Source organism: Pituophis catenifer, unplaced genomic scaffold (assembly GCF_029215685.1).
Source record: "Pituophis catenifer annectens isolate HBS135680 unplaced genomic scaffold, rPitCat1.0.hap2 SCAF_2, whole genome shotgun sequence".
Taxonomy (NCBI): Eukaryota; Metazoa; Chordata; class Lepidosauria; order Squamata; family Colubridae; genus Pituophis; species Pituophis catenifer.
In genome coordinates, this window is record NW_027256882.1 from 172,792,561 (window position 1) to 173,080,918 (window position 288,358).

The 288,358-nt window shown below is 39.8% G+C and overlaps 19 protein-coding genes and 1 pseudogene across 21 annotated transcripts; 2 read left to right on the forward strand and 18 right to left on the reverse strand.

The window, feature by feature from the left end:
• Positions 1-8,401: 8,401 nt before the first annotated feature.
• LOC139310845 (metalloproteinase inhibitor 1-like) lies at positions 8,402-9,992 on the reverse strand. Its single transcript, XM_070935076.1, has 4 exons — positions 9,863-9,992; positions 9,495-9,583; positions 9,256-9,373; positions 8,402-8,538 (listed from the first exon to the last, which is right to left on the reverse strand). The coding sequence occupies exons 1-4, from the start codon at positions 9,990-9,992 to the stop codon at positions 8,402-8,404; spliced, it is 474 nt and encodes a 157-aa protein (XP_070791177.1).
• Positions 9,993-14,322: 4,330 nt separating this feature from the next.
• LOC139310846 (metalloproteinase inhibitor 1-like) lies at positions 14,323-22,541 on the reverse strand. Its single transcript, XM_070935077.1, has 4 exons — positions 22,283-22,541; positions 21,950-22,038; positions 21,715-21,832; positions 14,323-14,554 (listed from the first exon to the last, which is right to left on the reverse strand). The coding sequence occupies exons 1-4, from the start codon at positions 22,410-22,412 to the stop codon at positions 14,430-14,432; spliced, it is 462 nt and encodes a 153-aa protein (XP_070791178.1). The 5' UTR covers positions 22,413-22,541; the 3' UTR covers positions 14,323-14,429.
• Positions 22,542-26,705: 4,164 nt separating this feature from the next.
• On the reverse strand, positions 26,706-49,500 carry ARAF (A-Raf proto-oncogene, serine/threonine kinase). Of its 3 annotated transcripts, none has more exons than XM_070938059.1 (17): positions 49,426-49,463; positions 46,818-46,957; positions 43,104-43,335; positions 40,620-40,726; positions 39,107-39,209; positions 37,959-38,113; positions 37,761-37,847; positions 36,907-37,054; positions 36,035-36,062; positions 34,648-34,787; positions 34,154-34,356; positions 33,862-34,038; positions 31,897-31,943; positions 31,493-31,611; positions 31,202-31,333; positions 30,579-30,713; positions 26,706-27,224 (listed from the first exon to the last, which is right to left on the reverse strand). In XM_070938059.1, exons 3-17 carry the CDS (start codon positions 43,323-43,325, stop codon positions 27,132-27,134), a joined length of 1,896 nt encoding a protein of 631 aa, XP_070794160.1. In that variant the 5' UTR covers positions 43,326-43,335; positions 46,818-46,957; positions 49,426-49,463; the 3' UTR covers positions 26,706-27,131. The 3 variants fall into 3 exon arrangements, with proteins under 3 accessions (XP_070794160.1, XP_070794159.1, XP_070794161.1); XM_070938058.1 differs by having other exon boundaries at positions 34,648-34,790; XM_070938060.1 differs by lacking the exon at positions 46,818-46,957 and having other exon boundaries at positions 34,648-34,790; positions 49,426-49,500.
• Positions 49,501-65,775: 16,275 nt separating this feature from the next.
• On the reverse strand, positions 65,776-66,744 carry LOC139310847 (olfactory receptor 1L4-like). Its single transcript, XM_070935078.1, has one exon. The coding sequence runs from the start codon at positions 66,742-66,744 to the stop codon at positions 65,776-65,778; it is 969 nt and encodes a 322-aa protein (XP_070791179.1).
• Positions 66,745-83,457: 16,713 nt separating this feature from the next.
• On the reverse strand, positions 83,458-97,247 carry LOC139310848 (olfactory receptor 5C1-like). Its single transcript, XM_070935080.1, has 2 exons — positions 97,136-97,247; positions 83,458-84,392 (listed from the first exon to the last, which is right to left on the reverse strand). Exons 1-2 carry the CDS (start codon positions 97,245-97,247, stop codon positions 83,458-83,460), a joined length of 1,047 nt encoding a protein of 348 aa, XP_070791181.1.
• A 6,017-nt stretch (positions 97,248-103,264) lies between these two features.
• Positions 103,265-104,194, reverse strand: LOC139310284 (olfactory receptor 5C1-like). The gene has a single exon (XM_070934445.1). It carries the CDS (start codon positions 104,192-104,194, stop codon positions 103,265-103,267), a length of 930 nt encoding a protein of 309 aa, XP_070790546.1.
• A 5,505-nt stretch (positions 104,195-109,699) lies between these two features.
• On the reverse strand, positions 109,700-110,647 carry LOC139310849 (olfactory receptor 1f45-like). The gene has a single exon (XM_070935081.1). It carries the CDS (start codon positions 110,645-110,647, stop codon positions 109,700-109,702), a length of 948 nt encoding a protein of 315 aa, XP_070791182.1.
• Positions 110,648-120,243: 9,596 nt separating this feature from the next.
• Positions 120,244-126,365, reverse strand: LOC139310850 (lysozyme C, milk isozyme-like). The gene is made up of 4 exons (XM_070935082.1): positions 126,209-126,365; positions 123,542-123,703; positions 120,431-120,509; positions 120,244-120,328 (listed from the first exon to the last, which is right to left on the reverse strand). The coding sequence occupies exons 1-4, from the start codon at positions 126,342-126,344 to the stop codon at positions 120,244-120,246; spliced, it is 462 nt and encodes a 153-aa protein (XP_070791183.1). The 5' UTR covers positions 126,345-126,365.
• Positions 126,366-147,954: 21,589 nt separating this feature from the next.
• LOC139310851 (olfactory receptor 1K1-like) lies at positions 147,955-148,899 on the forward strand. The gene has a single exon (XM_070935083.1). It carries the CDS (start codon positions 147,967-147,969, stop codon positions 148,897-148,899), a length of 933 nt encoding a protein of 310 aa, XP_070791184.1. The 5' UTR covers positions 147,955-147,966.
• A 10,030-nt stretch (positions 148,900-158,929) lies between these two features.
• On the reverse strand, positions 158,930-160,469 carry LOC139310285 (olfactory receptor 1B1-like; annotated as a pseudogene).
• A 9,211-nt stretch (positions 160,470-169,680) lies between these two features.
• LOC139310286 (olfactory receptor 1B1-like) lies at positions 169,681-170,619 on the reverse strand. Its single transcript, XM_070934446.1, has one exon. The coding sequence runs from the start codon at positions 170,617-170,619 to the stop codon at positions 169,681-169,683; it is 939 nt and encodes a 312-aa protein (XP_070790547.1).
• A 4,881-nt stretch (positions 170,620-175,500) lies between these two features.
• Positions 175,501-176,445, reverse strand: LOC139310852 (olfactory receptor 1L1-like). The gene has a single exon (XM_070935084.1). It carries the CDS (start codon positions 176,443-176,445, stop codon positions 175,501-175,503), a length of 945 nt encoding a protein of 314 aa, XP_070791185.1.
• Positions 176,446-192,389: 15,944 nt separating this feature from the next.
• On the reverse strand, positions 192,390-197,551 carry LOC139310854 (olfactory receptor 1F1-like; the record flags this gene model as incomplete). Its single annotated transcript, XM_070935087.1, has 2 exons — positions 196,644-197,551; positions 192,390-192,411 (listed from the first exon to the last, which is right to left on the reverse strand). Coding segments are annotated over exons 1-2 (930 nt in total), but the record flags the coding sequence as incomplete, so codon positions are not given.
• A 7,840-nt stretch (positions 197,552-205,391) lies between these two features.
• On the reverse strand, positions 205,392-206,339 carry LOC139310853 (olfactory receptor 1L4-like). The gene has a single exon (XM_070935085.1). The coding sequence runs from the start codon at positions 206,337-206,339 to the stop codon at positions 205,392-205,394; it is 948 nt and encodes a 315-aa protein (XP_070791186.1).
• A 21,739-nt stretch (positions 206,340-228,078) lies between these two features.
• LOC139310855 (olfactory receptor 1L4-like) lies at positions 228,079-229,026 on the reverse strand. The gene has a single exon (XM_070935088.1). It carries the CDS (start codon positions 229,024-229,026, stop codon positions 228,079-228,081), a length of 948 nt encoding a protein of 315 aa, XP_070791189.1.
• Positions 229,027-238,259: 9,233 nt separating this feature from the next.
• LOC139310856 (olfactory receptor 1L4-like) lies at positions 238,260-239,198 on the reverse strand. Its single transcript, XM_070935089.1, has one exon. The coding sequence runs from the start codon at positions 239,196-239,198 to the stop codon at positions 238,260-238,262; it is 939 nt and encodes a 312-aa protein (XP_070791190.1).
• A 5,983-nt stretch (positions 239,199-245,181) lies between these two features.
• LOC139310857 (olfactory receptor 1L4-like) lies at positions 245,182-246,120 on the reverse strand. The gene has a single exon (XM_070935090.1). The coding sequence runs from the start codon at positions 246,118-246,120 to the stop codon at positions 245,182-245,184; it is 939 nt and encodes a 312-aa protein (XP_070791191.1).
• Positions 246,121-251,824: 5,704 nt separating this feature from the next.
• On the reverse strand, positions 251,825-252,763 carry LOC139310858 (olfactory receptor 1L6-like). Its single transcript, XM_070935091.1, has one exon. It carries the CDS (start codon positions 252,761-252,763, stop codon positions 251,825-251,827), a length of 939 nt encoding a protein of 312 aa, XP_070791192.1.
• Positions 252,764-259,691: 6,928 nt separating this feature from the next.
• LOC139310287 (olfactory receptor 1f45-like) lies at positions 259,692-260,708 on the reverse strand. The gene has a single exon (XM_070934447.1). The coding sequence runs from the start codon at positions 260,706-260,708 to the stop codon at positions 259,692-259,694; it is 1,017 nt and encodes a 338-aa protein (XP_070790548.1).
• A 24,193-nt stretch (positions 260,709-284,901) lies between these two features.
• Positions 284,902-285,870, forward strand: LOC139310859 (olfactory receptor 1L4-like). The gene has a single exon (XM_070935092.1). The coding sequence runs from the start codon at positions 284,902-284,904 to the stop codon at positions 285,868-285,870; it is 969 nt and encodes a 322-aa protein (XP_070791193.1).
• The last annotated feature ends 2,488 nt before the right edge of the window (positions 285,871-288,358 follow it).

The window sequence follows — 288,358 nt, forward strand, 5'->3', positions numbered from 1 at the left end:
ACTGGACAGCTACAAAAGAAGGATAGTATTAAATTCGAGGTCTTGGTGGATTACATTCTTAGTGTGAAAGCAAGGTTCCTAAAAAAAGGCTCTGTACCCAAGACTGGACAGCTGCAAGAGAAGGATACTATTAGATTTGTGGTCCCAGTGGATTATATTCTCAGCATGAAAGGAAAAAAGATGAGTTATGAGTATCTTTTCTTTACATAATCATTCATAAGTGCGCCTCCCATTTCTCTGTATCGTTGTCCTACATGTACATTGGGCATACATTATATGGAGTAAGCTATTCTTGTTTTTCCTTAATTTTTCTGATTTATGCATCTCCACCATTCACCACAGGGCAATGTCGCATCAGATCCATTTCTCAGAGCTCAACCCCATGAACATGGACGTGGTTCTCAGGTTATGACCCATCACACAGCAAATGTTTAAACTTGTGGCAGCACTGGACAAAGGGTCCTGGTGATGGGTCCTCAGCATTCCAGCCATTGCAATGTCCCAGCGGTCATGTGATTGCAAGTGAGATTCTTTCTGATTACGACCTTACATATCAGCAGAAGAATCCTATTGCTACCTATCCTTGTATTCAGTTCTCTCTCCTTAGAAGACCAGGTGTTCAGGTTCCATATATCCTTCAGAAAGCCCCAGGCTGCTCAGTCTGTTTATTGAATGTTTGCAATAAGTTGCCCTGCTGAATTTTCACTGTACCTTGGATCGCCTTGTAGATATTCTTCAGATGTTTCCATGTTAGATGCAGAACAGGAGATCTCCCTTTCTTTGCTTCCAGTGATGTAAATATTTCTAATATTACTGGGACACAATGGGACACAATGGGACACAATGAGAAGAGATTGGGACTATTTGGAAATTGGTTGTAATTCCAGAGTCTCCTGTACCCCAGTTGAAAATCTGTACAGACCAATTTGAGAGAGATTCTAAATTAGGACCACAAAGAGCGGGCAGCAACAAGCGTAGTCATTTTCTCTTTATTTCTGCTGCTGGGGACATGTTGTTGCAATATGCCTCCTCATTAAGAGGCACACCCCACGTCTTCCGGTTTCCTTGTCTTCGGCGTCGGCGGCGCTCTTTGAAGCTCCGCCAGCCCCGCCGCCTGTAGAGCCGCTTCGAAACGAAGAAGCGGCTCGAAAACTTCTAGATCCTAAAGGATTGAAGAAGAGAGATCGCAGGGCACTGGTTGAGCCCCTGTGACCCCCCAGGGAAGTTTCTGGGGAGAGAACAGGCGTGGCTCCCTTCCAGCCTGCTGAAACTCCGGGCGACGTGGGACGATTCTGCTTTTGCAGAACAAGCCGGCTGCAGGAAACTTAAAGCAAAAGAACCGGCTTTAATAAACAGCGAAACTACCTGAATCCTGAAATTTGGAAACGCAAGTATCAGCACTTTATTGACTTTCAATTTGAGAAATGCGAGTGAGTGAAAGTGCTTTGAAAAGAAAAAAATATGGCGCCTAGCCTCAGAGTTAACGAGCCAGTGAATGTGGATTGGTGAAGTTATCTTGTTTTGTTACAAAGTTTCCAAGTTGTTACAAAGTTGCCCTGCTTGTTAAAAGAGAAACAATAATTTCTCCCTTTTTAATACTGGACTTTGCTTTATTCCAGTCTTTATTTGATTAAATCTGGGGGACTTTTTTAGAAGTTTTTGTGCAGGAGGGAAAGGAAAAGGAACCTCCCTTTTCAGAAAAACTAGATCACGAGCCAGGATGGCTTCAAAGAAGCAGGAAGGGAAGGCGTCAGGGGGGGGATCCCCCACACACAAACATGAAAAGCAACCTCCCCCTGCTCAACAGTTACAAACTCAGAAAAAAGAATTTGATGTGGGAGATTTAAAAGAATTTATTTCTAAAACTTTGGATGACAAATTTCAAAAATCCCAACAGGAGATAGATGATAAACTTCAAAAATCACATCAGGAATTTATGCAGGAAATTAATGAAGTTAAAGACATGGTGAATCAGAATCAAAAAAAGGTGACCAAAAAAATATCAGAAGTGGCGTCTGGCCTGGTAGAATTTATTGGGAAAGTTGATTTTAAAGTTGAAGAATTTAAATCAGAAGTTAATGTCAAGATGAAAGACAATGATTATAAAATTGATGAAGTTGACAATAAAATGCAGAGAATTGAAGATGAGATTGTTATGATACAATTCCGGGCGATGGAATTTGCTATACGGCTTCGGGGAATTCGAGAGGAGGAGAGACAGGACTTGAGACAAGTTTGCTCTGAAGCCTTGGCTAAGATTTTACAAGCTAGTCCTGATTTGGTATTTCACAAAATAGATAAAATTTACAGAGTCAACTCTTGGGTGGCCAGACAAAGACAACTGCCTAGAGATGTGGTGATATATTTCACTGATAGAGAAATTAGAAATCATATCCTGCAAAAATCTTTTCATACTTCTGTACAAGTGGGGGGTTCACGACTTGAAATTTTTAAAGAATTACCTCCTAAAATGCTGAAAGCTAGAAAAGAATTTGGTTTTCTTGTTAAGGAATTGAAAAATTTACAGATACCCTTCCGGTGGGATGCACCAGCTGGGATAATTTTTAGATACAAGGGAGAAGGATATCGGTTGAATACCGTGGAGAAGGCACAACATTTTTATAGTACTATACTTAAGGAAAGAACTCCATCTCCACGTACATCTACAGTTTTGGAGATTAAGGAGAGTGAAGAGAGGCAATTGGAAGAACAGTCTAAGCAGGAATTAGAAACAGTGCAAGGTGCAGAAGGAGTTTTTTTGAGTGAGCCCTTGCTGGATTCTTCTCCAATTTTGGATTTGATTCAGTTGGCTGAAGTGAAAGATCAACGTATAACTAGAGCTCAATCTAAGCTATTTAAACAACAGCAACAACAACAACAGGAAAGACAAGACAAGAAGGCAGTTAAGAGTACCGTACAAGAGAGTGGCGCTATGGGAGGAGCGAGATCGAAGCTTTCGGGGGAACTTCAAAGATATTGCTCCGCGCTCCAGAAAGAGGCCGATGACCTTTAAGTGTCTATCTTGGAATGTCAATGGGTTGAATTCAGCACAGAAAAGGAAGAAAATATTTACATATTTGAAACAATTTAATAATGATATAATATGTTTACAAGAAACGCATATAACTACTCAAGATCAAAAATATTTGATAAACTCAAAATTAGGAGTACATTTTATATCTTCGACTTCGCAGAAAAAGAATGGTGTGGTTATTTATGTAAATAAAAAATTAACAGCGAAAGTTATAGAAGCAGATCAAGATGGTAGGTTTGTAGCAATTGAATTGCTTACAGCAAATGGACCAATTCTTTTGATTGGAATTTATGCTCCCAACCAACAACAGGATTATTTTTATAAGATATTACATACTAAAATATTGCAATGGGACTATAGATCTATTTTAATTATGGGAGACTGGAATGGAGTAATTGATTCTAAATTAGATAAAAAGAGCTTGGCAAAGTCTAGAATTAGACTACCACAGACTTTTTTTGATATGAAAGAAGATATGGAATTAAAAGATGTTTGGAGAATACATAATTCAAATGTATTGGATTACACTTTTTTTTCTGATAGACATAGATCTTTTTCTAGGATTGACTTTATCCTGTTGTCAAATGATCTACTTGTTAAGACCAAAAGAACAAAGATTTTTCCAAGAACCTTGACTGACCATAGCCCTGTATGGATAGAAATTGAGATGGATAAGGTTGAGAGACGCTCTTGGAGATTAAATGAGAACTTGTTTAGATATGAAAAAAATATAATAGAACTTAAAAAGCATTTGAAAGAATTTTTTGAAATAAATTTGAATAAAGGTACTCCAATTGAAATTGTTTGGGATGCAAGTAAAGCTTATATGAGAGGGGTACTTATCTATATGAACTCTAAACACAGACAGTTCCGACAAAAGAAAAGAATCGAGTTGGAAATGGAAATAAAGAATAAAGAACAGCTACTTATTAAAAACCCAACAGATGAAAGAATTCGAGGTGCTATAAAACTTTTGAAAGACCAATTTCAAATGCTTATGGCGGAACAAGTTGCAACAAGCCTACAATATGCGAAGCATAATACATTTTGCAACGCTAACAAACCGGGCAGATGGTTGGCTTACACATTGAGGAAAAAACAAAGTATACGGACTATTGATAGTATTGATATTGGCGGGAAAGAAATCTTTCAACAAAAATTAATTAAAGAAGCTTTTGTGGATTATTATACTAAATTATATGCTAAAGAAGAGGTGCAGAATGGACTTATAGAAAAATATTTAAATGATAAGAGAATTACAAAAATTACTGATCAACAAAAGGAAAGAATGAATTATCCCATAACAGAGGAGGAGATAACAGCAGCAATTAAACAGTTAAAAACAGCCAAAGCTCCTGGCACGGATGGTCTGACTGCAGTGTATTATAAAACTTTGCAAGCTGAAATGGTGGGACAACTTAGAGACTTATTTTGTAACATTCAACAAGGGGGTAAAATACCCCCATCTTGGACAACTGCTTATATATCTTTGATACCAAAAGAACAAGTTGGTCCTAAAAAACCAGAGAATTATAGACCAATATCTCTTTTGAATACAGACTATAAAATTTATGCGAAGGTATTAGCCAACAGATTGATGCCAGTAATTCAAAAGGTGATTCATGAGGATCAAGCGGGATTTATTGAAGGCAGATATATGAAGGACAATGTAAGGCAAGTAATAGACTTATTGGAATATCTTGATAAGAATAAACAGATTCCTGCAGTGCTGGCTTTTTTGGACGCAGAGAAGGCCTTTGATAGAGTGGATTGGAATTTTCTATTAAAGACTTTAAAAAAGATGGACTTTGGGGACCAATTTATACAGGCAATCTCAGCAATTTATCAAGAGCAAAAGGCACAGATTATTATTAATGGAAGTTTGACGACAGAGTTTAAAATTGAAAAAGGAACAAGACAGGGATGTCCGTTGTCCCCACTTTTATTTATTTTAACATTGGAAGTCTTGTTAAACACAATACGGGATTCTAAAATTTTGAAAGGCATAATGATAAGGCAAGAGGATTACAGAATAAAGGCATTTGCAGATGATCTGGTGGTTACCCTATCACAACCAATGGAATCAATAATCTTGATGAATGACATTATACAAGACTATGGTAGAGTTTCAGGTTTTAGACTGAATTCAAAAAAGACCAAAATGATAGTTAAAAATATGACACAAGATCGTAAATATGAGCTTGAAAGGAGGGCAGGTTTTGAAATTGTACCTAAGGTAAAATATCTTGGAGTTCAGGTTGCAGAATCAAATTTGAAATTGTTTCAAAATAATTATGAGGTGTTGTGGCGAGAGGTTCAGAAAGATATGGAGACCTGGAAAAAGCTGCAACTGTCTTTACTTGGAAGAATAGCAGCAGTTAAGATGAATATTTTGCCAAGACTTCTGTTTTTGTTTCAAATGATTCCGGTGCTTAAAAGTGATAAACAATTGAAAGTTTGGCAGTCTGGTGTGAATAAGTTTGTCTGGAACGAGAAGAAGCCGAGAGTGAAACTGAAAATTATGCAAGATGTTCCAGAAAGAGGAGGCCTTAAACTCCCAAACCTACAGTTATATTATGATGCTGCAGCTTTAACTTTAACAAGTGATTGGTTTGGAAGTAAAAAGACTGGAATACTAAACGCAGAAAGTTTTGATCTCGAATTTGGATGGCATGCTTATTTATTTTATGACGACAAAGTAGATAAAGTATTTAAAAGCCATATACTTAGAGACTCCTTGATGAGAGTTTGGAAGAAGCACCGACTCAAATGGGATTACAAAATACCGCTATGGCTGGATCTTGGTCATACTTTGTGGAATACAAATATAATGTCACTCGGGGGGTTTTTATACAAAGAGGTTCTTTTTACAGATGCGGGCAGATGGCAGCTGAAGACATTACAGACACTGTTGGATGAAGGACTTAATCTAACTTGGTTACAATATAATCAATTACAATTGAGATGGAAAGAGGACCAAAAAACTGGTATTATGTTGCATGAGGAAGAATTGGTTAGACATATAAAAGAGAAAGGTCCAATGCATATTAAAAGGCTTTATAATGTTTTGCTAGAAAGGGATTCAGAAACCGAATTAGTTAAAGATTGTATGATTAAGTGGGCACAAAATTTTGAAGAACCAGTGATGTTGGAAACATGGGAAAAAATTTGGGTTCAGAATGTTAAATTTACACAGTCGCAGAATCTGAGGGAAAATTTCTATAAAATGTTTTATAGATGGCATTTAGATCCCAAAAAGTTGTCATGTATGTACCCTAATGTTCAGCCAAAATGTTGGAGATGCGAATGTTTGGATGCTACGTATTATCATGTTTGGTGGACCTGTAGGAAAGTTAAGGCTTTTTGGATAAAAATTTGGTGGGTCATGCAGAATGTTTTGAAGAAAAAAATTCAGTTTTCTCCACAACTGTTTTTATTGGGTATAGTTAAGGGTTTTACATTGGGTGAAACAAAATTGATATTGTATATGATAACGGCAGCAAGACTGTTGATAGGTAAATACTGGAAGAATGAAGCTTTGCCCACTATCGAGGAATGGACTGTGAAGATGGCCAGTTTTGCAGAGATGGCGAAGATTTCAGCGTATTTAAAAGATTGTTCACAAGAGACTTATGAATGGGAATGGAAAAGGTGGATAGAATATGTTCAGAACAAATATCAAACTAGAAAGTATCAAATAGCTTTTATTTGAAAATAATGTATTAGAAATATTTTAATGCAAAGGGATAAAGAGGAAAAATTTTATAGGGGGAGGGACGGGTTCAGGCTTATATATTAGTGTCATTAGTTATGAGTAAGTAATAGGGAAGTCTGGGGGGGGAGGGTTAGGGAGGGTTAGGGAGGATGGGAAGTTTGGGGCGGGAGGTGGGGGGTGAAAAAGGGGGTGAAAATGTAATTGTAAAACTTTTGCAATAAAAAAAAAAAAGAAAAAAGAAAAAAAAAAAAAAAAGAGGCACACCCCACATCTGGTCCATTGGAAAGCCAAACTATCTGAAGCCTTCCTTTCTGGGAGAAGATAGGGACAAAGCAAAATACAGACCACTGGGGAAGCAGGGATTTTTGGGGGGTGGGGGGTGGGCAAGTTCTTTCAATCAGGATTTAGTCAGACCGGGGACAGAAACAACATTCCTTGTATAGTTGATGACCTTTGACACGACTTTGTTTGGGATAATTTCCTCTTTTCTAGTACTGATGTACTAATTCATTAGCTTTGGATACTATCCATCATTGTTATCCTTTGGATCACCTGCAAAATTTGGGGACTGTTTTACGGTAGTTTTACTCTTTTCTTAGCAGTTGCAGTCAGAGGGGAATTTGATCAATGCTCTGCACAGGTTACCTGTAATTTTCTGAGTGGAAATCCAAGGGCTGGTTTTGTCTAATAGAGCCCCGTGGCTGGCACAACAGTATCTTCTGGACCACCTTCTCCAACCTGGATTGACATCTCCAATACATAGATCATAATCAGAGTAATCCCAGATTTCTATGAAATAAATGGGACTGAAGGGAGATTAGGAGATGATGTCTTTCCATCACAGCACCAATCCTAGGGAAATCTCAATCCCTTTGGAGAGAAGATGGCTTCCCCTATCTAGCTCATCCTTTCAGAAAGTGGTAAAACTTAACTTTTCCATTCTTGAATGGCACCTTGCTATTAAATGAACTTGTGAGTTGTTGGGGAATTATCATAGAATTGCTGTTTTTCAGAAAACTGTTTTTAAGATAGTAAATTGTACAGTGTTTCTTTGTTTAGCATGGCTTTTTAATGAAATTTACTATAGATGTTTTTCCCCCTTTTCTACATAGAAAGAGCCTTGGTGGTGCAGTGGACTAAAGTGCTGTTAAAGTAGCACTTAGCTGCCAGCTGCCTGCAATTACTGCGAGTTCAAATCTCACCAGGCTCAAGGTTGACTCAGCCTTCCATCCTTCCGAGGTAGGTAAAATGAGGACCCAGATTGTGGGGGCAATAAACTGACTTTGTATAAAAAAGAACACCGCTTGGGGGGGCCAAAAGTCCTACTAAGCAGGTATATACAAAAGTATGAAGGCTATTGCTTAACGCACTGTAAGCCGCCCTGAGTCTCCGGAGAAGGGTGGCATATAAATCGAACTAATAAATAAATAAATAAATAAATAAATAAATAAATAAATAGCAAGATGGAATGACATAGAGAACATACACAAAATAAATGACACTCTTAAATCACATTTTATTTCATTTCATTTAGATTTATTTGCTGCTCATCTTGTTTTGAACATTTGCTTTCTTCTAGTAAGCATTCAGGTACATCTAGGTTATTTGTCATTCTCTAAACACTAGCATAATGACAGCGAAGACCATGAATTTTATAATTGTGCACAGATGGTACTGCAATTCTTATCAACGACACGTTTGAGGTCCACTTTCTGTTTATCACTTACTTTATCCCATCGTCTTGCAAAGTCACACAATTTGATTTGAAGACGATTTTCCTCAACTGACCCTTTTGAGATAGAAAAAACACATAACAATGGTGTCAATATGTAACTGATAAGATTTGTTCACAGTAACTTGTCAAAAGTCCTTGACAATTTTCTTTTATTTGCTCTACCTTTTAAGTAGGGAATGATGTCAGTTCCAAATAAGTCAACTTTGTCCTTTTCTCAACATTTATTATTTAATTAGTGTATGGCATACAATGTCAGTTAAATCTATGAATTGGATAGACCCAATGCAGTCCTGACAGCCTAGATTGCCACCGATAATTCATTCTGTTCAATGCTATGAATGCAGTTTTCCCACTGAAGTGGTTCCCATTTATCTACTTACAATATTGTCTGCTTTCGAACTGCTGGGTGGACAGGAGCTAGGAATCTAGTGATGAGATCTTACTCTGTCTGATGGAGCTCAGCTGAAACCACTGGAGTACAGACCATTTCCTGCCAGCAGTTCCAGTGTCATGAAGCCACTGCACCACCGCATCCCCTTTCCTCGACAAATCAGTAATCTTTTAAAGCAAGCTTCATATCTCTGTGGGAACTGACAATGCCTCACTGACACTGGCTTATCCCTCCAAAAATGGGATGAAAAGTGACCAAGAAATAATATAGACTAGATTAGGAATAATGATAATGATGAAAATATTGGTTTGGAATGTGCCATCCTCTTTAATTTATATATGTATTAATTGTTCTGTTACCAGATAATTGGTATTCTCTACCTGAAATTAAGTATTCTTCTCCTATGAGACGGCCTCTGTGTAGATATCCGCAGTGAGACTGTGATTCTGGGCTGTAGAGAACTCGTGCATTTTTTACAAGCTTTGGACCTTTGAACACCTTCAGAAAAAATAATAATTCTGTATATGATAAGGACTAGAGCAGGTCAGGAGAATTTGTCATGAGAGGAACAATGTCCACTTGCTCTTCATCATATGTTTCAGGAAGATGAGAGGTTTACCTGGACGGGCTGAATACTAAATATATTTATGTTCATATACGAAGGAGAGGCAGGATCCCGCTTGACACCCGTAAATTGGGTCCTCATCACTGCAGAGAGAGAGAGAAAGAGAGGGAGGGAGGGAGAGAGGGAAAGAGTGAGAGAGTTTTTCCAGTAAGAGGTTTAAATGCAGTTTTCTCAATACAAAGCCAACTAGATGGTGCTGGATTCTGCACAAAGGCTTCTGAAATAAATAATATGTTCGGCTTTCATGCCATAGTAATGATTTTGCTGCAACTGGAAGGATTAATGCTGGCAGCAAAACCTCCAAAGTAGACGAGTAGAGAGTACTAAAAGATGGGAGAAAAACATTTATTTTTAAAACTCACCGAAGTCATGTGTGCAACATGCATCCCGGAGAGTTATTTGGTTACATTTGCAGGCCTCTGTGAGATCTCCCAAGAACATGAGGACAAGGAAGCTGGCTAGGGAGAATCCATGTGATTTTGTAGTATCCATTTCTTACTGTTTATGAAGCCACTCACTTAGGATGGAGGAGGTGTTTTCTTTGAGTAGCAGTCTTTCTGGAAGAGCGTTGAGTGAGAAACAGCAGTTGAGGATTAAAGGCAAAGTTTGAAATGGTCCTAGAATTAGTCTTAGATCAGGACGATTCAATTCCTGAAATATAAGAATGGGTGATGGGTGCTCCATCCTGTGAGACAAAGTGAGATTTAAAGCTTTGTCCCTGTGGGAATCACTCTCCACAGGACCAAAGCCTTAGCAGAGCCCGAACACCATGTCTGAGTTGTAGAGAAGAAAAGTGTGGCAAGTTAGGCTCAAAGACACATCAACTCTCAAAAAAATCAGAGGTTTCTAGAGAGTCCCCTTCTAAGGGGAGATGGGTCTGAGATATGAAGGAATACCTTTAGGATGAGAATTATGGTCTTGATACAGGTGTTTTATTTTTGTAAGTTTCAAATCAGCCATCCCTTCCGGTGTCTGCATTTTCAACTCCCTGCATTTTCTTGATAACCTTTTCCAGAAATGTTTTTGCTATTGACTTCTTCTTAGAGCTTGCTTGCTTGCTTGCTTGATTTGTTTGCTTTATTTATTTAGTGTCCAGATCAAATCTTAAACAGCCAAAATGAGGCTCCCTTTTCTGTTTTATTGTTAGCCAGAAACAAATCACTTTTGGGGCACTCTAATTGGTAGTAATTGACAGACCAACAAGTGGGCCAGGATGTCCTCTTCCGACATTCGCGCTGTGTGTTGTTATCCTGCAGCAACCCGCACTTTATATTGGTCTCATATTTAGGCACTTCCACCCTCTGCCTATTCGATGTCCTCCAAGTAACATAGGGGAGTTCAAATCCCTCAGCCACGTTCTCTTCTGGGATTATTTCTTGTTCTGTAAATTCTCTCCTCCATCTTCTAATTTATTTTTGGTCCTGCACTGGGTTAAAAGTGCCCTGCCCACCATCACACCTCCGCTGCTTAAATAAACAGGGCCAAAACCAATGTCTGCAGAGTGGGTGGCTGAGCACCACATACTGGATATAATTTGTCAGTTTCCTGACAAAGTTATTCCTCATGCTAACTTTAGCCTTAGTATTCAGGCAATGCTGTTTAAATAAAATGCTGTATTCGATTCTCTTTCCATGCAACTCAACCCCCGCACCACAATTTCAGGGATGAAAAGCATACACTTGGGTCTTGCATAGTTTGGGCTGCAGATGATTGACAATATATAACATCGTCCTAATTTTTGAGGTGCTACAGTGAGTCTTCCACCTAACTCATCGAAACCTGATCCTTCTGTAGCCACTGCTATATCATCTGCATAAATAAATAATCTTCTATTGTCAGAGACCTGTTGATCATTTGTATATACTGTATGTGATACAACATCAGAAACAATACACTTCCTTTCCTAGGCTTAACTAGAAGTTTTTAACCTACAGCCTTGCCCACTATACCAAACGGTCTCTCCTAGAGGGTTGGCTTCAAAAGAAATGGGCTCTTTTTTCCTCACCGTATTCTCTGTTACTCCTGGGTTCTTCTCCAGAGGCAAACTTTGTTCCCCAGCATATTGTGCTGGTATTTAAAGCTTCCCCTCACTCCTTCTCCCAAATTTTCTCTTGCCTTTATGTTCATAGTGCTCATTCAAACTAGCCACACTCGATTTCTCAAAGAACTGGCAGCATAATATGTTCCCATTTGATTTGCTGAATAGATTAGATTTCTGGAAGACAGGTTTGGATACAGCGTATCTTATGTTAATGTAATGTTAACACTGACCATAAAAATCAGCCATTTGTGTCTCTAGACTCTTCACGGTCTAATGGGGGGGGGGAATAAATACCTCTCCTGGAGAGAAGTTCCCTAAGTCTGAAAACTGAAGACTAAACCTCTGGTCCCGGTGACTAACCCAGATTGGATCTTGAAACATTATCACGGGACACATGTATTCTCCTTCATTCAAAAAAGTAACTATCTAAGACTTTAGCAAACTTCAGGACATAGAGATTGTGTCTGCTAAACCTATTGGTTTATTAATAGATGAGCAATTACGCTTTAATCCCAAATCATATGAGAAATGGAAGTTGTGGAATAAGCAGATTTGAAAATAAAAGATGGTTTGCTAGAAATCTTGGGTTAAGTAAGAGATCAAAATCAGTTGATTTAAAAAATTTTAACACTTTGTGAGATTCTGTGTTGAATAATATCTATAATCTTTGCTTGGCTGTATATGCAGTAGAACCATATGCATTGAACAGTGTGTCCCAGAACTTCTAATAGCCTCCTGGAACTTTAGGAGCCTTAAGAAATGCAATGCTTGAAACAACAATTCATTTTTTATAAAAAAAATTGAAAAATAAAATGGAAGTATTATTTATTTATCTGAATTGCGGAATGAAGAATTATAATACCTAGTTTTGGAGTGTCAATTAGTCCAAGTGGCAGCACTGGACAAAGGGTCCTGGTGATGGGTCCTCAGCATTCCAGCCATTGCAATGTCCCAGTGATCATGTGATTGCAAGTGAGATTCATTCTGATTACGACCTTACATATCAGCAGAAGAATCCTATTGCTACCTATCCTTGTATTCAGTTCTCTCTCCTTAGAAGACCAGGTGTTCATGTTCCATAAATCCTTCAGAAAGCTCCAGACTGCTCAGTCTGTTTTTGAATGTTTGCAATAAATTGCCCTGATGAATTTTCACTGTACCTTGGATCGCCTTGTAGATATTCTTCAGATGTTTCCATGTTAGATACAGAAGAGGAGATCTCTCTTTCTTTGCTTCCAGTGATGTAAATATTTCTAATATTACTGGGATAGGATGAGAAGAGATTGGGAGAATTTGGAAGTGGATTGTGGTCCCAGAGTCTCCTGTACCCCAATTGAAAACCTATAAAGACCAGTTTGAGAGTTTTTGTAAAGTAGGACCACCAGATCTGGGCAAAGAGTAGGCAGCAACAAGCAGTTGTCATTTTCTCTTTATTTCTGCTGCTGAGACATGTTAAATCCAGAAAATAGTGAATGACTCTGTGTGGGTTGGAGCACCACCTGCAACATGGAAGAGGCTTCAAGAGGCTTCCGTGCTTTCCGCCGTGCCCTCAAGACCCTGATGTTCCTACAGGCGGGGCTAAACATATTAACATGTGAATGATTTTTTAAATGTTATCTAATTCTGGGTTTTATTTAATTGACCAAACTAAGTAATAATTTTAATTAGCAATTTTATGATGTTCGTGTGTCTATATTTTTCTTGACTGTACACCGCCTTGAGTCCTACGGGAAAAAGGCGGTATCGAAATATAATAAATAAATAAATAAATAAATAAATAAATAAATAAATGATTAAATGATTAAATGATTAAATAATTAAATAATTAAATAATTAAATAATTAAATAATTAAATAATTAAATAATTACATAAATATGCCCCCTATTAAGAGGCACTCCACACATCTGGTCTATTGGAGGGCCAAACCATCTGAAGCCTTCCTCTCTGGGAGAAGATAGTGACAAGGCATTTGCTTAATTTTCTGAGTGGAAATCCAAGGGCTGGTTTTGTCTAATAGACACCCATGTGGTTGGCACAACAGTATCTTCAGAACCACGTTCTCCAACCCGGATTGACATTTCCAATACATAGATCATAATCAGAGTAATCCCAGATTTCTACGAAATAAATGGGTCTGAAGCAGTGGTGGGTTTCAAAAATTTTTATTACCGGTTCTGTGGTTGTGGCTTGGTGGGCGTGGCAGGGGAAGGATACTGTAAAATCTCCATTCCCACCCCACTCCAGGGGAAGGTTTTTGCAAAATCCCCATTTCCTCCCAATCAGTAGGGAGAGTATAGATGGGGGGCAGGTCCAGTCAGAATTTTTACTACCGGTTCTCTGAACTACTCAAAATTTCTGCTACCGGTTCTCCAGAACTGGTCAGAACCTGCTGAAACCCACCTCTGGACTGAAGGGAGATTAGGAGATTATGTCTTTCCATCACAGCACCAATCCTAGGGAAATCCCAATCCCTTTGGAGAGAAGATGGCTTCTCTAGCTCATCCTTTCAGAAAGGGGGAAAACTGAGCTTTTCCATTCTTGAATGGCACCTTGGTATTAAATGAACTTGTGAGTTGTTGGGGGAATTATCATAGAATTGCTGAATTTCAGAAAACTATTTTTAATAATAAATTGTACAGTGTTTATTTGTTTACCATGGCTTATCAATGATATTTACTGTGGATGACATGGAGAATATACACATCTGAATAATAACTGACACTTTTAAATCACATTTTATTTAATTTCATTTATTAGATTTATTTGCTGCTCATCTTGTTTTGAACATTTGCTTTCTTGTAACAAGCATTCAGGTACATCTAGTTCATTTCTCATTCTCTAAGCACTAGCATAATGACAGCGAAGGCCATGAAGTTTATGACTTAGGTCAGGAGTCACTGCAGCCCTTATAACCTCCACCTTTCAGGATTTTTTTCTGTTCAGAAGTTACTTTATCCCATGGTTCTGCAAAGCTGCACATTGAGATTTTAAAACGATTGTCAGAAATTGATCCTTTTGAAATAGAAAAGGTAGAAAAAGATGGTGTCAACAAGTAACTGTAAGGATTTATTCACAACCCTAACCCTAACCCTAATCAGAACCCGAACCCTAACCATTGGTATTTGGCCCACATTTTAAGTAGGGAATGTTTCAGTTCCATATAAGCCAACTTTCTCCTTTTCTCAGCAAATCTATAGTCTTTCAAAGCGAACTTTATATCTCTAAGGAACTGGCAATACAGTATCTCACTGACATTGGTTTATCCCTCCAAAAATGGGATGGAAGTTGACCAAGTAGTACCATAGAGCAGATTAGTAAAAATGATAATGTTGAAAGAAATGTTTTGCAATGTGCCATCCTTTTTAATTTAGATGTATCTAAATTATCTATCATCTGCACCTCTATAACTGTCTGGTTTGGTTCTGCAACCCAACAAGACAGACACAGACTTCAGAGGATAATTAGAACTGTAGAAAAAAACAATTACTACCAACCTGCCTTCCATTGATAACCTGTGTACTGCATGAGTCAAAAAGAGGGCTGTAAAAATATTTACAGACCCCTCACATCCTGAACATAAACTGTTTCAACTTCTACCCTCAAAATGGTTCTATAGAGCACTGCACACCAGAACAACTAGACACAAGAACAGTTTTTTCCCGAACACCATCACTCTGCTAAACAAATAATTCCCTCAACACTGTCAAACTATTCACTAAGTCTGCATTACGATTAATCTTCTCATCATTCCTATCATCCATCTCCTCTCTTATGACTGTATGACTGTAAACTTGTTGCTGGTATCCTTAGGATTTATATTGACTGTTTCCTAATATGATTTGATTGCTTATTTGTTCCCTATGACTATCATTAAGTGTTGTATCTTATGATTCTTGACGAATGTATCTTTTCTTTTATGTACACCGAGAGCGTATGTACCAAGACAAATTCCTTGTGTGTCCAATCACACTTGGCCAATAAAGAATTCTATTCTGATCGACTTCCGGTGGCACCACAGGCGCCGAGGACGCTCTTTTCTTGAGCGCCAGCCCCGCGATCTCGTAAAGCCACTAGAACAGCGCAAATCAGCTGTCTAGCGGCTTGGAAACTTTCTCCCCGGGAAAAGGGGAGGAAGAGAGCAGACGGGCATAGGTAGAGCTTCCCAAGGAGCCCCAGGAACAATTCTGAGGCTCGAAGGGCGAGAGTTCCCTGGAAGCCCGACAAAGCTCCGGATCCAGGACATTTCTGCTTTATGCAGAAGAAGACGCCGCGACCACCCCTGCAAACAACGTTTGGAATAAACGTCATTCGGAAGCAGGCTGAGCAAACTCAGGAGAGATTAGATCTGCAAGTACTGAACTTTAACTCCAAATGTGTATTACTTCCCTCTGACTTATTAAGGGGAGAAAGTGAAACCAAGATGGCAATTGAGCTTTAATGGGGCGTGAAAGCAAAAGTTAAAAAGGAAGTTTCTTTTAGTGTTGGCAGCCCCTGTTCAAAATTAGAGATTTGTGCTTTAAAAAGAAGGAGAAGATCAAAGATTACAGCAGTGATTTTTTTTTAAAAAAAAGGATTGATATTATTTAAAGACTGATTTCTGGATTTGGTGGATTTATTGTTCTGGCAGCTGATTAAATTTAAATTGGAAACTAAAAATGGCTTCAAAACAAATTAAGGCTTTTGTCCCCAAAAGTGCTGGGACTTCACCAGCTCAAACGTCCAGATTGCAATCTCTCTCTGTTCCAATGGAACCAACAATATTAACATTTGAAATGTTGCAGGAAGCCCTCAAAACACAAGCCTCTGTTACAGAAAAAAAAATTGCTTCAATGTTTCAGGAGCAAACTCGAGAGGTTGCTGAAGAGATAGCTCAAGTCAAAGAGACTATTCAAAAATGAAACCAAGAAATTAGAGAAGATATTATCATAGCAGTACAAGGATTGGCAGGACATATTGAAGCAATAGATGAAAAACTGGAAGAAATTAAGCAGTCTAATGAGAACTTGGAAAATAAAATGGGGGAGGTCCAGGACAAGATGGAAAGAGCAGAGGCTGATGTGATAATGATACAATATAGAGACATGGAATTTGCTCTGAGAATAAGAGACCTCAAGGAAAATAAGCAAGAGAATTTGAGAGAGATCTTTTCAGAAGCATTTGCACAGATAATGGGAGATCAAAAAGCAAATTTTGAATGGCAAATTGACAAAATTTATCGTGTCAATTCATGGGTGGCCAGACAGAAACATCTACCAAGAGACATTGTAGTTTATTTTACAACAAGGAGACTACGCAATGAAATCCTACAAGTTACTTTTAAAAATAAACTTCAAGTGCAGGGGCAGGAGGTTTTAACACTGAAAGAAATTCCTCCCAAAATGTTGAGAGCCAGAAAGGATTATGCCTTTCTGGTGGAAGAATTGAGATACCATCAGATATAGTATAGATGGGAAGTTCCAGCTGATCTAGTGGTGAATTATTCAGGAGAAAGATACCGTCTCAATTCAGTGTGGAAGGCAAGAGATTTCTATACCAATGTATTAAAGGCTGAATGCCCACAGCCCCAGGAAGCTAGAAGGAAGACGGAAATAGAGGGGGTAAGAAAGGGGGAGAAAGAAGAATTGTTGGCACAGGCCCAAAAGGGTGATTTGATTATTCAAGAAGAATTAATACAATTTTCGACTACTGTTCAAACTTTGGAGATAGAAGAACCTAAGGATCGAAGACAGACTCGAGTGGCAGCAAAGCGTCAAGAAGAATTAAGAGTGCAGCAACTTCAAATGATTCAAGATACTACAAAACCAGAAGCAGTGGGAGGAGCAAGGCCAAAAAGTAAAATGCATGGAGAGTTCCAGCATATGCTCCAAATGCTTCAGGGGGCCAAGAATGGCAACTAGATTTTTGACCTGGAATGTTAATGGCCTAAATTCACCACAAAAGAGGAGAAAAATATTTCATTATTTGAAACAGTTTAAAAATGATGTAATTTGTTTACAAGAGACTCATATTAGAAGTAAAGATCAAAAGTACTTAATAAATGCAAGGTTAGGTATACATTTTGTTGCATCTGCTCCCGAGAAGAAGAATGGTATAGTTATATACCTAAAAAAAGACTTAATTGCCAAATTAATTGAAGCAGATGATCAAGGACGATTTATAGCAATTGAACTTTTAATAAAAGGAGAAAAAATACTTTTAATTGGAGTCTACACACCGAACCAACAACAAGAAAAATTTTATAAGCTTTTACATTCCAAGTTACTACAATGGGATTATAAATCATGTATTTTATTGGGTGATTGGAATGGAGTTTTGGACACTAAAAAAGATAAGAAGCGGCTCTTGCAGAACATTTCAACGCGTGCCAGATTGCCAAAATCGTTTTTGAAATGATGGAGGATATGGAGCTGAGAGATATCTGGAGAGAGAGAAACCCTGAAGAAAAAGACTTTACCTTTTTCTCTGATAGACATCAATTTTTCTCCAGGATTGATTTTATATTAATTACAAATGATCTTTTTTCCAGGGTGAAGAAGACGAAGATTTTTTAACGGATCATAATCCAGTTTGGATGGAATTAGAGTATGGAAGGGGTTCTAAGAGGTCTTGGAGGTTAAATGAAAATCTGTTTAGATATGAGGAAAATGTAAAAGAATGTAAAAAATTTATGAAAGAATTCTTTATTATAAATATGCATAAGGGTACATCTATGGAAATGGCTTGGGATGCAAGTAAAGCATATATGAGAGGCATTTTGATATATTTGAATAATAAATATAGACGCAAACAGGGGAAAAAAAGGAAGGATTTAGAAGAGGAAATTAGAAAAAAAGAACAAGCTTTGATATTGAATCCAGCAGATAAGAAAATAAAAGAAGCAATTAATTTATTGAGAGGGCAATTTAATATGTTAATGGCGGATCAGCTCGCAACTAATTTGCAATATGCTAAACATAATATTTTTTGTAATGCTAATAAACCAGGGAGGTGGTTAGCATATTTGTTAAGGAAAAAACAAAAGTCACAGACTATAGAGAAAATAGAATATAAAGGTAAAGAGGTTTATCAGCAAAATATGATTAAAAAAGCATTTTTAGAATTTTATACAAGGTTGTATGCTAGTGATAAAATTCAAGGTACAGATATAGATAGATATTTACAGAAAGGGAATATTCCTATAATTACAAAAGAGCAAAGGGAGGGTTTAAATCAACCAATAACCACTGAGGAGATTATGTTGCAATTAAGCAGTTGAAAGTGGGTAAAGCTCTTGGGACGGATGGCTTGACAGCTGCTTATTATAAACATTTCCAGTTAGAAATGGTGGGACCACTTAAAGAATTATTTACTAATATACAATCTGGAGGAGATGTACCCCCATCTTGGAGGACAGCTTATATTTCTCTGATTCCAAAGGAGGAGCAAGACCACACCCAGCCAAAAAATTATAGGCCCATATCACTCTTAAATACAGATTACAAGATTTTTGCTAAAATATTAGCAAATAAGTTAATGACAGTCATGCAACAAATGATTCATAACGATCAAACTGGTTTTATAAATGGTAGACAAATGAAGAGTAATGTAAGGCAAATTGTTAACCTATTGGAGTATTTGGGGAAGAACAACCAGATCCCTGCGGTGCTGATATTTCTTGATGCGGAGAAAGCATTTGATCGATTGAATTGGCAATTTTTATTGAAAATAATAGAAAAGATGCAGTTTGGAGAACATTTCATAAAATCTATTAAGGCAATATATCAGAAACAAACAGCACAAATAATAATTAATGGTAGTTTAACAGATACTTTTAATATAGAAAAAGGAACAAGACAAGGATGCCCTTTGTCTCAATTATTGTTTATCTTGACTTTGGAATTTTTGTTAAGTAAGATACGTGGGTCGGACAAAATAAGTGGAATTAAGATTAGGCATTATGACTATAGATTATGAGCATTCGCAGATGACTTGGTTGTTACTTTAACCCAACCATTACAGTCGGTTGTAGGTCTAATGGATATAATTAATCAATATGGACAAATATCTGGGTTTAAAATAAATGCAGGAAAAATGAAGATAATAACTAGAAATATGACTATAAATCAAAAAGAAGAATTAGAAAGACTAACAGGATTTGAAATTGTAAAAAAAGTTAAGTATTTAGGAGTCTATATTATGACATCAAATGCAAAATTATTTAAGTATAATTATGATCCGTTGTGGCAAAAAATACAGAGAGAGATGGAAAACTGGAAAAAATTACAATTATCCTTGTTAGGAAGAATAGCAGCAGTAAAAATGAATGTTTTGCCTAAGTTTTTGTTTCTTTTTCAAATGATACCAATACTTAAAAAAGATGAGAATTTGAAGATATGGCAGAAGGGTATTAATAATTTTGTTTGGGCAGAGAAGAGACCGAGAATAAAACAAAAAATAATGCAGGATATACATGAAAGAGGAGGTCTCAAAATGCCTAACTTAAGACTATATTATGAGGCAGCTGTCCTATCAGCAATGAGTGATTGGATGAATTTAACAGAAGAAAGAATATTGAATATTGAGGGATATGATTTGGTTTACGGGTGGCATGCTTATTTATTATATGATAAGAAAGTGGACAAGACTTTTAAAAGTCATATATTAAGGAATGCTCTATTGCGTGTCTGGAAAAAGTATAAGTATAAACTAAACGAGAAGTTACTATTGTGAGCAATACCCAGACACGTGATAGAAAATATAAGTGTAGAGCAAAGGCAGGATGTGATTACATATACAGAGCTTCTTAACAAGGAAAGAGGTATACTACAATTAAAATCTTTGAATCAATTAAGAGAAGAAAGGACAATTCGAGCATGGTTTCAATATGTACAGTTGCAAGCTAGATGGAGAGAAGATCAGAAAATTGGTTTTCTGCAAAATGAGGAGAATCTGGTAAAACAGATTAGAGATCAAAGTCAAATGCACATAAAAAGGTTGTATAATGCGTTGGTAGAAATAGATTCAGAAACGGAGTTAGTTAAGGACTGTATGATAAAGTGGGCACAAAATATTGAAGAACTAATAATGATGGAAACATGGGAAAAAATATGGGTTAGAAATATGAAGTTTACGCAAACCCAAAATTTAAGAGAGAATTTTTATAAAATGTTTTATAGATGGCATCTGGATCCTAAAAAGTTAGCCTGTATGTATCCAAGTGTGCAACCTAAGTGTTGGAGATATGAATGTGATGATGCCACGTATTATCATATATGGTGGACATGTAAAAAAATTAAGGCATTTTGGATAAAAATATGGTGGATTATTCAAAATATTCTCAAAAAGAAGATAAAATTTACTCCACAGTTCTTTTTGTTAGGCATAATTACAGATTGTACTGTTATAGAGACTAAGTTGATTTTAAATTTAATAACAGCAGCCAGACTCTTGGTGGCACAGTACTGGAAGAAGGAAGACTTGCCTACTATTGAAGAATGGACACTAAAAGTAGTGAATTTAGCAGAGATGGCCAAAATCTCAGCGTATTTGAAGGACCATTCAAATGAAAGATATATATTGGAATGGAGAAGATGGATTGACTATATTCAAAACAAATATCGGACTAAAAAGTTTCAAATAGCTTATGAATGAAACCTATATATATATATATATATATATATATATATATATATATATATATATATATATATATATGTATGTATGTATGTATGTATGTATGTATGTATGTATGTATGTGTGTGTATATATATATATATATATATATGTATGTATGTATGTGTGTGTGTATATATATATATATATATATATATATATAAATATATATATATATATGAATATGTTTAGTTAGTTGAAAGGGGAGTTAAAGAGCAAGAGGGAGTTTGGAGATCACAGAAAGTTAGCTTTTTTTAGCTTATGTTTGTTATGCTATACCCTGTTTTTACTCTGGGAAGTCCAGGGGGTGGGTGGCGGGGGGGAGGGGGGTTAGAGAGAGAGGGGGGATGGGGGTGGGAGAGGGGAAAATTGTTGTAATGATTGTTAAAACTTTTTAAATAAAAAAAGAATTCTATTCTATTCTATTCTATTCTATTCTATTCTATTCTATTCTATTCTATTCTATTCTATTCTATTCTATTCTATTCATTGATTATTACTAGATAATTGGTATTCTCTACCTGAAAATAGGTATTCTTCTCCTTTGAGAGAGCCTTTGTGTACATATCCACAGAAATCATCTGAGACTGGGCTGTAGAGAAACTGTGTCATTCGTAGTTTCTTTGGACCCTTGTATGCCTTCAGAAAGAAAGATAATTCAGTGTATGATAAGGACAAGACTAGGTCAGGAGAATTTGTCATGAGAGGAATAATATCGCTTCACAAAATAATGTTTCAGGAGGAGGAGAGGCTTACCTCAATGGGCTGAATAGTATAGACATTTTTGGGTGAATATGATGGAGATTCAGGATCTGGCATGACACTCATAAATTTGGCCCTCATCACTGGAGAGACACACACAGAGATTTTCTAGTAGGAGGTACTTGCAGATTCTCAGTAAAGACAAACTCAATGGTGCTGGTTAGTCTTATTCAACAAAAGCTTCTGATATACATGTTTGGCATTCATGCCATAGGAATGATTTTGCTGCAATTGGAAGGATTAATGCTGGCAGCAAAACCTACAAAGTAAGGAAGTGGGGAGCAGTAAGAGATGGAAGAGAGAAAAACATTCATTTTCAAAACTCACCAAACGTAGCTTTGTCACATGCTTTCTGGAGAGATAATTGTGCACAGCTGCAGGCATCTGTGAGATCTCCCAAGAACAGGAGAACCAGGAAGCTGGCTAGGAAAAATCCATGTGATTCTGTAGAATCCATATCTTGCTCTTCATGAAGCCATTCGCTTAAGGCAGAGGTTTTATTTATTTATTTATTTATTTATTTTTGTCAAGAATCTATAAGATTACAGAGAAAAGTATAAACATGATTATGAATATATGAAATGTATAAACATGATTAACAATACATGAAATGGATACAAATAAAAAGGAGCTTTCTTTCCGTAGCAGTCTTTCTGGAAGTGTGTTGAGTGAGAGAGCATCCAAGGTGGAGTAAAGGCAAATTGTGACTCCTAGTTCAAAATGTTCTAGAATGGACTGCTCCCAGCAAAGAGATCAGTGGGATGTTTTGTGGGATGGGAAGACAAGGCAGACTCCAAAATCAGAAAAGGATGATTCAAAAATAGAAATATACGCAAGGATCATGGGGGCTTCATCCTGTGGATGAAGATTTAAAGCGTTCTTGTGTGACTCACTCTTCACGAAACGAAGACTTAGCAGGGCCAAGATACCTAGTTGTAGAGAAAAAAAGAGGCTGTAAGATGCATCAACAGTCAACAAACTGAGCTGTTTCTATGCCAGCCCAGGAAAGACAGTCACCTTCTAAGGGGAGACGTGGCTGAGGCAAGAAGGAAGATGTTAGGATTAGAACTATTGTCTGGTGTTTTATTTTTATAAGCGTCAAATCAAACATCCTTGCTGGTGTCTCCATTTTCAACTCCATGTATTTTCTTGATAACCTTTTTCAGAAATGTTTTGCTATTGACTTTTTCCTGGGGCTGAAAGTGAGTGAATGACTTGTGGTCACCAGCTATTTTTTTTTTAATGAAATAGTTATATATATATATATATATATATATATATATATATATATATATATATATATATATATATATATATATATATATATACACACACACACACACACACACACACACACACACACACACACACACATATATATATATATATATATATAATTTATAAGTATAAACTAAACAGAACAATGAAACGTATAAAACATAAAAACATATAAACATCCATTTCAATACATGTCCAGTTTGTCGCAACTATAATATACATTTCTCTTTATATTTTGACTCTTCCTTATTTGGTCATTCCCTTTTGTCTATCTACTATTGATCTTTGTTGACCTATGTCTGTTCTTTGTTTCCATCATATTATATTTGGTCATTTTATTTACTTCCTATTGCTTCATCTCTTTCCTATCTTTCAACAACTATACCACTTTTCCCATACTAAGTAAAAGTCATGTTCTTCCCTATTTTGTAATTCCTTTGTGAGTCTATCTAATTCCGCACATTCCATAATTTTATTGATTACTTTATCTGGTGTTGGTATATCACTACTCTTCCAGTGTTGCGCATATAGTATTTGTGCTGCTGTTATCATATGTATAATTAAATAGGTTATTTCTTTTTCATAGTATCCATTCACTATGCCTAATAAGAAGCTTTCTGGTCTTAGTTCTATCTTTTGGTGTGTTATTTCCTCTATTTGTATTTTGATCCTTTGCCAATATTGTTTCGCCATTGGGCAGGTCCACCACATATGGTAATAGGTGCCTTTGTGGTGGTTGCATTTCCAACATGTTGATGGCATGCCGGGGAACATTCTTGCCAATCTGGCTGGTCACCAGCTAGTTTTTATGCTTCACTAGAACTCTTACATTTCTAATCTGGTGCCTTGCCACTACATCATACTGGCTTTCCTAGGGAGTTTGTTACAAAAGAAAGTGACTGTTGTTTCCTCACCTTATTCTCTGTTATTCCTGGCTCCTTCTCCAGAGGCAAACTTTGTTTCCCAGTGTACCCTGCTGATATTTAAAGCTTCCCCTCACATCTTCCCCCAGATTTTCTCTTGCCTTGATGTTCATAGTTGCCATTCAAACTAGCCACACATGATTTCTCAAAGAACTGGCAGCATAATACGTCCCCGTTTGGTTTGCTGAGATTAGATTAGATTTCTGGAAGACAGATTTGGACACAGCGTATCTTATGTTAATGTTATGTTAAACTGACCATAAAAATCAATGTATTTCTTATCTAGTTGTTTAATTTTTTTATGCGAACTCTAGCTCTAGAATTTCCTCTTGAGACAGAGAGAACAATATCTCAGGTAATCCTGAGATGTCATGTCTGTCATTTTTGTTTTGGAAAGGCTGTACAGAAGCTGATTTCTTGGTCATTGGTGGCCATAACACCCTGAGGTAGCCATGGGATATCTTTGGAATTTCAGGCTTCCTGAACTTTTTTGCCTTTTATCCTCCATTTCTATACAGCTGCAGATCCCTAGCAGTTTCTGGCATCAGTTCTTCTCTTCAGTAATGGACTTCTTCTAATGAGTGTGTTTGGGGGGGAGAGGTGAAATCCATTTTTTTCCACTACCAGTTCTGTGGGCGTGGTTTGGTGGGCGTGGCAGGGGAAGGATATTGCAAAATCTCCATTCCCACCCCACTCTGGGGCCACCCAGAGGTGGTATTTGCCGGTTCTCTGAACTACTCAAAATTTCTGCTACCGGTTCTCCAGAACCTGTGAGAACCTGCTAGATTTCACCACTGGTGGGGTGGGAAATACCTGTCCAAGACTTTTGCAAACTTCAGGATATAGGGAACTTGGCTGCCAAACCTATTTGTTTATTGATAGATAAGCAGTTACGCTTTAATTCCAAATCATACAAGAAACTGAAATTGCTAAATAATCAATTTGAAAATAACAGGGAAGATATTTTACTCAAACTCTTGAGATCAAAATCAGTTGGTTTCAAATGTTTAAATGCTTTGAGAAATTCTGGGTTGACTATCTACAATATTTGCTTGGCAATACGTACTGCTGAAACATCAGAATTAAACAGTATGGCCCAGATGTTTTAACAGCCTCCTGAGTCCTGCAACTTTAGGAGCTTTAAGAAATGCAGTGCTTGAACCAACAATTCATCTTTATAAAAAATTAAAAAGTTAAATTGAAGTATTAGTTATATATCTGAATTGCAGAATGAGGAATCGAATTTTGGAGAGTCAATGGGTCCAAGTGTTAAGATATGTCAAATATACTCATGATCTAAACATGACATTAACTCCACCGAAAGTATTATTTTGTTTATTGGACCCCCTGAAAGAAAATTTAAAGAGACAATCAATTTTTTTATGCTGGTGTGTAAGAAATTTCATGGACCTTGAACTCAGAGAATGTGGTCTTTCCCACCTATGGCTATGCTGTTTTGATTTCAAATTATTATGCATGCCAGAACAACTTTGGAAAGAGTGGGTTCTTTGATTATATTCTTAAAATGTGGAGCTTGTCATCTCATGAAGTGCTCTGGTTTTATTGAACCTGAGGCACAACAATAACATATTATACAATTTAGTATTATACTATATTATACAAAGCAGCTTACCATCTTGATTTTAAGGAAGGATCCAATATATGAGTCTGTTGTGTGTTTTTGATAATATTCTATGTTCCAAAAATGAAAATATGAAAGAAAATATTTTTACATGGTCTAGATTGAATGAAAAGCTTAAGGATCGAATTAGTTTTTATATTACTTTCTATGTTTATTACATCTCTTTTTCTGTTAATGTTTTTGGTCAACTTTTAAAATCGCTGTGGGTGGGTGTGAGTGTGCACACACACAATTATAATCACTATCATTTTCTTTCCCCGTTGGCATTGTACTTTTTGGTATTTCACTATTAAATAAAGTTACTATAGGTTCATCTGGTTTATCTCCTTTTTATTTCCTTTTAATGCTGCTAGATTCTGCAGGTCTGAGCAAAACTCTCAACACCCACGTTGTTCAGATGTTTTCATTTCTTTTCCTATTTTCTTGTTACCATAGTAGCTCTTAAACTGCTTATATAGAGGGTGTATGAGAACTGACTTTATTTAGCAGTGTCTGATCTTGGAAGTATCACCATATGGCATCAGATATTTTGTTTTCATGAGGTTACACAGTTATTTCCATATTCACTAAACATATTATTTCATTTAGGTGCATGTAGGTGAAAGGTCTGGTATTTAGAAAAGGGGGCAATAGTCAGAAACACTAATTATTTTGAAGGTACCAAAAGCCTTCAAACAATGGTAGAATTCTAGCAGCATCTCCCTAATGCAAATTTTTACTCTCCAGCAGCTCTTGAAAAGAAACAACCGGTTAGCAAGATTTTGTTGTTGACACAATCTTAAATCTATAATTTGACAGGACTGAACACACAGAAGTCCCTAAACCAGACAGGCCTTGATGTTCTATGATATTATTGCTTGATAATTCTCCACTTTGCTTCTTATAAGGAATGTCTACAAACCCCACATTGTAGTTTCACTGTTATTGCTTTTTTAATCATCATGTTTCTTTTTTACACGTTTCTTTCTGACTTTCAAAACAAATGAACAAGAGTTCCTGAAACAGGTTGAGCCCATTAAAAAAGTGCTCCTGGAGAAGATGGAGCCCAAATCACCTCACGGTGGGCTCTTTACAACACGGCAGCTGCTGTTTGGAGATTCCTTGAAGCCATAGGGCTAAGAAGAGAATAAAAACCAGGCCACACAAAAAAGTGGGACTTCCTCTGTCCATAGTTGTAGAAAAGACAATGCAATGCCAGGTGCCCCCACTGCACCAGGTTCCCAATTTTACGGAAGGGCTGAGTACAGCAGCTACTGGCCTCAAGGACTGCATGGCCCTCAGCAGCCTCACTCTCTGAATTCACATCAGCTGCAGAGCCACAGAGCTAAAGTGTTCAGTTGTGGGCCACACGGTGCAATGCAGGTTCAGAGGCGCTGCGCTCTATCTTGGGCAAAGAGTGCTGAAGTGACTCAATGGATGCCAGAATCTGAAAGAGAAGACAGAGAGTTTCACTCAGAGCAAAATCTCACAAAATGCTTATCTTAGCAGAGTTGGATTCAAAATGCTATTGTAAGTACAGGTGAAACTCGAAAAATTAGAATATTGTGCAAAAGTTCATTTATTTCAGTAATGCAACTTAAAAGGTGAAGCTAATATATGAGATAGACTCATTACATGCAAAGCGAGATAGTTCAAGCCTTGATTTGTCATAATTTTGATGATTATGGCTTACAGCTCATGAAAACCCCAAATTCACAATCTCAGAAAATTAGAATATTACATGAAATCAATAAAAGAAGGATTGTACATAGAACAATATCAGACCTCTGAAAAGTATAAGTATGCATATGTACTCAGTACTTGGTTTGGGCCCCTTTTGCATCAATTACTGCCTCAATGCGGCATGGCATGGATGCTATCAGCCTGTGGCACTGCTGAGGTGTTATGGAAGATCAGGATGCTTCAATAGCGGCCTTCAGCTCTTCTGCATTGTTCGGTCTCATGTCTCTCATCTTTATCTTGGCAATGCCCCATAGATTCTCTATGGGGTTCAGGTCAAGTGAGTTTGCTGGCCAATCAAGCACAGTAATCCCATGGTCATTGAACCAGGTTTTGGTACTTTTGGCAGTGTGGGCAGGTGCCAAGTCCTGCTGGAAAATGAAGTCAGCATCCCCATAAAGCTCGTCTGCGGAAGGAAGCATGAAGTGCTCCAAAATCTCCTGGTAGACGGCTGTGTTGACCCTGGACTTAATGAACCACAGTGGACCAACACCAGCAGATGACACGGCTCCCCAAATTAACACAGACTGTGGAAACTTCACACTGGACTTCAAGCATCTTGCAGTGTGTGCCTCTCCATTCTTCCTCCAGACTCTGGGTCCTTGGTTTCCAAATGAGATGCAAAAGTTACTCTCATCAGAAAAGAGGACTTTGGACCACTGAGCAACAGACCAGTTCTTTTTGTCTTTAGCCCAGGTAAGATGCTTCTGACATTGTTTGTTGTTCAGGAGTGGCTTAACAAGAGGAATATGACATCTGAAGCCGATGTCCAGATCCATCTGTGTGTGATGGCTCTTGATGCACTGACTCCAGCCTCAGTCCACTCCTTGTGAAAGTCCCCAACACTTTTGAATGGCCTTTTCCTGACAATCCTCTTCAGGCTGCGGTCATCCCTGCTGCTTGTGCACCTTTTTCTTCCACACTTTTCCCTTCCACATAACTTTCTATTAATGTGCTTTGATACAGCACTTTGGGAACATCCAACTTCTTTTGCAATTACCTTTTGAAGCTTTCCCTCCTTATGGAGGGTGTCAATGATGGTTTTCTGCACAACTGTCAGGTCAGCAGTCTTTCCCATGATTGTGATTCCTACTGAACCAGACTGAGAGACCATTTAAAGGCTCATGAACCCTTTGCAGGTGTTATGGCTTAATTAGCTGATTAGAGTGGGACACTTTGAGCCTAGAATATTGAACCTTTTCACAATATTCTAATTTTCTGAGATTGTGAATTTGGGGTTTTCATGAGCTGTAAGCCATAATCATCAGAATTATGACAAATCAAGGCTTGAACTATCTCGCTTTGCATGTAATGAGTCTATCTCATATATTAGTTTCACCTTTTAAGTTGCATTACTGAAATAAATGAACTTTTGCACGATATTCTAATTTTTCGAGTTTCACCTGTAGAGCTGGCCTAGCTCTAAAAGTGACCCAGTAACAATAGTACTAAAGCTGCCAGAGCATCTACAGAATCTGTTTCCTTTCACCTTTTTCAGAAAAGCAAAATCCCATCCTTTTGACTTGCTGTTCAATAGGCACAAAATATAAGAACTTGAAGGCCATAAAAACTCCACAGAAGTTTGTCTCTCTTTATGTGACATAGATGAAGAGAGAAAATGTATAAATCTGCACTTTGTTGTTCCCATTTCTTTCCCCTCTCTCCATATCTCCATGAAGTAGAATGATGTACATTAGATGAAGATCTGTTATATGAAGGTTAGAGTGGTGCGGTGGCCTAGAGGTGAAGCTCTCGCCTCATAATCAGGAGGCCGTGAGTTCGATCCTAGGTAGAGGCAGATATTTCTCTCTGGGCACAATGAGAATGTATCTGCATTGGTGACAGGAAGGGCATCCAGCCAGTAAGCACTCTGCTCCAGTCACTTGCCCAGACTCCATCCGGCAAGGGATTATGGAGTCATAAAAAAGGTGATGATGATATGAAGATCTGCGTGAATTATGCCTCTAACTGTTCTCTGATCTTGGAGTTTTGGTTCATTTTTAGAAAGAAGTTATATGTTAAAAAGAACACAGAGACACTGCAATTGCATTGGCCTGCCTCAGAATCAAAAGTCATAGGACGAAAACATGACAGTGAAGTCATGTATGGTAGCAGTTTATATAGTTATATATGGAGATGAGAAGGTCAAGAGAGGAAAATTTAATCTTTCTCTTTCATAACACTATGATATTTAATCAGCAACTTTAGGACACATGCAATACACGTAGTCCTCAATGTACGGCCACAACCGAGCCCAAAATTTATGTTGCTAAGAGAGAAATTTGTTAAATGAGTTTTGCCCTGTTTTATTACTTTTCTTGCCACATTGGTTAAGTGAATCATTGCAGTTGTTAAAATTAGAAACACGGTTGTTAAGTGAATCCTGCTTCCCCACAGACTTTGCTTGTCAGAAGGTCGCAAAAGGGAATCACATGATTGTGGGACACTGCAACCGTCATAAATGTGAGTCAGTTGTCAGGCATTCGAATGTAAATCATGTGACCATGGGGATGCTGAAATGGTCATAAGTGTGAAAAATGGTCATAAGTCACATTTTTCAGTGCAGTTGTAACTTTATTCAGTCACTAAACGAACTGTTGTAAGTCGAGGACTATCTGTAAAGCATTTCTTCATAGAACTCATAATTAACTTGATGGACAAGAGTGCATGGAAAGCTGTACAGAGACAGCCTGAAGGCTCATCCTAATCCAGCCAGTATCTCTTGTCCACCAAAGCAGGAGATAAGAGCAATAATAGTATTTTTGGCTTGCATTTCCCAGCAATTGAAAGTCAAATAATAATATATTGATGAATATAAATGTTCTGATTAGTTGCTTTATCTTTCAAAGATTTGTCTATTGGATTTCATGACAAAAATTACCTCACATCTTCAAAAGAGAAGCAGGCAAATCCATGGGCACATGCTCTGTATCTCTGCATACTAGATTGCTGGAGATACATGATATTTTGCTGATTGGTTTCTCAGCAATGTATGTTTGGCCATCAGCTAAAAAATCACCCTGATTGACCGATCTTACATCCCAATCCCTTAAGGTCTCACCTGAGGGAAGAGGGGTCTTTCTTCACGACTGAATTTAAGGCAATCACTCATTAGCCTGCGCATGGCTTTGGGGCAATTGCTTGGCACCTTGCTAAGGTCAGGAGACAGATATCCCCGACCAACCATGAATATGATCTAGAAGAACAAGAGAGATGCAGTGTTATTTAAAAACAATGTAGGAAAACTGTGCAAAGCAGAGTTTCTGACATTATTTCCAAGTCTCTCGCCCCTCACCCCATAGCTCCACTCCAGATCACGTGACCAGTAGAGAGAAAAATTTGAATGGAGTTGGCAGCATTCTACACCAAAGAAGGACAATGGAGGAATTTTCCAGGTATGTTTCTGGTTTTGGGCTGGATAATGCTCAATTTTGAACATGAACTTTCTAATAAAAAGGGGGATGGACTATCTGAATATAATATGGTCTCTCCTTGAAGAACACTTCAGAGGGAGATCAGACCACGGGCAGAATATGAGACCCAGCAAGGACTTTGGCTACTTTGAGAATCACTTGAGCCCCTTCTGTTGGCTCCATTAAATAGCCAGCGAGGACCATTTGGAAAAAGAGTTAGGACACAGGATGTGGCTGAACCCAGTATTCCCTTCCTTTCTTCCTTCCTTACCTGGTCCCGGTTGTTAATATGACTATACGGAAGAGTCCCTGAGAGCAGCTCATAGAGGACAACTCCATAGGAGTAGACATCTGACTGGAAGCTGTAAGGATTGGGGTCCTGCATTCGAATCACTTCTGATGCCTGAGGGAGTCCAGTGGGAAGGCATTAAGATTTGCAGATGGGGTAAGCCAAACCTTTCTATTTTCTAGAGAAAGGACACTGTCCGTTTTCTGCTACCTATCTCTTCTCCTCTCTCCCAACCCTGGCCTGTTTCAAAGCTTTAGCTCCCAACATACACACCATCCAGAGGATGGAACCACTGGGTTGTTCCACTTGCTGTGAGCCACTCCAACGTGTCTTCACTGTGGCAAGGCCAAAGTCACCAATCTTCACTGTCAAGCCTTCATGCAGGAAGATGTCTGGCAGCAGTAAGTGAAGGAACTTCACCGGTATCTTGGCCTGAGTACTTAATCAATTGTCCAACAAGAAGCACCAGTTATCTATTCCTGACCTCAGTTCCCCAAAGTCACACTTTTATCTCATGCAGTATCTTGGGAATACTTACAGTTTAGGAGCTCCAACTATGTAGTACAAACCCTCTTTTTTTTCTACTCAGACATGCTGGCTCTTAGGTGAATAATTCACTCAGTTTTCCTAAAAAAAGGATTCCCACCCAAGACCGAACAGATGCAAGAGAAGGATACTATTAGATTTGAGGTCCCGGTGGATTATGTTCTTAGCATGAAGGTAACTGGGGAAAAGAGATAATGAGTTATAGCAATAGCAATAGCACTTAGACTTACATACCGCGTCACAGTGCTTTATAGCCCTAAGTAGTTTACAGAGTCATCATATTGACCCCAACAATCTGGGTCCTAATTTTACCAACCTCAGAAGGATGGAAAGATGAATCAACCTTGAGCCACTGAGACTTGAATTGCTGGCAGCCGGCAGTCAGCACAAGTAGCCTGCAATACTGCATTCTAACCACTGCGCCACCATGGTTCTTATTTTACCATCTTTTGTTTACATAATCATTCATAGCTGTGCCTCTCATTTTTCTGCCTGTCTGCCTGCATGTATATTGGGCATACATTACATAGAGTAAGCAATTTTTTTTTTGCTTATTTTTTCTGATTCAGGCATCTCACCATTCACCAGAGGGCCATTTCTCAGAGCTCAACCCCATGAACATACATGGAGTTCTCAAATTATGACCTCATTGAGAAACTGTTTAAATTTGTGGCAATGCTGGACAAAGGGTCCTGGTGATGGGTCCTCAGCATTCTAACCATTGCAATGTCCCAGCGGTCACGAGACTGCATCTGGATGCTTGGCGCCTGGCTCAAAATGTTGTTCTAGCAAGCCGCAATCACATGATCACAATTTCTGGTATTCCCTGCTGGCTTCCCACAAACGAAATCAATAGGGATACTGACAAGAATCAGAAGTCAAAGTCGCATGAGCATCTGGCATAAGGACAACAGGACTGCTGCCATTGCCATTACTAAGTGATGTGGTCATGTGACATCACACTTTATAATACTCTTTAGTACTAGTAATTTTGATCCTAATTGCTGTTGGAACCTAAGGACTACTTATAGTTGCTTCTCCATCTGCGATATTTATTTCAAACCCAGTGGAATCTTATGGTCTCTGCCTACGGTTGGTTGGATGTTGTGGAGTTCAACCTAATCCTACAATCCAGGTGCCGATTCTCTATACTGTGCTTGTAACACCAGGAATATTGTGGTCCAGACTTCCCCAACTTAGGTATTTGTCAACCCCCGAAGCTGACCTGACCACAGCCATTTTGAGGCTTCAGTGTTGCCACACTAGAGCTAAGGGATAGGTAGGGGGGAATAGAGATAGATTTTGTAGCCAAAATAAAATACTTTCCCCTGGGAACCAAGGACATTCTAACACCTGGCCAGAGGGAGGAGGAGTGATGTTACCAGGCAACCGGACGGCACTTTGATTGGACCATGTGACTGATTGTTTGGGGAAGGTGAAAAACTTTTGCTTTTAATTAGATGAAAACCGCAAGAACCTTCAGAGTCGGTTTTCACCAGAACTGTGCCAATATGGTATACCCAATAAAGCTATTCTTTAAGGAATCCACTTGCTTCAGGTTTACTTGCTTTGGGTGTATTACTTGGAACCATGATAGTATTCTGGGAATTGCAGCCCCAAAGCAACTGGAAGATGCTTGCTTGAGAAAAAGTGTTGCAGACAGTGTGGGCCAAAACTAATGATGGTTCTGGAAGTCAGATGATTTAAAAAAACCAATCCTAAACCTGGTCTGCCAGAGTTCTTACATTCCTTAACTGGGTTGTTGTTGCATTGGTGATTTTGGTATAGCACATTTAATTAGTTCTGCTCTTTTAATGATTATAAATTGGTGGGGGGTTTTTATTGGTTGGTTATGCTTTTATAGGATTATCGCAAGAGTTGTGATTATTTAAAGTGCTGTTTGTTGAATGATGTGCTCTAAATAAATATACCATTTATTATTGCTAAAACCCCTGTGGGATTATTAGGTTTCCACCTCAGTTAGCTGAGAGGCTCTGAGTAGACCCCAACCAGGAACATTGTTCATTGTCTGCTCTTTTCCTTTGCAACTGCTCTTCAAAATGTGCTGCCTTAGGACTTGATGGCTCTACACTCACTCCATGCCCTGTGCCGTCTGTCGGGCCACATCAATCCGTTGCACCATCTCTAGGGGTGTTTCCTGTACATGCAAATGCTGATAAAGGCTGTTGCCTTCACACCACTGGGTGATGATGGCGAAGCTGGGTCGAGTCATGAACCCCATAAAGAGCAGTATGTTGACATGACGTGTCTTCCTGAAAAGTAGGAATGAAACAGGGGTCAAAGACTTCCTAGGTAAAGTCTCCAGGATCAGCCTTTAAATTAGCCTCCCCCCAAATGGCTGCCAAACCATGCACACACTTGGCCTACCTAAGCACCTGCATCTCATTCTTGAAGGCTTGCACTTGCTCACTGGTCGGGTTGGTGACCTTGAGGATCTTGATTGCCACGTCCCCATGCCAGCGGCCTTTGAAAACAGTGCCAAAGGATCCAGCCCCAATGCGTTTCTGCAAGGTGACCTCATTCGGGGAAACCTCCCAGTAGTAGCTTGAGTCCCGATAACCCAAGGTTTTCTATGAGAAGCAAAGTGGCACCAAGGAAGAAGAGGAGCCATAGAGAAAGAAAAAATGTTTGCAGGCATAGTGTCGGCTATCACCACAATGAAATACTGTTCCATGTATTACTCCTGTTAAAGACCCTTGCTATCAACCCTCTAGCACCTCTTGATCCATCCAAACAGCCCAGCCATTGCCCTGGTACTATGCTTACTAGTACAGATACCATCACTTCTTGTGGCTACCATTTTGAAATATCCAGTCAAGAACCACATGCCAAATTATCTCCTTTCCCATCCCAATACTCACAGGCTTCTTCTTGTCTTCAGAAGGCATCTTGCGCTCTCTCGGAGACTCGCCTGGCGATTTGGGGTGTGGAGAACGTCGACCAGGAGAAACGGCAACTGAGGGGGCTGGTGGGGTGTTAGGAAACAACTCGGGCCCACTCACTGCTGTGGCAAGAGGAAAAGAGGGATTTTACTCCAACCTAGACCACCCCTTCAAATGATCTTAGGAAACTTACCACTATTACAAAAACTAACTAAAAATCAAGGAGCATGTATAAAAAAATTCACAGAAAGCATAGATTGGAAAAATCAAAAATTGTCCGTCTCATAACAGAGTTTACGATCATTTCAGGAACTGGACTGATATCAGTGTCTGTATTAAGGGAAGGGCATGGTTTCTTCACACACTGCACAATTAATTTATGAAACTCATTTCACATAAATTGTCAGCCAGGATTTGTATCAGCACATTTGTAATATAAGGCTACAAGTTAAAACCAGACTTGATAAAATAGAATGCAACCACAAACATCAGTGAGGCTAACATAAGATTTCTTTAAGTCTAATTAACAGATTGTCTCACCTGCCCATGAATTTGTCTATAACTTAGAAAAGTGGGCAAATATTAATGCAACATTAGATCGCATATTACAATATACTTTTGCATCTTCCTATAACTGGAAGCTTGATTTTAAACTGGTGTTTGAGAAGAATCACATGAATTGTTGCAGAGGAGTGGGAGATAGGCTGTTCAGATACAAAAGAACTCCAAGCCTTAATGGTTCCTGCTAGCACTGTCAGCCCTGGAAGCCATCTTTTTCTTTGGAGCTTCAGGGCTGCCACATTTAGTGCCTGGGAAAACGGGAGGGGTGAACTACAAGGAGTCGGTGGAGATATATAGCCATAACATCATTTTTTTCTCTGGGAGTCAAGGACGTTCAGCCTGCACCTGGATGGGAGTGATTGGGAATTGTCCCCAATTGGGATGATGAATTGATTGATTGGACCATGTGATGGACTTGTGGGTTTTCCACAAAATGGAGCTTTGAGGAATTGCTGGCCTCGGAGTTGGGGATGTTACTTGGAACCCTGACAAGCACAGCCAATGGCCAAAGTGATGACCACTTGCAGCCCAACATGTAGAGAACCACATGCTTATCATTTGTGGTGATAAATCATCTGGATCTCCAACAGCCTTTCTCATCAAAAACAATCTGATCATGTCAGTATTTAGAATCTGCCGCTCTGGTGCATCTGCTGTTGCATGACACTGACTGTCAATCATTCTCAGAGATCATTATCCCTGCTCCCTGACACTTGGTCCCTACAATACAGAGCAGCAGCCCATACAGAACACTCATACACTCACAAGGCACCCCATTCAATTACTACTTCATTGAAAAACTCACCATCTGTGTTGTGGTTCCTGGATATGATCTGGAAAAGGAAAAGGAAGACTCTGTGCTCAGTAGCTGTCTAAATAGAACTGGATTCCCAAAACAGTAAGGTTGCTTGCTTGCACCTTGATATCACTTTTTCTTCAAAGCATTAGGCCTACTTCATACCATTACAGTATACAGATGGGCCGATACAATTCAGAAGCCTCCTCGGTGAATACTTCTCTGCTCAATCCTATCCCCAGAGAAAGTCGGACTGGATTAAGGATCTTCTCACATAAAATGTAGAATGTTATGGATTCACTCAATGAATTTGGAATCCTGATTTCCCACATTTGATTTTCTAGATACAGGAAATATATGGTGAAACATTTCACCAACATGGAATCTACCTACAGGCTGAAAGATAACAACTCATGGTGCTTTTTAAAAAATTGAACTCAAGTATCTTATTTAAATGCAAAAATCTAGTGAATTAACACAATAATTAAGTTTTAGCTCTACCTTTCAGAGGTTGATAGATCAGTAAAAAGGACCCCAAACTACATATGAGACTAAGAAACCTAGTTTACAGGCCTACTATCTTTTTGAGATCTATGAACTCTTAACTGTCCAGATACATTTTAAGATATTTTAAAATATACCAAATATCCTGAAGAGATTAACCTATAAATAACTACGCCGCAAAATTAGCATGTTGTCATATCTAGACTAATTTTGACCAACATATGTTAGCTAAGACTAGTGTTAGATGTTAGCTAAGATCATTTGTTGCAAAGCCATATGGGTACCAGTGTCTAGGTGACACTCAGTGGGCAAAAATAACTGAGAAAGAGAGAAACATTTTAGAGAGGAGCTCATGTGGCAGGTTCAGATGGTCTCACCTCAAGGATGCTGCTGTCCACAGGGCTGGTGGTGCTGATCATATGGACATTAGGGGTAGAAGTTGAGCGGTGTCGTTGTAGGCGTCCATCGCTGAGAAGGCTGGGAAAATTGAAGGCATCTTGATTGAGGGGTGACTGTTTGTTTGAGCTGCAAAGGAAAAGGAGGTTAGGAATTTTCACTTTCCAAATGAAAATTCTTAAGTATTAAGATGACATATTCTTAAATATGTCATGTGAGTTCTCCTCAAGTGTTATTTTTCTTTCAGCAGAGTATACATTTCTGTCCTCCATAAATGAAATCAAGGAATTATTCCCTTTAAATAAATACCACCAATCTTTTCTTGAACTTCTCAAGCATATGTTTTGACAGGGTCACAATTTGCCCGGATGGTCTATATTTTTTCCTCTTTACAAAGAAGTTGAGCTGGTGAAGATGTATTTTATATCCAGGTTCGCCTATTATGCTAAACTAATAAGCAGAGTTTCAAATAAATAATATATGGGTTCACACAATATGCTAAGCTTTATCATCTAATAAACCATATTATATCTTAGCATAATGTATGAACACTTAATGCAACAGAACAAATTTGGTTATGTATTAACATGTACCTCCCCCTTGCAATTCTCTACAGTCCCCTGGAAGCGCTTGCATTTTTATCTGGATGCTTTCCAGATGTGTTGGCATAATGACTCCAAAGGATTGCCAATGGCTGTGCTGCTGTCCTAACATATGTTGACATTACTAGTGGAGTGCAAATTAAGCATTGTTCTCTCTGGCTTCGTACTACTCCCTGGTGGAGAGTTCCAGTTCACCTCTCCCAATGCAGCTGCCTAATGAACAAGTGTCTTACCTGACTGCTTGAGGGGTCATGGGTTTGTAGCTAGGCTGGATAAAGGTTGTGGGGATATGGTCTTGACACAATTCATGGCTGTAAACACTACAAGGGAGAAAAATTGTCTTCAATACCAAACCAATGAGACCAATTTTTTTTTATGAGCTCATCTTCACAGCAGGTGAAAGGGAGGGCCCCGAAGGGAGGGATACTCACGGTTTGTGGGTTGTAGCCAGGTCCACGCATACTGTAGGCACTTTGCTACTGCAGTGTTCGTGGAACTTGTAGCCACATGTTTGACACCGAAAGCCATGGAATATGAACTTAAGGCAGAAATCGCAAAAGGCCAAATTGAAATAGGTCTTGCGGACCTGTACAAAGAAATAGATTAGGAATATGAAAGGCGAAATGGAGGAGGAAGGTTTGGTTATCTGCCTGATGAGTAAACAGTGAGGTTATGTCAGGGGTCTGCAACTTTAAATACTCAAAGAGCCATTTGGACCAGTTTCCCACAGAAAAGAGAACACCAGGAGCCACAAAACCTGGGTGGGGGTGGCCAACTTGATGTCACTCACTTCCACCAGTCACATGACCCCCTAGCCACGCCAACCCAGCTGGTAATTAGGGCAGAGAACCAGTTGTTAAAAAACACCGGGAACCACAAAATCCTTTTGACATATCTCTCTCTCCCCTCCCTCCCTCCCTCCCCCCCTCTCTCCCTCTCGCTCTGTATCTCTCTATGTCTCTCTGTCTCCCCCTCTCTCTGTATCTCTCTGTCTCTGCCCTGGCCACTTCTCCTTCCCCCGCTATCGCCCTTACCTTCTCAGGCCAGGCAAGCAGTGACTGGGAGGGGAGGGCGAGGGGCGAGGCCAGCCAGTGGTGGGATCACCTGACAGGGAGCCACAGCTGAGGGCCCAAAGAGCTGCATGCGGCTCCGGAGCCACAGGTTGCTGACCCCTAGGTTATGTGATGAGATTTGGAAAAATTATCCAAAGTCATATCCATTTAGAAACAAATCAGTTCAGACTATCAAAGTCTTTCATGCTCTTGGCTGTGGTAATAGAATCCAGTGATTTTGCTGAACAGCGGAACACCACAGGAATTTTGAGTTGCTGTAGTTGATTTTGGGGACAGAGGACGTTAAAGCATTTTTGTAAGATGGGAAACCTCCAGCCATGCTGCTGGCCTCCCATGTTCATCACTCCTGGCCAGCCAATAAGACACACAATAATCAGTGAGGAAGACTTTGATCCAAGAATATCTGCAGGGCTGCAGATCCCTCATTCATTTTACACATTATTCTGGAAAAGAACTATCCCACGCAAGTAGAGTAATATGATTTTGCAGAGTTTTGCAGGACTCACAAAATTGTGCATAGTAAGAGGAACATTCTCCAGAACTTCTACAGAAAGCTCAGCCCCTTCCAGATTGACCAAGTCTGTCTCCCAATCTGTGATGGTTTTTCGCCTGCATAGAAGAAAATAAAAAACAAGGTACTAAGCACCATCTAACTTGGTGACCCCAAGTCTACCAATCTAACATTCCTTCCAATTCAACTCTGAAATCAGAGTTCATACTTGCTCCTCAGGGGCAAAATTACCCATTTTAGAGAGACCAATTTAAAATGTGTTCACATATGAGTTCCATGTAGGTCTCTAGTATTCAGGATGCAGATTTAGGGAACCAAAATATGAAATCCTCTCCTTTGCCTGAAATATTACCTTACCACAGGGGTGAAATGCTACCGGTTTGGTCGAACTGGTATTTCTGACGTTCAGCTCTGACGCGTGGTTTAGCTTTGTTAGAAAGCAGGAAATCCTACTTTCTAGTGAAGCTAAATCGTGCAGCACAGCTGACCCCCCTCACTGTTCTACTTACCCAAGCCTCCTTTTGGCGTGTACTGAACATGCACATGCAGCACGTGTTTGGCACGCAGCACGCATGCGTGGCCAGCAAACCGGTAGCAAACCGGTTCAGATTTCACCACTGCCTTACCACAGCAAAACTGTTAATGGATAAACAACCTTCAACACGCAGTGAGGAAACAAGTATCTTTTTTCAACAACACTATAGCCCTTTGTCTACATTTGGGCCCTCTAATTATTCTCCACTGTATCTGCTTTTTTTCCATATTATGTTTGGAAAAATGAGGAAGAAGTTCTGACCTCACTATGGAATGTTAATGTTGACAAATATTACAACAGCTCAGGAAACAAAACATACTAAATGTCAGCACACGAATGCTGTGAGAGAAGGGGGAATTGTCAAATTAGATGAAATTAAAATCTCACATATGTCTGGAGAGCAAGTGTGCTCTCCAGACATTGGTTGAAGGGGAAGTTCTGCTAAATGAAAGAAAGTGGGCTGTGAGGAAAGACTGTGTGGAATAGGGACAGGGCAAATGGGCTAATTGGAAAGCAACCCTTCTTCACTCTAAAAATTGGGACCAAATTCCAGATTTACCAGTCTGAGCCTCAGAACTGACCGACCTTCATACTTCAGTGACTGGACTGTTTCTCTTCTTTTCTCTTTACAACTAAACACTAGAGCCTCTTGCCCTAATTAATGAAAGCTGGAGATGGAATTGCTACCAGTAGGCAAACATTTGGTCCAGTGAGTAATTCCTTGTGAAAGCATGTAAACTTTGGTGTGTAAAGTTTATTTGGAGTTTGGAGTTTGTTTGGAATTTGTTTCTAGATATTTATTTATGCTACTTACGAGGAATGCTCGCAAAAACCACAGAGAATGAAACAAACTGAAGATGATCTGTCCATTTTTAAGAGTGGCAGGAGACAGTTTTTGGTCTATATACAACTAGCTCCGCTCATGTTTCCTCCAATTCCTTCTCATATCAATCTCCCCACCGGGGTTACTTACCCATCACCCCTTTTTCTGTAAACAACACAGCAGTCCTGGTTAAGTCCACGCACTTTCAGGGCCTTGTCTAGGGAGTCATATACAGTCATACCTGGCCGGACAGTGACCTAGAAGGAAACAGCAGAGTAGTCATATGATCAAGGTAGTGTGTAGGGTCATGTTTTTTTTTTTTTTTAAATAATAATAGCCTTTATTGTCATTGTACATCATATATACAACGAAATTGGTTTAGCCTCTACTGGTGCAATCCATAACAAAAATACAAGACAACATGAATAGTATAGAGGATAATCCTTATACAAGTAATTGGGGAAAAAACTAGGCATACGTTCCCATATGTACGTGGAGTGATTGTGATTGTGTTTAGGAGTCTGACAGCCCATGGGTAGAAGCTGTTTTTAAACCTGTTTGTCCAGCTGGCTATACTTCGGTGTCTTCTGCCCAGTGGTAAAAGTGAAAAGAGACATTGGCCAGGGTGTGAATCATCCCTAAGTATCTTCCTTACTCTGCCGAAACAGCGAGACCTGGCGATGCCAAATTAATCCTTTGATTCCCATTTCCCACTGAGGTTCTATCTGGTTTTAAATTCTACCTCTTGTTCCCTGATCCCTACAATATAGTTCTCAGCCTACTGGTCATCTGAATAAGAATAGAAACCAGAATCCTAAATAATGCTGCTAAAATGAAATCCATTGTGGTTCACTGAAGCTGGAGAGAATCCTGGCACATAATGACTAATACATTGATTAGGGCAACAGTTGCAAAGGATCTTACAGGAAGTGGCTTATCTTTCTGTTAGGATTCAGAGCTGAATAAGATGGAAACTACTGTACATTGATTGCTATGATAGATAACCGCAGCAAAGACTCCTATAGAGAAATTGTGGCCTTCCTGATATTATTGGACCTCTTGGCAGTATTCACTGCCACTAATCATGGTGTATTCTTGGACTGCCTTCTTGGTATGGTTTGGAAGTGGAAGACACAGTTTTATAGTGGTTCCACATAATCCTGAGCAGCAAGTTCTACATAGTAATTAAGAGGGAAGAGTCGCTACACAAGGCCCATTTATCTGCCCCATGTTATTTAACATCTCTATCAGAAGTCACCTATCATTTTGGGAGGTTGGGCTAAGATCCAGTGATTGGACCAAAGTCACCCAGCCAGGTTTCATGCCTAAGGGGGATGGGGGGGCTAGAATTTATGGCCGCCCAGTTTCTAGCTGGACCTTAGCCACTATGGATTCTGATGATTAAAGTTGAATGAGGAGGAAATTGGTAGGCTTGGATGGGGGTGGGGTGTCACAAAGTTGGATGGTGCTCTTACCAAGTTTTTTCTGTGCAGGCAAAAAAAAAATCATAGTTATAAATTTCAAGCCTAGATTAACTCACGGATGTAATGGAAATCCTTAGCTGATGTTTGGAAAGGGTGTGGATGAGCCTAAACAAGCAGAAACTGAATCCTAATAGGATGGAGGCACTGTTTGTTTACAGCTACTCTGGCTTGATCATGGCTCTCATGTTGAATTTTGTTGCATTTTCCTTGAAGGATGTCTATGGCATGGGTGTCCTCCAGCACTGATGGTTTCTGCCTGATCAGCAGGTGGAGGTTGTGGCCAGAGGAACTTCTGCTCAGGTTCAGATAACTAACCAGAACCCATGCTTGATCAAAAAGGTAAAATGAAATTTCAAAAGCAAACTCAACAGCTTGAAGTTTTAGCAAATTTTATTCTCTTAAGGTACTAATTTTGGTCCAGGTTTAATTGTGATGGGATTGGGAACTCCCTGCTTTCACTGGATTGTTGGACTCAGCCTCAGTTCTCTTTCAATACAGATAAAAATGTAGTCATTGTTCTGTTGTGTCTTTGGCTCAGCATTTATTAGAATTACTTAAGAGCTTATTTTTCTAAATTTTAAACTGATGACAAATTACAAAAATAAATTGCTTTTAGAACTATCATAAAATTAAACAAAAGCTTATTTTTAAAAAAACAGAACAAAGCAACTGATTCATTATAAAAGAAACCAGCAAGATTTACTTTCAACTCTAACTTGCAAACAATATGATCTACATATATTTATTACCACATATGTCCTTCTTTGTCTCTTTCACTCTTCCTCTTTGAGATTTTCCTTCTCTCCCTTTCTTTCTGCTATTCTCTCAATCTCTAGCTCCATATTTTTTTCCTTTCCTTCAAAAAGGTAAACAAACATAAAAAGAGTGGGGATTTTACTGGGCACGGCCCACTTTTGATGGAGGGGGGAACAACTCATCATTTTCATGCAGATGTAGAGAACCTGAGACTCCAGTTGTTGCTGGACTCCATCATTCCTAGCCAACCAGGCCATAGATGTTGGAAGTTGTAGTCCAAAGCACCTGGAAAGTGAGAGGAACTGTATCCCTCTCTTACAGGATACCGAGCATTCTAATCAACTAGAAGCACCAGATCCTTTGCTCTTCAGAGCTGTCTAAATGGCCAACTCACCACTGTTCGCTGTTGATTGGGAAGATCCACCTTAATAGTGCTCCGATTCTCAGCCATGGCCCTCCTTCCTAACCTTCTCCTGCAAGAAGCAATCACTGTTGTCAGGGTACCCGAGAAAGGTAGGATGTCCTCACTGCTACCGCCATTTGAAGGGTCTCGATCTGGAGAAGGTGAGGAGAAGCCATTGGAGAGAGAGTCAGAGGAGTGTAAGTTGCGCTTCATGCGGGTGATTCTGAGGAAGAAAAAAAGACAACAGACCCAAATGGATATTGGAGATGGGCTTTCATCCACGTGCATGACCTACAACACTACAGAACATGTCCAATCTCTGGCTGGCAATGATTTGTTTGCACCTTCTTGACTGAAAGAGGCAAATTAAACAGAACTTGTTTAATCTCAATCCCAGTTTCATACACACACACATATGGGATAACAGAACTGCATCTGGAGCAAAACCACAAGTACACTGTCCAACAGGAAATTTGACTGAAGTATTATTACACATTCTTCCCATTCCTGTGGGGAGATCCTAATGACCAGAGAAGAAAGGAGGCAGTGCATATCCCGTGCTCTAACTCAACCTCTTCACCAGGGAGGTTCCTGCCTTGTTACTTCTGGTCAGCTAAGAGACAAATCAGGAAGCATTTCAAACTTTTTCTGGATAGTGGGTGCTTCAGTGGGAATTATCGTTGGGTAGTGAGATGTTAATAATTCCGAACAGACTAAGACATACTGCTTGTTCTTTCCAGATAAAGTTAGAGACCAACTTTTTCTGAAAACCCAAAGAGCCTTATAAATCAGTGTAGATATTGAGCTGGATGAATCAATAATCTGAGTCAATGTAATGCAGAAGTTGATGCCCTTATGCTCCCTAATTGACATATTCAATGAATATTCATCACATCATAACGAGTTTTAAATTACTATTACGAGGATAAGCTTAAAAAATTAGGGACTGCTGCCCCAAAATTATGAATGTAGATGTATCACTCAGTGGTATCAGCTAAAGGATCTCTTCTGGTTTGCTTGCACAGACACTTATGGTTTATTAGCGTTAAGATGTAGTGCAAGGGTCTCCAATTGTTTTGGGCCTGTGAGGACATTTGGAATTTATTTTAAACTTATTAGAATGTTTAAAAACTATTAAAAATAAAGAATCAAAGGAACAAAAGGAAAAAAAAAATAGAATTATGACTTCTGTCCTTTCTACCAAGTAGTTACCATCTTATTCTTTCACCTCCCCCTTTTCTCTGTTATCCCCTTCCTTTATAGTCCCCAAATCCATAAATGTCTGTGAGGTCTTTTGGAAAGTTGAAAGTATGTTAGAATCATCCTTATAAATTAGGTAGGGAAGAAATATTGATGGTAGCCAAGGAATACAGTATATCAGCAGGAATATTTGCTCCCAGACCTCATGCAAGGGACCAAGAGGTTATAGAATGTACTTGAAGTCTTGACCCACGGCAATAAAAATAGTCCCCTTATGACTGGTCACTTAATGACCATTCAAAGTTATGAAGGACCTCCTCTAAAGGTACTCTAAAGTACGAAGCCTCCACCATGATCATGTGACTGCATGTCGGGCGCTCGGCAACTGGCCTCCATTTACAGCAGTTTACGGCATTCTGCAGTCATATGACTATGTTTTATGTTTTTGCCAACAACTGTTATTTACGCCCAGTTTTTGGCAAAAACAACCCATAGCGATCAATGGGTTTGCTTTATGACACTGGGTGTCACTTTAAAGCTGCTTAACTTAACTTAACATTTCACTTAACAATGACTTAACAATAGCTACAAAGGAGGTCATAAAATTGGATGGGTGACCCGCTTCATGACTGTCATGACTAATGACAGTAATGGGAAGGTTCCATTACAGTCATAAGTCAAAGACTACCTGTATAGACAGAACTTCCGCAGCTGTGGTAGAACCAGAGACAGTCTAGGTCAATCAGTTCCTCTGTGCTATTAGTAATTTCTCATCCCCAAGGAAGAATGGGAAGAAGCTTCACAAAAAAAAATAGGACTAGTCTATAAGTATTGGAAGATTGCACATTTGAAAATGACAGACGTCAGAGAAGTCAAATCCTCTTGCATAAAGAGATTGTGTGTTATACAAATTGGTCTACTAAAGTACTTCTTCACTAACAAAGTATTCATCTACTTTTGCAAGACAACTGATCCTTTAATTCATAAATCCCTTTCTTTTATCCTCCAGACCAGGGCTGTCAAACTCCCGGCCCATGGGCCGGATGCGTCACGAGCTGGCCACGCCCACACCTGGTTTAGCGGAGGGGAAAAAAGTCCTGATATGTGACATGACACTGCCGTGACGACATTGAGTTTGACACCTCTGCTCCAGACCTTGGATTATCATCTCTAACCATGCCAGCTAAAGCTGAAAGGAACTGGAGTTGCAAGAGGAGTTGCAGTATGGCAATACAGCACATTAGGAAGCTGATTTGTCAAGATCTATTTGTGATTTGCCTGATTAAATGGGAGAATAATGGCTCTGAGGTCACCCCCAGCACATTAACAATCATGTGATAAACTGACTGTTTAATTAAGTGATATTGTCTTCCTCTGGGAGAAAATGTTGTGGGTGGTCACACAGATGTATAGAACAGAGAGCTTGAATAAAATATATTTAAAGAGAACAAGAAGACAGCAACATAGTCAGACTGTAAGCAGCTTTGGTAAAATATATACCCTGCTACAACCATTACTCAAATTCCAAGTAGCAATTGCTCTTCAGCACTGAGAACTTTAAATTTCAACTGCAGTAGACATTCTATATTTCTGTGTATGAAATTTATGATGTGTGTGCCTACATTTATTGCTCTTTATATACTTTTACTGTATTTATAGCTCACTTGCTCTCAGTCAAACTAGTCCATAGGGAGCAGCATACAGAAATAAATTAGGGTTAATTCTATCTCAGATCGCAAAATTAGACCCTCAGGGGTAAATGCAATGTCCCTGCTATTCTTTATGCAAGAGTTTTCTGTCAGCAATTAATTTACATCAGCTCTAGGGACTTGCTCCTGGTTAAAGCCTAACTCTCAGTAGCTGTTTTCACTAGATGAACATTTTCTGTTAAATTGTTTTCTAATGACGGGGAGGCATATCCATAAGAAGAAACAAATGAGCAGTTTAGTCACTCAAGTCCATGTTAATCATAGGTATTATAAGCAGCAAACTACTACCTCAAAGTAGAAAACCAAGACAGGCGTGTGAATGGAAAGGGTAATTACAAGACTAATCCAAATTGAGAAGAAACTGGCTATAGGATAAATGTCCCTTTAGTAGCTCTTCTTCAATCTGTTTGTAATCAATAATCACAATCCCTTTTTTCTATTAAAACCAATTAAGGACAGTTTACAATCAAGATTAGGATACAAAATCTATCCTCAATGCAAAATAAAGCAAAGATCCTCAGCATATCCATCAAAAAGGAAACAATTCTGCAACCTGATAACTTGCAGTTATCAACTCTCACATTCCCCGTGAGTATCTCCAAAGTTAAGAGATATTGGAAACCCATCTGGAAAGTTATGGATTTTTCACCCCAATTTAAAAGCATGGGGGGGGGGGAGGTTTCAGCAGACCTCCTTTGCATTGTCTTGAGTTCCAGAGGAGAAACAGCCCTGTGGATTTCAGATATACCCCAATATTTCATATCTGACAGCAGAGAGGAGCAAAGTCGCACTGCACCTGTCAATCAAGCCAAGTCTCTGCTTAGACACAGCTGCGTCTGGAGTGGAGGCAGGTTTTTTCCCTTATGAAAAGGAAGCGAGAGCTGGAGTGAAGGTAAGTTCGTTCACAAAGATTTCTTCAGTGTTGAAGTGCAGGTACTGCAAACAGAATAGGAGCCTAAGTTAAACTCATTTGCTGATTAACCACTGGTTTTTATTTTATCTTCTCAATCCTTCTCAGATAGATATCTGTATAGATCAACAATTTTCTATTAGTATATCTTCTTTTTCCTGACCTAACATCAAGTAAACGTCCACTGGTTTGAGGGCAAGCAAGGAGCCTCAAGCAACCAAATCCTTTGATGTCACTCACTCTAAACACAGTCCAGTTAGAAGAAGCCATTTCCATTTGGCTTCCACGGATGCCAATTGTATTTTTACCTTGCAGAATCTTGGACCTATTACATTTTATTTCTCAAATTAGGGATTTCTTTCTCACCATCTTTAATGTACCAAGGCAAGAGCCTTGGTAGTACAGTGGTCTAAAGCACCCTGTTATTAAGACCGGCTGCCTGCAATTACTGCAGGTTCGAATCTCGCCAGGCTCAAGGTTGACTCAGCCTTCCATCCTTTCTAAGGTAGGTAAATTGAGGACCCAGTTGTGGGGGCAATAAGCTGACTTTGTATAAATATACAAAAGGATGAAAGCTATTTCTTAGCACATTGTAAGCCGCCCTGAGTCTCCGGAGAAAGGCAGCATATAAATCAATTTTTTTTTTAAAAAAAATTCCTTAAAAGTTCTAGTCGCCCAAGCAAAGCAAGCAACTGACTCAGGTGGACCAATTCCCCATGCTGCTAAAATGCAACACAACAGTGTTCTCTCCCATGAAAGCCCAATTCCAACAAACTATTCATGCGTACTGAAATGCCCTCAAGCACATGTCCTCACTGCAAGAAAACTGGCCTAGCAAAACTATTGTGTTTTGGATAGCCATTAAAAACCTGGTCATTCAAAAGCATTCGAGAAATAGATTTGGGATGAGAAGGCTTCTCCTGCTATGGGGCTGGAAGTTAACTGACTGCTCCTGCTGTTCTGTTTTGCTATTTGTTGGCCATTATTTCTATTCAAATGTTTGCACTGACATTTAAGCCACCTAGAGCCTTTGTTTGGATTAGAGTACCATTTAAACTGTAGTAAAAATTAAATTCAATTAAAATTAATTAAAGACAGGGATGCGGTGGCTCAGTGGCTAAGACGCTGAGCTCGTCGATCGAAAGGTCGGCAGTTCAGCGGTTCGAATCCCCAGTGCCACGTAACGGAGTGAGCTCCCGTTACTTGTCCCAGATTCTGCCAACCTAGCAGTTCGAAAGCACGTAAAAATCATGTAGAAAAATAGGGACCACCTTTGGTGGGAAGGTAACAGCTTTCCATGTGCCTTTGGCGTTTAGTCATGCCGGCCACATGACCACGGAGACGTCTTCGGACAGCGCTGGCACTTCTGGCTTTGAAACGGAGATGAGCACTGCCTCCTAGAGTCGGGAACGACTAGCACATATGTGCGAGGAGAACCTTTACCTATAACTAAAAATTAATAATAATAATCTAGAACAGGGCCCCCACCAACAGACAGAAGCATCGTTAGGACTTCTTCTCATCGAATTATCTTGGGGCCACATTCAACCCAAGGTCCTGCCTTTACCTCTTAGCAGGTATCAAGGGACTGTTCTAACTACTTTCCCCACTAAGGGGAAATTCTTCAAGCAAGCACTTCTTTGACCGGCAGAAGCAGGAGCAGGAAGATACCTCTGGGGCAGCTGTTTAAAAAATAATAATAATAATAAAAATCTAAGGCATCTCCATCCTGAGACGGAGGGAACTTGTCCTGCAGAAGACTTGTCCGGGCTCTCTTGGTTCCACAGCTGAGACTCAGACTTACTTTTAGGGAAAGGAATCCACGACAAGAAGGTGGGCGGGGAAGATTTGCGGAAGAGAAAAATCCACCGACCTGTAAATGGAACCAGAGCCGCAGGCCAAATCCAGGCCGGTTCGCCAGCATTCCCGAGGCACAGAGGCTTGTTACCAGCGGATCGTTTGGACTCTGGCTCTAACTGCTGGCCCACGACCCGCCACACCTTTCCCAGCGCCGCTTGCTGGAATTGCCCGAACCAAATGCATTCCCCCCCAAATGCAGCCGATCCCAGGAAGCGGCCCTCCCCCAGTTCACCTGCTCAAGCCAAGAGAAGCTCCTTTGGCTAACGGGAGAAAAAAAAAGGGCCTCCGGGGCATTTACAACAGATTCCCCCGTCCACAGACGCGATCCTAAGGCGAGGAATGGGCGGGGGTCCATCAGAAAGGGACCGACGGAGTGAACTGAAGCACCTCCAGTTCGTATCAAGGCTCCTACTACACGGGAAGATACCATAACCCGGAGGAGGGGGGGAGAAGAAGGGAACCCGATTTACCTCCGTCCAGAATGACACGGGGGGGAACCATTGTACATGACCGAAGAGGCACGCTCCAGCCGTTCGCCCTCCCACTTGCTGCCACCGAGTGGGTGGAGCCGAACCAGGCGAGCGGAATGAAAGAAAATGTAAAAGAAGGACCAAAAAAAAAAAAGCCTACCTACCTGTCAGAGAGAAAAATCCACCATCTTGTATGAACGCTCCGAAGGGGCGTGGCCAACGAACGCACGTCACAATGAAGGGAAGGAATCTCCCCGCACAAGGAAAGAGTTTTAACTCCTTCCGTGCCTGACAGAAGTGGAGGAGTGAAGGTGTCGAGAAGGCGGCGCGCTAGGCGTGAGACAGAAGAAGATCGAAGGACAGTGGGGCATTCATTCTAAGGAGAAAACCAGAAGTGGTTAAATAATAATAAATTCTGTGTTTCTAAATGAAAGGTTACGCTGTATGCGCGCTGACACCAGGCTTTCCAAACTGAGTTTCTGCAGCATTACAGCAGCACTTCATTTGTTACATGTTTGTTGCAAAAGTTGCTCAAAGTCGGATGGAATCTCCTAACTAAGGCTAGCAGATCTGAGCTAAAAAAAATCCAGACGATTACTAGATGGATGGTAATAGAATTCGAATTTTCTTATCTCTGTGTTTCCTGAAGGTGCGGGTAGTTGGTTCTCCTAAAATGCAGTCACCCGTCTGTATCTCAACAGAATTTGATGTGAGTGAATAAAATCACCTGACTTCTTTGCTCAAATCTCTTGCAAGGTGGTAAACTAAATATCAAAGGGAGGAATTCTAATACAGTCTTTTTTTAAAAAAAATTCCTGACATACCAGCAGTTTGGAAAAATTCTACCATATTAGTTCTGCATTTGTAGTTCAAGATCGAATGTAGACACAGATACCTAAGAAATAGATTCTGGTAATTTAAAACAAGACAATTACTTGCCCTATGGACAATGGCAGTGTTCACACAACAAACTTAATCAAGTCAATTCAGGCCTAGTAAATTTATTCCCACAGCAAACTGATTTTAGTTAAAGTTAATCCCAGTTTCATTTGGCTTAGTGCATTACTAAAGACTGAGTCCCAGTGATATGAATATACATGCATGGAGATTTTATTTCAACAGGGCATAAATACTTGCCATTGACTTTTTTTCCTTCCTGGTTTGTTTCTCAAGTTAATATCCTATAATTCTGAGATTGCTGTGGTGGTTCCACATCTAAGTGCTACACAGTCATTTGGAAAAGGCCAAACCTGACCAGGTGCTGCCACCTGGTTGAGTATACAGGCCCAGAAAATTCATTTATTAAGTAAGTTGTGTGAATGTAGTGGCTGACATTAAAGCTGAGGCTTCAGATATCTATGCAAAACCAGGCCAAAGCAACACTGTTCCAGCAAGTGTTTGTCTCTTAGGATGCTACTGGTACAGGAGGGATTTCATTGTTGACTGCTATTTATAAATGTTGTAATGCATTTTGTAAATCTTTCTTGTACTCTTGTTAGGATATGAGATGAGCTATCAATATTTTGAAATAAAAAGGTCCATGTGTCTGTGTGTGTATACATATAGCGGCCAACAAGTACTTTGGAATTGTTTATTCTCAGCTGTGCGTGTGTATACAGCTGAGAATAAACAATTTCAGAGTACTTGTTGGCCACTACACAAATACACACAAATTTGCAATATTTTGATGGCTGTGAAAAAACAAAGGAGATGAATGACTGAGCAATGAGATTCTTAGCTACTTGCCAGATTTTAAAAAGCCAGCTACTGATCTCACATATGGTGAAAATAGTTTGAAAAAAGTGTTGTCCTTTTGACCAACTTAAGGTGCATCTCTAAATGAAGTTGCTATATGATTAAATCAATAATTGACATTATTACACCCTTCATAAACACAACTAAGTATAAGTATTTATGATATAGAAAGCTATTTGCCTCTCTGTATCTAGACAGTTGTACGCAAAGCAAAATATGGCTAATTATATTTACCTACTGTCTGTGGTACTTCATGTTGGCTCCAGGAAAAAAAAAACATTCGAATCAGCCACAGCATCTAATTGCCAGGTTCAATATTATGAAAACAAAGTGGCTAATTCTGAAGGGGGCTGCACATCAATCAATCAGAGCTGGAAGGAACCTTGGAGGTCGTCTGGTCCTCTAGCCCCTTGCTCAAGCAGGAGATATGTGACTGTCCAGTCTTTTCTTTAAAATCTCCAGTGATGAAGCACCTACAAGTTCTGAAGGCAATCTGTTCCACTGTTCTCACTGTTAAGAAGTTTCTCCTTAATTCTAGGTTGCTTCTCTCTTTGATTAGCTTCCATCCATTGTTTCTTCTCTTGCCTTCTGGTGCTTTGGAAAATGGCAGTGGCAGAAAGTGGTAAGCGGCAGAAAAGTTCCTTGGCCTTTGTAGAGTCAGGATTTATTCTATCCCTCTAATGTTAGGTTACCACATTTTGCTAAACCAGGTTTGTTGACTTGTTCACAGTAGGCTGAGTACATGGTAAAGTACTATCAAATAAATCACAGTATAGCTTTGTGCAATGTGTGCATACAACAGAGGATATTCCTGGATCTAGTTGGCTATTCTAATCATCTGGAGGGCCTTTATAAAGAAATGAAACTTCTTCAGGTAATCACTTGAGCCTTGGTGGTGCAGCAGACTAAAGCACTGTTAAGTAACACCAGCTGCCTGCAATTACTGCAAGTTCAAATCTCACCAGGCTCAAGGTTGACTCAGCCTTCCATCCTTTCGAGGTAGGTAGAATGAGGACCCGGTTTGTGGGGGCAATAAGCTGACTTTGTATTAAAAAAAAAAAACACTGCTTGGGGTCGGGTGGGGGCGAAAGCCCTACTAAGCAGGTATATACAAAAGTATGAAGGCTACTGCTTAATGCATTGTAAGCCGCCCTGAGTCTCTGGAAAAGGGCGGCATATAAATCGAACCAATAAATAAATAAATAAATAAATAAATAAATAAATAAATAAATAAATAATATTTGAATTATGATGGCTCTCCAGGAGATATTTTTTTATTGACAAAAGAACTTCACTTCTTACTGGATGAAAACTTAGACCTTCTGTATCAAAGGGTAAAAAGAAGGAAGAGGACTCAGTGCAATTCTTTGGACTCTATTTGCAGTTTTCTCTGCTCCCTTATATGAGGCTGAAACCCAGCTTTCCTGTCCAGCTTGCTTCCAAAACCTCAAATGATACAATGGCTGACCTCAGTGCCTTTCTTCCTCTTCTGTCTCACTGGTTGTGAAGACCAGTGAGTGGTCATAATATTTCATAATGGTGAGTGCCCAGCTTTTGGGCTGTAAGGGGGACAGACTGGGTTAATAGATTTGTGGATTCCCTTTGAACCCTGTTTGCACCTGTATATCCTGAAGTCCTGTTTTGACTTGGAAAGAAGCTTTGATAGCAGGGAAGAAAGCAGAAATGGATACTACTGAGATAGAAAATACTATAATCTTTTCCAGTATGCCTCTCTAAGGACAATTCATTCTCACAGAAATGTGCAGATTACCCCAATCCATGATTTGAATAGGAAAATAGTGAGTAGCAATAGCACTTATATACCGCTTCACAGTGCTTTATAGCCCTCTCTAAGTGGTTTTACAGAGTCAGCATATTGCCCCCAACAATCTGGGTCCTCATTTTACTGATCTTGAAAGGATGGAAGGCTGAATCATCCTTGAGCCGGTGAGGTAATGGCAGTGAGCAGAGTCAGCCTGCAATACTGCATTCTAACCACTGCGCCATCACAGCTCATGCTTCAAGCTCCAGCTGGTCCAGAACGCGGCCGCGCGGGGGATTATGGGGGCGACGAGGCGCTCCCATGTGACACCTCTCCTGCGCGAGCTGCACTGGCTCCCAGTGGTCTTCCGGGTGCGCTTCAAGGTGTTGGTGACCACCTTTAAAGCGCTCCATGGCTTAGGGCCAGGGTACTTACGAGACCGCCTTCTGCCGCCAATAGCCTCCCACCGGCCAGTACGCTTGCACAGAGTGGGCCTCCTCAGGGTGCCGTCCGCCAGACAATGTCGGCTGGCGACCCCCAGGGGGAGAGCCTTCTCTGTGGCGGCGCCCACCCTCTGGAACAACCTTCCCCCAGAGTTACGTATAATAACAGACCTCCGGATTTTTCGTCGGGCCCTGAAAACCTATTTATTTCAACAAGCTGGGCTGGCCTGAGTTAAATTTTAAATTGATTTTAAATTGGGTTATCTTAATTTCGGCCAAAACATTTAATTATTTTAATATTGTTCTTAAATTTTGTATGCTTTGTTTTTATCTTGGCTGTGCACCGCCCTGAGTCCTATTTGGAGAAGGGCGGTATAGAAATTTAATAAATAATAATAATAATAATAAAGGATTCTCTTCCCACTCACTCTGTCCCTCATATCAAAAATGTGATGCAACAGAGAACCATCTTAAAAAGCTATGGGGTTGAAATTCTAGACATTAGATGTGTTGTCCTAGAGCAGGGGTCTCTAACATTGGCAACTTTAAGACTTGTGGACTTCAACTCCCAGAGTTCCTCAGCCAGCAAAGAGTTGAAGTCCACAAGTCTTAAAGTTGCCAAGGTTGGAGACCCCTATCCTGCATGTGAGGAAGGGAAGGTGTTGGAATATGTCATATGATCTTAGACACATACATAGCTGTGTCAGCCTCCTTCACCTTTGAGAAACCTGTCACTATGGATAGGTCACTTGCAGTGCACTCCCAGTGCACTTCTCCTCCACACTTCCAGGGTTCCAATATTGATATCTCATGGCAAAATGAAAGGCGGGGATCTCTACGCTTATTGGTGTCCTGCCTATGAAGTTTTAGAATGGATCCAATTCTCTCATTGACAACAAGTTCAAGTCTTGCAGGCTTGAACCGGGATATGAAGCTTTGGGCAGAGACAAGGTTGCTGTGACGTTTTTCTGAGCCAAAACATTCTTTTCCCTCCTTTGTCTGAACAATCTGTTTTATTTTTGGTTGTCATACTCACCATCAATATCCACCGAGTGCCCCAGAATAGATGTTCAGTTTGGCCATTGTGGAGGATGCCAAACAGGCTGCCATTAGAGCTGCTCCTTCCAGGGTTTCCGGGGGGGGTGGGGGGGTTGAGAAAGAAAAGAAGAAGGTTCTTCTACTGTTATATACTGTTTTTACCTTTTAAAAAAAAATCTCCTTGGAGAGATGTTGTACAACGTTCTTTTGATGCATGATATTAAAGAATCCAATCATACTTATTTATTTAAATTTATAAGCCACCCAACTCCAGTGATCTCTGGCAGATATTGATCTGGAGCATCTGCTGAGCGCTCCATTTGTGGATCTCAATGATTTATGCAATGCAAGATTAATGTTGCTGGCTGGTGATTTCATGCCAAGGAGCTTTTCATGCATTTTCTAGTTCTTCCAAGATCGCTTATTGTAAAGCGTATAATTGTAATATACTTTAACGTATGTTTGTGGGTGGAATAGGAGTGAGAATCTGGAGTCCAATCTTTCATCGTGGTTTGGGGACCTTTATATGTTCTCAGAAAATTCTTGTTTGCAGAACTGAAGTGGTGGTGACAACCCTCAAGATCTTCTCCTGAACTGAATCTCTGTTCCCATGGCAGCTCATTTCCCCAGCAGTTGCCAAAGGCCTGAGCCAGCTTGAAGTCTTCACTGATACACAGAAAGGAAGTGATGGCTTTCCAGATGGACAACTGACAATTTGTGAATTTACAGGATACCAGTTCCAAATGGGCTGTCCAAAGTATAAGTGAAAAGACAGCATCCTGCAAATTCTGGATCCCCTACTCGCCTTTGGGAAAAGCCATGGTGAGAAATGGTATGCACATGTTCCTTGCCCCAGTACACAAAGGCAAAGCCCCAGCTTTACCCATCCAGTGTGCCCAATACACACAACACACTACATTGCTGTATAATAGATACCATAGAGGAAGCAAGGCAGCTTTCCAGAGGCATATTTTCTCAGTGATGTTTGTTATTTCCAGACCCTAACTGAGATATCACTCTATCAACCTTTGTGAGTGTGACTCATTTCATGAATGAGATATCACCATTGCCTCTTGGAGAAGTGAGCTACAGTATATCAACAAGAGTGAGGTTCCAGCCTAAGACCTATTCACTATGACTTAGCCCCCATGTTATAAAGACTCAATTACCTTGACCACAATTTCTGAGAAGTTCACAATTGAGGACATAACACCCAAGCGAAGGAACAACCTGTGTCTCTGAGAAGGGATATCTAGGAGATGAAAACCAAGAATGTGAAGGTGCCCCCTAAGACCTCAGCACACAGACTGTTTTGTCAGGAGGCACACTATTGCTTCTTCTGTCATATGTTGCCATCACTGCAGAAGTGAAACCTAAGAGAGAAATGATGGGGAAGAATGAAGGTAGGGCCTGGGATGGAGTTGTCTATTGTGATCTCTCCTTCGAGGTCAGTATGAAGAACCCGTCAATCAAAGCAAGTTCTAGAGTCTAGACCCATCCTGGGCAACTGTGAATTGGGTGGCTAGTAGCTTTGCTATTCTGAAGGAATGTGTTTGCTTAGATTCTGTACCTCACTTTCTTTTTTCATACTTCTACTGTGAGGACAAATTCCCCTCTGAAAGTTGTGGTCGAAAAATCCATCAGCTTCCTCACAATTCCTCTCTCACAATTTCTGCCTCTGAAGGACTTGAAGATGGTTCCCGTTTTAATAACGCAAGAGAATGGGGTGAGATGGGAAGACTCAGCTCTCTTCCTCATACCGGGCAATAAAGACAATTTCATAAAATGTCTTTCAACTATTTTTAAAAGCAAAATCTAGATTATTTGTGCCTGGAGATTTGGAGAAGGGGGTTGCTGAATCCATTGGAAATACCCACATGGGAGACAGTGAGTCATCTATTCATTTTTCTTCTAGATTCCTTACACTTTGATCTCATTTCCACATGGTACATAGCTCAGGGGTTAAAGACCAGGGGTGAAATCCAGCAGGTTCTGATAGGCTCTGGAGAACCAGTAGCGGAAATTTTGAGTAGTTTGGAGAAACGGCAAATACCACCTCTGGCAGGCCCCAGGAATGGGATAAGAATGGAGATTTTGCAATATCCTTCCCCTGGAGTGGGGTGGGAATGGGGATTTTGCAATACCCTTCCCCTGGAGTGGGATGGGAATGGAGATTTTGTAGTATCCTTCCCCTGCCACGCCCACCAAGCCATGCCCACAGAACTGGTAATATTTTTTTTTTGAATTTCACCACTGTTAAAGACGCTGAGCTCATCCCCTTAAAGACTGACAGCCTGGGTTTAAGATTCAAGCACCGTGTGACAGGGTGAGCTTCCATTATTTACTCCAGCACCTGCTCATCTAGCAATTCAAAAGCATGCAAATGCAAGTAGATCCTTAGGTACCACTTCAGTGGGAAAGTAACAGCATTTCCTGCACTTCAATGTATAGTCATGCTGGCCACATGACCATGGAAATGTCTTTGGACAACGCTGGCTCCCTCAGCTAAGAAACAGAGATGAACACTGCCCCCTAGAGTTGGACATGACTGGATAGGGGAAATATTTACCTTTATCTTACTAAGGCAATATGGGCTAAGTTCAAACATCAAGCAAATTCATAAACCGTGTCTTCAGTAAGATCTCTGCAAGATGGTGGATGTACATTGCAGTCCAAGCCCTGCCTATTCTATACAATTTATACATATACAGTATATGACCCTTGGATCATGATGTGAATCCTATCCATCATAAATTAAAGGAAGTTTAAATAGAATTGTCGCTAGTATCACTTTTTTGTTGAATGAGATTGGAACTGTTCTATTTCCTATATATTTCTTATATAATGTCAATATTTACATTATGACATTATTGTCAAATAATAATTGTGTACTGAAAAGGGAAACAGGAGAAAGAAAAATGGTAAGGTCCAATCACAAGCATCAATTTTCCCTGAAGACGGCTCCAATTTCCCTCCAAAAAGGCACAGATGTGTCCTACAGGTGGCAGTATAAAACCATCCTTAATCTTGAATATGTATGTATGTATGTATGTATGTATGTATGTATGTATGTATGTATGTATATAAATCAGATTTGGTTTGAACAGAGACCAGGGACCTCTGCAATTCATTGTGCTGTGGGCTAGATTGAGAAGTCAGAAAAATATCCTGGATGAAGCTAATGGCAAGCTACTTCTGCAAGGAAACCGGGAGTTTGGCTGGACTTCTTTGGGATCTGGTGATTTTCATTATTGACTCTGAACGGGGTAACTTCTCCCTAAATCTGACTTTGAGAAGCATACAAACCCATAGTTAAAACAAAATCACAACTATGAAACACTTTAAAAAAAATAAAAACAAGATAAGCAAGACAACAAAAACAGGATTGTGGGAGACCACTCATCTAACCATAATACAACCACTGCACAGACTCCCCATCAAATACTGAAGATTGCTGAAGAAACACATTTTCACAGACTTCCAAAAGGCTAACAAGGAAAAGGATTGGCCAGTGAAGTTGCTCCCTTTACTCAAGCTTTCCAATAATTAAAGCCTGGGCTGCAAAACTCCCCATGATTTCTAAAGCAGAAACGGTTACTTCTCGTGTCTCTTAATAGCCATCAGGATTTATACAACTCAGATTTGGGTGCTCTAACTTAACATTTTGATGTATAACAATAGCATATAGATTATATACCGCTTTATAGTGCTTTACAGCCCTCTCTAAACAGTTTACAGAGTCAGCATATTGCCCCCAACAATCTGGGTCCTCATTTTACCCACCGCGGAAGGATGGAAGGCTGAGTCAACCTTGAGCCTGGTGAGATTTGAACTGCAGGCAGCCGGCAGTCAGCAGAAGTAGCCTGCAGTACTGCACTCTAACCACTATGCCACCACAGCTCATATACCACTCTCTGTAAAAACATCTCTTTGTGGCTAAATCTTTGTAACTCAGACTTTGTGGACGCTCCATCACTGGAGGTTTTTAAGAAGTTATTGGACAACCATCTGTCTGAAGTAGTATAGGGTCTCCTGCTTGAGTAGGGAATTGGACTAGAACATCTCCAAAGTCCTTTCCAACTCTGTTATTCTGTTATTCTTTTCAGGGATTTTGTATGATACTTCAGTTTGCTTTAATTCTTGGATTACTAGATTAAGAAACTCCCTGGATGGTGTGTACAATTGTGCATTTGGGCTGCAAAACTCCAACATGCAGCTAGATGGAGGCATTTAGATTTTTGCTATCATATAGTGACTTTCTGGAGATTTGCAGCCTTGATATGGCAACACTAGGGATGGTCCTATCATTATGTCCACGATTATTGTGGGGATAAAGTTGGAGAGGAATATCATGTGTTCATAGAAAGAAATGAGAAGGTGTTAGAAAGTGTATTTATGGTGTTGGAAGAAACATCCTTCTAGGTTCTGCTCCAAGTGGGGAAAACAGACACTGGAAACATGGAGACTGCTTGGAAAGATGGTTTAATGGTGGACAGGATCACATGGCTTGAGTTCCTGAACAGAAAAAAGGGCAGATACAGTAAATCCTCGGGTTTTTATGCTCTCTCTGGCTCTGCATTTCTTGGGGCCCCAAAAGAGTATCCTGATTGGTTGTCAGACTCCCAGGGGGTGGGGGCCTTGCTGGCTGATGGTCACATGTGCTTCCCAGGTCACATGTGGTGAGTTTCTGCTGCTATTGTGTAGAGGGCTAATCCCATCTTTGGCAATTCCTACTATGGCTCTGCCTGAAGGAGGTAGATCTTTGTTATGTAGAATAGACTGGCCCAAGCCTTAATGGCCCATTGACAAAGGGTGGGGGCAGGAAGGTGGGAGCTGCTTTGTCTGTAAAATGTGCTTCTCATATTTCTCATCCAGGGAAATATAATATTCTGCCTTTTTCATATTTCCTAAAATATTTCACTCTTCCAGGAAAGGGGTGGGTGCTAACTTCCTACAATCCCTACTCTTTTTTTTTTTCAAAACGTGAGTTTTGAAACAAGTTCTTGGCAAAAGATTAAAATTGATCACATCAGGGAGGCTTAATGGGTGCTTTTAATTTTCTAATGCAAAGGGGAAGGCATTGATAGAGGCAACAGAAAAGGATTCCTTCAGTGGCTTCCAAAAGCTTTCAACCATGAAGGTCTAGCAGCCAGGAAAAAATTTCTGGTAAGAATTTTACAGTATCCAATTTTCCATGCCAATTAATTTCAGACTTCAGATATTACTTTCTGTGAGCTTCCAGTCAGGTTTCAAGCAAACACATGTCCCAAAATTTTTCACAGCCATGATTTTCCTTTAAATTGCAGGCTGCCCATTTCCAAGGGTTGGTTACTGAACCTGCCCTAGCTCTTACTGTGGTGCATCCAGGATTTGTGAGTCCAAATTGAGGTTAGCCAGTGTACAATATCCATTCCTTTTTTTTTTTTTTTTTTTTTTTGGGTGTTACACATAATGAGCCCTGGGATTTCTACTCATGAGACCACCAGTGCAATATATCTTCCTTTACTGGGCAACTGGGCAGCATCATTTGTGAGTCACAGTCAGGGCTTGGGTTTTGGAGATCACTTTTCTGCTATCTCTTCAAGTGAGGGAATTGCCTGAGGGGTATTGCTTCCTTCCCCATGGAATTAGCAGGGAGATATGACTTCTTGGGCTTTTAGTGCTACAGAGCAAAAATCAACCTAGGAGAAGCTTTGTGTGGAGGTAAGGGAAGGGAATAGTTTCAATCTAATTCTGAATAGTGTGTGTCTCTCTGTGTGTGCATGTGTATGCAGCTACGTTTACAATACAGGCAATACAAACATTTTGGACATATTTCTCCTCTCCACCAGACAGAAATCTAGAGTGTACATAACTTGCTGTGGCAATCACTCCCAAATACAATTTTTACAATAAACTGATTACAATATAAATGAGACAAGAAAGAAAACCTTACAATGAATTTCCACCCTCCCCCCATAGTCTTTCCAGCTGTCTTCTGAGGATTGAGTCTTTTGGTCTTTACTTGTACATCTCAGGGTCTTTTCTTTAATGTCTGCTGGGTAGCATGCTTGGTGGTAGGGCTGGTCAGTCAGGTTTGGGAAGGTCTGCTCCACACTGGTTGCTGTGATGACTTTCAGTGGAGGCTGGATTCAAACCCAATTCCTGGTTCAAACAGATGGAAGGTCTCCTCTGGAGGCAGCATCTGGATCCATGTGCTCTGCTTCCACAGGTTGCAGAGTCCTTTGTGCAAGCCTGAAAGACATTAGAACAGGGTCCCCTCCCCCTTTTTTGTGGGTAATCTTCACAGGAAAGGCATTGTAACAGGATTAGAGATGGGGGGGTTAGATAGCTTGCAGGCAGAGTTTGAAAAGAAACAACACAACAGTATTGCAGTTACTAAACAGATAATGCAGTTTCAACAAAATGGAGACACAACAGATAAGAAAAATCTGGATTCACATGCTTCAGGAAAGAGATGAACAGGTAAACCCATTTAAACACATACAGTAAATGCAAGACTGATTTTTTCCTTGTAAATGAACTTAAAACGTTTCCTCATAAACTTGAGTTGTTACTTTAAGATACAGAGAGAGAAGGAGAAAAAAAACAGAAATGAAATGAAATGCTCTCTTTAATCTGTGTTTGTTGGCCAGACAAACACAGGGCAAAGGCTCTTTCTTTCTTTTTTCTCTCTCTCCCCCATTTTCATTGCTTCAACCTTTTTTTTTCTTTTCTAACAATTTAAAATTCTTGTCTCTAGATATCAGATACATTTTACAGTTACAATTACAATTACCTCGAGGGCGCCCAAAGACACACACACATAAAACAAAGAAGATGAAGAGAAGAAAACAGAACTCTGAGATTTCACACACACTGATCATTCCCATATAAATCTCAGTTAAATTAGGGAAGGCACAAATCTTAAACATACCACGTGGTTGCATAGCAGAGAGACAAACAAACAAACAAAACAAACAAAACAAACAAACAAAAACCCAACATTCCTATTTATATATTTCCCTTTTCTTTTAAGTACCTTTATTTAGCCAAATTTGTCTCCCGGTGTTATCTCTTAGCAAAGCCCATTTTTGACACAATTTTCCTAATTTCCTTTTATCCATGCCCCTCAATATGGGCACCCACCTGGCGTCCCAGGCCGCGAGCACTTCTTCCACAGGGGTCCCCGCCACCCGCGATCTATCGCTACCCATGACCCTTTCCTTTTCTCCAGAAGGATCACTTCGACTTAGCCGGGTGGCACGCCGTCAGTTTTCAGAGAAAAAGCTCTGGGAAGGACTTCGATTCCCTTACGAAGTATGGGCCCCTTCCTCTTAGGGAATCGCCGTAGTTTTTCGGATCCAAAAAGGGGATCCGGGAGGACCTGCTGACCCCAGCAGGTGGTACTGGCACCTCCTCTCACACACACACGCTCGCCCCGTGTCTGGGCTGGACAAAACCGGGTTTCCCTTTCACAATTTATTTTCCCCCTTCACACGCTTGGCTTTCGCTCGGCTTCCATTCCTTTTAAACACAAAGTTCCACATTTGGCAACCCCCCCTTGCTTTCTCTATCCTACCGGTCATGGCTCAGTGGAGCTAGCAGTAGGCAGAGGTGCGGCTAGAGGTCGCTCAAAGAGGTGAAATCAGACTGTTTTCCAGGTGGAATCCCACACACACACTTCCTCCTTCCCTTACAGAAGGCCCTGTGCTCTGGCAAAACCCCCATGCTCTCCAGACTGTTAGTCTTTCTGCGGCTAGGAAATGCACAGAGAAAGCAAGATCCAACTGTGATTGGGAGAAGGGCCTTCACTCACACACATGCAGGCATAAACAAATTTCCCATGCTTTTCCATACTTTAAATTAAAATTTAGAGGTACTCACCTTCTTTCCAAGCAGCCTTTGAGCTCAAACTCAAAACCCCTTTAAAACCTAGTTCCAAATGGCCAAGGTCCAGGAAAACATACCCACAGACTCAATGGGTCTGCTGCTAGCAAGGGAGGCTTACCTGGGCCTGGTCCATTGGTTAGGTTAGCTTGGAGTCCCACTGGCTCGCCAATTGTTGGAAGAAACATCCCTCTAGGTTCTGCTCCAAGTGGGGAAAACAGACACTGGAAACATGGAGACTGCTTGGAAAGATGGTTTAATGGTGGACAGGATCACATGGCTTGAGTTCCTGAACAGAAAAAAGGGCAGATACAGTAAATCCTCGGGTTTTTATGCTCTCTCTGGCTCTGCATTTCTTGGGGCCCCAAAAGAGTATCCTGATTGGTTGTCAGACTCCCAGGGGGTGGGGGCCTTGCTGGCTGATGGTCACATGTGCTTCCCAGGTCACATGTGGTGAGTTTCTGCTGCTATTGTGTAGAGGGCTAATCCCATCTTTGGCAATTCCTACTATGGCTCTGCCTGAAGGAGGTAGATCTTTGTTATGTAGAATAGACTGGCCCAAGCCTTAATGGCCCATTGACAAAGGGTGGGGGCAGGAAGGTGGGAGCTGCTTTGTCTGTAAAATGTGCTTCTCATATTTCTCATCCAGGGAAATATAATATTCTGCCTTTTTCATATTTCCTAAAATATTTCACTCTTCCAGGAAAGGGGTGGGTGCTAACTTCCTACAATGGGAAGCTATTTTCTCTGTGGAATAGGCAGGTAATCTGACCATTATTATGAGAACTTTGTCAAGATGTCTTGCCTTTTCAACACTTTCAAAAGGAAAAGGAAAACATAAATCTGACACAATTTTGCATTACAAAGTGGACAATTAGAACAACTTCCTTATAATCATTTGCTTTTAATTACCCGGAGTTGATTGTGTTCTTTGATGACATGTCATTTGAGGAGAGGAGAGATCTTGAGGCCAGTAAATGGATATGAGCAAAACTTGCATATTATTTTTCTTTGGCTTCATTTCATTTGGTAAATTGTCCCAAAATACAGTTCTCAAAATCATCTATAGTCCTATCAAGCAGAACTTCATTTTGGTAAGAGGTTGATGCAATTGCAGGATGTCTTTGAACAACAAAAAGATTTAGATTTAGAGAATTCCTTTTTTCCTAGGTATGGAAAGTCAAGAACATTGAATCAACTAAAGAATCTTATAGGGTTTTTAAAAGAAAATAATTGGTAATAGCAGCGCTAGATTATACAAATTGTTCCTATGAGGAATGCCCAACGCTCAAGCTAAATTGAAATGTTTGCTATCAAAAATGATTGTATATACATTTCTAATGTTTAAAACTGATTTGGATGCTTCTTTCTAATATGCCATGAGATACAGCAAGGAAGGAAAGACCAAAAGTTTCAGAGCCTTAAAATGTAGCTGAATTTGCCAGTATGCAACAGCATGGGAGAAACAGGCTAAATCACACAGTTCATTTGCAAGCAGAAGAGCTAGAAAAAGCATTCTAATGATACTGCCAGTGAGTTCATGAACAACATAAATTAGAAGAACTAATTCAGCTCTGAAGAATTATATATATATATATAGATATAGATATAGATATAGATATAGATATAGATATAGATATAGATATAGATATAGATATAGATATAGATATAGATATAGATATAGATAGATAGATAGATAGATAGATAGAGAGAGAGAGAGAGAGAGAGAGAGAGAGAGATTTTAAAGGGAAATTAACAATAAATTTCAACCAACAGGATACTGTAACATCTCCATTCCCACCCCACTCTAGGGGAAGGCTACTGCAAAATCCCCATTTCCTCCCAATCAGCTTGGACTTGGGAGGCAGAGAATAGATGGGGGCAGGGCCAGTCAGAATTTTTACTACTGGTTCTCCGAACTTCTCAAAATTTCCACTACCGGTTCTCCAGAACTGGTCAGAACCTGCTGAAACCCACCTCTGGTTTGAACAGAAAATGTTTGGCTTGCCCATTTCGGCAATAATATAAGAATATAAGATGGTAAAATATTTTTTTGTTGACAGTTTCTATTTTGTGAGGACAATTATAAAGATGGGTTGGATCCAAATTTAATCTTACTAAGAAGAACTTCATAAGAGTCAGTGATTATTTTAGTAGGTCTAATCTACTCTTAAATGTTATCAAATTTGAATAAATAACAACAGGAGGTTCCTGTACATGAGGTGGGAAAATAGATAACAAATACATACTTAGTAGGTTTAGATTATTACCACTATCAGATTTCTGAAATATCTACACTCACCTGTTTGTTTTCAACAGCAGAATGACTGAAGATTGCATGTTTCTTCCTCATGTCTCTTTCAGAAGAAATGTATGTGGGCAACAGGAGTTCAGGTTATTATCCTTCATTCCACTCATATTTTATTTGTATTTATTATACCCATTTTGAGGAAGGCGGACTCCATAGTGATTCTGAGCCAACTCCTAGAAGACATGCTTCCCAAGTCCTATGACACTGCTTAATTGACAAGATCTTGATTGTGCCAATCTTGCTGACCAGACCAGATAGGCGAAAACATAGATGGTCCTTCAAATATAACCAGGCCCTATGCAAAGCAGGGCTTTATAAGTAATAACCAGCACCTTGAAATGTCCTCAGAAGCCACATGGCAACCAGGGAACATGTGCACAGAATGCAACGTGCCCATCACAGTCAGCATCACTGCCTTCTGGACCAGATGACTGGTCTTCAAAGGCAGCCCTACGTCAGGTGCTTTGCAGTAATTCAGATGTGAGATGACCAAGGTATCATGGCTCCTAACTGGTGAGGTATTCTGGGGAAAGAGCGAATCTCTGGCCCAAAGTCATCTAGACAACTTCACAGATGAGCAAAGATCTGTCTAGTCCAATTATTTAACCATTGCACCACACTGCCTCTTAACAGTTATCCGTTCTATTAATTCCGGAATCAAAAGCATGTTTGACCATCATATAATCACAGGTAATATTTATTTTGGATTAACAAATTTACAGTTAATGACAAACCTAGGACTACTTTTTTATGCAGATCATCATGAGTACCTGTTCTTTATTTAATTTTTGCACATCAAATTTAGAAACTGCCAATTTCACTCACAGAGCAATTCTAGGCACAGTTAAAAACATAAAAACGATTTAATATTGTACCCCATTAGAAGGCAGTTAATACAAGAATAGAATAAATTATGAAGGGGGGTGGGTGGCCCTTCAAATTTTGAGGTTGCATGCTGTATGCGCACCCCAAGCAAGTTGGCAGATCCAGGTCTTCAGGTACTTGATACTTTATCAAGGTTTCTGAGACAGCCAGCACTCTGAGGGTTGGACTACAGCTCCCATCATCCATATCCATCTACACTGTTTGACTGTTTGATGGGAGTTGTAGTTCAACATTCGGGTGAGCACTTAGCTGAGGAAGATGAACATAAACTCTGTATGTTCATTTTTTTAAAAAAACCAAAATGTGAAGACTCACATACTGGGTTAAAAATAAAAATTTGGTTCTTTAGAAATAAAAAAAAAACATGCTAAATGTGTAAGAACTGCATCAAATAAACTTCTCCAAAGAACCATACTTCTTCTATTTTTGATCTGGCACCCCATATTTGACATCAGCTGTTGATAGTCTGTGACTTCTGCAAAGCGTTTCTTAGTTTATCCAGTGCTCTGTGGAGGGCAGCTTTCATGTCTGCATTCCTTAGGCTATATATGAAGGGGTTGAGCATGGGGGTCACCACAGTGTACATAACAGTAACCACCTTGTCCTTGTCCCCAGAATAGGAAGAGTGTGGCCGGAAATAGACCCCAATTGCAGAACTATAGAAGAGGGTCACAACAATTAGGTGAGAAACACAGGTTTGGAAGGCTTTGCTCCGACCTTGGCCAGAAGGAACCCGAAGCACAACTTGGACAATGCGAATGTAGGAGACAAAAATGAGAATGAAGTTGCCAATACTAATTGTTCCTCCTTCAAAGAAACTCAACATTTCACTGAGGCTCTTATTAGAGCAGGCCATCACCACTAAAGGCTGGAAGTCACAGAAGAAATGAGGTATCTTGTGATGATCACAGAAGGAAAGCCTGGACATCAATACGGTATGAAAGAGAGCATGAAGGTGGGCCAGCAACCATGCTATAAATTCCATGATATGACACTGCAGTGGTTTCATCAGCAGAGGATAGCGTAATGGCAGGCAGATGGCCATAAAGCGATCCAGTGCCATGGCGCCCAGCAGGAAGTTTTCAGTGATAGCAAAGGCCAGAAAGAAATACATCTGGATCATGCAGTTAGTGAAAGCAATGTTCTTGCAGCCTGTGCGGAGATTGTGCAGCATCTTGGGAACTGTAGTTGAGGTGAAGCAGACATCCACAAAGGAGAGGTGACTGAGAAAGAAATACATAGGTGCATGGAGGAGCCGGGCATCAGAACAGATCAAAAAGATGATCAGCAGGTTCCCAGTCATGTTCAGCAGATACAGAACGAGGAAGGTAACAAAAAGGAAGTGCTCCTGTTCTGGCCGAGTGGACAAGCCAAGGAGGAGAAAGTCAGGGTGGCTGGTGTTGTAATTTTCACGATCCATGGATCTGAGCGTGGACAGAAAAAATTAATTGAATGCCAGGAGAAGCAAGACTACGGGTGCATTAACCTTCTCCAAGTCTCCTTTTGGCATCAGTGTCCATCATTTTGCTGGTGAACTTTCTGTTCTCTTTTACATTCCAACCAAGATATATCCAATTTATAGCACAATAGCAACCATAGGCAAACAGGCATGGGCTGCAAAAATCCAGAAGGCCATCTGATGGCAAAAAGAAATACAGAAAACTGTAAGTCTTTGCTATTATTTAGTGATTATCCAGTTTTGTAGCCCAGATTTGTTAATCCTAAAGAAAACACTGTGAATATGTAACACCTCAGAGTTATTATGTACAACATTCGGGATGGGATGGGATGGAATATTTATTGATCTAGTTGTTTGATTATGGCATATCAAAAATATAAAACTAATACATATATACAAGTAGATACAAAGAACATATTTGTAGTAATTCATCACTCTTACAGTTACATTCTGATCTAAATATTGTGTTCTCTTTGAAATGGCCTTTGAAATAAAGAGTGCAATCCTACTAGTGATATACAGGTTCATTCCCAGTGAATAAGTAAGACAATTCCTCCTGAATTGCAAATTAATTCAGATATTAACTGTCTTACGTAGCTATCCTATCCATCCACTTTGATATAATAATCTGTTCCTACGCTGTGATTTATGTGGTCCTGATTTTTCTATTGTTTTTTTTTTCCTTCAACCCATAAATATATAAATGAACAATAGTTTACAAAGGTACTGTTAAAAATCTATGCAGGTGTTATAAAATCAAAATATTAATTTATCTAGCCATTTATACAATCACTCTTCTCATTTAGCTAGTTATCTGTATATATTATAGAATTCCACCTATTGACTGATGGATATCCAAATACTGCAGGTGGTTATCCTAACTTTTTCTGATTCTAATTACTCCTGCCTAATTGTCACAGCCCTGGAAAAGGGCAACCAAGGCTTCAATTCTATATATCAGGACTCTATATGCCTTCTAGATGTTTGATCTGTAATTGTTATCAGTTCCAGACAGTAGTACCAATGGTCAATAATTATGGAATTGCATTTGCCAATCTCTGGGAGAAATAATTTCTATTCAGGTCAATAGGGCTTAGAATACCTTTCTACAAAATTTCACTATAATTTATTTGTTTTATTTATTTGTCACGCATGCATAGGATAACAGATATAAGTATAAACATGATTATGAATACATGAAATGGATATGAATAAATGGAGACATTAGGACAGGGACTGTAGGCACCTTAATGCGCTTATGCATGCCCCTTACACTCCTTTTAGGAATGGGGTGAGGTCAACAGTAGACAGTCTAAGGTTAAAGTTGTGGGGGTTTGGGGAAGAAACCACAGAGTCAGATAGTGCATTCCAGGCATTGACCACTCTGTTGCTGAAGTCGTATGCTGCACTCTTCTGAGACATGCACAAAATTGTTCTATTTTATGATCAAGAGGTGCTTTATCTGGAAGAGTTGAATTCTTTGCTCTTTTATTTTCAAAGATGTTAGGAAGGAACAAAGGATATGTATCCCTATTCTCATCTTTTTCAACTTTGCACAGAAAAAAGTATTTGGGAATGGATAAAAAAGTTTAAAGAGGAAAATGGCTGAATTGTGTTAAACAATCCATTTCCTTTGATATAGTTCTGCTCTGATCAGAGCTGCAGTTTTCTTTAAGGAAAAAGGAGAAAAGGGGCATTTTTGTGACTAAAAAACAATTTGGATCTTCAACAAGTTTATTGTCTTCTAATCATTCATGGATCCTTTTTTTTGTGGATGAAGCTTATGTGATAATAGACTAAAGCTTAAAGGATAATAGTTTTTCAGTCTTTACAGACTTTTGACTCATTGTGCTGTCCCAGATTAAAATAGCTCCTTTGGATTTTACAGTATATATTTTTTAAAAACACACACACACAATTAGACAACAGTTGCAGTCATGATCTATGAAGGAAACTTCAGTTTGTTTGTTTTTGAAAAACCCAAACAAATCCTTGGTTCTGAATATTAGATGGGAGGGACAAAAACAAGTAATTAGGTCATAAAGACTTGTAGGTTTTTGACCAGCTGAAGTGCACAGTACATCAAAGAGGAAGGGAATTTGGTGAGATAATGAGTATATTGATGAAACAGATTGGTTTGATAGCAAAATTTATGTAGATGAGGAAAGAAAGGGCTGAAGGAAAATGGGGGGAGTTAGGGTGATTTAAATGATTCAATCAAAGTGTAACCTGGTTAAATTTCTCATTGATTTAGCGTGTTGACTGTCAGCTGCTTTTACCTATTGTGAGGCTGAGATTTTATTACTTTCAGTTGGGTTTTATTGGTAATCTGAAGTTTTGGCTGACAGGCAGGGAAGGAAGGAAGGAAGGAAGGAAGGAAGGAAGGAAGGAAGGAAGGAAGGAAGGAAGGATCTGAATATCCTCTCTCCAATATAAGCATTCTTAAAATACAATTATAGAAATATGTTCATATATTTACAAACAAGCATTTTAAAAAATTACTCATCCTCAGGACAATGAATCACCTAAGGTTAATGATGCAAAAAAAGAAAGAAAGAAAGAAAGAAAGAAAAATAGGGACAGGGAAATTTATAAGACCCCTCTTCCGATTATTTGAGAAACAAAGTGAAAAGATCCTACATTTTCTTTCTAATTTCCTATTTCATTTCCCTGGGATTCCTTGCTTACCAAGTCTTTGAGGTCTTGTGATTCTAGAGGAAGGGCATCTAAGAGGTTGCTGCCACTGCTGTTACTTCCAGCTTGGTACCAAAGTCACACAATGTGTGGGAGCCTCCATAGAAAACAGTGAGTTTTCTAGAACAAGAATGATTATATGTAGGAGCTCATTATACAGGTAAAATTAAGGCAGAAGACAGAGGCATAGAACCCAACAGGCACTTTAGAAGGCATAGCATCTGTGGACTTGTTAACAAAATAAGTTACCCTGGGTGAAATCTTGCTTCTCTAGGTGCTACACATATTTCTCATTGGACTTTGGAGTGGACTCTCTATTCAATTACTTTCTTTACATAAAACTTTTCAAAAGATGAATGGCTTTGTTAGCATTAGTATGAGAGGCCAGTCCCCTAATCCAAACCCATTGAAGAGTATGCCATCTTTTCTTGTGAGGTTGAGTTTGTTAATAAAAGTTTTTCCTTCTTGACATTTTTGACCTGGACATTTTTTATGGCCAACAGCCAACACTTTTTTGGCTTCCTTATATTGCAGCTTTCATATCTAATGAGAGAAGCCAGGAGGTTACACTGCTATGATGGAATTGCTTGCTCAATTTTTTTTTTCTAATTTATATTCCATATTTTCTTTTCAGGAACAGGATAATTCTGGAGGCCATCCCTTATTGCAAAGAATTCATTCATGTCATCCCAATAATTCCCATGATGAGAAAGAATTAAGAGATACATAATTTACAGAAGTTTTAGAGCAATGAGAAAAATCAATCCTCCCCCCAAAAAATAGAAATTATAGGGAAGATTAAAATTCATGCAAATACTAACTTTTCAATACCCTTTATCAATATGAAGACATTGTTACTTTTTTAAAAAAAGCATAGCTTGTTTTCTGTAAAAGTTTGACAGTTTTATAACTCACAAAAAGCATAAAGATGTGTTGTTATATATTTATCTACAGTATTTTGTGCTTTATTTATATTTCATCTTTCCCATCTTTTTTTGTGTGCAACTTTTTTCTTTTCCTTTTCCTAACAATGCTTAATAAAAGAAAAAGCATGTTGATATGAAAAATATATTTCTGAGGCAATAAGTAAGACTGTATTGATTTAATAGGTTTCAATGTTTTAAAATGTATATTATATGGAGTGGCAGGTTGTTAAGTTATTCATTTTTCCTTTTTAAGAGAAGCTGGCAGGCAAATTATGTATACTGAAAAAAAAATCAACATTGGAATAAAATAAAGTTATGAATTCTAAATTTGGTCTTCCATTGTATTAAACAGAAAGCATAATTTTAAAGGAAATGCTGAGAAAAGAGGAGATATATATATAAAGATATATATTAAGGAGTGTCACTTTAAGTTTTTTTAAAAAATTGCATTGTATAAATGGACAAGTGCGATGAATCAAGGTTTATTTTTTAATTACAAAATTTCTTTGAATTCAAAGAAATTATTTTTAACTTAATTATTAAATAAATAATTTAATAATAATTATTATTATTAGCACTGTTAAAAATAATTTCATGGACTTCAGTTAAGGGATCCATGAATTTAAAGGAGAGGAGGACTCATCTTAAATCTCCTCCCTAAACTGGAAAAATTAACCATTTACCCTCCATGCTATGACTTTCCGGATATCTCCATTACTCACATATATGCAAATACAGTTTTTTAAAACTATGATTTATTGAATAAACCACAACTTTCTGAGGTCACATTCTTAAATTTAAAGGATGTTTTAAGAACAATGGATGGCACAAATGCTACACTACAAATAAACAAGCTACATGGTGACTTAGTTCACACATTGAGTAGCAACCATTTAATGATAGTTGGCTGAGTAAGCTAAAAACAGATTGCATATAACTTAAACCATGTGTTACAAAGCACAATCATGGGTTCATATACTAAGCCAAAAAGCAAATAGGCCTTATAATGGACTATGGTAGTTTGTGAATTAAATGTATGATTTAAGGTAACGTACATCGAGACATAGATACAATTCAGCAAGATGGGAGCTATTTGGGATTCCTTTAACTCTTACCTATAAGAAAGAGCTGTGTGTGACACAAATCAAGTATGTGTGCCTATTGAAGGTTTTCTTACTGATTGTGTAGTGCAAACCACAAGTCATGCTCATTGCATTAAATTTAATGGATTTCACTCAATGATGGTTTAGCATGTGAACTCAAGCCATTGTGGTTGGCCAGTCCTGATGCATGCCTGAATGCATAATCCCAGTCATTCTGGGTTAGTCAACTAACCACAAGTCTTAAAAAAACTACAGCTACAGCAATAGAGAACCCATCTTATAGAAATTCATTTAAAATCCAGTTTGGGGATGTCAGTTAGAAGGGATTAATTGAACTATCATTCCCTGGATGCATCTGTTTTAGCAAGGAAGCTTGAAAGAATGACCTTGTTTAATAGTTTAGAAACTTCTGAGAAGGATAATGAAAGGATTATTATTTATTTGATCTTCAAGCAGATGTGGTGGCTCTGTCGAGCAAGCCAACGACTTCTGAGGAAAATGTCTCTGCACTTTAATCCTTTCCCCCTCCCATCCTTTAGGATCTTTGTCCTTTTCATTCAGTGCACTGGAAGATAATTTACTCACCTCACTTGCAATCAATTAGCAATCGCCCTTGCTGGCCTTTGATTGGTAGATACGCTGAGCCAGGCAGATATGAAGGCCAACTGGGACAAGAATGCCTATTTTTTTCTTTTCTTTTCCACCTCTCCTCAGGACTCGCCTTGTGGCAGATTTTTTGGTGGTAAGTATTTTTATGAGGGTTGTTTTTTCTTTCTTTCCTTGACTCCATGTTTCATGGTAAACCAGGTTTTAGCTTAGTCTGGAATGTGAACTTGACTATTGTGATTTGCAAACTAGAGTCTATTGAGGAAACCCTGCTAATAGTAGTACTTAAATAGTGGCTCAGGATAGTATGTGAATCCTGTTTTAGACTTCTGAGTGTAGTTTTCTCTCCCATCACCCCCCCTCTCCTTCTTTAAAACTTGCTTTAGGTTTTAAAGGGGCCTAGGAGATGAAGGTTGTAGCAATCATACATTCATCTTAACCCGGAGGCTAAAACATATGAACCGTTGAAGGAACTGGCCATGGCTATTCTAGTGAAGATAAGGAACGGGGAGACATGATAGCAGTGTTCCAATATTTGAGAGGCTGCCACAGAGAGGAGCGGGTCAAGCTATTTCCAAAGCACCTGAAGGCCAGACAAGGAATAATGGATGGAAACTGAACAAGGAGAGATTCAACCTGGAAATAAGCAGACATTTTCTGACAGTGAGAGCAATTAACCAATGGAACAGCTTGCTTTCAGAAGTTGTAGGAGCTTCATCACTGGAAGCTTTCAAGAAGAGACTGGACTGTCATCTGTCAAAAATGGTGTAAGGTCTGCTTAGGGGGGGTTGGACTAGATGACCTACAAGGTCCCTTCCAACTTTGTTAATTTGAATCTGAAACTAATACTCTTCCATCTGTATGAATGTGGAATAGAAGTGTGAGGTTTGGCTACTTGCTGAAACCCAAAGACTTCCTGCCCTAGCTTCACACTATCAGTGAAGGAGACTGGATAGCCATTGGTCTGGAATGGTATAGGGTTTCCTGCTTGGGTAGAATATTGAACTAGAAGGTCCCTTCTGTACTTCTGGAGAGCATCTGAGAGGCAGCAAAAGCTTGTCCCATCTCTGGAAAAAGCCACTGAGGATTACTTCCTGCCCTAGTTGGCTGGAGCTCCACAGCAGAGCACAGAGTTTTACATTACTGAGTGGTATGAATATATCCAAATATTGCATCCCTTAACTGATGTAGGGGGTAACTTGGGTAGCGGGATACTTAAAGGGAAAGAAGTTCCATTGCATGTTTGACTACTATACTTGTACCAGCACAAACCTATCTCCACTGAACAGGTTAATATTCTCTATTAATTGCCCAGATTATTTTATATGTACAAGGGTAAATGCATCCATACAACTTGCATACTTCCCATGGGGCCCTTGGGAGAAGCTGTCCAACTGCATAGGAAGGAGAAAGCAACAGGCCGAAGAATCGAAAGGAATGGGTAAAAGTGAGAGGGAAAAGAGAGCTAGAGATTCCACTTTTGTGCCAACCTTGAAGGAAAATATTTTGAAGGAAAGGAGAGTTGTTTCTTCCAGGACAGACAGCTGTTGGTAGTTTGCCCTATTTCTGGCGCCCAAGTGGCAAACTGCCAAACTTTGCACATTTCCAGACTTTCAGCTACTTCTCAATTGCTGAAAAATTCCCGTGGGTGATCTCTGTTACATGAATGGGATGTACTCTTTTTTTCCCCCTTCTAGCTTGCAAGGGACTTGCTGCAAGGACCACAGAAGCTTTTAAATTAGAATAAGCACTTTACAGAAGGGTTCAGAGTGGGCTGAAGCTTTGATGGGAGGAGGCAAGAACTGTATTGCACCGTGTTCCTCGTAAATTAAACTTGGGTTCATCGGCTTTTAAAAGTTTTATCTTAGGGAGCAACTAGGCAGGAACTGGAATGGAGAAGTCCTGGCCTGTCGCCTGTCTGCCAGCTACTCCTAACTTCTTCTTGTCCTCATAGGCATGCATGTGGCACCTGCTAGGATCATGGTAGGGATCTGAAGGGGATTTGTGAGAATCCACACTGCTAAAGTATTCAAGGGACAGACCCTTGTTAAGACTCATTTTAAAATACCAGTGGGATGACTACATAGAATGTAAGGAAGCCTTGAGATTAGACCCATCTGAATGTTGAGGAAGGGAGTAATTATATTGTCCTGAAGCCTGAATCAGCATGAGTTTGGTCACTAGCTGAGCAGGGCTATTTTGTCTTTGCAAAAAAGCCCATTATGATTTATCAGTGTGCAGTGTTAACCATTTCATAGTTTCTCATTCACCAAAGACCAATTACTTCAACCACTTGGTCCCTTTTGGAGGCAGATCAGGGGTGGAATCCAGCAGGTTCTGACAGGTTCTGGAGAACCGGTAGTGGAAATTTTGAGTAGTTCAGAGAACCGGCAAATACCACCTCTGGCTGGTCCCAGAGTGGGGTGGGAATGTAGATTTTGCAATATCCTTCCCCCAGCAGTGGGGAAGGAATGGGGATTTTGCAGTATCCTTCCCCTGGAATGGGATGGGAATGGAGATTTTGCAGAATCCTTCCCCTGCCATGTCCACCAAGCAATTACCCACCAAGCCACACCATGCCCACCAAGCCATGCCCACAGAACCAGTAGTAAAAAAATTGAATTTCACCACTGAGGCAGATGGACAACTGCCCCAATAAATGGTACCTTTGAAGTATAGCTCTGTATTTGGAAGCAGATGGATCAAAACATCTCACTTAAGTGGATTCCATGAATCAACCAAACGTAATTCCAAGGGGTTTTTTTTTGGGGGGGGGGGGTGTCCTACTGCCTCTGGGTTTTTGAGCCATTGTTGTCAAAGGATAATCAAAAAAGTTTATTTCAACAGCTGTGAACCATAAATAACTAGATTTAGACATTGCACTGTGATTTGGTATACTTAACTTTGGTAGCTGGGCTCACAAACCAAAATCAAACCAACTGCAAGCAAAATGATGTTACATTGATTAGGAAGATTTGGATCATCAACCTAACAACAACAAAGAAAAAAACCCACCTTTGTGGCAATTACAATTCATAATGGCTGTACATGTTTCAAAAATGCTTTGAACCTTTTTTTTTTTAAAGAAAATTTGATTTATATGCCGCCCTTTTCCGGAGACTCAGGGCAGCTTACAATGCGTTAAGCAATAGCCTTCATACTTTTGTATATTTATACAAAGTCAGCTTATTGCCCCCACAAACTGGGTCCTCATTTAACCTACCTTAGAAAGGATGGAAGGCTGAGTCAACCTTGAGCCTGGTAAGATTCGAACCTGCAGAAATTGCAGGCAGCTGTGTTAATTACAGGGTGCATTAAACCACTGTACTACCAAGGCTCTTTGCCTTCTACAAATATGACTATAGCACTTCTCTACCATTTATTAAAGCAGCCCGATTTTTATCAAGCTTCCCCAATGTACCTGAAAATAGGATGCTGCTCTTTAAGGAGTGTCCCAATATGACTCTTAAACTTAGTAGCTTTTTTTTTTTTTAGACTTGCATAATTTCTTCAAAAGTCTGGCTTGCTTTAATGAATCACAGAGGCTGTGCTTGTATGAAGTCACAAACAAATTTTAAACATACACTCTCTTATTAAAATCAATTGGCCCAGTGGTGGGATTCAGCCAGTTCGCACCACTTCGGGAGAACCAATTGTTAACTTTCTGAGCAGTTTGATGAACTGGTTGTTGGAAGAAATCTTTAGGGCAGAGAACTGGTTGTTAAATTATTTGAATCTCACCACTGAATTGGCCTATGCTGCTTCCCACAGAGTAAAGCCTATGCGTGCCACTTTCATATCATTGGCATGTTGTATGTTGGTAAGAGATTTTAAGACTGGAGTGGTAGGGATACTCTGAAAGCTTATGCCTGAATTAAAATTTAAAACCACTATGTTCCTGTTTCAGTTAATGGCTTTGCAAGTCTGGAAAGGCCTGGGACAGCTTGAAGCCTACATTGGTGCAGATGAAGGAGTGGCTTTCCAGATGGACAACAAGATGTACTGGGATTCACTAGGCAATGGTTCACACTGGGCTGTGGAAGGCATGCCTGAAAAGAGAAAGTCAAGCAAATTTTGGCTGATTCCAGCACCATCCGGGAAGGTTATGCTGAAAAACTGGCTAGGTTTGTTTCTTGCTGCAGTGGATGTACGTTCAGAAAAAATCTACCCCATCCAACCTGTTGAGTACTCAACAAAACCATCCCTGAGTTTTGAAGTGTATTTCAGGGACAATATGATAGCCTTCCGGGCCTCCAATGGTCTCTTTCTGTGCCGAACGTTTAGAGAATTCAATGGCCTGGAAGCAGCCAAGTTCTTTCCTGATGAGACCTGTTGTTTTCTACCCCAGATTGGAGATATTGATAGCCCGACTTTTGAAATCGTAAGCGTGGTCCCGAATGACATTTTCCCCATCCAGTATCATCCTCATTTTGTGGATAAACAAACCTTCTACAACAGACGTTCAACCTCAGTCCTACACACTTTTGGCCTCAATTGGGTGACCAACTGCACCGACAGAGTGATTTGGAAGCATCTCTGGGGACTGGGATTGCCTTCTTCCTGCAGTTTCAGGGTTGAGGATGCAACACCCACCATAAAGTACACAGAGGACAATCAGCAGAACTTTTCTCTGGTGAGGTCAGTTCTGGAGATCATAGTCAGGAAGGTGGAGGTGCCTCCCAGTACCAAAGCAATAGCAAGCTTTTGGGTGGATATAGTACATAGTGTGGTCGTACCATTTCTTGTCACAATCCAAAAAGTGAAACCCCTTGGCGATGTGGAACGATTTAATGAAACTGGAGCATGGAAGGGAATGGTCTATAAGAACCTTCGAGTAGATGTTGCAATGGAGCCTTTGTGTGAGCCTTGCAGAAGCATGTGAAGCTGTGGAAAATACCCGCAGCCTTCCATAATAATTAGGAGCAGCCCACTTCCCAAGAAATATGGCTACTTGGGTTTTATAATGCATTGGTCAGTGTTCTTGAAGGATGAGATTACCGCAAGGACTTGGTCCCACCTGTTTGTGGCTTAATAGAAGGCCTCTTCCCTCACTGGTACTTCTTTTTAATCTCCTGCTTTAAGTGTACAATAAAGGTAGTAGTTCCCCTTTTTACTGAAAGAAGGAGTCAAAGATACACACTTCACAGTGTAAGCACAATAACAAATAAAATTTGTCAAGCTTCTCTTTGGAATCAAAAGTGTCGGGATCATTATTTGTACACAGGGAAGAGTCAACACCGTATACTTGGCTCATGTCAATATTGGAGACAGCCAGGGGTACAATTTAATGTTCAAAACTGCCAATCTACTTCACTATTCTGAATCCTGTAGGATACTGAATTGAACCCTTGGTCTTTTATAGGACCATATACAGTTTATTACTTGTTTGGCCACTGATTTTGTACCTTGTTTTCAATATATACTGGAATCATTTGAGATTGAAAATGAAGTCTTGGTAAAATAATTCATCTTGATGGCTTCAATTTTTCCTAGCCAAGGCAAGTTTAGTTTTTTTTCATCTTAAGGTGTCAATTTGATACCTATTTTAAAATTAACCTCTATATTTCTTGACAATAAAAATTGCTGCTTACTTGACCACTTTTCCCATGATGTTGAATCCCATTACAAGATGCAGTTATTGCTTTTCTCCCTCTGCTAAATTCCATGTCGACATTGGGAAGTTGTTCTTATTATTGTGATAACCTGACGCAAAACCATTTTGCTGAATATACTGTATGCATTATTTTGGGGTTGAATGGTTATGTACACCACTATAACATATAGTTTCAATTTTTGTTCTTGACTAATGAGTTTAACTTCTGCCTTTTGTTTGGACATACAGTACTAGCTAGATACCCATGCTTTGCTATGAAACTATGTGATGGGGCTTGATAAATTGACACTTACAGCTTGAAACTTAATGAGTAGTTATGATCGGCCTCTCCTTTCCCCTTCTCTCCCTCAGCCTTGCCCCACAGAAGCCTATCGTATCCTATCCCCCTTCTCTCCCTCAGGCTTGCCTCCCCTATCCTATCCCCTTCTGTCCCTCAGGCTTGCCCCACAGAAGCCTCCCCTATCCTATCCCCTCCTCTCCCTCAGGCTTGCCCACAGAATCCTCCTCTATCCTATCCTCTCCCTCAGGCTTTCTAGCCCCTTCTCTCCATGAGGCTTGCCCCACAGAAGCCTGTCCTATGCTATCCCATTCTCTCCAGAGTTATTTTCAAATTGGGAGGGGGAGTAGAACGTCTAACTAATTAGCATCAGAGCGTGTTATAATAATATAGGAAATACTAATGGTCTGATGGTCATTTCGAAAAATCCTTTCTTAGTGAGCACCTAGAAGCCAAGAGGAACATCTGTGGCAAATTTCAGTGTTAGGTGTTTTGTGCCAGCCATGGCAGTTTCTTAAAAGACCACCAGATGGGAGCAAAGAGGCACCTTTGATGCCACTGGTGGGTCAAGGGGCTCCGGTCCCTGCAGCCCCATTGGGAGAGTTAATGGCCCTCCGGCCCCCTCACACACATGGGTAAGAGAGGGGCCAGGGGCCCCTATAAGAACCCCTGCACAGGGGCTGCTCTTTCTGCTCTTGTTCTATCTGATCCATGGGCTCAATCCAGGCATGGATGCCTCCATGCCAGGGAACTCATTTTACCTACTTTATTTCTAAATAAAGATTTAACTTGATTGCATCCTTGCGTGCTGCCTTTTCTTGGAAGCGCCCTCAACGAACCATCAATCTTTGTGAGATCCCTCACAAAGTGGCAGCCGAGGATGGTTTGAGGCAATGCTTCCAAGCCAGCAGAAGCAAGATGCCTGGAGGTTCCAGCAAGAACCCGCAAGAGATGGATGGCAGGAGATCCCTGATTGTGACCAGAAGTCTTCAATCAAAGATGGCAGCCCTGCATCCAGTCCCTGATGCAAGCTTCTCTCCAGAGGAGGGTACAGATGATCTCTATGTCCCCAGAGGACTCAGTGGAACGCCAGGGACCCCTTTGCATACTTCCCAGCAGCTGCAAGCCACAGAGGAAAGCATGGAAGGCCAGCAGTCCACCCAGGGCTGCCAGGGCACCGGGGAGGAGGCCAGGGACCAAGCCACCCCCCGTGTAGACCAGCTCACTGGCGAGGAATGCAGAGAGCTGCTACAAATGCTCCTAGCAACCCGAGGGACGCCAGGAGCCCAGCCACGTGGGACACCAGCGCAGGGGGCCTCTGGACACCGGGAATGATCAAGCATAATTAATATGCAACCCTCAAATTGTGCATACACATCAGATAAGGCATAGTTTTTCAGGTTTGGTAACACTGATGACTCCATGTTTCTGCAGTTCTAAACTTCCCTTCTGCTCCTCTGGTATTAATTGAACAAAAGAATAAACTTCTATACTTTATCCTAACAATAAATAATTATATTCATTCTTTTCAAGGAAATACTAATCTTTGTAATAATTTTTGGTTATGTGACCCAGAGGTGAGTTTCAGCAGGTTCTGACCGGTTCTGGAGAACCGGTAGCAGAAATTTTGAGTAGTTTGGAGAACCGGTAATAAAAATTCTGACTGACTCCGCTCCCATCTATTCTCTGCTTCCCAAGTCCCAAGAGATTGGGAGGAAATGGGGATTTTGCAGTAACCTTCCTCTGGAGTGGGGAGGGAATGGAGATTTTACAGTATCCTTCCCCTGCCACGCCCACTAAGCCACGCCCACCAAGCCATGCCATGCCCACCAAGCCACGCCTACAGAACCAGTAGTAAAAAAAATTGAATCCCACCACTGATGTGACCTTTTCCCTCAGGGTCATAGTGTTTAGGGCTTTTTCATCTCTCTCTTCCTTTTTATAGAAATTCATTTTGCATTTATTTACTCCCTTACAAAGTTTTATTTTATTCTATCAATTTTAATTCTATGAATCAGCTTTCTTAGGCTTACCTCCAGGTTTATATTAGTACTTTACTATTTTATGTTACATATATTGCCATGATTAACAAGAATGTTTTCCCTATCGCACCACCTTTGCATGTTTTCCTTCTGTCTGTCAAGAGTGTAATTAATTATTTTTGGCTGCTCTCGGGACTTTATTACTGACCTTATCTTTGAAGAATATATTCCTAATTTTGCTTTTAAATTTCTGAATCTCCTAGATCTTGTTGCAACCCTGCTAACTTTTGGTTTTGGCAATAAAACATTCAGAAGTGACCTTCAATTCCCTCAATATACTTTAGTGAAGTTGTGTGTGTATGATTGGATAGCGTATAATATACAGAAAAATGGACAGTATGCAATTAAGAGTGAATTAGACAAGGAACACTTCTCTCATTTTATAAAAAATGAGAAACAGCTTTTGAAGGTTATAACTGGGAATTAAGAAATAGAGAATTGATCTATGTTCCAATTGAATAATGATGTGCCATCAAAGTGGTGTTGACTCTTAGCATCTGTGTGGTAAGATTTTCTCCATATTCTTGCCCTGACCTTTTCCTTGCCCATTCATCTACTCTTGCTGAAACTAGATAGTGGAAGACTGCCATTAAACTTCAGGGCAAGGACCGTATCTGTTTTTCTTGAGGAGAGGAAGCATGAGAAGCAATTTTCACATGCTTCATCACTTCTTGGCATGAACTTCTGGGAATCCCACACTATGTATATTCTAGGGACAGAGTGGTCCACCATGCTTGATAGGAATTACAGATGTTATGTTTTGAGAGACTAAGCAGTTGAGAAGGCTGGAACAAATGCACCATGATGGATTACACTCTGATTTTGTCATTTTGGTCTTTTGCTGCCATAGTTTTTTCCTCTCTACTATAATTTTGGTGTCATTATAAAGTCTTCTTGGAAACCTGTGGGTGGGTGGAGAGTTGGCCTAGAGGGAGTATTCTCTCTATGATGTCAGTTCTTTTTTGTTCCCACCCTCAATCTGTTCGCAGAAGAAAATTAGAGACCTTCCCCTTGAGCTGGATACTCCTTGAATTGAGCACCACTATAGAGAAGAGTTCCCAAGACCAGCTCCTTATTCTGATGTAACTAAAGAGATTGGTGTGGGCAAAAATTGTTTTTTTTTCCTGATGCTTAGAGGGTTTGCTTCTTCTAAATCGAGAGCTGTGGGCACACCTGTGTTGTCAGCCAAGCCTCAGGTGCACTGCAACATTTTCTTCACAATGTGGGTATTGGATAAGCTTTCAAATATGTATCCTATTAAAATGGATTCAGTGCAATTAGTTGAAATTCAAATTCACACCATTTATGCCCACAGTTCCTGAGGCTGCTAGTGAACATGAAGAAGATTGCTTGGGTTTGGGAAAACATGAGACATCAATGACAGGACACCTGTTTGGCATGTAGATCAATCCAGGCTCAATCCCAAGCAGCTCCAATTCACACTGAAAACCATGATGTACATCTACTTTCAATCCCAAAACTTGGCCATTATCTCCAAAGTTTCTACTGAAATACATTAAATATATCAAACAGAAAAAGGATTACGTACTTGGTGGTCAATTGTATTAATTGTTACACTTAATGAAATTTTGATTCATCATTTAATCCTATTGGTTGGCTAGACTAGTATCTGTGGTTTTCCTGGCAAGATTTTGGAAGTGGTTTGCCATTGCATTTTTCCCAAGGCTGAGAGAAGTGACTGGCTCAAAGCCACTCAGCTGGCTTCATGCCTAAGGCAGGACAAGAACTTATCATCTCCTGGGTTTAGCCCAATTCCTTAACCATTAAACAGGTCTCAATATAATTTTAATGATACCTAAATTGAAGCTTGGTGTGTGATTGGATAGCAAATAATACACAGAAATATATTTAAATATTAAAATATTTAACCGTGATGGCTCAGCAGTTTAAAGACTCTGAGCTTGTCAGCTGGAAAGCTGACAGCCCGAGTTTGGAGACCCATGCACCATGTGACAGGGTGAGCTTCCATTACTTGCCCAGTTCTTTCCAGACTAGCAGTCTGAAAGTATGCAAATGAGTAGATAAATAGGTACCACTTCAGTGGGAAAATAACAATGTTCCTACCAATGTACCTCGGTGTATAATTATGCTGGCCACATGACCACGGAAATGTCTTCAGACAATGTTGGCTCCCTCAGTTAATAAACAGAGATGAGCACCAGCCCCTAGAGTTGGAAATGACTGGACAGGGAAAATATTTATCTTGTCTTTAAAATGAAACTTGGTGTGTGATTGGATAGAGTATAATATACAGAAAAATGGACACTGTGCAATTAAGGCTGAGCTAGACATGGAACATTGTGAACATTATGAAGTTAATTCATAATACTTTCCCCCTTCCATTTTTAAAGTAGTTAAATCCATTTCAATGTTTTAATTAGCTGCCCTCCCCATGGCTAAAAAGTCAGGTAATGGGTGCTGGGAAGCAGTGTTCTCTGCCTGAGACTTTGGAAAGACTACATAGAAAACATCATCTTTTAGCCTGCATATTGTTTTGATTAAGCAAAACATCATATTCCCCCATTGGCAATTTTGCAAAATAGATTGGGGTCCCTGATTGCCCATCCTTCCTATTTAGAAGTGTTTATTCTTTTTTAGTTAAAAATAATAAAACACTTAGCTATTAGGAACTGGGTAAAATAGAATGGAAAACATGACAAGAAATTAGAATTCTGTTCTGAACTTCCTTTTCACTACATCAATACTATTTGTCAGATGAAACTCTGCATCTCTTCTTCTTCTTCTTCTTCTTCTTCTTCTTCTTCTTCTTCTTCTTCTTCTTCTTCTTCTTCTTCCTCCTCCTCCTCCTCCTCCTCCTCCTCCTCCTCCTCTTCTTCTTCCTCCTCCTCCTCCTCCTCCTCTTCCTCCTCCTCCTCCTCTTCTAGAACAACCACACTAAAAGTGGCAGTCATTAATCTCCTCCCCGCATCTAGCCACAGTAATCCTAATAGCTAAAAAGTAATTGAAGCAATTTCCAAAAGTGATTATAAAATGAAATATGCAAATCTAGTGTCCTCAGAAAGGCATTGATCATAGTTTGAGCAAAACAATGGGTTTCCTTTGTCTTCTACATTCTAAACCTGCTAGAAACTGCTATTGTGTGATCTACTCACTGTTTCATCATTCTTCAGTGGTCATTAGTTCTGCTTTTAATGGAGCCGTCTTCCGTTCACCATTGTTTCCACAAAAATCCAGAAACAGGTCTTGCTGCTTCAACAGAACTTCATCTTAGATACGTTTGCTAATCGGCTTCCTCAGCCTCACGATGTCTTAGAATCCATTTCCTATAATCTTCAGATCTACAATTTGCAACCATGGAGTCCACTAGCCTAGGAAGGGTATTCTAAACTGTTGGGAAGACTTCTTTCCTCCCTTTATATTTGTGCTGTTTTTATGTTTGATGACATATCTTGCTGAGCTTCTTCTTGACTGCCTGCTTGACCTCAGTGTTACGAAGACTGTATATGGCAGGGTTAAGAGTAGGTATGGCTACTGTGTAGAAGACAGAAGTCATCTTGTCTGTTTGTGGAGCATAGGTATCATCAGGCCGTAGGTACATGAAAAGAAGGGTACCATAAAGCACCCCTACAACTGTAAGGTGAGATCCACAGGTGGACATAGCTCGAAATGATCCTGTTCGTCCTACAGTCCAGAGGATAATTCCATAGGAAGCTGTAATGGTCAACAGGGTGATGCTCTGGATAGTTCCACACACTACTAAGAGTAAGAGCTGGTTAATTTGTGTGTCTGCACAAGCCAAAGCCAGAACTAAAGGGATATCACAGAAGAAATGGTCCAAAGTATTTGCACTGCAGAAAGGCAGGCGGAATGCCATGCTGGAATGGATTGCTGCAGAGGTCATCCCTGCTGCATAAGAAGCAATTACTAGGAGATGACAGAGATGCTGTGGCATGGCAGTTCCATAGTGCAATGGGCGGCAGATGGCCACATACCGATCGTAGGCCATGACTGCCAAGAGACAACATTCGGCATCTGAGATAGCTGCAAAAATGAACATCTGAAGGGCACAGGCTGGGATGGGAATGGTGTCACAACCTTTCAAGAGCCCCAAGAGCATTTTGGGGGCTACGGTGCAGCAGGAGCATAGGTCCATCAGGGCTAGGTGGCTTAGAAAGTAGTACATGGGTGTGTGCAAGGCACGGTCAGCTCGGATAAGAATAGCTAGACCCAGATTCCCTGCCACACTAAGGAGGTAGATGGGGAAGAAAAAGCTGAGGAGGAGGAGCTGAAGGTTTCGTTCAGAAGTGAAGCCCAGGAGAATAAACTCTGTCACCTTGGTGGTATTGTGGTGAAGAGCCATTGTACCTGTTGAAATGAAAAATCATATCATACTCTTCCTCTCCTTATTCCACAAGAAATTTGACTCAGTTCTTCTTTTGTCAAGATATTGTTTGAACCTACTTTCCCTCACCTAGTGAGGATCCACCACTATTTCAGAGCTATTCTAAAGCATTGGACTGGAAAAGTACTCTTTTTCCTTTCTGTGTAAAGAACACAACAGGAATGGAACAAATTTTCAATTACCCCGCTGGCACTAGGATAGCAATTACACTTCATTTTAAGGCAGAGGTTTGCATATATAACCTCCAGCTTTCCAGACTTGAACTAAATGCAGAAATCAATGATCAATATGAAAAGAAGTAATAGCAGAAATTTTAATGAAAGAATATAATAACTGTCCAAGCTAGAGAAGTGTTTTTTCTATTTAAAAAGGACTCCATCAAACAATGTTCTTTTATCAACCACGATAAGAGCAGTGGTCATGCAGTGGTTAGAATGCAGTATTGTAGGCTGACTCTGTTCACTGCCAGAAGTTCAATCCTGACCGGTTGAAGGTTGACTCAGCCTTCCATCCTTCCGAGGTGGGTAAAATGAGGACCCAGATTGTTGGGGGCAATATGCTGACTCTGTGAACCGCTTAGAGAGGGCTGTAAAAGTACTGTGGAGCGGTATATAAGTTTAAGTGCTAAGTGCTATTTTCTGGTCAAAAAATACATGTCCAAACCAGGTTCACCATTATATACTGCATTTATTGATTTCAGCTCTGCATTTAATTTAGTTCCTAGAGAAAGGCTCTGGTTTATGCTTCTGCATACAACTATTGACAGACACCATTATTGCTTATGCACAATATTTATAAGAACTCTAGAATCAAAGTTCTATGCAGCACACAATGCCACTACCAAGGAGTAAGCCTATAGAGGAGTAAGGCAAGAATGCATTTTAGTCCCTATGCAGTTTAATTTTCATGTAAATGCACTAGTGTCCCAATTAAACCAGTTAGAGGACCATTCCCCCCAAATTAGCTAGTAGCATATTGTATCCCTGTTGTATGCTGATGATATAGTACTTTTATCCCAAACACAAATTGGACTTAGATTGAATGCTCTGGCTAGTTATTGCTCTGAAGAGCTCTGAAATCAGTTATAGTAAAACTAAGATTGTGATCTAGAAATACAGATTAACAGAGTGGGAAGGGACATTGTAGGTCATCTAGTCCATCCCAGCAGACCATACACCATTTCTGACAGATGGCAGTCCAGTCTCTTCTTGAAAGCTTCCAGTGATGAAGCTCCCACAACTTCTGAAGGCAACTTCTGTTCCATTAGTTGATTGCTCTCACTGTCAAATTATCTGGAAGATAATTGGCCAGAAATAAAGCAAGTCAAATCCTTTAAACTTTTGGGCATGGTTTTCCATAGCTTCACTAAACACAGTGCACTTCAAAACTATGTTATTGCAGTAGCAATTCAATCTTTTTATTTCTCCAGAGGAACACAGTATATTTCAGCACCACTAAAGTTATATTCAGCTAAGGCTCATGAATAATTACTCTTTGGTGCTCAGCTGGGACCTTATTCCACATTTACTTTTACTCCTCTGGAAAGGATGCAATCCAAATTCCTAAGAGCTATATTTCAGGTAGCCCAGTACATCCCAAATGTAGTACTAAGGAGGGAGGCAGGACTAGCCAAAATAGAAAAAGATACACGGATTTACATTTTTGTACATTGGTTATAAGTACTCTTTTCCTCTACAGCTTTAAGTTCCCTCCTTATAGAAGACAGTATAGTTCAGGACCATCTCACAAAATCTCCAGTATCTTGGTCTCTCCAGGGAAGTGCATTTAATGATAGGGTATGAGCAGTGATGGGATTCAAGTAATTTAACAACCGGTTCTCTGCCCTAATGATTTATTCCAATAACCAGTGTGCCAAACTGCTCAGAAAGTTAACCGGTTCTCCTGAAGTGGTGCGAACTGGCTGAATCCCACCACTGGGTATGAATGTGAATTTAGCACATTTAAACAATGCACTAAAGAGCTGGAAAGCTAACAATATTGGGCTGCTCTTCCCAAGAAGGCTTTTTTGAGCAGTCATACTCTGCCTTTTAAAGCAGCTAGATATTGAATAACTGTCCCAAAAATTTGAAGGGCATTAACCTTAACTCACTGCAATGTCCTTCCCATAGCAGTTTTAGAGGGCTGATACAAAAAAATATCATGTGAACTAAAACTGTGCCCCTGTGAACAGGGGGCCATTGAAACTAGAGCTCATGTCCTGCTACACTGCATCTTCTATAAGGGCTCACGGACTCAATTTATAACACCTTATGTAATACAACATCTGGGAAACACTGATCTCTTCTACATACAACTACTGTTATCAGATCAGGATGAAGTGGTTTCTCTGAATGTGGCCAAATCCTACTATGCTGTATGCAAAATTAGGCAGGCGCTAATTGCCCACTGATAATCCACAGCCAATCGTAATATATTGTCTGCCATTTATTTTTGGTTTTTTTATTATTACTGTTTTTAATGCTTTTATTTGTAATGCTGATCAATCATAAAAAATGATTGATGGTGTAGTTGCACTTTCCTGATTTAGCTCCTAATGAAGATGATCAGCTGACATACATTGTCTCTATCTAAGGGCCCTCTGAAACAAAGAAGAGGGGCTCAACCTATTCTCCAAAGCACCTGAAGGGAAGACAAGAAGCAATGGATGGAAACTAATCAAGGGGAGAACAAACCTAGAAATAAGGAGACATTTCCTGGTAGAGCAATTAATCACTGGAATGACTTGCCTCCAGAAGTTATAAATGCTCCAACACTGGAGACTTTTAAGAAGATATTAACTTCATTTGTCTGAAGTGGTATAGGATTTCTGCTTGAGCAGGGGGTTGGACTCTTCCAAGGTCCCTTCAAACTCTGCTATTCTGTTAAATGGATCTCAATATTATTCACCCAAGGATTCACAAAGCTGCTGCAGTACACATTTCTCCAACGAGGATGTCTTTAGATATTAATATGCATGCAGCTGAATGGGGGAGAAGTTAATACACTTTGTCTGATAGGTTCTACTTTCTCTAACAAACCACATCCTATAGGTCACTTCAGTTCTTCTAAAATTCTGGATTAAAACAATCCACCTCCTACAACTCACCCCATAGTTTGGGAACTTTATTCCCCCCCACTCTTTTCTGTTGAGCTGTCTGAATTCTTCAGTCCCTTTCTGTGGTGCCATCAGAACAGGACATAGGTTAGAAATCTAGAAGTCCCAATCAGAATAGATAAAGAGTTCTTACTACTCACCCCATCCCACTCCAATGCAACAAGAACCGACTTACCTTGCTTTTGAATACACTGAAGTAAAATACAATATTATGTAAACAGAAAGTCTCCTATTGGCTAATTGTGGCATGGATCGTGACCCATCATACCTGAGCTGAGAGTATCAATCTCCTTTATCAGTTCTTGTGAGATAGCTTTAGATGCCCTTGCTTCCTGATTTCTTACACTGTGTTATGAAGTTCTTTACCTTCCCTTCCTATACCATCCTCTCCCCTTGGGCTGAGAAGATGATGTAATTTTCACTACTTCTTGAAGAAAATCCTCATGGGACAACTATAGTTTGTTCCTTTAAATGGTTACGTGTTTCTACTTCCAAGAGACTTGTTAGCTAGCTCTCTCTCTCTGTGTGTGTCTCTCTCTCCTCTGGTGGTTAGCAAAAAAAAAAAAAGGTTTTTAAAATATTTAGATTTTAGACCTACAAATGAGAAATCTTGCATGCTTTTAATTACGCATTAATGAGTTTGCCATATCTGACTAAATTAATAGAAACAAAGATGGATGTTGGTAACAGTCTCCATTTTGTATTGCTACACAAGCCTCTGCCTCAGGATGGGCAATTTGATGCATATAATTATTTGGAGACTTTAGCTCCTCCCAGAACTTTCCACAATTCCTGGTTGCCCTGTTGCCACAAATGGTTAAGCAACTGTTTCTGGAGGGCAGAAATGGATGATGTCACTTTCTATTATTCTCCCCACTCATTGCCATCCTCAGTATAAATTGGTCCATTTCTAATGTATAATTTCCATGTTTCATCATTTTGAATATTCCTATATTTTAGCACATTTGAGATTGTATGCTTCTCTTTGTGACAAGCTAACATCAGCAATTCTTTGGCTGCTTTGTAAAGAAAGAAATCTCTTCAACTGAGTCACTGCTTACTTTGCATTCTCTAATTATAGCTCGTATGAACTTTTTACTTGTTATAGGAAAAATGACGGACTAGGTCAAGCTCTTCAATGCAGGAAAGAGTTTATTGCGCAAGGTTCAAACAGTCCAAAGACAGCGAAGGGTCTGAACAAAATGGCTGATTTTGACCAGATATTTATACAGTATAAAGGCAAAGTGATTACGAACAGTGCGACATTTCACACGTAGAAGTTACTCTTTAATCTATCTCTAGGAAAGACATAACAGCCCTTTTCCCACAGGCTCAGGTTCTCAGCTCCAGAGCTCAAGACATAATAAAAGGAGATAAGGGGCTCAAAGGCGCCTCACGAGCAGTAAAGAGGACAGTAAGGGAAGCAGTATTTCTTCTCTAGAATCTACATGACATTTGGGGTGTAATAAACATTAAACAACAGGATGTATCTGTTTAGGGTCAGTTTGCCCTTTTACAATTCTGTACCTACGTCAAATACTGTTTGTCATCTCAGCACCTTGGCACGGAAGAGACACTTCTGTCTTGACCAAAGATTTGGATTTCTAATATTTGAGTTTTATCCCAATATCGAATCTTAGCCTGGCTCATACCCCCCTTTGTGACTCATCTGTTTATCCAGACGAGTCACACCATAGGTCCTCTTCCTGCTGGAGCCTTTTGTAATCCCACATAGCCATCACCTGAGCAGTTGTCTTACGTTCCACCAGCAAGGATAGACTTTTAGAAATAGTCTTAACAAACAGAGGTAAAATACATGGGAGAAAAATACACCCTGCAGCTATTAATCCAACCAGGCCAAAAATGGCCTGCAGGCCAGGTATCTTTGGCCACCATCCTGAAAACATATCCTGTAAATTAAGGCCTTTCCAAGTCTGGACTGGCACATGAGCTATTTCAACCATTTTGTCTGTTATTTCCTTAATAACTTTTCCTATTGCAGATGTGTCCATATGTCTTCTTTGTCTTAAGTTCCCTACCTCCTCATACACCGGGACACCTAAAACCTGTCGAGTTTTAAGGGGAAGCAAAAAGAATCCAGGCCTAATTAGTCCCAAGACACAGGCTCCGCACCAGGATTTAGGTAGAACCCCATATGCCATTTTACCACATATTCAGTATAGTCCATCAGGAGCCAGCCATTCAAGGGCCTGATTATCTGGATCCTTTAAAAAGGATAACCCATTTACCTTAAACAGAGCCATTTCATCAGTTCCCTCTGTGACCTTGCTTCCTGACCACCATACCTTACTTTCCCATTTGCCTGTACATATGAGGTTTCCTACCTGATGACAGCCTGCCACAATTTTACTCTGAAAACACACATTCCCTACCAGACTAGTAGTCAATATCCAGTCTCCATCCTTACCCTTATTATATGATAAGTTACCTTTCTGATCCATTTCTAATATTTTGGAGTAATTTAATTCCTGGGCTTCCCATGGCCATTTTTCTCCCATGTTAGTTCCTCCACATACAAAACAATTTGATACATTCAGAGTGTGGGCTATGTCTTCTGCCAGGTATTTGTTACATAGCTAGGGATTTCGGGTATATTCAGCTTTTCCATTTTCAGATAATATTACAAGGGGACTTCTTCAGTATTTATTACCAAATAATGTACTAGCACCTCCTCTATAATTTTTACGTCACACTCTACCTTACAGCTTATACATAAAACACAATCAATACAGTGAGTGCAACAACAACACTCACACCCACAATTACAAAACCAACACATTTAAAGAAAATTCTCTTTTCTGTTCTTTTGCATCAAAAGGCAGCTTCCAGGGTGTCCTAAGCAGGGACTTCTTTCATCTGTAAGAGGTTCACACTCCGCAGCCGGTTATTAGGGATCGGAACGACTGAGAAATCAAATGGGCCCTGGTTGTCCACAAAACCATTGCTTATATCTGTAAAACACAATAATCAATAAAGCTACTACCCCAATTACTCAAAGTGCCCACACCCAATTTTCCTCCCACATGAATCCGCAATGATCTTCAATCTTTCGTCAGGATCCAAGTTCCGGACTAATTCAAGAGAGCAGGTGCTCCATCCTCTTTTTTTTAGCTTACAGCGGGTTACATCGGCAGATATACATCAAAGTAACCTATATATAAAATACAAAAGCTTTCTTTAAGCACATTCAAATGTCAGTTTTGTTGGATGTTGTTTGTCCACGGACACTTTCCAGCCGGTGTCAGCTGCTGCCTTGACTCGTGTCCGATGGATCCATGATTTTGATTCTGCAATCTTAATAGCAAGTGGAGAAGTCATAATACCAATAAAAGATCCTTTCCATCTTCCTCTTGGTCCCCAGATTCAAATGAGTGACATTAAGTTACTAATCTAGGGGGTACTTATTCCATCACATATCATTGGAGTCTCTCAATTTGCTTATTAAGTTCTTGTACCATCTCCATATTCCAACCCCCCCCTTTATGACCTAAATCAGGCCACCTAACATACATATTTTACTTGTGGATTCTCACTCATAATTGCCTGATATTTTGTCAACCTTTGCCCACTAATCCACAAATGTCCCTTAGTATCCAACACAGACTGCACCTCATGAGGGGAGTGCATGAGTATAGGACAAGAAAAAGTAAGTTTATTACAATTCTGAATCAATTCTGCACTTGCAGCCAGCACCTTCAAACAGTGGGGCCAGCTTTTTGCCCCCCCCCATCCAATTATTTTGACAAATAGGCTCCAGATTGTTGCCAACTTCCCAAAGGCTGGGTAAGTACCCAGCAATATTTCTATCAGTGTTTACGTACAAATTCAAAGGCAAGTTCGATAAAGCCAGAGCTTTTCCTGTCCCCCCCTTTCCACTCAAGGGGTTCCACATTGGCTCCTTTGGTGGCTGCATACAAAAGTGCTGCCATCAAAGCAAAGTTAGGGGTCCAATTACGGCAAAGGCCAGCTAATCCTAAAAAGCTTCTCAGTTGTCTTTTTGTTCGGGGTCCTGCCAGCATTAGGACCGCTCTTTTCCACTCTGGTCCTAAAGCTCGATGACCCTTATATCGTATCCCAAATATCTAACTTTCCTTTTCACCAATTGAGCTTTCTTTCTTGATGCCCAATAACCACACTCTAATAACAAATCTAACATCATCGTGCATTCATCTTAGTATTATCCCATCATAAATCCTCTGTCAGTCCTGTTGATCCAAACATCATCAACATATTACAGTATTGTGTCTCCTGGTTGAGGCACATAATACTGTAAGTCTCTAGTTACCGCTATTCCAAACAATGTGGGGGAGGTCTTAAATCCCTGAGGCAGCCAAGTCCCAGTATATTGCATTTTCATTCCTGTATTCTCCCACTCAAAATGCAAACAGTGGCTGGCTTACGGGGTCAATGGGAATTGTAAAGAATGCATCCCTTAAATCAATAACAGAAAACCACTCAGCCCGGGGTGGAATTAAACTTAACAGGGTATATGGATTCGACACGGCCGGGTGTAAAGTTACCGTGCCCTGTAAGACCCATCTAACTGTTTAATTGGGATAATTGGAGTATTCCAGGAGGACTAAATAGGCACCAAACCCCCCGCTTCCAAATCTCTGAATGCTTTCATAAATAGCACAAATAGCTTCCCAAGAAACGGGACGCTGCCTTATACTCACAGACGCCACTCCAGGTTTTAGTTCCACCACCACTGGAGAGTGGTGAGCTGCAAAACCCGGCAGGTTATCCTCAGGCACATCAAACAACCTCCACTTCTCCTCCTTCTCTCTCTTCAACCTGTCTCCCTATTGAGCCAGGCTAGGATTCGATATTGGGATAAAACTTAAATATTAGAAATCCAAATCTTTGGTCAAGGCAGAAGTGCCTCTTCCGTGCCAAGGTGCTGAATTGATACAAGGTATTTGACATAGGTACAGCATTGTAAAAGGGCAAACTGACCCTAAACAGATACATCCTGTTGTTTACTGTTTATTACACCTCAAATGTCATGTATATCCTAGAGAAGAAAAACTGCTTCCCTTACTGTCCTTTTTACTGCTCTTGAGGCGCCTTTGAGCCCCTTATCTCCTCTTTTATTATGTCTTGAGCTCCGGAGCTGAGAACCTGAGCCTGTGGGAATCAGGCTGTTATGTCTTTCCTAGAGATAGATTAAAGGGTAACTTCTACGTGCGAAATGTTGCACTCTTCGTAATAACTTTGTCTTTATACTGTATAAATATCTGGTTGAAATCAGTCATCACTGTTCAGACCTTTCGGACTGTTTGAACCTTGCGCAAATAAACTCTTTCCTGCATTGAAGAGCTTGTCCTAGTCCGTCATTTTTCCTGCAACACTATCATCAACCTCCAAATCTCCTCCAGGGAATGCCTTATGGTCATTCTCTGTCTATCTTCATCAAAAGAAATTGTTGCCCCTAATTTACTCAGCAGATCCCTGCCTAACAACGAAATAGGGCATTCAGGGATATACAAGAATTCATGCTGGATTTCAGCTTCCTTAAAATCACACATCTCTGGTTTCAAGACCTGCCGCCCCATGGCTTGCCGATACCCCCTGGACCTGAATTTTATGGGATCTGGGGGGCTGCAATCTGCTTATTTACAACTGATCTTCCTGCTCCCATATTTACCAGAAACGTTCTGTACTGACCCCCTATTTTCATTGTAACTAATGGCTCAGGCGGGGGTTCTTCCAAGCCTGGTCCCCCTCAATCTGACCAAGTCACATCTGCCAATCCAATACTTTCCGCTTTCTGCTGCCCTGCGCCCTCTCCAAATCCTCTACCAAAACCCCAACCTGAACTTGTCTGTCCAACCTTCTACTCAAACCTCTCCTCTGTCCTCGTTCTCCCCTTCTCCCAGAGAGCTGCCCACGCATCCCTGACCCAAAATCCGCTCTTCTCATCCCTCTACTTCTCACCATCTGTCTTGGGCATTCCTTTTCCCAAGTAATTCCTTTTCCCAAGTAATTCCTTTTCCCAAATAATTTTATTTCTATACCACCCTTCTCCCGAAGGACTCAGGGCAGTGTACAGCCTATTTTGTTTAAAAAAAAACAAGACAAACACCAATTTAAAATAATTAAAAATATTAAATGGATTCGGCTCAATTTAAAACCCCAGAAATTTAAAACCTCCAATGTAAAATTATGTTGCAAACCCAGCCTGGCGGAACAACAGGATTTTGAGTGCAGGTTTAATTAAGCGTTGTTAAACCTCCAAAAATTTCCAGAAAAGAAAAAATAAAAATAAAATCAAAATGTATTCAGAGCAGAAAGGAGAATGTATCTGCATAGCTTTCATATGTTAATGAAAGAGGCTTCACAGAAAGAGGAGGAGGGGTGGGGGGTGAGAGAAAGGAGAAAAAAAGTTTTAAAGGAACAAAAAGCATCTCTTTTCCTGTTTCTCCCCTCCAAAGGAAGGGGGGGAGAGAAAAACCCCCTTGCATCCCACTTCGCAGTGCCCCTGCCAACAAACCAGCCTTTTTATTCATCCGTGCCTCCTGCTCTTTCTTCTCCACCTACAGCCCCCACAGCCTCCAAATCATCATCTCCCTCTCCCTCACTCTGACTGCTACCTCTAGGAGAATGATTCCCCTTGACTTTTGACTTCACGCCAGGATCACTCATACGCCTCTGATTTCCTCCTCCGCTCCCTCCAGCAGCCCCTTACTTTTCCTGCCTGCTCAGATACACATAACCCGACTATTTCAGCCCAACATTGCAATAAATCCTCAGCTTTTTTTAACAGGGCTCTCACCCATTGATCAGTATATTAAAATTGATCAGGATATTTATCCTGATTCACTACAATCACTCCCCACAACTTATCCACTGTTTCTTCCCTTAACCATCCCTGAGGGGGGAGGGGTTAGCCCGCCTCCCTTTGTGGTCTGCATAAGAATTTTAATCGATCCTTTGATCCTTTCGGATAGGAAGGGTTGCTAAAATACTTGTCAAAACCTTTTAACATGCATGCCAACGGAGTATTTGGCATGCTCTGAACCCCACCCATTCTATCACACTGCCGTCGACTCGTAGCCCTGGAAACTCACGGTCACTAGCGAGAAATGCGATGGCTTAACCACCCACACAACCTGACACGGACTTCGTTAGGGTAGCCACCCCGAGTCCGAGGGAGTGATCAAGTCCCTCCTTCTGCCTTCAAATGAGGCAGGTACAATTCTTTTACAATATACTCACTTAAAAACGCTCCCACTCCGTAGCTTCCTGGCCAGGAATTTGTTCAGACCACCTTTCCTGCACCGCAGGGTTCTTGGACTCGATCAGAGCTCCGTCGGTCCCATAGGGCTATCGCTGCTGTCTCCCGGAGATTTTATCCCTGTGGCGCCTGGAGAATGTTCAGGAGCGACTTCCCGATGGTCCCGAGGGGTCGAACGGCCCTCAGCGAAATATCGCCTTGCACCTAGTCCTGCCGCGGTCGCCAGCTGTTATAGGAAAAATGACGGACTAGGTCAAGCTCTTCAATGCAGGAAAGAGTTTATTGCGCAAGGTTCAAACAGTCCAAAGACAGCAAAGGGTCTGAACAAAATGGCTGATTTTGACCAGATATTTATACAGTATAAAGGCAAAGTGATTACGAAGAGTGCGACATTTCACACGTAGAAGTTACCCTTTAATCTATCTCTAGGAAAGACATAACAGCCCTTTTCCCACAGGCTCAGGTTCTCAGCTCCGGAGCTCAAGACATAATAAAAGGAGATAAGGGGCTCAAAGGCGCCTCACGAGCAGTAAAGAGGACAGTAAGGGAAGCAGTATTTCTTCTCTAGAATCTACATGACATTTGGGGTGTAATAAACATTAAACAACAGGATGTATCTGTTTAGGGTCAGTTTGCCCTTTTACAATTCTGTACCTACGTCAAATACCGTTTGTCATCTCAGCACCTTGGCACGGAAGAGGCACTTCTGTCTTGACCAAAGATTTGGATTTCTAATATTTGAGTTTTATCCCAATATCAAATCTTAGCCTGGCTCATACTCACAGTAATGAAAAACAGAGTGGCTACTATGTGTTGCTGGCTTGAAACCTGGCAGAAATCTTTTTTTTAAATTACCATTTTTCTTTTCCTATGCTAGTTTCTTCCTGGACTTTTGTTTGTTTAATAGGTGCATATTATTCTACTTAGTTTTCTTGAGAAAACACAATAATTGCTTCATGCAAATGACTTTACCTTTTAAAATGGAGGCAAACATAGCAAACATCATTAAAATATTACATGATTTGAATGGCCTAAAATTCCTCCTGGGGATGACATAAACAACTTCCTTAGTTCATTTTCAGTTTACTGGATATCTTGATGTAGGTGCTTCATCATGTGCCATCAAGTTGGTGTTGATTCTTAGCAACTGCATAAAAGGATTTTCTCTCCATATCCTTGCCCTGACCTTCTTATCGATTCATCTACTCTTGCTGAAATGAGAGCATGGAGGACTGCCATTAAATTCCAGGTCACGGACCTCAACCCTTTTAATTTAGAAGAAGAGCAGACAGGAGAAGCAATTCTCACATCTTGACATAAACTACTAATAAAGTTAGAAACTTCTAATAACGTCTAATAAAGAATCTTAATAAAGATGTGGCTTCTTCTTTTAGCCCATAGCCAATACTAACCCTAATCCTTATACTGTCTTGGGGACAGAAAGGTTCACCATGCTTGATAGGAATTTTAGAGATTGTGTTTTGATAGAGCAAGCAGCTGAGAAGATGCACCATGATGGATGACACTTTTATTTTATTATTACAGACCTTTGTTGTCATGGTTTCTTCCTTTCAGCTATAGTGATTTGATGTCACTATAAAGAGCCTTCTTGGGAATCTATAACAATAAGATTGGGGGGGGGTCCCCAATCAAAATTAGAAGAATTTTTTCCCCTACACCTTTTTTAAGTCATCTCTGGCAATCCTCCTCCTCCTCATTCAACAATAGCGATGTCTTGAAAATGGTACAGATCTTCAAAAAGGAAAAACAAGCTGTGACTGAAGAGAGCCTCTTTTAGCTTAATAAAAGTAATAGTCAAATCAAATGTTTAAGAAGTAAAAGGCATAACTTATTGTCCAATTGAAAGATAAATTCCAAAACCACTTCTTTTTCAACAATGAAGTAATTGGAGCCCCCACTCCACCCCACCTCACCCCCGCTGAATGGCTCAAATGAAGTAAACTTCATTTACTTTAAATTCCTGACAATTAATTAATTAATGAGCCGGGGTGGTGGAGTGGTTAGAGTGCAGTACTGCAGCTACTTCAGCTGATTGCTAGTTCAGCAGATCAGCAGATCAAATCTCACCGGCTCAAGGTTGACTCAGCCTTCCATCCTTCCGAGGTGGGTAAAATGAGGACCCAGATTGTTGGGGGCAATATGCTATTTAGTATACTGTCTTTGGTGTAAGCTGCCCAGAGTCCTCGGAGAGTGGGCGGCATAGAAATATGAATAATAAAATAAAATAAAATAAAATAAAATAAAATAAAATAAAATAAAATAAAATAAAATAAAATAAAATAAAATAAATAAATTAAATAAATAGCACATACCTTCATGGGCAAGCATTTTGTTGTGACTCACCAAGGAGAATGACTGGCCAGCTTTCTTTAAACAAAAGGGATAAGGCACAGTCATGTATAGACTGCAAGAGCATAGAAACATGAAAGCTTCAAGGACTGTTGTAAAAGTGCAGGATTTAAGAAACAAGAAAAAGGGGAATCATAGGTTAAAGCTGGTTTTCCTTTTATTTGGATTGTAAATTAAGATACACAGAGAGAGAGAGAGAAACAGAGACAGAGACAGACAGATAGAAAGAGACAGAGACAGAGACAGAGAGAAAGAGACAGAGAGACGGAGACGGAGACGGAGGGAGAGAGAGAGAGAGAGAGGGAGAGAGAGAGAGAGAGAGAGAGAGAGAGAGAGAGAGAGAGAGAGAGAGAGATGGCCACTATAAAAAAAAGCAATGAAAGAGGAAAGAAAAGTATCACTGATCGATCAACCAGCTGGGAATATACCTAAGAATTTACCGAGGATATTTGAAGAGATGGGAGAGACTGTCATACCATCTGTAACAGCAGCAGTGACAGCCTCCATAGAGGAGAAACTGGTGAATTTGGAGGAAATAATGAATAAGAAATTTGAAGAATTAGTAATACAGAAGATGAGATTCATCAAGTTAAGGAAATAATAGAAATTTTAGAAACCAAGACTGAAGCAATAAGCTAAGACATAGAAAACAATTTAGATAATTTAGCATTGTCAAAATTGAGAGAGAAGGACTTTTGCTTGAAGTTAGACCTAGAAAACCCTGGGGAAGATATAAGGAACAGGATAGTTCAGTCTTACAAAATTTTTGCAATAGGACAGAAAAAATATGGAAGCAGAATTGCATAATCTTTATAGAATTAATACAAGATACATCAAAACTAAGAAATGTCCCAAAAAGACATATTAGTTATATTATTTTGTTAGGAAGAGAACATTGTACATCACTACAACAATTCTATACCACATTTTAATACAAAGTTAACGATAAATAACTCTGATGTAATCCTACTTAAATAAATACTTATTAAAATACCGCATAAAAGGAAAGACTATAGCTTCATGACTGACAAAATCGAAGATACCATTTATGTAGAATAAATTGAAGGGAGTGAATTTTACTTTTAAGCAGCAGCGATTTTGATTTAATTCAGTTCAAAAGGTGAGAGAATTTTTGGAAAGATATTAAGGTTGAATTGGAGGAGATACCACAGACACATACAAGGGAAGCTATGCAATTACAAGAAAATGAAGAAGATACCACTACATTAGGTACCACTGATAGAGACTTTTTGAAATTTATAAAAATGGAATTTAAATACCTAAGGTGGAATATAAATGGGGCATGTGGCCTTCAGAAAAGAAAAAAGTTACTTCATTATTTGAAGAAATTAAAGTTGGATGTAGTTAGTTTACAAAAACACTTATAAGAAAGAAAAAAATGTTTAATAAAAACTTGAGAGAGGATTTTATTTTTTGCTTAAGGAGGCTGAAGTAAAGTTTTTTGTACATAAATCCACAATTGCAAGTGCAAATAATTTTTTCTGGTGATTAAGGCAGATATTTGAGAGTAGAGATTAATTATAACAAAATTAAGTTCCTTTTAGTGGGGATTTATGTTCCAAATGAAAATAAATCTGCATCTTTAATGCATATGGGAAAGTTAGTAGAGCTGTCATATGAAAATTAGTGCCTAATGGGAGATCTGAATGCAGTAATCTCCTTACCAAATGGGATAAAAATGATGCAAAACAAACTACCAAAAATATTCCTTGAAATAATAGATTGAATTGATTGATATATGGAGTCTTGTTTTCCCCCCAATGTCAAACTTTTTTTTTTAAATGCAATTATTAATTCCACTCCCTCATTAAAAAGTAAAGCCACCACCATTTCTTCAGGAGGCTGCCAATATGACTTTTGGTTCTTCCTTGCTTCTGTGTTGTTATATCAAAATACAAAGGTCTATATCAAAGTGCAAAAGTCTTCCCAGAGAGTGGAATAATAAGCATGTTCCATCAGAAGTAGGTCTTGATGTTTCAACAGAACATTCACTTAGATATATTGCATACTACAGTAGTTTTTACAACCTCCAGATTTGTTGATTTTCAGTTCTTATAATTCTTAGGTCTTCATTTTCCAGACAGGGAGTCCAAAATAGCTGGAAGACACCAGGTTCAGGGAGATAATATAATGATGTTGGAAGAAATATCCAGGTCCAGGTCCAATATGGGAGAAAGGCACTGGAAACAAAATGGAGGCTGGAGGCTGATTGGAAAGAAAAGTTCTCTTTTTTGATGAAGGAAAGAATGAGTCAACCAATTATAGCTGAGGAGATTATTGCCGCAATTAAGCAATTGAAAACAGCTAAAGCACCAGGGATGGATGGTTTAACAGCGGTGTACTATAAAACTTTACAAGCAGAAATGATTGAACATCTCAAAGATTTATTTTGCAGTATACAACAAGGGGGTAAAATACCTCCTTCATGGAAAGCAGCTTATATTTCATTGATACCAAAAGAGCAAGCAGGTCCTAAAAAACCTGAGAATTATAGACCAATATCTCTTCTGAACAATGATTACAATTTTTTTGCAAAAGTATTAGCCAACAGATTAATGCCAGTTATTCAAGAGGTGATTCATCATGACCAAGCAGGATTTATAGAAGGCAGATACATGAAGGATAATGTGAGGCAAATAATAGACTTATTGGACTATCTTGAGAAGAATAAACAGATATCTGCAGTGCTGGTGTTTCTGGATGCGGAGAAGGCCTTTGATAGAGTGGATTGGAATTTTCTGCTAAAGACTTTGAGAAAAATGGACTTTGGGGATCAGTTTATACAGGCGGTTTCAGCAATTTATCAACAACAAACGGCACAAATTATTATTAATGGAAGTTTGACTACAAATTTTAGTATTGAAAAAGGAACAAGACAAGGATGTCTGCTATCCCCATTGTTATTTATTCTAACATTAGAAGTCTTGTTGAATACAATACGGGACTCAAACTCATTATATGGCATAGCTATTAGGCATGAGGATTATAGGACCAGGGCATTTGCAGATAATCTAGTTGTTACCCTAACACAGCTGATGGAATCAATAATTCAGATGAAAGACATTATAAAAGAATATGATATGATATCAGGATTTAGACTGAACCAGAAAAAGACTAAGATGATTGTTAAAAACATGACACAAGATCGTAAGCAGGAACTTGAAAGCAAGGCAGGCTTTGAAATTGTATCAAAAGTTAAATATTTAGGAGTTCAAGTTGCAGACTCAAATATAAAATTATTTCAAAATAATTATGAGGTGTTGTGGCGAGAGATACAAAAGGAGATGGAGACTTGGAAAAAACTGCAGCTGTTGTTACTTGGAAGAATAGCAGCAGTTAAGATGAACGTTTTGCCTAGATTTCTCTTTCTGTTTCAAATGATTCTGGTGCTTAAAAGTGATAAGCAATTGAGAGAATGGCAAAAAGGACTGAATAAGTTTGTCCGGAATGAGAAAAAACCGAGAGTTAAACTGAAAATTATGCAAGATGTCCCAGAAAGGGGAGGTCTTAAACTCCCAAACCTACAACTGTATTATGAAACAGCAGCTTTGACGCAAGCAAGTGACTGGTTTGGAAGGATAAAGACTGGAATATTGAATATAGAAAGTCATGATCTTGAATTTGGTTGGCATGCATATTTATTCTATGAGAACAAAGTGGATAAAGTATTTAAAAGCCACATACTTAGGAACTCTTTGATGAGAGTTTGGAAGAAGCACCGATTCAAATGGGATTACAAAATACCGTTATGGTTTGATCTTGGTCATACCATGTGGAATACAAATATAATGTCACTCGGGGGGGGTGTTATACAAAGAAGTTCTTTTTATGGATGGGGGCAGATGGCAACTAAAGACATTAGAAACACTGTTGGAAGAAGGGATTAATTTAACTTGGCTACAGTATAATCAACTTCAACTGAGATGGAAAGAAGATCAAAAAACTGGTATAATGATGTATGAAGAAGAATTGGTTAGACATATAAAAAGAGAAAGCTCCAATGCATATTAAGAGGGTTTATAATGTTTTGTTAGAAAGAGATTCGGAAACTGAACTGGTTAAAAATTGTATGATAAAGTGGGCACAAAATTTTGCAGAACCAGTGATGTTGGAAACATGGGTAAAAATATGGGTCCAGAATGTTAAATTTACACAGTTGCAGAATTTGAGGGAAAATTTTTATAAAATGTTTTATAGGTGGCATTTAGATCCTAAGAAATTATCGTGTATGTACCCTAACGTTCAACCAAAATGCTGGAGCTGTGATTGCTTAGATGCCACATATTATCATATGTGGTGGACTTGTAAGAAAGTGAAGGCTTTTTGGATAAAAATTTGGTGGGTTATGCAAAATGTTTTGAGGAAAAAACTTCAGTTTTCTCCACAATTATTTTTATTGGGTATAGTTAAGGATTTTACATTGGGTGAAACAAAGCTTATACTGTATATGGTGACAGCAGCGAGATTATTGATAGGTCAATATTGGAAAAATGATGCTTTGCCCACTATTGAAGAATGGACTTTGAAGATGGTCAGTTTTGCAGAGATGGCGAAGATTTCAGCATATTTAAAAGATAGAACTCAAGAGACTTATGTATGGGAGTGGAAAAAGTGGATAGACTATGTGCAGAATAAATATCAAACTAGGAAATATCAGATAGCTTTTAGCTGAATGAATGTATTATGTAGGGATAGATTAATTGAGTTTTATGAAGGTATAAATGGTATATAGGGGGTGGAGGGGTTTAAGTTTCATAAAATGTATTTTTGATTAGGATTTTATTTTGTGGAAGTCCTGGGGGGAAAAGGGGAGGGTTAGGGAGGGGTTGGGGGGGTTGGGGGAGGGAAACTGGGGAGAAAATGTATTTGTAAAACTTTTTAAATAAAAAAAAATATGCATGTTCCATCAGAAGTAGGTCTTGATGTTTCAACAGAACATTCACTTAGATATATTGCATACTACCGTAGTTTTTACAACCTCCAGATTTGTTGATTTTCAGTTCTTATAATTCTTAGGTCTTCATTTTCCAGACAGGGAGTCCAAAATAGCTGGAAGACACCAGGTTCAGGGAGATAATATAATGATGTTGGAAGAAATATCCAGGTCCAGGTCCAATATGGGAGAAAGACACTGGAAACAAAATGGAGGCTGGAGGCTGATTGGAAAGAAAAGTTCTCTTTTTTGATGAAGTATAACCAGGGGTGAAATGCTTCCGGTTTGGACCAAATCGCCCAATCCGGTAGCGATGATGGCCGGTAGTTCGGAGAACCGGTAGCGATGGCAGCTGGAGGCTCCGCCCACCTGCCTTAGCCTCTGCAGCCCATTGGCCCCTCTTGCCCTTCTCTTTCTGGGTGCAGCGCTTCTGCTTTTTGGGCCACTTCCCCGCAGCGCTTCTGCTGGTGCCACCACGCAAGCCTCCCAAGAGGAAAAAGAGGGGAAAAGCAAAGTGGCTTGCTGCAGAGCTGCCAGCTTCAGGAAGTGGCCCAACAGGCAGAAGCGACATGCCCAGAAAGAGAGTCCGGCCTTGCCCTGCCCTCTCACCACCTGCTCTCCCTTCGCTTTGGGTCGGGGGCTGGGGCCCAGAGATGCGCCATTACTGAAGCCCCGGAGCTGCCGCCTGCTCACCGCCTGCCTCAACTGGGTCAGGGAATGCACGATTCCCTGACTCCAGCCTTGCTGTGGAGCCGCCGCCTGCTCACCCTTGGCCACGTGGCGTGTCCTACTCCTTACCTTTCTCCCGCGGCTGGCTGCCAGGGAAGGCAAGCGCCCGGAAGTTACCGGAGCTGCTCTCCTTCTTGAATGTGCCGCCACCATCGCCGCCCTGGTCCATGCGCTGGCTGTGCAAGCGCACACCATTTATTTCATTCATTCATCAGTGGCAGGTTGGGTGTGCGCTTGCGGGAAGGGAAACTGGGGCTGGTTTCTGCCTCCCTTAAGGTTTTTTCATTTCTCCTTTAGGGGAAATATAATATTCTGCCTTTTTAAATATTTCCCAAAATTTTCATTCTTCTGGGGGGCTTCCCACAATGAGTTAGGAAGAGCTGTTCCCTCCTATCATACTTCCACTCTTTTAAACCTGATGCCTTCCACTACTGAACCTCTTCTTGACTGCCTGCTTGACCTCAGTGTTACGAAGACTGTATATGGCAGGGTTAAGGGTAGGTATGACTACTGTGTAGAAGACAGAAGTCATCTTGTCTGTTTGTGGAGCATATGTGCCATCAGGCCGTAGGTACATGAAAATGAGGGTACCATAAAGCACCCCAACAACTGTAAGGTGAGATCCGCAGGTGGACATACCTCTAAATGATCCTGTTCGTCCTACAGTCCAGAGGATAATTCCATATGAACTTATAATTGCCATCAGAGTGATGCTCTGGATAGTTCCACAGACTACAAAGAGCAAGAACTGGTTAATATGTGTGTCTGCACAAGCCAAAACCAGAACCGGGGGGATATCACAGAAAAAATGGTCCAAAGTATTTGCACGGCAGAAAGGCAGACGGAAAGCCATGCTGGAATGGATCACTCCAGAGGCCATCCCTACCACATAGGAAGCAGCCACTAGGAGGCAGCAGAGACGCTGTGGCATGGCAGTTGCATAGTGCAATGGGCGGCAGATGGCCACGTACCGATCATAGGCCATAGCTGCCAAGAGACAACATTCGGCATCTGAAGCAGCTGCAAAGGAGAACATCTGAAGGGCACAGGCTGGGATGGGAATGGAGTCATAACCTTTCAAGAGCCCCAAGAGCATTTTGGGGGCTACGGTGCAGCAGGAGCATAGGTCCATCAGGGCCAGGTGGCTTAGAAAGTAGTACATGGGTGTGTGCAAGGCACGCTCAGCTCGGATAAGAATAGCTAGACCCAGATTCCCTGCCACACTAAGGAGGTAGATGGGCAAGAAGAAGCTGAAGAGAAGGAGCTGAAGGTTTCGTTGAGAAGTGAAGCCCAGGAGAATAAACTCTGTCACCTTGGTGGTATTGTGATGAAGAGCCATTGTACCTATTGGCATTAAAAAATGTAGTGAAAAGAGGACTTAGTCAAACAATAATCTATTTGCAATCGAGATGTTTTCATTGCTCCACCATCCTCCTGTTATAGGTTCCAGTATATTTTTTCCATTATACTGGCTTGTATATATACTCTATCTACTGATGCTAATGGATAGATGGCTATTAGCATTACTATGCTAATACCCCACTCTCTAACTGTCCCTAAAATCAAAGTAATTGAATTTGCAGACCATTCTTTAAAATTGCCATGGTTATCCTAGAAAAATATATATTCAGATTTAAGTTTGCTTATGGGTAGCCAAAACTGACACCCCCACCCCCCCAATCTATTACTGCATTTCTGAAGGATTGCAATTTCCATTATTTTAAAGAAGAATGCTGGGTATCATTGACAAATGTAGACAAGAACTCTTTCATGGAATTGTTAAATAGTAACTTGTTAGGGCAAGGAGGAGATGATTAAACCCTAAAAGTAAAGATTAATGTATAGTTGCACTTTCCTCAACCAGCAGCTCATGATGTAGATGATCAATTCAGCTGACCTCCATTGTCTCTGTCTAATAACAAGTCTTGAAAAGGATCTTAATATTATTTATCCAAGGATTCACAAAGCTGCTGCAGTGAACATTTCTCCACAAGGATGTATTTTGATATTAATACACATGCAACTGAATAGGGAAGAAGTTAATACACTTTCCTCTGATAGGTTCCACTTCCTCCAACAAATTACATCCTATAGATCACTTCATTATCTTCTAAAATTTGGGACTAAAACAATCCACCTCCTTCAACTCACCCCATAGTTTGGGAACTTTATTATTATTTTTCTCTTTTCTGGTGAGCTGTCTGAATTCTTTAGTCCTTTTCTGTGGTGCCATTAGAACAGGACATCCCAGTAGGTTAGAAGTCTAGGAGTCCCTTAATCAGAATATATAAACGGTTCTTTCTACTCACCCCATCCCAATGTAGCAAGAACTGACTTACCTTGATTTTGAATATACTGAGGTAAAATACAATATTATATAAACAGAAAGTCCCCCTAGAACCATAACACCCATTGGCTGATTGTGGCATGGATCGTGACCCATCATACCTGAGCTGAGACTATGAATCTCCTTTATCAGTTCTTGTGAGATTACTTTAGATGCCTTTGCTTCCTGATTTCTTATACTGCTTTATGAAGTTCTCCACCCTCCCTTGCTCCACCACCATCTCCCCTCATGCTGAGAAGGTGATGTAATTCTCACTACTTCTTGAAAAAGACCCTTTGGGAACAACTATAGGTTTTTTTTCTTTAAATGGTTAGTTGTTTTCTGTAGCTCTGTTCCACAGAGACTTGTTTGTCTCTCTCTGTTTCTCTTTCTTTCTAATTAAGGAGATTATGGAGGATAGGGGGGAAAAAGATAGAATAGAATATAGTAACAGAGTTGGAAGGGACCTTAGAGGTTTTCTAGTCCAACTCCCTGCTTAGGCAGGAAACCCTACACCACTTCCAACAAATGGTTATCCAATCTCTTCTTAAAAACTTCCAGTGTTGGAGCATTCACAACTTCTGGAGGCAAGTTATTCCACTGATCAATTGTTCTGTCAGGAAATTTCTAGGTGCTTCTCTCCTCGATTAGTTTCCACCCAATGCTTCTTGTCCTGCCCTCAGGTGCTTTGGAGAATAACTTGACTCTCTCTTCTTTGTGGCAGCCCCTGAGATAGTGGAACATTGCTATCATGTCACCCCTGGTCCTTCTTTTCATCAAACTAGACATATTTAAGATGTTTTAGATTTTAACCCATAAATGAAAATTCTTGCATCCCTTTAAATAAATATTAATGAGTTTGCCATTTCTTCCTAAATACAGAAAATAAAAACAGAGATGTACACTGCAATTCTCCATTCTGTATTTCTATAGAAGCCTCTGCTGCAGGGTGGGTTAGGGTTAGGGGTTGTCAGTTACCCTGAATATTCCTATGCATTTGGAAGAGCATGTTTGGGATTATATACTTCTGTTAATGTAGGCTAACATCAGCAATTCTTAGCTCCTTTGTAGAAGAAGGAAACCCCTACACTGCTTACTTTGCTCCCTAATAGCTTGTATAACTCACTTTCATTGCAGAGTGGATACTAAAGGCAGAGTGGCTACTATTTTTGTCTAGCATATACAAGGCTGAAATTTGAAACCAAGGAGAACCTTTTTAAAAATATTTTTTTCTTTTGCTGAGTTAACTAGTCCAGCTGTGTCTTTGTGTGTGTGTGCCTGTGCACATGCATATTATACTCTTCAACCCCCCCCAAATAGGAAAGTTTTTTTTAATGTATGTGTAAAAATTGATTAGAATGCCAATAAAGGAAGCATGATGCTTTTTAAAAATTCAATATTTGAATTGCCTACATTTCATCTTGGTTGGTAGTGCTCAGTGGTGAAATCCAATTTTTTTTACTACCGGTTCTGTGGGCGTGGGAGGGGAAAGATACTACAAAATCCCCATTCCCTCCCCACTCCCGGGGGAAGGGTATTGCAAAATCTCCATTCCCACCCTACTCTGGGGCCAGCCAGAGGTGGCATTTGCTAGTTCTCCAAACTACTCAAAATTTCCGCTACTGGTTCTCCAGAACCTGTCAGAACCTGCTGGATTTCTTTCTGATAGTGCTGCTCTAGTTCATCTTTAACAGCTTAATCATTTTTCTATTACCTCCATCTTTATGCCCATTATTTTAGGTAGAAATTTAGAAAATGGATTGAGATGACAGTATTTGTCCTAAAGACCAAATATGCTTCCAATTATTTTCCTATTAAATAACCTATGGATTATTTAAATAACCTATGGGTTATTTAACCCATAGGTTAAACCTATGGGTTCCTGACTTTTTTTAAAAAAAAATCTCTCCAAGTGAAATAATCACTATCAATTATATAAACTAAATAAGTATTCCCAAATGAATAGCATCCGGTATAGACTATCTGTCCATATCTGTCTGTCTGTCTCTGCCTCTATAAATGCAGAATTATGATTTCAACTTTAGGAAACAGAGTTTTACTAAAGAATATTAATTTTTCTCACATCAAATGATCTCTATAATACATTGAATGCATCTCAGGAAACTAATATAGCTGGTGAAACTTTGAGAGAGGGGTGAATGAAACAAATAGATATGATCAGAGGCAGGGGTGAGCTTCAAAAATTTTAGCAAGGGGTTCTCTGCCTGGTTGCTAGATGGGCGTGGCCATAGTGGGAGTGGCTTAGTCTGCCTCCTGCACCATGGCAGGGGGGGTGTTTTTGCCCCTCCCCAGGCTCCGGAGGCTAAACTCGAGCCTCCGGGAGGAAGAAAACAGCCTCCCCAGGCCTTCCCGAACTTCTGGTAGGCCCGTTTTTCAACCTCACCGAGCCTCCGCATGTGCCCTGCACTTACCCGCATCCAAAACGGGCCATGTGAGGACTCCTGGGAGGGGTGGGGTGGGGTGGGCAAAGCCAGCCAGGAGTGGGATTTGGGCTTCTCCGAACTGCACAGAATCTTAGCTAGAGGTTCTCTCGAACCCTCGCAAATCCCCAGCAGCCCACCCCTGATCAGAGGCAAACTGTTCATGTTGAATTTTTTTGATATTGAGGATGGCAGACAATCCTTTCCTCCCTCCCTCCCTTCCCTCCCTCCTTCATATGCTGGGCACATCATTTGGTCTAACATTAATACTTGGGGAAATTCAAGAACATGTAATGAAGGGTTCATCTGTAAGCACCTTAAAAAGAATGCAGCAATTAATAGAAGTCTGCTGGTAATTGAAAGGAACAAGTCTTATAAGAATAATTTTATTTCCTTTTTAAAATAACTTTCTTGGTACATTATAGCCAAGTGGTATCATAATCTATCATATTTCAGCAAAGCCTTTGACAAAGTAGAACACTCTTATCAGCAAAATAGTTAAATATAAGGTGGATAATTAATTTAAAAACCATTCTCAAAATGCACTTCAAGTTTGCTTTAATAGTTAGGTATCTTAATTAGAACTGTATACTTTAAGGGCAATACAAATATAGTGTGCATTTGATGTTTAATCTGGTCCCTTCTGCATATGGTGGACTCTCATCATTTATAGGCATTGAAGTCCATCACATACAGAAGACATCAAATGGGGAAAGTCCATCATTTCCACCACAAATACTATACTTGCTTTATTAATATGGCAGCTTTTGTACATACAGGTATCAATCAGAATGGAAAAGACCAGAGGAAATGCTCTCATTTCCCCCTTCCTTTCATGTGGATAACAGTTTGTGTCTACTGTGACCAGAAATAAAGATGGAAGAAGCAAATCAGGGCAATGTACAGTTATGTAAATGAAATCTATTTTTGATAGACTTTTTAGAATTCTTTCTAGAAGGATTTTGGCAAGAGTCGAAACCATTGCTTGATTATACAGCAGTATAATACTCTGCCCACACCCTCTAGTTGGATTCTATTTTCTTTTTCTTTCTTTTTTTTAATTGAAAAGTTTTATAAAAGATACAAACATTTTCTCCACCCCTCCCACCCCTCCACCCTCACTCCATCCCACCCCCCTTGCCCACCCACCCACCCTTTCCCCCTCCCCCTTCCCCCCCCACCCCCTCCCTTCTATTTTCAACTATTGGCAAAAAAAAAAAAAAACAACAGTGCTTCTACTGCTTTTCCTCCTGGTAGCAGATCCCAATATGATTGGATATTTAGATAAGGATGTTCTAAGTCATTCAAGATTTTAACTTCCACAATTTCAGTTCATCACTATGTAGCAAACTTCAGCTCAGGATGCTAATTGCTGCTCCCATGAACTCTTGCCATGAGTTATATTTATTGAAGTAAACTGAAACTGAAATTTCCAATATTTTCAAGACACTGGGCTATCTTCCTGTCCTATACCCATGAATTAGGGAAGTATGGCGAGCATTTTGTTAAGGCAGACTGCTCCTATTACCAATCTACTAGGTGATCACTGAAAGATAGATGGTTAATAATAAACTAGGCTGAAAAATGAAGACCTACTTATGTGTAGCAGATTCAAAAGAATACATAAAAACAAAGATGACTTGTAGTACAGAAAACGTTCTTGTTTTTTGCTCATTTTCTTCCTGTGTGACTGGTGTGACCAAGGTTTCCTTTAGCTTCATCTTTCTTTAGAAAGGCTGCCAATACTTGGTTCTTTCCACAGTCCTTTGAGTGATGCTGGAGCGCCAATTGGATGATAGTGTTATTGTCGTTCAGATCACCATTTTCTTATTTCCTTGTTTTATTATTGTTGTAGATATATGTACGGAAATTTGTATTCTTCTTGTTAGGGTTTTGCTTTTGGGGGGAGTAAGTTACCCCAATGTCACCTTGGCTGAGTTGGGCAATCATGTAAATGCTTTAAATATGTAAATAACTAAACTTCATTGTGCAGAACATCTCAGGATGATATTTTAGACCATGTAAATAGCAGAAAAGAAACAACTACCCCACAAACTGGGACATGAAAATATTAGGGCTATATATCTTGGGTGCTTAATTTCCTTCTGAATAGCTTCCTCAGGGCCTCCTTCATCCTGTCATTCCTCAGAGTGTAGATGAAAGGGTTGAGCATAGGAGTGACCATGGTGTACATGATGGCAGCCAGTGTGTCATTCTTAGGTGAGAAACTGGATGAGGGCTGGAAGTACACCCAGATGACTGTGCCATAGAATAAGGAAACCACTATCAGGTGGGACCCACAGGTAGAAAAAGTCTTCTTCTTTCCGTTGGCTGAAGGGACTCTCAATACAGCCATCAGGATGCGTGCATAGGAAAGGCCAATAACCACCAAAGCTCCATTGACAATGAAAGCACCTTCTGAGTGTACTACCAGAGCATTCAGAGCTGTGTTGGAGCAAGTGATTTTGAGAAGTGGAAAGACATCACAAAAAAAGTGGGGAACATGGTTAGAGGCACAGAAAGAGAGGCGGGACATCAGGAGTGTATGTAGGAAGGAATGGAGGTGAGAAGCCAGCCAAGAAGTTGCCACCAACAGCTGGCATATGTGTCTTCTCATCATGATGGCATAGTGCAGGGGTCGACAGATGGCCACATAGCGATCCAATGCCATGGAGGCCAAGAGAAAGCTGTCAGTGCTGCCAAAAGCAATAAAGAAGTACATTTGAGACAAACACCCACCGTATGAGATCGTCCTCTTTCCAGAGAATTCACCAGCCAACATTTTGGGTGCTGTGGTTGATGTGAAACATATATCTACCAGTGACAGATTGCTAAGGAAGTAGTACATTGGTGTATGAAGGAGATGATGGTCCAGTCGGATGGCCAAAATAATGATGAGATTTCCCAACACTGTGATGACATACATGATCAAGAAAATGGCAAAGAGCCACATGTCGCATTCTTGTTGGCTTGAGATGCCAAGGAGGATGAAGTCTAATATGATGGTTCTGTTGTCTGTCTCCATCCTGTTGGAAGGTGAGGATGAAAGGCAAAATAAAATAAAAGGAACAAGAGTAAGTAAAGACACCCTAAACACACATTTGAGTTCCCTTGCTTGTCTCTGTCCAGTTTTCTTGGCAGTGCTCTGAAAGTGGTTTGTTACCGGTATTACTTTCTATCTTTTTTCAACCACTAAGCTTGATCATTTTTATCTAAGCCAGTGGTTCTCAACCTGTGGGTCGCGACCCTTTTGGGGGTCGAACGACCCTTTTCCAGGAGTCGCCTAAGACCATCGGAAAACCGGTTCTGGGGCCCCACCCACCCCCCGCGTTATTCTTACCTTTTATTTGGCCCCACCCCCAATCTATTGCTGCCTCCTGAGTCCCAGCTGATGGCTAGAGGGGAAAAAAACTGTTTAAACTCTTGCCTGGGGCTTCAAAGGGCCGCCATACAGCTGATCAGTGTTAAAAGAAAACAAATGAGTAGACCGGTGTCTGCAAAAATAAATGGGTAGACCCAGTGGTGGGATTCTACTTCGGTAGAACTGGTTGTTAAGTACTTAAGTAGTTAAGCCAGTGGTTCCCAAAGTGGGAGGTACCATGCCTTAGGGGGCAGTAAGAGGCAAGGGGGGTGGCAGGGGGGTGCTAGAGGCAAAAGGGGGCAACAGGGAGGCACTAAGTGGCAAGGAGGGTGGTCCCCACCCTTTGGCCTGTGCCTCGCAGCAGTTACCTCCTTGCAAGCAAACAGCAAGAAAAAACAACTCCTTTCAGCTTCAGCATAGCCTCATTAGCCCTTTGATTATATCTGCTTCCCAACTCTCAGCTGATTTGTTCTCAGCTGTTTTGCGCAGGGCTCTGCAGCTTGCTGGAAAGAGCTAAATTGCTGGAGCAGATTTTTTTTCTCCTTATGCAAATCAAGCTGAAAACGAAACTGGAAGTAAAGTAGGCTTTGGCTGTTACGTTGGAAAATTAGGCAGAGGCAGATATATTTTCTTTTTCCTCACCAAAAAAGGTAGGTGCAAACAATGGGAAATTTAGGGCAAAAGAGGAGAGTTCAAGACTTTAAAACACAAAAGAAAAAAAGCTCTATTTAACTAGGGAATTGTAATAATTGAGATAGTATTAATTGTATATTGTGTTGAAAACAGAAATGGTTAAGTTGTGGTTTGGAGGAATATATGGGGGAAATTATTTGGTTTATTATTATTGGTAAATATAATTAATTGATTTGTAAGAAATTGGATGGCATGGAAATAATTGGAATATTCATGTTCATATTGATTAATATACAAAAAAGAGTTATATAACTAATTGATTTATATTAAAACGTTGAATTTGTATTAAACAACTGTAATATTACATAATTAACCAATGTGAGGATGGATTTAAAAATAGATGACAATGGGAAGGGGTATAATATAGAATAGAAGGGAAAAAAATGAATTTGATTAAGATTAGAGATGAGGATGAAGGGTAATATTGGTTTTTTTTAAAAATAGATGAGGAATAAATATGGCAAAAAGGAAATATAGAAATTGTAAATTTAATTGAAATGACTAAACACTGGTTAAATTTGTGAACCAGCCAAATACTCCGTTCAAAGAAAATACATTGTATGTTTGTACGTGTGTTTCTAATTATTGCTATTTATTCATATTTCTTCTCTTTTATTCTTTAAAGTTTAACAATTCATTCTTTATCTTAATATCTTTATATTTGTTTGGGGTTGGCTTTCTTCCCTTTCATCTTTTTTATTGTACAGCAATCTTTCTCCTCAAACCTACCACCTCTGTATTTTCTTTCCTTCTTACTTTCTCTTCCCCCCCTTCTCCTTCTCCCTACTTCCTCTTCCTTTCTCCTTCTCCTCCTCTCTTCCTCCCTCTCTTACCCTCACTCTTACTCTAATTTCCCTTCCCTTCCTTCCTCCCTTCTCTTCCTTCCCTTTTCCATCTCTCTTCTCCTTCCTTCATCCCTCTCTATTGCTGTATTCATTTTCAATTTTATATTTTCCACTATGAAGTCCAGGCAACCCCTGTCTTCCTTTCATTTATCAAGTATATTTCTCAAAATTTCCCCTCATCTTTTTAATTATTAGCAGTATATTTCATCTTATTCCATTTTTTCTATTGAACCCAGTGTAATCATCTTTATCTTTTTTTCAATTATTTCCTTTTCAATATTATCTCCTTGTTTCTCTTGCTTCTCATTCATCTTTTCTCTTTCTTTTTTTGCAAGCTAATCAATTCTCTGCTTCTTTATTTCCCTTAAATGCCTCCGTTACTTTTTGAAACATCTCCCTTAGTGTCTCAAATTCATCCTCCCAATTCTCCATATTTTCAATTTTAAATGGCTAGGATTTTTAAGCTTATTCTTTTCATTCACATATGTGGGGGGGGGGATGCTTTTCAAGGAGCCACAAGGGAGGCTGAGAGCAGAGTCATTCTGACAGTGTCTTTTAAAATTGCTTGGAAGACCCATTTTTTCCCTAACAATAATGCTTTGTATACTTTGGAATAAAACATATACCTGGAAAAAGTACTTGCAAAACTTGGACAGAAGGAAAAGAAAGGCAGGACTGGACTCATTATCAGTAGCTAGTTAGTTCACTGTTATCAGTGACTCCCACTGATTCTAAACTCATTTTAAGACTGGGATTGGTGACTACTGAAATTTAAGTATTCACCATTGGTCTCAGAAATCTTTGATTTGTGAGGACCTGTCAGAAATCACTTTTTTCAGCTCTCTGGGTAGTCCTTTTGTGCATATGGACTACTCAGAGGGCTGAAAAAGTTATTTTTGACTAGTCCTTGCACTTTTGACCAGTCCAGTCCCTTCTCCAGAGACTCAGGGCGGCTTACAATGCGTTAAGCAATAGCCTTCATACTTTTGTATATTTATACAAAGTCAGCTTATTGCCCCCACAGACTGGGTCCTCAATTTACCTACCATCAATTTACCAAAGGATGGAAGGCTGAGTCAACCTTGAGCCTGGTGAGATTCGAACTTACAGTAATTGCAGACAGCTGGTGTTAATCACAATGCTATCAGTCTGCTGAGCCACCAGGCTCAGCAATTGTGAAATGAGTGACATGGTTGTTAAGAATGCTGCATGGGCATAAATGTGAGGATGGTCATAAATGTGAGGACCAGTCAAAAGTGCGAGGACGTGTCAGAAATGACTTTTTGCAGCCCTCTGAGTAGTCCCTATACACATAATCATGGCCACCCAGTCACATGACCAGCTAGCCATGCCCACCCAGTCACATGACATCCAAGCCACACCCACAAAATAAGCCACGCCCACAGAACCGGTAGTAAAAAATTTTAGAACCCACCCCTGGTTGGGGGTCACCACAACATGAGGAACTGTATTAAAGGGTCGCGGCATTAGGAAGGTTGAGAACCACTGATCTAAGCCATTTTGCATACCGGTAAATACATTCCTTTTCTGTTTTTCTGATATTTTAACCTAAGCTATTTATTGATTAATTTGGACACTTCTCATTTTGTCAAAACTCCCAATGCAATTTGTGTCAAATATAACTTCACATAATAAAATTGCACATAATAAAACCTATAAATATATTACTAAGCATCTTCTGTTCTCACAAGATTTTTTTAAAACATGCAAATATTTGTCTCCTGTGCATGGAAAAAGGTGTGTTCATGCATAATCAGAAATTCTTATTTTCTTATTATTGGGAACAGAGGAACTGATGAAAAAAGACTCTTATTTTATCAATATGTGACTCACATATATACTGACTCCCTCAAGAATATTAGATTTTATGCTATCCCCTCACCATTACATGTAAGAAGTTTTGTTCCTTGTGAAATATATTCAATGGTGGAAAATGAAAGGCAAAGGAAATACATTTACAATGACTATTTCCCTCTCTGCTGCTATTTCAGGTGATATAGTAGTTGTGGTAAGTATTCCTTTCCCTGGAGACCACATAGCAAACTTAGATGGTTTGAAGGAACTAAAGGAACGGAGGAGATAAACAATGGCTGATGAAATTCACTGGCAAGGTTTAAGGATGTGAAGAAATCTGAACACGTAAAGCCTGAGGAGCAGCAGGATCACAAAAGAAGCTAGTGAAAAGAGAACCTTTCATTCATAAAAACAGTTGGTAGAATTGGTAAGCCAACATAAACAATAAGTGTCAAAATCTATAAAGGAAAAAGGGAGGTGGGCAGGCAGACAATCAGATGGCTAAAGTCTTCCCACTTAGGCTGATCTGGATCCAAATAAAAAGTCAATCTAATCATCAAAATAATTAATTATCAATTGCAGGTAAAACTGTAATGAGCATATTTCTGTCACTAAGTTCTGTTTTTAATGTTTCCGCATATGGTGGAATTTTAGATAATTTTTTAAAAAAATTATGATGGTGCTAGAGATATTAAAAGGCATTAATTAAGCAATTAATTAGATTGTATCTATGCAAAATGTGTCTTTCCATATTTTTTAAAAAATATATTTTGAACCATGGTGAATATTTAAAATTCATTCTGAATCAGTGATTTTCATTGAAACGGAGCACAGAATTGAGGAAATGGCAGATGTCCTTATCAATATTAAATCTGAGACATCTGCCATCCACCTCCTTCCATACAAATGGAACAGTGTGCAGATACCAACCGTAATTTGTAGCAACAATGGAAATAAAATCATTACCTCTCAATCCATCATTACCACTCCATTGGTAACATTGACCAGGGCTGGGTGACTCTGAACTTATTAGGGGGAGCAGAGGACATGAGAGGTGAGATTAAGGATTAAAATATTATATTAAATATTATATCCAAAATACAGTCCTCTAGGCACAAACACTTTTTGTATTCAAAAATTAGACTGAATAAAACTTCTAATCAGCAACAATGGATATATAATATTCTGCTATTTGAACTCAGTGATATTAAACCCAGCCTTCTCTATGCTTAAACATTAGCTTGAATTTAATTCTCTCAACCCATTTTACCACTCCTTAAGGAACAACACTGACAATAAAATGGGCCAGCAGTGGGTGGTTCTGAACCTATCGGATACACATATAATATTCCTCCATTTGAATTCAGCAGTATTAGACCCCAGCCTTCCAAATGCTTAACCCTGTTATGGTTCCCCCCCCTCTCAATTTCTTAAATAAGAAGCGAAAGAGTTTCCTTGATGGATTTTGCATGACATCTGTTTCATTAATCAATAATAAATAAGTCCTATAGCCTCTCACACTTACCTGAGATCATTGGTAGATGTTGAAATGGAATTTTGGAAGATGCAAAAAAATATGCCCAGTCTGTTCAAGTCATATTCCTCTTTTGTTTAAGGTTGAACATTAAAGAGGAACAATCTGTGTTCTCAGAAATCAATTTCAGTCCTATCATGGTTTTTATTTTCAATAGCTCTATAATATATGCAGGGAAACATATCCAAAGGTGTTGTTAGTGAATTCAAAACATTAGGATCTCTTTTGAACTGTGGCTCCTATACCACAAGGGAACCAGAAGAGGTTTTTGTTGAACTTGCTCCTTAATCTCCAGTGAATGAAAGACACCGATGCTTCTAAAGTCCCCCTGTGTTTCTCCAAATCATTTAGGAATGATTGAACCTAGAGGTAGAATTAGCGGGCAAGGTGAACCTTGAAGTAGTAACCTGAGGAATACATGGCCATGAGGCTGTGCTTGTTTATCGTTTATCTAAGAGCTCTTTCTCCCACCCCTGGCAATGTGTTTCACACTGGTTTGAAAAATGTTCTACCCACAACCTTCTTTCATCATTTGTCTTCCAGGTATTATAGATTTTGCTGCCTAACACCCTGAAATGCCAGATAGTTTTAGGACAGAAACCTGCCATCTTTCCTCTTCCAATCCATCGTCTAATGTGAGGGAAATGATCTACCAGTCACTCCCCTGAAGGAGCTGCAGGGCAGGATGGGGAACTATTGTTTCCTGTCTCTTTATCCTCAGTCATTTGGAATATTTTGCATGTGGGGTATTTTGGGTAGGGAGGGAATAATTCAAGGTCAAAAGTGATGCAGTGAAGAAGCATTTCACTGAGCTGCCAGGTGGCTTCATCGGCCTTTATTTGCCTTATCTTGGTCTACCCTGCTTTCCTACTTACCTCTTCAACCCATCTGCCCAGCTCCCAATTGCCCCTTCACCAGTCTGGTGGCCTCCACGTATGATCCAATTCCAATACTGCTGCTGTCATTTATTCAACAGGCCCCTATGGCCTTGCAGCCAGAGGTTTAGTCTCAATTTTCCTATGTATAAACATTAAAAAAAATTATTAGGGGAATCACAAAACCAGGAGGGAGCAGTGCTGTAGTGGCCCGTTGGAGCTCAGCACACATCCCCAATCTCTGAAGGTTCCTCTTCCAAGCCTTTGGAATGTCCACATGGACAGGGGGAGGCAACAGTGCTTTCAGCCTAGAGCCCTTCAACCATGCTTCACCTCTCTTATCAACAGATTGGTGATCAGATGGAGACCACATTTTGAAGACAGGCCCTTGAGAAACCATTAATAGAGCACCTTGATACTTGACAAGCAGGGCATATGTATGAGCCAGTTGAGCAATAATGTATTTATAATAATTATATAAACTGCTTACAGTCCTTGATGTTTTATATTGATGATGATGATGATGAATGAATGAATGAATGAATGAATGAATGAATGAATGAATGAATGAACAATCAATGCAAGGCATCTGCAAGATCTAGTAATAAAAGTCAAGAAGCACAGGAAAAAATGGGAATAAAAATAAATATAAAGGAAACCAAACTAACGACAACAGGTTGAGCAACCATCCTTAGAACAGACATGGATGGTACTAAAGTAGTAGATAGCTTCTGCCTTTGAAGATTGATGATCAATTTTAAAAAACATAAGTAGTCAAGAAATATACCTCAGGTTAGCATTTGGCACAGCAACAAAGCTTTGGAAAAAGTATTTCAATCCCATGATACCTGCAAAAATCAGAATTGTGCAAGTTACAACTAGAGATTGGAGGGGGTGTTCCTGGCTCCTTTTAAAGAGGCTGCGTGGTGCGCCCCCTCTTCAAGAAAAGTCATGGCTGGACCACATTGTTTTGGGCAATTTTCCTCCAGTCTGAGAAAGCGGTGGCATTGCAACTTCAGAGGGGCCTGGAGGAAACAGATTGTCTGAATCCTTTTCAATCAGATTTCAGGCCTGGATGACATCTGTGGGAAGTGGGATGGAGGTAGTGTATCTATCCTTGCTCTTCTTGACCTCTCAGCAGTTTTTCATACCATCAACCGTATTGCCCTTTTGGGTTGATTTACGGAGTTGGCGGTGGGTGGCACAGTTCTGTGCTAGCTCACCTCCATCTTCTGAAGCCAGTCCCAGTCAAGGTTGATAGAAAAAGTGAGAGATCCAGCTCATGGCTCCTGCTTTGTGGTGGACTGCAGGGCTCAGTACTCTTTCCACTCATGTTTAACATCTACATGAAACCACCGAGTGAGATCGGTGGGACCGATGGGACAAGGTATCATCGGTATGCGGATGGTAACCAGTTATATATGTACCCTTTACACTGATTTTTAATTCATCCTTCTCTTTAAATTTTAAATTTTATATATCATTTTTATTGTAAGTTTTGCCCCATGTTGCCACAGTTATTAAGTGAATCACTGCAGTTGTTAGGTTAATTACAAATTAAATGAATCTGACTTCTCCATTGACTTTCCTACTCAGAAGGTTGCAAAAGGGCAACTGTCGTAAACATGAGTCAGTTGCTAAGTTTCTGAATTTTGGTCATATGATCATGGGGATGCTCAGTGGTGAAATGTAAAATTTGTTACTACCGGTTCTGTGGGCATGGCTGGGGGGGGGGGATAATGTGACTGGGTGGGCATGGCCAATTTTTTTTATTTTTTTTTTACTTTTAAAAGCATTTTTTCTACAACCTCTTCGGCTGAAGAGATTGTAAAAAAATGCTTTTAAAAGGCTCTGCCTATCAGGCAACTCAGCTGGGATTATCAGAGGCTTTTTTTTTTCTTTTAAAAGCATTTTTTTTGGCCAAAGAGGTTGTAGAAAAAATGCTTTTAAAAATTAAAAAAAAAAGCCGCTGATGATTGCGCGGCTCAGCTGGGCATGGGGGGGGGGGGAAGCAGGTTGTCCGAACCACCTGCCGCCATCGCTACTGGCAATCCGGTCCGAACCGGGAGCATTTCACCCAGGGGTGAAATGTTAAATTTGTTACTACCGGTTCTGTAGGCGTGGCTTGGTGGGGGGGCGGGGTAATGTGACTGGGTGGGCGTGGCCAACTTTTTTTAAAAAAAAATTCAAAGCATTTTTTTCTACAATCTCTTCGAAGAGGTTGCAAAAAAATGCTTTGAAAAACCTCTGCCGATCAGGCAACTCAGCTGGGATCGTCAGAGAGGCTTTTTAAAAAATGCTTTGAAAAGCCTCTCTGATGATCAGGCAACACAGCTGGGATCGTCAGAGACTTTTCAAAGCATTTTTTTACCACCTCTTCAGCCGAGGAGGTTGCAGAAAAAAATGCTTTGAAAAGCCTCTGACGATCCCAGTTGAGCCGCGCGATCATCAGAGGCTTTTTTTTTTAAATTTTAAAAGCATTTTTTCATTGGAAGAGGTTGTAGAAAAAATGCTTTTAAAAGTAAAAAAAAAAAAAGCCTCTGATGATTGTGCGGCTCAGCTGGGCATGGTGGGGGGGGGGCAGGGATTTTTGCTACAGGTTCTCCGAACCATCCGCCGCCATCGCTACCAGATCGGGCGATCCGGTCCGAACCGGGAGCATTTCACCCCTGATTTCACCCCTGGGGATGCTGCAATGGTCATAAGGGTGACAATTCTAAGTGGAGGGTAATATTAATTTTTTTTTTAATTTGATTTATATGCCGCCCTTCTCCGAAGACTCAGGGCGGCTTACAATGTGCTCAGCAATAGCCTTCATCCTTTTGTATATTTATACAAAGTCAGCTTATTGCCCCCACAATCTGGGTCCTCATTTCACCTACCTTAGAAAGGATGGAAGGCTGAGTCAACCTTGAGCCTTGGCGAGATTCGAACCCTGCAGTAATTGCAGGCAGCTGGTCTTAATAACCAGCTTTAATAACAGGGTGCCTTAAACCCCTGTACTACCAAGGCTCTTAAATAAAGAATAATAAATAAAGAATAATATTCTGAACCAAAAAGAAAGCCATGTCCTACTTGTATCTAGTATTGTATCTAAAGGCTCCTGCTTTTCTGTAGATGAAAAAGGAATATGTTGAGGGAGGGTACATGTACATACAAAAATGATGTCAAAATGTATGCATTTCAAGTTAAAGATTAATCTTTATTTTTTTTAAAAAATTGAAATACAGAAACAGTATGGAGTGAACCATATATGAATACAAATAGAGGGACAGAAGTGAGAATCAAGTGTTTGTCTCTTCTATAATCATGTCTATTTTTTCATCTCAGTCATCAAAGAGAAAATGATTGTACACTGTTTCTTGAATTTATTGAAGATGTTCCAAAGAAGTGATATAACAAGATAGACTGAAGATAATAGCTACCTAAAACAGTGTGTGGAAGGCTTCTTATATTAGGAAAAGCATCTAATCGAAGGCCTATAGCCTTTGTACAGCTTTATCCAGAATCATAGAAATCAAATTTGCAGTTCGAAGTCCACTCTGAGATATTTTTCCCTTTGCAGTTTATTTGCCAATCGTCCCTAAAAGCCAAAATAAGAATATTACGTATCTTAGAATATTGGATATGCTTAGCAATAATATTGAGTAATATAGGATCACATTAATAAGAGATGTAGACTCACCAGGCATTCATTTTTTGCCTACCCAACACAATTTTCTTAGCACATGCAATATCATCTCTGAGATCATCATCTAGGAAGGCTAGGGAAAAAATAATGAATAATGAAGGGTTTTTAAAAGGGATCTTTTAAAATCAAAACCATCTGTGAGATATTTCTTAGGACTGGATATATATATTTAAGTTAATTTCTCTAATTTGGGTTTTGCTTTAGAAAGCAGGCTTCAACTCAATGGCAATTTAGTGAGGGCTGAGGAAAAAATAATGAATAATGAAGGATTTCTTTAAAAGGGATCTTTTCAAATCAAAACCATCTGCGAGATATTTCTCAGGATTGGATATATATTTTAAAATTAATTTAAATTAATTTTGTTTTAGAAAGCAGGCGGTGGAGCAGTGGTTAGAGTCCAGTACTGCAAGCTACTTCGGCTGATCACCGGCTGCCAGCAGTTTGGCAGATCGAATCTCACTAGGCTCAAGGTTGACTCAGCCTTCCATCCTTCCGAGGTGGGTAAAATGAGGACCCAGACTGTTGGGGGCACTATGCTGACTCTGTAAACCGCTTAGAGAGGGCTGTAAAGCACTATGAAGCGGCATATAAGACTAAGTGCAATTGCTATTGCTATTCAGCTCAATGGCAATTTCGTGAGGAGGTCGTCACTAAATTGAATTTTCCTTATTTAAAGGTTGCGGCCTTTTGGAACACCTGGATAACAATCTGAAAATCTTTCCTTCCTATTTGCATTCTGCCAGGGCTATTAGTAGCTTTGTAGTGCACTGGCAGCTGTTTCTTGCAGAAATCAAAGATTGTACACCCACAGCTTTGCCTCCCAGATAGAAAACCATCATTCGAGACTGGATCAGGGACAAGGAACAGAAAGCAGTGGATGAGGTCTGCCTAATGCAGGCGCTGGAAGAGTTGTGCTGAGGTTCTCTCTCCCTAGCCAAATACAGGTAGTCCTTGACTTACGACCACAACTGAGCTCAACATTTCTGCTGCTAAGTAACACATTTGTTTTACGATCTTTCTTGCCACATTTGCTATGTGAATCACTGAAGTTGTTAATTTGGTTAACATGGTTGTTAACTGAATCTGGCTTCCCCCTTCACTTTGCTTGTCAGAAGGGTGCAAAAGGTGATCATGTGACCTTGGGACACGGCCACCGTCATAAGTATGAATCAGTTGCCATGCGTTTGAATTTTGTTCACCTGACCATAGGGTTACCGCAATGGTTGTAAGTGTGAAAAATGGTCACAAGTCACTTTTTTCAGTGCCGTTGTAACTTTGAAAGGTCACTAAATGAATTGTTGTAAGTCAAGGATGATTACCTCTACTGAAGACCGAATGGGCATCAACAAATTTGACAAATCTCACTCTGCCAAAGGGCTTAACCTTGTTCTACCAGTAATGAGGCCTTCTAGAGAGATGGGGAGTTAAGTAATGGAGAGTCTTGATGTACAAAGCTAACCTGAACTGGCCTTGCCTTACTCAGTATTTACTACTATTTGTGTTTACTATTTAGTCAGATACAGAAATAAAAGCCGGAGTGCATTAGATGATTCTTTACTAATTTGTTTGGTTTCCCCATTTGTTAGACTCATATCCTGCCTTTCATTTCTGAGTACAATCTGTATGTGTGTCCAGAGGGCAGGGATGTGCATAGTAATTTTGGGAGCAGGAGGTAGCTAGACTGATGAAAGAGAAGAGGAACCAGAACTTCCCTGTAAATATAAGGTGTTATATGACAAAAAAGTGGATAAAGTATTTAAGGTTCATATATTAAGAAATGCTTTGTTAAGGGTTTGGAAAAAATATCAATATAAGTTAAATTATAAGATACCTTTATGGGCAAATCCTAGACATGCAATAGAAAATATAAGTATAGAACAAAAACAGGAGGTGATTACCTATAAAGAGCTTCTTATTATGGAAAGGGGGGTAATGTATTTGAAATCTTTAGATATACTGAGAGAAGAAGGTATAATTTATACATGGTTTCAGTACGGTCAACTTCAAGCTAGATGGAAGGAAGATCAAAAAACTGGCTTTGTGCAAAATGAGGAGAATTTGGTAAAACAAATTAGAGATCAAAAACAAATGCATATTAAAAGGTTGTATAATGCTTTATTGGAAATAGATTCTGAGACGGAATTGGTTAAAGACTGTATGATTAAATGGGCACAAAATTTTCAAGAGCCAGTAATGATGGAGACTTGGGAAAAGATTTGGATTAGAAATGTGAAATTTACACAAGCACAAAATTTAAGAGAAAATTTTTATAAAATGTTTTATAGATGGCATTTAGATCCTAAAAAATTATCATGTATGTATTCTAATGTGCAAGCTAAATGTTGGAGATGTGACTGTGATGATGCAACTTATTATCATATATGGAGGACTTGTAGAAAAATCAAAGCATTTTGGATAAAGATTTGGTGGGTGATGCAGAATATTCTTAAAAAGAGACTGAAATTTACTCCACAGTTGTTCTTACTGGGTATAACTACGGACTGTACAGTTGCAGAGACTAAATTGATTTTGAACTTGATAACAGCAGCAAGATTGTTGGTAGCACAATACTGGAAGAAGGACTTTTTGCCTACTATTGATGACTGGATATTGAAAGTAACTAATTTAGCTGAAATGGCTAAAATTTCAGCATATCTGAAGGATCACACACAAGAAAGGTACATACAGGACTGGAGAAGATGGATTGATTATATACAAAATAAGTATCAGACCAAAAAATATCAAATAGCTTATGAATGATTTCTTTTATTTGTATAAGTGTTATATAAGTGATATTAGAAGTATTATGTTTAAGAAATAGGATTTTATATATGGGGGGTTAAGAATTTTTTTTTTTATAGGAGTGTTAGTTTAATGATTGGTTATGCAATTTAGCTTATTGTTAAAGGTCATTAGAAATACCTTGTGTTCTGCTCTGGGAAGTCGGGGAGGGGGAGGGGGGGTTGGGAGGGGGGGGTTGTGGGGAAAATGTGTTTGTTTTAAAACTTTTTCAATAAAAAAAAATATATATAAGGTGATCCATCTTCTTTAGGATATTTCATAAGTGTTTCCTCTGCTTAGCCTCATGTTAAAGCATTTACTTACCACTGCAGGGCCTTTTGCAGAGATTAGCTGAATATCCCTGTTTCTTGTCACACCACCAGTGGCTGTTTATCTGGAAAATCCCAAAGAATTGAATCTTTCTGTTCTTTCGCGAGGTTACCAATTCACTGTCGAATCCGCTCCCATGATGAACCAGACAAATCCCTAGATTAAACCAGACAGATCCTTAGATTAAAAAAGAGAGGGACTCCAGTACCAGTTGGCAGGATGCTAATGAGGAAAAAATTTTACCCTTCGTTTCTTTTGTTCGTCGAATATTTTGAAGGATAATGATTTATCCTTCACAATTTTTCATGGATCTCATGAAGTGGGAAGGAAAAGAAAAGTGTCCCTGTGGATTTTTTTCTCCTCTAGTCATAATTGGCTATATGGGGCAGTGCTCATCTCCATTTCAAGGACCACGGAGCCAGCTCTGCCTGAAAACATTTCTGCAGTCATGTGACCAGCATGATGTCATGGAGCGCTGTTTCCTCCCCACTGAAGTGGTACCTATTCATCTACTCGCATTTGCCTGCTTTTGAACTGCTAAATTGGCAGGAGCAAGAAGCTTACCCTGTCATGTTATGCTTGGGGCTCAAACCTGGGTTGTTAGCTTTCCAGCCGATAAGCCCAGGATCTTAACTATTGAACCATCACACCACCTCATTGAGTAGGCAGTTGTGTTATTTATTGCTATCATACACACTTTGGAAAGCAACTTTCTTCTTAGAAAGAATTTAAAATATGGTTATCTCAAAGGCATTCTTTATATTTTTCTGGCTGCTTGTAATACATCCCCTCTGAGTTCTCAGCTTGTACACAGATTTTAAGTATATCTTAATGCAGAACATTGTGTGTGGATAAAGTCTGTAAGCACATGGAAAAAGCAACATCCCAGCTAAGTACACCTGAAATTGTAGCAGCGGTAGCAGGCAGAGATAAGGCCACGTCAGAAAAAGAGAATGTAGGGCTTGGAATTTAGGTCTTGGATGATCCAGCAGAGGCAACCAGGCTTTTGATGGTTGGCAGGGAAAGCCAGAATCGGACTACCAGGAGCCCTGGGAAGAAGTCTGGCCACGCTAAGCGATCCAACACTTGAGGAGTCCAGAGAAGGCTCAGCAGCAGATGCAGGGAGAGTGTGAGGCAGAGGTGGGTTTCAGCAGGTTCTGACCAGTTCTGGAGACCCGGTAGTGGAATTTTGAGTAGTTCGGAGAACCGGTAGTAAAAATTCTAACTGGCCCCGTCCCCATCTATTCTCTGCCTCCTGAGTCCCAGCTGATCAGGAGGAAATGGGAAGTTTGCAGTAACCTTCCCCTGGAGTGGAGTGGGAATGGAGATTTTACGGTATCCTTCCCCTGCCACATCCACCAAGCCACACCCACCAAGCAATGCCACACCCACCAAGCCACACCCATAGAACTGGTAGTAAAAAATTTTGAAACCCACCACTGGCGTGAGGCCAGAGAGGCTAAGGCAGTAAGGACCCACAAAAAAAGACCCTACATCAGAGAAGAGCTACCAGCTGCTAGGCTGTCTGATACTGTCTGCATTCTTTTCCAGGGAGAGCAGGCAATGAACCAGACTTGAGGGTTTTTTTGGAGAGATCATTGTTGAACTAGTAGCAGCAGCAGCTTCCCTTCTTTAAATATGGCAATTTTTTTTTCATAAAAAGTTGGGTTTTTTTTACCACAAACACACAAATAAACATACAATGCATTTTTCTGAACAGAGTATTGACCGGTTCACAAATTTATACAATTTTTAGTCATCTCCAACACAATATATATGTTCACTTTTTGCCATAGTGTTTATTCTCTCTAATTTTTATAAACCAATATTACCCTTCATCCAAATCTCTAATCTTAATAGAATTCAATTCTTCCCTTTTCGTCTCTAAGTTAAACCCCTTGAATTTAAAATCTCACAACATAATGTAATTCCCAATATTTCCTTAAATTCCCTTATTATAATCACAAATATTTTTCTTTATCAACTGTTCCAAATAATACAATCCAACATCTTAATAAAGATCAGTTAATTATATAGCATTACAGTAATTCATTTCTTATCTATTATTTTTTCAAGTATATAATCTTTTCTTACTAAATAATGCCAAATTACTTTATACAGTACATTTTCTTAAATCTTAACTCCAATTTTCAATTACTTTGTCAAATATATGTATTTATGCCTCTTCAAACAATATCTTAATCATTTCTAATTTCACAAGTCTAATTAATTCATAATACAATATCATTTCCACTTTTTAATTAAATTCCAAAATTGCAATTAAAAATATTCCAACTGTTACAATTTCCCTAGTTACAATTTAAAAATATTCCAACTATTACAATCTCATAATTAAACTTATTTATATTTCTAAATCTTATTTCAATTCATTCATACATCAATGAAATTTTCTTCATACTTAATTAATTTCATTATTACAGTCAATATGGCAATTTTTTTAAAAAACAAACTCTTGGCAAGAGTGGTGGGTACACATTGGCGTCTGAGATGTGGAGTGGAATTGTTCCCCTCTTTCTCCACTTAACTGGATGAAATTTCTGCTTCTTGAAAAGCAGAACATCCTCCACCACCACTGTCAGTCCCCTGAAACAAAGGGTGTCAGGAAGGGTATCAGGAGAGAAAGAAGAAAAGCAAACTCACAGTCGTCCAAGTGGATGCCACGGTATCCATCCATTCCATTCGATTTCAGAACAGAAGCAAGTTGGCATCTGCCAAATATTTTGGCTTCCCTGCCAGCAGTGAAGAAAATCAGGAGGATGAGGGTCAAAGCCTTCATTGCTGCAGCTTTCCTGAAGACCAGGCTTCCTTGAGGTAACCCAGAATTATTATTATTATTATTTTTGTTGGGAGAGATCTGGCAGCTTGTCCCAAATGATTCAAAGGAAATAGGCCTATTAAAGAAATTGCCAACAAAGCTTGTTACTTCATAGAGCAGCACAGCTTAATAATTTCTTATCATTTTTAATATCCTTTAAACCACTGAGCCTCAGGAGCTTAACCTCCCTTTCAGTCTTCCCCTCTCGTTTCCCCTCTCCTTTTTTGTATGTCCATGGAACAGTGGTTGCCACTGGTTTTCTTCTTTAAAGCCGATAACTGGGGCTATGTGAAGATAATTTCCCAGATCTTAGATTAAATATTAACCATTTAACTGGAATTGGCTTGGACAAGGAGAACAAGTTATTCTCTTTGTCACCCAGAAAGAGAATCTCAAGGAGAACAGGCTGTTCTCCCTGCAGCAACTCATTATCCACTGAAGGAATTGCTACACCAACACCTGTGATTTTGTTTCCCCCTCAATCGGGTCTTCCCCATATATCTCATGTCTTTTAGAAGATTGGGGAGGGTTTTTTAACCAGAATGTTCTTCTCTGTTATCACAATGTACAATGCTTTCAAATAGTTGGGTCCTTTGACATTGTTGATGCACATAGATACAAACTTAAAGTGAACCGCTCCAAACTCGATTGCAGAAAATATGACTTCAGTAACAGAGTTGTTAATGCCTGGAATGAACTACCAGACTCTGTGGTCTCATCCCAAAACCCCCAAAACCTTAATTTAAGACTGTCTACTGTTGACTTCACCTCATTCCTAAGAGGTCTGTAAGGGGCGTGCATATGAGCACCAGCGTGTCTACCGTCCCTGTCCTAATGTTTCCTTTAATTGTATTCATTTTATGCATTCAATTCATGCTTATACTTATATACACTGCTCAAAAAAAATAAAGGGAACACAAAAATAAGACATCCTAGATCTGAATGAATGAAATATTCATAGTAAATACTTTGTTCATTACATAGTTGAATGTGCTGACAACAAAATCACACAACAATTATCAATGGAAATCAAATTTATCAACCCATGGAGGTCTGGATTTGGAGTTACATTCAAAATTAAAGTGGAAAAGAACACTATAGGCTGATACAACTTTGATGTAATGTCCTTAAAACAATTGAAATGAGGCTCAGTAGTGTGTGTGGCTTCCACGTGCCTCTATGACCTCCCTACAATGCCTGATGCTCCTGATGAGATGGCGGATGGTCTCCTGAGGGATCTCCTCCCACACCTGGACTAAAGCATCCCCAACTCCTGGACAGTCTGTGGTGCAACGTGGCGTTGGTGGATGGAGCGAGACATGATGTCCCAGATGTGCTCAATTGGATTCAGGTCTGGGGAACGGGTGGGCCAGTCCATAGCATCAATGCCTTCGTCTTGCAGGAACTGCTGACACACTCCAGCCACATGAGGTCTAGCATTGCCGTGCATTAGGAGGAACCCAGGGCCAACCGCACCAGCATATGGTCTCACAAGGGGTCTGAGGATCTCATCTCGGTACCTAATGGCAGACAGGCTGCCTCTGGCGAGCACATGGAGGGCTGTGCGGCCCCCCCAAAAAATGCCACCCCACACCATTACTGACCCACTGCCAAACCGGTCATGCTGGAGGATGTTGCAGGCAGCAGAACGTTCTCCACAGCGTCTCCAGACCCTGTCACATCTGTCACATGTGCTCAGTGTGAACCTGCTTTCAGCTGTGAAGAGCACAGGGCGCCAGTGGCGAAGCTGCCAATCTTGGTGTTCTCTGGCAAATGCCAAACATCCTGCACAGTGTTGGGCTGTAAGCACAACCCCCACCTGTGGACGTCGGGCCCTCACATCACCCTCATGGAGTCTGTTTCTGACTGTTTGAGCAGCCACATGCACATTTGTGGAGGTCATTTTGCAGGGCTCTGGCAGTGCTCCTCCTGTCCCTCCTTGCATAAAGGCGGAGGTAGCGTAGCGGTCCTGATGCTGGGTTGTTGCCCTCCTACGGCCTCCTCCATGTCTCCTGATGTACTGGCCTGTCTCCTGGTAGTGCCTCCATGCTCTGGACACTACGCTGACAGACACAGCAAACCTTCTTGCCACAGCTCACATTGATGTGCCATCCTGGATGAACTGCACTACCTGAGACACTTGTGTGGGTTGTAGACTCCGTCTCATGCTACCACTAGAGTGACAGCACCACCAGCATTCAAAAGTGACCAAACCATCAGCCAGAAAGCATAGGAACTGAGAAGTGGTCTGTGGTCACCACCTGCAGAACCACTCCTTTATTGGGGATGTCTTGCTCACTGCCTATGCTTTCCACCTGTTGTCTATTCCATTTGCACAACAGCATGTGAAATTGATTGTCAATCAGTGTTGCTACCTAAGTGGACAGTTTGATTTCAAAGAAATGTGATTGACTTGGAGTTACATTGTGTTGTTTAAGTGTTCCCTTTATTTTTTTGAGCAGTGTATATTATCTAATATGTACTCAACAAAATAAATAAATAAATAAAAATTAATACGCAAAAAATGTTCTTCTTTGTGCTAATACAATGCAGCTTGGTCTTTTTCAGCTGAGCAAGCCTCAAAAATTGTTCCCTGACTTCCCATTGTAGAAAGTTAGCACCCACCCTGTTGCAAGATTTTTCAGGATCAGACTCAATAATATTAGTAAGAGTTAACGGTTTAAATAGAGTTCCTTTTATTTACAATAGGCATTCTATATTCACTGAATATTCACAGATAGAAGCAAGGAAAAGGGTGTAGGTAGCTCCTTATATATACAATGGGTGGAGCTATAAGTGGGAGTGGTGAATTATGAATGCATTAAGAAGTGAAGAATAAGTTAACCCCTGATACCCCATTCATATACTATTTACACATTAGAGAATAAGGCATTTACATCTGACAAATCCCCCTCTAAATGCCGATTCGTTATACAACACCAATTACACTCAGATTCAGGACAATACAAGACATACAATTTAGAAGTTAAATATTTGTGCTGCTTAGAAGGTAAGGGCTTTGTCAATATGTCAGCTAATTGTTCTGAAGTATCACAATGCACTGCTTTAATAAATCCATCCTGAGATAATTGTCTCACATGTTTAAATTTTATATCTATATGTCTGGACCTTTGTCCAATGGCATCAGATCTAGATATTTCAATGGCTGCTTTATTGTCTTCATGCATAACAAAAGGCAAAGTAGGTTTTTTCCAAACATCTGAAATTAAATCATTAAACCATACAAGGTTATTTGCAGCTTTGGATAAACAAACATATCCCGCTTCCGTCGTTGAAGTGGCCACTAGTTCTTGTTTACCAGTGTACCAGTAAACTGGACAGTTGTTTAAGAGAAAAATATAACCAGATGTACTTTTTCTGCATGAGGTGTCTCCAGCCCAGTCCGCATCTGCATAACATGCAAGCTTTGGTTCTTTATTATCATTAGGTTCTAATATTAAGCAAAAGTCTAGTGTACTTTTCAGATATCTTAAAATTCTTTTAACAGCTTCCCAGTGATACATTGTTGGTTTGCTGACATGTCTGGATAATAAATTGAGTGGTAAGGCGATATCTGGTCTAGTCCAATTAGATATATAAAGAAGTGAACCTATGATTGATCTATAAAATGTGTTGTCCTTGAATTCAGGGGAAGATTCATCAGTATTTCTAAGAAAATCAGTTTGCATAGGAGTATCACAAGGTTTGGCATTATTTAAATTGCATTTATTTAAAAGTTCTATGATCTTATCTCTCTGAGTGAGTTTGAATCCCCTTCTAGTTTTATTAATTTGGACACCAAGATATTTGTTCACTTTGCCTAGAGATTTCAACGAGAAATGTTCATTTAGCTTATTTACAAAAGTTTCTCTTCTCTCTTTATGCTTTCCTATATATAAAATGTCATCTACATATATCAATACAAATTCAATGTAATCATCACCCTTTTTGACAAAGAAACAGTTATCAGCAGTGGTAGCGTTGAAATCCATGGTCTTAAGTACTTTTACTAAACAATCATACCATCTTTTACCAGATTGTTTTAATCCGTATAAACTCTTGTTCAACAGCCAAATTTCATTTTTGTTGGTGTATTGACTGTGAGGTGCTCTTACGTATATTTCCTTATCTAGTTTTGCGTGTAGGTACGCAGTCTGTATGTCATATTGAAATACATCAAGATTGAGTGCTGATGCTACCACTAGAGCTGTTTTGACACTCTCTGTTCTTACAGTGGGGGAATACGTGTCAGTATAGTCCTCCGGATATTTCTGTGCATAACCTTGTGCAACTAGTCTAGCTTTGTATAGAGTATTGCCTCCTTCTAAGTTCTTAATTTTATATATCCACCTGGTACCAATAATTGTTTTATCTTTAGGTGCAATTGCAGGTGTAAATACATTTAATCCTTGTAAACTTTCCATCTCTTTCTTCATAGCTAATTCCCATTTTTCTTTTTCTTCACGAGGGAGTTTTAACACTTCCTCATATGTATTAGGTGTTATTGGCTCACCATCCATATGCATTATGTAATCCTTATATTTATTTGGCATTTGATTTCTGTTGTTCCTAATGATTCTTTCAGGTTTACTATTGTTATCATGCAAATATCTTGCTTCCTTTTTTGTTAGTGTGTCTGTCTTTATTTTGTGTTGGCTATTTGTCCAAGTTTTGGTTTTGTTTTTATATTTGTTGATATTTTGTTTTTCTATGGTCCCTTTCTCATGAGATTCTGTATCTTTGTGTTTATTTGGAAATATTTCATTAAGATGTAATTTAGACCAGTTGGCCTGTTCATGGAACACAGCTGTTCTGGAAACTATAAATTTGTTATTATTATCAATGAATCTGTACCCTTTAGTGCCAGTCTCATATCCCATAAATCTGAGTCTTCTGGATACGTTTTCTCCTTTTCTTCTCAACTGCTTAGGTATGTGTACGTCTGCAGTGACTCCAAATATGTGCATGTGTGCTAATTTTGGTTTCCTATTATACATTACTTCATATGGTGTCTTATTTACAATACTGGACCAGGTTCTATTTTGTGTGTAATTTGAATAATGTAAGGCTTCTGACCAGAATTGTTTGCTTAAGCCAGCATCTTCCAGTGTGCATCTAATCATGGTTTGTAATGTGGAATTCTTTCTCTCTGCAATTCCGTTCTGGAACGCAGAAAATGGACTAGATGTGTAATGTAGCATTCCTCTATCTTTTAACCATTGGGAGAATTCCTTAGACATGAATTCACATCCCCTATCTGTCATAATTTGTTTTATTCTGATATTGTGTTGTGTTTCTATGCGTTTGTAAAATTCCTTAAATTTTTGAAAGGTTTCATCTTTGTGTTTTAATGTATAAACAAACCCATAGCGGCTATAATCGTCTACTATTGTCAGGAAGTAACGTTTTCTATAAGTGATTGATGGAGTTAATGGGCCAACTAAGTCCATGTGTACTAAATCAAAAATTTTGTTAGTTGATCTAGTAGATTTTCTTGGCCTGGGACTAGTTTTTAGTTTTGTAGATTTACATACTGAGCATTCCAAATAGTTTTCACAATTTTTTATTTTGACACCTTCTGCGTGTTTAGTCATTTTTTGTACTACAGGAAAACTGGCATGTCCTAGCTTCCTATGTAAGATGTGAGCACACTCGTCATGAATTGGCTTACCTATTTTTGGTTTTTTTTCATTGTGTGCATCTACGTGATCATGAGATATTTTACATTCATCATTGTCACTGTTGCTAATATTTTCATCATCTACTTCAATACAATCTTCCATATTTGAATCAATGTTATGCAACCATTTTTCTTTTGTTATCAGATAAGGTAGGCCTCCTTTAATCATCACAGTGCCTATATTTATTTTATTCTTCTCCAAAGTCGCTTTTCCCTTTGAAAAAACTATATTAATGTCAGAATCTCTACTTAGTTTTATGGCACTTAGTATGTTATGAGGTATTTCAGGTATTAACAATACCCCCTCTATTTTTCCTAGACCAGGCAGGGTTACATTCCCTCTACCTAATACTTGGACCTTTTCTTGGTTAGCTACCTTTATTACAAATTTATCTTCTGCAAAAGAAGACAATATATTTTTGTTATTAGTGGTGTGATTAGTTGCTCCAGAATCAATAAGCCAATTATTGTTCTCATTTTGCTGTATTTTTGTGTTGTCTTGTTTATTTAATCCATTCAGTGAACCAGATTTTCTATCCTTTGAATTATCTTTGCCCCCTCTATTCTCTTTGTAATTTGGTGGGCTTCTATATCTATGTCTATCTATTGAAGACTGTCTATAATTGTATTTGTTTCTATATTCTGACCTATGTCTTTCCTTTGAAATTTTGGGACAATCTCTTCTATTGTGTTCCCTGGATCCACAATTGTGACATTTAAATGTTTCATTATATTTTTCTTGGAAAGCTACTTTCCTATATGGTTTGTGTTCTGTGTGATTGCTAGAACGATTCCTTCTTGAATTGTCTTCTGCTATCAATTTATTGGATAGACTTTCTATGGATAAATATCCTAGATTGATAGTGTCTAAATGTGACATAAAACTGTCCCATGATGGATCAAGTGAGTTGATAATAACACTTTTCATTGTTTGGTCTGAAATCACCTCCCCCCTCAAATGCAGCTCAGCTCTTATTTTGTTTAAGGATATTAAATGCTCACTTATGGAAACCCCTGGTTTTACCCTAGATGAAAAGAAATCCTTAGACATTCTTGTGGTGGTAGCTACACTGTCACTGTGAAACAAATTAAACATGCATTGGATAATTTCTGAAACAGTCAGATTTGGTTTGATGCTATGATACATTGCAGGAGACACACTAGATATTATTAAGAAAAATGCTCTATGGTGTAAACAATCTATTTTTAAAGTCCAAGGTCTTTTTGGGGGACTAGTAATAAAAAACAGTAAGTTTTCCTTCATAAAGACAACCTGGAGCTGTTGATACCATTCTTGCAAATTAACGCCATCAACCCTTAGCTTTGGGAAGTCATTGGGTAAATTTCCGACATTATTTTGTCCATTACTTACAACCTGAGGTAGTCCGTGGTCTCGCAAGTGTAGAAAATTGCAAAACGGCATGGGGATGCTCGCAACGAGTCTGCATGGTCTTCTCGCCAGTTCATGTCTTCCCGGACCGTCTGCGTAGTTTTGCGCATGCGCGTTGTCCATTTCTTCTTTGGAGTCATCGTGGAAGGTTCTCTCCATTGCGGCTCGCTCGTTCTGTTCCTCTTCAGACGAGTCGGTCTCTGGTTCGATTTTGGGAGTCCTGATGACGGCGGCTGCTCTTCTTTTTCTTTTGGGGGCGTTGGCGCTTGTTTCGGTCTGTGGTGTAGGGCGGTATCGGCAAGGCTCTCTGGGTTCGGGCGTCGGCACTCTCGAAGTCAGGATGGGAGCGGGCAGGTCTTGAGGCATCGGCTTGCTCGCTCGCTTCTTCGGTAGTTCTTTGGTAATTTTGAGTTTTGGTCCAAATGCAGCAAAAAGCGTTTTCATTGCTGATTTTATTTGGGAGTTTGTTGAATCATCTTCACTTTCTGATTCTTCTGAGAGGTTTGAATCTTCTTTTTCATTTTCGTTGTCTGATAACGTTTTTCGCGCCAGAAATTTTGAATTGAGCATTTTGATTGGCTCTGCTTCGCTCACCTTGGAGGCTTGTTGAAACCAAGATGGCTGCCATTCAAAATTTCGCGCGGGATCACCGTTTTTCTTCTTCGTAATGACTTTCTCTGCAGTCATATCACTCACTATTTTTGGGTCTTTAGACTTCTCATTAGTGATGTTTTTCTCTCTCGCTGCTCCGCTGTTCTTCAGCATGTCTTGGAGTTTCGCGATGAGGCTTTCATCATTCTTCTGGCTCTTTAATAGTTTTAATATCTCTGACCTGAGTTCGTTATTCTCTATTTCGATTTCCTCCTGGTCATCATTTTCATCTATTATTTCTTCGTCTTCAGTGGTGTATTCTTCTGATTCTCTCGAAATTGCGTTTGTGGATTCGTTGATTATTTCTTGTTCTGTTTCCATTTCTTTGCTGTAGGCCCTGGTGTTGGGCCTATCTTTCTTAGACATTTTTAAGTTTTTATTGAGTCAATTAACCATCCTCTGCTACCAGCTTGTTGCAAGATTTTTCAGGATCAGACTCAATAATATTAGTAAGAGTTAACGGTTTAAATAGAGTTCCTTTTATTTACAATAGGCATTCTATATTCACTGAATATTCACAGATAGAAGCAAGGAAAAGGGTGTAGGTAGCTCCTTATATATACAATGGGTGGAGCTATAAGTGGGAGTGGTGAATTATGAATACATTAAGAAGTGAAGAATAAGTTAACCCCTGATACCCCATTCATATACTATTTACACATTAGAGAATAAGGCATTTACATCTGACACACCCCTCCTGGAAGAATGAAATGTTTTAGGCAATATTAAAAAGGCAGAATATTATATTTCCCTGGATAAGAAATTAAGAAACATGCTCTTGGAGACAGAAACTCAGCTCCCTGGCACCCTCCAAGCAGGTACTGAGCTGGGGCAGCTTTAGAAATGCAGATTTGGTAATCCATTACTGCCTGCAACAAGGTCTGGCTCTGAACAAAGGCAGGGCAAAGCCATTCAGCCACAATAGTAATTGCCCTTCATTGCATCACCCAACCAAGCCTGGGACTCAGACAGCCTACAAAGTTAGCTGTGACCCCTACAGCAACCAATAGAATACATGCCCTTGCCATAGGAACAGGAAGCTCAAGGGCAAGGCCCAAGAGAGGGTATAAATAACCCTCATGCTTCACTCCATGTGTTCAACTGCACCAGGACTTCAAACCCATGTGGTCCTGTTCATCAATAAACCATCTTTCCAATCAGCCTCCATGTTTCCAGTGTCTTTCTCCCCACTTGGAACTGAACTAGATGGATATTTCTTCCAACACCATATTGTGCTAGCTCATGGTTTGTTTCAACTGTGTGCGATTGACTAAGCATCAATTGGTTAGACAGTGTGGCTCTCTATCCTGCCTTTTGTAAATCATATTCCCTAGTCATGTATAAAAATCAGTAAATCTATACATTTATATCGAAGTATAATTCCTCAGCAATTATTCCCTCTAACCTAGCCAAGATAAAAAGGGAGAGCATAAAAGAGGGGAAATAGGCTGCACAATCTTATCAATACCTTTTTAGAAATAGGATCATTGGGACTGGCATAGCAGCACATCTTACTTTTTTTTAAATTGATACAGAACTGTAGCTTTCCAAAACTCTAATGCACAGCCCTGATAACCAAAACTCTAATGCACAGCCCTGATAACCAAAACTCTAATGCACAGCCCTGATAACAAAACTCTAATGCACAGCCCTGATAACCAAAACTCCAGCTGGTTAAGAGTTCAGATATTATGAAAAGAATTTGGTTCCAGGCATGATATGATTCAGGGGTGAAATGCTCCCGGTTCGGACCGGATTGTCCGATCCGGTAGCGATGGCAGCAGGTGGTTCGGAGAACCGGTAGCAAAAATCCCTGCTCCCCCCCATGCCCAGCTGAGCTGCGCAATCATCAGAGGCTTTTTTTTTTTTTAAAGCATTTTTTCTACAACCTCTTTGGCCGAAAAAATGCTTTTAAAAGTTTTTTTTAAAAAGCCTCTGATGATCGCGCAGCTCAGCTGGGATCGTCAGAGGCTTTTAAAAGAAAAAAAAGCCTCTGACAATCAGGCAACTCAGCTGGGATCGTCAGAGGCTTTTAAAAGCATTTTTTTTACAACCTCTTTTTACTTTTAAAAGTAAAAAAAAAAAAAGTTGACCACTCCTACCCAGTCACATTACTCCCCCCCCAACAAGCCATGCCCACCAGTAGTAACAAATTTTACATTTCACCATTGATACGATTGCCATAATTCTTTCTTGCAATTTTTTCTAAAAGATAGGATTGAGAGGTGTGCAAACACTGCAAAACTATAAATGTACAGAGATCATCAGGCAAAACCTGGGCTGAGGGATGATGGTTACCATTATTCTGGATAAGTCGCCCACATATGGAGAAAGATCATCCAAGTATTTTCAGGATATGAAAGAATCAAATGATTTACTACTGTTCAACCGAGTCAGGAAAATTAAGTAGTTATTGTGTAATCTAAGAGTTATTTTAGGACTACAGACTTCTCTACCCCCAGCCCATTTATTAGAGCACCAATTTAAATGGGGAAAATACAGTGGCAAGAATTCCATGCACATAGAGTGAAGTGGGAAGGCATTGGAAAAGAACTCGGATATAATCATATGATCATAGGGTTGGAAGGGCCCCTGGAGGTCTTCTAGTCCAGCCTCCTAAAAGAGTGCAGAGAAAAGCAACAAAGATGATTAGGGACTGAAGGCTAAAACATATAAAGAATGGTTGCTGGAATTGGGTATATCTAGTTTGCTGAAAAGAAGGACTAAGGGTGACATGGTAGCAGTGTTCCAATATCTAAGTGGCTGCCACAAAGAAGAGAGAGTCAGGCTATTCTCCAAAGCACCTGAAGGCAGGACAAGAAGCAATGGGTGGAAACTAATCAAGGAGAGAAACAACTTAGAACTAAGAAGTTTTATGACATTTAGAACAATTAATCAGTAGAACGACTTGCCTCCAGAAGTTGTGAATGCTCCAACACTGGAAGTTTTTAAGATGAAATTGGATAACCATTTATCTGAAGTGATATAGGATATCCTGCCTAAGGTTGGACTAGAAGACCTCCAAAGTCCCTTCCAACTATGTTATTCTATTCTATTCTATTCTATTCTATTCTATTCTATTCTATTCTATTCTATTCTATTCTATTCTATTCTATTCAGTTGCCCCAACTCCACCCCAATGTAAGGGATTTCGGATCATTAAAAGACCAAAAAAAATCTATTTATTACATTTATATTGTCACATATCACATATCTATGTCTGTAGGTGAAGACTTGGGTAGAGTGCAACAGGCTTTGACTCAACCCAAGCAAGACTGTGATTTTTGGTAGTTGGACCTTCTGCTGCTGGGGATGCTTCATCTTTGGTTTTGGATGAGATGCTACTGCCTCACACAGACCTGTTGAACCATCTGAAGTTCCTCTTGGAGTCATGGCTCCTGCTAGAGGAGCAAGTGGCAGCCATGACTAGGAAGGTATGTCTAGGATTGTACATCTTCAGGCTGTGCATCAGTGACACCTGTTCCTGGACTGGAAGGCTCTGCTTACTGTCATTCATGTCCTTGGGACTTCCTTCCGGGCCACTGCAATATGCTCTACATAGGGTTGCCTTTGAAGAGCATCCAAAAGTTTCAACCAATGCAGAATGTGGCATCATGAGTAGTAAATAACACCATTTACTTGGCACATGTGACAACACTACAATGTGACTTGCACTGATGGCTGGTTTGTTTCTAGAGGCAATTCAAGATGCTGGTTGTCACTGAGTTCCTGGCTTGGGACCAGGTTACTTGAGGGACTGTCTTTCCTCAGTTGTTTTTATTTATCCAACCTGGTCCAGGAGGATTGGCATGGTTTGGGTCTCCTCAACTAAGGAATGGTGCTTGATGGATCCATTAATTGAGAAAAATTATTTTTACCAAAAATTTCAGCAACAAAGAGTTTAGAAAAGCTCTACAATTAAGCATAAAATTATTTAATTATGGGGGTATCACTTGTTAAATGCAGTAAAAAAAAGTTTTATCTACTAGATTATGTTTAGCTGTCTCTAAAAATGTTATTATAAGTTGTTAATAATTAATGTCAAAATGTTTGCATTTTTTCTTAAGATCGTGCGTGTGTGTCTGTGTGTGATTGTTTTTTTCAAATTTGCTATCTGTTTGAATTGCTTTTACTATAGAGGTTAAACTTTTGTTTCTTCAGTAGAAAAAGGAGGTAGAGCTATTTAACTATCAAAATAGTGTTATGCTCAATCTTCATAATGCAACAGCTAAAGTTGAAATATGATAAATCGCTGCTTAAAATGGTGTACAGCTTTCCTCTTACCTTTTTTCTTAGATTTGTTGAGAACATTAAATTGATGCCTCCAAAACTTCTTAACATTTGCCTTTTTTTTAAAAAAAAATGCTGAATATACATCCTCTTCTCCCTATCCCTTTCACCATGTGTGAATGATCTCTAAAGTGGTTAAGGACTTATGACACAGCTTATTGGAAAATAGATCACTGCATTCAATAATGGGTTGCCTTTACTTGCAAAAGCTACAATGCAATACTTCTCGCATTTTGTGATATGTTTCTCAGACAATTACCAACATTCAGAAAATTTGAAAGAGGCAAATACTTTTCTCCAGAATTGTACACTCAGGGATAGTATAAGACTGAAAAATAATGAACGGCATATTTTGATAGAAATTCATAGTAGGAATAGCAACAGGAGAACTGACATGGAGAACACCTCAGGGAATATGGCAGCCAAGTTTTTTTAAAAAAAATGAAAGAGCTGCTAATAAACTTAGTTCCTAAAAGAACTTTTAATGAGATATATTTACTTCTATAATTAATCATATAGGACTTTAAATGACAACAGAAATCCTTGAGGAGTCGAGCCCTGAGACATTAGGCAAGACAAATTAGCTCAGTGATTTATCTATTGTCCTTGGAGGGAAGATAAAATCACATGGACATTTTTTTTAAATATAAAAATTATGTTTGAACGTTTAAATTTACCTACTATTGTCTATGCAATCAGCTATTATCAAAATTGTAAGATTCATACCAAAATAAACAAACCACAGAGGGTAATCTTGTTTGAGACATTAAGAAATATGTATTCAGGCCTATTAAAAACATTTTTTTACTAGCCTTTGGGATTATTCTTTTTTCTTTTGCATCCTTGAAGAGGCATTTTTTCTTCTTCCTCATTCAGGAAGTAATAATCTTCTAAAGTGGTATCTGTTCTGTTACACAAACATGTATAAATGTAAAAGAGATATTTTTGTCATTACTTTTTATAAAATGCCATTTGATGCTATTGGCAGCCCTGAAGATCCAAAGTAAAAGTATTACAGCAGTTATTCTGAGGTGGAATAATCACCAAATAATCCAGTTGAAAGCCCTAATTTCCTATACATGCCTAAAGTTCAGCATGTGCAGGGCAGTTAGAAACAACTTACAGGCCTATATTAGATTCACACTTATTTAGTGTCGTCAGAGATGCATTTACTGTACATCTAGAAGCCGTCATTGAACAATGATTGGAGTGGGAGCTGAGGGCGGTATCAATATTTCAACAAGATAAACCTTCAAGCATGAGCAGAATGTAATAGCCTTTCCTAAACAACAATCAAAATTGGCTAGAAATAAAAAAACATTGATCAATCAGTCTACTCCCCTTTCAAACCCAGAGATGAAAGGAGAGAGAGAGAGAGAGAGAGAGAGAGAGGAGAGAGAGAGATACACACATATATACTGTTTCCCCCCCAAAAAAGACCTGTCCTGAAAATAAGCTCTAGCATGTTTTATGTGTCTGCCTAATATAAGCCCTACCCCCAAAATAAGCCCTACTTAAGAGCCTGTGCAGCCGGCCACCTGCTCATTCTGTCTGGTTGCTCGCTGTCAAGGTTCTGACAGATGCCCTAATTAAATCATGAGCCTTGAGCCAAGCTTCAAAAGAAATCCAGTTATTTATTAGGAGCTTCATGTCAGCACGTTCCAGGTGAAGCCAACTCTGACCTCATGTAATTTACACCCCAATCGTGACCCTGTTTCCCCCCCTCCCCCCAGGGTGTGTCATCAATCACATTCACCAACGGAGCAATTTCGGGGGTTGTAGAGATCACTTCCCACCTGCTGCTGTGGGTAACCCTGGGAGACAGCCTTGAGAGAGATATGTCTGGAATGTGCTCCTATCTTTGGCTGCCATGCTGCTTCATTAGTTTCCCATCTTCCTTGCCTATGGCAACTTGAGAGCAGACCAGGGATGCTTTGCGAGTTGACATTCAGCTCCCCACAAGGTGGCCTGTGCAAAGCAAAAACAATTTGAGTACAGGTATAGATTTTAGGGTTGCGACACCCCCCCCAGGCTTGTTTGGGTTGTCTGTGTGGAATTTTGCTATGAGGTGGTCAGCGTGGATGTTTACTCTTTACCCAAGACTCCTTTAATTAGGGGTAGCCCTTCCACTTGATTAAGTATTAGAGTTGTCTCCTGTACCATCTTGAGTTGAGGATTTGCTGAACCTCATAATGGGTTTGGCCCCTTATGACCATGGGGTCCGGGGGCTCATGGGGCAGTGGCCTCAAGGTCAACCCGACTGCGGGTTTTAAGAGGCTACTATGGAATACTGGTGTATCTTCCCTAGCAGTCGGGGCATTTTTAATTGCACTGTGACTGGGTTGATGATTTTTACTATGGGGAATGATCCCATAAACTTTGGCCCCAGTTTCTTGCTGGGAAGTTTTACTTGTGGAGAGGTAGATCTTCTCCCCCAACTGGAATGGCCGTCATGGGGCTCAGTGTCTGTTTGCCTGTTTCTTATAGGTTTGTGCCGCTTTAGCTAGCGCTTTCTTGATATTCTCCCAGGTTGCTTTCAGCATTGACATCTAGTTGGTCAAGCTGACTGAGGAGGGGGGAATCCCTTGGATATTCAGGCATTGGGACGAAGTCCATACCGCTTGCTACTTTGAATGGAGTTAGTCCCATGCTACTGTGAATAGCATTATTGTACGCGACCTCAGTGAAAGGCAGGAGGTCCACCTAATTGGATTGCTAATAGTTCACGTAACACCTCAGGTACTGTTCTACCATGGCATTCAGTCTCTCTGCCCCCCCCCACTTGGTGCTCAGATAAAAGGCCGAGCTAAGGCACTGAGATGACCCAATGGACTGCAGGAACTCCCTCCAGAACTTAGCTGTGAACTGGACCCCTCTGTCTGAGATAATTCTCTGTGGCACTTCATGCAGGTGGTAGATGTGTTTCAGGAACAGTTTGACCAGCTGGTGGGCCAAGGGTAGTCCGCTGCAGGGTATGAAGTGTGTCTGCTTGGAGAATAACTCTATTACAGTCCATATCACCGTGTTCCCCCCACTTTTGGGCAACTCCACTATAAAGTCCATTGTGATTTCCTCCCATGGCCTCATTGACTCTGCTACTGGTTGCAGCAGTCCAGGGGAGGGGGGTTTCCTGGTTGTTTCTTCATTGTGGCTTAGATGGTGCAACTTTTCACATAACTGTCCACCTATTTCTTTATGCTGGGCCACCAGAATTGCCTCCGTGCTAGTGTTTCAAATGCCTTTTGGCAGGTTAGGTCCCACTATAGGGGTTGTCCTAGGTGGGGTTTCGTCCCTGGGCCCCCTGTCTTTAGGAGATCCATATGGGTTTGGTGATATTTGCAAAGGAGGGGATAAATTGCCTGTAAAAATTTGTGAACCCTAGAAAGCTTTGTAGCTGTCTGCGGGTGTGAGGGTATTGCCAACCTAGAACAGCTTGTACTTTGGCTGAGTCCATTTCTATGCCCTCATTTGACACTCGGTAACCCAGGTAGTCTAGACGTGCACGGTGAAATTCGCATTTTGATAGCTTGACGTACAGGTTGGCTGCCAGAAGTTTTTTCAGTACCTGGAGAACTAGGGGTATGTGGTCGTTCATGGCCTCAGTGTAGATGAGGATATCGTTCAGGTAGATGAGGACCCCCTTATAGAGATGCTCATGCAGCACCTCATTTATTAACTGCATGAACACTGCTGGGGGTTTTTTCGGAGGTGGCTGCCAGTTGTTCTGGTGGGCTCTTTGGGAGAGTTCCCTGCATTGGTGGTGCTTCTATTTGCTGATGTGGAGGGGGTTGGGGTCCCTTTGCTATCCTCAGCCTTTGGCTGCCCCCTTGCCACCAGATGATCGGGCCCCACTTGTCTAGCCAGGAGAGTCCCAGTATGACTGCTTCTGTCATTTTGGGGACTATTATGAATCAAATTGCTTCCCAGTGAATCGCTAGCTCTAGCTTCACTGGTTTGGTCAGGTGGCTGGCATAGGCACCCCCCAATAGGGGCCCATTGACCTGTTCAAACCTGGTGGGTCAACCTTTTCACTCTAATCCCCAGTTTCAGGACCATGGTTAGATTGATCAAGCATCTAGTGCAGCCTGAGTCTATTAGGGCTTGAAAAGTCTCATGGGTTCCTGTTTTTAGGGCTGTGAGGCGTATTGGGAAGATGAAAGGGTAGATCGGTTCACTCACCATTGGGTCATTTTCACCCTCATCCTTGCTGTTGTAGGAATCCGGCGACTGATCATCATTGGCTGGAGTTCCCCCCCTTCAGCTGGGTGGGGAGGGACCTCTGCAGCCTGGAGGGCTTTTTGGGATGTGTCAGTGGCACACCTGGGTCCTCGTTCTGGTCGTGCCCTGGGTGGTGGCTCTGGCTTTGGTTTTGGGGCTGGGATCACACATGCTGAGGCTATGTGGCCTATCCCCCCACATCTGTAGCATTTCAGCTGACTTCATGGGAGAGTTGGTTTTGGGGCCGGCTGTGGTGCTGTGGCTTCCCGTTGGCTGGATGGTGTCTGGTCTGGTTGACCTCTCTCTTTCGTGTCCAGTTGCTTTCTCATGTCATTGGCACGCAATCCACCATCGACTTTTATGACTACTCAGAACCACTCAGAGAGTCAATTTGGGATGTCCCAATAGGCAATTTGCTTGTCCAGGCTTGTTCTGAAAAAATGAACTAGCAGCCACTCTGGCAAAGGGGGTATCTTCCCCATGACTCTCCTGAACTCATGGATGTGTTCTTTAATGGGTAGCCCCCTCTGCTTTTGGTTTCTGAGCTCATCTGCCACATACAAATCCTCCTCTGCCTCCTCAAATCTGGCCTCTAGCTGTTGTAGGAAGTTGTCTACATTCGTTCATTCATTTCATTCATTTATTAGATTTGTATACTGCCCTACTCCCAAAGGACTCAGGGTGGTGAACAGGCACAGAATAAAACACATAAATACAAAAGTTAAAAAACATAATTAAAACCAAATTAAATAATTTTGCCCGAGACAATTAAAATTCCCAATAATTTAAAAACAAATTAAAATTTCAGTTTAAAAAATTTAAAAGAAAGGGGAGAAAATTAGGCCAGGCCGGCCTGCTGGAATTGGAGGGTCTTAAGAGCACAGCGGAAAGTGCGCAGATCCGGGATCCTCCGTATCTCCGGGGGGAGCTCGTTCCAGATAGTAGGTGCCCCCACAGAGAAGGCCCTCCCCCTGGGGGCCGCCAGTCGACATTGTTTGGCTGACGGCACCTGGAGGAGCCCCTCTCTATGAGAGTGTACCAGCCAGTGGGAGGCTGTTTGTGGTAGTAGGCGGTCCCGTAAATAACCAAGTCCTAAGCCATGGAGCGCTCTAAAGGTGGTAACCAAAACCTTGAAGCGCACCCGGAAGACCACCGGGAGCCAGTGCAGCTCGCGCAGGAGAGGTGTCACACGGGAGTGCCATGTTGCTCCCATAACCACCCGCGTGGCCGCACTCTGCGCCAGTTGGAGCCTCCGGGTGCTCCTCAAGGGGAGCCCCATGTAGAGAGCATTACAATAGTCCAGGTGGGAGGTGACGAGGGCATGAGTGACTGTGTGTAGGGAGTCCTGATCCAGAAAGGGACGCAACTTGTCTTGCAGTTGGGGGGCTCTCCTCTTGTGGAGGGCTGATAGCTATTCCCTTTCTTCTCCCTCTAGCTGTCTTCCCTGGGCAACTTGCCTGTTGCATGGAGGAGGCACTGGCTGCAGCCTCGGGCTCCTTCTCCTTCTGATGGGTGGAGAAGGGGGGCTGCATTCCTATCTGCATCTCCTCACTTCAAATTGCTCAGCTGCAATTTCCCTCTCTTTTGGGCAGCATGATGGCCCCTCATCATGAAAGGCGGCCTGGTCAAATTCCTCTGTCAGCTGCTCTATGAATCTCCCCAGGGGTTCTATCAGGGGCTTTGGGAGCCTGGCCTGTGGCCAGTCCCACATCCAGTCCACTCTTCCTAGCTCGCCCAGGGGCCTTCCCCCCTTCTGGGTACTTGGTGGGGGGGGGGACTCAACCTCAGCTGCTTTAGGGCTTCTTTTCCACCAATACTCATCCCTTTTTACTTCGGTCGCTGGGGCGGGCGTCTCGGCTTTGATGCACTCCAGTTGTGACTGGGCTGCATTCCGGTTGCAATTGAGCAGCTGGGTCCGGAAAGTCCCTGGTTAGAGGCAAGTTCTGCCTCTCTCTGGGTCTCCTGGAGCAGGCTCTCTTTGGATGGTCCGCCCTCTGCCATGGTAGCTCAAGTTTCTTTCCATGCACCCCAGGGGTCAGGGAGTGGCTGGAGAGCCTGGGGCTCAGGAGTCCCAGTGATTTTGATTAGTTTTGAGAGAGTTGGCTTGCTGTCACGGTTCCGATGGATGCCCTAATTAAATCATGAGCCTTGAGCCAAGCTTCAAAAGAAATCCAGTTATTTATTAGGAGCTTCATGTCAGCACCTTGCAGGTGAAGCCAATTCTGACCCCACGTAATTTACGCCCCAATCATAACCCTGTTTCCCCCCTCCCCCAGGGTGTATCATCAATCACATTCATCAATGGAGCAATTTCGCGGGTTGTAGAGATAACTCCCCTGCCGCTGTGGGTAACCCTGGGAGACAGCCTTGAGAGAGATATGTCTGGAATGTGCTCCTGTCTTTGGCTGCCGTGCTGCTTTGTCGGTTTCCCATCCCCCTTGCCTATGGCAACTTGAGAGCAGGCCAGGGATGCTTTGCGAATTGACACTCACAGTGCCATAGTCATGAGATGAGGTGGGGTGGTGGTGGAGCTGCCCCACATGCCCCACATTGGCTTACCTCGGGGCCCCTGCAGCCAGGCCATCCACACCCAACACCTGCCTCACAGCAGCAGCACCAACAGCCATGTGCAGAAGGAGCCCATGCGGCTGCCATGGTGCCGTGGCTGAGAGGCAAGGCAGGTGTCAGGGTGTGGCTGGCCTGGCTGTGGAGGCCCTGAGGTATGCCAGTGCGGGGTGTGTGAGGCAGCTCCATCCCTGCCTTGCAGAGGCAGCACTGATACGGTGCATGGCCTCCTGCCCTGCCGTGAGCAACAGAAAAAGTGGGTCTCCCATACATGGAAAAAGAATAAGACACCCCTAAAAATAAGCCCTAGTGCTTATTTTGGGGCTCAAAAGAAACATATATACATTGCACACTATCCATTTCAGTAGAGCAAAAACAATTTTTTCAGATGTTATTGCACTATAACTCCAGTCATTGCAAACCTCAAAGTTAATGGGCCAAGAGGTTTGCTGACTTGAAGAAGTCATATTCTCTAGCCATATGCATTCCAGGTCATGACTAGCTGTATGTTGAAATATTTATTTACTCTGATTTTTCATCTATAATAGCCCTCCTAAACCTGGTGGTATCCAGCCTGGATGGGTATGATGGGAGCTGAATAGATCAGGAGTGCTCCAGTTTGAGGGAGGTTATGATAAGACTTTGCATTTGCATGAAGGTACTCTGGGCAGCCAATTCAGAAACATTTTGGTCATGTTATCTAGCTATCTGAACCATTGAATGCAGCTGTGTTTTGATGTACTTTGGAGAACTTCAACTTTTTTTTACAACAAGTAAAATAAACATGTTTGCTACCTCTTGTTTGCAGCCCCAAAGTGAGTCTTGGGCAATTAATGTCTGTTTGAGCTCTGGGGAAGATGCCCTGGGGGGATTTATGGCATTGGTAAACATAACCCCTCCTAGAGTTACATTTCTATCTTTAACATCCCATTTCTGTCTATCAGTTGTTACAGACATCTATTCGGTTTTGTGCTTTTTTTTTTTTCCTGCTGAGTCCTGTTCCTCTTTGGTGAAACTACCTTTGGAGACCTTAGTTCAGATGAGCAGAGTAAGTAAGCTAACCTTTATGATATTTATTTAGGGGTTTGCCAACTTGGCAGTTGAATTTCTAAACTCAAAAGGAGTTGTTAGTATCAGAAGCCTTTGAAAGAGGAAGATCACAAATGTTAGAAATAGCAGAATTTGTCTGACCTTGTTTTGACAATAAGGGAATGATTGTGAAATAAACTCCATACACTTGATGGTGCTCTATTTTGCTTTGATCTGCATAGACAGACAAACGGGATTCAAACAAACTACTGAGAAATGGAAAATAAGGAGATAAATTATTTTGTTTTCTATCTTGAAACATGGAAAAGGATAAATTGGTAGATAAATGCATTCCTTTATCAATACAATGCCACAGGTGAATAAGGAAAAACACCTGGCACACTAGATTTGGACAAAGGAGGAGACACTAGGGAAAAAGTAAGGAACAACAATTGTAATAAAGTACATTGTTTTGGATTGTTTTATTTATTTCATTTTTAAAGTCTCCTAACAGACGAAACTCTCTGGATGATTTGCAATTAAACAGATTAAAAGATACAATTTGAATAAAATTGTATACTTCACTATCAAATCAAATGAAAAATGAAAGCACCGTACAAAGTAAGCTTTTAGAAGGATAAGCTTTAAAAATCTAAAACAAGGTGAATTAAAATATCGGTAAAAGCCAATTAGAAACCTTGGGGTAGGATGGATGGAGAATCTATAAACCTCTAGATTAGCTGGCCTTCAAATCCTAGTTTTCCCAACTAAGATGAGCAATGGCCAGGGGTAAGTAGATGTTGTAAGCCAACTATATTTGGTGCACTATAGGCTCTCCACATCTGAAACAAAGGGCTTATGGAAGGATTTAATAAGGAGGAAGGAAGGGAAGGGGAGAGGATATGAGGGAACACAAAGGGAGGCAAAGGGAGGAGCAAGCAGAGAAGATCAGAGAAAAGCAACCTGATGTTCTTTAGATTTATTATTGCCATTTTGGGCAGGACTGATGGAGCTATACTGCAAAGCAGCAGGTCTAAGGTTGATACCTATAGTATAGTCATCATTTTGCCATCCTCCAATATAAATTCTTCTTGTTATTCCTCCTTCCCCCCCCCCAAATAATAATAATAATTAGCATAAACAAAGCACTTCTGATAATATCAACATTTGTAAAACACTCAGCTACATTTTGCCCTACATTTTCAGGACATTATCTTGATCCAGAACAGAGTCTGGGTCTATAGACTGTAGACCCAGCTTCTAGTCTATATGGAAGTGCAAGGATTCATTCTATTAGGGCAGGAGTGTCAAACTGGTGGCCTATGGGCCAGATGTGTCATGCACAGGCCACACCCATCTCAGCTCCACAAAGGGGGAAAAGGTCGTGAAACGTCACGTGACAGCAACATGACGCCACAAGTTTGACAGCCGTGTCCTAGGGTGTCTCCTTCTAGTTTCAGATGGACTAATATTGAAGTACTTAATGTGTTTGCTCTATCCTAAACTTGAACAAATATAGCTGTATCCTATTTTATATTTGATTTGTTGTTCTAGATGTTTTTTTTTTTAAAGGCTTACCTAGTCTTACACTTTTGTTTTATACATCTAATTATGTGGGACTATTCCTATATATAAATGCAAAATTGTCTTGCTTTACTTTTTCTGATTATTTTGTCCTTAGATGTCACTTCCTCATACCCTCAACTATTTTAAAGGCTTGACAAATCCTAATCTAACTTTCCTCTCAGATTCCTGGTTACATGGACAGCAGAAACCACACACTTCACCTAGACTTCATTCTCCTAGGTTTGTCTTCTGATCCTGCACAGCGAAAGTTCCTCTTTGTCATCTTCTTGGTGATGTACACAGTGGGTATCCTGGGGAACTTCTTGATTATCCTGCTGATCCTTCGGAATTCCCAACTGCGGGCCCCCATGTATTTCTTTTTGGGACATCTTTCCTTGGTGGATGCTTGCTTCACCTCAGTCACTGTCCCCAAGATGTTGGCCAACCTATTGATGCCAGAAGCCACCATCTCTTATGCTGGTTGCTTGACTCAAATGTATTTCTTCTTTGCCTTTGGGGTCACTGACAGTTTCCTCCTGGCTTCCATGGCTTATGATCGCTATGTGGCTATCCGTAATCCTCTGCATTATACCACTATGATGAGCGAGAGAGTCAGAGTCTTTGTAGCCAGTTCTTGGATTATCTCCCATCTTCACTCCTTGCTACACATTATTCTCATGTCTCGCCTTTCCTTCTGCGGTTCCCGGGAGATACCCCACTTTTTCTGTGACCACCAACCTGTGCTGGCCCTATCATGCACTGATACCAGCTTAATTGAAATGTTGATCTTCACTGAAGGGTCCTTGGTAGTGTTGAGTCCTTTTGTCTTCATTGTGATCTCTTATATCCTTATCTTGGTTACCGTCCTGAGACTGCCAGCGGGAACTGGGTGGCGCAAGGCATTCTCAACCTGTGGGGCTCACTTGTCTGTTGTCGTTCTCTTTTATGGCACTGTAATTGGCGTCTATTTTCAGCCTACAGCAAAATACTCAGCTGAAAAGGGAAGGGTTACCACTGTCATGTATACCGTGGTCATTCCTATGCTCAATCCCTTTATATACAGCTTGCGGAATGATGACGTCAAAGGAGCCTTTCGCAGAACTTTATGCAGGAAAGTGGGAATGTAGTGAGTCCTTGTCCTGCAATTTATTGTGCTGAATGTTAAACTGTAAGAATCAGTCCTGTATCAGTGACCACCACTGAGTTCTCAGGGAGTCTCAGAATAAATGCCACTTCCTCCCATGAGAACGGTAGTGACATGATTAGCAAGAGTGGACTGCCCTTGATGATTCATTTTTCACCAGGGACAGAAGACATAATCTGGTCAGTATGGCAAAGGCTGCCATATTGCCATGGTGTAGCCACTGTCCATTGCACAGTTCATTTTTCCACCTCCCTTGTGTACCTGCATGGCTGTGACCTCATGTATAGTGGACGTAGAAGCTTTGAAAGACTGGTGAAATGGAAAGGCTGAATCAAAATCATATGCATGTTGTGGGAGTGTGTTCTGCCCCAGCTACGGGTCTCAAGAAGTGCAGCACACACACACAGCTCCAAAAACTCTGTTTAATACAAACAGACCCTTTTCAAAATGCAGGCTTTAACCACAAATGTCCTTATCAGCCTGCTATGAATTACAGAGATTAAACAAAGTCCAACAAGGATTGGCAATCAGCCCAGAAACCAAGTTGTAACAAAAAACTCACTCTCAAAATGCTCTGCGTAGGGCCACACATTGTTTCCAGCAACATTTGCTATCTGTGTGTGAACTTAAATAGGCTAAGGGAGTGGCCAATTAACCCCAAGCCTTACTCTCGAGAAGACTTCCTCCTGAGTAGCCACTCCTGCTTTTTGGCAGCCCTGCATGCTCGAGCATTGAGAAGAGGCTCCTCCACTTCACTCTCTTCACTTGAAGGAGCCTCTGGAGGTTCTGAAAGCCCTGGCTGAGTCTCTGCCTCTGGCACCACATCCTCTTCAGCCTCTTCGCTGTCCGACTCAAGCGCTGGCTGCACAGGCTGCTGGCGCAACACCACACCAGCCTTCTCGTCGTCGGGATCAGCCACAATCCGTGCAGGCCGCTGGCAGGCCACAACAGACTGGAACAACAACAACAACAACAAAATGAATTGGAAGAGACAAGGAAAGGCTGGGAGAGTTCAATGCACTGATCTTCTGAGATTCAGTCAGTGGGAAGAAGTGAGAGGAGTACTCAAGTTTGACCTGAAACCAGTGGTCCTTCACCATGGACCCCCTTTAAATACCTTTTGTGCAGTGGTGGGTTTCAAAAATGTTTACTACTGGTTCTGTGGGTGTGGCTTGGTGGGCGTGGCAAGGGAAGGATACTGTAAAATCTCCATTCCCACCTCACTCCAAGGGAAGGTTACTTCAAAATCCCCATTTCCTCCCAATCAGCTGGGACTTGGGAGGAAGAGAATAGATGGGGGCGGGGCCAGTCAGAATTTTTACTACTGGTTCTCTGAACTACTCAAAATTTCCGCTACCAGTTCTCCAGAACTGGTCAGAACCTGCTGAAACCCACCTCTGCTTTTGTGGCTACGAACCATGGCTATGGACCAGGGGTGGTATTCACTTACCTTCGTTACTGGTTCGCAAATGTGAGCATGCAGGACCTTCCGCACATGCGCAGAGCATCAAAAAAGGGATGTGATGATGTCTGGGTGGGTGGAGTCTCCCACCGCCACAACTACTGGTTTGCACGAACCGGATAGAACCGGCTGAATATCACCACTGCTATGGACCCCCCAAGACTTAATTCAAGATTTAAATCATAACAATTCTTCAAGCCTTTGCAGACTCCCTGTGTCAATATTGCAGCTCCCCAGAGGTCCAATTAACCTCAGGTTGAGAACCACTGACCTAAACTGTAGAGCTATCTATCTCCTATTGATGTTCCATTGCAAACTCATTTTGTTTGGTCTTTCATCAGAGTGGAAAGACACTAAGTTAGATCTTTCCAAACAATTCTTTAGGCCAGAGCTAAGCTGGAAAATTTTGGGAGTTGAAGTCCACAAGTCTTAAAGCTGCCAAGTTTGAAGATCTCTGCCTTAGGCTCTCCCCATTATCACATTACAGGGCTATCTACCTATTCATGATTCAACAAAAAAACAACAACAAAGGCATAGAATTGCTGTGCCGACTGCTAATCTCTCTCCTACCTCTTTTCTCAGTCAGTGCCAATCAACTGACTTCCCTCCAAAAGAAAGATTTTACATTCTTTGAGACTGGCCTCAAATGATGTCAGGATAACGTGGATGATATTTCTTTAACTACATAGCTAATGTCAGATTCAGATTCACTCGTGGGCTGGGGAGGAAATGAGGCAAATCTTGAGGGTGAGCTGGATGAGAGGATTTAACCATAGGTTGCATGTGGATGTTTAATCTTGGTGCCAGGTTTTTAATGTAACCTTACTGTATGGCAAGATGGGCAGTAATAAATTTTACAGATAAATAAATAAATAATGTTTATAGTTTTAATATCTAATACAACCTGTGCCCGGTTTAGGTCATCACTTTAGAGATATTTCCTTACCTAAACAGAGAAACAGAATGACCAAGGATGGGCAAAAAAGCACTGGGAGCAAGTGACTTCCAACTTCCTGCTGCCTTCCCCACTGAGTTTCATTGTAGGATTCTGACATGGAGCATAGGAAATGCTTCCTTCCTTCCTTCCTTCCTTCCTTCCTTCCTTCCTTCCTTCCTTCCTTCCTTCCTTTCTTCTTGTCTCCCTCCTTCCCATCCATCCATCCATCTTCCCTTCTCTTTCCAGCAAGCAGGTGAGTGGCTGCTGCTAGTTGGGGGAGGATGCAAAGGATTGCAAAACTGGCTGGGAAACTGTCACAGAACATTGAAAATGAAGATCACATGACCACTGCAGCAGCAGCACCCAGTAGCACTGAGGCAGTGACAACTTCCCCAAATTTTATTTCTTTGGGAATCATGTATCCTGGATTTTGGAAACATTCTGTAAGTTAGCACATTTGAGGTATTTTGGTTCAAAAATTGTTTATCTGTGGTGCACTCTTTCACCCAGTTAAAGGTTATGATCTTGAGAGTTTTAGCTTTAAACTTAGTATTTAGATATCATGTTGTTTTAATATTAATGTCGTTTTATTTGCTTGGGGGGGCGGGCAGTTGCCCAGAAATTGATATAAGATGGATGGCTATAAAATGTTTTAAATGAATAAATAAATAATATGGCAGAAAAAGGACATGTTTGGACTATGGTTAAATGCAAACAGCTTTGTACATTATGATAGTATTTCTTGTGCAGTGGCCTAATGTTTTAGATGCCTTAGAACCGTGATGGCGAACCTATGGCACGTGTGCTACAGGTGGCATGAAGAGCCATATCTGTGGGCACTGAGCTAGAGCATTGCTCTAGCTCAGCTCCAGCGCGCATGCACACACCGGCCAGCTGATTTTTGGGCCTTCTGTAAGGTGACCAGACGTCCCGCTTTTGGCGGGACAGTCCCGCTTTTGAGCAATTTGTCCCGCGTCCCGCGGCGTTTTAAAAAAGTCCCGATTTTTCATTCTGCCTCCTGAGTCCCGGCTGCCTCCTGAATCCCCACTGATGGCTAGAGGGAAAAAAAACTCTTTAAACTCTTGCCGCGGGGCTTCAAAGGGCCGACCTACAGCTGATCAGTATTAAAAAAAAAATGAGTAGACCCATGCCTGCAAAAATAGAAAAAAAGCCCCTGTTAACAGCTTCCGCTAGGTTAATTAGCTGCAAAAAGCTGCAAAAAGCTGCAAAAAGTTCCTGGAGCAGATTTTTTCCCCCCCTAGCTATGCTGAAAACAAAGGCGAAAGCGAAAGTAAAGCTGCAACGTGACAAAATGAGGCAGAGAGAGATTTCTTTCTTTTTCTTTTTCCTCACCAAAAAAGGTAGGTACAAAACTGCAAACAATGGGAAATTTTGGGCAAAAGAGATTTTAAAACACAAAAGAAATAAAGCTCTATTTAACTAGGGAATTGTAATAATTGAGATACTATTAATAATTGTATATTGTGTTGAAAGCAGAAATGGTTAAGTTGTGGTTTGGAGGAATATATGGGGGAAATTATTTGGTTTATTATTATTGGTAAATATAATTAATTGATTTGTAAGAAATTGGATTGCATGGAAATAATTGGAATATTCATGTTCATATTGATTAATATACAAAAAAGATAGTTATATAACTAATTGATTTATATTAAAATGTTGAATTTGTATTAAACAACTGTATTACATAATTACATAATTAACCAATGTGAGGATGGATATAAAAATAGATGACAATGGGAAGGGGTATAATATAGAATAGAAGGGAAAAATTGAATTTGATTAAGATTAGAGATGAGGATGAAGGGTAATATTGTTTTTTTAAAAAAATAGATGAGGAATAAATATGGCAAAAAGGAAATATAGAAATTGTAAATTTAATTGAAATGACTAAACGCTGTTTAAATTTGTGAACCAGCCAAATATTCTGTTCAAAGAAAATACATTGTATGTTTGTATGTGTGTTTCTAATTATTGCTATTTATTCATATTTGTTCTCTTTTATTCTTTAAAGTTTAACAATTCATTCTTAATCTTAATATCTTTATATTTGCTTGGGGTTGGCTTTCTTCCCTTTCATCTTTTTTATTGTACAGCAATCTTTCTCCTCAAACCTACCACCACTCTCTTTTCTTTCCTTCTTACTTTCTCTTCCCCCCACCCTCTTTTTCTCCTCCCTACTTCCTCTTCCTTTCTCCTTCTCCTCCTCTCTTCCTCCCTCTCTTACCCTCACTCCTACTCTAATTTCCATTCCTTCATCCCTCTCTATTGCTGTATCCTTTAATGCATATGGACTACTCAGAGGGCTGAAAAAGTTATTTTTGACTGGTCCTCACACTTTTGACCAGTCCTCGAACTTATGACTGTCCTCACATTTTACATTTTTGCCCTATCTTGTCATCATGGTGAAGAGAAGCAGTTGTGAAATGAGTGACATGGTTGTTAAGAATGCTGCACGGGCATAAATGTGAGGATGGTCATAAGTGTGAGGACCAGTCAAAAGTGCGAGGACCTGTCAGAAATGACTTTTTTCAGCCCTTTGGTTAGTCCTTTTGTGCATATGGACTACTCAGAGGGCTGAAAAAGTTATTTTTGACTGGTCCTCACACTTTTGACCAGTCCTCGAACTTACGACTGTCCTCACATTTTACGTTTTTGCCCTATCTTGTCACCATGTTGAAGAGAAGCAGTTGTGAAATGAGTGACATGGTTGTTAAGAATACTGCACAGGCATAAATGTGAGGATGGTCATAAGTGTGAGGACCAGTCAAAAGTGTGAGGACCTGTCAGAAATGACTTTTCAGCCCTCTGAGTAGTCCCTATACACATAGCCATGGCCACCCGGTCACATGACCAGCTAGCCACGCCCACCCAGTCACATGGCCTCCAAGCCACGCCCACACAATAAGTCACGCCCACAATGGTGTCCTTCTTACCAATGTTAAAATCTGTTCACCTTACCCTATACACATAGCCATGGCCACCCGGTCACATGACCAGCTAGCCACGCCCACTCAGTCACATGACCAGCTAGCCACGCCCAACCAGTCACATGACCAGCTAGCCACGCCCACAAAATAAGCCACGCCCACAATGTCCCTCTTTACCAATGTTAAAATCTGGTCACCTTAGCCTTCTGGGCCCACCGGAAGTTGGGAAATGGGCTGTTTCTGACCTCCGGAGGGCCTCCAGAGGGGTGGGAGAGGCCATTTTCGCCCTCCCCAGGCTCCAAGGAAGCCTCTGGAGCCTGGGGAGGGCAAAAAACCGGGCCTACTGGGCCCATCAGTAACCTTTTTGCCATCGCGTGCCAAAAGTGGGGGGAATGCAGGGGGGTATAGTATAGTTTATTGAATAGCCCGAAGGCCTTTTCAAACAAAACAGAAGAGAAAAAGGGAAAAAGATAGAATGCAGGGGGGGTCACATGCACATGCGTGGGGTGCAGGGGGGCATTGAATTATCGGTGTGGGCACGGACGCACGTGATCTTCTCGCACTCCCCCCACTTTTGGCACGTGATGGCAAAAAGGTTAGCCATCACTGCCTTAGAACAAATCAAGTGGTCTCAGTAAGTTCTTAAGAACTTCTCTCCTTTATGCATTGGATTAATGCTTTTGAATTCCAGAGAATATAGCTTTTTCCCCTGTGAAAGGAATTTCCCCAAAATATCAATGGGAAGAGAAGCTGCCTCTACCTCACTGATAGGCAAAAAGCGAATCAGTATGGTGAAATGTTACCTTTTCAAACTATGGGTCATGACTGCAACCAATATACCAAAATTCTCAAGCTAAAAACAAGCTCTTGAAAAGAGAGCAGCAGCGCCAACCTGTCTTACCTTCTCTTGCTGGACTGGGGGATGGGGACAAAGGAGCTGGGATGGGGACTATCAAAGTGGGGAGGCCCTCAAGAACATACCATGTTTCCCCAAAAATAAGACCCTGTCTTATATTTTTTTGAACCCTGAAATAAGCGCTTGACCGATTGGGCTTATTATCAGGGGATGTCTTATTTGGGGGAAACAGGGTAATAACTAAGACAACTTCTAGTCCTAATTCTTCTGGCCCAGGTCTTAAAAAATATGATTTTCAACATACAATGAATCTTTGGGGGCTTTATTGGACTCCACAGTTGATGTTTTGAAAATGCAGTAAATTTCAAAGGATACTAGTATACCAGGGGTGGGTTCTAAATTTTTTTACTACCGGTTCTGTGGGCGTGGCTTATTTTGTGGGTGTGGCTTGGAGATCATGTGACTAGGTGGGCGTGGTTAGCTGGTCAGAGTCATTTCTGGAAGGTCCTCGCACTTACGACCAGTCCTCGCACTTACGACCCGACTCATTTGTTTGCTTTTAACACTGATCAGCTGTAGGATGGCCCTTTGAAGCCCCGCGGCAAGAGTTTAAACCGTTTTTTTCCCTCTAGTCATCAGCTGGGACTCAGGAGGCAGCAATAGATTGGGGGTGGAACCAAATAAAAGGTAAGAATAACGTGGGTGGGGGGGGGGAGGGAGGGCGGGGGGGAGAACCGGTTCGGTGACGTCATATCGTCACCACTACCGGCTCGGCCGAACAGGACCGAACCGGGAGGAACCCACCACTGTAGTATACATGTTTGGTTATCTTAATCAGTTGTTTCTTATTTGTGGTACATTGTTACTATTGTGATTCAGATTCCTGAGAGGAAGCTAAAGTTCAAAAATGTTAATGTGTTGTTATAGTAGAAAATTCTAAAATTTGGAACCTGTTTATTTTGCATATATACAGGAAGTCATCGACTCACAGCCATTCATTTAGTGATAGTTAAAAGTTGTAACGGCATTGAAGAAAGTGACTGCAGTCCTCGCACTTGCAACCGTCACAACATCCCCACTGTCACAGGATCAAAATTTGGGGGGTTAGCAACCAGCATGTATTTCTAATGGTTGTAGTGCCCTGGGACATATGATTGACATTTGTGACCTTCCCAGCTAGTTTACAATAAGCAAAGTCAATGGGGGAATCCAAATTCGCTAAACTGACCCTGTGATTCACTTAACAACGTGATTTAACAACCAAAAATGGCAAAAATGGTCATAATATCAGGTGCGACTCACTTAACGTCTCGTTTAGCAATGGAAATTCTAGAATCAATTGTGGTCATATGTTGAGGACTACCTATAGTGCTTAGACTGTTGCTGTAAAGATGGCTATGTATTCTTGGAAAGATGCACATGTACCAGACTCTAAATGTTAGTTAGCATGTTGAAATGTGTCACTTCTCAAGCCTTCAGACTGATTCTTAATGGAACAAAAAAAACACAATGTATTCAAGTTTCAATATGATATTTAAATATTGAGCCTTCCAATTTTTTAATAAAATGTAACCATTATATCTCTATTGTAGAGAGCTAAATTTTGTTGTTTTTAAATACCTTTCTTTTTATGTTAGCTTGATTTATTTAGATTTTTATATATCATTTGAGCTTGATAATATTCACAGGTTTGGTGTTTTGTGTTGTCACTTAATTTTTTTTTTCTTTTTACGATCCTTTAATCCCTTGTTTCAGGGGCTATGTGGAATTCACAGCAGATATTTCCTCTTTGCGCCCTGGTAGAGAAACATCTGTCACTGCCTAGGATTAAGCCCTCAACCTTCTGAATGGGAAGCAAGCACCTTCACCTCCAGGCCATCACACGGCTTGTTGTTTTTTCACTTAAATTCAGTTAATTCAGCTCAGTTGAAATATCAAATTATCAAATGAGGTTGTGGATCAGCATTGGATGAGTGACATCGCAAAGCATATCAGAGGCCTCTTTCTGAAGTGCTTTTATGTTATTATACATAATGGCTCATTCACATATCCTGCTTCCGGGATGGAGAGATGGTATCACTGTTTCTCAAGGGTAGGAATACATAATGTCATTCTCAATCCATTTTTAACTGTCTGCAAAGGCAACCGTGGCCCCCTTTTTTGGTCTCCCCATGAAAATAGTGTTTTCTAAAAAATGTTTGACACAATATAATGTTTGACCAATGGGAGAATATGAGAATTAAGAACTGAAATTTACACTGAATTATAACTTGAAAGAAAGCTCTTTAATAAGACATTGTATCATTGGTACTTAACACCTGATAAATTCTCAAAAATTTATAAAAGTTTTGCAAGCGTATGTTGGAAATGTAATCAATCTCGGTGATTGAGCCTCGGTGGTACAGCGGACTAAAGTGCTGTTAAGTGCTAGCACTTAGTTGCCAGCTGTCTGCAATTAGTGCAAGTTTGAATCTCACCAGGCTCAAGGTTGACTCAGCCTTCCATCCTTTCGAAGATAGGTAAATTGAGGACCCGGATTGTGGGGGCAATAAGCCAACTTTGTATAGAACAACACCGCTTGGGGGGGGCGAAAGCCCTAATAAACAGATATATACAAAAAAGTATGCAGGCTATTGCTATAATGCATTGTAAGCCGCCCTGAGTCTACGGAGAAAGGCGGCATATAAATTGGACTAATAAATAAATAAATAAATAAATAAATAAATAAATAAATAAATAAATAAATAAACCTGAAGGTACATTTCATCATCATTTTTGGTGGACATACAAGAAACATAACAAATATTGGAATCAGATATGTATTTTCATTTAGAGGACTTTTAAACTAAGTGTACAATTGAAACGAGAGATTTTTCTCCTAGGTTTGATGGACAAACAAACAGGGAGGAAAAAACCATGGAGTTTTATTCTTATAAGGAACAGACAGCAGCAATATTTCTCTATGCACAGAGATGGAAGAACTCAAGAAGGCAACAAAGGATAGTGAAGTGAATGGACTTGGCAGAGATGGCAAAATCGATTGCTTTGATTAAAGAAAAGACTGTTTAGCTTTATTTTTACTTGGAAATCAGTTCTGCAGTATTTTCTTGATATTGAAAAAAGAAGGGAAGGGAAGGGAATCAGCTTTCTATCAGAAGCTGTGTACAAAGCCAAAGGGAACAGTCTTAGAGATGTGACCATTTTGTCCCAAATGAAAGCAGTTTCTGTCTAAGGTTCTCTCCATCAGCTTTTAATTGGGGACAACATTGTTTGGAGCAAATAATATCAAGAACTGTAAATGATGGAGGAGGGTTTTTTTCCCCAATCAACCCCCAAAACACTAACATGCAGGATCTAAATGGACAGCCGGATTGTTTTTGGACATGCTTTTAGGAAATACAAGGTCAGGACATCTTCTGCCAAAGAAGTAAATTCATGATGTTCTTGAAACAGCCTACCCTCAAAGTAATTAACTGAGGCCCTTTGTGGAACTTAGCAAGGGCTAGTTCCTCCCAAACATTAAACAATCAATTGTCGTCTCTTCAAAATGTTGGATCTAACTCATTGTTTCAAATATTTATATTTCAAGTGAGTATCCATTCATGTGTGAAGCCTGGGACAAGTTACCCTATTAGCCCTTTCGAAAGGGCCCAGAATTAAGCTCACACTTTATGATTCCTCAACTACATTGTTGTTGCCAGGAGAAGCCAGGTATGAAATCTGAGCCCATTTGTATGCAAAAAATATGTTCTATCAGCACAGGCAGACCTTCCCCTTATTCTTAATTCAAGCCAGCTGTAAGACAGCTCAATGGAAGAGCCAAGATTTCACTATCAGTTTGGATCCCTTTCCCAAGAGATTTCTCATTACCCCTTTCACTTCTTTATTCCTGAGGCTGTAGATATAGGGGTTGGACATTGGGGTGAGCAAAAACTGACCCTCGCTGTGAAGAATACTTTGAGGTGGGTGAAAAATAGACAGCAATGATGGCCCCATAAAAAAGAACCACCAAAGTGAGATGGGACCCACAGGTAGAGAAAGCTTTGTGCCTCCCTGAAGAAGTAAACTTCATTATTTTATTTTATTTATTTATTTTTTATCAAATTTATAGACCGCCCTTCTCCCGAAGGACTCAGGACGGTGTACAACCAAAGTAAAAAACATAGATACAAACATTAAAAACAATTTAAAAAGACATATATAAATTTGGCCCCAAAGTTAAAAAAAACAGTAACAAAACATATTAAAAACATTTGAAAAGCATTAAGCCAGCCCGGCTTGCTGAAAAAGGAAGGTCTTCAGGGCACGGTGGAAGGCACTGAGGTCTTGAATTCTTCGTATCTCTGGGGGCAGTTGATTCCAGAGAACAGGTGTCCCCACAGAGAAGGCCCTCCCCCTGAGGGCCACCAGTCTACATTGCTTGGCCAATGGCACCCTGAGGAGGCCCTCTCTGTGGGAGCGCACCGGTCGGTGGGAGGTCGTTGGTGGCAGCAGACGGTCTCGAAGGTATCCAGGTCCTATGCCATGGAGCGCTTTAAAGGTGATAACCAACACCTTGAAGTGCACCCGGAAGACCACTGGAAGCCAGTGCAGCTCACGCAGGAGAGGTGTTATGTGGGAGCGGCATGCAGCTCCCATCACTACCCGTGCGGCCGCATTCTGAACCAGCTGATATAGTTGCCACAATGCGAATGTAGGTGAGAATGATGAAAACTAAAGGCCCAAAAGTGATGATTCCACCTTCAAAGAAGATGACCGCCTCGTTGACACTGGTGTCTGAGCAGGACAGCTGCAGCAAGGGCTGATGATCACAAAAGTAATGGGCCAGGTGATTTTTCCCTCAATAACTGAGACGCAGGAGCAGGCTGGCATGCAGCATGGCATGTAAGATAGAAACGATACAACACCCAGCCACTAAATTCCCACAAATCTTTTTGTTCATCACTGAGACATAGTGGAGAGGATTACAAATGGCTACATAGCAATCCAGGGCCATGACACTCACAAGAAGGAGATCAGTGACACCAAATACATAGAGGAAGAAGAACTGGGCCATGCAGAAATAGAAGGGCATGGTCCTGGAATTAGTTATCAGGCAAACCAGCATCCATGGCATTGTGACTGAGATGAAGCCAACATCAATGACTGAAAGACTATGGAGCAGGAAATACATGGGGGTTTGGAATCGTGCATCCAAGGTGATTAGAAGAAACATTATAACATTGCCCAGAAGTCCAGCACTGTACATTAGCAATAAGAGGAGGAAGAAGAGGGTCCGGTCTCTAGGCTTGGTAGAAAAATCCAGAAGAACAAAATCTTTGATATCTGTCCCATTCTCACAATCCATGAGACCTGCAGGAAAGGTCAATTAAAATTAGAAAGTGGTATCGATTTTTCACAAGGAAAACACTGTTGAATATAATCTCACAAAATGATTGAAAGACTGTCAGTTGTAGAATATCAAATTTCAATTCAGATATTTCAATATTTAATGTTTTCAATTATTTGGGGGGCGGGAATTCAATAAAATCTGCAGCCCTGGTTTATCAATATTTGTTTTTCAACATTTGTAAAGACAGTTGGTCTTTTTTTCAACAAAAGTCCTTGGAGGACGACCTTCAGTGATATGATTTTTTTATTCTTATTGTTTTCTCTATTATATAAATTTCCAGAGCCTTTTCTTGTCTTTTTACTGTGGTGCCATTTCACATTGTAAATCTATGTATCTTCTTTTAAATGTTAACTTCGTTTCTTGTAATATTTATTAAAACAGTAAGTCAACTGTAAGTCCTTCATATTCCTACTCTTTATTATCATAAAGAACAAGGAATAAGGAACAAGTTTATTAATAAAAGACACATTGTAATGTCTATGTGTATCTGTATGTCATGTGCTTGTTTCTTTCTATTTTATCTGTTCTCTCTGATATTTTTTTTTCCAGCAACCAATGCTGGTAGAATTTTCTCCTCATGGACAAATGTGCTAGTACTATTTTTGTATAATCATTCTGAAGATCTGAGGTAAAGTATGTGAAGGACAATAAGGCAGAAATTAGGTTTTCGTTCCAAATGGTAGAAATAAGCCAGATATACAGTTTGGTTAGAGAAACACTGAACTGTGGATTGGGAGAAGCATGGGAAAGAAAACGGGGGGTAGGGTGGAGATGGGAAGCTGATGCTGCTCCCACTCCAGTTGGCCTATTGGCCCATATTCCTCTAGCTGAGCTAGAGCAGCAGTAGCACCACAGAAATAAATAAATGTAGAAATGAAATCAAATAATCAGGTTCTTCTGACAACACCTGAGTTATCTTTTATTCCTCAATTGAAGGGTATTTTCTAGTAGGGGGGAGGGTGACAGAGAAGCAAAAGAGCAACTTCCTCTCTGTTTCCTGATTAATAGACAGAAGCAGTGGTGAAATCTAAAATTTGTTACTACTGGTTCTGTGGGTGTGGCTTGGGGGGGGCGGGTAATGTGACTGGGTGGGCGTGGGCATTTTTTTTTTTTTTTACTTTTAAAACCATTTTTTCTACAACCTCTTCGGTGAAGAGGTTGTAAAAAAATGCTTTCAAAAGGCTCTGACGATCCCAGCTGAGTTGCCTGATCGGCAGAGGCTTTTTTTCTTTTAAAAGTCTCTGCCGATCAGGCAACTCAGCTGGGATCGTCAGAGGCATTTAAAAGAAAAAAAGCCTCTGCCAATCAGGCAACTCAGCTTGGATCATCAGAGGCTTTGACAATCCCAGCTGAGCCATGCGATCATCAGAGGCTTTTTTTTAACTTTTAAAAGCATTTTTTCGGCCGAAGAGGTTGTAGAAAAAATGCTTTAAATTTTTTTTTTAAAAGCCTCGATGATTGCGTGGCTCAGCTGGGCATGGGGAGGGGGGGTGCAGGGATTTTTGCTACCAGTTCTCCAAACCACCCGCCTCCATCGCTACCAGGAGCATTTCACCCCTGGACAGAAGGGTCTTTTTTTTTATATATATAGAAACTTTATTGAGGTTTTTTACAAACAAAGAAAAAGTAAAAAAAAAGGAAAAACAAACATTCAAACAAAAACATAAAACACATAAGTATAATAACATTTTCAATTAATATCGGATGTGCAGTGTTTTAACTATTTACATAAATAATACTTGGTGATATTTCAACTCACTTTTAACCGATGTTTAACACACCTTTAGATCTTTCTTTCATTTTGTCATGCAACCACTTATACCACCTTTCCCACACCATATAATAAACTGATTTCTCATCATTTAATTCATAAGTTAATTTAGTCATCTCTGCGCACTCGAGTATTTTCTTAATTGTAAGCTCTTCTGGTGGTTGAGTTTTCTCTTTCCAGTACTGTGCGTATGCCAATCTGGAGGCTGTAATTATATGGATCATTAAATGTGTCATTTCCTTTCTATATGGCTTCTTTATTATTCCCAGGAGGAAAATCTCTGGTGTTAGTTCAATATCTTCGTCAATTATTTCATATAACCACCTCCTAATTTTATTCCAGTATCCTTTCGCTTCCGGGCATGTCCACCACATGTGAAAGAAGGTGCCTTGACCATGGCCACATTTCCAACAGTTGGGATGTATATTGGGATATATTTTTGCTAGTCTGGCCGGGGCTAAATACCATCTATGAAACATTTTGTAATGGTTTTCCTTGTATGGCACCGCTCTAGTCAATTTAAGATTCCTGTTCCATGCCTCCTCCCATTCCCCAAAATTTATATCGCGCCCTATGTTTTTCTCCCATGCAATTATTTGGTTCTTTGTGACATCTTCAAACTTATCGTCGCCTGGTAAGTAATTGTATAGTTTTGCCAGAATCTTTTTATTTGTTCCCATCAGGACTTTATCCAATCCATTTGGTCCAAGTTCTAAACCATATTGTTCTTTGTCTCTCTGGTATCTGGATTTTACTTGTGAGTAGGTCCACCAATCTAAGATTATTCCTTGCTCACGTAAGGTGTCATTTGGTTTAAGCCTCCCTCCTTCGTCTAAAATATCTTTATATCTGCCCATTTTCTCCCTCTCCCATCTATTGGGGTGGGTCAGGGCCTCCATCGTTGAGAGCCAATTTGGGATTTTTTTATAATATTTTTGCCTGATCTGGATCCATGTTTGTATCAAGGAGTCTCTGATTTTATGTCTATGGAAATGTGTCTTCCTTTTCTTCTCCGTGTCCCAAATGTGGGCGTGCCACCCTTTTTGCAAGTCATGGCCTTCTAGGGTAAGTATCCTCTCATTTACCAGGGTGATCCAATCTCTTATCCAAACTAGCTTAGCTGCCCTGTAGTATGTTTGCCAATCCGGGAGTCCAAATCCACCTATATCTCTTTTGCCTCTTAAAATTTTAATGGAAAATCTCGGTTTTTTCCCCTCCCATATAAATTCTCTGATGATTTTGTCTAGTTCTAGAAAGAATTTTTTATCTAAATTTATCGGTATATTTTGGAATAAGAATAATATTCTGGGGAGGATGTTCATCTTAATTGTGGCTATCTTACCCAAAAGTGATAGTCTTATTTTTTTCCATCTGTCTAAGTCGTGTTTCATTTTTCTAATTAGGGGAGTATAATTATCGTCTTTCAAGGTCGAACATCTTGATGTAATCCAAATTCCTAGGTATTTAATTTTTTTGGCAACCTGTAATTCTAGTACTTCTTCTATCTCGTTTTTCTGGCTCTCAGTTGTGTTCTTGATCAATACTTTGGTTTTAGTTTTATTCAATATGAAGCCTGCCACCTCTCCATATTTACTTAATTCCTCTAGTACTTTTGGTCCCGATTCTATGGGGTCTTCAAGGATTAGTGCTATGTCGTCCGCAAATGCTTGCGTCTTGTAAGTCTCCTTCCTGATCTTCAATCCTTTTATTTCCTCATTGGTTCTAATTTTCCGCAGAAGAACTTCTAGGGCCAAAATAAACAATAATGGGGATAGGGTCTATCCTTCTCTCCTTTGAGCTGGAAATAATTTTGAATGCAATATTTGACTAATGGGGAACTTGAAAAAGTTGGTATTATTGGATGATGCTTCATTGCACAGAAACTCTTCATTTCTTTCTTTCCCTCCATTCCTCCCTTCTTTTTAAATGTTGGCTGTGGATGCTTCAGAAACTGAGTCATGGATTGATACAGATGAATATGTGAATGTGTAGAAATTCATTAGTTTTATTCTTGGAAATCTGGTCTCCCTACTTCAGAGCCAGAGACATGCCTTTTATTTTCCACAGACATTTGCAAAGGTTTTTTTTAAAAAAAATCAGCATAGATGTTTGCTACAAACCAGAATCATGAACGGAAATAACAAAATGTTCATCTCAATATATAACAAGCCATTCTGGTGTGTCTTGTACTTCTGTAGCAACATCAAGCACAGCATGTGTTTGTAGAACTCATCTGAACTCATATGCACTACATTTCAGAATATAGTTTTTTTCAGATCAATAATCTATTTTATCACACCATTACTTGAAACATATGTGTTATTATCCTTTGCTTTCTCAAATCTGGGGGTAATCTACAGTATGTTTGGAGTGGTGGGGAGAGGGAAAGACAGAATCTTGCGTTTTCCCAACCCCAAGCAATCACAGCATATGCTTTCTAAACACAAAAGTATAATTTCAACCAAACAATCAGTATTTCTTGCATGATTTTTTTTGCATGACAAATATTCAATCTGGATGGGGTAAGAAAAACAGAATAATAGAATAACAGAGTTGGAAAGAATCTTAGAAGTCTTTCAGTCCAACTCTTTGCTCAAGCAGGAAACCTATACCATTTGAGACAAATGGCATTGAAAACCTCCAGCGTTGGAGCACCCACAACTTCTGGAGGCAAGTGGTTCCACTGATTAATTGTTCTGTCAGGAAATTCCACCTTAGTTCAAGGAGAGATCCAACTTAGAACTAAGGCAGAATTTCCTGACTGTTAGAACAATTAATCAGTAGAACAAGTTGCCTCCAGAAGTACTCCAACACTGGAGGTTTTCAAGAAGAGATTGAACCCTCCCATGCTAATTCTCTGCCATTACAGAATAAGTATTTTCTTACATTCATATGCTTCTGTCCAAAAAGGACTTATTTTCACTCATTATCAAATAACTACTGAGATTACTGAAAGGAATTCACTCTGTACATGGTCAGTATTGTCTCCATACTTCTATGTAATCTAGCTCCCCACCAGCCACCCTCCCACACTGACCCTGACAAAGAACTAGGTTTGACAGTTTTGCTCTAGGAAGTTTTGTCTTAAGTATATTTCTGTTCCCAAGAGAAAATGTTAGAAAAAGAAAAGGTGAGGGGCTGAATGAAAAGAGGAAGAATGACTAGATTGCTATTATTCCATATTCATCACATTTATATCCCATATTTTCCAAGAATCTTACAGTAGTATACACTAAATAATTCTTGTTTCCCTGGTCTTATTTGAGTGGCACAAATCCTGTGAGATGTTTACACTAAAAGTTAGTACCTCAGCATGTCAAGAGTATGAGAACCTGTGATTTCTTGGTTCACATCCAATATTCACTCCATTATGTTCCTAGAAAGAAGATGAATCTACTGAAAGACAGTGAACAAGAAGAGGACAATAGAGGGCTAGGATGGGTGAAGAAAAGGGTTCAAGAAAGGTGTTTAAAAGATGGAGAAATTAAGACAACCAGGAGAAGATCCCAGTGACAACTGCAAGTCAATCTCTACTCAGCAAAGCAATATTCTAAGCCAACCACACTCTAATTTGAAGCCCTCCGTATCTATTGAAATACAACTTCCACTTTGCCTGCACACAATGCTCACTGCTGATTCAAATGTTGGGAGATGTCCCAAAAGTGCTTTTTCAAGAGGCAACTGGACTTCCTGGTTTTTCTTTGAAGACATTTCACTTTTCATCCAAGAAGCTTCTTCAGAAAGTCCAGTTGCCTCTTGAAAAAGCACCTTGACCTGGATGACTGAGAATCTCCATAGACAATTGGGAGATGTAACGGAACATAAACAGGATTGAGCTAGATTTGGAAGGATCTGAGATGTAAAATAAGCCATCTACTTGTTCTGGGTTTCATTATCTCCAATTGTTTGCAATGGCAAGTAATGAAAATTATAGCTCAACATCTCTAAAAGGCACCAGGGTGAGAAAATCTGTGCCTGTTCTATTGAGCAACACACATGTTAGGGCCAAATCTTACATAGTTGTCATGGGATTTCATGCCTTGCTTTGCTCTGGGTGAACAATTCAATTGCTTCCTCAGTTCATTACCATTTCTTTCAGAGTTGCTTTTATCTAGTAGAAACTGTGGCAGATTCTGTATCTGAATGAAATTACAACAACAATACAAAGGTGTGTTGTCAATTATCAGTCTCTTACTTACCTATATCAGGGGTGGGTTCTAAATTTTTTTACTACCGGTTCTGTGGGCGTAGCTTATTTTGTGGGTGTGGCTTGGATGTCATGTGACTAGGTGGGCGTGGCTAGCTGGTCAGAGTCATTTCTGGAAGGTCCTCGCACTTATGACCAGTCCTCGCACTTACGACCCGACTCATTTGTACACTGATCAGCTGTAGGACGGCCCTTTGAAGCCCCACAGCAAGAGTTTAAACAGTTTTTTTCCCTCTAGTCATCAGCTGGGACTCAGGAGGCAGCAATAGATTGGGGGTGGGACCAAATAAAAGGTAAGAATAACATGGGTGGGTGGGTGGGTGACGGACAGCGGGGGGGGAGAACTGGTTCGGTGATGTCATATCGTCACCGCTACCGGCTCGGCCGAACTGGACCAAACCAGGAGGAACCCACCACTGACCTATATCAATGGATTCCCCCTGCTCTGGCACCAGACTGATTTTTGGCAATGAACCAGACCTCCAGCCCAACTGAACATCAAAGATAGTCAACCAGGATTGTTTTGTTTCAACGTCTGTAGCTTCTAAGAAGAAGCCAGCAGGATCTCATTTAAGGATCAGCTACAGAAGCCACCAGGGATATTTCATAGGCAGTTAAGCAAGTCAACAGAAATTCATACCTGGTGAGTGGTGGTTCTGTGGAGACCACAGAGAATGGTTTGTTATTAAAACCAGGAGTTAAAATGCAGAAAAGCAAGTACCATTCTCTAGCACAAGTAGCACACACTCCAGAAATTGGAGGAAGCAGGATGAGCTTTGAGAGAAAACTCTGGGGAGAAATAACGAAAGTGTTTGCAGGCCAAAGAAAGACACAACAATGCAGAGATTTCCATGAAGGTTGGCAAGTTTACTGAAACTAAACTCTAAAGAAGTTAAACACCTTTTTCAATTCTGCCAGGCTCTTTTAACTATGATGCTATAGAACTCAGGAGTTGCTGCCAAAGCTTAAGTTCATCTAGAAGATTAATATGTTTCTAGGGCAGATGCATATGGTGCCTTAGCAGAGAAGACCAGATAGAGAAACATTGTTTGAAACAATTTTAAGATGTATTATGTAAGAATGGGTCTAATTCTCTTAATGTCGGGTTGGCATTTTGAAGAATATGAGGCTCAAGATAGCAGAACTTTAAGAATGAGATGGAGAGAATCCTTAAATTAGATAGATAGATAGATAGATAGATAGATAGATAGATAGATAGATAGATAGATAGATGATAGATAGATAGATAGATGATAGATAGATAGATGATAGACGGGAGAGAGATGGGGAGAGATTATATAGATAGAAATGATAGCTAATTTGCTAGATAACTAGATGATAGCTAGGTAGATAGGTAGAAATGGCACATTAACATTTGCATCACAATATGTCTGTTACAATTTAAGGGGATATGGCTCTTGAAATATTTTTCCTGGGAGAATGTAGAAAAATCCTTGAAATATTGTGACTTGAATTTGACAGAATAAGCACAATTCAGCAATTTAGCAAGTATTTTTCTATTTGGGTATTGCAACTGAAGAGTTTAAAAGAACTTAATATATTTTAAGTTGGATAGTGTTTACATTGGCTGGAATGTGCTCTCAATTTCTGCATTTTTCTTTTTTTATATGATATTTTTTCATTTTGCAAAATCTAGGTCAAAAACACGGAACTCCCAGGATGCCGAGGACTGCATTTCCAAAGTTGCTTCTGCCAACTAAAGCCATCATGTATAAGTGGGTATGGCCAAAGTGGTTGAAGCGATTAAAATGAAATTGCTACTGTATAAACACATAGACACAAACAGAGGGACACGTGCACAAGTGCACAAATTTAATCAAGGATACTCTTTAGTGAATATTTAAATGATCAGAGGGATCTCAATGCCAGGTATTAGATTCAAGACCATGTCCATGTGAAATATTTTATTCATTCATTTGTTCATTTATTTAAATTAGTTATAGCTGACCACTTTAATAGATTTGGCTTGCAAAAAAATAAAGACAATAAATATAGTTTAAAACATACAACAGCACAGACAGCCTGGGTGAAACCACCATAACAATAACACACCAGGGGCTCACAAATACATTAACCCCGACAGAGGGTTACCTCTCTACTCTGGGAACTGCAGGAGAGAGGGTGCTGTTCATATGTCAGTGGGATGCAGTTACAGAGTCAAGGGCTGTGACAGAAAAGGCATACTTCCTTGGTTTTTTAAGAGGACAATGTTTAATAGAAGGGACCTCGAATGTCCCCATTCTGCTGGAACGTATCAGGTGAGCAGAAAAAGTTGGAGATAGGTAGTCTCTCAAATATCCAAGCTCTATGCCATACATGGCTTTATAGATAATGACCAGGACCTTGAATTGCCTTCAGAAACTGACTGGCAACCAATGCAGTTCATGTAGCGGTAATGACACATTGGCCATACAGGTAGTTCTCAATTAGCGATGACAATTGGGATCAGAATTTCCTTTAAGTGACATGGATATAAACTGTGATGTCAGGTGATAGCAGTCCTGGCACTTCTAGTTGCCATCGTTACAAATCCCATACCAATGTTAAACATGCCATATTGAGATTTAAAGCTAGGTATCATCAGAATACCAAACCCTGTACTGAAAACCTCACTGAGAAGTTTCCTGTAGATGTTAAACAGGGCTGTCAATCCCTAAGGCACTCTACAAGTGAAGGGCTGTGGAGATGATCTCTCCCTCCCATCAACGCTGACTGAAATCAACCTCTGAGGAAAGAGACAAATTACTATAATACAGTGCTCCCACGCCCAACCCTTGCAGTTAGCCCAGAAGAATACCATGGTTGACAGCACTGAAAGCTGCTGAGATCAAGAAGCACCAACATAAAGGCACCACCCCCATCCAGACTCTGCCAGAGGTCAAGCTGGCTCAGCAATGTCCATACTACATACTATACAAAATATATATTTCAGGTGGGCACACATTTATGTATAAAGCCTAGGATATGTTACCACTCCTTAAAAGGGCCCACTATTAAGCCCACACTTTATGATTATTCAACTGTACTATGGTTGCCAAGAGATGCCCAGTATTAAATTCAAGATCATTTGTGTGCAAAGAGTATGTTCCATCAACATGGGCAGCCCTTCTTCTACTCTCACCTCAAGCCAGCTAGAAGGCAGCTCTATGGTAGAGCCAAGTTCATGATCAGTTTTGAGAAAATAGGGATCTTCTCAATAAATTTCTCAGAGCATCTTTCACTTCTTTATTCCTGAGACTGTAGATATAGGGGTTGGACATTGGGGTGATGACTGTGTACACTAGAGCAAAAACTGACCCTCTCTGAGAGGAATAACTTGAGGTGGGCAAGAAATAAACAGCAATAATGGCTCCATAAAAGAGGCCCACTATAGTAAGGTGAGACCCACAGGTAGAGAAAGCTTTGCGTCTCCCTGAAGAAGTGAACTTCATTATAGCTACTACGATACGAATGTAGGTGAGGATGATGAAGACAAAAGGCCCAAGGATGATGATGACACCTTCAAAGAAGATGACTGCCTCATTGACACTGGTGTCTGAGCAGGACAGCTGCAGCAAGGGCTGATGATCGCAAAAATAATGGGCCAGGTGATTTTTCCCTCGATAACTGAGACGCAGGAGCAGGCCGGCATGCAGCATGGAGTGTAAGGTAGAAACGATACAACACCCAGCTACTAAATTCCCACAAACCTTTTGGTTCATCACTGAGACATAGTGGAGAGGATTACAAATGGCTACATAGCGATCCAGGGCCATGACACTCACGAGAAGGAGATCAGTGACACCAAAAATGTAGAAGAAGAAGAACTGAGCCATGCAGGAATAGAAGGGGATGGTCCTGGAAGCAGATACGATGTGGACTAGCATTTGGGGCACTGTGATTGTGAGGAAGCCAATATCAATGACTGAGAGGCTACGTAGTAAGAAATACATGGGGGTTTGGAGTCGCGCGTCCAAAGTGATGAGAAGAATCATCATAGTATTGCCCAGAAATCCAGCACTGTACATCAGCAGAAAGAGGAGGAAGAAGAGGTATTTGTGTTCGGGTTTGTAGGAAAAGCCCAAGAGAACAAACTCTTTAATGTCTGTCCCGTTCTCACAGTCCATGAGACCTGAAGAAAAATAACTTCATAAAATTAGAAATTAACTTCATCACTAGAAACAGCTTTGCAAACAAATTTCACAAAATGATTTAAGGGTTCATTGTCAGCTGCCAAATGTCCAAACTGAATTTGAAAATTTCAGTATTTAATGTCCAAAGGTTTTTATAGTTGTTAGGCAATGATGTTTTTAAGAAATATTTCAGAGAGGTTCATATTTATTTGAAATGAGCATACAATTAGCAACGAGTGTGTGTGGGAGAAAAATTCCAAGGATTCTTGTAAAATTGATTTCATTCAATTTATGTTTAATTTAATACTATCCAATTCCTCTCCAGTTAGGTGCAGTTCATCCTGGTCATATTCAGTTGTTATCTCGGATGCATTTAATCCAAAGTTATTCTCCCTACCCCTACTGCTAAGCCAAAAAAAGAACAACTGAAGAATATTTAACCCTTTGTATAGCTTGTTCATTTCTTGAACATAAAGACTTATGATTTGTGCTGAATAGAAATTTATTAATCTTTGATTCAAACCTGGTTCCTGATATTGTCATAAAAGGACAATCTTTTTCCTAAGTTTATCCTAAGCAATGTTATTCTCTAACATCCATGTATTGACTGGACCAAACTCAGTTTAATTCCACAAGCCCAGACAAACTCAGCCAACATCATCAGAATAAAGTCAACAGGCCTTTAGGGTTCACAATTTCAACAGGTCTGTTTTTATTTAGGCAGGAAATTGGGCAATCTAAACATTACAGAACCCAAAATTTATTTCATGTAACCTGAGCATCAGAATCAAAGGCTGGCCAAATTAGGGGTGTTACTTGGTTTAAGGAAGCCACAAGATTGAATGTATGAATTTATGTTGTAGTTGTGGGGAAAATAGGAGGCGGGAGAAGTATTATGTATCTTACCCATCTTGAATTATTTATAAAAATAATAAAGGTGGGATAAAAACAAACAAACAAAACTTGTATGCTGTCTTTCGAGCCAAATATTTTGATGTTCTTGTTAACAGATCAGGAACATCTAAATTCTTTCATCTTCTCCATGATTGGGATCAGAATCTCTTGTAAGATTTGAACAGCTTCCTTTCTTGAACATTTTAGCCAAGGAAGATATTCTTTAGATTCCAGAGGTTACTCAATGAAAAAAAAGAATGAAATTGAATGTACCTGTTCCTCAAAACTCAGTGGATTTATTTTTGTAGGCTTGCTGTTGGGGTTGCCAATGCACCAGAATGAATAGAAAAGATGAACCTTCTCTAACGCTTTCAGGCTTTATTACAACTGAAGTTGCAACCAAACACAGAACTTCAGCACTAGGAGCAAATCTGTACTCCCAAGAGTATGTCAATGATATAAAGTTCAAGTTAAGCCTTTCCTGCATTTTGTTGTCAATGAAAAAAAGGAGCTGATCCACTCCATGAAAGTGAGTTCTAAATCTGGCCATTGGCCATTGGCCTCCATATTCTTTGTGAAGGTAGAAGACCCTCCCCATCGCAACTCTTTCCAAATGCCAACTTACATTTCAAAGTTGGCAGAAAAATTGGTTCGCGGTGGATCTTTGTGTGCAGAAAATCCCAGGTTTAATTCATAGGCTCTCCAGATAAAGCTGGGAAAGGCTCTTGTTTGAATCCTGTAATTAAACTAAACAGAGAGTAGTGAGCCAGATGAAGCCTGGTTGTGGTTTTAAATCTTTTTTGGTGGCAATTGTGGAATTTGTAAACTTGTGGAAATTGTAAAAGTTATGAAAATGCTGGCATTGTCTCCAAATACCAAATAAGAAGCATCTAAGACAAATGGTAAAATGTGCATTTCCTGTGGGATGCTGTGTACTTGCATTACATTACAATCGCTCCAGAAATTCCTGCAGATGACTCCTTTCCTTTCCCATTTCTCCCAGCCTTGTTCTACTTCCCCCATGGTTCCCATCTGGATCCATAAAGACAAATAATGAAGTGTCTCCAAAACAGTAGGTTGTTTTCATTTCTTAGGCTTGCAAGTCAGACAGTCAACGGAGGTAAAAGACAGCCAGTGGAGGGAGGGCCGTCCCATGTTGGATTTTTAAATCGGTTGTATGTGCTTTGCTTGCCTGGGTTGGGATGAGCAGTAGAGAAAGTCTTCTTGCATCCCCATTTAATTGTTAATGAACTAAGGACTTGTAATACTAAATCCAGTCCGATACTCTTACCTGCTGCAATCACATCTTCTGGTGGGGGACCACTCACAGATCTATGCTCAAATCTATCTTTTCCATTGCCTAGTCCCTTTTCTAGCTGATGCCATTTATGCCCCAGGTCCTTCTCCACAAACTTTTCCTTAAAATGAAAGTCTGGTGGCGATGGGGAGATTATGAGCTTTCACCTGCTGATTTGTTGCCCATTGGACATCTCTTAAAAGGCATTGCAATCTGCCCAGAGAAAGATGGCACCCCTTTCCAAAAGCTACCTATTATCCTTCCCTTAAATGATGTGAGAGTTTATCTTCACTAACCTCTAACTGAAATTTAATTTTTTACTCACTAATTACTGTAAGCATGAATGTACAGTCAAACTCCAATCATGTTCGTTAACTTAATACAGTATAGTATTAAATGGTTATTAATTTAATAATTTAATACTTAATAATAAAGCTATTATATTGATATATTTTAATATTTTGATAACTATTTGAGGGTAATTGGCTTCCTTTGTAATGCATATATGTATGTATGTATGTATGTATGTATGTATGTATGTATGTATGTATATAACATTTTATACATTTAGATACTTTTTCTGCGAAAAGATACATAGGATTCACCATTCTCTCAAAGAAGTCCATATTATAAAAAGATTAAAAACTCCTGCTCTAAACATGAAAAAAAAAGTCATCTACTGTTCTCCATATGTATGCAAATCAATCAGATTTTTTTTTTATCACTATGCAGATCCAGATGTATACCAGCCACATTTTGGATTAATTGGTAACCCCAAAGCAGATCACACTTATTCATGGCAAAAGTTCAAACATTATTCCTTCTCATCTTTCATGCTAGGTTATCCGTCTATTAGAATTATGGCTACCTTGTTTTAGTCATCTTCAAACACATGCAACTTCTCTGTCTACTTCCATCAAGCTGGATATGGCTTTAGAGGTAAGACAGTGTTGGTAGCCTTATGTACAAGTCAAAACATCAGAGATTGCAGCAAACCTTAAAGATAGCAATTCTACTCCTGCCTACCTCTATCCAGATGCTCTTGGTTTTTCTCCTGGGTGTGATCTTCAATAGTGGATCAAAGCACTGGATAAAATAGAACAAAGCCAGATGGATCTGACTTGGTTGAATGTCTCAAGATCCCAGCAACAGGCAGAAAGAATTGCATTAGAGGTTTTATATTGAAAGCCCTAGAGATATTTGACAAGCAGTCTGAATAGCTCTTGGGATGCTGGTCTCTAACACTAAAACTTTGGAGACATGTCCTATACAGCAAGTACAAAGTTGGCATCCCAAATCACAGGTGAGTTTGTTTACTTTTGAGGTGTCCTCGTATATTTTTAGATGATTTTGCTGCAAGAAAAATTAATAAGGATATCGCTCTGGGAAGTTTACACCTTCCATCTCTGAATGATGTCATATATTGAAATCTATTATGATATAAGCCCCTCACATGCTGTAATACAATCCAAATTACATCTGTATTGGAAAACAAAGAATTAAATGTAGGTAAAGGAAATGACTTGGCTGCTGATGACAGAACAATACATGAGAGTGCCACAGCAAAGATCACAGGTTAATTACCAACTCGCAAGATAACAAAAGAGCTTTTAAAAAAAAAAAAAAAAACACTAGCTTTGTTTTATTATTCTTTTCCTGAGTTGTCTATCTTACTACTGAGCTTTTCCTGTTTTAATAAAATCAGATCGTTGAAGAACTGGAGAAATTTTGAAGTTTTCTTCATATTATTTTTAATTTGAACCTGATCAATGCAATAACAAGTATTTTTCAGCACAGGTTCATCTGGATTGTTTGGAAGTGAGGTGAAATCTCAGCATATAAATGACAGCAAGAATGATGAAACAGTACACCAATGAACCATTTTTTAAAGTGGCAGTGATGTAGGTAGCTCAGGGAAAACCAATAATATTAATTTAAGAAATATGGTATTGTGATAGAACATTACAAAACTGACAAGAACAATGCACAGAAATGTCCCCTAATTTTCTTTTTTTAAAATAAAAAAAAATCCCTATTCTATTCTAACTGCAGTTCTTTGTGTGTCCTGGTTCCTTGGGATATGGATGAATAGATTCAACACAGATGTCACAGTCCAGACAAAGATTGTTTTCTGGGTTGAGAAAACAAAGGCAAGGTAGAAACCAATACTACCAGAGAACAAGATGATCATAATCAAGTCAGAACTGACAGGGAGGGGGGGGAGGCCTTGTGCTTCCTCGGTTTTAAAAGGAATGTTGATAATTGTAGAGAATATGTCTCATTGGAGGTAATGATGATGGCTAAAAGCCCTAGTACAGTGGTGGGATTCAAAATTTTTTAGTACCGGTTGTGTGGGTGTGGCTTGGTGGGCGTGGCAGGAGAAGGATACTGTAAAATCTCCATTCCCTCCCCTATCCAGGGGAAGGTTACTGCAAAATCCCCATTTCCTCCCAATCAGCTTGGACTCAGGAGGCAGAGAATAGATGGGGGCGGGGCCAGTCAGAGGTGGTATTTACCGGTTCTCCAAACTACTCAAAATTTCCGTTACTGGTTCTCCAGAACTGGTCAGAACCTGCTGAATACTACCTCTGCCCTAGTACCATCCACCACCTCCTCCTCACCACCACCACCCAAAAAAAAAAAAATACCCAGCAACTATGGAAATGTCACTCTGCTTGTTCTTATTATCTTAAGAAAGCTCTCATCCTGCCAAGAAGTCTCACTATTGCTGACTTTACCTCCTGGTTCCTTAGCGTATAAATGAAGGGATTCAACATTGGTATCACCATTGCATACAAGAGAGAGATAAAAGTGCCTCTTTGGGCTGAGTACGCAGAGGGAGGCTGGAAATAAAGGCAGCTAATAGTGCTGTAGAACAAGATCACCACAGCCAGATGTGAGCCACAGGTGGAAACCGCTTTGCATTTCCCAGCTGCTGAGGGAATTTTCATGATGGTGGAGAATATTAGTGCATAGGAGATAATGATGACAGCTAAAGGCCCCAGCAAATCCACCACCCCTTCCGTCTGTGCCAAGAACTTTATGTGCCTTGTATTAGAACAGGAGAACTCCAGGAAGGGATAGACATCACAGAAAAGATAAGGGATCTCCATAGAGGTACAGAAAGAAAGGCGTGATATCAAAAGGGTATAGAGTAAAGAGTGGAGCCCAGAAATGATCCAGGATCCAGAAACCAAAAATAGGCAGCACTTGTGGCTCATCACAGTGACGTAATGCAGTGGGTGACAGACGGCCACGTAGCGGTCATAAGCCATGCAGGCAAGGAGGAAGTTATCTGTGTTACCAGAGGTGAGAAAGAAATACATCTGGGTCAAGCACTCATCGAAGGCGATGGTCTGAGTCTGAGACATCAGATTTATCAGGATTTTGGGAACAGTGGTGGAAACAAAAATGATGTCAGCCAGGGAGAGATGGCTCAGGAAGAAGTACATTGGGGCCTGAAGGAGATGGTTGTCTAAGCGGATAAGCAAGACAATGAGGAAATTCCCTAGAAGGGTCAGCAAATAAATGGACAGAAAAAGCAGGAAGAAAAGACTCTGATATTCAGGTCTATTGGAGATCCTCAAAAGGGTTATTTCTGGGTTGTCTGTTTGGTTTTGGTTGGCCATTTCACAGCTGAAAACAAATGAGAAAGAGATTAATATCTGATTTAACTGTACATTTCCCTTTGATCTCCTGGGGGAGGCTATAGATATACGTGATAATTTTACTTCTAAATGTGGGTCTCAGCTTGGCTGTTTTTGTTTCTTTCCTTCGGCCTTATTTACTTTTGGGTTGATAAGGTAGTATTGCACACAGACACACACATATACAAATCCACTCCCAAAGGTTTTAAACTGGTATAATCTTCCTTTTACAGAATATGTCTCAATTATCCACAAGATTCCAAGCACATCTATGAATATAATTACCCAATAACAGTGATTCACTGCGTTATAAATTGACCATTTCAGCAAATAAATTAAGCACTCTCTGAGTTTTAGATGTCAGCAATAGCTCAATTTATTTATTTATTTTAGTTTTGGGGAAAATGTCCATGATGCACCAGACTTTCTGCAAGGCAACCAAGCAGAATTGTTGAAAAGCCTGATCTAAAATCAACACAACTGTTCTTTTGACAAATCATATACTGAGGTTAAAGCTCTTTTGTTAACATTTATGGGACTCTGCATTGATCAGACCCACATCCTTTGGATCGATATCAAATTCCTCCATTTGTATTGGTCTATATTGTCCCAAATGAATCTCTTCAGGCAACAGTTTCAGGTATCTTTATGCCAAATTCTTTCTAATATTCGATATATTTAATTTGGGAATGATGTTTACATTATGATAAAAAATAACAAAGCTGTATTTACTGGAGATGAAACAGATAACTCTGTCATTCTGGAGTCTAATACTAGGATTCCTTCATCATCCACTATATTGAATACAAGTCTGCCATTTTGAATATTTGTAAATAGATTCACAATATTTTTTTGTTTTAGTTTTATCAATGAAATGATAGTCCAGTCTATATCTATAAGGTCAGAGTCTTTTACTTGTTTCCTTCAAATACTGAAGGGTTAGTTGGTTGGCATACTTTATATCTGCTTGAAAGTTGTTGCATTTCAGATTTACTCTGAACAGATTTTTCCCTTTATAGTGTTTTAAAACATCCCAGTGTTTCATACACACATTCCTAAAAATGTTTCCCATTTCTTCATGTCTGGTAAAAGAGAATTCTTGAAATCAATTTTGTTGGGTTGCTTTTACTGATTAAGAGCGGGAAACATTTGTTGCTGAAGCAATATTAAGTTTTGACTGAGGGCTGTATAGGATCTCATTTATATTGCACCAAGTGGAATGTGATCTGTAATTATTACCATACCAGTATCTGTCAAAGATGATTTATGCTGTAAAAGAGATGAAACAAATCTGCCTATACATTTTCTATGGGCTTGTGAATCATATGTGCAACCATAATCATAACCAATTTTTCATCCCATCCTTTCATTAACTTCAACTTAAAGAACAATTCCTTAAATTTACCATTTAGCTTATTGAATATATTCTTCTTGGGTACTTTTCACTGGTCTAGAATTCTAATTCGGACCACCCTTCCCCCCAATAATTTCACATTCTGCAAGATTTATGAGCTTTACAAAAAATGGTTGTAAATCTGAAATGTATGTGATGCTTAGACCCATGGAAAAAATCCTTTAATAAAGATAAATCACCTTTTTATCACCCAAATCTCCTCACTTTTAGAGGCTGTACAGCTCTAAAAGATAACCAGATATATTTCCTTACCAAATTAAATGCCTTCAACAATGGTAGAGTTTCTAATGTACGTGAAAAAAAATCTTTAAAATTCACAGAGATATTCAGAAATGTTTCTGCCTTGAAAGTAGCCTATGTTGAACTGTATGGTATAGTCAAACATTAGCAACTGACCACAGGAAATGTTTAATGATATTTTGTATTATGTGATAAAATACTTTATGATCCATTTTATTATTATTTTATAAAATTTGCCAAAGTTTAATTCCATGGGAATCATGGGTCCTGAATTTTGGACACATTCCTGAATTTCGGACATATTCTCTAAGTTAGCCCATTTGAAGTTCTTGATTGGAAAAAAAATTGCCCTATACAGCACTGTTTTACCCAGTTAAAGGTTACAGACGTCAGATATATGCAGATCTATAGATATATAGAGCTGTGGTGGCGCAGTGGTTAGCAATAGCAATAGCACTTAGACTTATATACCGTTTCACAGTGCTTTACAACCCTCTCTAAGTGGTTTACAGAGTCAGCATATTGCCCCCCCTCAAAAATCCGTGTCCTCATTTTATTGACTTTGGAAGGATGGAAGGCTGAGTCAACACTGAGCCGGTAATAATATTTTTATTATTTGTTTACCTTATCCTGCTTTTTAAAGTATATGTGTAAGTATGTGTGTATTACTCACACAAATACATATGTATATATACTGTGAGCACCATCACAGTATTTTTCATTTTCAGAAAAACGATAAGCGGGAGTAATAAATGCAGATGCCGCCACAAAATAAAAAATAAAATATCTAATAAAATTCTATATATTTACACTTATCTGCACACTTATATAGAAAGATGCACACAAACTGTTTATTTACACAAACAATACATTAATTATTTTTTCTCTAAAACACTGCTTCTTTATGTTAAGCATTTCTTTCTATCACACAGAGAGCCACCACTACATTATAGCCAATCAAAGTTGCCTAAATTCATTGATCACATAAATTATAACATATGGGGGGGGGATCTTCTCTTTTTTCATCTCTTTCTTCCCAGAGATTACCAAATTTACATCTTCAAATGTTGGGGGTTCAATTTAAGGGTTGTAAAAAATAAAGGAAGCCACAAATCTTTCACCCTCTGGAGTCTTCTTTATTGGAGCAAGTAAGTACTATTTGCATCTAATTTGGATCTCTTGGGCTTTGGCTGTAAATTGCGTCTCTTCTGAACAATTTCTTGAGGGGTATTTTGAGAAATCATGACTTCCTTATTTTCTGGTTTCAGAGCAGAAGCTTCCTAATAGCCACTGTTTTCTTTACTTTCCACTGATCCATGGAATCAATGGTTTTGTTTTATTTGCATTTCCTGTGTGGCAGTGAATATTTTAAGGCCTCAAGATCATGTGAAGTATTTGTACCATTGGTAAGGCCACATTTGTAATATTTCATCCAGTTTTGGTCGCCATGATATAAAAAAGATGTTGAGACCCTGGAAAGAGTGCCGAGAAGAGCAACAAAGGTGATTAGGCCACTGGAGCTAAAACATATGAAGAACGGTTACAGGAATTGAGTATGTCTAGTTTAATGAAAAGAAGAACTAAGGGGTGACATAATAGCAATGTTCCGATATATAAGTGGCTGCTACAAGGAAGAAGGGGTCAATCTATTCTCCAAAGCACCTGAGCGCAGGACAAGAAGCAATGGATGGCAACTAATCAAGGTGAGTTCCAACCTACAGTTAGAACAATTGATCAGTGGAATGACTTGCCTCCAGAAGTTGTAGTTGCTCCAAAACTGAAGGTTTTTAAAAAGAGATTGGACAACCACTTGTTGAAATAGGTCTCCTGCTTGAAGAGGGGGTTGGAATAGAAGACCTCCAAGGTTCCTTCCACCTCTATTATTCTTTTATTCAAGTTCTGTTTTGAGGGCTGATAGAATATCCATAATCCAAATCATAAAACTACTTCTTCAAATCTTCCCCTGGAGATTCATGGGAAATATTAATACCCTAGGTGTGCCAACAATCGTATTCTTTTCATATTAAAATTCACAAAATGAATTTCTTGTAGCTGTTTAATCTGAGTTGCATTTGACATTATTCCGAATCCTTGAAACTGTCCATTGTTCCCTTTAAATCAGACTAGTTTTGTTTGATTCTGCATCTTTAGAACACTGGATAAAGTATCCTTAGGCTGAGACCAGACTGACTCCTTAGTGAATTAAAAAATTATTCTTTACTGTAATTTATTTTATTAGAGCAGCTTTTTATTTATCATTGCCATCTCTCCTCCCAGCTATAGGTTCTGTGAACTAAATATATCATATTTCCCCATTAAGTTAAAAAACTCAGTTAACAACTTTTCCTGACCTCTTTGCAAGCATCCGATTCATTATATTAAATTTGAAGGTAATTATTGTTAGATAAAGATAACAAAAAACAAATAATTTAACTCTGGTTCAACAGAGTTCAACACTTAAAAACTCTCTTCTTCTTTTCCTTTGTTGTTGTGCTGTTGTTGTTGTTGTCCTAACCTTGAATCATTCCTTGACTCCTGGTGACTGCCTGGATAATTCCACACAGATTTTAAAGATTTTCAGAAGTGATTTGCCCTTGCCTGTTTCCTAGTGTTGAGAGACAGTAACCTAAGATCATAAGGCTGGCTTCATGTCCAAGATAGACTAGAACTCATGGGCTCACAATTTCTGGCCTGATGCCTTTTTTTTAAAAAAAATAAAAATTATTAAACATTTTTTTAAAAAATTTTTTTGACAATTTTCCTCTTTACAACATTGGCCTGATGCCTTTTAACCACCACTGGCTCTTTAAAGTATTCTGATGATGGCCAATCTACACTCACACCAATGCAAACAGCAATGGAATGTAGAGGAACATAACAGCTATGTTAGTTGTATAACATACAGTAACTGATTTCATAACGCTCCTTGTCTCCCTCCTGAGTGACAAAACACAGCTTCCAAAATAGTTTCAGTTTCATATGTGGAACTTTCCTGCCCTCTTTTACACCTGATCATCCTAAACAAAAAAGGAGAAAGATGGAAACCAAGCACTGTGTTATCTAAAGGGCATCCTATGTTGCAGGTGAAGATTAGAGTCTGTGACTAAAGCCATCTGTTTATTAAGTTACTTCCCTCTCTTAGTCGAAGCAACCATTTAGAATCTAAAATCCTCTTGGCTTGCAAAGGAATTGATGGGTATAGTAGAAATCATCCTCTATCTAGAGGCTTTGAAGAAGACAGTCTGACAGTCATCTGTCAGAAATGGTTAGGGTCTCCTGCTTGGATGGAGGGTTGAACTAGATGATTTACAGCTAGTAAAGGTCCCTTCCAACTCTATTAATCTGTTAATCTAATCTGTTAATCCATCTAATTTTTAAAGTAAAATATCTGAGACTCACCTCATCAGAAGCTACTAGTTCCACTTCTGAATCTATGGGTGAATGATTTGTTTTAATCTAGATGTAGATGAACTGAGAAGATCTTGGTTTCTTTTTCTTTAGATTCTATAGCAACGTATTCTGAAGCTTTATGAAAAAGAAAAGGATCCCAAAGCAGATGGAATTGCAGTTTTAAAACCAACCAGATATTCTTTTTATAGTTCTTATCCTTTGTTATCCTTATCCTGAAGTTTCAATTCAGTTGTTAGTTGATTTGTCTCCCCCACAAAAAAGGTTTTTTTTCCCAATCATTCCACAGTAGGGTTTGTGCATTACTGTGACTCCTCCTAGATTATAAGTATCTTGATAATAAAACTGCAAACATTTCATTGGTCCAGGGAATTGTCCACAGGAGTTTAGTCAATGGTGCATACAATTCCAAAGAGAGCTTATTAACTAAACAATTGTTGATTTGCCATGGGTTCAGCACTACATATCTTCCACCCTTATCAACCATGCTCTGAACAGGTAAAGCTAGCTACAACCCCGTCTCCTAGATATGCTAAGAATTACAAAGGAAATTCCAAAGTAGGGGTGCATTTCAAATATTTCTGGGGGAAAAAAATAAGTAGAATAAGGATTGACAATAACGACCAATTTTTCCAGATTTCTAATTGCAAATTCAGTGACCATCATACATTTTTGATTGTGATGTCTGGAGTTTACAGCAGTTATAATCCTAGCTATTCTTCCCCTGCTCTGGACATCTTCTTAGACTGTTACATAGTAGAACTGGCCCTCACCAAGGCTCTAAGAATTCTGCTTATAAAGCTGTTGTTACTGTTTTGGACAGTAAGATTTCCAGTGAAAAGTTCTCTCTTAGGTATATATAGACAACGGTAATGTATTCCATGCAGAAGTACTGATTGTTTTAAATGGGCCAATAAATGCACTTATATTCTTGTTAAAACCAGATCTGATATGGGGCCATTCCTTGCTTGAAGTGGCAAATCCTTTTGGGCCTAATGGAAAAAGACCTGGAGAAAAAATTTGGAACTTTGTTACTATATATGATGACAGCAGCAAGATTATTGTATGCACAAAAATGGAAGGACTCTTCGATTCCTACCATGGACGAATGGTTGCAGAAGCTGATGGAGTTGGCTGAAATGGAAAAATGGACTATCTTGATTAAAGAAAAGAATATAAATACTTTTGTTTCCACATGGAGACCGCTTCTGAACTTTGTGCTTGAAGTGGAAAAGACTGAAATTTTGATTTTGGTTTTTACCAATTAGATAAAGGTAAAGGTTCCCCTCACACATGTGCTAGTTGTTCCTGATTCTAGGGGGCCGTGCTCATCTCCGTTTCAAAGCCGAAGAGCCAACGTTGTCTGAAGACGTCTCTGTGGTCATGTGGCCAGCATGACTAAACACCAAAGGCGCACAGAACGCTGTTACCTTCCCACCAAAGGTGGTCTCTATTTTTCTACTTGCATTTTTTATGTGCTTTCAAACTGCTAGGTTGGCAGAAGCTGGGACAAGTAATGGGAGCGCACTCTGTTACGCAGCACTAGGGATTCGAACTGCTGAACTGCCGACCTTTCGATCTACAAGCTCAGCATCTTAGCCACTGAGCTACTGCGTCCCCCTACCAATTAGATAGATAGATCCTTATAGAAATAGCTTGTTTATATTATTATGAAAAAACAAAAAGTTGTGATTTGATGTTAATGCCTTATTTTACTGCAATAGAGAAACCCAGAGCTTAATGTTTCTTTTTCTTTTTTTTCCCTACCCTTCCTCACTTCTCTTCGCCCTCTTCCTTCCCACCATTCTCCTATTTACTTTTGTATTTGGTATCTTATTTTATCTTACAACTCAATCAAAAAGTTAAACGACAAAAAAGAAATGGCAAATTTGTAGATGTAATTGTAGCAATCCCTCCAACGCTACCCAGACAATCACTTCCTCTGATACCAGTTTTACTTCCTCCACTTTCCTCCACCTGAAGTTCTGGGGATGAGCAGAAGTGAACTTTCAGGGATAAGTAAGACATTCAATAGCTCATCAGACCTCTATATTTTCTATTTTAAAAATGGCCGTGTCTTGTTTTAGAAAATCCACTGCTTTCTAACGCTTGAGACCCTGCTTCTTTCTTTATGGCCGTGTTGAAGAACTCTGTTTATTTTTCAGTACAGCTAGTTCCTGATTTACAACCTTTTCATTTAATGGCTGTTCAAAGATACAACAGCCTTGATTCTACAACCTGCACATGGACTTATGACTGTCGCTCCACCGGCTCAGTCACCGTGATCACAGTTTAGGTGTTCGGCAACTGTCCTGCATTTATGACCAGCTGCAGTATCCTGCAGTCGCATGATTGCAATTTGCGACCTTATTTTGCTGATTTCCAGTAAAACGATGTCCATTGGGGAAGCTGAGTTCACTTAACAACTATGTGATCAGTTTGACGTCCAGGGTGACTTGCTTAACCACTACCATAAAAATTGTCCTAAAATTGGGTCTGACTCAAATTATGAGTGGAAATTCTGGTCCCAATTCTGGTTCTAAGTCAAAGACTACCTGTAAGCAGAAAATAATACTGCCATGAAACCGGTTGTTCCTGCTACCAATCATCCTATCGTGGTTGTGCTTTACCCAGTTACTATGTTGTATTTATTTGTATTTATTTATTTAAATGTGTTAGCTGCTCAATTTTAAAGAAATTCTGACTTCCTCCAAGGTAACGGGTGACAAAGCCTGAGAAAAGTTATACTCTACAAAGTTGTCATTAGATAGTGTTTGAGCAAGAGAAAAAAAACTCTTATTTCAACACCAGTGTAGCTAAATATGAGTTAAATCTATACCTGGGCTTAGGGATGTAAATGAAGGTAATATAATAAGCACACACAAAAAAAATGTTGCCATCTTAGTGCCACAATTAAGAGCAAGTGAGGAAGGGCTTTGGGCAGGAGACTCCTATGGCTAATTTCAAATGGAAACACTGACACTTTCCCATCTTCTTAGTTCTTACTTCTTCAACAGCTTTTTCTTGGCCTCTTCCAAGGATTTGATGTAGTTCTGTCTTTCATCAGCAATGATGCTTTTGCTTGCCCTGCAAGTCATCTTGACAATCTTTTCTCCCACTGCCTAGCTTCGCTTCTTCTCCCTCTAAGCTCTGAGGTTTTGGCTTAAATGGTTCTCCAAACGGATGAGCAAGACGATGAGAAAATTCCCCAGTAGGGTCCACAGGTAGATAGACAGGAAAACCAGGAAGAGAAAAGTCTGATATTCAGGTCTACTGGAAATCATCAAAAGGCTTATTTCTGAGTTGTCTGATTGGTTCTGGTTGGCCATTTCACAGCTGTAAAAAGGAAGGAAGCAGAGGTGAAAATGGGATTGAGCTGATGTTATACATTTTGTGACTCGCAAGAACAGAGGAGAAGATGCCTGAACAAGTTTAATTATTCCCTGCTAGAATTTTTCAGTTTGGTCATGTCAAGATGAAATTCAGTAAACAAGATGTTTTTAAAATATGTTTGTGCAATAAATAAATATAGGTACCCCGTTTCCCCGAAAATAAGACCCAACTGGAAAATAAGCCCTAGCATGATTTTTTCAGGATGCTTGTAATATAAACCCTACCTCAAAAATAAACCCCAGTTAAGATCGTCAACAAACAGAGGTGTTTAGTACTGTATTTCCCCCAAAATAAGACCTAACCAGAAAATAAGCCATAATGCATCTTTTGGAACAAAAGTTAATATAAGACCCGGTCTTATTTTGGGAAAAACATGGTAGTCCTCGATTTATGGCCACAATTGTGCCCAAAATCTCAGTTGCTAAGCAAGACATTTGTTGAATGAGTTTTGCCCCATTTTACAACCTTTCTTGCTATACTTGTTAAGTGAATCACTGTAGTTGCTAAGTTAGTAACACGGTTGTTAAGTGAATCTGGCTTCCCCATTGACTTTGCTTGTCAGAAGGTTGTAAAACCTGGTCACATGAGCCCGGGACACTGCAACTGTCATAAATATGAGTCAGTTGCCAAGCATCCAAATTTTGATCATGTGACTGTGGGGATGCTACAACGGTCTTAAGTGTGAAAAGTCACTTTTTTCAGTGTTGTTGTAACTTTGAAAAGTCACTAAACAAACTGTTTGTAAGTTGAGGACCACAACCTGTACAATAGTAAACATGATTAGCTTCTAATCAAGAGATATTGGATTTATCATGTCTATATATCTCTATATATATCCATCCAAATTCATTTGGAGTACACAAATTATATCCATTACCCCCAATATGATTTTTGCAGCAAGATCTATATCTGTCAGTTACCCATCATCCACTGCACGGGTGGGTTCTACTTACCTTTACCACCGGTTTGCAAGGGATCGCGCGCATGTGCTTGTTTCGCTCGTGTGCGCGCCTTGCTTCTGTGCATGCGCAGATCGCTGATGATGACATCCGGAGAGGTGGGCGGGGCCTCCCACTGGTTTTATTACCAGTTCTTGCGAACTGGTCCGAACTGGGGGCAACCCACCACTGATCCACTGAGACCTGGACTTTGAAGGCTAAATTCTGAGTTTTCTTACTTATGCAGGAATTTCCTTTCAATTCTTTCCAGTCTAATAACTTTACCTATAATATTATAGTCTCTTAATTAGTGCACTGGCTCATCTCAGTCTGGTATCACAACCATTTGAGATTGCTTCTCTGAATTAAGAAGCAAATTTGATTTCAGGAGGTACTTCTCTCAGCCTTGAGAGTTTTCCCCTCTAATGAAATTATTTTTTTCTGCACAAATAAAAACTTAACCTTTTGTTTCTGTTAATTTTAGAAAGAAAGAAAAAGGTGATATTGTACACTAAATAATTTGGATCATAACTGAGAGTTGTTCTCATATTGCTGGTTACAGTTAACACTTAATCTGCAATCCTAACTGTTGGTGAAGGCGCTTATCCTCTCCATCAGGGCAATGTAGCATGAAGTAGCTAGGGCTCACAGCTAAATGAATGGGAGGAACAGATGTGATCTGTCTATATATTTGATCCGGACCAGCTCAAGGTTGACTCAGCCTTCCATCCTTCCGAGGAGGGTAAAATGAGGACCCAGATTGTTGGGGGCAAGATGCTGACTCTGTAAACTGCTTAGAGAGGGCTATAAAGCACTATGAAGTGGTATATAAGTCTAAGTGCTATTGCTATATCCTGAACTCTTAAACAAAATGATCACCTTCATTCCACAATATCTTCTTTTTAACTCTGAAATGTGTTTTGTGATTGGAAGATTTATTCTATCTTGAAAACTGACCCAAGGATGGTTTCTGGTTTCTTTTCTTTAGTATTAGAGATCCATGTTATTGCATTATTATCATACATAACAATAATAATTAATTTACTAAATTTATACACCACCCGTCTCCCAGTGAGCATAAAGTGCCTCTTGCTTTTGAAACAAATTGGAAGCTTTCCCCATAACTGGAAACCCAATTTAGAAGGATTACTGGTCATTGAGATTGAGCAGGTCTTTTGTTTCACATAGCAATAGCACTTAGATTTATATACCGCTTCATAATGCTATACAGGTCTCTCTACATGGTTTACAGAGTCATCATATTGCCTCCAACAATTTGGGTCCTCATTTTACCCACCTCGGAAGGATGGAAGGCTGAGTCAACCTTCAGCCTGGTGAGATTTGAACTGCCAAATAGCAGGCAGCCAACAGACATGACTGGAGTAGTTCTTCATTCTGCCAGGGCTAGGAAAGGCCACGGGGACTATGTAGCTGAAAATGCACAGAGGAGCACATCTGCCAGCCTTAAATTCCTTAAAACAAGAGGTGGCCACTATATACCTGCAGCACTCAAATTATTTGAAGCCAAGCCAAAGACACAACTTTTGTATGATGCTCAAAGGGCCCCTTCTCCAATTTTGCACCATTAGAATTTGTACAATCCAAATGTCTAACATCAGCCCCAAATTGTGCCTCTAATGACACCCTGCACCTATTGGCAAGCTTCATGAGGGTAGAATGGGATGGCCATACTCACCTATGGGTTCAGACTCACCTAGTTTTCCTCTTAGGCTTCCCCCATTAACTATGAGTGATGTTTTTTTTCAATCCACATGGAAACAGACAGTGGCAACTAATATCTCAACCCTGGGCTTCTCTCCAGATCTTCTATTCAACATAGACTATGATCAAAACACTCATTAAACAGCATGTCATGGACACAAAGGGCCAATTGGATCTAGTCAGGACCCCAAATTTATTGACAGTGAACAGGTACTCTAGCTCTTCTGTGGCACAGCCAAACACTGGAGGGGTTTTACTCATGCACACTGTCATGCCTCCCCTCAGCTGTCCTCGAAGACCAATACAGGAAAATTATTGACCCAGAGAAACAATGCCCCTGTAACTCTGGACACATAGAAACTGTCAGATGTAAATGCCTTATTCTATAATGTGTAAATAATATATGAACGGGGTATCAGGGGTTAACTTATTCTTCACTTCTTAATGTATTCATATTTCACCACTCCCATATCTAGCTCCACCCATTGTATATATAAGGAGCTGTTTGCCCCCATTTACTTTCTTCTACCTGTGAATATTCAGTGAATATAGAATGCCTAATGTAAATAAAAGGAGATATATTTAAACCTTTAACTCTTACTAAATTTATTGAGTCTGATCCTGAAAATATTGCAACAAGCTGGTAGCAGAGGATGGTTTATTGACTCAATAAAAACTTAAAAATGTCTAGGAAAGATAGGCCCAACACCAGGGCATACAGCAAAGAAATGGAAACAGAACAAGAAATAATCAACGAATCCACAAACGCGATTTCGAGAGAATCCGAAGAATACACCACTGAAGACGAAGAAATAATAGATGATAATGATGACCAGGAGGAAATCGAAATAGAGAATAACGAACTCAGGTCAGAGATATTAAAACTATTGAAGAGCCAGAAGAACGATGAAAGCCTCATCGCGAACCTCCAAGATATGCTGAAGAACAGCGGAGCAGCGAGAGAGAAGCACATCACTAATGAAAAATCAAAAGACCCAAAAATAGTGAGTGATATGATTACAGAAAAAATTATTGTGAAGAAGAAAACCGGTGATCCCGCGCGAAATTTTGAATGGCAGCCATCTTGGTTTCAACAGACCTCCAGGGTGAGCGAAGCAGAGCCAATCAGAAAGCTCAATTCAAAATTTCTGGCGCGAAAAACATTATCAGACTACGAAAATGAAAAAGAAGATTCAAACACCTCAGAAGAATCAGAATCGGAAAGTGAAGGTGATTCAACAAACAATCAAATAAAATCAGCAATGAAAACGCTTTTTGCTGCTTTTGGACCAAAACTAAAAATTACAAAAAAGCTAACGAAGAAGCGAGCGAGCAAGTCAATGCCTCAAGACCTGCCCGCTCCCATTCTGACTACGAGAGCGCCGACGCCCGAACCCAGAGAGCCCTGCCGATACCGCCCCACGCCACAGACCGAAGCAAGCACCAACACCTTCAAAGGAAGAAGAAGAGCAGCCGCCATCGTCAAGACTCCCAAAATCGAGCCAGAGACCGATTCGTCTGAGGAGGAGCAGAACGAGCGAGCCGCAACGAGGAGAACCCCTCACGACGACTCCATGGAAAAAATGAACAACGCGCATGCGCAAGACTACGCAGATGGTCCGGGAAGACATGAACTGGCGAGGAGACCGTGCAGGCTCGTTGCGAGCATCCCCACGCCGTTTTGTAACTTTCTGCATTTGCGAGACCACGGACTACCTCAGGTTGTAAGTAATGGAACTAATAATGTCGGAAATTTACCCAGTGACTTCCCAAAGCTAAGGATAGATGGCATTAATTTGCAAGAATGGTATCAGCAGCTCCAGGTTGTCTTTATGAAGGAAAACTTACTGTTTTTTATCACTAGTCCCCCAAAAAGACCTTGGACTCTAAAAATAGACTGTTTACACCATAGAGCATTTTTCTTATTAATATCTAGTGTGTCTCCTGCAATGTATCATAGCATTAAGCAAAATCTGACTGTCTCAGAAATTATTCAATGCATGTTCAATTTGTTTCACAGTGACAGTGTAGCTACCACCACAAGGATGTCTAAAGATTTCTTTTCATCTAGGATAAAACCAGGGGTTTCCATAAGTGAGCATTTAATATCTTTAAACAAAATAAGAGCTGAGCTGCATTTAAGGGGGGAGGTGATTTCAGATCAAACAATGAAAAGTGTTATTATCAACTCACTTGATCCATCATGGGACAATTATATGTCACATTTAGACACAATCAATCTAGGATACTTATCCATAGAAAGTCTATCCAATAAATTAATAGCAGAAGACAATTCAAGAAGGAATCGCTCTAACAATCACATAGAACACAAACCATATAGGAAAGTAGCTTTCCAAGAAAAATATAATGAAACATTTAAATGTCACAACTGTGGATCCAGGGAACACTATAGAAGAGATTGCCCCAAAATTTCAAAAGAAAGACATAGGTCAGAATATAGAAACAAATACAATTATAGACAGTCTTCCATGGATAGACATAGATACAGAAGCCCACCAAATTACAAAGACAATAGAGGGGGCAGAGATAATTCAAAGGATAGAAAATCTGGTTCACTGAATGGATTAAATAAACAAGACAACACTAACACACAGCAGAATGAGAACAGTAATTGGCTTATTGATTCTGGAGCAACTAATCACACCACTAATAACAAAGATATATTGTCTTCATTTGTAGAAGATAAATTTGTAATAAAGGTAGCTAACCAAGAAAAGGTTCAAGTGTTAGGCAGAGGGAATGTAACACTGCCAGGTCTAGGAAAAATAGAGGGGGTATTGCTAATACCTGAAATACCTCATAACATACTAAGTGCCATAAAACTAAGTAGAGATTCTGATATTAACATAGTTTTTTCTAAAGGAAAGGCGACTTTAGAGAAAAATAAAATAGATATAGGCACTGTAATAATTAAAGGAGGCCTACCTTATCTAATAACAAAGGAAAAATGGTTGCACAACATTGATTCAAATATGGAAGATTGTATTGAAGCAGATGATGGAAACATTAGCAACAGTGACAATGATGAATGTAAAATATCTCATGATCACAAAGATGTACACAATGAAAAAAAACCAAAAATAGGTAAGCCAATTCATGATGAGTGTGCTCACATCTTACATAGGAAGTTAGGACATGCCAGTTTTCCTGTAGTACAAAAAATGACTGAACACGCAGAAGGTGTCAAAATAAAAAATTGTGAAAACTATTTGGAATGCTCAGTATGTAAATCTACAAAACTAAAGACTAGCCCCAGGCCAAGAAAATCCACCAGATCAACCAACCAAATTTTTGATTTAGTATACATGGACTTAGTTGGTCCACTAACTCCATCAATCACTTATAGAAAACGTTACTTCTTGACCATAGTAGACGATTATAGCCGTTATGGATTTGTCTATACATTAAAACATAAAGACGAAACCTTTCAAAAATTTAAAGAATTTTATAAACGCATAGAAACAAAACACAATATCAAAATAAAACAAATTATGACAGATAGGGGATGTGAATTCATGTCTAAAGAATTCTCCCAATGGTTAAAGGACAAAGGAATGTTACATTACACGTCTAGTCCATTTTCCGCGTTCCAGAACGGGATTGCAGAGAGGAAGAACTCAACATTACAAACCATGATTAGATGCACATTGGAAGATGCTGGCTTAAGCAAACAATTCTGGTCAGAAGCCTTACATTATTCCAATTACACACAGAATAGAACCTGGTCCAGCATTGTAAATAAAACACCATATGAAGTAATGTATAATAGAAAACCAAAATTGGCACACATGCACATATTTGGGGTCACTGCAGACGTACACATACCTAAGCAACTGAGAAGAAAGGGAGAAAACGTGTCCAGAAGACTCAGATTTATGGGATACGAGACAGGCACTAAAGGGTACAGATTCATTGATAGTAATAACAAATTTATAGTCTCCAGAACAGCTGTGTTCCATGAACAGGCCAACTGGTCTAAAATACATCTTAATGAAATATTTCCAAGTAACAACAAAGATACAAAATCTCAAGAGAAAGGGACCATAGAAAAGCAAAATATCAACAAATATAAAAACAAAACCAAAACATGGACAAATAGCCAACACAAAATAAAGACAGACACACTAACAAAAAAGGAAGCAAGATATTTGCATGATAACAATAGTAAACCTGAAAAAACAATTAGAAACACCAGAAATCAGATGCCAAATAAATATAAGGACTATATAATGCATATGGATGGTGAGTCAATGACACCTAATACATATGAGGAAGTGTTAAAACTCCCTCGTAAAGAAAAAGAAAAATGGGAATTAGCAATGAAAAAAGAGATGGAAAGCTTACAAGGACTAAATGTATTTACACCTGCAATCGCACCAAAGGATAAAACAATTATTGGTACCAGGTGGATATATAAAATTAAGAACTTAGAGGGAGGCAATACCCTATACAAAGCTAGACTAGTCGCACAAGGTTATGCACAGAAATATCCGGAGGATTACACTGACACGTATTCCCCCACAGTAAGAACCGAGAGTGTCAAAACAGCTCTAGTGGTAGCATCAGCACTTAATCTCGATGTATTCCAATATGACATACAGACTGCGTATCTACACGCAAAACTAGATAAGGAAATATATGTAAGAGCACCTCACAGTCAATACACAAACAGGAATGAGACTTGGTTGTTAAACAAGAGTTTATACGGATTAAAACAATCTGGTAAACGATGGTATGATTGTTTAGTAAAAGTACTTAAAACCATGGACTTCAATGCCACCACTGCTGATAACTGTTTTTTTGTTAAAAAGGGTGATGATTACATAGAATTTGTATTGATCTATGTGGATGACATTTTATACATAGGAAAACATAAAGAGAGAAGAGAAACTTTTGTAACCAAGCTAAATGAACATTTCTCACTGAAATCTTTAGGCAAAGTAAACAAATATCTTGGTGTTCAAATTAATAAAACTAAAAGAGGATTCAAACTTACTCAGAGAGATAAGATCATAGAGCTCTTAAACAAATGCAATCTAAGTAATGCCAAACCTTGTGATACTCCTATGCAGACTGACTTTCTAAGAAATACTGATGAATCATCCCCTGAATTCAAAGATAACACATTTTATAGATCAGTCATAGGTTCACTTCTTTATATATCTAATTGGACAAGACCAGATATCGCTTTACCCCTCAATTTATTATCCAGACATGTCAGCAAGCCAACAATGTACCACTGGGAAGCTGTTAAAAGAATATTAAGATATCTGAAAAGTACACTAGACTTTTGTTTAATGTTGGAACCTAACGATAATAAAGAACCAAAGCTTACATGTTATGTGGATGCAGACTGGGCTGGAGACACCTCGTGTAGAAAAAGTACATCTGGTTATATATTCCTCTTAAATGACTGTCCAGTTTACTGGTACACTGGTAAACAAGAATTAGTGGCCACTTCAACGACAGAAGCAGAATATGTTTGTTTATCTAAAGCTGCAAATAACCTTGTATGGTTTAATGATTTGATTTCAGATGTTTGGAAAAAACCTGCTTTGCCTTTTGTTATGCATGAAGATAATAAAGCAGCTATTGAAATATCCAGATCTGACGCCATTGGACAAAGGTCCAGACACATAGATATAAAATTTAAACATGTGAGACAATTATCTCAGGATGGATTTATTAAAGCAGTGCATTGTGAAACTTCAGAACAATTAGCTGACATATTGAAAAAACCTTTACCTGCTAAGCAGCACAAATACTTAACATCTAAATTGTATGTTTTGTACTGTCCTGAATCTGAATGTAATTGGTGTTGCATAACGAATCGGCATTTAGAGGGGGATTTGTCAGATGTAAATGCCTTATTCTATAATGTGTAAATAATATATGAACGGGGTATCAGGGGTTAACTTATTCTTCACTTCTTAATGTATTCATATTTCACCACTCCCATATCTAGCTCCACCCATTGTATATATAAGGAGCTGTTTGCCCCCATTTACTTGCTTCTACCTGTGAATATTCAGTGAATATAGAATGCCTAATGTAAATAAAAGGAGATATATTTAAACCTTTAACTCTTACTAAATTTATTGAGTCTGATCCTGAAAATATTGCAACAGAAACAATACAGCATGTGCCTCTCCACTGCCTGTGCTTTCATCTCACTTTTTGTTCTTTTTACAACCCTGTAGTCTCTTAATTCAGGATAGAGTCAAGGCGACTGGGTAGAGCTGAGCATTTACTGGCTGGATGCCCTTCCTGATACCTATGTGATGTTCACAGCACATGGTCATAGGCCATTTTGAATGGTATACAAACATGGTTATATCCCTGTCTATCAATAACAGATTTGGCTGAATGCCAAGCTTCTGGGACTCCCTAGCATTTTTTGCTTGATCTAGGATGCTCACAGTTTCCCAGTTGAAACAATGATTGAATCCATGAATTATGAGATTAAGGAGTTTTCATTGTGTCTTCTAGCTATTGGCTGGTGTTCATGTTCATACAACCTGCTAATCTTCTGTCTGTCTATCCTACATAGTGGCTGTTACAGTTCTTACACTGAACACTGTAGATGTCTCCTGTTTTTTCTTCTTGGGCTATTGGGACTTTCAGTTGTATGTGTGGAAATGCTATACTTTCTAGATGCTACATTTACAGTCTCTGCTGTGAGTCCTGAGAATGGTAATCCAATGGTTGTTCTTCTGATTCCTTGGTATACTTGTCCATCAAACTAAAAGTAGATGGTGAGGGAGAGGCTGATGAGATCCATTTTTCTGGTATTTTAATCTTAGTATATTTGGCTGGGTTGGGTATGTTTTGTAGTACTACTGCATATTTTGATGCATTATTGATTGCTCTTTGAATGTACACTTTTTGCGTATTTTGAAATATTATAGATTTTAAAACAGTTTTATTGGAAGGACATTTTCTGTGCATATGTTTTTTTAAAAAAATAGTCGGGGTTTATGATACAAATTTATTTCAAGACCAGTGGTGGGTTGCTACCAGTTCAGTCCAGATCTTGCGAACCGGTAGTAACGGTGGCAGGAGGCTCCACCCACCTGCCTGGATGTCATCATGGACGCTCTGAGCATGCGCAGAAGCTTCTGCGCTCGCGTGCGCTCCTGTTGCAAACCAGTAGCAAAGGTAAGTGGAACCCACCCCTGTTCAACCCACCTCCTATGGCTTCAGCATATCCATCCCAAATCAGCATACTAAAATGCCATTTGTCTCTATTTGAAAATTTGTTTGGGCTTGTTGCTATTAACACATCATGTAATGTTAAAACTCATAAATGAATTATCCCTTGAGTGGATTAGTTTTGCCTTTCATCTATCCTAAATAGATTTCATCTCAATTTTATTAAGACCAGTTACAGTCACTCAGAAGACCTTCCTTGTGACTGTGATATTTCCAAGAATCATCAGAATACTTCCCAAATTATTCTATAATTAAATACATTTTAAAAAATAATCACTACATTTTAAAAAAAAATAACACTGGAAATCTGTGTGACTCTGCCCTATTTCAGATCTTGGAATTCAAGTAATCATCTCCATTCACAATACCAATCAAATCTATTTGTATGACTCATTTTATTCATCATTTGCATATATTTTTTAATTTTTCAAAAAGCCATTGTTTGCAATGTTATCCTACTATTTGTAAATATGGTGAGTTCTACACTGTTCAGTTAGCTCAGCGGACATGTTTTACAGATGATGTTACTTTACCAATAAAAGAACAGGAATGTTGTTATCATTATTATTATTATTTTGTAAAGAGAAAGGTAAAATTCTTAGAAAATTAATACCAATACCAGTTTTTACTAGTTTTGTAGAGTAACTCTGAGGAAATGGTTTTATGGGGTGATCTTTCAAATTTCATTCCACAGAAAAGTTACTGGAAATTTTATCTATTAATAGCAAACTCATTTTTATTGCTAAAACTTTAAATAGCAAGCATCACCATACCCTCACGCAATAGGGAAGCATCAACAGCCCAGGAGCAATACAGTGATCTGTATGGAATACTTGCATGTTCACTGGCCCCAGGAAGCTTGCTAACTGATGGTTTGGGAGGATGGAAAAACAGGAGGAGGAGAATGGAAACAGGTTGGGTAAGCTGGCTGGGATTCTGAACAGGATAGTTCTAGGTGGCATTTGCAACAAATCCCATTTTCCTCAATCGTCTAGTAAATATTTGAATACTGAAATAAGGAAAATCTTTGTTTAGATAGGATATTTTTTCACACTTATTCAACTTGCAAACATGCTTATAGACCCTATGCACACCAACTGCAACTTGAGCCCAGATGATACCAAAGATGATATGATATGATAACCATTAGATATTAATTACTATTAATCTTCTCATCATTCCTATCACCCATCTCCTCCCACTTATGACTGTATGACTGTAATCTTGTTGCTGGTATCCTTAAGATTTATACTGACTGTTTCCCTATGACTATCATTAAGTGTTGTACTTTATGATTCTTGACAAATGTATCTTTTCTTTTATATACTCCGAGACCGTATGCACCAAGACAAATTCCTTGTGTGTCCAATCACACTTGGCCAATAAAGAATTCTATTCTATTCTATATGCTCCATTATGGTAACCACTTATGTTCTAAAAGTGAGGAATGAGGATCCGTTTATCAGAGATGACAGTCTGTCATAATAGCAGTGTTTTCAAGTCATGCCTTCACGTTTCAAATCTAGTTCTCTGTCTAGCAATCCACTTTAATTCTCATAAATAATCACCCCTTAGATTTTGTTCTCCTTATTGTTTCTATAGGTATTCATTAAACAAACATTTAACATTTTATGTGATTTCTGGAACAGGACAGTCCGTGTTTATGAATGAAATTATAGTTCTTAGTATAATATCCCAGGTACAAACTCAGATCGGGACATATCCACGATTCATGTTGCTGAGACTTCCTTTCCCTCTCTCACAGAAATGCAGATTTTGAGGAACAGAGAAAGAACTGAAGTAAATTGGCCTTTTTTATCCTTCCAATAAATCTTTTCAGAGCAGCTTTTATCTCCATGTTTCTAAGTGTGTAAATGAATGGGTTGAGCATGGGAGTCACCATTGTGTACATGAGAGAAGAAATCATGTTCTGTTCTGGACTCCTGGAGTTTGGCTGCAGGTAGACCCAGCAGAGGGTGCCGTAGAAGAGGGCTACCACACCCAAGTGAGAACCACATGTGGAAAAAGCCTTTTGTTTCCCCTTTGTGGACGGGACTCTAAGAATGGTGCAGAAAATGCAGACGTAGGAGATCACAATGAGGATAAATGGGCCCAATACATCTACATAGCTCTCAATTAGAGAAATAGTTTCTATAACACTTGTGTCTGAGCATGCCAGTCGTAACAAAGGGAAGAACTCACAGAAGAACTGGGGGAGCTCCTTAGAGGAACAGAAAGAGAGAGGGGACATTACCAAAGTATACAGCACAGAATTGAGGGATGCCAGGAGCCAACAGATTGCCACAAGTAAGAGGCAGCGCTTGTGGCTCATTCGTACGGCATAAAGCAGTGGGTGGCAGATGGCCATATAACGGTCATAGGCCATCACAGCCAAGAGATAGTTGTCTGTGTTGGCGAAAGTCATGTAGAAATACATTTGCATCAAACAACCACTGTAGGAAATTGTCCTGACCTGGAAGAGAAGGTTTTGCAGCATCTTGGGGACGGCCACAGAGGCAAAGCCCACATCTGCCAAAGAAAGGTGCCTGAGGAAGAAATACATGGGGGTCTGCAGAAGGCGAACATCTGAGGAAATCAGCAGAACAATCAGTAAATTCCCCAGGACTGTCAGGAGATACATGGATAGGAAGAGCAAGCCCAGAAGGTGTTGATGCTCTGACTGGAAGGAGAAATCCATAAGAATGAAATCTGATGAGTCCGTATGGTTCTCTTTTGCCATTACTCAGCTAAGGAAAAGAATAAGAAAAGATACAGAGATATGCAGCAGTTCACACAGAAGAATACCAGGTTGAATGTGACAAAAGGTAGAAACAGAGGAAAGAAGCAAGACAGGCCATAACATGTGTAGTGCTGGACCCTCTCCTGCCTCATTTCAATAGGTAAGATAAAAGGTTTTTGAAACCAAGAGTGAATCAGGCACACCTGAAGGCATATGATGCATCCACCTTGCTGAAACAAAGCAAATTTGAATTTGACTGGTACTTGCTTCAGACTTGTTTTTGAAGACTGCAAGGAGGCAGGATTTTTTTCACTCTAGAATAAACATTAAAAACTGAAGGTGACATCAAAGTGATTTTCATATGTTCTGCTTTGAGGTATATGATGAAAGACAAGTGGATCAGAAAAGCCCTAAATAAAGCAATTCAAAGCTGACTTTGTTTCTGTAAACATTCGAACCCACATGACAGGAGTATACTTTAAAAACATTTGTTCTTGTTACTGACACCTAGTTACATTACTAAATAGCTTCATGTGATCTGACAGTTTCGTTTGTGTACCTGCCTTCCTTACACATGTCAGTGTTATCACTGAAGTCTTTTGTTACTTGAGTCCTTCAACATCGTTGCTTCGTGGAGGAATTTACTTCTGGTTTAACATTTACATTTAGAAACGAAGCCATGGGAAACTTTTAAGAAGAGGGCGGGGGCTTAAAAAGGAAAGGCATGATGGCTCTGTGCTCTGATACAGATCAAACAGAAAATGATCTTACCTCATTCATTCCTGCTCAGCCTGAGAATATGTTTCTTTGAATCTTCTTTCCACAAATTACATCCACAATAATGGATCTCTCATTAAACTATCCAAGACGTTTCTAAATGTAACTTTCAACCCTTATGTGTCACCTGGATGGGAAAGATATGAAAGTAAATACATTTAATAATAAATAAACTTGGATATTTTCTCCCTAATTGATTCCTTTCCTTTTGGGGATTTCTGTCTTGTATTTGATCTATGCTGAGTTAACCCACAGTTTATTTATTATTTATACTTTATTTATTTATAAATCATATTTATATATCCTATATAACTATAGCTATTCTATAGTTGCTCTCGACAATGACACTTCCTATATTAGAGCATCAAACTTGGTTGAATTATTCTACTTCTCTGATGGAATATATGAAAGGCAGGAGAGCAGATCAAGCCTATAAACCGGTAGTTTGCGATAAAGTCAAGCCAGACACATTAGAAATGTCATAAATTTCACATAATAGTGTACCTATTTATGATATCACAAGAAGCAAAAGAACACAGAGACCTCTATGTAGAAAATTCCAGGACATTTACAAACCTTTTTCCTATAGAGTAAGTATTCAGGCTTCAGACAGTTCAAAGACAGCAGTAACCCACCAGATTCCACCAAGAGAAGTAAAATTCAGTTGCTGAAAGAGTACTGTGAACATGGGGGTAATCCACACATGTATTTTTAATTGTTCCTTTCAATCAGAGGTTCAATTGTCTAATATAGTGCTATTACCTCTTTGCTTTATTACCTCTGAAAATACTACATAACAAGGAGAGAAGAAGAGAAAGATAGACAGCTCACAATAGTGGCATAACAGCTGCATTTTCTACATTATAAAAAATATTCCCTTCCTATTCTGCCCATCACATAAATTCCAAACTGGAAAAACAACACATATCTAAATGCCCATGGATATTTCCATGGATGTTTCTCATGTAATGGCTTAGGCCACTGGGATCTTGTTAATTCTGACATTGCATCTCTTAGGATTCCTCCATTTAGTCAAGCCAAGAGTGAGCTATCAGAATATTCTAATCTAATACAAACAAAACGAGCAGTAGGTCTGAGTAGACTTTGATTGATTTTATGATTTCAGACTGATGAGAGGAGTCCACATTACAGAATAAACTAGCATGCTAGCAGTGTAACTGGGCTAAAATCCTAGATCTTAATGGACAGATTTCTTTGTGAAAGGGATACTTTCTTATGAAGCAGAATTCTACCATATAAACATCCATTACAGTCTATAACCGTGATGGTGAACCTATGGCATGCATGCCAGAGGTGGCACACAGAACCCACTCTGTGGGCACTCACACTGTTGCCAGCTGCTCTTCTGGTTTCCGGCATGTGCATGCACATGCACATACATGTGTTCTGGTTTGGGCACTCAGTGCCGAAAAGGTTCGCCATCACCGGTCTATAACAATATATGACCTACATGGAATGATCTCACTGTAAATTTGGCCCTTTTCCAATCTTGCCATACTTACGCTGAATTTTTGTAGAAAAATGAACTTTGAAAGCAGTTCTAAATTACGTAGGTTACAAGGAGCCTCCTAGAATTTGTTAGCTCTGCCAATTCATTTTAGCACCATCAGAATAAATGTTCTGGCTTTGCTAATAGATATCGTTACTCTCATGGTATTGAGACACTTATTGAAAATAGCAATTATGTTTAACACTTTAGAACTTCCAAAATAGTTGCATTCATACTTAACCTCCTGAACCTCTAAAATATTGGGGTTTGAAGCTGGAGAAAAATCTTGAGGATATCTAATTCCTAAGAATAAACAAGTGGTTGGTGAAACACATCGTAGTTCTCACTTGAGGCAAAAATGACCAGCTATTATGCTGGAAGAGTAGAAGGAAAGAGAAAAGGAGGAAAACAGTTTATAGCATTGATGACTGCATCATTGAAAAACCTGAAAATTTGAGATAGATTGTCATGGAGAATATTTATCTATGTAGTTACTAACAATGGACAATGACTTGATGGCATATAAACAATCGATCAATCATAGATAGCCACACACACACACACACACACACACACACACAAAAACAAATGGGCCATCAGACAAATTAACCCAGAGTCCTTACTCAAAACATAAATGATCAGGCTCAAATTTTTATACTTCAGAGAAGTTATGTAAAGATCAAACTCTCTGGAAAAGTCTATAACCCTGGAAAAGATCAAAGGAAAAAGAAGAGGACAATCAAAATCAAGATAAATGGACTCGATTACAATGGTGATGGGTTCACCACTGGAAGACCTGAAGGACCAGGCCAGGTCCTGGAGAAAATCCATCCTTGTGGTTGCTAAGAGTCAACACCAACTTGACGACATATCAATCAATCAATCAATCAACCAATCAAGGTATTAATGGGAATCATTAGTTGCACTCATGATTAGCTCACTTTATGTTCACTTTATCTCCATGCCCAATGAGAAAGCCTTTAAGAATGCAGAAATGGAAGAAATGATGCTTCTTTTGCTATTCGCTACTTGTGGTATAGCCATAAATAGTGTTCAGGTTCCAACATGTCTAAAAAGCACATACTGTAATGTACACATAGATGTGAAACTGAGTGATCAATGAAGCAGTAAAAAAAGACGTGGGATGGGTCATAAAGTCTGCTACATAAGTAGGAGCTACTCAAAAAGTGCACACAGAGGCAGCATGGTGAATTGAATAACAGGGGAAAAACAAAGAGCCCAGGATTCTGAATCAATTATCTTTGCTGCTGTTGTTACTGCTGCTACTACTACTACTACCACTACTACTACTACTACTATCACCACTACTACTACTATCTTATACTTTTACTGACAAGTCTGAGGGTCTTTTGTCTCTGTATAATTTATGTTTCTGCTGCTTTTATAGATTAGTTTATGTAGTTTATTTTATGTTATTTTTTAATTTTCTATGTATTTTATTAAAAGTCAGCCAATTTATGGAAGGGAAGGGCAATTTTATAATATAAAATATAATACTATAATAAATTATGATAAAATGATTATAATAAAGTATAATATAACCGTGAAATTAATATCAGTAGTAGTAACAACAAATTGAAATAAAATTATATCATTATTAGTACATAAAATAATTTTATTTATTCTACCCACAATGAAGGAACGGTTGGTGAAGATGACAGAATAGGCAGAAATGGCAAAATTGACTCGCTTTAGGGAGAAGACCATAAATTATCATTTATTACACAACAATAAAGATAATATACCGTAAGTACATTTATCATTGACTAGAAACTATGGACTTTTTGCTGAAAATGGGGAAAAAATGAACTGTTGGCTTATGGATGATAAATGATTAGGAATCCATTTCTATTTTCTTGTGGGATCATGTTGTCTGACCGGTGTTTGATCTCTAACCCCATTTACCTTTGCATATATCCAAGGATCCAATTTCCTCCACTTTTAACATCTTCCAGGTACCAATCTGGTATAAACAATTTGCTTCATACTAATTGTATTTAGTTTCCAAAACTACTGTAACCTCCTGGATACAACATAATTTCTTAAAATCAGTCCTCAGCCAACTGTCAGGTGTGAAAGATCAGGTCCACAGATGAAGGTCCAATTAAAGTGATTTATTGCTAATTGTACCTCTGCACAAAAATTGTCCCAAACAACCGTTAACACCTGCTTGGGGTTAAATAAAGGTCAACATAATTCAAGGGAAGTTGGACTCTCTTGTAGCAATGTAGAGATTCTAGGCTGCTCCCTGTTTTAACTACACCCCCAGCAGGGGTGGGTTCTAACCAGCTTTACTATTGGTTCTCTTTGTGCGCGTGCTTTGCGCGCGATTGCCTCTTCGGTTGCGTGCTTTGCGTGCGATTGCCATGCGCAAGCTCGCTTCGCTCGCTTGCGTGCCAAATTTGTGCTTTGCACAAGCGCATTGCAAATCTGCCCAGCTGAGGTGCGGCAATCCGCTCTGCCGCACCTCTCAGCTGGGTGAAAAAAGAAGAAATATAAGGTCGGAATAACGCGGGGGGCAGGCGGGAGGGCCCAGCTCCTGAAGAAAAAGAACTGGTTCGGTGACGTAATAGTGTCACTGCTACCAGCTCGGCCGAACCGGGCCGAACCGGGAGCAACTCACCACTGACCCCCAGGTGCTGCCACTCCTTCTCCTATACCATCTCCACCCCGGATAAGAGGGCATGTTGTGGGTACCATCAGTTAGGGGCCTAATGTGATGAGTCCCAGGAGATTTTTTTTATTTTATTTTTATTTTATTTTGAATTTGTATACCGCCCTTCTCCCTGAGGACTCAGGGCGGTGAACAGCCAAGTAAAAACATCAAGTACAAATATTAAAATACAGTTAAAATATACATATATAAATTTGGCCCCATTAATTAAAAACAATAAACAAAACACTTAAAAACACTTAAAAAAATTAGGCCAGCCCAGCTTGCTGGAAAAGGAAGGTTTTAAGGGCACGGCGGAAGGCACCGAGGTCTTGGATTCTCCTTATCTCTGGAGGCAATTGATTCCAGAGGGTAGGTGCCCCCACAGAGAAGGCCCTCCCCCTGGGGGTCACCAGCCTGCACTGTTTGGCTGATGGCACCCCGAGGAGGCCCTCTCTGTGGGAGCGCACGGGTCGATGGGAGATTGTCGGTGGCAGCAGGCGGTCTCGAAGATAGCTAGGCCCTATGCCATGGAGCGCTTTAAAGGTGATAACCAACACCTTGAAGCGCACCCGGAAGACCACTGGGAGCCAGTGCAGCTCGCGCAGGAGCGGTGTTACATGGGAGCGCCAGGCTGCTCCCGTCACTACCCGCGCTGCTGCATTCTGGACCAGTTGGAGCCTCCGGGTGCTCCTCAAGGGGAGCCCCATGTAGAGAGCGTTGCAGTAGTCAAGGCGAGAGGTGACGAGGGCATGAGTGACTGTGCACAGGGAATCCCGATCATGAAAGGGCCGCAACTGGCCTTCTCTGAAGATGTGCCTTCTCTGCCATGGTGCTCTCCTTATGAAACTCTTCCCCCCCCCAAAAAAAAAAGATTAACTCCATCTCTTTTGATGTTCCAGAAGCCTCTCAAGATCAGAGATATGCTTAGATGGCTCCGTCGCTAAGGTGACCATTCTTATCCTCCCTTTGCATAGGATTTGGTATATTTGTTTTTATGGTATTTTTTTTTTAATTTGGATTTTACTTGTTTATATTTCTTGGTTTTATACCTGTTGTTATTTGATTGTTGTACTCTGCCCAGTCACCTTTTATGAGATGAGTGTCTGTACAGATTAGAGAGAGAGAGAGATAAGAGAGAGAGGGGGGGAGGGAGAGAGATGAGAGAGAGAGAGAGAGATAAGAGAGAGATAAGAGAGAGAGAGAGATGAGAGAGAAGAGAGAGAGATGAGAGAGAATGAGAGAGAGAGATGAGAGAGAGATGAGAGAGAATGAGAGAGAGAAGAGAGAGAGATAAGAGAGAGATAAGAGAGAGAGATAAGAGAAAGAGAGATAAGAGAGAGATAAGAGAGAGAGATAAGAGAGAGAGAGATGAGAGAGAAGAGAGAGAGATGAGAGAGAGAGATGAGAGATATAAGAGAGAGATAGAGAGAGAGATAAGAGAGAGATAAGAGAGAGATATAAGAGAGAGAGAGAGATAAGAGAAAAATGAGAGAGAGAGATGAGAGAGAGAGATGAGAGAGAGAGAGATGAGAGAGAGAGAAGAGAGAGAGAGAGAAGAGAGAGAGATGATAGAAATAGAGATAGATCTAAGTCCAATAGCCCTGTATCTATTAATCCAGAACCAAAACAGAATGATCGAAATTAAAGTAGCAATCTCTATATATTTGAGAGATTCCCCAGCTCTGTAAAATTATCATCTTGGAAAAGAAAGCCTACTATCCACTCCCTCCCACATGGACATAATAATCCTGGGGTCAGTGAGTGAATCATTGTGGGAGTTGAAGTTCAGTCCATCTGCAGAGAACCAAGGTGAGAAAATCTACACCAGCAAAGTGTAAACATTTAAGAGGGCAGCTCTGACAAAGGAATAGAAATGTACACAGAGATATAAGGGCAGACAGAAAAGAAAACAGTCCCTTTTAATAAATGTTTTAAACTGTATTAAGTATGATAGAAACAGGCATTGGGTAATTTTAAATTTATTTTGACTGATTTGAAAATTTACATTGGTACCTTGTACTATACTGTTTTTAGACATCACGTTGAAAGAAATGGAAGAACTCAATTATTGAGAAAGCAGAAATGTTTAGATTCCAGTTTTATTTCACAAAAGAAAATGCAACAGAGAACTCTTTTTAAATTGCTCAGCTTTAGCCGTGGGAAGAAAACACAGTCAACAACAGCTGTCACAGACAAATTGTACATACAGGAAAGCTTTGATGAGGATTTGGCACAGGCAGAGAGATGTGAAAGATGCAAAGTTTGTTTCAAAAAGGTGTGATTCAAAAAGAGGAAACCTTGATAATTAATCGTGGGGAAAGGTGTTTAGGATGACCTTAGCCTGAAATTGAGCTTGTATGAAAATTACTGTATATCTTCCCTATAGAAATAACCTGGAAATAACCTATTTGAGAGCAGAAGAAAAAAATAATTAAAAAAGGGTCATACTAGAAAATAAAGAGATTTTTCCTCAGGCATTATGACATTTCCTAGCCCATTTTTGTAAAACAGACTTACAGAGATATGGGGACATTAAGGATGTGGCAAGAACAAAATAAATATTCTACCTCTATCCTTTTAAATTTAAAAGCCAGAGTTCCCAAAAGCACTCCCGTAATTTTTACACTATACTATTTTAGTAATTTTAATAATTTTCAGTCATCTGTCTTTTATACTGACCAATAGTTTTAAACGGTTTTAGACAACAAATGGAACTGGTTACCATGTTCTGTAATTTTATGCATATGAAATAATGAAAGCATGAAAAAGATGAAAGGTCAGAGAACATCAGGCACCTTTCTACTGATGGCTGTATTTATCATTTTTTTCACACCGATTCAGAGCTTCTCCCATGGCAACTGCAGCTTTTCTTTGACTCAGTTCTTCTGAAACCAATTCGTAAATAACTTCTTTGTGGCCGTATGTATCTCACTGTTCCTCAGGCTGTATATGAAAGGATTGAGTAATGGGGTGACCACTGTGTATACTATTGAGGCCACTTTCAACTGGGACCCAGAATAGGTATGGGATGGGCGAAGGTAGGTGCCCATCAGAGATCCATAGAACAAGGTCACAGTAGTAAGATGGGCACTGCAAGTGGAGAAGGCCTTGTACTTCCCAGATCTAGATGGAATCTTCATCACCTTGAATATGATGAAGATATAGGAGAAGAGAATGAATAAGAGGGGCCCAAGAAGGGCAGTTGAACCTTCACTGACTAAGACCATTTCAACTAATGAAGTATCAGAGCAGGTGAGCTTCAATAACGGATGGACGTCACAGAAAAAATGAGGAATTTCCTGGGAATTACAAAATGTAAAATCAGATACCAACAGTACATACAGCAAAGAATGGGCATGAGCCAAGAGCCAAGATGTAGCAGCTAATCGTAAAGCACATTTATAGTTCATGATTCTGGTATAATACAAGGGTCGGCAGATGGCTACATAGCGGTCATATGCCATAGAAGTCAGGAGAAGGTTATCTGTCGTACAGAATATCACAAAGAAGTACAACTGTGTTAAGCAACCACTAAAGGATATGGTATTTGACTGAGACACCAAGCTCTGTAGCATTTTAGGCACAATTGAAGAAGTAAATCCAATGTCAGCCAATGACAAGTGAGAAAGAAACAAATACATGGGCGCATAGAGGAGACTGGCATTAGAGAAGATCAATAAGATTATTAAGAGGTTTCCTAACACACAAAGCAAGTACATAAAGAGAAAGATGAGAAAGAGAAATCCTTGGAGATCTGGTGAGGAGGAGAAACCCAGGAGGATGAATCCTGCAAAGTTGGTTTGATTCTCCTGATGTTTTTTCATGATTCATCTGAAAATGGAATCAGATGGATAAAAATGCATTTATGTTTACATCTCTGGCCTGTATTTCCCCTAAGGAAAGAAAAGGAGAAAAACATACTTTAGACACAACAGTAATTGCTACAGTAATTTCTCTTCTTTAAGACAATATTTGACTCAACAATTATAAGAATATTCCAAAAAATAGGGGGGAAATTATTTGTCTCATTATATGCCTGGGAATGATAAAGACTTACATAAAATTTACTTCATAAGGAAGAAGTTGTAATGGTGAAGACTTAAGTTGGGCATTTAGTATTCTGTACTGCTTAGTATAAAAGTCATTCAATCCTACAATAAGGTACTTTGGGGCAAAAGCCAGTCTAATTTCTTTTATTCAAAGAATATCTCGAGTAGTGATGAAAAGCTGCTGTGAAAAACAGCACATTCCATGTTGGAGCTTATTAGGAAAGGAATAAAAATATATAATGGTCAATATCCAAATGATTTTATATTGCAGTTGTGTTTAATAGTACAGGGCCATTCTGAACACTATATTTGAGAAGGATATTTAGAACTGGAAAGGAAGCTCAACTGGAAATTTCTCTTGAGAAGGCTTACAGCTTTTGATTTTAGAAAAATAGGGATATGAATGGGGACAAGAAATTGGATACAATGCTATGCAATGTAAAAAAATGGGTTGAAAATCTTTTTCTTTTAAAATTAGAAAAACTAAGGTCAATGAGGTGATCCTAGGTTTTCTAATTTTCTAAAATTGAATGAGGCATTTTGTCTGTACAACTTTATGGAAGAGAAGGCTATGAATAGCTTCTCCTTGTGATGATAATATGGCAGAATATGCTCATTTCCCGTTATTGAGTCTGTTATCTGCACCTCTATAACTGTCTGGTTTGGCTCAACAACCAAAGAAGATAGATACAGTAATGGATACCAGTAATTAGAACTGCAGAAAAAACTATTGCTACCAACCTGCTTTCCATTGAGGACCTATATACAGCACGAGTCAAAAAGAGGGCTGTGAAAGAATCTACAGACCCCTCACATCCTGGATATAAATTGTTTCCACTTCTACCCTCAAAATGACGCTATAGGGCTCTGCACACCAGAACAACAAGACACAAGGACAGTTTTTCCCCAAATGCCATCACTCTGCTAAACAACTAATTCCCACAACACTGTCAAATTAACTACTAGTACCTATCTCTTCCCACTGATAGCTATATCCAGGTTGCTTGTATCTTTACAACTTAATATTGTTTTTATTGTTCCCTAGTATGATTTGATTGCTTATTAGTATCCTATGACTATCACGAAGTGTTGTATCTTATGATTCTTGACGAATATATTTTATTTTTTCTTTATGTACACTGAGAGCATATGCACCAAAGACAAATTACTTGTGGGTCCAATCACACTTGGCCAATAAAGAATTCCTTGATTGAGGAATATGACTGTAAGATTGTCGTGCTATTCATTTCTTGCTTGTTGACTTCCCATAAGCAGGTGGCTGACTCCTGCTGACCCAGAATGCTGGCTTTAATAATTAAATGGACACACATAACTCTCCCTAAATTCTTAATTCATGCTGAAGGCTATTCTATAAATCTCCCAAATTTGAGCATCAAGAAAGGTCAGGCAACCAAGATGGGAGGAAAAGTTGCCTCTGTACCAATTTCTGCCTCTGCCACCAGCCATTCTGAACACACAATGACGCTCTCCATTTCAACTTCAGAGAAGTGTCAGCAGCATGAGAATGTGAAACAAGAATCCAGAGAATTTAGAGATTCTGAGAAACAATGGCTAGAATGATAACTAGAAAAAGATACAGTTGGTCATGATTGTCAAGAGGTAGAACGTAAGGATTTCTAGATCTACCTGCCTGATGGGTCTCCCTAGCTTCATGCTATCACTTCACATGCATGCATACGTAAAAAGAAAAAACCCTACCTACTAATTGTGATGTCACAGGATCCTACAGAGTTGACTTCAAAATTCCTTTGACAATAGCACATTTCCCTTTTTCTCTGAAATGACTGTTCTGTAGCATTGGAAAAAGAGCAGGCTGCCTTATACTGGCAGAACCCATTTATCCATCTTTGTATACACTGGGTAGTGGCAGTAGAAGGGTTTCCACCATGCATTTCCAAGCCTCTTTGTTGATAGCTATGGATTATGTCTGGAGCATTCTGACATATGATTCATTTCCCCTAAGCAACAGCCCTTCTCCTGACTGTTACAAAAGGTGAATGTGTGAATCTTCCATATTATTTAGCCAGTGAGCTTACACCACAACCAGAACTCAGATCCTTACGGATTCTCAGTTCAAAGTGTCCTTCTTCATGCTGCAATCTCACCCACCATGCCTATACATCCTTGTATTTATGTCCCAGCTTGCAAAATGAAGGTTTGTAGAGGGATACTTAAAAAAAATAACAGCTACAGAAAGAGGAACCATGCAACATCATTCATATTGCATTCATATTACAATCCATACTGAGGGCATATGAGTAGAAGGAAGACCATAAGAGTTTGGAGCTCTGTGTGAATGATCATACTGAGTGCCTTCTACTGAAGGAAAGCATTCATCCATCTCACCCAGTCCTTAATACCCTGACCTCTCCATGGAGGGGCTTCTTCTGACAAGCTCTTCTCCCAACCCTATTTGAAGATGGCCAAGGAGTTCCATTGTGATATCCATTATCTACAGTCTCTTCTACAGTGGTGGAATTCAAATTTTTTTACTACTGGTTCTGTGGGCATGGCGTGGTGGGCTTGGTGTGGCTTGGTGAGTGTGGCAGGGGAAGGATACTGCAAAATCTCCATTCCCACCCCATCCGGGGGAAGGATATTGCAAAATCTCCATTCCCACCCCACTCTGGGGCCAGCCAAAGGTGGTATTTTCCAGTTCTCTGGACTACTCAAAATTTCCACTATTGGTTCTCCAGAACCTGTCAGAACCTGCTGAATTGCACCCCTGCTCTTCTACCCAACAGAGGATCAACATTTCCCATCTAAGGTCTCCTTCCCAGGAAGTCCAAATGGAGGAACCTAACTCTTTCCATAGCAATATATTTTCACTGCTGAATCACCTTCTCCCATAACAACCCTTTGTGGCTCTCCTTCTTTGCACAGAGATAGTTTGAATGGAAGTAATTGGAGGGGGAAGGAAGGCTAAAGAAGGAATTACATTTATTCTAAGTTTCACTCAGCGTGCAGAGGATGCTCTGGGGTATAAATTTTGTAGAAGAAAGAAGTTCCATGCAATTGTAGGTATAGAATAAAATGTTGAATATTGAATAAAATGTTCAGTGAGATCCTGCTTTCAATCCATAAAACACAAAGCTATACTGTACCTCCAATGGATCTACTGAGAACCAATTCCATGTTAAGCAAGAGATTCTGTATCTTTCAGCCCAATTGAGAATAAGCTCCCAGGCTCTGTGGTGGAATATTTTCTTTCCCAAAGCAAATATATATATATGCAGTGGAAGAAATTAGGATGCATTCAGTAAGGAGGTAGAGTTGGCTCCCAAATGGAGAGTAATTGCTGTAAAAAAAAAAAAGAGTCATTAGGGAACTTGATAGTATATTTCACAAACCCAAGTGACATAAGATTGGAGGATTAATGCAAAGCAGAGATCTTGGGACAAATAGTATTTAATTTCACCTAAGTAATAACTCAAACAATATCTCCAGCAACTGGGGGCAACCTCCCAAAATTTTCTCCAGTGTGGCATATGATACTAGTTATCACAATTGTTTCTTTCTATCTCTGTGAGATGGAAAACTAGTACTTGGATTGTTTGTGGTGGTGAACATTGTTAACTAGCAAAAACACGTAGAATTATATCCTGCTTCACAGCGCTTTATAGCCCTCTCTAAGCAGTGTACAGAATCAGCATATTGCCCCCGACAATCTGGGACCTCATTTTACCCACCTCGGAAGAATGGAAGGCTATGTCAACCTTGAGCTGGTCTGGATCAAACTCCTGGCTGTTGGCAGAGTTAGCCTCCAATACTGCAGTCTAACCACTGCACCACCTCAGCTCCTCATATCTAGAAAATTTTCTGTCACTTTAGAAATGTCTCAGGAGAGAAAATGCATCATTGATATGACAAAACAGCCTTCTACCACCATTAAGCAGCTAATTACTCTTGAAGTGTCTGCCTGAGTTGGGGCCTTATGGCATACCATTGCAGAGCTGCAAAGTGAGCAGATTAATGATACTCTCTTATTTATTTATTTATTTATTTATTTATTTATTTATTTATTTATTTATTTATTTGTTCGATTTAAATACCGCCCTTTTCCAGAGACTCAGGGTGGCTTACAATACGTTAAGCAATAGCCTTCATACTTTTGTATATACCTGCTTAGTAGGGCTTTCGGGGGGCCCTTAAGCGGTGTTCTTCTTTATACAAAGTCATCTTATTGCCCCCACAAACTGGGTCCTCATTTTACCTACCTCGAAAGGATGGAAGGCTGAGTCAACCTTGAGCCTGGTGAGATTTGAACTTGCAGTAATTGCAGGCAGCTGGTGTTACTTAACAGTGCTTTAGTCTGCTGCGCCACCAAGGCTCTTATGAAGTAGGGCCACGGGCTAGAACTCCACTTCAAAGGAAAGATACACAGAAAGCCACTCCAGAGGAGAGAGGTTTCTTCCAATGTAGTAGTCCGAAATGTAAATGTATTTGAATAAAATGATTATGTGATGCTGGCTGCTAATGGATCTCTCTTGGAATATGTTGAAAAAATAAATATACAGGGATGGATGGATGGATGGATGGATATATACACAGAGAGAGACTTTTTTAAGTTAAAGGAGATAAAAGTTTTTGAATTATTTGAGAAGCTAATTAAAAGCTTGGAATAACCTGGAATAACTAGACCTAACATGAAAAGAGTTGTTGGTTTAGCAAGAAAAGATGGATTAGATTCAAGGATAAGCAAGCAGGTTCGGGGGTTGTGTGTTATGAATTTTCTGTACCTGAAACATCAAAAATAGTCTTCTCAAGAGATGATCCAATTAGACTATATTGTAATAATTTAAATAATAGAGAAGGTTTGGCAACTTCCAAGTATAAATCTTTACAAAGTCTAAATCCTGTTGTTGTGATTTTATTTTTCCAAGTTCTGTATGCAGCAACAAATTGCAGCCTGCCAGGAAAGCAAATGTTTTGAGATAGGAAGGCAAAAATCCACAGTCATTTCCAGAACTGCCTCTAAGGATGGTAAAGGGGTATTAAGAAGTTAACTAAACAGGTATATTGAACAGATAACAAGATATAACATTTGTGGTTATTGTTACCACTATATCCTGTGATTTTAGGTCTAGCTGGATTGTGCTATGAGGAAATTCTGTAATCCAGAAATGGTTGGTTCATTATTTCATATAAAAGATTCATAGATAGGAACACCACCACATCCTGCTGAGAAATTATTTGTTTGACTGGAGCTTGGTTCTTTAGCCATATGGCCTATAAAAGTGAGAATCAGGGTTTCTCATCCTCTCCCCTTTGCCTTATCTTTTTCCTCATGTTTACAATTCGTGAGGGGGAGTACCGTACCCATTCTCTTGGCATGTCTCTTTTGGAAGTACCTATAGATATTCATTTTTCCCTTTAATTTCAATTAATTGTTCTTTTCTTTTCTTTTATTTTAAAGTCTTTTTTAGTTAAGCATGTAGTAAGAAGATTTCTCTATACTTATGCTATGGTGGTTATCATAGAATTTCATTTTTTCTATATTGCTATATGTTTTTCATATTGTATCTATTGACAGAGGTTCTCTTTTAAAAAAAAAACACAATCAACATTAGGTTGATTTAGACAAAGTTTCACATTTTTTGAGCATCTGTAACCTTGTTCCAGGACACAAGAGCTAGCCTGAGCTTCACTCTGAAAAATTACATATTAAAAAAAAAAGACATCAACTTTCATTGTATGGAATATTAAAAGCTACAAAGGCTTAACTAAGCGGAGACAGATTTTTGATAAATTGAAGCTGTTTATGCTTCAGTATTATTTTATAAGAAACTCATATTCTCCCTGATGAAAAATATCCTTTAGCCTGCAGGATTTTAGCAGATTCACACAAAAAAAATGGAAATTTGAAAGCTGCCAGAGGGGTAGTGATTTTCATTTTTTAAAAAATCTTCAATTATCATAACTGAACTAGATATTTTTGATGCTGGCATACAGTATTACATAATTTTGATAGTAAACTGTTGGAGCTGGAGATTAAAGTGTTCTATATGCAAATGTAGGAGCTCCATAAAACTAGAATCTAATCTAAGCAATGATCAGAATATAATATATATAAATACTTTATTATGGTCATCTACCAGCAATAGACATACAATAAATTAAAAATAATACTGACATTAATCATGAATAATAACTTCCCTGTTATGAAAATACATAATCTCAAACCGTTAGAGTCACTCCCTAATTTACATGAGTGGAGAGCCGATAGTATGTGAGTAAATGTATTTTTCCAATAATTGTTATAGATACCTCCAAAAAATTGGCACCAGTTGACATCTATAATTCTGTAACCAATTTTTTTCTTGTGGATATTGCAGCGACACAGAATTTTGCCACTGCACGCGTGGTAGCTGGGTTTGAGTCTTGGAGGAGAAAGCCTACATAAAAGTCATCTGTCCTCCCTGGCAATCTCTCTAGTAAGGGGAGAATATATATTGACCTACATACTCTGTATAACTCACAGTACAATAAAACATGTGAGATATCTTCGACTTCTCCTTTTCCACATATGCATACCCATTCTGCCTTTGGTGTTCTCTTGTACCTACCCTGGAGAAGTGCTGAGGGGAGAATATTAAATCTGGTTCTGAAGAAAGCTATTTTTTGTTTTGGGCAGATCAGAGCAATGATCAGTAAAGCAGGTTTTATTATAGGAAGGACATTTACTATAAGAAATGCTTACTGCATTTGACTCTACCAAGAGCAAATGTTCTAAACAAGCAGAATCAAAGAGCATAGACTCTGCTTGTTCATTTGAGGTCAAAGGCAAAAGGAAATGACCTTACATTAGGAACTCTTAGATAAAGAGCACGCAGAGTGACAGTAAAAACTAGCGCTGAGTGAATTTTTAGGCACTGAGCCTTACTTCCTCCTTATGTTGGTAGCTCAGTGTGGCTAAAAAAAGCAGTGCCATTAGATATGGATCTTCAACAGTTGGATGCCCTGCATAAATTATTATGTTCCGGATTTAATCTTTTTTATTGAGTTATAAGATAAAATAAGATACAAAATACAAAAGTATGGTAAATAGGAAAGCTGTGGCCGGGAGGGGGGAAGTGAAGAAGGGTTAGGAAAAAGAAAAAGAAGCATTGACTTCCAACTCTCTCTGTTGCAGTAAAATAATGCATTAACATCAAACCACAACTTTTGATGTTTTCATAATAATATAAACTAGCCATTTCTAAAAGAATCTATCAATCTAATCGGTAAAATCCAAAATCAAAATTTCATCCTTTTCCACTTCAAGCCCAAAGTTCAGAAGTAGTCTCCATGTGGAAACAAAAGTACTTATATTCTTTTCTTTAATCAAGATAGTCAATTTTTCCATTTAAGCCAACTCCATCAGTTTTTGCAGCCATTCGTCCATGGTAGGAATCGAAGTGTCCTTCCATTTTTGTGCGTATAGTAATCTTGCTGCTGTCAACGTATATAGTGTCAAAGTTCCAAATTATCATGTTCCAATTAATGATTTACCTGAAACTTTACATAACCATTTTACAATTCTCATTTCGTTTATAAACAAATAATTGTAGCTGTGGATTTTTTGTATTTATAAAAAATTTGGATCTAGCTATGGAAACAATTATGAATTGAATGTAATGAAATGAAAACAATTAAATTCAAATAAGCAAGAAAATATTTTTATTACCTCAACATGGCACTACAAAATCAGACTATCTTTAATATCTGGATCAATAGTTAAATTAACTGAGGAATGCTATATTAGCTAAATTGCAGTTTCTTACTGGATATGGCCAGTCTGGAGAAAAGAAAGACTAGGGGTGACATGATAGCAGTACTCCAGTATTTGAGGGGTTCCCACAAAGAAGAGTGGAGTCAACTTATTTTCCAAAGCACCAGAAGGCAAGACAAGAAACAATGGATGGAAACTAACCAAGGAGAGAAGCAACTTGGAATTAAGGAGAAACTTTCTAACAGTGAGGACAATTAACCAGTGGAGCAGCTTGCCTCCAGAAGTTGTAGGTGCTTCATCACTGGAGGTTTCTAAGAAAAACACTGGACAACCACCTATCTTATATGGTATGGGATCTTCTGCTTGAGCACGGGGTTTGACTAGAAGACCTCCAAGGTCTCTTCCAGCTCTACTCTGATTGATTGAAAGCCATAGAAGTTAAGGGAAAGGGATCAGGCTGGAAGGTACTATTTGAACATGTTATTGGTTTGTCAATCAACAATAATAAACAGAGGATTGATCATATGAGATTATTTTGGGATTCATTTAAAGCCTGTACACAGGCTAAGATGAAAGGCCATGCTTCTTGAAGGGAAAAAAAAATGAAAGACTCACATTGTAGAAAGTAAGAATAAGAAGTAAATGATGCTTTGAATGCATATGCTGGAAATCACAGTTTGTATTATGCTTTTATATAAAAGACAGATCAATTATATGTCTTGAATATATGTCTTCCCCCTCGTCGAAATGTGCCCGCCAGGTTTCCGTGCATTTCATCAGCCAAGGGCCCAGGGGAGGGGTGGGGGAGTGGCGGTGATTATTAGCCGGATAGCCGGATAGCCGGATGTGAGTCCCTTTGTGTGAAGTGGGGCCGTGGGGTGCAGATGGGTTTGCTGGCCACGTACCTGGCTCCCTGCCACGTGGCAGCGACCCTGCCCGAGCTACTTGACGTCATTGCCGGGGTGGCAGTTGATACCCCCAGACTTATTGTCATGGGGGATTTCAACCTGCCATCTGTGGGTGAGGCGTCAGAGGTGGCTCGGGAGTTCATGGCTTCCATGACGGCCATGGACCTGACCCAGGTAGTTCAAGGCCCCACTCACATAGGGGGACACACTCTGGACTTGATTTTTATCTCTGGTCAGTGGTTGAATGATCTTGGTAGAGGGGATCTAGACATTAAACCCTTGTCATGGACAGATCATTCGCTCCTTCACTTGGACTTTCCTACCGCTTTCCCCCACCGCAGGGAGACGGAACCGACCAGATGGTTCCGTCCCAGGCGCCTGATGGACCCCGAAAGGTTCCTGACGGAGCTTGGGCTGTTTCCTGAGACTCTGACACACGACTCGACTGAAGAGCTGGTGGCCGCCTGGGAAAGGGCGGCCGCTGGAGCTTTGGACCGCGTCGTGCCTTTGCGGCCTCTGACCCGATGCCGATCTCAATTGGCTCCTTGGTTCTCTGAGGAGCTGAGAGAGATGAAGCGTCGGAAAAGACGCCTAGAGAGCATTTGGAGGACTAGTCAATCCGATTCCGACCGGACACAGGTGAGGTCTTATATCAAGACCTACCTAGTGGCGATAAAAGCGGCAAAATCTAATCATTTTTCCGCTCTTATCGCATCTGCAGAGAACCGCCCAGCCGCCCTGTTTAGGGTGACCCACTCCCTTCTTTGGGGGGGAGTGCGGGAAGATCCCTTGCAGGGTCGTGCTGAGGATTTTGTGCAATTCCTGCACGATAAAGTCGCTCGGATTTGGGATGGCTTGGACTCCGATTGGATGAGTCCACGGGAGGAGACGAGGGCAGGTCTTGAAAATGTTATCTGGGAGGAGTTTGATCCTGTGGCTCCCGAGGATGTGGACAGGGTTCTGGGTAAGATTAGTGCCGCCACGTGTTTATTGGACCCGTGTCCCTCCTGGTTGGTACTGGCCTCCCGGGAGGTTACACGAGGCTGGCTCCAGGGGATTATAACTGCTTCTTTGAGCGAGGGTGCCTTTCCTGCCGCCTTGAAAGAGGCGGTAGTGAGGCCCCTCCTCAAGAACCTTCCCTGGACCCGGCTGAATTAGCCAACTATCGTCTGGTCTCCAACCTTCGTTTTGTGGCGAAGGTTGTTGAGAGCGTGGTGGCACGACAGCTTCCCCGACACCTGGATGAAGCTATCTATCTGGACCCGTGCCAGTCGGGCTTCAGGCAGGGGCACAGCACAGAAACGGCATTGGTCGCATTGGTGGATGATCTCTGGAGGGCTCGGGACAGGGGTTGTTCCTCTGTCCTAGTCCTATTAGATCTCTCAGCGGCTTTTGATACCATCGACCATGGTATCATGCTGCGGCGGTTGAGGGGGTTAGGAATAGGGGGCACCGTTCTGCGGTGGTTCTCCTCCTTCCTCTCCGACCGCTCGCAGTTTGTGTTGGCAGGGGGACAGAGGTCGACCTCGAGGCATCTCGCATGGGGAGTGCCGCAAGGGTCGGTCCTCTCACCCCTCCTGTTCAACATTTATGTGAAGCCACTGGGTGAGATCATCCGTGGTTTCGGGGTGAAGTGTCACCTGTACGCTGATGACACTCAGCTGTACATCTCCACCCCAGACCACCCCAACGATGCCCTTGATGTGATGTCTCGCTGCCTGGAGGCTGTGCGGGTCTGGATGGGGAGGAACAGGCTCAGACTCAACCCTTCCAAGACCGAGTGGTTGTGGCTTCCGGCGTCCCGATATAGTCAGCAGGTGCCATCGCTGACTATTGGGGGTGAATCTTTGCCCCCCACAGAGAGGGGTCGCAATCTGGGTGTCCTCCTGGACGCACGGCTGTCTTTAGAAGAACATATGACGGCCGTGGCCAGGGGGGCCTTTTATCAGGTTCGCCTGATTCGCCAGTTGCAGCCCTTTCTGGATCGGGACGCCCTGCGCACAGTCACTCACGCCCTTGTTACCTCCCGGTTGGACTATTGCAATGCTCTCTAAATGGGGCTCCCCTTGAAGAGCACTCGGAGGCTCCAACTGGTCCAGAATGCGGCCGCGCGGGTGGTTATGGGTGCAACCCGTTGCGCCCACGTGACACCCCTCCTGCGCGAGCTGCACTGGCTCCCAGTGGTCTTCCGGGTGCGATTCAAGGTGTTGGTCATCACCTTTAAAGCGCTCCATGGCATAGGACCCGGGTACCTTCGAGACCGTCTTCTGCCACCAATAGCCTCCCACAGGCCAGTTCGCTCCCACAGAGAGGGTCTCCTCAGGGTGCCATCGGCCAAGTCATGTCGGCTGGCGACACCCAGGGGGAGGGGCTTCTCTGTGGGAGCCCCAGCCCTGTGGAATGAACTGCCCCCGGAAATTCGTAAGATTTCTGACCTCCGGGTATTTCGCTGCGCACTCAAGACCCTATTGTTCCGCCAGGCTGGGTTAGCAACATAATTTTTAATTGGATGTTTTAAATTTTTGGGGTTTTTAAATCAGCCAAATTTATTTAATACTTTTAAATTATTTTAAATTGATGTTTATTCTGTTTTTAAATAGGCTGTACACCGCCCTGAGTCCTTCGGGAGAAGGGCGGTATAGAAATAAAATTATTATTATTATTATTATTATTATTATTATTATTATTATTATTATTATTATTATTATTATTATTATTATTATTATTGAATGCTAAATTGTATTTGAAAAAGGAGAAAAATCTTTTAAATGATTGACTTCTCATTTGAAGAAGTAGGACATGGACTTGAATTTGTTGAACCTGGTCCTTCATGGATGCCCCTGTGTTGAAATAGTATAATAGTAGTGTAATATTTACAAAAGATATGCTTTGGGATATCTCATATTTAAATTATATGAAATTAATCCCCAATTTACAGAATTTTACACATACCTATATTCTGCTAATGTATCCACTGAACAGATAGTGCTTTCTAAAATGGAATAGGTTTTCCAGAAATGTTGGATACTCATTTAAAAGATTTAGATACACTTTAACAATACCAGAATTTTTTTAACACTAGTAAACCAATGAAATCTAGAAAAGCCTCTTGGCTAGATGGGATACTCATAAAGTGATATAAAAAGGAAAACTTGGCATTTAATTTATTTGAGATATTTTGTGAAATAGGGGGCCTACTGGCCTTATCCTATGAGGTTTACATTATGGTTATTATGAAACTGGGAAAGGACCTTATGAATTCTCTAAGCTATCATTAATATTTTTGTTAAATCTTGATGCCAAGATTTCAAGAGCCACTTTATCACAAAGTTTACAGAGAGCAAACTTCAAAAATTCATCCATCAAAGTCAGCTTTTATGAAAAGATGTCACGCTACTGATAATATTAGATTACTGGTGGGCATATTAGCATTGTTAAGCTAATAAAGATGAAATATCTGTTCTGGCTTTATTAGATTCATAAAAAATCATTGATATGATGCAACATTGATATGGTGTAAATAAAGTTTTTGGAGCAAGTGATGACAAAAAAATGAATTTCCTGCTGAATACATAATTTGGATTACCATTTCTTCTTCTAATTCTTCTGCTAAAGTAATCGCTAATGGGCTTATGTCATCAGCAATCAAAGTGAGAAGTGGAACGTGATGAGGATTCCCCATCTCCTTTAATGTTTAATTTAACATTGGAAAAATTGATAAACTGCAGTCGTCCTTTTTAGCCTCCCCCTCCTCCTCCTCCTCCTCCTCCTCCTCCTCCTCCTCCTTTTTCTTTCCTTTTACATGCTGTCTCACTGAAATTACTTACAGTATATTTTAAGAGGTTAAAAATCAGGTGACCATGGCTTCTAGTCCTTCATTAGGCACAAAGCCATGTGGCTGATTTTTTTGGCTAGTCACTCTCTCTCTGACCTCAGAAGATGGTAATAGCAAGCCTATTATTATTATTATTATTATTATTATTATTATTATTATTATTATTATATTTATTTATTTATTTATTTATTTATTTATTTATTTATTTATTTATTTATTTATTTATTTTGTATACCGCCCTTCTCCCGAAGGACTCGGGGCGGTGAACAGCCAGTAGATAAAATACAGAAAATACAAAAATTAAAACAATATTAAAAACCAATTAAATTAATTTGACCCACAGTTAAAACACCCCCTTATTAAAAAAAACCCATAATTTAGCAATTTAAAATTAAAGCAACTTAAAAAATATGGTCAGCTCAGCCCAGCTTGATGAAACAAAAACGTCTTTAAGGCACGGCGGAAAGTGCGCAGATCCAGGATCTGCCGTATCTCGGGGGGAAACTCGTTCCAGAGGGTCGGTGCCCCCACAGAGAAGGCTCTCCCCCTGGGGGCTGCCAGCTGACATTGTTTGGCCGACGGAACCCTGAGGAGCCCCTCTCTGTGGGAGCGTATTGGTCGGTGGGAGACTACTGGCGGCAGAAGGCGGTCTCGTAAATACTCGGGCCCTAAGCCATGGAGCGCTCTAAAGGTACTAACCAATACCTTGAAGCGCATCCGGAAGACCACTGGGAGCCAGTGCAGCTCACGCAGGAGAGGTGTTACATGGGAGCGTTGAGTCACCCCCATCACCACCCACGCAGCCGCATTCTGGACCAGTTGGAGCCTCCGGGTGTTCCTCAAGGAGAGCCCCATGTAGAGAGCATTACAGTAGTCCAAGCGGGACGTGATGAGGGCATGAGTGACCGTGCATAAGGTATCCCGATCCAGAAAGGGATGCAACTGGTGGATCAAGCAAACCTGATAAAAAGCCCCCTTGGCCACAGCCGTCATATGCTCTTCCAAAGACAGCCGTGTATCCAGGAGGACACCCAAGTTGCGAGCCCTCTCTGTGGGGGCCAACGACTCACCCCCAAAAGTCAGTGATGGTACCAACTGACTATATTGGGATGCCAGAAGCCACAGCCACTCGGTCTTGGACGGGTTGAGTCTGAGCCTGTTTCTCCCCATCCAGATCCGCACGGCCTCCAGGCACCGGGACATCACATCAAGGGCATCGTTGGGGTGGTCCAGGATGGAGATGTACAGCTGAGTATCATCAGCGTACAGATGACACTTCACCCCTAATCCTTGGATGATCTCACCCAGCGGCTTCACATAAATGTTGAACAGAAGGGCCGAGAGAACCGACCCTTGCAGCACCCCACACACAAGGCGCCTCGAGGTCAATCTCTGCCCCCCTGTCAACACGAACAGTGACCAGTCGGAGAGGAAGGAGGAGAACCACCGCAACACGGTGCCCCCTATCCCAAACCCCTCCAGTCGGCGCAGCATGATACCATGGTCAATGGTATCAAAAGCCACCAAGAGATCTAATAGGACCAGGACAGAGGAACAACCCCTGTCCCGAACCCTCCAGAGATCATCCACCAACACAACCAATGCCGTTTCCGTGCTGTGCCCAGGCCTGAAACCCAACTGGAATGGATCTAGATAAACCATTTCCTCCAGGAACCGGGGAAACTGTCGCGCCACCACACTCTCAACAACCTTCGCCACAAAGCGAAGGTTGGAGATAGGACGATAATTTGCTAATACAGCTGGGTCCAGGGAAGGCTTCTTAAGGAGGGGCCTCACCACTGCCTCCTTCAAGGTGGCAGGGAAGTTACCCTCACTCAGAGAAGCATTGGTAATCCCCTGGAGCCAGCCTCATGTAACCTCACGGGAGGCCAGTACCAACCAGGAGGGACACGGGTCCAGTAAACATGTGGCCACACTAAGCCTGCCCAGAATCTTGTCCACGTCCTCGGGAGCCACAGGGTCAAACACCTCCCAAATGACATTCTCAAGGCCTGCCTCCGTCACCCCGCCTGAAACTACCCGGTCAGAGTCCAATCCTTCCCGAATCTGAGCGATTTTGTCATACAGATATTGCACAAAGTCCTCAGCTCTTCCATGTAAGGCATCGTCCCTCGCTCCCTGATGGAGTAGGGAGCGGGTCACCCTAAACAGGGTGGCTGGGCGATTATCTGATGACGCGAAAAGAGCTGGGAAATACTCAGATTTCGCCGCTTTTATCGCCACTAGCTAGGTCTTAATATGAGACCTCACCAGTATCCAGTCGGATTCAGATCAGCTGGCCCTCCAACTGCTCTCTAGGTGTCTTTTCCGGCACTTCATTTCCCTGAGTTCCTCGGAGAACCAGGGAGCCACACAGGATCGGCACCAGGTCAGAGGCCGCAAAGGCATGACGCGATCCAGGGCTCCAGCGGCCGCCCTATTCCAGGCGGCTACCAGGTCCTCGGTCAAATCGTGAGCCAGAACCTCAGGAAATGGCCCAAGCTCCCTCTGGAATCCATCCGGATCCATCAGGCGCCTGGGGCGGAACCACCTAACCAGTTCTGCCTCCCTGCGGCGGGGGACAGCAGTACAGAAATCCAGTCGGAGGAGCGAATGATCAGACCATGACAAGGGTTCGATGACTACATCCCCTATATCATTCAGCCACTGACTTGAGACAAAAATCAGATCCAGAGTGTGTCCCCCTGTGTGCGTCGGGCCATGAACTACCTGGGTCAGGTCCATAGCCGTCATGGAAGCCATGCATGTCGCCGTTCATGGCTTCCATGACAGATGGCCGAACAGACGGCTGACAGACGGCAGGTTAAAATCCCCAATAACCATAAGTCTGGGGGTATCCACCCCGGCTATCACATCGAGCAGCTCGGGCAGGGCCGCTGCTACATGGCAGGGAGCCAGGTACGCAGTCAGCAAGCCCATCTGAACCCCATGACCCCACTTCACAAGGAGGGACTCATATCCGGCTATCTGAGGAACAGTGGCCTCCCTCGGACTCAGATCTTCTTTAATAAAAACCGCCACCCCACCGCCCCTACCCTGAGCCCTCGGCCGATGGAACGTGCAGAAACCTGGTGGACACAGTTCAACGAGGGGGACCCCCCCTCCTGCCCCAACCAGGTCTCTGTAACACCCACCAGGTCTGCACCCCCCTCCTGTATGAGATCGCAAATGAGGGGGGCTTTATTTACCATGGACCTGGCATTGCACAGCATCAGCCGAAAACCCGGGCCCTGAGGATCTGGACTACCCAGGGAACAAGAGGAGCCTTGGGGGCCGGAGCGCACAATCGCTTGAAGATAGCGAGTGCGCGCTCCCCAAACATGATATGGCCCCCTGCTCCCACCATATCTGCCCCTCCCAACCACAGTACCGATGGAATAACCCTCCACAGTATGGACACTGGCCCCCTCCTTAATCCCGGACTGCACATCCCCTGTAACGCCGTCCCTCGCCGGGCTAGTCCCAACCCCCCATAAATTATCCCTCCCAGAACCCTTAAAATACTATCTAAAATCTTAGTCAAGAAGCCCCTCAACCCCCTTCTCGCACCATGCCACCTCTCGGGGTTCCAAAACCCATCATCAAGGTAGGCCCTCGATAGAGTGGAGGGCCAATCCTGCGAGAGGGGGGAGTCTCGCAGTGCACATAGCTCCGCTGCCATTTAAATCGCTGTTTAAAAGTGTTTCAAAGAAAATGCATCAACTTGTCCAGGCCGTTTCCAGGAGTTAAGACTGACAATGGCAGAAGAAGAAGAAAAAACTATAGTAAGGATGTGTATGACTTCTGCATATCTGTTATTAATATTAATTATTTTAATTGCAGCTTATTTTGTATCATAGCATGTGAAGCATTTAGCATCTTCTAAGCACAGGGAGATATTATTTAAAAGGAAGCTGAAATTGATTTCTTCCAGGAACCTCTGTCTTTCATCAGAGAAACAGCTATTGTTTAAACTATGGGTCACAATGTCTGTGAAAGAGCCATTTAGAGAGAGTGACATGGGGGGCACAGTTTTATTTTTAAGCTGATCAACCTTGCATGGGCAAAGTAGCTGTGTAGTCTGAACACACTGAACACACTCAAAACCATAGAAATGGTGGTAGACTTTAGGAGAAACCCTCCCATACTACCACCTCTTACAATACAAGACAACACAGTATCAACAGTAGAGACCTTCAAATTTTTAGGTTCTATCATATCTCAAGACCTAAAATGGACACCTAACATCAAAAACGTCATCAAAAAAGCACAACAAAGAATGTTCTTTCTGCGCCAACTCAGGAAGCTCAAACTGCCCAAGGAGCTGCTGATACAGTTCTACAGAGGAATTACTGAGTCTGTCATCTGCACCTCTAACTGTCTGGTTTGGTTCTGCAACCCAACAAGACAGACACAGACTTCAGAGGATAATTAGAACTGCAGAAAAAACAATTACTACCAACCGGTGGTGAAATCCAAATTTTTTTTACTACCGGTTCTGTGGGCGTGGCTTGGTGGGCATGGTGTGGCTTGGTGGGCGTGGCTTGGTGGGCATGGCAGGGGAAGGATACTACAAAATCTCCATTCCCACCCCACTCCAGGGGAAGGATATTGCAAAATCTCCATTCCCATCCTACTCTGGGGCCAGCCAGAGGTGGTATTTGCTGGTTCTCCAAACTACTCAAAATTTCCACTACCAGTTCTCTGAACTGCTCAAAATTTCCACTACCGGTTCTCCAGAACCTGTCAGAACCTGCTGGATTTCACCTCTGCTACCAACCTGCCTTCCATTGAGGACCTGTATACTGCACGAGTCAAAAAAAGGGCTGTGAAAATATTTACAGACCCCTCGCATCATGGACATAAATTGTTTCAACTACTACCCTCAAAACGACTGCACACCAAGACAACTAAGTACAGGAACAGGCACAGGAACAGTTTTTTTCCCAAAATGCCATCACTCTGCTAAACAAATAATTCCCTCAACACTGTTGAACTATTCACATTAGGCTGCATTACTATTACTATTAGTCTTCTCATCATTCCTGTCGCCCATCTCCTCCCACTTGTGACAGCATGACTGTAACTTTGTTGCTTGTATCCTTGCGATTTATATTGATTTGATTGTTTCCTGGTATGATTTGATTGCTTATTGTACCATATGACTGTCACTTGGTGTTGTGCCTCGTTATTCTTGATGAGTGTATCTTGTCTTTTTATGTACACTGAGAGCATATGCACCAAAGACAAATTCCTTGTCACATTATCACACTTGGCCAATAAAGAATTCTATCTATCTATCTATCTATCTATCTATCTATCTATCTATCTATCTATCTATCTATCTATCTATCTATCTACCTATCTACTTACCTACCTACCTGCTTACCTACCTACTTGCTTATCTATCTATCTATCTATCTATCTATCTATCTATCTATCTATCTATCTATCATCTAGTCAAACCATCTCCAGGCTATGATCCCTACTTTTCTTGCACAGAGAATCCCAGAGAAATCAACAATTTTATTTATGTGAGATTCCTTTATCCTGGTAGGGAGTTATGATAGGACAAAGTCTGAGAAGCTTTGAATTAGGTGGCATAGATGTATGTCAGTGGTAATACTAAATATATAAGAAGCATTGCAATTTTCATCAGTTGATTTTCCAGCCTAGTACAACAATGTAGTATTTCTTTTGGATTATAACTTGTTCCACTGACTAGAATATTTAAGGCCATGATATCTATCCGTTGAGAAACAAAATAGTTCAATCAAACTTGAAGTCTATAATGGGGTGCACACATAATCTCACATGGGCTGTAGTATGTTACTCCCCACTGGCTCCCACAATTGAGTCTTTGAACTCACTATCCACAATACCAATATATCTCTCCACAACTCTGGGGAAGAATGAACTTAGTAATGTTGCCAATCAGCTATTTTATTCCAAAAATCTCTCTCTGCCCTGGTTTGCTTCAGAACAGGCAAATGGAGATCTTTTTTTTCCTTCATTAGCTCCACCAGAAGGAAAATTTATATGTACTGAAAGCTAGTTCCTTATCATCAAGCCCTTATTATAGGTATCAAGAACTTGAGGGAAGCGGGCAAACACAAAAGAAGAAAGAAAACAGGACAAAAATATTTACTTCTGAAAAGATTGATTTCAGCCAATTGAAATTCTTGCTACACACACACATGCACACACACATGCACACACACACACCATAGCTGTGATCACTATCTGAAATAAGCAGCAAAAGAGAAAACCACTTCCTGTAATCTGGAACTCATTCTATGTGGGACCTACACCATTTCTCTAGGAACTAGATGCCTACCTAGTATTTCATATGTTTACATAATAGAAATCTCACCCAAAAAAAAGTCTAGTTCTTTTTCCTACAACGACCCTCATTGATTCATCAAGTCCTTATTGTGCATATTGAGATCCAAAAATGACAGGTAAAAAAAAATAAATAAGAAGGAGTGGTAAAATCCACAAATAGTGGATTTCAGCCAGCTGCCCCCTCAGCCAACACACACACTGCAAACTGTTTATTTTTTTATTTTGTTATTTTGTTGAGTACATATTAGATAATATATATAAGTATAAGCATGAATTGAATACATAAAATGAATACAATTAAAGGGAACATTAGGACAGGGATGGTAGGCACACTGGTGCTCTTATGCACGCCCCTTACAGACCTCTTAGGAATGGGGTGAGGTCAACAGTAGACAATTGTGTCCTACAATCCAACCAATACTGAATTGTGCTCCACCAGTCCCCTAACCTGTTATATAACTGCCTGCACTCCAGCCTGGATAACTACAAGATAGGCTTCTTTTCTTACTTAGCTTTTAGCTGGCCATGATAGAGATATCTGACAGGAAGAAACTGGGGTTGCACCCTTCTTTTCTTTAAAGCTCATCTGGGAGGGAAACCTTCCTCTCTTGATCAGTTTGAAATATGAGTTTGATTTTTCAAGGCTTCCAAGGTCTCTATCCATTTACCTAGAGTGATAGGCCTGAATTTCATATAACCCTTACTGTGTCTGAACCTCTTATAATGGAATGTTTCCCCACTCATGACAGAGAGAACCAGGTTGATGCAGTGTTTAAGGAGTTGGCCTAGGAACAGGGAGCTAATGCAGTGGTTCTCAACCTGTGGTCCATGGCAGGGGTGAAATACTCATGGTTTGGACCGGTTCATCCGAACCGGTAGTGATGATGGTCGGTAGTTCGGAGAACCGGTAGTGATGGCAGCTCAAGGCACCACCCACCCACCTGGTTGTCGTTACTTCCTGGTTTTAACCAGGGAATAACCTGTTTTTTACCCTCTGCGCATACGCAGAGGGTTGGCACGCGCACATGCACTTCCGAACCAGTAGGGAAGGTAAGTAGATTTCACCCCGGTCCATGGACCCCTGAGGGGGCTGCGATGTCATCACAGGGGGTCCACAAAGGCTTGAAGAAATGTTATGATTTAAATCTTAAATTAAAGTCTTGGGAGTCCATGGCCACAAAAGGTCCATTATGAAGAAATGGGGGTCCATTGTGAAGAAAAGATTGAAAACCACTGAACTAGTGAAATCCAGTCCTGCTTTAGGCACAAAGCTAAAGGTGGCTGATTTGGGGCCAGTTATTCTCTCTCTCAGCCCTAGGAAGCAATCAATGATGAACTGAACAGAAGAGGGGAAAAGATAAAGAGCAGGCAGAGTGATACACAAAGACAAGAACAGAGAATAAATCTGTAACTCTCTATCCTCAGCCCCCTGCCTGTTGTGATCAATATGCCATCAATTGTTGAAGGATCAGCCGCATTGGTTATATCTTCCACATTTCTCTCCACACCCACCTTAGAACAGCTTATGCATTGTTGAGGGAAGAAGTAAAAACATTTATTAGACAGAAAACAGAACACATCACAAAATGTAGCAAAGCTTCCTTTCAAAGTTGATCACCATCTGATGAGAATTTGTCACTGACAGATAGATCTGGAAGACTGCAAAGGAGTTTAAAAAGTTTTAAAGAGAGGCAAAAGATATGGAGGAAAGCATTTCCAGGACTTGGTGGAAATCTGTCTTTCTGGAAGCCATATCTTCCTGATATGAAGATTCATTTCTCATAAGCATGCAAGAGAAATTTGGCTTCATAGCAGAATAAAAACATACAAATTGGTAAAATAAATTCATATTGGCCAGGGTGTAATCCCATGCTATTAAGTAATTCAGGCTTATTATCTTATTCAAATATGAACACTGAAAGCCAAAATGTAAAATGTGAACATTCTGGAAATTCAGGCAATTTAGAGATTATACAGGATATATGAAGATTACAAGTAGTCCTCGATTTACGACCACAATGTAGCCCAATTTTTTTGTTGCTAAGTGAAACATTTACAACCTTTTGTGCCATAGTTGTTAAGTGAATCACTGCAGTTGTTAAGTTAGTAACACAGTTGTTAAGTGAATCCGGCATCCCCATTGACTTTGCTTGTAAGAAGGTCACAAAAGGTGATCACGTGACCTCAGGACACTGCAACTGTCATAAATATGAGTCAGTTGCCAAGCATCCGAATTTTGATCACAGGACTGTGGGGATACTGCAACAGTCGTAAGTGTGAAAAATCATCATAAGTCACTTTTTCCAGTGCCGTTGTAACTTTGAACGGTGACTAAATAAACTGTTGTAAGTTGAGGACTACCTGTATTAACATAAGATTAAAGGTGTATGAAATAATCTTTAGAGTGGAATAATATCTATCATAGGAACAACACAGCATAAAAATGTAATCTTTCAGAATCACAATAAGAATTCATTTTGCATTTCAGAATGAAAGACTGGAGTTTATAACCAATAGTTGGCTTTCTTAGAGAATCTTTGAAGGAATCTTTGAAGGAAAAAGATAGGGCTTCAATTTTCAATCTGGAACAACAAAAGTTATATAAAACATATAACCTTTTATCTGAATGCCTTGTTTACGGGTTTCACAGTTGATTTGCAGTTTCTTTTGTGGCAGCGTCGGTTTCATTACAACTCATCTCTTCTGAAACCAACCTCTTAATGTTCTTTTCATTGCCTCATGCATTGTACTGTTCCTCAAGCTGTATATGAAAGGGTTGAGCATGGGAGTCACCACTGTGTATAATATTGATGCAATTTTCAATTTTGACCCAGCATAAGTGGAGGATGGGCGAATATAGATGCCTAGCAGAGTCCCGTAAAACAAAGCAACGGTAGTGAGATGGGAGATGCAGGTGGAGAAGGCCTTGTATTTCCTGAGGCCCGACGGTATTTTCAAAACTTTGAATACAATGAAAAGGTAGGAAAATATGATCAGCAAAAGGGGTCCGAGAAGAATGGCCGTGCCTTCACTGACAAGCAGCATTTCAACAGATGAGGTGTCAGAGCAGGAGAGCTTCAGTAAAGGATGGAGGTCACAGAAGAAATGGGGAATCTCTCGGGAAGCACAAAACTTAAAATTAGACATGGAAAGAACGTACAGTAGGGAGTGGGCACAAGCCAGGAGCCAAGATACAGCAGCCAGTTGTATGCAGAATCTGTAGCTCATGATTGTCACATAATGCAGTGGACGGCAAATGGCTACGTAGCGGTCGTATGCCATGGAGGCCAGGAGAAAGTTATCCGCTGCACAGAAGCTCACAAAGAAATACACCTGTGTCAGGCAACCACTAAAGGATATGGAGTTTGTGCAGGACAGCAGGTTCTGCAGCATTTGGGGTACGATGGTGGAGCTCAATCCAAGATCAGCCAGTGACAAGTGACAGAGGAAGAAATACATGGGAGCATGGAGGAGGCTGGCACTGGAGAAGATCAGCAAGATTATCACGAGGTTTCCCAGCAGACAAAGCAGGTACATACAAAGGAAAACAGGAAAAAGCAGTCCTTGAAACTCTGGAGAGGAAGAAAAACCCAGGAGGATGAATCCAACAAAGTTGGTTTGGTTCTCCCGATTCTTTTCCATAAGTCAGCTGAAAATATGGATTTTTGCATATATATTTTTTTTACCTATCTGGTTTGTATTTCACCTAGACATGAAGGAAAAGAAGTACAGCACTTGAGGACATGGGGAAAATTATTAGTCTTTGAGCCGACTGAAATATTTTGATTTGTATTCCAAAAATGGGGCATGTGGGGCACATTTATTTCAGTATATGTCTGGCAGGGGTAAAGGCATACATAAATTTCTTTGAATTCAGTTTACAGAACATAAACTTGTAATAAAGAAGATTGATATTGGACATTTAGTATTCTATTGTGATTGCTCTTAGACTCACTGAATATAGGATGGTTTTATGATACTTTATGGCTTAGGCATGTATTGTTGTGAGTCAGGTATCTAACTAATAGATGCCGTTTAATTATTTAGGACAGTTAAAACAAAAAAAGTTTCATGTGGCTTCTCCAGTCTGGAGGAATGACATTTCAAATTGGGGGTGATATTTAAGCTAATCCATTCTAAAGTGATGCATACTCACTTTAGAAAAAAAAAACCCTCCTAGTTTCTATATTCGCTCTTGAGATCTGGTTTAGAAATACCGGTAGTTGAAATGAATGTTGAGTGGCTTTTCTGAATCAGGACGTGCCTGGCTAAAGAAGCTGACCAACTTAGAGTGTGCTTTTATAAATATCCATTCAAAAATCTAATTGCGATGATATAGGGTATTACAAATGAAATTATTTCTTTTTTTTTTATTATTTCGTCAAGCATGTATTTCATGACAGATACAAGCGTAAATACATGAAAAGGATACAAATAAAAGAAAACATTAGGACAGGGACGATAGGCACGCTGGTGCGCTTATGCACGCCCCTTACAGACCTCTTAGGAATGGGGTGAGGTTTTCTTTCATTGTTCTTTGCCTGTAAGTTAGTCCCTTCTTCCTCTGAAGTGATAAATGCTCAGGCTGAAATGGCCCATTTAGTAGCATTGAGGCTATAGCAAGCTGTCTTCTACTACCACAGATCATTCATCTGTTTCATTCATCCTTGTGTGTCCTAACTGGCAGCCGCATCGTGGCTCTTTGCTGATGACCACGGATTGTTTTTGGGAAATTCTGTATGCAAAGCAGTTACGCGACACCTTTCTCCAGATTCTGTGATTGTTTCCTGTGCTATTTAATTACTGTAGGACAAACCAAATTCCATCCACAACAGTCCTTTTCAACCTCCTTTTCTGGGCTGCTTTCTCACCCACACCTTTGTATACCATTCCTATCTCTATCTTCCAGTTTGCAAAAAAAAGGATGAGGATCAATTGAGCAAGAATGGCAGACAGAGGAACCACAAGACCCAACTGTCCTTTGTTGCATCTTTACAATACAATGTATTGAGAACCCTTTGTATATAAAGTCATCTCTAAGAGTTCGTGTGCTTTGTAAATGATCATACAGAGGCCTTCTACTGAGGCAGAGCTTTCCTCCATTGCCCCCAATCTTCAATGCCCTGATTGATCATGGATGGGCTCCTTCTGACAAGCATTCTTCCCAGCCCTACTCTGAAGACGGAAGAAGAGTTCTCTTGTGACATGCAGCCTCTGCTTCTTCTGCCTGGCTGAGGATCTCTTACTTAGCTGAGGAGTCTAAACAAAAGAACTTAACCCTTCCATTACAATATCTTCTCATTGCTGCATCACCTTATCTCATGGCCTCTATATGTACCACAACTTTGCAAAAGTGCAGTTTGCATGGAGGTAATTGGAAGGGGAAGAGAGAAAGCTGAATAAGGAATTACATCTTTCTTCTATGTTTCACTCCAATACAGTATGCTGGGTAGCAATAGTGTCGAAGGATGAAGTGCAATTCTATACATTTTTGATGTAGAGATAGAAAGAGAAAACTGTTAAATAAAAAGCTTACTGGCTTGTGTCCATAAAAAAAAACACTAAATATTATGTTGTACCTCTGGCAAAAAGTTTTGATGTCTCGACTGAGGTCCAGTTTCTTTTTTGGGTGAAGAGGTTCTTTATAACTTTTTCAGTTCTGAACAAGGTCTCAGGCTTCATGGGGCAGCATTTTCTTTCTCAGAGCAGATGTGCACACATAATGGTGGGAACTAGCATGCCTGTGGTGAGGAGGCAGGGATAATTTCTAGCTTGTGGCACCCCAAGGAAGAGACATTGATGCAAAAACAAGGCTCTTTGGGGAACTTGTTAACCAAAGTGAGAACATTCAACAGTGATAACAAGTGATGTAAGATTGGGTTGGAAAGTTGATGTCAAGAACAGATTTCTGAGAAAAAAAAATGTAGCCAATTTGGCCAAAAAAGAAACATAAAAATTATCTGTATTAGGCAGACCTCCAAAAATCTACTTCATAGAGGCATCTGAGACTGGTTCAAGTGCATTGTATTATTAACATCTGTTTATCACTCCTGTATTGAAGATATTGTCAGGATCAAGATTCATTTCCCCTACCCCTATGGTCCTCATGAACATCTTCTCATGTGTAAGCTCTTTAGAGCTCAGCTTTCCATATATTAAATGGGCAAATGCAATCACATACAAGCCTGTGACTTCAGTTCATTCTTTTCCTGGCCATTGCTATGCCACTGTGATGCTTCCCAAGAAAAAAAAAAGGGGGGGGGGAATCAAAGTAAATATTTTATTCCATTAAAACTATTAAACAGATTTCATCACTGTTTACACTTTAATCCTAGTTTCTTCTGATTTTCTATTGCTTTTCTGTTGCTTAGAATCATGACTGTAGATTCTTTGTTGCAGAGGAAAGAAGGGAAGGGGGGAAGGAGAAGAGGGGAAGAGAGGGAAGAGAGAGGGGAGGAGAGGAAAAGGAAAGGAAAGAAGGAAAGGGGAGGGGAGAGGAGGGGAGAGGAGAGAAAAGGAAAGGAAAGGAAAGGAAAGGGAAGGGAAGGGAAGGGAAGGGAAGGGAAGGAAAGGAAAGGAAAGGAAAGGAAAGGAAAGGAAAGGAAAGGAAAGGAAAGGAAAGGAAAGGAAAGGAAAGGAAAGGAAAGGAAAGGAAAGGAAAGGAAAGGAAAGGAAAGGAAAGGAAAGGAAAGGAAAGGAAAGGAAAGGAAAGGAAAGGAAAGGAAAGGATTTTTGGTCCAGTTTTTCCAATACATGCTTTTGCTTTATGTTTAAGCAAAAAATATCCCACAGCAATTGCATGACTAGCAAACAAGCAGTCTTTTTTCCTGGAAAAAAATGTTTATTCAGGCACTTAAAGCATATATATAAAAAGTGATCCAAGGCAAGTTCAACCCGTGAGTTGCTTTTCCAGGTATAACTTTTTTGCGATTGATCAATTTTCTACTATGAATGTTAGGCAATGCAGACAGAGTATAATTGAATAAATTAGTGGGGGGGGGGACAATTCTAAACTTTATTCCCCTCCCTTTGTTTTGCTGTTTTCAGGCTAAACCAGGATCTGGTTTAGGTGAATGGAATTCAAGTTCCACAGAGTTTTCTTTAGCAAGATTTATTGAGATGAATGGGATACAGTTACAAGAATTCCAGCAACTGAAAAGTTTCCAGTTTATAATCAACATATTACCATATATATTTAGGATAGAGACTTTCTGATTTTCTCTCTAATAGCTTTTCTATAATTAAACATGTTTCTTCACTGATAACAGGAAACATAGTAATCATCTGGTTGGGAACCAGTTCTTACAAACTGGTGAGGCCCTACAATAGGAAACCCAATCAAATCCTTTCAGCATACTTACCTTCAGAGTATTGTTTTAAGTAAGAAGTGATTGGTTATGATAAACTTAATGTTTTGGTAATGCCATTATTAGAAAAATAAATGATACAGCACACAGTCAATTTTGATAAAAAGGCAACAGAAAAGTTTGCCAATTAAAAAGAACGCCAGAAAAAATTGCTACAGAAATGAAGATTAATCTACTGTGAATTTAGAAGCAGCTGTAAAAGAAAATCAGAGGCTGCTGCATAGTCATAAATTTCAAAGAATGACTGAAGAAAAATAAAATTATAACTTAGGGGAGATAATATCTGTCTCCTGGGGAATATGGCTCTTGCAACTCTGCTAAGTAGGAATTTATCAAATTATATTCCATCAAATTTGTATTACATTGTACCATTACTATGGGAAATTGGAGTATGTAAAAAATACTGAAGAGAAAACTTTTCAATCCCTGTGTGCTACCTGCTCTAACATATGCCAGTGAAACATGGACACTAACTTCACAATTGATACAAAAGCTATGAGTGGTGCAGAGCCAAGGAAAGATACATGTTCGGCATTACAAGACAAGATAGAAAGACCTGCACATGGATTAGAGAACAAACAAAAGTATATGATATCATCAAGAGAGTAAAAGAATTGAAATGAGCTGGTCACAAACCAAGAATAACTAATGACAGGTGGACCAAGGCAGTCATAGAATGGATCCCACTTGATAAAAAGCATCCACGAAAGAGACCTAAAACAAGATGGATCAATGACATCAACAAGTATTGCGGGCCCAATTGGCAAAAGAAAGCTCAGGACCGTATTGCTTGGAAACATGCGGAAGAAGTCTTCATCCTGCAGTGGACAAACAATGGCTAAAATGATGAAAGAATACTAGATATATAAAGAAATTAAACAATATGTTACTGTCTCTTCTAATCATGATAGACATGGAAAAATATATACTCATTCTAAAACAAACAGTCCAGTTACTTCATTTTAAAGATAATTTGTTTTATTTTAATATGTTATCAGGAACATAACAGATACCTTTGCAGACCCAATTAAAATTAGAATTGGGTCTAAATGTGGAACTATCCAGGGTCCTGAAAATCTGATCTATTAGACATCCCTCTCAAGCCTTTCATAACTTCTTAGAATTTTTTTTTTAATTGGCCAAGTGTGATTGGACACACAAGGAATTTGTCTTGGTGCATATGCTCTCAGGAGAGTCAATGTCCTGTGACTCTGGACACACAGAAACAACAAAGCTGTGCTTCTCCAGTGCCTGTATTAGAGGGGCATTCATACTAGCCTTGTAGGTACATAAATACCCAGGTTGAACAGCACAATTCTATCCCTGCTACTGCTTTTAGATTCTAACCCTGCTACAACATATAATGTCACCATGTTCTGCACAGCAGTGCAGATGATGACTTATCTTGTATATATACCAATACCCATACATATAACTACATATATATATTAATGACTGTCCATCTTGAATATATATTGGAAAGAGGAAGCTTCAGAGTTCACAAGGTTGATACTACGTATATGGAACAAGACTGTGGCTGAATCTAGACGATCTGCTTCTGATACCATGAAGCCTCCTCCCAGAAGGTAACAAGGAAAATAGGTCATGAAGAGGATATGTAGTGTCCCAGACAATCCTGCGGACCCTGGTCAAGCATTGCTTATATGCTATGTTCTGGATAGGAAGGAAGTGAACTGCCAATAGTCTTCTCTCCCATCCTCACTGCTCTGCACCGCCTTCCTGACTGAAGCAGTAATGCTTCCAAACCAGACTGTAATGCAATTTGACAGGATGCTTTTGATCGTCCCTTTATAGAAAGTGGTAAGGGCAGGGGGAAGGAAGGTGTACTTTTCTCATGCGACACAAAAATGCAGGCGCTGCTCTGCCCACTTCACCAGTGACTCACTGTTGAGCGACCAAGCCAGCCTTCTTGTTAGCTGCACACCCATAAACTTGAATGAACATCTAGTTTGGAAATTCTAGAGCAGCGATCATCAACTGGTGGTCCATGGATCACTGATGGTCCGCAAGAAAATTTTGGTGGGCCACAGAAAAATTATTTCCATTTTTTTTATATTGCACTAAATCAGGGGTCCTCAAACTATGGCCCCTGGGTCAGATACATGCAATGGAATGTTTGTGTTGCTGCAGAGAATCTCCCCCTTTGGGGTCTTTTTGTGTGGGTTGGAGGGGGCAGAAATTTCAACTTGGGTCTGCTTCAGCCTGCTGGTGCAGGGATTTGGATGAAGGCTGGAGGGAAGTGCCGCTGGTGGCAAGGAGCCGGAGGGCCTTGTTCCAGTGACACTGCATCATAGCTGGAACTGGCTGACCACCTCAGCCCACTGAGCCTCCAGGCACCGGTACCTGGCCTTTCACTCCTGCAGGTCTTCCCTCTGCTTGGAAAACCTATGCTCATAGTCCTGAGTGAGGTACTTCTGCTGGATCTGATCCTTCTCGGTCAGATCCAATTTGAACCAAGCCAGTTGTTTTGCCAACTCTTTCTCTTGGTGGCTGCTTAGCTCCAACAACTGCTTCCTGTTGGGGCCCTAAGGAGGCAGGGAGGGCAGGTAAGGAGTGACTGGCAGGAGAGGGGTGAGTAGAGGCCAGTGAGGTGCCCCTCAATGTGAGTGACATCGAGTTGGCCATCGAGTTGGCCACGCCCACAGAGTCACATGACCACCTAGCCATGCCCACCCAGCCAGTCATTTGGCAGATCATATTAGTGATCTGTGGGATTTAAAATTATGAATTTAGTGGTTCCTGAGGTCCAAAAGGTTGAGGACCCCTGTTCTAGAGGGCTCTGCACTGGAATAGATTTAGTCTGTCTCATGCTAAACTTTATGCTGAATTATGCCCATTTAATGCTCCTCTTTTTAGATACATTTTAGGGTTTTGTTTATATATATATATATATATATATATATATATATATATATATATATATATATATATATATATATATATATATATATATGCTTTCTAGCCAGGTTTTACCTATGTAAACTTAGTTGTTCTTCAGCCCTAGGTTCTGTGAAATCTCATTCACAAGTTCTTGGGCCCTTTTTCTGCTGCCAAACTGCAACTCTGTGTTGCTTCCTGGGAGACCCATTCTGCTGCCAAACTGCAACTCTGTGTTGCTTCCTGGGAGACCCAGATAGCTATTTCTACCTCTTAAGGCGTCATCAGTGGGCCACACCCACTTCCCAATTATCCTCCCTGTAAAAGGCATAATGTATCTTTTTTCTTTTTTCATAGGCTTTTATGTGCATATTCTTTCTAGCCAGGTTTTACCTATGTAAACTTAGTTGTTCTTCAGCCCTAGGTTCTGTGAAATCTCATTCACAAGTTCTTGGGCCCTTTTTCTGCTGCCAAACTGCAACTCTGTGTTGCTTCCTGGGAGACCCATTCTGCTGCCAAACTGCAACTCTGTGTTGCTTCCTGGGAGACCCAGATAGCTATTTCTACCTCTTAAGGCGTCATCAGTGGGCCACACCCACTTCCCAATTATCCTCCCTGTAAAAGGCATAATGTATCTTTTTTCTTTTTTCATAGGCTTTTATGTGCATATAAAAGCCTATGAAAAAAGAAAAAAGATACATATATATATATATATATATATATATATATATATATATATATATATGTTTCTATTTTATATTTTTAACTCTTTATAATTATTAACTTTTAGATTCCAATGTATTTTCTATACTTTTTAGTTGTCTGTATCCCATCTTTCTTGTATTGGTCTCTGAACATAATAAAGATTTGATTTGCAATAAGCAATAATAAACTGTTTGTGCAGAAACAAATATCATAGGATTTGAAGTCTATACAGATCAAAAAAGGAAAACAGAGTGGAGTTGGTTAGATTTTATGGATACCTTCATTCCTTTATTGATTATGACAGAAACAATAAGACCAACTGATGGTACAGTTACTGATTTGCATTATATTTTATTTGTATTTGTATTGAAACATTTAGTTTCAACCATAGGCTTTAACAAAATAGGAATGATATAATTTACTGCTTCTGCTGTTTTTGGAATAACTATACTGATATATTATAGAGCTGAAGAAAGGTAATATATTTGTTTCCTTGACTTACATGTTTCATACAAGAACTCAAGACAATATAGATAATGCTCTACCCTGTGAGGTAGGTTAGACAGAAAGAGGACTTCTGGCCCCAAAATACAAGTTAACAAAAGACAGATAGTTTTAAATTCAGAGGCTTAATTCCCAATATATGGCAAGCAAATCAAAGATAGCTTTTAAAAATTTCTGTGATTTCACCAGCAAATATTTGGCACTGGGAGATGGTTCTGATTGACAGCAAGAAAATCAGTGCTGTGATTCAAGAAGACAGAAATCTGGCTGAAGAGGAGTTGACAATTCACTGTTATAGATTTCAGACTCTTGTAATCTAGAACTGAAGCTGGTTACCTAGTATTTCACATGGATGTATAACAGGCATGGTAAAAAAAAGAAAGAAACTTATTTAAGGGCAGGATAAAAGCAAACAAAATTAATCAACAAAGTCAAGCCAACTTGGTAAACTTGTAGAAATATCAACTGAAGAATAGTTAATTATTCATAATCTCTAATTTCCCCTGTAATAAGAATAGACATTTCCAGCAATTTTTTGTAAGGAGAAAATAATGGAAATTTAGGGATTTAGTGTAGTGGTTGAAGCACCAGACTGGAAACCAGGCATCAAATCCTGCCTTAGACCCAAAGGCAGCTGGGTGACATTGAGCTGGTCACTCTCTGTAGGAGAAAAGCAATAGGAAAACACAAAAATGCAGCCAAGAAATCTACGCTAGCCAATAATCAATTGAACACCCACAGAGACATACAAACCTACACAGTACTTTAAGTACCCTGAGATCTCTAGCTTTTACATATCAAAAGAATCAGCTCCTTAAAAGCAACAGTAAACATTCATTACTTCAAACGCTTCAGCCAAAATATTCCCAGTTGAATAAATAATCTTTATTTTTGAGCAACACCTCTGATAGCCTGCAGAAAACTACCAATGTGAAAAGTCATTACAGAAGTTATTTCAGACAATAAGCTGTGCAAAAGCAAAGTATTTTCTGACAGCTGAATTTTATTTCAGGGAGCAGAGTGCCTTATAATGTTACTGACAGATCTGCAGACACCTTTTTATGTTGAGAAACAGCTAATATAAAAAGTAAGCTTGGTTGCACTTTGCGATTCTTTTACAGACAAGAGACTAACAGAAAAACTGGTATGCTCTAAATGCTAGAGAAGAGAATAACAGAGTTGGAAGGGACTCTGGAGGTCTTCTAGTCCAACTCCCTGCTTTGGCAGGAAACCCTACACCACTTCAGACAAATGGTTATCCAATCTCTTCTTAAAAACTTCCAGTGCTGGAGCATTTACAACTTCTGGAGGCAAGTTGTTCCACTGATTAATTGTTGTAACTGAACATTGGCCATTAATAGCCATACTTATTTGTGCCCGTGGCTGAGGGTGCTGGCTCCACTAAAACCAATTCCTTACCAGTCTCTTGATGGCTGCATGCATCTCGCTGTTCCTCAGGCTGTATATGAAAGGATTGAGCATAGGGGTGACTACTGTATAGAATATTGATGCCACTCTCAGCCTCGAGACAGAATAGGAAGATGATGGGCGGAGGTAGGTGCCTATCACCGTGCCATAGAACAAAGCCACGGTGGTGAGGTGGGCACTGCAAGTAGAGAAAGCTTTGTACTTTTTGGACTTAGATGGAAGCTTCACCACCTTCAGGACAATGAAGACGTAAGAGAAAAGAATGAGAAGCAGAGGCCCAAGGGCAAGTGCTGTCCCTTCGCTGACAAGAAGCTTATCAACAATGGAGGTGTCGGAACAAGAGATTTTCAATAAAGGGTGGAGGTCACAGAAAAAATGGGGGATTTCTCGGGAAGCACAGAAGGTAAAATTAGAGAACAACAGGGTGTATAACAAGGCATGGGAATGAGCTAGTAGCCAGCAGCCAGCAGCCAACAGAAGGCAGCACTTGAAGCTCATAATCCTGGCATAGTGCAAGGCGTGGCAGATGGCTACATAGCGGTCATACGCCATGGAGGCCAGGAGAAAGTTATCTGTGGCACCAAAACTCAGAAAGAAATACATCTGTGTCAGGCAACCATTATGAGATATTGTTTTTGTTTCGATCGCTAAGTTGTATAGCAATTTAGGCACTGCAGCAGAACTAAATCCAAGGTCAGCCAGTGACAAGTGACAGAGGAAGAAATACATGGGAGCTTGGAGGAGATTGGTACTGGAGAAGATCAGCAAGATTATCAAGAGGTTTCCTAGCAGACAAAGCAGGTACATACAGAGGAAGATGGGAAAGAGAAAACCTTGGTGGTCTGGTGAGGAGGAGAAACCCAGGAGGATGAATCCAGCAGAGATGGTTTGATTCTTCTCTTCTGTGTTCATCCTGCAACTCAGGCATTTAGGACCAAGTCCATTTCTTCTTCTCTGCTCTGTACTAAACTAGTTTGAGAGAAAGAAAAAAAATATTTACAGCTGTTAAATATATTCATAGGAATTTCTCTTTTTAAAGACATACAGCTTATTTTAATTTGCATTCCAACAACTGAAAAAGCCTCAAAATATGGTCAAAATCTCTACATGATTCTCTCCTCTTTAACTTTTTCCAAGCAACTGAGAATCTTTTTGATATGTTAGGAGTAGTTTTGTTTGTTTTCAGATAGATGGGGGAATGTACAATGACAAATTATTTATGAGTGTTAAAATAGGGGAATGGACCATAAAAGAAAATTTTCTGGTAATTGGACTGATCAGTTAAAAAAATCACAAAAGGGTACTAGAATTCCTTTGCCAATCACCCAGTTCCTTCTTCCTTTGAAGTGGTAACTACTTCAGCTGAAATGGCTTAATTTAGGGAATAGAGCAGACTGCCGCCTTCTGTGCAGAACATTTATCCATCTCCCCATTACTGTTTACACTGACAGGTAGGAACCAAACCCATATTTTTCAGGCACACTTTTTTTTGCACATGTTAAAGTTCAAGGGCTGCTTTTGTGACATGTTATGTGCAAAGCAGGGATGGGTTCTACTTACCTTTACTACCGGTTCGCAACAGGAGCGCACGTGCACAGAAGCTTCAAAGTCTCATTCTCCAGGCTTCTTTTTCACCGGTATCTCCATTATACCACCCTATATATATCTCCCCATTTGCAAAAAGGAAGTTTGCATGGGGATAATAGAACCACAACAATGTCAGAGAGAAGAACTATGCAACCACATTGTTCTACGGTTCATTCAGATACAATGTGCTGAGAATGCACTGAGTTCAAAGAAGGTGGTAGCAAGATGTGTACAGTTATATATTGTTAAATATACAGACACAAAGGAAAATGGGGGGGGGAATAAAGCTGAATAAAGCACTAAGAAGTTCATATCCTTTGCCCATGATATATAATTGGATACTCTACCATATCGCTACTGGAACTGGACGTCTTGATGTTTTCATTAAAAATGGATCTCTTTCATTATGCCATCGTTTACCTAAGAACAAAGTCTTTGCAGCGTAACCTTTTCCTTCCTGAAGCAGAGGTGCCTTGGCAATGGCATAAATAGGACCTTTACTGTAATGAGATGAAGATATTTCATCTTCATTGGGCTCCCCAGGGAAAGAAAGAACCCGTTATGAAGACACTCTTCAGGGAACTTGTTAATCCAAAATAGAATATTCAACAGGAATACTGAGCAATCTAAAACTGGCTACATGTGGATACCATGTATAACTGTTTTTTAACAAAATAATACTTTATTGGAATAAACAGTATTTCGCGCAATGTGTTGGAGCTCCAGAATTCTACTTCCCACTGGCAAATGTCGCTGGTTGTAGTGTGCAGTCTTATGTTAGGAAACCCGTATTACAGTAAAATTATGAACCAGAGTAGGCCTTGCTTTTTCTCATTTGATAGGCATGGGTTATCAATATCTATGGCTATATTACAAAAGGTCTTATGACCTCCTTATGACTCAATTCACCTTGAAGGCCATTCTCAGGTTGCAACTCAACAGGATTTGCTTCCATTTTGCTTCCACTTGTCTGTTGATGTCTGTTTTATTTCTATTGCATTTTCTGTGTAGAATGATGTTTTATCAGGGAACAAGGAGAGTAAGGTGAAATCTACTCCTGGGGACTCTGATATTTTTTTTTAAATTTGATTTATATGCCGCCTTTCTCCGGAGACTCAGCGCGGCTTACAATGCGTTAAGCAATAGCCTTCATACTTTTGTATATTTTTACAAAGTCAGCTTATTGCCCCCACAAACTGGGTCCTCAATTTACCTACCTTAGAAAGGATGGAAGGCTGAGTCAACCTTGAGCCTGGCAAGATTCGAACTTACTAATTGCAGACAGCTGGAGTTAAATTACAATGCATTAGTCTGCTGAGCTATCCAGGCTCCTTCCATCCATCCTTCCCTTCCATGTCCAAATTGCATGTTAAAATAGGGGAAAAAAACCAGCAAATAATTTCTCAAATCTGTAAAATTATTACAATTTTTGGGGGGGGAGGATTTGGGGGACACCATCTCTCTTAACTACACAGAAACGTGTTGTAAAATCAATCCTGGCGTGAATTCTGGACTCACAACACCTGCTCAAAGAGCAGGTGGCAGTCGTTGTTAAGAGAGCCTTTGTGCAACTTAGGGTTGTGCACCAGTTACAGCCTTTTCTGGATGAAGAATATTTGCACCCAGTCGTTCACGCCCCAGTCATCTCATGATTGGACTATTGTAATGTGCTCTACATGGGGCTACCCTTGAAGAGCATTCAGAAGCTACAGCTGGTGCAGAGTATGGCAGGGTGAGATGTTATTGGGGCCCAAAGGATGTCCCATTTAACACCACCACACCCGTGAGCTGCATTGGCTGCCAGTTTGTTTCTGGGTGCAGTTCAAGGTATTAGTCATCACCTTTAAAGTCCTTCATGGCATAGGTCCAGTTACTTTTTTTTTCCAAAAGGTTTTTATTTTTATTTCTCATAAACATATTTAAATGTACAATCTTTTATCCATTATTTTCCATTCATCTTATCTTTTAACTTTCATTTTTAGTTATTCGAGGCTGCTCTTTTTCCATTTACCCTCCTTTATTTTACCACAACTTTTCCTCTCCTCCTCCCCTTCTCTTCCTTCCTCCATCTCTTCCTACTTTCTTTGTTCTTCCTCTCCTTCTCTTTCCTACTTTCCCTTCCCTTCCCCTACTCCTCTCTTCTTCCTCCCTTTCTGACCCTCTCTCCTACTCCTCTTTCCCCTCCCTTTTCTCCCTCTCCTTTTCCCTCTCTTCTATCTCTCCCTCTCCTTTCCTCTCTTCTACCTTCCTCTTTCTCTACTCCTTCCCCTCTCTCTTGTTGTTTCCCTTTTCAATTCAATCTAGAATGGTATTCGAGCAGCCTCAATTTTCTATTTGCATCCATCTTCATTTCAATTTCTTATTTGTTTAGTAATTACATCTATTTCATCCTTTGTGTACACTTTTATAATAATCTCACTTTTTGGCATAGGTCTGGTTATTTGAGGGACCATTAGGATTGGCCCACCCTACTTGTTCCAGCAGGGGAGGCATGCTATGAGCCCCATCGTCCCAAGTATGCCAGCTGGCGGAGTCCAGGAGAAGGGCCTTCTCAATCATTGCCCCTGGCCTCTGGAACATTTTTCTCTCTGGGGAAAGGTCAACTCCAACCCTCCCAACCTTCCATAAGAGCCTAAAGATCTGGCTCTGACAGTTTGCTCAGGGCTCCAATGGGGGAGCATCACAGTGGAGGTGTTTGGTAGATTAACAACAGATCCCACCTCCCCTTCTATTCTGCTCCTGCCCTCCCAAACGTTAATTGGACTGTAGCGTTCGGCTTTTATGAACTTATTTATGTTTTTAGTATATATACTTTTTTTCTTCGATGATTGTAAGCCACCCAGAGTTACACTGTGGTGAGATGGGTGGGCAATAAATTTTATAAGTAAATAAATAAAAATCTCATCCTTGGGTTTCCAGGTCCAGGTCCTCTATTCAGCATGGGATATGTTCAAGCCAAAGAACTTCTTAAATAAAGTGGAGCACACAGAAAAGCACCAATTGGATCCAGCCAGGATAATTTTTATATTCTCCTGCATTCATTTAATGCTCCTGACCATTTTTGTTGATTCCTTTTAGATTTTTGTTTTTTTATATATACTTCTGTTTTATATCTTTAAACTTTTTATAATTATTATTTCTTGGACTCTGATGTATTTTCAGTGCCTTTTAATTGACTGTACCCCATCCTCCTTATTTCATTTTTATGTTTATTATTTATTAAATTTAAATTCCACCCTCTCTCCGATAAGGCAACTCTGGGAATCTTACAAGGCTTATATGGCCTTTGATCATAATGAAAATTTGATTTGATTTGATTTGATTTGATTTGCCATAAGCAATAATAAATTGCTTGTGTAGAAACACACATCATAAGCTTTGAAATCTAGACAAGTAAAAAGAGGAAGACAAAGAGGAGCTGGTTAGATTTTATGAAAACCTTCATTCCTTTATTAATTATGACAGAAATGATAAGGTCAATGACGTTACAGTTATTGATTTGAATTATATTTTATTTGTATTTTAAACTTATTTTAAATCCTAGGTTTTAGCAAAATAGGAATAATATGATTTATTTATTTCTCATGCTTTTGGAACAACTATACTGGTATTTTGTAGGATGAAGAAAGGTAATATATTTGTTTCCTTGATTTATATCATACGTTTCATGCAAGAACTCAAGACAACATATATCATGATCCCCTCTCCCATTTTTCCTCACAACAACCCTGTGAGGTAGGTAGGCTGAGAGAGAACTTCTGCCCCAAAAATACGAGTTAGCAAAAAACAGATAGAAAGAATCTGAATTAGAAAAGGACAGCTTTAAATCCAATTAATTCCCAATTCTTGGCGAACAAATCAAATATAGCCTTTAAAAATTCCTGTGATTTCACCAGTAAATCTTTGGCACTGGAAAATGGATCTTATTGACCACAAGAAAAGCAAGTGCTGTGATTCAGGAAGACAGAAATCTGACAGAACAGGAGTTGATGATTCACTGTGACTAATTTTAGACTCTTGTAACCTAGAACTGAAGCTGGCAACCGAATGTTTCACACTTATACATAACAGCCATGGGTTTTCTTAAAAAAAAATTGTTTAAGGACAGAATAAAAGCAAATATATTAATCAACAAAATAGAGCTAACTTTGTAAGGTTGTAGTGATAGCAATAGCAAAAGCACTTAGACTTATGTACTGCTTCATAGTGCTTTACAGCCCTCTCTAAGCAGTTTACAGAATCAGCATCTTGCCTCCAACATTCTGGGTCCTCATTTTACCAATCTCGGAAGGGTGGAAGGCTGAGTCGACCTTGACTCGAACTGCTGGCAGTCAGCAGAATTAGCCTGCAATACTGCATTCTAACCACTGCACCACCACAAGATACCAATTAAAGGATAATTTTCCCTGTAAATAAAAATAGACATTTCCAGCCAGTTTTTGTAAGGAGAAAACAATGGAGTTTTGAGCACCAGACTAGGAATCCATGTGATCTAGTCCTGAGATAGGCACAAAGGCAGCTGGGTGACCATGGACCTGGTCACTCTCTCTAGAAAGAAAGCAATTGCAAAACACAAAAATGGAGCCAAGAAAACTGTGGAAGCCAACATTCAATTGAGCACACACCGAAACACACAAACACTTACAATACTTTAAGCACACTGAGATCCCTAGCTTTTGCCTTTTAAGAATCAGTTTCTTAAAAGCAACAATGCATATCAGTTACTTCATACACTTCAACCAAAATGCTCCCAGTTAATTTTTTTATTTTTCAGCAAACACACTTTACAAAACTCTGTAATGCGAGCAACAACTCTGATATCCTACAGAAAACTACCAATGTGAAAAGTCATTACAGAGGTTCTTTCAGTCAATAAGCTGTGCAAAAGCAGAGTATTTTCTGACAGCTGAATTTTATTTCAGGGAGCAGAGTGCCTTATAGTGTTATTGACAGATCTGCAGACACCTTTTTATGTTGAAAAAGCTAATATAAAAAGTAAGCTTAGTTGCACTTTGCGATTCTTTTACAGACAAAGACTAACAGAAAAACTGGTATACTGTAAATGCTAGAGAAGAGAATAACAGAGTTGGAAGGGACCTTGGATGTTTCCTAGTCCAACTCCCTGCTTCAGCAGAAAACCCTACACCACTTCAGACAAATGGTTATCCAATTTCTTCTTAAAAACTTTCAGTGTTGGAGCATTTACAATTTCTGGAGGCAAGTTGTTCCACTGATTAATTGTTGTAACTGAACATTGGCCATTAATAGCCATGCTTATTTGTACCCGTGGCTGAGGGTGCTGGCTCCACTAAAACCAATTCCTTACCAGTCTCTTGATGGCTGCATGCATCTCGCTGTTCCTCAGGCTGTATATGAAAGGATTGAGCATAGGGGTGACTACTGTATAGAATATTGATGCCACTCTCAGCCTCGAGACAGAATAGGAAGATGATGGGCGGAGGTAGGTGCCTATCACCGTGCCATAGAACAAAGCCACGGTGGTGAGGTGGGCACTGCAAGTAGAGAAAGCTTTGTACTTTTTGGACTTAGATGGAAGCTTCACCACCTTCAGGACAATGAAGATATAAGAGAAAAGAATGAGAAGCAGAGGCCCAAGGACAATTGCTGTCCCTTCACTGACAAGAAGCTTATCAACAATGGAGGTGTCAGAACAAGAAATTTTCAATAAAGGGTGGAGGTCACAGAAAAAATGGGGGATTTCTCGAGAAGCACAGAAGGTAAAATTAGATACCAACAGGATGTACAACAAAGAGTGGAAATGAGCCAGCAGCCAGCAGCCAGAAGCCAACAGAAGGCAGCACTTGAAGCTCATAATCCTTGCATAGTGCAAGGGGTGGCAGATGGCTACATAGCGGTCATATGCCATGGAGGCCAGGAGAAAGTTATCTGTGGCAGCAAAACTCACAAAGAAATACATCTGTGTTAGGCAACCATTATGGGATATTGCTTTTGTCTGGGTCACTAAGTTGTATAGCAATTTAGGCACTGCAGCAGAACTAAATCCAAGGTCAGCCAGTGACAGGTGACAGAGGAAGAAATACATGGGAGCTTGGAGGAGATTGGTACTGGAGAAGATCAGCAAGATTATCAAGAGGTTTCCTAGCAGACAAAACAGGTACATACAGAGGAAGATGGGAAAGAGAAAACCTTGGTGGTCTGGTGAGGAGGAGAAACCCAGGAGGATGAATCCAGCAGAGATGGTTTGATTCTTCTCTTCTGTGTTCATCCTGCAACTCAGGCATTTAGGACCAAGTCCTTGTCTATTTCTCTGCTCTGTATTTCAGATGGATCCAAAAGTACTAAATTAGTTTGAGAGAAAGAAAAAAAAATATTTACAGCTGTTAAATATATTCATAGGAATTTCTCTTTTTAAAGACATACAGCTTATTTTAATTTGCATTCCAACAACTGAAAAAGCCTCAAAATATGGTCAAAATCTCTACATGATTCTCTCCTCTTTAACTTTTTCCAAGCAACTGAGAATCTTTTTGATATGTTAGGAGTAGTTTTGTTTGTTTTCAGATAGATGGGGGAATGTACAATGACAAATTATTTATGAGTGTTAAAATAGGGGAATGGACCATAAAAGAAAATTTTCTGGTAATTGGACTGATCAGTTAAAAAAATCACAAAAGGGTACTAGAATTCCTTTGCCAATCACCCAGTTCCTTCTTCCTTTGAAGTGGTAACTACTTCAGCTGAAATGGCTTAATTTAGGGAATAGAGCAGACTGCCGCCTTCTGTGCAGAACATTTATCCATCTCCCCATTACTGTTTACACTGACAGGTAGGAACCAAACCCATATTTTTCAGGCACACTTTTTTTTGCACATGTTAAAGTTCAAGGGCTGCTTTTGTGACATGTTATGTGCAAAGCAGGGATGGGTTCTACTTACCTTTACTACCAGTTCGCAACGGGAGCACACGTGCGCAGAAGCTTCAAAGTCTCATTCTCCAGGCTTCTTTTTCACCAGTACCTCCATTATACCACCCCGTATGTATCTCCCCATTTGCAAAAAGGAAGTTTGCATGGGGATAATAGAACCACAACAATGTCAGAGAGAAGAACTATGCAACCGCATTGTTCTATGGTTCATTCAGATACAATGTGCTGAGAATGCACTGAGTTCAAAGAAGATGGTAGCAAGATGTGCACAGTCATATGTTGTTATATATACAGAAACAAAGGAAAGGGGGGAATAAAGCTGAATAAAGCACTAAGAAGATCATATCCTTTGCCCATGATATATAATAGGATACTGTACCATATCGCTACTGGAACCGGACATCTTGATGTTTTCATTAAAAATGGATCTCTTTCATTATGCCATCGTTTACCTAAGAACAAAGTCTTTGCAGCGTAACCTTTTCCTTCCTGAAGCAGAGGTGCCTTGGCAATGGCATAAATAGGACCTTTACTGTAATGAGATGAAGATATTTCATCTTCATTGGGCTCCCCAGGGAAAGAAAGAACCCGTTATGAAGACACTCTTCAGGGAACTTGTTAATCCAAAATAGAATATTCAACAGGAATACTGAGCAATCTAAAACTGGCTACGTGTGGATACCATGTATAACTGTTTTTTAACCAAATAATACTTTATTGGAATAAACAGTATTTCGTGCAATGTGTTGGAGCTCCAGAATTCTACTTCCCACTGGCAAATGTCACTGGTTGTAGTGTGCAGTCTTATGTTAGGAAACCCGTATTACAGTAAAATTATGAACCAGAGTAGGCTTTCCTTTTTCTCATTTGATAGGCATGGGTTATCAATATCTATGGCTATATTACAAAAGGTCTTATGACCTCCTTATGACTCAATTCACCTTGAAGGCTATTCTCAGGTTGTAACTCAACAGGATTTGCTTCCACTTGTCTGTTGATGTCTGTTTTATTTCTATTGCATTTTCTGTGTAGAATGATGTTTTATCAGGGAACAAGGAGAGTAAAGTGGAAACTATTCCTGGGGACTCTGATATTCCCTTCCATGTCCAAATTGCATGTTGAAATAGGGGAAAAAAACCAGCAAATAATTTTTCAAATCTGTAAAATTATTACAATTTTGAGGGGGGGGGAGGATTTGGGGGACAACATCTCTCTTAACTACACAGAAACGTGTTGTAAAATGAATCCTGGCATGAATTCTGGACTCACGACACCTGCTCAAAGAGCAGGTGGCAGTCGTTGTTAAGAGAGCCTTTGTGCAACTTAGGGTTGTGCACCAGTTACAGCCTTTTCTGGATCAAGAATATCTGCACCCAGTCGTTCACGCCCCAGTCATCTCATGATTGCACTATTGTAATGTGCTCTACATGGGGCTACCCTTGAAGAGCATTCAGAAGCTACAGCTGGCGCAGAGTATGGCAGGGTGAGATGTTATTGGGGCCCAAAGGATGTCCCATTTAACACCACCACACCCGTGAGCTGCATTGGCTGCCAGTTTGTTTCTGGGTGCAGTTCAAGATATGAGTTATCACCTTTAAAGTCCTTCATGGCATACGTCCAGTTACTTTTTTTTCTTTTTTTTCCAAAAGGTTTTTATTTTTATTTCTCATAAACATATTTAAATGTACAATCTTTTATCCATTATTTTCCATTCATCTTATCTTTTAACTTTCATTTTTAGTTATTCGAGGCTGCTCTTTTACCATTTACCCTTCTTTATTTTACCACAACTTTTCCTCTTCTCCTCCCCTTCTCTTCCTTCCTCCATCTCTTCCTACTTTCTTTGTTCTTCCTCTCCTTCTCTTTCCTACTTTCCCTTCCCTTCCCCTACTCCTCTCTTCTTCCTCCCTTTCTGACCCTCTCTCCTACTCCTCTTTCCCCTCCCTTTTCTCCCTCTCCTTTTCCCTCTTTTCTATCTCTCCCTCTCCTTTCCTCTCTTCTCCCTTCCTCTTTCTCTACTCCTTCCCCTCTCTCTTGTTGTTTCCCTTTTCAATTCAATCTAGAATGGTATTCGAGCAGCCTCAATTTTCTATTTGCATCCATCTTCATTTCAATTTCTTATTTGTTTAGTAATTACATCTATTTCATCCTTTGTGTACGCTTTTATAATAATCTCACTTTTTGGCATAGGTCCGATTACTTGAGGCACCAGTTAGCTCATTAGGATTGGCCCACCCCACTTGTTCCAGCAGGGGAGGCATGCTATGAGCCCCATCGTCCCAAGTATTCCAGCTGGCGGGGTCCAGGAGAAGGGCCTTCTCAATCATTGCCCCTGTCCTCTGGAACATTTTGCTCCCTGGGGAAAGGTCGACTCCAACCCTCCCAACCTTCCATAAGAGCCTAAAGATCTGGCTCTGACAGTTTGCTCAGGGCTCCAATGGGGGAGCATCACAGTGGAGGTGTTTGGTAGATTAACAACAGATCCCACCTCCCCTTCTATTCTGCTCCTGCCCTCCCAAACGTTAATTGGACTGTAGCGTTCGGCTTTTATGAACTTATTTATGTTTTTAGTATATATACTTTTTTTCTTCGATGATTGTAAGCCACCCAGAGTTACACTGTGGTGAGATGGGTGGGCAATAAATTTTATAAGTAAATAAATAAAAATCTCATCCTTGGGTTTCCAGGTCCAGGTCCTCTATTCAGCATGGGATATGTTCAAGCCAAAGAACTTCTTAAATAAAGTGGAGCACACAGAAAAGCACCAATTGGATCCAGCCAGGATAATTTTTATATTCTCCTGCATTCATGTAATGCTCCTGATCGTTTTTGTTGATTCCTTTTAGATTTTTGTTTTTTTATATATACTTCTGTTTTATATCTTTAAACTTTTTATAATTATTATTTCTTGGACTCTGATGTATTTTCAGTGCCTTTTAATTGACTGTACCCCATCCTCCTTATTTCATTTTTATGTTTATTATTTATTAAATTTAAATTCCACCCTCTCTCCGATAAGGCAACTCTGGGAATCTTACAAGGCTTATATGGCCTTTGATCATAATGAAAATTTGATTTGATTTGATTTGATTTGATTTGCCATAAGCAATAATAAATTGCTTGTGTAGAAACACATATCATAAGCTTTGAAATCTAGACAAGTAAAAAGAGGAAGACAAACAGGAGCTGGTTAGATTTTATGAAAACACTTTATTAATTATGACAGAAACGATAAGGTCAATGACGTTACAGTTATTGGTTTGAATTATATTTTATTTGTATTTAAAGACTTATTTTAAATCCTAGGTTTTAGCAAAATAGGAATAATATGATTTATTTATTTCTCATGCTTTTGGAACAACTATACTGGTATTTTGTAGGATGAAGAAAGGTAATATATTTGTCTCCTTGATTTATATCATACGTTTCATGCAAGAACTCAAGACAACATATATCATGATCCCCTCTCCCATTTTTCCTCACAACAACCCTGTGAGGTAGGTAGGCTGAGAGAGAACTTCTGCCCCAAAAATACAAGTTAGCAAAAAACAGATAGAAAGAATCTGAATTAGAAAAGGACAGCTTTAAATCCAATTAATTCCCAATTCTTGGCGAACAAATAGCCTTTAAAAATTCCTGTGATTTCACCAGTAAATCTTTGGCACTGGAAGATGGATCTTATTGACCACAAAAAAAGCAAGTGCTGTGATTCAGGAAGACAGAAATCTGACAGAACAGGAGTTGATGATTCACTGTGACTAATTTTAGACTCTTGTAACCTAGAACTGAAGCTGGCAACCAAATGTTTCACACTTATACATAACAGCCATGGATTTTCTTAAAAAAAAAACTTGTTTAAGGACAGAATAAAAGCAAATATATTAATCAACAAAATAGAGCTAACTTCGTAAGGTTGTAGTGATAGCAATAGCAAAAGCACTTAGACTTATGTACTGCTTCATAGTGCTTTACAGCCCTCTCTAAGCGGTTTACAGAATCAGCATCTTGCCTCCAACATTCTGGGTCCTCATTTTACCAATCTCGGAAGGGTGGAAGGCTGAGTCGACCTTGACTTGAACTGCTGGCAGTCAGCAGAATTAGCCTGCAATACTGCATTCTAACCACTGCACCACCACAAGATTCCAATTAAAGGATAATTTTCCCTGTAAATAAAAATAGACATTTCCAGCCAGTTTTTGTAAGGAGAAAACAATGGAGATTTGAACACCAGACTAGGAATCCATGTGATCTAGTCCTGAGATAGGCACAAAGGCAGCTGGGTGACCATGGACCTGGTTACTCTCTCTAGAAAGAAAGCAATTGCAAAACACAAAAATGTAGCCAAGAAAACTGTGGAAGCCAATATTCAATTGAGCACATACCGAAACACACAAACACTTACAATATTTTAAGCACACTGAGATCCCTAGCTTTTGCCTTTTAAGAATCAGTTTCTTAAAAGCAACAATGCATATCAGTTACTTCATACACTTCAACCAAAATGCTCCCAGTTAATTTTTTTATTTTTCAGCAAACACACTTTACAAAACTCTGTAATGCGAGCAACAGCTCTGAAAACTACCAATGTGAAAAGGTTCGGAGGTTCAAAGGTGAAGAGGTTCTTTCAGACAATACGCTGTGCAAAAGCAGCATATTTTCTGACAGTTAAATTTTATTTCATGGAGCAGAGTGCCTTATAGTGTTATTGACAGATCTGCAGACACCTTTTTATGTTGAGAAACAGCTAATATAAAAAGTAAGCTTGGTTGCACTTTGCGATTCTTTTACAGACAAAGACTAACAGAAAAACTGGTATGCTGTAAATGCTAGAGAAGAGAATAACAGAGTTGGAAGGGACGTTGGATGTTTCCTAACCCTACACCACTTCAGACAAATGGTTGTCCAATCTCTTCTTAAAAACTTCCAGTGCTGGAGCATTTACAACTTCTGGAGGCAAGTTGTTCCACTGATTAATTGTTGTAACTGAACATTGGCCATTAATAGCCATGCTTATTTGTACCCGTGGCTGAAGGTGCTGGCTCCACTAAAACCAGTTCCTTACCAGTCTCTTGATGGCTGCATGCATCTCGCTGTTCCTCAGGCTGTATATGAAAGGATTGAGCATAGGGATGACTACTGTATAGAATATTGATGCCACTCTCAGCCTCGAGACAGAATAGGAAGATGATGGGCGGAGGTAGGTGCCTATCACCGTGCCATAGAACAAAGCCACGGTGGTGAGGTGGGCACTGCAAGTAGAGAAAGCTTTGTACTTTTTAGACTTAGATGGAAGCTTCACCACCTTCAGGACAATGAAGATATAAGAAAAAAGAATGAGAAGCAGAGGCCCAAGGACAATTGCTGTCCCTTCGCTGACAAGAAGCTTATCAACAATGGAGGTGTCAGAACAAGAGATTTTCAATAAAGGGTGGAGGTCACAGAAAAAATGGGGGATTTCTCGAGAGGCACAGAAGGTAAAATTAGAGAACAACAGGGTGTATAACAAGGCATGGGAATGAGCTAGTAGCCAAGATCCAGCAACCAAAACAAGGCAGTACTTGAAGCTCATGACTCTGGCATGGTGCAAGGGGCGGCAGATGGCTACATAGCGGTCATACGCCATGGAGGCCAGGAGAAAGTTATCTGTGGTAGCAAAACTCACAAAGAAATACATCTGTGTCAGGCAACCATTATGGGATATTGCTTTTGTCTGGGTCGCTAAGTTGTACAGCAATTTAGGCACTGCAGCAGAACTAAATCCAAGGTCAGCCAGTGACAGGTGACAGAGGAAGAAATACATGGGAGCTTGGAGGAGATTGGTACTGGAGAAGATCAGCAAGATTATCAAGAGGTTTCCTAGCAGACAAAGCAGGTACATACAGAGGAAGATGGGAAAGAGAAAACCTTGGTGGTCTGGTGAGGAGGAGAAACCCAGGAGGATGAATCCAGCAGAGATGGTTTGATTCTTCTCTTCTGTGTTCATCCTGCAACTCAGGCATTTAGGACCAAGTTCTTCTCTACTTCTCTGCTCTGTATTTCAGATGGATCCAAAAGTACTAAACTAATTTGAGAGGAGGAATTTACAACTGTCAAATATCTTTATTCAATTTTTTTTTTCTTGTAGAAGATATCTACAGTAACTTTTTTCAATTTATGTTTCAGCAACAGAAAAAAGCACCTCCTCTAAATATGGCCAATATCTCTTCTGTTTCACCTTTTGTGAGTGACTGAGAATCCTACTGACATGTTAGGACCAGAGGTGGTATTCAGCAGGTTCTGACCAGTTCTGGAGAACTGGTACCAGAAATTTTGAGTAGTTCGGAGAAATACCACCTCTGACTGGCCTTGTATGTTTTTCCACTGATTAATTAATCTAACTGTCAGAAAATTTCTCCTCAGTTCTAAGTTGCTTCTCTCCTTGATTAGTTTCCACCCATTGCTTCTTGTCCTACCCTCAGGTGCTTTGGAGAATAGTTTGATTTTCTCTTCTTTGTGGCAACCCCTGAGATATTGGAACACTGCTATCATGTCACCCCAGTCCTTCTTTTCATAAGACTAGACATAGCCAGTTCCAGCAACCGTTCTTTATATGTTTTAGCCTCCAGTCCCCTAATCATCTTTGTTGCTTTTCTCTGCACTTTTTCTAGAGTCTCAACATCTATTTTACATCATGGCGACCAAAACTGAATGAAGTATTCCAAGTGTGGCCTTACCAAGGCATTATAAAGTGGTATTAATACTTCATGTGATCATTGTTCTGGTCTCATTCAGGTACAACATGCGGAGCGTGAACTGAGTTCAAAGAATGTGAAAACAAAATGTGCAAAATTATATGTTATTTTAGATGTGGACACAAGAAAAAGGGACAAAATGCTTAAAGAGCACTAAGATAGTATCTTTTGCCCATAAAATATAAATGGATACTCTACCATATCTCTACTGGAACTGGATGTCTCCACTAAAGATGGATCTCTTTGATGGATCTCTTTGATGGGAGTGAAGCAGAAGTGACTTGCCAATGACATAAATAGGGCCCTTATTGTAATGAGATGAAGATAATTCATCTTCATTGAGCTCCCCAAGGAAAGTAAGTACCCATTATGAAGACACTCTTCAGGGAACTTGTTAATCAAAAATAAAATATATAGCAGGAATGCCAAGCAATCTAAAATTGGCTAGATTGGTGGATACCATACATAACTGTGTGTTTTTTTAAATAAACAAGACTTTATTAGGGCAAACAGTATTTCTCTCAATATGTTGGATCTCCAGAAATTTGTGGCAAACATCACCAGTTGTAATGTACAGTTTTATATTAGGAAATCCCTATCACCAGAATATTAACATTATGGATCAGAGTAGGACTTGCTTTTTCTCATCTAATAGAGGATTATCAATATATATCACTAGCTTTAGAATAAAAATCTCTTTGAAAGCTTAAATGAATAAATAGCAACAACACCCAGTGGGCAAATCTGCCTAACAGTTTCATCCAGTTGCAAACACTGAAAACATACCACTGCAGTCCTAATATTGCTTATTTTCCATTCAGCTATTTCAGTTTGCATTTCAGAATAGTTTAATTTGCAGGGTTAAATGTAGCGTTTTATTATCTTGCTGTAAAAACTTTGGTTGATAATCCCTGCATTTAAATTATTGTGAGAGGTTCAATTACAATGACCATTTTTTAAAATTGATAGGCATGTCCCTACCACCATAAGCCATTCCCAATTATTTTATTCCTGCCATGGAGAAAGTATTTTCCTCTTGCATACTTTAGAATGGACCTCCTTCATAACTTTCTCTTTCAGATGAAGTATTTGCCTGTTGTCAGGTTTCCTGCAGTTGCAACAAGTTTCCTTGTCTGCACAAACAATATCCATGAAGCTTCCTATTATCTGTATAACTTTGCACTTGTTTGGCAAAAGTGTGATGATATGTTCATAACATGACCCATATACTGGATTACTCATTATAAGAACAGTGAAATGTCAATATTTCTCCATTCTTTTTGTGTCTACCAATAGCCATCCAGCTGCCCTGTGTTGCTTGGGGAAGGGTGGGCCACAGGATCATCTGCAGGGCTGCTGTGAAGAATATTCTAGCCACTTGGCTTATAATACTGTAAGTCATGCAGATCCACTCAGAGGTGGACTTCAGCTAGGGAGAAGCTCTGGCTAAAATGCTGGGTCTTCCATTGTAATCTGGGATAAGTTTGAATTGGTGACTATTAAGGAAGTGGGCAGGATTCTCCAAGCTGTATACATCTAGGCCCTCCCAGGTTGTTGAAACCACTCAAGAGTGTCCTGCAATTGGGCCCATGGTGTGGAGTTGGCCTGTTTCAGGGAGGGAGTCATGTCTTTAGACTTGAAGGCGGAGGCAATGTGCCCCCTCAAGAGGCTGTCCCTGGAACCAACAATTTTTTATAATTACTGTCATGTCTTCAATTTTCCATTTAAAAAATGGGACCTTCTTCATTGTTGAAAAGATGGTCAGATTCCAGTTACAAAGAAGTTTGGAGGAAGCAAATTATTTGTATCTGTTCCAGCCAGGGTTCATGGATTTAGTATGGAGTCAGTAATAATTATGCTTGTCAATGATTTTTGATGTCATTGGGAGGAGATGGTACATCCATTGACCTCTCCTTGATTTCTAGCAGCTTTGGATACAATCAATCACAATATCTTTCTGGACTGGCTGTGAGGTTTGGGAAATGGGGGCACCATGTTAGGTTGGTTCTTCTCTTTCCTTCATGGCAATTTCCAGTTAGACTTGACAGAGAGTTAGAGGTTACACCCTTAGCCCCTTCTATATGAGGTACCACAAGGCTCAATAATCTCTCCCCTCTTGTTTAACATCTACATAAAACCATAATGTGTCAGTTTGGGGCATGGTATCATTTAATAGATTGTTGATACCTATTTATGCATATCAACTCTGCATTGTTCAAGTGATATAGTAGATGTTCTGTCTTAGTTGTACCAAGATTGAATGGCTGTAGATATTAAATCCCCCCACCCCCAAATCCTAGAATTCTTTGTCTTTAATTTTTCTTTGGAAAGAGTTTCACTTCCTCATTCAAAACTGGTGTGCAATCTGAGTGGACGCACGGCAAGCAAACACTTCTCCATGGAAAATGGAGATGATAACCATGGCAAAGATTGAAGAACTGGCAAATACACTGGTGGTTCTTCCTTCCATCTGGACATGGAGAAGATGGGAGATCACCTATCTGCCTTGGGTGGCTGCTCTTCCCATCGGTTTCAGTGTTGGAAAATGAAAGGCTCAATCATCATGCTCATAACCATGGCACTTGGTTGCCTTTTAAAGGCACTTGATTCATTAACCTAATCACTTTCAGAAATTGCCTATTTAATTATCTTAAAAGTATTGAAGATGTTCAAAAAGATGTTTGAAAATCTGCTGATGAGTTTGAAGATAAACCAAAGAAAAGAACTATATATTTATGATTTTTTTTAAAAAATGAAATAAATGACAATAAGATAAATAAGATTTTTGATCCAAGAAAGTTATAAATTAATTAAATATCCAGACAAATTTAGAATATTGAAACTTTTACCTCAATATGTTGGAATTAATATATTAATTATATTAATCATAACCGAGATTAGAGACTTTATGATATAAATTAGACACTAGAAGAGACTAAAAATTACAGGCAAAAAGAAGAAGAAAAATCCCTACCTAGAGTTGGGATTAGGGTTGGGATTTACAAAATTACACCAAGAGAATTACCTGAATAATGTCTTTTAATTAGATTTACATCAGGGACTTGAAGAAGTCTTTGCAGTGGGATAAAGAAGAATGGAAGAGGGATTAAATCTTACAATATTTATTTTATTTCATTTTATTTTTATTCCATCTTTATTGTTTTTACAAATAACTCAAGGCAGTGAATGTATCCAACACACCTTCCTCCTATTATTTTCCCCATAACAACAACCCTGTGAGATGAATTGGGCTGAGAGAGTGACTGATGAACTTTAGAGATTAAAATTTTCAAAGTAAAAGTAAGGAATATAAAGTTGGTTATTTGGTCAAAGTTAAAATAAGGTAAGTTTTTATGAGATTCTGCAATGTGTATGGACATTACTGAAATGGACAAAGGCTTTCTTTAATTATGCAAAGATCAGTCTCTCCCTTATAATGTCCCCTTATCCTCCATCTTCTTTTAAATTTTGCTTTTTTTTAGAGCTATTTCTGGTTTTGTAATTTGCTTTATTTGTTATGTACAGCCCTTTTAGCAGAAAAATAATATGGAGAAGGTAATAAAAAATAATTCCAGATCTATGAGCAAGATTTCCAGTTCAGCAAAAGAATGGAGCTGTCCAGGGTCCTGTAGTTGTAGTCTTTTTGTACAATGCCTGAAGTCAGTGATAAATAGTATGTAATCACTTCACCTGTTGGTGTCTCTTCACATGATGTGTCCAAAATGTTCAAGCTTTTGTGATTAATGCTTCCAGTGAGTAGCATTTTACTCCATCTCCATTGAATTATTAAATTATTTTTGAAGTCCAAAGTTTTGCAAAATGCCATCAGGGTTAAGGAACATCAAATATATAGAGCAAGGCATTTGGGAGGACTACTGCTGAAAAGAGAATTATCCATGTGCATTTTATCCAAACTCTTTCAGGATGGGGGGTCAGGAGCATTTGCTCTCAATGTGATCGTGTAAGATGTGTAAATTCTACCTGAAGTAGACAATCCCAGACATACTAGAATAGGTACCTGAATAGGTAAATACATTCATTATATTTCCAAATACAACAACAAAATTCCCATTTTTGGAAATGTAACAATCTCCGTTGTGATGGAGAACATGCCAAGGAAGAACTTGACTGTGGATCAATACCTTCGAAATTAATCTCAAGCATGGTGAATAAGAAGACAAACAGTTTGGTATGATGAAGTGTTTTAGAAAATTGTTTTATTTTACTTCCCAGTTAGGCTTCATTTTCCAAACTGATCTACCAGAAGAAATGAAGAGAACTATTTCCTATTTGTTATTTTGCAACTATGCCTTTTTATGGTGCTCACTGTTAATATGTGAATTTCTGCTCCTTTGGCAAGATTAAAGATGGCTCCATAAAGCTTTAAACCTTCACAGATCTAACATCAGCACCTTGCAAATGTCTTACTGCATCATTCTCCAGCTTGGGGCATGTAAAAGTCAAGAGCCAGAAAGCATTTTCACTTTGCAAAAAGTCTGTAGAGATTCTCAATCATCCAGGTCATGGTTGTCTCAAAGGTGCTTTTTCAGGAGGCAACTGGACTTTCTTGTTTTTTCTTTTGAAGACATTTTGTTTCTCATCCAAGAAGATTCTTCAGCTCTGACAGGATAGTGGGGGATGGAAGGATTTGTATTCCTTGCAGACAGCTGGTAATCTGCATCCTTTTAGCGCAGTAGTATTCAAACTTGGCAAGTATAAGACTTGTGGACTTCAACTCCCAGAATTCCCCAGCCAGCATGGTTAGCTGAAGAATTCTGGGAGTTGAAGTCCACAAGTCTTAAACTTGCCAAGCTTGGAGACCCCTGTTTTAGCAGGTCATTGAAGCATTTGGAGATTTATCTGTGTCCTCAGGGTCACCTGAGTAGTGCTCCGGGTTCCTGTAGTCTCCATTTTTTTCCTCTGGAAATCCATTCCTACTCCCACACCATTCAAAGGGTGTTCATCCCAAATTGTATAGTTAAAAGTCTGTAGAGATTCTCAGTCATTCAGGTCATTTCCAGAGGAAAAAAATACAGACTACAGGAACCATTAGCACTACTCAGGTGACCCCGAGGACACAAGTGCTTCAAAGATGCTCTAACACAGTGGTTCTTAACCTGTGGGTCGCGACCCCTTGGGGGTCAAAAGACCGTTTCACAGGGGTCACCTAAGGCCATTGGAAAACACATATTTTCAATGGTTTTAGGAATAATTTTATGGTTGGGGGTCACCACAACATGAGGAACTGTATTAAAGGGTCGTGGCATTAGGAAGGTTGAGAACCACTGCTCTAAAAGGATGCAAATTACCAGCTGTCTGACTAGAAGACCTCCAAGGTCCCTTCCAACTCTATTCTATTCTAAGGAATATAAATCCTTCCATTCCCCACTATCCTGTCAGAGCTGAAGAAGCTTCTTGGATGAGAAGTGAAATGTCTTCAAAAGGAAAAACAAGAAAGTCCAGTTGCCTCCTGAAATTCCACTTTGCAAGGTAAGAATTTTCACAGCAAATGCAAACAGAAAAACTGGCAACTGCAGAGAGAAGGTGCAAAGCCACCCTCTTCACATTTTAAGCAGGCAAGTGAACGAGGAGCCAAGGCATCTCAAGTCCAGGGGGGAGAAAAAAACAACGAAGTAGATACAAGCCACTTCAAAAGTATTGCAAAGCTCCACTATTTCTGATTTATCTAATGTTGTGGCTGAGCTAAAAAATAAATTGGCTAAGCTGCCCAGCATAGATATTAGTGTGGGAACAGCACCAAAGATCCGGGTGGAAATATGGCAAATTTACTAATATGGCAAATATGCGCTTTTAAAAAAAAATACACTCTTAATCAAATCTTATTTTAAATATAACTCAAACCTTCTTTCCAGGGCTTCAAAATATAATGGTAGCTTATTTCTACCCTCATGGTGATTTACATGATTAATCCATTTAAATCTAAAATGGCAATGATGGGGAAATGCATAGAAGTAAAAACCACTTAAAGTAACCCAAAATGTACATAAATTATATTAAGGCCATGCAGCTGAACTTTTCGCATTTCAACATTCTCATTTTATAATGCCACACATCTTTGGGAGATATTAAGAGATTATGACCATCCTGCTATAACTTTATGCATATGACATAGTAAAAAGTGCGGAATGTTATGGAGGTTAAAGAACATCATATGTCATTTTACTGGCAGCCATTGTTTTCCAAAGGGGCTCCAGGTTTCTTATGAGGCACTCCTAGTTCTGATCTGATTTCTCTCTTCTGCACCCAGATCTTTAGTAATTTCCTCATGGCCTCATGAATCGCACTGTTCCTCAGGCTGTATATGAAAGGATTGAGCATGGGGATCACCACAGTGTAGAATATCGAAGCCGCTCTCAACCTAGGACCAGAATAAGTGGAGGACGGGCGGATGTAGGTGCTAATCAGAGTCCCATAGAACAAGGTAACAGTAGTGATGTGTGCACTGCAAGTGGAGAAGGCTTTGTACTTCCCAGAAGCTGAAGGAACTTTCAATACCTTCAACATAATCAATATGTAGGAAAGAAAGATGAGTATAAGGGGCCCAAGCATGGTTGCAGTCCCTTCAATCATGAGCAATATTTCAGCAGAAGAGGTGTCTGAGCAGGAAAGTTTGAGTAAAGGATGGAGGTCACAGAAGAAATGAGGGATCTCCCGGGAGCCACAGAAAGAAAAATTAGCTATTGTAAATACATATAATAGGCCTTGAGAAAAAGAGAGGAGCCAAGACCCAGCAGCCAAGATCAGGCAATGTTTGTGGCTCATGATGGTAGAATAATGAAGTGGTCGGCAGATAGCCACATAGCGGTCATATGCCATGACGGCAAGGAGAAAGTTATCACTGGTACAAAAGACCACAAAGAAATACATTTGACTGAGGCATCCACTATAGGATATGGTGTTTTTCTGGGAGATTAAGATTTGCAACATCTTGGGTACAGCATTGGAACTGAATCCCAGGTCAGCCAATGATAGATGACTGAGGAAGAAATACATGGGGGCATGAAAAAGATCACTATTGAAGAAGATTAGAAGCATGATCAAGAGGTTCCCCAGTAAGCTAAGCAGGTACATGCAGAGGAAGAAGGGGAAGAGAAGTCCCCTGAACTCTGGTGAGGTGGAGAAACCCAGGAGAATGAATCCCGCAAAGTTGGTGTTGTTCTCCTGTTCTGTTTCCATGGCTCATCTGAAAATGGGAATAAGTGGGATTATATCATTGCTCCTTCAGTTTCATGAATGTAATACTGAATAATCTCACGGGCTAACATCCCTCACTGGGTATTGCTGGAAATGACACTGACTGTTCAGCACCTCACAACCTGCTGATTCCAAGGGGCAGTAAATTAACAATTTACTCTATGTTCCTTTTTTGTGTATCACTGTTGGCTTTTTGTCTACGAGACTGTAATCTCAGATTACGTCCTCCTGTTTTTCCTTTCAGGCATGCATGTACAGAGCATTTGCTCTCTGACTCTCCACCTGATATGGTACAGTTAGATACTGTGTTTTGCCTACCCTTATCACTGACTTCCTTAGATCTCAGTTACATCACTAAAACCATCACTCAGGTTAGATTCCTGCTGGTCCTGCACAAATACTGGTGCCCTACTTCAGGTTCTGTAATACTTCTATGTAGAACAGTGAGCTAATGTCCTTTTAATTCAGTCTTTCCATAGGTATCATGTAACTCAGTCTGAGCTAGGATGATCCTGCTGGAATGACTGGAGATGAAAAAAAAAATAGTAGAACATATATGGAGACAGGCTAGGCATTGAATTCGAAACCTATCGCATATCTATTAGATGACCTTTCATATATCTCAATGAATGCATGATATGAAATGGAAGAAGTTGTACATCATTAGGTTCTGTAAGAAAGACAACTCTGGTTTGCATGGTGACTTTAAAGGAGAACAAGTACAAATTGGAATCAGGTAGATAACAGAGTAGTCAATCCACTGAAATAAACTATATTCCATCAATGGGTTACTAAAATCAAAATTCATAATTGGAGCTCAATACATGAAGTTAAATATTTCAAACCTGGTGAAATGCTTCAAATTTACAAATGACCTCTATTTCACCATATGTCTGATTGATCTAACTCCATATAATATTCTTCACACTTTTAAATGGGGCATTTTCATTTTCTCAGAAAATCAGGTGCAGATTTTGCCCCAATCAGGATGGTGTTTCTGTTCCATAGCAGAAGGGACCGCATGCCAAGTTTCCTCCTTACAATTGCTATAAAATGTTTTTCCTACCTGTTTCAAACCTCATCTTTATAGATACAGTAAGGTGTGGATTTTAAGAAAATCAACATGAAGTTTCTATCTAGATAAGGAGCATATTCCAAATGTAAATAGCTATTTTTTTTCCAGAAAAATAAAAGCTCACATTTAATACTATAGTATGTGCAGAGATTTGACAGAGATACAATGCCAAATTAACTCCGTATGATACCCAGATAATAGAGAAGGGGCTTGAGCATCCTGAGAAGGACAAACATTAAGGCATTTATTGGGCGGGGGGGATTGTAAACTTCACAGGCAACTTTGACTAAAGATAACACTCACTGGATCTCAGTTCATGAAAATTAATCATTGGTTTCTGAAATATAATATCTGGTTGGGAATTTTGTTCATTTGCTGCAAAGCTTTCATTTTGTATCATTAAACAGTCGACCTCAACACATCTGAGAAAATTACTTGAAAGATTTAGTCTCACTTTGTTGAATCTCAGCAGTCTGACAAAGCCAAGCCTGGCTGCTTGCTAGATGGCCAAATGAAGAGCAGAAAAAGCAAAATCGTTAGTGCTCTTCCACATGGAGGCAAAACATCAAGAGATGGTAGAAATAGTCAGCAAAGTGGATTTTGGTTTCAATCTGAAGTAGCTGGTCAAACAAATGAGAATTTCTTACTATCTGTAAAAGGAAATGGATAAGAGAGAGAAAAAAGCATGCCAGGTCAGAAGATCTAAGGCTGGGGAATCATCTTCCTTAGCACTGAAAGTCATGCAAAATAGTCATAAAGACCTCACCATCCATGGAGGCGTTCAGTGGATAGGAACATCTTGCACAACTGAACCTCGGTTCCATTCATTGCCCAGAAAAGAAAACAGAAGATAATATAAAGGTGGTATGAAACTGGGTGAGAATGTCAGTGGTATGAGTTTTGGTTTCCATGGAAGAAAACAGCAAGATCTGCAGGGATCTTGTTAAAGAAACATCTACAGAGTTGTTGAGGTTCTGTATTGTGAAATCCCCAGACTCACTGTGCAACCATTAGTTGAATTCCCAACCTATGTCTTAGCAGATGAAAGCATATACTGTACTATAGCTGGGATAGGAGGGTAACCCTGAAGTGGAAATGGGAGAATACAATAGAGACATTATTTCAGGGAAGGCTTCGCCAATGTCAAATATCAATCAGCAGAAATTTCCAGGCACATATGACCAGTAAGTAAATGGTTGGTAGAGGTCAGCCTACCAATTTTGAAGGGTACCAGATGGAAGAGGTTAGTCTAATTAGACATAGGCATGACATAGGCTCATCCTTTAGACAATGCTGTCAGTCATTTGGTGAGACTAGCCATTTGGGACAGTGAGGACTTGGTTAATTAGTAGATTAGGCTTTTTTAAAAGGTGGTTCCCATTTCCTCTGCTCAATCTTTCTCTTCCATTTCTTGAATGATCCAAGGAAATTTCATGCCTACTGTTCTGCAAGGCCTTCATTTCCACCAGGAGCCATCCATGTACACCAGAAATGCAATTTCAGCTGTTGGAATATCTAATTCTGGAGTATAAATCAGTGCCATGCTCATATAAAAGGGTACTGGAAAAGGAGTAGAGTGGTAACTACTACCATTCTCCCAACAGAACACACCTTTTCTCCCAGCATTCCTTAAATATGTTATGAGACCAGAATCCTGATCATATCTCTATGCATCTGAGCAGAAATATCACCTTTATTCATTTGCATGTAACAATATGGCATGCTCTCCAGGGGCGGGTTTCCAAACCCATTGCTACCATTTTGCTCGTGGGTGCCCACGCATTCATGTGTGCACGCAACACAGGCGGGTGGGCAGAGCCTCCCGCCACCGCCGTTACCGGTTCAACCAATACGGGGTAGCAACCCACCACTGATGGTCTCTCCCCTTAAAACCCGGGTAGATATTTTATTTGTTCATTATTTGTTATGTGCATAGATTTTTTTAATTTATTCTTCAGTGCTATCATTCCCTGATTCTCAGGGTAATTTACACAATATCAAACAGAATATTTACACAAATATTTACCAATTAGGAAGATGACTCTGAATATAAGAGCATGGTTCCCCGAAAGAGAAACGATTAGACAGAAAAAGAAAAACCATCTGCCACCATTACCCTCTTCTCAGCATATCTAAGCTGACCTTCCCCTATTAATAATGAATTATTAAAGATCTTTACAGGTCAATATCATTAAAATATTTCAAAAGCAAATTGTCCCACATGATACATGCCAGGAGGACAGGACTGTGCATTAAAATTAGCCTTTGGGGCCCTTTTAATTTGCTACAGTGGTTTATTATGAAGTAACATAGATGGAACTTATTGAATTTCGAACATGTGATGGGAGAGAAGAGGCTACTTGGACATTCCCAAACAGAACTCATTCCGACAATTAGGAGGTAATCACAGCATGGATAACCAAGTCAGACTTTTCTATATCTTTTGTTATTAGGAAAGAAGGTAGATATATAGCAACTTTGAGGTTTAAATAAATTAAGCAACATAATATTGAATCTATTTCTGACATACACATAATCCTCAACTTACAACAGTTCATTTAGTGACCATTCAGAGTTACAACAGCACTGAAAAAGTGACTTATGACCCGTTTTCACATTTACAATTGCTGTAGCATCTCCATGGTCACATGATCAAAATTCAGATGCTTGGCAATTGACTCATATTTATGATGGTTTCAGTGTCCTGGGGTCACATGATCACCTTCTGTGACCTTCTGAGAAGTAAAGTCAACGGGGGAAGCCAGATTCACTTAACAACCATGTTACTAACCATGGAATCAACTGCCCCCAGAGATACGAAGAATTCAAGACCTCAGTGCCTTCCACCGTGCCCTGAAGACCTATGTTTTTCAGCAAGCCGGGCTGGCTTAACACATTTTTAAATGTTTTAATAGGTTTGTTTTGTTCTTTTAATTCTGGGGCCAAATGCATATATATATATTTTAACTGTATTTTAATGTTTGTATCTATGTTTTTTACTTTGGCTGTGCACCGCCCTGAGTCCTTTGGGAGAAGGGCAGTATATAAATTTGATAATAAATAAATAAATAAATAAATAAATAAATAAATAAATAAATAAATAATAATAATAAAAAACTGCCGTGATTCACTTAACAACTGTGGCAAGAAAGGTCGAAAAACTCATTTTACAAGTGTCTCAGTTGAGGACTTCCTGTATATGAGAAAAGCATAAATAGCTTCTATACCAATTAATCAACAGGATTTTTTTTTTATTTTTCACCTACAGCTGATGATACAGATCTGTTTGCATATCATGTAAGACTCCATAGCTGTCACAAGACCCAACTATTTCATTCTACCTGCCTGGATTTCATAAACTGTGACTAGTCTGAATTCTATGAATTGGAGAATCTCCTGCCCTCTGCTAGAAAAAAAGGCCAAAGCACCTCTAGAGCTGAAATGGGGTTCTGCCCCCAAGAATCTCTGGGCCTCTACAATTGCCTGCACAATTGTGTATTGCTGGTATTGGCTTTTTCTACCATTCTAACAGAATGGCTAACATTGGCTTTTTCTACCATTCTAATAGGGAAAAAAGAGAATACATGAATCATGGGGTCGTGAAGGTCATCACACTTCCTGATCAGAAATAGAATCCAAAGGAAAGCATCAAACTAGTCTTTATTTGAATACATTATATTTTTCCTTTTGCACCAAAACTATCAGTTCCGTATTCCTTTCAGCTCTGAATCAAAACAGTCCTACTTTCCCAATCCGTTGGAAGAGAATTTGGGGCAGGTACATTCAGTTGAGTTGATCTGAGAGAACCTTTCCTTTTTAAAGGGAATTAAAATGGAGGCCTTGTTTATGGATGGCTTTATGTGATTTGCATTTCTCAATAATTCCACATTTATTAGATTATATGTTTTTATAATGGTATACAGTGTGCTTGTATATTTTATATAATTATGCCTGTTTCAAAAATTATGAAATAGCCCTGAGTGATTCATGGGTGCAATTCAGAGGTGGTATTCAGCAGGTTCTGACCAGTTCTGGAGAACTGGTAGTGGAAATTTTGAGTAGTTCGAAGAACCAGTAAATACCACCTCTGATTGGCCCCGCCCCCACCTATTCTCTGCCTCCCGAGTCCCAGCTGATCGGAAGGAAATAGGGATTTTGCAGTAACCTTCCCCTGCAGTGGGGAGGGAATGGAGATTTTACAGTATCCTTCCCCTGCCATGCCCACCAAGCCACGCCCACAGAACTGGTAGTAAAAAAATTTGAATCCCACCACTGGTGATACAGATTTTGTTTTGAAGGAAATAAATTAAAATGAGTTAAATTGTTTTTCTATCGTAATGGGTCAACCAAGCTACAAGAATTCTTCTGTTTCTAAGAATTATTTTGTTTGTAAGAATTTCTAAGAACATATTTTGTTTTTAAGGAAATATATTAAATAAAGCAAGTAATTCTTCTACCCTATTGGTTCAATGGGCTACAAGAATTCTTCTGTTTCTAAACATTTTTCCCAGCAGCAGACCCAATTTCTCCCCACAGATTTCTAGACAAGTAGAAGCAGAGATACTTATGAGGTGCCCTGTAGTGAAGACAACATTGCTTGGATAAACTTGCAACTAGTTTGGTAAACTGGAAAATTGTCTCCATATGAAATTGCAGCTGGTACATTGAGAACATGAGGGAGCTTATTAACCAGTGAGTCATGGAAAGCACAATGCCTCTGAACAATTCTTTCATGAATCCCCAATTCATTCACATTCCAAAGTTCCTTTTCCCATTATTATTGTTGATGTATCTTCTGATTCTCCTATAGAAAACCATTTGCAATTCCTCAGGATTCCATACATGTGGAGTGACCTCAGCTAGTGTTCCAAAAAGTCTAGAAAATCAGGAGGATGCACAAATAACTTTCCTTGGCCATGGAGCTTCAGTGACTATTGTTGATGGTAGCCATGTATCTACAAGCAAAAATCTCCTCTTCTTCGTTCATCTGAACCTGATTCACAAAAGTGTTACTCTGTTCATCAGTTACTTCACCACTGCAAGCCTCAAGAATATAGAATCATCCCAAAGGCTGAAATTGGCTTCTGACACCCAAACTCTCAAACAACTCATTATGCAAAATAGACCAGTCAGGCAGCAAATAAAGATTCCGGCAGCCGTGGCTGAAAGCATGTCTTGAAGGTGAAGCCACTATGAAAGAGTGATGTTAGGTTATACAGGTAGTCCTAATTGATGACACAGTTGAGCCCAAAATTTCTGTTGCTAAGTGAGACATTTGTTAAGTGAATTTTATCCCGTTTCATGACCTTTCTTGGCCACTGTTGTTAAGTGAAGCACTACAGCTGATAAATTAGTAACTTGGTTGTTAAGTGAAACTGGTTTCCCTATTGACTTTGATTGTGAGAAGGTTGCAAAAGGGGATCACATGACTTTGGGACACAGCAATGGTCATAAATATGAACAAGTCACCAACCATCTGAATTTTGATCACATGATCATGGGGATGCTGCAAAGGTCGTAACCAGTGGTAGGGTTCAGCCGGTTCTGTCCGGTTCGGGCAAACCAGCAGTGCCGACTGTGATAGGCCCCGCCCACCCGCCCGGATGTAATATATAGCCACGTTTTGGAGGCGGTGCGCCAGAGGTGGTATTCAGCAGGTTCTGACCAGTTCTGGGGAACCGATAGCAGAAATTTTGAGTAGTTCAGAGTAGTAAATACCAGCTCTGACTGGCCCTACCCCCATCTATTCTCTGCCTCCCGAGTTCCAGCTGATCAGGAGGAAATGGGGATTTTGCAGTAATCTTCCCCTGGAGTGGGGAGGGAACGGAGATTTTACAGTATCCTTCCCCTGCCACGTCCACCAAGCCACACCCACCAAGCCATGCCACATCCACCAAGCCACACCCACAGAACTGGTAGTAAAAATTTTTGAAACCCACCACTGCCGTGCGCATGCGCAAAAGACACACACGTTAGCAAAGAGCATACACGAAAGGCCAAGCATGTGCGGAAGGTGAGTGTGCACACTCACATTTGCGAACTGGTAGGGAAGGTAAGTGAATCCCACCTCTGGTCGTAACTGTGAAAAACAGCCGTAACTCACATTTTATTTTTTATTTTATTTTTTTAAATAAATATTATTTTTTTTCTTTAAAAACAAAAACAGAAACAAACACAAAAGATAAATTTCCATTTTACAACAGTCTCATATCAGTATTCCTCTACAATTCACATTTTTCCCCTCCCCATCTTTACATATATTTATATTTGTGGTTCCCTTGTTCCTTACTTATTTATGTATACATTTCTTTATCTGTTATACATATCATTTATCTATATATTACTTTACATACATTATCTGTTTAGTGGCACATTAGTAATCCTTCTTGTTTGTTATTCCTGACCTCTAGCCATTTATACCATTTATTCCATATTAAGTAATATTCCGTTTCATCTTTTCCTTTTATCTCTTTCGTCAATTTGTCCACCTCCGCACAATCCAAAACTTTCTTTATCACCTCCTCCTCTTTTGGTATAGTGTTGCTTTTCCAATTCTGTGCATATGTTATCTTGGCTGCCACATAACTCACATTTTAAACGAACTATAATTCAATTTCTGAACCAGGATATTCTTTCTGGATAGCTCACAGTAGCCCAGCATGCTGTATCTCATTCAGTATTATGTAAGACAAATAGCGTTTTTCAAATCATCATCTTCTCAAGCTTTGAATGATTGATTCTGGAAACAGAAAATTGGACCCCTTGTAGCTATACTCTGATCATTGAATGAGCTTCTCCCACTTCAAGAAATAGCTCTCAGCTCAGAGATATCTTCTTCTTTTTCAATGAAACTGCACATGGATACATGAAGGGACCTAGCTCTACTGGGACTTGTTTGATATTTACCACATTTATTAGATTCATGTGCTGCCCTTATTGTTAACCCTAATTCTGTTGGACATGGGCAATACTTTTCAAAAGAACCAAGTATGTCTAGGGAAGGATTATCTCAGACCTTTCATCTCTGTCTTCTCTATCCTCTGAAGTTCAAATAAGATAACAGTTAGCAGTGGTCCATTTTAATCAAAATGAGATTTCAACAAAATTTGAATGGAACAGATCAACAGTGCCCCCTTGAGTGTCTGTGCTTTATAGTTACAGTATAGTATAATACTGTACAGAACCTCTCTAAAATGAATCCTTTTTTACTTTTATTTTTGAAAGCACATTCATCCCTTTTTCAGAAGAGATGTGAGGAGCTCCATGAAGGAGATGGATTCAGAAGATCCTAAATTATCTTCTGATTGTTCAGCTAGATCAGTGGTCCCCAACCTTTTTATCGCCGCGGCCCGCTGAGCGTGCGCAGGGGTGGGGGCACGGCCCAGGAGCTTTTGCGCACGGCCCATTGCGCACGGCCCAGGAGCTTTTGCGCACGGCCCAGGAGCCTTTGCGCTGCAGCGTTTATGTCCCCCGGCCGCTGCGCGGCCCGGTGCCAGGTACTCCACGGCCCGGCACCGGTCCGCGGACCGGGGGTTGGGGACCACTGAGCTAGATTATTGGAATGGCCTTATATCGTCATTGGACAGTCTCCACTAAAAGCCAGTGTTTCTACTCAGATGCTTGTTATACAGTTAAGAGGATATCTTGTTCACTTCTTAGAACCATCCAGATTTAGGGTCCAAGGTACTCCCACATTTTTGGAGTCCAACTTCACAGCATGGTTCTCCACAAACTTTTTTAAACTGAAGTTTCTTCTCCACCATATACTGAATGCAGGATATGTGGCTTAACAGTAACATACTGTATAGGGAAATTTGACCTGGATTTTAATAGAACAGAAGGTAGAGATGAGCATGGTATGAAGCAGCCATACAATACTTTTAGATTACAATAATAGAGCCCTCCCATCTTGCATTCCATATATGGTAGCCCCATGATATGATCAATTTGACTTGGGGATTTAATTTAGTGCTAAGAGAATAATTCAGACAAGAAGTGAATACATGTACACTCAGCCCAGATACAGAACCAGGTTACACTGTCTGAAATTCCTACCTCCTAGTCAGCTGGCAGGAGACTAAGATAAATGTGGTTTCCAAAATGGGGATTCTGGCCTAGCATAAACTTAATCAACTAACTGTGCCTTAGCATGATGTGTAAAGCTTGCTATTGTCCAGGGGTAGGCAACCTTAAATACTCAAAGAGCCACAAAGTCCTAACCGGAAGCCCCCTGTTCAATTCTGGAGCCAACCGGAAGTCTGGTTCCCCCACCATAGAGTCTCCTCCTAGTGCGGTGTCCTTTTTCCTCTGCTGACTGGAAGTCCAGTTCCCCCACCATAGAGTCTCCACCTAGCACGCCATCCTTTTTTCCTCCGAAAGCCCTATCAATTGTGGAGCTGACAGGTGACAGGGAGCCACAGCAGAGGGATGAAAGAGCCACATGCGGCTCCAGAGTCGCGGGTTGCTGACCCCTGCTATTGTTTGTCAGCCTAAACAACTTCCATTTGATACTTGTGAGTATAAAACTGAAGAGCACATAAAATACTATGAATTTTGATATTCAAACTATATGATCTGTTCTTATTTTAAATATCTTCTTACATGAAATTTATTTTCTGAATAGGGTTAGAAATGAAGAGTTCACTAACTAAATGGAAATGCAGGACTAAAAAAGAATATGCCTGGCAACAAAAATGAAAAATCACCTTATTGTGCTACTACTACTCCTCACTCAGAGTCAAATAAGGGATAGAAGAGCCCGCTGTGACAATCCAAATTAATCCCCAATGTGTTGACATCCCAAGGAGGATATTTTCAATATTTGGCTTGAGGTTGAAATATCAAAGGAGGTATGAATTGCTAAAATTGATATTCCCCAAGTTCACCCCATTTTTGGAAATAGCCCTGATACTCCATAAAGAAAATGAGGCCTGGGTTTCTATAATTTTTAAACAATTTTCAACTAGCTTTTCCCTAATCATGGGTACTCAATACAAAAAACAGCTAAGAAGTTGCTTGATTTTTGTTTTTGTCTGCATTTTTTAAAAAAGTTAGTCAATCTGTTAAAGCAATAAAGAAACAGAATGGAAGAGCAGAGAAGGCAAATCAGATCTATCAGTCGAAGGCTTGCTTAAATAAAATGCTTTATTTGTACGAATTAAGCGACTAGGGTTAAGAGTTGCTTGTTTATATGGAATAAAGGGATTATCCAGATAAACCTATCCTAAGAAACTAATCAGCACATTCAATTTGGTCCAGAAAAAGGAGTAGCCATTATAACATGGGGTTCACACTCTTCAACACAAGCTGAAATTCCAAAATATTTTAGGAAATGGGACATTTTCTTTGGTTTGGAGTCTTTTAACATAGCAAATGTTCTTTTTTTAAAAAAACTGTTTCTGACTTCTAATCCATTCCCTGGAGCAATTCAAAATGTTTATGTTGACCTTTAAAAAGGTTTGGGCCAGAGCATCTCTGAGTTCTGCAATATTTAGTTGATCTTCACCCAGTTCAGAAAGCTAAGCCAGATCAGATCTGGCTGACCCTCTGATGAGAGACCACCAAGACATGTTAAGGTTGTAGGCTAGACCAGGAAGTTAAGACAACAAGCTGAAAAGTTGCATAGATATGATGTCACTAGGTGCTAAACTCAATAGAAGAATTACTTTGTCATAAAGTAATATTTCTCTCATGTCTATAGAAGCAGGCACTCTTAAAATTAACCTCCGGTTCCATTGTTTAAAAATATCCTTCAATATGCCCAACAGTAAATATTTTTCTCCATTCTGTATCAGTAAGTCAAATGTAAATGTTCTTCTCCTTTAAGTGTAATCTTGGTTCCTTTTGGTTCCCTCTAATGTCCAGCCTTCAGAATCTCACCCTATCCTTTTTAAAAAGAGAATTCAAAACAAAAGCATTTACCCCCAGAAAGGATTCTTATAATTAATTCCAGAATCATATTTCACATTCATCAGAATCCTTAGTCTGTTTTCAAACTGTTTTCAAAGTCACTTGTTGAGATGGGCGACATATAAATTAAATGAATGCCCTTTCCAAAATCAAAGTCCCTTTTACTGTTCATTCCAAAATAATTTTAAGGCCTTAAACTTTTATTTAAAACTTATTTTGCTAAGTAGAACTTCTGGGGAAGAAATCAGTGGTGGGTTGCCCCCGGTTCACACCGGTTCTATAGAACCAGTAGTAAAACCGATGGGAGGCCCCGCCCACTGACCCTGACATCATGAAAACACTTCTGCGCTTGCGCAGAAGAGCATGCATGCGCGCGAGTGAAGCAAGCGTGTGCGTGTGGCCCCATTGCAAGCTGATAGTAAAGGTAAGTAGAACCCACCCCTGGAAGAAATGGCAAACTCCATCTCCAACACCTATAGCAGAATGAAGAGCTGGCCTGTCGACCAGCTCTATATAATCCCATTCTGGACAAGGAGAAGACTTGAAATAGTCCACTAGTGCTCCAGCATGATCGTCAACATCCGATGATGGATATGACACAAGAAGAAGAAGAAGAAGAAGTGCTCCAGCAGTTGTTCCTCATGAGGAGACTGCCTGACAGTGATCCCCAATGGATTTATAACTCTGAGAGATGAGGGAATAACCATCTTGCTGAAACCGTGGTCAGCATTCTCAGAAAAGGACATAGGGTTTGTATATTTCTTATTCTGATCACTTTTGGATAGAACTTCTTAATTACTTTTTTAGAATCTTTGGATCAACAAGTTTTACAGCACCAGGTAAACGTCAGAGAAGATTTTTGTTTTATCTAGAATTGCTGCAAACAGTAAAACATCTCTTGGTGCTGCGACTACAGTAGAATCTATTAATTAGATCCTTAAGGAGTTACTCTTTAATCAACCTCATTTGTTATTAGATTTCCTAAGTGACCTACTCTCTTGCCAGACAATTATGTCAGAAAAACAATCAGGAAGTTAATGAGAAAACTTTCTGAAAGAAGTTGACAAATATTTGGAATAATAGAAAGCAATGAATGTAACTAGCCTTGAGGGAGTGAAACCCAACAGACCCACTGAAACTAAACAGTAACAAAACAATTCTAAGAAAGGAAAGTCTTAGCATGTGAGAAGAATTCTAGTCCTCTCAATAGCAGTTTTCGAAGAGATATTGGACAGTGTCATGTATATAATGAAAAGTGGTAGATATCCATGAGAAGAGGCCTATACTGCATGGAAAGTTCCCACAAAAGCAGCACCTCATTGCATGGGATGAGATACATCCCGGGTGAAATGCTCCCGGTTCAGACCAGATCACCCGATCCGGTAGCAATGGAGGTGGGTGATTCGGAGAACCGGTAGCAAAAATCCCTGCCCCTGTCCCATTGCCCAGCTGAGCCGCGCAATCATCAGAGGCTTTTGTTTTATTTTTAAAAGCATTTTTTCCAAAACCTCTTTGGCCGAAAAAATGTTTTTAAAAGTAAAAAAAAAAAGCCTCTGATGATCGTGCAGCTCAGCTGGGATCATCAGAGGCTTTTAAAAGCATTTTTTCTACAACCTGTTCGGCCGAAGAGGTTATAGAAAAAATGTTTTTAAAAGGAAAAAAAGTATCTGCCGATCAGGCAAGTCAGCTGGGATCGTCAGAGACTTAAAAAAAAAAAAAAGAAAGCCTCTACTGATCAGGCAAGTCAGCTGGGATCGTCAGAGGCTTTTAAAAAAAAAGAAAGCCTCTGCCAATCAGGCAAGTCAGCTGGATCATCAGAGGCTTTAAAAGCATTTTTTTTACAACCTCTTCAGCCAAAGAGGTTGTAGAAAAAATGGTTTTAAAAGTTAAAAAAAAAAGTTGGCCACACCCACTCAGTCATATTACCCCCACCCACCAAGCCACGCACACAGAACCGGTAGTAACAAATTTTACATTTCACCACTGGACACACCTATGTGATTGTCATTTTTCATTTGGCCCTTCATTTTGCAGTTTAGCTGAACAGAACTCCTAGTTTTAGATTTCAGATTTTGATGGTCTCCAGAAACAGCTCCAGCAGGTGGTTGCCAGAATCCTAATGGTCAAAAGAGAGTGTCTGGATCAATGAAAGGAAAATAGTTATATAATCACCACAGCCATCTCTACCATTAGCTTTTATTACAACTGAGATTGCTATCTAATTACTGCATTGATTTCTCATAAAGCTGTCCTTTATTTTAACTGCATTTTTATTTCTCTTGTCCCCAAAAGAAGACATGCTAAATTATAATGTGATTGATTTGGTTGCAGTTTAGTGCATTTTGCAAACACATATACAGTATACCTAAGCATAATGTTGAGTCCAATTTTACCCTTCCGTTCATGGGTTTTTTTTCCTATTGAAGAGACTGTACTGAGGAAGCTCATATTCTGTTTGCTTTTAAAATATAAGAAAATAAAATTTACTTTAAGTAGAACACTTAAGTAGATGGGCATCAAACCAACTTCATAAATAAATAAATAAGAATACAGTTCCTGGTAAATTAATGGTAGACATGCCCATGCAATTTTAAGGGGGTAACAGCATAACAATTGTTTTCTCTTGCTATCTTCCTGAAAGTTGTTTTGACTTTCCATCTAGCCCAGGGCTGACAAACCCGTGGCCCACAGGCCAGATGCATCACGTGCTGGCCCTGCCCCCGCCCGGTTTAGCAAAGGGGGGGAAGTTCTGATACGTCATGTGACGATGCTGTGACGACCCAAGTTTGACACCCCTGATCTAGCCCATTTCCCTGTTGTTTCCCAGATGTCTCCCATGAAAGGACAAAGTAGAGCCCACAGCTCAACCAGGTGCTGCCACTTGCTGAGAAAGGAGTTTGCAACAGGGGTTGTTTCCCTCAGATGAAGATGGCTTCTTCAACCAGCATCCTTGAGAGAAAGCAGACTTCATTAGCTCTAAGTCAGGTCCAACACTTAGAGAGGGCACTGGATTGGAAGAAGCTGGTCAAAGAGGCATCAAAGTCTTCCGGGATCCTGTCTCACTCAGAAAGGTGGCAGTAGATAAAAATTCCAGGAAGAGTCTAATTCTATTGAAAGCAAAGAATAGAAAATATTAAGTCTACTCAGATTTGCATGCAACTGGTTTATTTGACAACAGGACAGAAGTAGTTTGCTACTTCTTTTTTTTCTGGGTTTTTTTCCTCAACCTTCCAGAGTATGTGTGTACAAATCTTTGAGTAAGTGTTGACCCCTGGCAGTGCTTGGACAAGTCTCTGAGTTTCCTTGGAAAGATTTTGAAGTGATTTGCTATTGCTCCTTCCCAGGGCTAGGAGAAAGTGACTGGCTTTGTGCCGAAGGAGACTCAAAGGATTCAGTCTCCTGGTTTCTAGCCTACCACCTTAATCACTACACCAAACTGACTCCCCCTGCCTTCCAAACCAACCCCTAATTTCCTGATGGTCTCTCAACCCAAGTACTCCCCAGGTTCAACTCAATTTAGTTTTTCATCACTCAAGATTGGCTAAGCATAGCTATCTGCTATTCCGAAGCAACAGTGCTGAGACTTTATTTGTTAGTGGATGGACTCCAGTCTGGTTTCTTTTTTTGCTGGGGGAGAGAATGAGCTCCGAAATGGGAAGGAAGGCCAAATTGTTTCAAGACAAGACAGTAGGGGGAGAACTTGCACTCCTGGCTGAGTCAGAGGTGGAACTGGGATTCCTGTGGAAATCTCTGAGGGTCCTTCTTTTCTTCTGGAGCAGACCACACATGCACCAAATCCCTCACTCTGGCTGTGAAGGTAAAATGCTCTACCTAAAAGTATCCATAGCAGGTTTGTCAATGAAAGAATTGGTTGAGGCATATTGAAGCTCTGGGCAAAATGTTAATGTGTGTTCTTCACACAAACACACACCTTTCCTCAGCCTTGAAAATCTGAAAGGAGGAATAAGAGCACTTCCTATCAATTCCCTTGGTCCTGAGATTTTTTCCAGTCCTTTCTTTGAACATAAGTGCCATTTTAAGATTATTGCTCGTTTGTTTCTTCTGAAACCCAACTTCCAACTGCTCTTTCCTTTCTTCTCATAATTATATGCTCATAATAGAGAGAGAGATCCCTATTATGGATGAGCAGGCTTCAGGCTGACAGGATCTACTGCTTCCTTCTTCTTTTAACTGGAATTGCAAGTTTCCACCAAATGTAAAGAGGTACTATAACATGGTGATTCCCAGAGGTCAGAGGCAGCTGTCTTGTGCATTGCCAACCATACACCCTGGAAGAAACTGTATGTGGGAAGACAAATATGCATAATGGATAATCCAGACAAATCATCTTTATATTTTACAATTAAGATTGTGGAGACTAAAGTTTAAAGAATAGCATACAACACAGGTCATGGCAGACAATTGCTGGATTCCCACACTCATTACTGATGTGATTACAGACTACTCAGTATGTCTGTAATCAGCCAATTATAAGGTATCAAACTATGGCTCAGCATGATGCAAGTCATAGACTACAATTTGACTTGTGATCATTATACAGTGGAGAAAGTCCCCTATTGATCTAATTCAATTATCCTGCCATCTATCAGATTTCTATTTATTTGCTTCCCATTCTTACCCTTAGCAGTACACCAGGAAATTACATGCTATACTTAAGAAGTCTCAATTAACCAAGACTAAATTTTCCACAGGTACTCTGTGAACTTTAGTCTCAGGATACTTGGCCTTTTCTCTATAATAATAAACTACAATGTTTTATTAATGGAAAATAAAATAAATGACTATATCCAAGAATAAGTTTTTGTATACTCCATGATTAATTTTAAATCTTCCCAGAAAACTCTCTCAAAATATTCTATGGTTTCTCATTTTGTTTCTTGGATAGGCTGAAACATGAGTCAATATTGGGAGAGTAGAACAAAATGTGGTTTGGGATATTGCTGAGAAAATAGGATCAGGCTTTTCTGATGCAAACTCTGTCATTAGAATAATGTCTCTAAATCACCAAGATGACATAATCTAATCAATAGCAGGAATCCATGAAACACAACATATCATCCACCCACTGACCAAGGCTTGCCAGAATAGGCAGTGGTGAGTTGCTACCCGGTTCGCCCCAGATCGGGCGAACCGGTAGCAGTGGCAGTGGGAAGCTCCACCCACCTGCCCAGTTGCTTCTGCGCATGCACAGAAGCATCGTGCGAGCACATGAGCGCCCACGAGCAAACTGGTAGTGACAGGTTTTGAAACCCACTCCTGAGAATAGGAAACATTATGCAAGAATTTTTGGGCTTCCCCAGAACTGAACCCCGCAAAATGGAAGTCCAGCAAAGGTCCTTTCCCTCTTCCCAACCATGGCACAAACATGACCTAGTAATTTATCTTTTTCCAACATGTCCGTATGATCTTATCTTTGTCTCATTCCTCAATCATAAGTGAAATACTTGGACTGGGCTGATGTAAAGTTGTATGTTCTCTTTTATTCTGATACTGTGCAAGAATAGTCATAGATTTGCAAAATTGGTTAGATTGTAACCTTGGAAGGAAGCGGGGAGACCAGCAATGACTTGAAACAAAGGCAATAGTTGCAGAATAGCCCAACTCAAGGACAGGTGATGAAAGGCAATGGCAAAAAGTCAATGAGGTTTACCGCAAATATTTTTATACCTACTTAACTCCTGAATGTGAAGGACTAAGTTTCCATCCCTGAGATGTTTTGATATGTACTGAGGCAGTAGATGACACTTTTCGTAAAATAATTTTGTGCTAGCAAACACAGAGGAAAAAAAACTAGAAGAGAAACAAAATGAAACTAAATCATGATTCTTTTCAATCATGAGAAGTTTAGATATTTCCTACTATTTCAATAGCCAATAGATGCATTGATTCATATTGAAATCACGCGCAAGGCACTCTGTTAAGCCATACTGCTTTTCGTCTGGTTTTGTTTTGCAGGATATGTGAAATCAGTCATTGTGGGTTTTCAGCATGGTCTGTGGCATAATATTATATGTGAATCTGGTCACCCAGGGCTTTTTCATGTTTATAAGCGTTTACCCTAGCATGATGAAAAGCTCTTACTACCCACCAGTTGCATTTAGCTATAACAGTATAGCCAACTTCGGCCTTTCCAGTAAGTTACTCAACAAATCTCCAGACAGACCCCTATTTCTCCTTTCAAGACTTCGTGCAGCTGGGTTCTGGGCTGTACTCCAGTTGTCTGAGTTGGGGAGTCTTAGTTAATCTTTACCAGTATTAACTTGGCCTTTATTATCCAAGAAAAAGATCCTGTCACATGCCTCTCTAGCTCCCCAGAGCAAGAGGAAAGAGTGCCCAAGGAGTGCAGTCCACTGCAACCTGAAGCGACCAATAGAAACACTACAATAAAGTCTACTTGGTCCCAACTCCCTGCCTGACTGCCCTGCTGGCTGGAAGCATCACTGATTTTGCACACCTTGAAACTGACATAGGCTGGTTAAGGAGAACCCACCATTTTAATGGCAACAGGGCCATGGTTGATGTCTCAGATATAGGTTGGGGACAAAGGAAGGCAGCATCCGGAACACAGGAGACAAAATATGTTAATTGAGTATGTTTGTACCAAGGTTAGGTGCAACTAGATGATGCCTTCAAAACAAATTTTTGAGGAGATAGCCTTTTAAAGAGATGTCCAAAATGAGTCCAGGTTCATGCATTGCACTAAACCATTATTTAACCACAGATTAAAATAAGCTACAATTAGTTTGATTAATATAACACAGGAAGCTGTAAACAGTGATTTTGTAAGCCATAATGACTGCCTTCACTGAACACCTTAAGCTAAAAGCAAATCAATTCTGACTTAGCATGTGAACCCAACAAGAGATAAGGCTTCTGGGCTCAATAAGCTACAAGTGTTGGCTGTTAGATAAGCAAAGCATAAAGTCTTGGATTTTAGTCCAGACAGCATTACAAAAAGTGCATTAATTCTTAACTATTTAAGCAGCCATGTATTTCTATGTAGTTTTTATCAGTCTTTAGCACATCTCCTGAACTTTTGAAGTATGTTAGAGGAATCATTTTATCAGTGCAAAACCCAAAGCTTAGTTATTACAATATTATGTGAGGCCATAAATTACACATATTTTTTTTATTTTTTTTTTGCATAAGGGTCTCAATGCCAACTATGGTGGGAAAGCAATTTAATGCCCAGAATAATTTTGGAAAACACAAGCATCCCCAAACTTATTTTAGAGCCAGGCAATGTTTCTTGTTCCCTCAAGTTTTCTTTTTCTTTTCTTTAATTTTCCCCTTCCTTGCTCTCATTCTCAACTTCCTTCTTTCTCTCTCCCTCCCCCCACCCCATTCCTGATCACTTTTCTTTTCTTTCTTTGTCTGAGGGAGAGGATTGGCTGCTAGCATAATGGGAAAATACAGTAGAAAATAAACTTTGTCCAAAAGCAGAGAAAATAATGCTTAAACATCAAACTGAAACCAGAAGAACAACCTCTGTGTGGTTGGGATTTTTTGCTCTGGGCTGTTCTTAAGTTGTTCAGCCACTTGTGGCTCTTTGTGATATCATCTACCCAAGCTTGTGTGTCTGTAAGTCCTTATTCATATCCCTCCAGTTAACAAATTCGCTCAGGGACTTTAAGGTATTTTATCTTTAGCTGTTTGAGAGGAACACTATTTTGTACATTTTCTGCCTTTTTATTATTGAGATTTTTTAAAATTATATTTGACCCTTAATGAAGGCCAGTTTAGAAATGTTTTACAGGAATAAATAATATTAATAGCCTAATATTGATGAATTATTTGCCCTGGCTCTGGGTTGGTAAATTCTGTTAACAGTCACATCTCCTTCCCTAGACTAATTGTCTTCACTAATTGTCTTCTTCCTTCCCAGTCCCACCACAACTGAATTCCTTTCCTTCCTAAAAGCATCAGGCATTCCCTCCTTTATTTGACTTCATTTACTTCTGAATGGCAAGAAACTTTGTCAGGAAGATAATGCCAAAGAAGAAAAACTAGGGAAGACAGATAGGAAGACAGCCCCCAAACTAAGGCCTGGAGATTCTGAATAGACCTGACCCTGAAATTGTAGAAATTGACTCTTTTCATCTCCAAGTAAGGAATGATCCATCCCCAGAAGAGATTGTGAAGGAAAATGCTGCCACAGATAAGGGCGAGGAAGTGGCACATTGTCAATGTTTGAAAATAAGTCTCCTGTGGCAAGCCCATTTTGAGCCAACCTGAATAGATTGTCTTCTAAACCCATTCTCAATAATCTGCGGATTATTATCCAACTATCTTCCCTCAACAGATTTCTCATCAATCTCATTCTGAAAGCAAACTCTTTTGGGGGATGTTTTTAAGAGCTCAGTGTACAGTACTGGAGATGAGATTCAAAATCAACCATATAAAAAAAATTGTAGAAAACAGCTGAACCTTATTTTCTATTTCCCCCACCCCCATGCCCCTTATTTTGGATTTGAAGGCATCTCTGGATCTTTCTACCTTACCCAAACCTTTATCTAATTAGCAGCTATGTTAGTAATTAGACATGTTATCAAATAGGTCACCCCCAATGCCTGGTAGCAACTTCCTGTGAGGCTCCACCTCTATTGTTCTAAGATCTTGCCTGGAGATATGAAAGCCTTGGGGGAGAAAACCAGAACTTTTAAAGAAAAAAAATGGGCTCCTTCCTCTACCTATAGATATTTTTATCTTTCAAAAATTGGAAGGACTAGGGGAGAAAAAGTTATGAAGTAATACTTAATATTTTCACTTTGAATAACAAATAAATGTTTTAATATGTTTGGAAATATTCACAGAGCAAACAGAGAAATAAATGTGGATAGGGAGGCAAGCAACTTTTCAGTTTTTAGAACTCCATGAAAATTATAACCTGATAACAAATTAAAAATTGTAAGTTGTCAAAATGGCTGTTGTGGTACTATTGCCGCGACAGAAAATGGCACTGATTAGACCATTTCTCATGCAGCAAGCACGTATTATGGGGGGTTTTTTCTCCCCTTTTTTCAGCATTTCCTTTATAATTATGCTTTCTTATTTAATACAATGGAAGACCAAATCTAGAATGCATTTATTTTATTCCAATATTGATTTTTTTTCAGTATACATAATTTGTCTTCCAGCTTCTCTTAAAAAGGAAAAATGAATAACTTAACAACCTGCCATCCCATTCCCATTTTTTTCTTTCTTTCTTTATTAAGCATTGTTAGGAAAAGGAAGAAGTTACACAAAAAAAGATGGGAAACATAACAAAGTAAAAAATAAAGTACAAAATACTGTAGATAAATATGTAACAACCAGAGGTGGGTTTCAGCAGGTTCTGACCAGTTCTGGAGAACCGGTAGCGAAAATTTTGAGTAGTTCGGAGAACCGGTAGTAAAAATTCTGACTGGCCCCACCCTCATCTATTCTCTGCCTCCCAAGTCCCAGCTGATCGGGAGCAAATGGGGATTTTGCAGTAACCTTCCCCTGCCATGCCCACCAAGCCACACCCACAGAACCAGTAGTAAAAAAATTTGAAACCAACCACTGGTAACAACATATCTTTATGCTTTTTGTTAATTATAAAACCGTGTCGCACTTTTACAGAAAACAAGTTATGTTTTTTTAAAAAGTAACAATGTCTTCATATTGATAAAGGGTATTAAAAAGTTAGTATTTACATGAATTGCAATTTTCCCTATAATTTGTATTTGGGGGGGGAGGATTGATTTTTCTCATTGTTCCAAAACTTCTGTAAATTATGTATGTCTTAATTCTTCCTCTTCATGGGAATTATTGGGATGACATGAATGAATTCTTTGCAATAAGGGATGGACTCCAGAATTATCCTGTTCCTGAAAAGAAATAATGGAATATAAATTAGGGAGGGGAATGTGAGCAAGCAATTCAATCATAGCAGTGTAACCTCCTGGCTTCTCTCATTAGATATGAAAGTTGCAGTATAAGGAAGCCAAAAAAGTGTTGACTGTGGCCATAAAAAAATGTCCAAGTCAAAAATGTCAAGAAGGAAAGCCTTTTATTAACAAACTCAACCTCACAAGAAAAGATGGCATACTCTTCAATGGGTTTGGATTAGGGGACTGGCCTCTCATACTAATGCTAACAAAGCCATTCATCTTTTGAAAAGTTTTATGTAAAGAAAATAATTGAATAGAGAGTCCACTCCAAAGTCCAATGAGAAATATGTGTAGCACCTAGAGAAGCAAGATTTCACCCAGGGTAACTTATTTTGTTAACAAGTTAACAAGTCCCCAGATGCTATACCTTCTAAAGTGCCTGTTGGGTTCTATGCCTCTGTCTTCTGCCTTAATTTTACCTGTATAAAATCATTCTTCTTACACTCACTATTTTCTATGGAGGCTCCCACACATTGTGTGACTTTGGCACCAAGCTGGAAGTAACAGCAGTGGCAACAACCTCTTAGATGCCCTTCCTCTAGAATCACAAGACCTCAAAGATTTGGTAAGCAAGGAATCCCAGGGAAATGAAATAGGAAATTAGAAAGAAAGTGTAGGATCTTTTCACTTTGTTTCTCAAATAATCGGAAGAGGGGTCTTATAAATTTCCCTGTCCCTATTTTTCTTTCTTTTTTTTTTTTTTTGCATCATTAACCTTAGGTGATTCATTGTCCTGAGGATGAGTAATTTTTTTAAATGCTTGTTTGTAAATATATGAACCTATTTCTGTAATTGTATTTTAAGAATGCTTATATTGGAGAGAGGATATTCAAATCCTTCCTTCCTTCCTTCCTTCCTTCCTTCCTTCCTTCCTTCCTTCCTTCCTTCCTTCCCTGCCTGTCAGCCAAAACTTCAGATTACCAATAAAACCTAATTAAAAGTAATAAAATCTCAGCCTCACAGTAGGTAAAAGCAGCTGACAGTCAACAAGCTAAATCAATGAGAAATTTAACCAGGTTACACTTTGATTAAATCAATTAAATCACCCTAACCCTAACTCCCCCCATTTTCCTTCAGCCCTTTCTTTCCTCATTTTTCGAACTACATAAACTTTGCTATCAAACCATTCTGTTTCATCAATATACCCATTATCTCACCAAATTCCCTTCCTATTCGATGTACTGTGCACTTCAGCTGGTCAAAAACCTCCAAGTCCTAATTACTTGTTTTTATCCCTCTCATCTAATATTCAGAACCAAGGATTTGTTTGGGTTTTTCAAAAAAAAACCCTGAAGTTTCCTTCATAGATCATGACTGCAACTGTTGTCTAATTGTGTGTGTGTGTTTGTTTGTTTTTTAAATACTGTAAGATCCAAAGGAGCTATTTTAATCTGGGACAGCAAAATGAGTCAAAAGTGTGTAAAGACTGAAAAACTATTATCCCTTAAGTTTTAGTCTATTATCACATAAGCTTCATCCACAAAAACAAGGATACATGAAAGATTAGAAGACAATAAACTTATTGAAGATCCAAATTGTTTTTAACTCACAAAAATGCCCCTTTTCTCCTTTTTCCTGAAAGAAAACTGCAGTTCTGATCAGAGCAGAACTATAGCAAAAGAAATGGATTGTTTAACACAATTCAGCCATTTTCTTCTTTAAACTTTTTTACCCATTCCCAAATACTTTTTTCTATGCAAAGTTGAAAAAGATGAGAATTGGGATACATATCCTTTGTTCCTTCCTAACATCTTTGAAAATAAAAGAGCAAAGAATTTAGCTCTTGATCATAAAATAGAACAATTTTGTGCATGTCTCAGAAGAGTGCAGCATATGACTTCAGCAACAGAGTGGTCAATGCCTGGAATGCACTACCTGACCCAAACCCCCACAACTTTAACCTTAGACTGTCTACTGTTGACCTCACCCCATTCCAAAGAGGTCTGTAAGGTGCGTTCATAAGCGCATTAAGGTGCCTACAGTCCTAATGTCCCCATTTATTCATATCCATTTCATATATTCATAATCATGTTTATACTTATATCTGTTATCCTATGCATGCGTGACAAATAAATAAAACAAATAAATAAATTATAGTGAAATTTTGTAGAAAGGTATTCTAAGCCCTATTGACCTGAATAGAAATTATTTTTCCCAGAGATTGGCAAATGCAATTCCATAATTATTGACCATTGGTACTACTGTCTGGAACTGATAACAATTACAGATCAAACATCTAGAAGGCATATAGAGTCCTGATATATAGAATTGAAGCCTTGGTTGCCCTTTTCCAGGGCTGTGATAATTAGGCAGGAGTAATTAGAATCAGAAAAAGTTAACCACCTGCAATATTTGGATATCCATCAGTCGATAGGTGGAATTCTATAATATATACAGATAACTAGCTAAATGAGAAGAGCTGTAAAAGTGATTGTATAAATGGCTAGATATATTAATATTTTGATTTTATAACACCTGCATAGATTTTTAACATTACCTTTGTAAACTATTGTTCATTGATATATTTATGGGTTGAGAAAAAAAAGCAATAGAAAAGTCAAGACCACATAAATCACAAGGTAGGAACAGATTATTATATCAAAGTGGATGGATAGGATAGCTATGTAAGACAGTTAATATCTGAATTAATTTGCAATTCAGAAGGAATTGTCTTACTTATTCACTGGGAATGAACCTGCATATCACTAGTAGGATTGCACTCTTTATTTCAAAGGCCATTTCAAAGAGAACACAATATTTAGATCAGAATGTAACTGTAAGAGTGATGAATTACTACAAACATATTCTTTGTATCTACTTGTATATATGTATTAGTTTTATATTTCTGATATGCCATAATCAAACAACTAGATCAATAAATATTCCATCCCATCCCATCCCGAATGTTGTACATAACAACTCTGAGGTGTTACATATTCACAGTGTTTTCTTTAGGATTAACAAATCTGAGTTACAAAACTGGATAATTACTAAATGATAGCAAAGACTTACAGTTTTCTGTATTTCTTTTTGCCATCAGATGGCCTTCTGGATTTTTGCAGCCCATGCCTGTTTGCCTGTGGTTGCTATTGTGCTATACATTGGATATATCTTGGTTGGAATGTAAAACAGAACAGAAAGTTCACCAGCAAAATGATGGACACTGATGCCAAAAGGAGACTTGGAGAAGGTTAATTCATCGGTAGTCTTGCTTCTCCTGGCATTCAATTAATTTTTTCTGTCCACGCTCAGATCCATGGATCGTGAAAATTACAACACCAGCCACCCTGACTTTCTCCTCCTTGGCTTGTCCACTCGGCCAGAACAGGAGCACTTCCTTTTTGTTACCTTCCTCGTTCTGTATCTGCTGAACATGACTGGGAACCTGCTGATCATCTTTTTGATCCGTTCTGATGCCCGGCTCCTCCATGCACCTATGTATTTCTTTCTCAGTCACCTCTCCTTTGTGGATGTCTGCTTCACCTCAACTACAATTCCCAAGATGCTGCACAATCTCCGCACAGGCTGCAAGAACATTGCTTTCACTAACTGCATGATCCAGATGTATTTCTTTCTGGCCTTTGCTATCACTGAAAACTTCCTGCTGGGCGCCATGGCACTGGATCGTTTTATGGCTATCTGCCTGCCATTACGCTATCCTCTGCTGATGAAACCACTGCAGTGTCATATCATGGTATTTGTGGCATGGTTGCTGGCCCACCTTCATGCCCTCTTGCATACCGTATTGATGTCCAGGCTTTCCTTCTGTGATCATCACAAGATACCTCATTTCTTCTGTGACTTCCAGCCTTTAGTGGTGATGGCCTGCTCTAATAAGAGCCTCAGTGAAATGTTGAGTTTCTTTGAAGGAGGAACAATTATTATTGGCAACTTCATTCTCATTCTTGTCTCCTACATTCGCATTGTCCAAGTTGTGCTTCGGGTTCCTTCTGGCCAAGGTCGGAGCAAAGCCTTCCAAACTTGTGCTTCTCACCTGATTGTGGTGACCCTCTTCTATGGTTCTGCAATTGGGGTCTATTTCCGGCCACTCTCTTCCTATTCTGGGGACAAGGACAAGGTGGCTACTGTTATGTACACTGTGGTGACCCCCATGCTCAACCCCTTCATATATAGCCTAAGGAATGCAGACATGAAAGCTGCCCTCCACAGAGCACTGGATAAACTAAGAAACGCTTTGCAGAAGTCACAGACTATCAACAGCTGATGTAAAATATGGAGTGCCAGATCAAAAAGAGAAGAAGTATGGTTCTTTGGAGAAGTTTATTTGATGCAGTGTCTTACACATTTAGCAAGTTTTTTTGATTCCTAAAGAACCAAATTTTTATTTTTAACTCAGTATGTGAGTCTTCATATTTTGGTTTTTTTAAAAAATGAACATACAGAGTTTATGTTCATCTTTCTCAGCTAAGTGCTCACTAGAATGTTGAACTACAACTCCCATCAGTCAAACAGTGTAGATGGATATGGATGATGGGAGCTGTAGTCCAACCCTCAGAGGGCTGGCTGTCTCAGAAACCTTGATAAAGTATCAAGTACCTGAAGACCTGGATCTGCCAACTTGCTTGGGGTGCGCATACAGCATGCAACCTCAAAATTTGAAGGGCCACCCACCCCGCTTCATAATTTATTCTATTCTTTTTTTTTTTATTGTAAAAGTTTTACCATTACATTTTCACCCCATTTTCACCCCCCTAACCCACCCCAAACTCCCCAACCCCCCCTCCCTAACCCCCCCTAACCCTCCCCTCCCCCCCGGACTTCCATAGAATGTACCCCATCATTATCCCCTTTATATAAAAAAAACCTTGAGCTCTAAACCCCCCCAACCCCCATATCATGTTTCATCTTCACATAGTTCAAATATTTCTATCTTAATATAATATAATATAATACTATCAATAAAAAGCTATTTGATACTTCCTAGTTTGATATTTGCTCTGCACATAATCTATCCACTTTTTCCATTCACATTCATAAGTCTCTTGCGAGCGGTCTTTTAAATATGCTGAAATCTGAAATTTATTCTATTCTTGTATTAACTGCCTTCTAATGGGGTACAATATTAAATGGTTTTTATGTTTTTAACTGTGCCTAGAATTGCTCTGTGAGTGAAATTGGCAGTTTCTAAATTTGATGTGCAAAAATTAAATAAAGAACAGGTACTCATGATGATCTGCATAAAAAAGCAGTCCTAGGTTTGTCATTAACTGTAAATTTGATAATCCAAAATAAATACTACCTGTGATTATATGATGGTCAAACATGCTTTTGATTCCGGAATTAATAGAACGGATAACTGTTTAGAGGCAGTGTGGTGCAATGGCTAAATAATTGGACTAGACAGATCTTTGTTCATCTGTGAAGTTGTCTAGATGACTTTGGGCCAGAGATTCGCTCTTTCCCCAGAATACCTCACCAGTTAGGAGCCATGATACCTTGGTCATCTCACATCTGAATTACTGCAAAGCACCTGACGTAGGGCTGCCTTTGAAGACCACTCATCTGGTCCAGAAGGCAGTGATGCTGACAGTGATGGGCATGTTGCATTCTGTGCACATGTTCCCTGGTTGCCATTTGGCTTCTGAGGACATTTCAAGGTGCTGATTATTACTTATAAAGCCCTGCTTTGCATAGGGCCCGGTTATATTTGAAGGACCATCTATGTTTTCACCTATCTGGTCAGGTCAGCAAGATTGGCACACTCAAGATCTTGTCAATTAAGCAGTGTCATAGGACTTGGGAAGCATGACTTCTAGGAGTTGGCTCAGAGACACTATGGAGTCCGCCTTCCTCAAAATGGGTATAATAAATACAAATAAAATATGAGTGGAATGAAGGATAATAACCTGAACTCCTGTTGCCCACATACATTTCTTCTGAAAGAGACCTGAGGAAGAAACATGCAATAATGATGATCAATCTTAGGTCATTCAGTCAGTCACCAATCCATCTTTATAATTGACCTCACAAAACAGAAACTGTCAACAAAAATATATTTTACCATCTTATATTCTTATATTATTGCCAAAGTGGGGAAGCTAAACATTGTTCTGTTCAAACGGATCATTCTCTTCTCCAGGAATTGCACTACTGTTAAATTTCTAAGACCCAAGCATAAGATTACTACCATTTTATACTGCCTACTTATGTGATTTTCTATTACTGTTATTTTAATAATCTCTCTATATTGTTATTGCAAAGCAACTGACATTGACTAAAATACAAGATCAGATAATTTTAAAAGTACTTGGTTTTTATTTCTACTTGGGGAGATTACGGCTGAAAAAAAGTTAAATATATACCTAATGCTATAAGCCACCCAGAGTCGCTTCAAAATGAGCTGGGTGACAAAAATAAATAAATAATATAAAATATAAAATAAAATCCGCTGTGGATCTATAAGAAAACTTACCCAGTAGAACAGCCTTATTAAGGCCAACTCAGAAACTCAAAAAGTATTATGCAAATGTGAAAATTGATCAGAACTCTGACTCCAACCTGGAAAACAATGTTGGAAAGCTTCCGAAGGTTGCATCAGTTGGAGAAAGCTTAGTCCAGACAAATGCATTGCAGTTTATCCTTGCAAACACTTAACCTTAAGAATCCAATCCCATGTACATGCTACTCAGAGATATGCCACATTTGAGTTTAATGAGATACATTCCCAGATAAGATTTTGACCTATGGATTTG

Coding starts and splice junctions, on each gene's coding strand:
- LOC139310845 (XM_070935076.1), bottom strand. CDS start 9,992: ATGGATACTACAAAATCACATGGATTCTCCCTAGCCAGCTTCCTTGTC. Junction 9,584..9,862: donor ATGTTGCACACATGACTTCG/GTGAGTTTTAAA, acceptor CTCTCTCTGCAG/TGATGAGGACCCAATTTACG. Junction 8,539..9,255: donor AGAAGAATACTTAATTTCAG/GTAGAGAATACC, acceptor CTATCTCAAAAG/GGTCAGTTGAGGAAAATCGT.
- LOC139310846 (XM_070935077.1), bottom strand. CDS start 22,412: ATGGATTCTACAGAATCACATGGATTTTTCCTAGCCAGCTTCCTGGTT. Junction 22,039..22,282: donor ATGTGACAAAGCTACGTTTG/GTGAGTTTTGAA, acceptor GTGTCTCTCCAG/TGATGAGGGCCAAATTTATG. Junction 21,833..21,949: donor ATACTATTCAGCCCATTGAG/GTAAGCCTCTCC, acceptor TTCTTTCTGAAG/GCATACAAGGGTCCAAAGAA.
- ARAF (XM_070938060.1), bottom strand. CDS start 43,325: ATGAAGCGCAACTTACACTCCTCTGACTCTCTCTCCAATGGCTTCTCC. Junction 31,944..33,861: donor CAGACGGCACAGGGCATGGA/GTGAGTGTAGAG, acceptor TCTTTTCCCCAG/TTACCTTCATGCTAAGAACA. Junction 27,225..30,578: donor AAAGACCCCTCTTCCCTCAG/GTGAGACCTTAA, acceptor CTTCTCTTTCAG/ATTCTGGCATCCATTGAGTC.
- LOC139310847 (XM_070935078.1), bottom strand. CDS start 66,744: ATGGATCGTGAAAATTACAACACCAGCCACCCTGACTTTCTCCTCCTT.
- LOC139310848 (XM_070935080.1), bottom strand. CDS start 97,247: ATGTTTCTATGCTCTTGCAGTCTATACATGACTGTGCCTTATCCCTTT. Junction 84,393..97,135: donor CAAAATGCTTGCCCATGAAG/GTATGTGCTATT, acceptor TCATTTCAACAG/GTACAATGGCTCTTCACCAC.
- LOC139310284 (XM_070934445.1), bottom strand. CDS start 104,194: ATGGCTCTTCATCACAATACCACCAAGGTGACAGAGTTTATTCTCCTG.
- LOC139310849 (XM_070935081.1), bottom strand. CDS start 110,647: ATGGAGACAGACAACAGAACCATCATATTAGACTTCATCCTCCTTGGC.
- LOC139310850 (XM_070935082.1), bottom strand. CDS start 126,344: ATGAAGGCTTTGACCCTCATCCTCCTGATTTTCTTCACTGCTGGCAGG. Junction 123,704..126,208: donor TGGCATCCACTTGGACGACT/GTGAGTTTGCTT, acceptor GGTTTAATCTAG/GGATTTGTCTGGTTCATCAT. Junction 120,510..123,541: donor CTGCAAAAGGCCCTGCAGTG/GTAAGTAAATGC, acceptor TTTTTTCCCTAG/CCTTCCTAGATGATGATCTC.
- LOC139310851 (XM_070935083.1), top strand. CDS start 147,967: ATGGACAGCAGAAACCACACACTTCACCTAGACTTCATTCTCCTAGGT.
- LOC139310286 (XM_070934446.1), bottom strand. CDS start 170,619: ATGGACTGTGAGAACGGGACAGACATTAAAGAGTTTGTTCTCTTGGGC.
- LOC139310852 (XM_070935084.1), bottom strand. CDS start 176,445: ATGGCCAACCAAAACCAAACAGACAACCCAGAAATAACCCTTTTGAGG.
- LOC139310853 (XM_070935085.1), bottom strand. CDS start 206,339: ATGAAAAAACATCAGGAGAATCAAACCAACTTTGCAGGATTCATCCTC.
- LOC139310855 (XM_070935088.1), bottom strand. CDS start 229,026: ATGGAAAAGAATCGGGAGAACCAAACCAACTTTGTTGGATTCATCCTC.
- LOC139310856 (XM_070935089.1), bottom strand. CDS start 239,198: ATGAACACAGAAGAGAAGAATCAAACCATCTCTGCTGGATTCATCCTC.
- LOC139310857 (XM_070935090.1), bottom strand. CDS start 246,120: ATGAACACAGAAGAGAAGAATCAAACCATCTCTGCTGGATTCATCCTC.
- LOC139310858 (XM_070935091.1), bottom strand. CDS start 252,763: ATGAACACAGAAGAGAAGAATCAAACCATCTCTGCTGGATTCATCCTC.
- LOC139310287 (XM_070934447.1), bottom strand. CDS start 260,708: ATGGAAACAGAACAGGAGAACAACACCAACTTTGCGGGATTCATTCTC.
- LOC139310859 (XM_070935092.1), top strand. CDS start 284,902: ATGGATCGTGAAAATTACAACACCAGCCACCCTGACTTTCTCCTCCTT.